General features: G+C 40.1%; 2 protein-coding genes and 2 long non-coding RNA genes across 34 annotated transcripts; 2 read left to right on the forward strand and 2 right to left on the reverse strand.

Annotated features, from left to right (window-relative positions):
* Positions 1 to 56,689: 56,689 nt before the first annotated feature.
* On the reverse strand, positions 56,690 to 74,846 carry LOC109143505. Its single transcript, XR_002043726.3, has 5 exons — positions 72,351 to 74,846; positions 72,145 to 72,272; positions 69,058 to 69,143; positions 58,687 to 58,758; positions 56,690 to 58,418 (listed from the first exon to the last, which is right to left on the reverse strand). It is a non-coding gene; the product is annotated as an uncharacterized LOC109143505 (long non-coding RNA).
* A 475-nt stretch (positions 74,847 to 75,321) lies between these two features.
* AFDN (afadin, adherens junction formation factor) lies at positions 75,322 to 194,527 on the forward strand. 25 transcript variants are annotated; one of them, XR_005604267.1, is made up of 35 exons: positions 75,322 to 75,574; positions 109,086 to 109,281; positions 110,802 to 110,917; positions 112,464 to 112,627; positions 113,074 to 113,234; positions 114,198 to 114,355; positions 119,441 to 119,552; positions 119,926 to 120,093; positions 121,469 to 121,513; positions 126,421 to 126,515; positions 127,263 to 127,525; positions 129,035 to 129,104; positions 131,230 to 131,345; positions 136,179 to 136,240; positions 137,124 to 137,329; positions 140,987 to 141,007; positions 141,748 to 141,893; positions 144,152 to 144,246; positions 146,317 to 146,582; positions 147,081 to 147,224; positions 148,383 to 148,581; positions 150,197 to 150,300; positions 151,730 to 151,816; positions 170,787 to 170,852; positions 171,834 to 171,907; positions 172,416 to 172,534; positions 173,537 to 173,731; positions 174,000 to 174,091; positions 174,521 to 174,709; positions 177,247 to 178,269; positions 180,089 to 180,124; positions 184,646 to 184,780; positions 186,941 to 187,037; positions 187,148 to 187,235; positions 191,581 to 191,634. XR_005604267.1 is itself a non-coding variant. In XM_039569699.1 (35 exons), the coding sequence occupies exons 1-35, from the start codon at positions 75,464 to 75,466 to the stop codon at positions 192,505 to 192,507; spliced, it is 5,778 nt and encodes a 1,925-aa protein (XP_039425633.1). In that variant the 5' UTR covers positions 75,322 to 75,463; the 3' UTR covers positions 192,508 to 194,527. The 25 variants fall into 25 exon arrangements, 24 of the variants coding, with proteins under 24 accessions (XP_039425633.1, XP_039425645.1, XP_039425653.1 ...); XM_039569699.1 differs by adding an exon at positions 192,363 to 194,527 and having other exon boundaries at positions 186,941 to 187,460; positions 191,581 to 191,659; XM_039569711.1 differs by adding an exon at positions 192,363 to 194,527 and having other exon boundaries at positions 186,941 to 187,235; positions 191,581 to 191,659.
* Positions 194,528 to 199,316: 4,789 nt separating this feature from the next.
* KIF25 (kinesin family member 25) lies at positions 199,317 to 240,406 on the forward strand. 6 transcript variants are annotated; one of them, XM_039569050.1, is made up of 15 exons: positions 199,336 to 199,500; positions 200,214 to 200,279; positions 203,848 to 203,964; positions 205,870 to 206,008; positions 210,802 to 210,905; positions 212,127 to 212,215; positions 213,740 to 213,782; positions 217,565 to 217,632; positions 222,603 to 222,677; positions 227,011 to 227,160; positions 228,233 to 228,409; positions 233,455 to 233,606; positions 236,109 to 236,306; positions 238,695 to 238,850; positions 240,006 to 240,406. In XM_039569050.1, the coding sequence occupies exons 1-15, from the start codon at positions 199,423 to 199,425 to the stop codon at positions 240,161 to 240,163; spliced, it is 1,770 nt and encodes a 589-aa protein (XP_039424984.1). In that variant the 5' UTR covers positions 199,336 to 199,422; the 3' UTR covers positions 240,164 to 240,406. The 6 variants fall into 6 exon arrangements, with proteins under 6 accessions (XP_039424985.1, XP_039424986.1, XP_039424987.1 ...); XM_039569054.1 differs by having other exon boundaries at positions 199,421 to 199,496; XM_039569051.1 differs by lacking the exon at positions 203,848 to 203,964 and having other exon boundaries at positions 199,317 to 199,500.
* On the reverse strand, positions 228,404 to 234,598 carry LOC104684333. Of its 2 annotated transcripts, XR_750935.4 has the most exons (4): positions 234,442 to 234,598; positions 234,205 to 234,322; positions 233,073 to 233,288; positions 228,404 to 228,714 (listed from the first exon to the last, which is right to left on the reverse strand). It is a non-coding gene; the product is annotated as an uncharacterized LOC104684333 (long non-coding RNA). The 2 variants fall into 2 exon arrangements; XR_750934.4 differs by lacking the exon at positions 228,404 to 228,714 and having other exon boundaries at positions 230,126 to 233,288.
* Positions 240,407 to 253,994: the final 13,588 nt, after the last annotated feature.

Here is a 253,994-nt window from a genome sequence, read left to right on the forward strand (position 1 = left end):
TGTGGAAATCTCATTGGGCCCCAGCCACCGTGCTCCACTTCACTATAATAAAAAGTAATTTGACCAAATATTTTTGCACATTATTCTTCTGTTAGAATAATTATTCAATGCATGCCAGCTGCAGGAGTTCTTTCACCTTTTCCTATGCAGTGGCTGGGACTGGCTTCTCACACTTCTTCATCTGGATACTGGAGAGGCTCCTGCACTGGCAACTGCTGTGGTTGTGCAACAGGTAATAGAAGAGAGAAACACTCTTCTTTTTCAAGGTGCACAGGAGTTAATTTATTCCCAAAATTTTAAACAGAGGATATGCTACTACAGGAAACCCCAAAATGTTTTTTCCACCTGTTCTTATTTGCTCTGGGGAACAGAATTCTCTCTGCTCATTTTATATTTAACATCTGGGTTAAATTAAACATAAGCAAACTAACTAGCGAGGTGCAGTTACTGCACCATACTATTCCCCAATGGTTTCATGAGGGGAAGACAAATCTCTGCCTCATTTTAAGTCACCATAAACTCTTGTAATATTGCAGATGGATCAGAATTGTTTTTATTAGTAGTAGTACATTACAACATGTCCATTTTGTGAAGGTGTACAGTTTGGGCTCACTGCCTTAGCATGCTTCTTAAATTGAGGTTTAGGTTTTTGCCCCCAGCCTTTCCTCCACCCACCCAGAGAAGGGTGGCCTATGGTGCAGAATGATTGTTCCTAATTGCATGTTGATAGGCAAGGAGCACAAAATGTACTGCGCCCGTGCTCGTGCAGCTGGTCTCTATGAAACAAAAACCCTCAGTTGCTTATCTTGGAGAAGCTTGCTGTTTTTCCCAGAGAGAAAATAATTTATGGTCTAACTGGTCTGAGCACTAAATCCGAGTAACAAGGATCCAGCCAGAGATTCCTATTAAAGGGTAAGTATCCATCATAATTGGCTGACGGGGTGTTTTGAAACTCATTAATCACTGTGCTGGCAGCAAGCAAATTAGAAACTCTGTGTTCTGCCGCTGACTTCCCATTTCACTGAGTGAGTTAAATGCAAAGCATGTGTTACTGGCATCAGCGATTTCAAAAGTGGGTGTTTCTCTGGATGTAAATGGTACTTAATAATGTTCCACCTTTGACTGAAACTAGGGCACGCCCTGCCATGAGGTTCTCATCATCTAATTACACTTACTCAATCTGAGTTCAGATCATGCAATTCAAGCTGGGTCTACCTGCCAGATTAACTCTTCAGCTTGTCTTGACAGAAAAGCCATACCCCAGGATCTCAGAGTCGCCTGGCAGGGTGCTGGGAGGGGATGGGGAGAGCTGTCCATGCTATCTGCTCCATGGCTGCTGCCCTCTCAGCCAGGACCCCCTTTTCCCACCCATGACAGTTGTTGTGAAAAAAGAGGGGTCAGTTTCTTGCAGGATCTGTGTTTTATGCAGATCTTATGGGAGCAGTGCCATGGGGTGGACACTTGAAACCAAAGGCTACAGTGACAGCCCTTGCTCATCATATCTTGGGCCTACTCACAGAAGGGAAAGCAAAATGAGATTAAAGCCTCCTTCCTGCTCTAGCAGGACATTTTGTATAGATAAGAGAGTAGTCTGTGCTCCAGGCCTGTTCTAGCCACAGTCTCTGTGCTCAGTCTCCCAGCAGCTCTCTATACAAATAAATAACACTCCCTGGAGACCATTTCTGAACACTGAGGCCAATTGATGTATTACAGTTCATTGCTTGTGCTGCTGAATTTTCTCAGTCCTCAAAACAGGGTTGCATGCTCCGCATCTTATGTTGTCGCCAGCTGCTGCCTGGTGGGGACTAGCTGTCACAGGCCAAAATCATGCCAGTCAGCATGCTCAAAATGTGGTGGTGTGGGCACTCAGAGGTTAGTCAGTGTTCATGCCCTACCCTGCTTCGTTTCCTCGTGCAGATGCAGTCAGTGGTGCCAGATGTGGCTGGGTTCTTCACCATCCTCAGTATTCACACAGCTGTGGTGATGCTTCCCTTGGGAGCAGTATGTAAAGGAGCTGGCAGCAGAGGCAGTGTCCCCTCCGGTACCAATACTCAGCTTCACTTTGTTTTGCTTTTGTAACTGTAACCTAAAATCTGTCCAGGGTGAAGTTATGGAGAGGTACAGACAGTTCCACCCCCAAATATCCAAGAGGTGCTTTGGGCATACTGCCCTGAGCTGCATTCCCACCCTCAGACAAGGAAAAAATGCTCTTAATCCACCTATTCCAACACACTCTGCTAACAGTCCTTCGAGCAAGTCCTGCTCTTGCTTTCAAGGCCTTTTTTTTTTACCAGCGGTCTGGGATGCCAGAGAGGAGAGAGAAGCCCAAATGAGAATAGTGTGTGTCTCATAACCATGGATGACACTTTAACTGATAAGGCTCTGCTCTGGTCTTCATCTTGTATTTCAGCTGTTATTTATGAAGCTAATGAAAACCATGGTTCACACAGTGAGCAGGGAGGTTCTCCAGAGATTTCCATCCCTCTTAATGGTTCTTGGTGAGCAAATGACTTGTCACTGAATGTCCTCATGTCCTGGAACACAGAAGGAGAGGGTCCCCGTTGCCATGCACAGCAGTGCAGCCGGCCACGTAAGAAATAAGGCGGCATACATCAAGCTTAGCCTCCCAGCTTCTCAGTTCCTAATCCCTAAGGAGAGAAAGATCTTGACAGAAGGGTGCAAGTCTGGAGAGCTGTCCCTCTTGGATCATTTCAGTTTTAGCCACACTATCACCATAATAATGCTCCATAATTACATCTTGCATTTTCAGCTCTATATTTCAGCTGAAGTTATGAATGTTTAATTACACAAGTCTCATAAATACCTTTCAGAGCAGGTCAGCATTCAGATGATATCTGTTTTCAGGAGGTGGTTGCAGGGACATACAATCTCAGGGAAAATCAGCTCTGCAAGGCATTGAAGGAGCAGCCCCAGTTAAGCCAAGGTGGTCTGGTCTGTGCCCAGCCTCATTGCCCCGGGGAGCCTGAAATGGTGTAACCTCTTTGTGGGGGGTAGCCTGCACCTCTCCAAGTGTCACCCTCACAGCAGGGGCCAAACTCTGCCTCCCTCATGACACACCTCCGTTGCCACCCCCAGCATGTACCAAATACTGTCTAGTGCTGGCAGGATTCCCAAGCGCATAGGGAGAGGAGTGTCAGGGACTGCAAAGCCACGCAAGACACCTGCCAAGCCCTCTGTGCCTCTGACGCTCATTGGGGGGTGTGTGTTGGCCAACTATAACAAAGGAGATGCCTCAGGATCCTGCAGGATTAAGTGCCCCATGTTAAATAGCAAACCATCCATCAGCCTTCAATTTTTCATTCATTCTTTGTTTGCAGCAATTTTCAGGACCTTATGACAGAGGGCTGTCAGTGCTGTCACTTTTATGTCTCTTTTGTTTTTTACCTTGAATAGTTGAAAAAGAGTTATTGCTATCCTCATTTCCACTCCTGAGAAGTACCATATCTTTGCCCAAGAATAATCCTTATGGTTGGCATACACTGCAGCCACACTGGAGCAGATGGGGCATCAGACAGCAGGTCTGTATTAAGATGGCTAAGGAATATAGACAGGCTGGGGGGTTTTTTGATTTATTTTTTCCTGCAAGCTCATATGTATTGTGAGAAAGGATGGTTCATGTCAAATATTTGCTGGCATTTATAATGTGAAAGAGCTAATGAGCCCATCTTGTCATCTGCTCTGTAGTGCGTGGCGAGTGAAGAGACTCAGCTTGCTCATTACACTGATCACTAGGGTGTAAAGGGCTCAAAGGAGCTGGCAGGGCTGCTTTGCCTTCCTGGGCACAAGCAGAACTGTATTGGTGTGCACTGCAGAAGTGCCCAGGGCTTTATTTAAACCAGGACTGTCTTGCATTCATTTCAGGAGAGGCTCAGCTGCAGCAGGTAGGCACTCGGCCAAAGAAGGCGCTTTTATTACCATATGATGAAAGTTAAGCTCTGATGCCTCTTGACCCCTAGCCATGGGCTGGCAACTGTGACTCTGGGAGAAACCTGCTGCAAGGAAGCTGGGAACTTGCAGTGGAAGAGAAGAATTTTACTTATACAGGTAAACATGGAATGCAATGAGCACAGAGCAATGAAACAGAGCTAATGGCATGCAGAAATCACAGGCAGCAACGACACAGAAGTCAATAATTGTGTGATTATGTGGATAACAAGCCAGAGAGACAAAACATTCAGTTTCAAAACTGAAGATCTGTGACACAGGATGTGTGTAGGTGGGCAGCCTACTAGGAGAGAAATACTACCCAACAAATTTTGGAGACTGTTTCAGAGAAGATCTCAGGGAATCTGCAGGTATAAGTTTCAATATGGATGGACACTCATTCCTACAACCCCAGTGTGAGCCAAAGCCTCTCCTATAATCTTATGTCTTCCTATCTCGTCACCAATACAAAATCATTTTAATGTCTCTGGAAAGTTCCGCTGCTTTTAATTTCAAATGCTCTACAGTTGTAAAGGTAATCAGTGTTCATATTAAGTAACTTTGAACTATACATAGTTATATTATCATGTATATGGTGCCAAATTAATCTACTGGCCATTTGTGATAAGACTATCATGATAAACAGTGCTCACAGGAAACTCAGAGTTTACTTCTTAATATTCCCATCTCCATTGCTTTTCTGGTCCCCTTATTTCCTATATCATAACTAAATCTAAGGTGGGAAGGTATATATTTATTCCCGTCTTGCTAAACTACGGTTTAGATACAATTTCTAAGGCCATTGTTAATCATCTTTAGCAAACAAGTATCTCAACAGGCTGAATCTGCCTCCTGTGTTTAGCAAACTACAGCCTACTGGAACAGTTAAGATTAAATCACATTTTTACAAAGGGTCAGAAAACGTATCCTTGCTGGAGTTTAAACCACTCGTAGGAGAGGCATTAGAGGCAGGCTCCTGGCAGCAACCCCACAGCACAGACTGCCTGGGAGGTACTGGCTGTGCTCAGCACTCAGAGGAGGCAATCTCAAGCTGCCCCTTCAATAACAGGAGGCATCGCAGGCAGCTGGCTGACTGCCCCAGGGGACATGCCTGAGGGTGCCTTGCTCTGGTAGACAGGCACTTACGTCAAGGTCCCCTGGGCTCCCAAGAGCCTCCTGCAGACCACGACAACATTTTTACCTCTGTACTGACAGTCTTGCTACCACACCCAGCACTTTGTGCTTTCCAAACCCACCTCTGCTTGTGTTATTTTTCACACAAACACACCGTCCTAATCAAGCCCAGGAAATGCAGCAGGAAGCATTTGTGCTGACATCCTGCTCTCTGTTTTACCAGCGCAGGAAACAGCATTTCTAATACTCCCTTTATTGTCTGAACCAAGATTACACTGAGCAATGGCCATGGTCTCTACTCATGACAGCAATGCTTGTTTCCTTCTCTTTCAATATGAACACACACATTTTTTAAGGAGTGTAAACCCCATGCAATATGCTTTGTACTTAGTGCCTGCTCAGATATTTCTATGCTAGGGCATAGAAATATTGCCTCTATTAGACTGTAGTGCAGGGGCTTGAGTGGGTCTACTGGCCCGAACCACTGGTGCTGAGGATCCTGTGATCATGTCAGACATCCTGAGCCCTCTGCTTCACATTAGACAGGGTCCTGTAGTTCTTGACTGTGGGAATGCATCCTGCTGCCTGCTTCCATCTGAGAGGGGTCTTATGTGCCCTGAGACCTCTCTGCAATGTAAACCAAAGAACAGGCAGTAGTCAGGATCAGGAGATTTTCTTCAAAAACATGTCTGACCTGGATTAAAATATTTAGGAGTATGCATCTGTAGATTTAGGCCAAAGCTATCCTGTAAACCAGATCTGGATCTAAACCCAGATTTGGACCCAGCTCCAGTTTTAGTGTTGAGAAGCCAGGAGGAAGAAGAAGGCATCAGAAACTGTCTCACTGGTGTTTATAGAGTGCTCATGAAATTTACTGAGATGTACTGAAAAATTATTATCAGGACCTTTTCAAAAATTTTAGCAAAACACTCTAACAGCATGAAACTGTGTCAGAGCAGCTTTAGGTTACATATCAGGAAAAGGTTTTTGCACCCAAAGGGTGGCTGGGCACTGGAACAGGCTCCCCAGGGAATTGATCACACCACCAGCCTGACAGAGTTCAAAAAGCGTTTGGGCAATGCTCTCAGGCACATGGTGTGATTCTTGTGCTATCCTGTGCAGGACCAGGAGTTGGACTTGATGATCCTGGTGGATACCATCTAACTCAGCATATTCTATGGTTCTATGATACTTATTTGTGGGCCTAGTAGATAGACTTGTTGCCTGCTACCTTCAGTATGAACAGCTGGGTTCTGAGTTCAATTCAGCTACTTCATGGAGTTAGCCCAGATCTGTGTTTAGTGGGCAGAGGTTCAGTCAGAACTGCCTGTGTGACTGCCACGTGCACTTCTAGAACTTTTTTCTTGCCATTAGAATATGGTGTAATGACAGACTTTATGGATCCCCAGTATTCCTGTTACTGCCCTTTTAATAGATTCCAGATATTAATTTGAAATTAAACCTGCCTCATCTTAACTCCGCTTTTATGCATTTTAAGTATACTTCAAAGTTCATTAATGAGTAGTCTTAATAAACCCAGGCTGTGCCATAATTACAAATGCCTAAATCACTCACTCTGAGTAGTTCAGATCTTTGCATTCAAGTGCAGATGCTCAAAGGTGCACTGCTGTGTATAGATGCAACCACACACATTCATACTCATTTCTAGGGCTGCTTTCACAGTACTTATGAATTAGAATGAACTCTGAGCCATGAAGTTGTTTTAGTGGAAACACAGATGAAATCATCTTTCACCTCGAGGTCACCAGTGTGATTCCATCAGAAAACAGCACTGCTGACTGAAAGTTTTCAGTCGGACACTGAGAGCTTAAGAAACCTCATGATCTCAGCACAGCTGTTAATAGAAAGCAAACCTAGCACTAACTCATGTCACTTTTGGCAGCCACAGCAGAAAGGCCAAACTCCCAAATCAGCATGGGGGCTGCACGGCTCTTTTAGCCCAGAGGTAGCTTCACAGTGGGTAGTACATTATCCTGGCAGGGTGGAGATTGGAAAAACTTGTACGGCAACGCTTTGGATTATTCCTGTCCCTTGGTTAAGAGGTGGTCACTTTTTATCTTGTTCTGTAGGCTCCCTATTTATAGAAAAGGAAAAATATAGGAAAGTGTCCAAAAGAGTCACTTGCAACTTCTATTGCATGTACTGGAACAAACCAAATTCTGAAATAAGGTTTTGAACCTCCTGGGGCTGTGTCTGAAACCTATTCATGTCATTCCATCTGTGCTCAGGTAGAAGTTCTCAGTGACCTGACCAGGAACTGTGTCTCTGCAAGAGCTAAGGACTTACAAAAGTCTTAAGAGTTTGGATACTTCACAACAGAATTTGCCTTCACATTTCACTGACAAGGTGTCTTCTCTCATTCATTTTGTTAATGTCCAAAGAATATTCCTCTTCTTTGAACTAATTCATCCGCACTCTTTGCTTGAAAATCAGGGCAAAAATTAAATGACCATTCCTCTTCTTACCACACTTTTGTAGAAGGAGAAGAGAGATCCACTGTTTCTGTTGCTCATAGAAGTGTAAAGATGTAAAGCTACCAACTTGTAATGATGGTAAAGGCATAAGGAGCATGAATTTGCAATTCTGGCCTCTCCAAGAGTCTGCACAAGGTGTAAATGCCAGCAGTTTTCTTCAGCTGGCTGAATATAAAGGTGAAAACAAATGTGACAACCTTTCACTGTCAAGGGAGGGAAGGTAGGAGTTAGAGAGATGCATTATTCATCAGGGAGTTTATTTTCATGCCACATTCAGATCCATCCAGGCACCTAGTTTTCACAGAGCTGACAAAACAAAAGGCATTGGAACCCGGAAGGAAGTCAGTGAGAAGGACTGGAAGAGCTGAGTCTACAGAGTTAGGGAGTGGGATGGGAGTCAAGGTCTGTAAGAACTCAAGAACTTTTTGAGCACCAGAATGAAGGACTGATCTCTTACCGATGTTCAGCTCAAGGCTGGCCATACCCTTGAGTAGCTAATATGCAAGTCCCTGAATTACTGTATTTCCACAACATCTGAAAGAAGTTCTTCAGCACTTCTAAGGGCCCTTTCTAAAGTGTAGTCACTGATAAATAATAGGGAGTGATCTCACACTGCAGCTGACTCAGGTCTCTAGTCTTTTTCTCAGAAGTTAGTTTCCACAAAATCTGTGAAAACTATATATTTTAATCTGTTAAGTGTTGCTGAAACTGGCCAGTAAGTTGAAAAGTCTGTAGGGACATGCACATACACACATAAAACAAGGCACAGCCTAAGCCTTGTTTCTGAAGAAAATGAAGTTAAAAAAACTTCAGGATGTGAAAATGAAAATTCTAAGTCATGAAGCACAAAGGTATTTGGCTTCCCTGTTGGGAAAGAGGATGTGAAACATCTTGGCCATGGCATCACCCTGAGCCATGCCATCTCTTTTTTTGCTTCATTCCTTGGCCCAGAACAGCTCCCACTCAGACATCAGTTCTCATCATGTGTCTAATAACACGTGCATCTGAGTTTATTTAGGCTTTATACCTTAAAAGAAGGTCTTTTACATCTTAAGAGAGGGAAGGACTTTGTGTGTAAAGCTTGACAGTGAAGAGGTTGCTTAATGGCTAACCTGTTTGATCAATGTGAGTTGTACTATGAGCACATTGTTTGGAGAACTCTCGTGGAGGGAATGCTGCAAACAACTCCCAAAAGACTGGGCTTTCATGTGGGCTAAGCCCTCTGGACGAGGGAGGGGTTGGTATTCATGGGTGAGCCTGTAATGAATGTGCCTCTCTGATGCTGGCCTTGTTGAAGGCCAATTGCTGAATAACTTTTGTTAAAGTGAATGGCAACATAATTGTTTCCTGAGGAAAAGTGTCTGTGTAGGTGGTGGGAAGGGTGGAGGTGATGATCTCAAATAGTTCTTCTCCGTTGTCCAATCTGACACGTTCACAGTGAAATTAAGGGAGTGATTGAGCTGGTTCCCATTCTGAAGCCTCCCAACAGGCAGAGACAATATTATTAAACTAAGTAGGTTATCTTCAGATGTGTTGGTTAGTCTCCAGTACTCAGGCCCCTGCAGCTGCAGAAAGGTTAGGAGGTGGCAAGGTGAGGGGAAGAAGTGTATGACATCTTAGGGTGACTGCTTTTGTAGGATTTATGCAGCTTTGCCTGTTCATCAACTCAACAGGTCCTCAGTGTTGACTGACTCATCTGAGAGAAGCGTTAGCAATATGTGGCAGGCAAAGCACTAACACTGTGCAGCAGCTGGGTGCCCTTTTGTCCAAGTGGTCCCTTGGTGACTCCAGGCAACAAGAACAAGTCACTAGGATGCTTGCATTATTGAGTTTTGGTGTTGACTCGGACTGGAGAAGTTAAAGTCATATCATAGCAGCTGCACACATGAATGTGCTTTCTTTTCTTATTAGTACAGGATGAATGAGACAAAAGTTCTGTAGGATTATTCTTGGCTGCTTTTCTCAGCAAACTTGCTCTTTCAGGCCTGTATTACTTCCTCCTGCACCTCCTTCTCGCCTTTTTTTGTTCTCTCTACCCCACCTTGATAATATTAAAGCCATATTCAAGCCCTACCAAGACGAAAGAAGGGAGTTGAAGTGGCCATCCATGGGAAGGGTGCTGTGCTTTAGGGAAGAGTCACCTTAGGCAATGCTGGGTTTGGGGATTTTTTTCTTCACCCATGGGTGACTATCAAAGGCAAAGGGAAGATACTTTCCCTGCAATGAGATGTTCCTCTGCTCCACCACCCACAGAGCGTTTTTTCATCTCCTTTGCTGTCAGTTAGTTCTGGGCTTGTGTGTTCTTTGCTGTCTGCTAGGAAATCCTTCAAATACTGTGACAAGGGCATTGGTGATGCACAAACTACCTCTTAACAATTTGGAGAGGGGGAAACTCACACAGGAAAAGAAAAATAGGTGGTGACTGAGCCTTTACTGGGGTCTTTTCTCTCCTACAGTTGAAGAAATTGGATCTGAATGAGTGATCTTTGCCTAAGAATTCAGGAGAAGTTGAAGGTGAATGCAAGGATCCTGTGTGTTCTGCTGATGGTTTTTGTAACTTGACCAGCCTCTGTAAAAGTGTTATGTTTCCCTCTGGCTCCTCAGACATCATGCCTCAGGGCTGCATTGCCAGGAGGGCATGCACCTTCTTCATGCCAGCAGAGCTCTGGCCTTAACTTCCAGATATACAGGGATATATATTGTCCTTTCAGATAGGGAAACACACTCCTGGCCTCAGGCATCCAGGAGTGCCAAACTGCTGACTCAGCCCAGACAGTTCTCGACCAGAAAGCCCAGCTGGGCCCAGCACATATCATCAAGTGTGCAAGATTCCAGCCTGTTGCGACACTATTTCTTTCGGACTCTTTTCTTCACTGCCAGCTGGGAAAAAATTGTAAGTAGAAAGGCCTCGAGCAGAGTCCAGCTCATACAAGGGCTGGCAACTCTGATACCCATGTTCATTCTTGCAATTCCCATGCAGAAAACCTGTTTCTACATGTCATACAGTCATTTCCACTGCAGCCATGGGAAAACAAGGTCTCTGCTGTGTTAGCCTGCTGGTGTTTGACAGACACCAAGCACTGTAGTATATGTTATACGTGTGACTGCGAGGGTGGTGCTGGGTGACAGGACTAAGAAAGTTGGAAGATATTGTCAGGAGACTCCATAGGAAATAAAGAGTAATGGTGTTGCTGCAGCTCCTGGGAATGCAGTGGAGTGGAAAACTCTCTGGGGGGTACAGCAGGCTGGGCAGGGAAGTTTTGTCTGCCCCATGCACTGCTGCTCCAGAGCTGGAAGCAGCAGAGCCATCCATGGTGGTGCTTCACCCGTGCTGCTCAAGTCTGTGAAGCAAGATACCCTTACACGGCTGCATTGTTCTGCCATCTGCATCCAGCAGCTCGCACTTAGGTATACTATGGAAAAAGTAATATCAAGGCTCAGTCAGTTCTGGCATCCTCAGAAGCTTCAAGTCATCAGAATGAAAACAAAAGATGGTGGAGTGTTCATCCCCTTAGTGTTCATCTCTAGTGATAGGCTCTTTCAAAATATTCATGAAGCTCCAGGCTATATCTGTCTTTTCTCTCCTTCACTCTTTAGGTTTTAACTATGCCCACTTGTGAGATTATTCTAGATGAATACCCTGTGACAATGGCTCCTTGGAAGCTCGTTAACCAGTGCAAGTCTGCCGTAATCCACAGTATAGTGGTGTTTGGAGAGGGGTGGAAACACGGCTGGCAAAAAAGTCTCTAAGTAGTCTCCCCCAACGAGATGTTTTGGGAGGCTCAGAAGAAGCAAGAGGAGGGTCTGCTTCATGCAGTGCCTTGGTAAATTGCATACCACTACCACATGTTGTAAACCTCTAACATCTAGTATATGATTCAAATAAAGCCAGCTGGGGAAACACAGGAGGAAGGGATGATGTGGGGAACCCAAATACAAAGAATTTGCTTTGGGCTGTGGAAATACCAGAGCCCAAAACTGAGTTTGAGAGAATATGCACAGAAAGTATCTCTGCTTGTCTTCTTCCTACCTGGGTGCCTGCAACTGCTGTATAAGATACTGGCTGGATGAGCGTTTGGCTATTCTTGTGTTAACATTTTTATGCAAAACGCTGCCTTTCAATGACAAAATCCACAAAACGAAGGTGACAGCCTCTATACAGTGGGTTGTTTCTATTTTCCCAAAGTATTGAGAATTTGAGCCAGGGGAGAGAGAAAAGCTGAGCTTTCCATTGCCCTGCATATGCAACTGGTGGGTATAGTAACCTAATGAAAAAAAACAGTGCAGGAGTTTAAAAGGATTAGCAACGTTAAATGCCACTTACAGTGACCCATGAAATGCTGAGAACTCTGCACACAGTATCACCAGAACAGCAGTCTCTGGGTCTCTGGAGGAAACCTCCTGCTCTGTCTGAGAGCAAATCCTGGAAATTCCTGTGTGCTTAATAAACAGGTCATCTCACAACGTGCCATCCTGCTTGTTCATGGGGTGTTGGAGATAGGGAGTGGTAGATACTGAAGTCATTGGGATAAAATAACATACCTGGCATTTGCAGCAGGGTGGGTGGGGCGGGGTGGGGTGGGGGGTGATGCTGCAGCAACTCCCCTTTCTCCAAGCATCCAGGTGAGGGGTTAGCCATGGTCCGGTCCAAATACACCATGCAATTGGTCAGGTAGCCTGTGTTGATGGACTTTTGTGACCCTGACAAGCACAGGGCAGGGCTGTCAGCCTTGCACTCAGAGTCCTTGGAAAGCCACCATCACATGGCTGAAGCAGTTTTGGACCCTTCTCTCATAAATACCAAAGCAGCATGTGTAGAGAGATCGAGACATGGATAGTCTATGTGACAGGCAAAGCTTCAAATTGGCCTTAGTTTGGACATGAGAGGAAGGGCCAAATCCAGAAAAGTAGGTTTAGAAATGTAACTGTACAATTTTTTTCAAAGTTGTAATCTGCTGATTTCAGAGTGGAGTGGAGCATGAAGATACTCAACTTTCTGAACAGAGGGATAGTGTTAGACTGGGCTTACAGTGTCAGGCTGATTCATCCCTCCCCCTCTCTTGAGCCTTCTGCTGCCTTCAGGGGGTGGATAGAGAAACTAGCAAAAGTCCTCCAGACTGAATGAAAGAGGAGTTTAAAATGAAGGTACAGAGCAAGAAGCTGCTTTACTTGTGTTGTGTTTGCAATCTCTAGGTAAACCCATCACTGCTTGCACAAAAGCAGCAGGCTGATGTACGATTTTACCACTGCAGAAGTGTATGCAGCATCAGCTGTCACAGCAGAATTATTTTATGGTTTCTTTGAGATCACAGGCTCTTTAGTTCTCCCTCTGGTTGGTTGTGGGACCTGAATCAGTAGTCCAGTACACCCTCAGGTGAAGTGAGGTGATGGAGAACAGAAGGTGATATGATGGGAAGGGCAAAGACCAAAGACAGCTCTGAAACCTGCCCCCTGCCTCAAAGAGACCACTTATCCAAGCTGAGTGGGGCATATCCTCAGCATCCATGAGGAGAGGTCACAGCAGTTCACAGCTGAAGCCTGAGTAATCTCAGAAGCAATTCCTTCATCTGTTAGTTGCACTATCTGTAGATGAAGTATCTTGTACAAGGCTTGTACAACACACCAGGGTTTGTGGTAATCAGTTATGGGGTACATGCTGCATTTAAAGACTAATTTTAACAATAATGCATCTCATTAAAGCAGTTGGCATATTCTATGTTTTATAGGACATGTTTGCTGCCATACAGCTATATTTATCGCAAGCAAGCATATTGTTTCTGTAGCTTTTCTTCTACACTGTAGCACTGTTCCTGACAATTAGTGCCTAAATCCATTTTGTATGTATCAGAATTTCCAGTATTTAATTTCTCTGCAGCCCAAGAGGAGTCAGGATATAAAGCACCAGGCTGTGGAGGCTGCTAAGACAGACCTGTGTGAGAAGAGCTCCTGCAGTGGGGGTCCTTCAGGGCTTTTACTTGGACTTCATAACTGGTGGAAGATGGGTTGAATGCTTTGGTTGTACTCTGCAGAATAGGTATTCTGAAGTCTAGTCTCATCTCAGGGGGCAGCTTGAAGACCAGCTTCTCAATCTTTGAAAGGAGATTTATAAAATTATTAAGACCTTTTGACTAAAGACCCTGGAGGTATAAGGTACTATTATGATGCTATGCAGTCATAAAGATTTAATTGAAGGTATTTAACTGCAGTGGCAATTGAAATTATACTTGACCTCCTCTTTGGAGCAATGCTTTTAGACATATTAATAAGGTAAATAATGCTTAAATTCTTTGTGTCTTTCCTGAGGTTTTCTCCAATACACTTAATGGAGTTTTCACAATGCAGCCAGATTGGCAGGTATAAGGAATCCTAGTAATTATGTCCCCTAAATTCCTTGTACTTCTTTCCAGCTGAGTACCTCTAGGATCAAAGTAAACATGATAACAACTGTCTGCAAATTACATTCTCTGGAATGACGTACAGAGAATCTGACCTGAAAAAGAAACCAAAGAATGAGCGGTTTTCCCAGTAAATCAGGGCCAAGACACAGTCCAATAGACGCTTACTGACAAACCCCACCTATGCATGTTTACAGGTTACTTAAACAGGTAGAAAACAGGTACTCAGTCACAGGTGTAGAAATTCTTGTGGTCTCCCAGATTAAGAATTAATAATAGGCCAAAAAAAAGGCTTGTTAATTTAGTCTAGATGCTAATCTGAACTTCAACTGAACCTACTTGCTCAAGCAATCTACCCAGCAATCTCCAGAAGAGACTTTTTCTCATGTAGAGCCAGCCTAACAAAAACGTAAGCTAACTTCTAACTGAGATCGTTATGGAGAAGATGTGTTCCCTCTGGGCAATTTGTGTGGGCATGTGTGGAGGAGCAAGCAGGCACCTAACCAGTGTCTTTTCATTAGGGGATTTCCTTGCCCAGTGTTGTGAATGAGTGTTTTAAGATCATTTAAAGAATCACTGGCAAAGGTATCAGTAAAAACAGTTCTAATATAAAAGCAACAGCACGACAAAGTTCAGCCCTTGGGAGGTTCACTCCACTACTTACTAGATGGTTAAGGCACACTGAGGAAAAGCAAACAAAAATTTGGAGTCAATCAAACCACACTGAAATAAAACCAAAATGGGCGAGTGGGGGTGTGGAAATGGTAGAAAGGGTAAGATAAAAGGGAATAGGCCTGAAGGTCCAACAGCACTTAATACTTAAACTGAACAGCACCTTAACTTCACAGCATTTAACTTAATTTATAACTTCAGTTAAACAATTTAGCAAAGGATTCATATAGGATGTGCAATTCCACAATGCTAACTTACTTACAGGCCTAACTTACACATCTAAAGTACTTAAGAATCTAGGAGAGCAGCATTTCTCCCACATTTGCTATAGCATATGTACCCTTGCATGTGCACAGGCCTAAAGAGTCTGTACAAGATAACCTGTGAAAAATTCCCCTCAAAGGTATTGAAATACTCCTGATGTTTTTGCATCTTCTCAGAGGATGAAGGGTCAAGCCTTGAGGAGTGGGATCTGTCATAGTTCAGTGATCCCCCAAGTATAGCAAACCCGAGAGTTCACTGGCTCTGAGAGGTGTCCCACTCAGAGGGAGATTGCTGGTCACAGCCTGCTGCAGTCCAGGATTGCTCAAAGGGTCTCATTTTGGATCACTGTTTATAGGGCTGCAAGAGAGTGGGCATTAGTCATAACAATGTTTCATCCTGGCCACACTTCGGGTGGGAAACTTTCTTTGAAAGTTTGAGAGCAGAAATATTATCCCACTTGGGTCATTATTCAGGCAAAAAAGAAGTTTCCAATGCGGTTCATTAAAAAAAAAAAAGCTCATTTGAAAGCACAGGTTTCTGAAAGCAGACAGTGTTTCAGATAAGTTCGAGAGGAGCTGAGCCCAGGTGCTGTTCCTCAAGGCCTAGCAAGCATTTCTCAGATCATAGTGCAGCCTGGGGGTTGGGGGAGAATGCACCACCACACCCAGTCCCCTGTGTTGTGGGACAGGAAGCGGGAAGCACCCAGTCACAGGAATGTCCCAGGGCAAATGGGGATGCCGAGGTGCCTCCTTTCTCCTGCTCAGTGTGCTCCTGCTTGTGCACTTTAGCTTCTCTTGGCTTAGAAAGTAACTGAGCAGGGATTTATGCTCAGACCACCTGTGCCTGGCTCAGTCTCACTGAGGTGTCTTCCAAAGGACCTGAGATCCCCAAAGTGATCCAGAGACACCTCCTTGTCTGATGACAAATTGTACTGTGGAAGTGCTGGGGTGGCTGAGGTCAAGAGCTAGTCCTTGTGCCCAAAACCTTCCTTCCCTGATGATCACAGTGCTCCACTTGAGTAGCAGGTAAAGCTAGAAAGGGCCTCTGGGCTTGCCGAGTGCCATGCAGGGGATATGACCAAAGCCCATATTGGACCAGGTTCACAGTCCCAAGGATCTCCCAGAAGAACATTATTCCTCTGCTGTACAAATATTAAGCTGAGCTCTTGCAGTGTAGGTTAGAGGTGAAGCTGTCATGGATGGCAGTAAGGCAGGGCAGGGCCAGAACCACCTACTGAACTTTGAGAACTCATCATAGACAACATGACAGGTGTCACCTCTCCCTGGTGTTAAGGGTGGTGGAGTAATTTGTTGGCGCTTTCTTGGTATAGTTTTGATGAATTTTGCAAAGATCTGCTTAAATTAAACATTAGATACACTTTTTCTTAAGGTTTGAAGAGGGGTTGTGATTTTACTCTCAGTCACGCAGCTAAGAATAATCCCTTACTCAGTCATCCTTGGCAGGAAGGGAAGTAATATACTGGCTTTAGAGGCTAAAGAATTACCTGTTTATTTTGAAATAAATGTTTCTCTGTGCTATTCCTGACAGAGCATCAGCTTTCCTGTTCCACCCTTACCATTTAATGTAGGAGGGTCATGCACTTTTGTCCTAGTTAACTCAAGTCCTGCAACTGTGTAAGTTTGTGACATATTTCATATTTTTTTAGGTCAGACCAGCCTTATGTGACTGTTTATGTAAATAAGCAGTTGACCAAAAGCCACTCATCTTCATGTACAGCAGGCATGTGAGGCAATGGGAGGTGTTCAGCTATTTGCCCAGTATTTCTTGTGAAGTCATTATTGCTTTTCTCCTGCCGTCCACACTTGGGGCCAAACATTACCTTGTTCCTGACTTGCAAAATGAAAGGAAACAGAGGACACTAGGGGAAGGGAAATGAGTCTTTGCTCATTCCTCTGGCACAGATCCACAGGACAGGCTTTCTGCTGTATCACGGTTATGCGCAAGGAAGATGGGAATTGGGTCTGTTCCTGGCCCTGTCACAGGCTCTGGGGACCCATTTCCTGGTGGCCTGGAAACTCACAGGTTCATCTTTATCTCGAGGAGGTAGCAAAGGTGCCATTCACTGCACGGTCTGTGTGAGCCATATTCCCATGAAATGAAGGCACCCAGATCCGCTTTCTGGCACCATGAACTACCAGAGAGAAGCTTGCAGGCTGCACTGCTGTGTTTACAGCCTCTCGCACTGTGCAGCTTCCAAGTCTTCCTGTAGCCTCTCCCGAACAGCTTTGATTATCTCATGAAACTAAGGACAGATCTTGTACAAAGGCTTATAGTTTAAAAGTAAATGTTTGAACAGGTGGCAAACTGTCAGGGAAGGAGAAAGAGCTTGGTTAGATTCAGTTTGATGACTTGTAAATTTTGCTGCCTTTATGATTGGTAACAGGAATGGTCTGAAGGTTTCTTCCTTCCTCTTTCTCTTCTACCTTTTCCCACCTGAGGCTCTTTCTCCCTCTGCTCTAGCAACTCACTGCTAAACTCAGTGCCACTTTCTAGGCACAAAGCAGTCAGTGAGCATTTCTCCAGCACTGCAGTGTTTCTGCTCCAGTTCTACCCTGCTGTTGTGTCTGCTTGCTGACACCTCAGCATGTGAGCAACAGTCATGCTCTCCTGTCTGCTAAGAGAGCAGTGGTAAGCTGTTCTGTGGGATTGTGTGCAAGCACAAGGCTGTGCCCAATGTAATTTCACACTACACCAGAGTCAGAAGAGGAACACAACCTTCTTCTGGCAAAAAAAGCAAGAGTTCAGAAATGTTCCCAGCTTCTGCTTGGGATGAAATGAAAGCTTTCCAGGTGTCTTCCCTTCCTGGAATGAGGCAGAAGCCTGCTGGCTGGGGCACTCGCTGGGGAGGCAGGAGACACATGCACGAATCATCTGTGTACATGATTCAGTCACAGGCTGGAGCTTGGCTTTCCCACATCTAAGACGAATGCTCTAAACAGTGAATCTCTTCTGCAGTGGCTAAGTTTTGTTTTGACCTTCTTGGATCCTTGGTGAATATTGGCGTGATCAGAGATCTCTTGTTTTGATGACTCCTATTAAATAAACTATTTTCCTGATGGGTGTTTCGTGCTCTGTCTTGGTTCTGCACCAATATGATTGCTCAACTGGACAGTTTCTTCCCACTACCAGCACCTACGTGGTTACTTGGAGCACAAGTATTTGTCAGACTCCACCCAAAGCATAAGACATTCAGGTAAAGTTCAGGTATTTCATCTTTCCACCACTAACTTTGCAGTAGGCTCTCATGCTAGCGCCCACACAGAGTCCAGTTCCCGACTGTGGCTTAGCACACAGGAGTTTGCTCTCATCTGGCACACAAGGAAGAGGGATCACGGTCCCGCAGTGGCGCGCGTGCCATCTACCACACCTTTGGTCATCTTTGCTCTTCAGCTCTCTTGGCTAAAAGGCAGCAAGAAGTAGCCTCTTTCTCAAAAGCTCTGTTCATAAAGCAGTAAGAAGTGCCAAGCCTGCTGATGTTTAACTGAATGGGGACCACAGTTTTCTTTGATTTTTTCTAATAAAAAGAACCTTAAGAAATCTCTGCTCCAGCTGAATTTCAAGTGCATGCAGTAGATCAATGGCTTTTCTAGAAACAATTACCCATATCAGTTAGTGTCTGTTCTAGCTTTAACTGAATTGCCTGAAATAGCCTTCCCATCATCTAAATTTAGACTTTAAAACACAACTAAAGAATGCATGGTGTCCTAATGAATAGCTAGCCAGTATTTCACAGGGTTCTGACTCTGAAAATTAAATTGCATGTGAGCATTAATACTACATCTCAAAAACTCATTCAGCTGCAGCCCTGGTCAGCATACATTGGTTTTGGCTATTTTTTTCCCCTGGCCTATTTGTCTCTGAGACCTTTTTTATGCTGTAAAATATCACAAGATATTTTATTGTGAAGTGATTTTTAGTTTTGGCTTAGGTAATGACAGCTATATATCCTGAGAGATGACAGTATTATGTAAAAATGAACATACACATTATTTGGCAAGGAGGAAATATTGACCATCTTTGTATCTCTTCCTTCACAACTCAAATTCTAATAGATGTCATCCATTTAAATTCCTTTATAGCAATAAAGAATGAACTACAGAAAAGAGAGGCGTATGTTATATATGGTAAGATTTCTTTGTTTCCCTGATGACTGGGAATACACATGGTGTACAAAGCACAGGTCTATATTGGAAGCAACATGACACTTGCCTCTGCAGAAATTCAACAGCTAAAATAAAAATGAAAGGGAATAGACCCACCAGCTGCTTAGACTCAGCAGTTCCACTACTCACATGCTGTTCAGTAAGTTTCCAAAGAAACATAGGCTTGGATTTCTGTGAAATTTATCTTTCTAAGATTATGAGGGAGGTTGGGAAGGAAGGATGAAAATCAGAATTGCCTGCAAAAAAACTCCTTCTCCTGTCCCCTGCCCCATCCCAGCAACATGAGATATCAGTGGCAGAGGGTCATGCAGATAATTGCAACATTATCTCCTCTGCCTTGAGGACTTGGGTCCTCTCAGTGTGAGGGTGATAAATAAGAACTTGTCAAAATTCCATTCATGGAAAACTCCAACATTGCTAAATCTAGAACAGGGGCAGTAAACTCCAGAACTTCACGGAGAAAATAAGTTCTGGAATTTTAAGTTTTTCCAAAGTGAAATGCTTCTCCCTGTCTGAATTTTGCATGTTGGTTGGTTGGGTTTTTTTCCACTTTAAAAAATCAACCTGAACAACAGCAGCTTGTGCCCAGTTCCTACAGGCCTGGGAACCTGAAACTCTGAAACGCCTGGCCTGAGCTGGCTCTGCAAGTTTCAAGGCTTCCTGAAGTGCAGCTGTGAAACTCCTGCGTGAGACTTTCCTGTGGTGGGGTCTCCATGAAACCAGGTACTCTGTAAGCATGGCTTCCCCATCAGCCTGCCCCAGGGACTAGCAAGAAATCTAACTAAATGGAATTTTGTGAACAGAACCTTCTCAAAACTGAACAACTACTACAAAACCTTTTTAGTTTTGAGCATTCAGATTGGGAATTTCTGAGCAGATGTAGTTCAAATCTTTCTGTGACTTCTCTTCAGTCTGTTGAGTGCAATTCACATGGCCAGGTCTTAGATCTGTCTTTGGGTTCTTGATGTCCTCCTAAGTGTGTTTTGCCTCTTTCATGTGTTAAGTCCTACTTCACACAGTTCAAAAACTGTGTACCTATTCCCCAACTAAATGAAGGCTGGTTTTCAATGGTAAAAAGACAGATAGGCATATTTATCATCAAAGCATAAGACTGAAATTGCATAGTAGTTTCTTACTGGGGTATAGATGGTCCTATTTGGTATTACCTGAGAAGCTGAGGCTTGCAATGTATCAGAGAGGGATAACATGTTATTTCAGTGGATGGTTGGGAGAGCTTAAAACCCGTTTGCGATTTTGATTTGGTGAAGTGTAAATGTCGGTAGCACTGGCAATTCCTGCTTTGACCAAACACATATATATTCCTCCTCCATTAACTCTCAGATTACACACCAAATGCTGCCCAACATTGTAGTGCTTCAGAGCACCATGTCTTAATGTGTCCTTCTGTAAATGCCAGTAAATACAATAGTATTTGTGTTAATTAGTTTTCCCCCCTAAATAAACAAGTAAGGTATCACCATAATGGAAAAACGATGCAGCACTTGGGCTAGGGGTCAGATGCTTTCCATGATGGTAAATCAATTGAAATGCATCAATGCTGAAGTTAGAGTGGGAAACATCTCTATAATCTTTGTGTGTTATTGAAGCACATTCCAGTAAATTAGCCCCACTGGCAGTCATTTTACCAGTTCAGTTTTAAATGTCAGAATCAAAATGTTGCCCTAGATGGTGATATTTGGAAGGCAGGATCCTCAAAAGCAGGATTTTTAGACATATTCAGCAAGTTGGTAAGCAATGGTTTCTAGATCCATATGAAAATAGAGGTGACTTTTCTTGTACATAATCATTCCTGTTTCGATGGTGACATGAACTGTAATGACTTAAATTAGTTGTCCCAGAGAGCTTTCATCAATAATCTAAATATAACTTTTCACCACATGAAGTATGACTTTATACTTGTGTCATGTCCATAAACCACTTTAAAGTTTTCTTGAAATCTTATGACCTTCACAAGAATATTGGCCAGGTCCTGGAATGCCAGAAGAAGAAAACAAAAAGGTGTTTCAACTCTGCCAGCCAAGAAGCAGCAGCCTGAGTACAACTGGCATCCAGGCTGGAATGGGCAAGCCCCAGGAACAAGGGTGCAAGGAGAGGGGTGGTGCTAGGCTATGTGACACCATCGCGGAGAGCTGTGTAGGGAGACCTGGAGACACCACAGTGGCCCCCCATTCCTTGACAGATGATGGGGTGCTCAGGTGCTGACTCTCTGCAGAAGGTGTGAGCTCTTCAGCTCAGGGTAGGTCTCCCTAAGGCTGCTCTGCCTGTGTCTGTCCTGCCAAGACAAAATCCCCAGGAGCGGTCACACTCTCCTCCTGCTTACTGTAGCTTTGCAGTCAGCCCTCTCCCTCTTCCTTCAAGAAAAGGCTGTATTTACCCATACCCACTCCCATCTGGCCTTCAGCAATTAATCTCTGTGCCTCAAACTGCAACACATTGTGTGATAATTCGTTATGTTAATCCCATGTGTCAGCGAGGCACTCAGAGACTGCCCTGCTTATCTTTTGGAATAAACCTGGGTTTTCCAGCCATGCATATAAAGAAACAACCATATTCTCTGTCCTTCACATATGCAAGGCTAAAGTTTGAATGCTTCTGTGCCTGCAGTACCGTGTTCTTACCTGGTGACAGAATTTTTGAGAAATATAATTAGGGGGACCTAGCTGCACATTTCAATCTGCAAGCTCCCTTCTTCTTTTAGCTGCAAATTTCTAGGGCAGAAGCAGTGAGGTATTAAACATATTTACACTATTATAAGCCACTCTGTGAACAGCAGAGCTAATGATGCTTGGTTTTGTCCTGACTAGACCCAACTGCTGGTGCTATCTTTCAGTAGCACCTTTGAGACCTTTGTTGCCTTAGGTGGTGTTAAGATCACCCAGCCAACTAAAATGTTGCTGAGGGGGCATGTGAATGACAGACAGACAGAAGGGGAGGTAGTGAAATTAATAACACATCTTTTCTCATAGAAGCAAGTCGGAACCCCTCTCACTAGTTGCAGCAAATTCAGTCCTAATCCACCTTGCTTTATAAATCCTGGATTCAGCTCCTCTTCCCATTCCTTTCCTGTTTAATGGAGTTGTAGTGAGTGTGGGGGCAGTTTTTAAGATGGTCTGTTCTGGTTGTGGGTGTCAAAGAGATTTAGGACAGATAAACCAGTACAGTGTGAAATAGGGCTGTGTTTTCCTGGCACTGATGGGAAGACCTGGTTGCTGCTCTTGGCAGGCTTCCCACAGGCAACGCCTTGGTCTCCTGCAGGTAAAAAGAGCTCGTTGGTGCTGACCCACCTCATCAGCACACATTTAAAGGAGGGGGGAGGGAAGGGGATCCTGAACATGTACAGAGAACAGTTTGTACTCGGTCCCTCCAGCCAGACCATCAAGATACAGAACTGTAGATACAAAGCGTGAGAGGGAAGCAGCTTGAGCTGTTACTGACTCGGGTGTCCTAAGGCCACTGAGGACTCATGGAGATCCTGGGGCACTTTTTCCAAGCATTTGGTCCCTCAAAAGCTCTTAAATTTGGCTTCAATGGCCTGCAATTGTCTGAATACCTCTGAGGATCTGGAGTGAAATGCACAGTGTCTCTCCTAGAGCTAAAACCTCTCAGGCTTCAGGCTCTCCTGAGGCTGGCAGCAAGCCATGGATGTCCTTCAGCTGGGTCACATCAGCTTTAGATCACAACTAACAATTGTTTTCTTTTGGTTCTTCATGTAGCTGAATGCCACCCCTCTCAGGTCTGTGACCAAATGCAAAAAAAAAAAAAAAAAAAAAGGAGGAAAATATGAAGCTAATCCAGGTTATTTTATTTCCTTTTTTAAAAGATTTTCCTCTCTCTGCTTTCAGATTTCAATTTAGCTACAATTAATTCTAAAATAAATTGGGCATGTTTGAATGCTGAAATGATGGTTCGATTTTCCTCCTTTTCTTTCCAACTAGATTAGTTGGGCAACATTCTGCCTGAACTGAAAAATATTTTCAAGTGTCCCAAACTTGCTCTTTTCCTCCTTTTTAACTGAATGCAATATTTCTCTGGCATAGTATTAACCAAATACAGCTAGGCAATACAGTAGCACATTTCATTTATTTCAGGTAGCCATTGGCATCAAGACACAGTTAAGGATTTCTGTGCAACCACCTCTGTGTTTTTGTTTTTAAATTAAGGCTTTCTCCTTAGGGCTATTGCAGCATTGGTGTTCCTCAGACTGGAAAGAATTGAATGGAGGACTATGAAAACCTGAGAAATTGCAGGAGGAGCCGTGGGCTGAATAATATGCTCCAAATATGCTCTGTAATACCATAAGAGTAGCAGCTTTTCGGCTCAGAATGAGGAATGGATTTGCCAAAAGCACTAAGCTTGGGCCCAAAAGCTGAACTCCAGACACAATTAAAATAACAAGGCTCCAAGCTTTCCTGCAATCAGCCAGCAACTTAAACTCTTGCTGCTTTTAGTTTAATGTCAAACTTCCCTACCAAGTGTTTACATGTCACTCTCCTAATCAGGCAAACACAGAGGCTGTAAATCAAAGAGCAGCATCCCTGCTATCAGTGTCTAGCACTATAAATCCGGTCTGTCCACTTCAAATGGCTCTAGGTCTGCTTTCCCAGCCTCCTCCTTGTCTCCTCCTCAGGGCTTCTCAATCTCAATGCAAAAGCAATAAGGGCCTATTCCTTTAGGCATGTTCCCTCCCAACCAAAGCACTGCTTCCCTGCTTTGTTTTAAAACCAGCAATAACCTAGCGAACAGAAGGGCTCATTAATCCGGGGAGAGGCTGTATGCCCAGCAGGGACACAGAGCAGGCTGGGTGGCTCCCTGGCCAGCCTCATGGAGGCCTCAAAGACCAAGAGTCCAGTGACCTAAGCAGGGGTCCTTTTGTGCCTGGGGTTCAGCTGGAAACCTTGCTGGCTGAGAGGGCTCAGTTGCCTACAACAGCAGATGGGAAAAGGACTTGAGATAGAAGCTTGCTCAGGGCCACTGAAACATGAGGTGCAAGCATGTGAGGTGCAAGCTTTTGTGAAACACCATTCTCCCTTGGAACTCTTCAACCTTAAACTAAGGCAGCTGATAAAGCTGAAGAGGAAGGCAAAAGGGACTGACAGCACTCATCTGTGCTTCTCTGAGCATGCCTAAATGGCTGGTAAGCATAGTTTTGTGTCTAGTCCTGGCTAGAGCTCTTCCCCCTTCTAGGGAAGCACTAAGGCTGGCACTGGCACCCATGCAGGGCTGGGCACTCCTCAGGCAGTTCCAGAGGGAAACAGCAGGAATGGGGCTCAGCCTGCTGCCACCTAGATTTGGAGCACCCACCCATCCTCAGGCAGGTTTTGTACCTCTGCTCTCAACGACTATGGAGATGTGCACCTTGCTAGGAGAGTGGTGCTGACTTCTGCCAAGGGACAGCAATGCACAGAGGGTGAATGCAAACCATCAGCACTATACTCATATCTGTGGCTGACCCACCAGGCAAGGATGAGCAAAAAGATTGGTTAGATAGGTTTAATAGTCATTAATGAAGGCTTGTGCTTGTTAATGAGCTGAAAAGAGAGTTTCCTCCCATTTTTAGCAAGAAACAAAAGTCAGCAAGATATTTCAACACGAGTTGTAAAAAGACCGGTACATAACTGGTGTGGGTTTCTTGGTGTCCAGCCTTTGTAAACACTGCTGACACTGCATCATCTGATATATGAAGAAAGCCAACACCAGATGTTTTTTGGCATTCTGAATGCTATCTAGACTTTTCTGGCTTTCATGCATGAGAAATTGAAGGTTTGGATCGCAACTTCAAGAGGTTGGCAAAAAGCCATAAACCTACACACACCAATAGACAGGAATGAAGTCATAACTTGTAATGATGCTGAGTATTGCAAGATCTTCCATCAACAGCCAAAAGAGCATGCTGGAAGGAAGAGATGGTACAGGAATGAATCCTGAGATGGGAACACAAACAAAACTCTGATTTCTAGGAGCATAATAATGTTTGTCTGCTGAGGACTCAGTCCTGACTGACCTTTCTTGTTTGTTTTTTCATGACTTTATTGCTTTTATAGACCAGATTTCAGAGAAGTCTGACACTGCTTGCTTGGGAAAGCAGGAAGATTTGTGCTGAGATTATTGCAGGCAGCAGTTATGATTTCATTGTACAATATTAAGATTGTAATTTTGTGTGCTTACACAGAATGTTTAATGAGCACATTAAGCTAGATCCATTTTATTTCAGTTTGTATAGCAGCCTAAATGGCAAAACAGTATGATACACTTGTTTATTTGGCATTAAAGCTTGGATTCAGTGCTTAAGCATCTTGCTGAATTGGGGGACCATACTGTGATTTAATGGTTCAAGTAAGAGTCTCGTTAGTGATCAAAACTCAGGGATCTGTAAACTCAGAAGATTTTCTGACTGGTGGGAAATAATGCTGCACCAGCATGGTAAACTTGCAGACCTTTCCAAAATGAAAGGAGGTAATTTTATGGAGGTCTGTAGATACTATCACATTTTTCATGTTCGGTCAGTCTACATACAGATAATGTGAAGGTTATAGGGTGAATTGTTCAATTTTTAGGGTGAGTTTACTGTCACAAACATAAAATGCTTCAGAAAATTTAGATTTCTCCTACTTGGTGAACAATTTTTATTTCCATTTCATATTATTTGAAGATAGATTCCTCCCCGTTTAAAACTGACTTGCTGCAAAAAGTAGATGTTGAAACTGGGTTTTTAATTCCAAAGCTTACTAGATATCTATTGCAAATAGTAGGACTGTATTGCTCTAGTTACTAATAATACGGCTACTATTTGGGTTCAATAAAAAACAGTGGTTTAAGAACACAGAAGACATTCAGCTTTTGATAGCTCATATTTTAATTTTAATATTATATTTTAATAACTCAGTATAAAATGTGATGTGTTGTACATCATAATGTTGTGTTTGTATCTAAAACTGATCCTTGGATTGGGAAGACCTGTTTTAAGAAAATGAATTAATTTAGTATTATGGGGAAAAGCACATAACAGGCAAAGCAGATTCTTGCTATGAACTGGCTGTGTGTTTGAACACCAAGGTTACTGCAATCCCTCAACTGAAGGCTCAACTCTCTTCCCTTCCCCCTAGCTATCCAGTGGTAAAGGATAGTACTGACAGCAATAAATGAAAATTAAAAAGGTTGGACAAGGGATCCCTCTACCCTTTCTCGTTCAGACTGGCTGCCCTGCAGGATCAGTAGAAAATTCAGCATCTTAGTTAAATTCAGAAATTTAGCTATCCAATGGAAGGAGCTATTTGAATGTGATGACCCCAGCAGGATCAAAATGATTTAACAGAAAAGAAAATATGAGTTCTAAAAAAAGACAAAGTTTCTTTTTTCCCCTGTGTCAGTTGTATTATGAACAATTATGGGCAACTGGTTCTCCCTGGACTGCTTCTCCTCAGGACTCAGTGGAGGTGTCTCTTTTAGCTCCGAGGCCCTCAGTTTAGGTAAGACTTAACTGTTCTTTCAGCTGCTTCAGAAAGGCGTGTTTCCTTATTTAAATCACAATGATGCTTGTATTTAAATATCTTGCCTGTGTATTTTTCCTTTACCTTTAGGCAGATTTCTACATCACTGAAAATCTTGCTGTGACTGCTGCTCAAGAGCCACCTGTAAGATGCAGTTACCCACTTACCAGGGACCTTGTAGTTTGATTTAAAACCTAGATACCAGTTATTTAGTCTGTGAGACACTTCCAGATCTGTAAAACCATACCTGACAGCTCTTCTGAGGCTACTCATACTTCATGTCCTCACAGGACATCTTTGTGTCTACAGAGGGCTGTTGTCAGCAGAGCTGCTCCTGTGTTGCTGTGAGCTATGATAGCCCCATTCAGACCTATTTTTTTGGTGACATGAAACTTGAAGGAATGATTGTCTATTGCCCTCAACAGCACTAAGGGTGCTGGGAAAATACTCAAGAATCCCAAAGCATTCTTCCCTACTGAACCCTGCTCTGCATGGGGAGGAAAGAGAGGTGCAACCTGTTCTGCAGGACATTCCTACTCTGCTGTCAGGAGATGCCTACCAGCTTTTCCCCTCTGGACAAGATCAGGATAGAATTGTTTAGATGACATCACTGATATGATAATGACTTTCCTTACTTCCTTGACATCGCCTTTTCCATTTTGTGTGAAGACTTCAGCCCTTTTGACTCTACCTAGCAACCTAATTCCTGGAGCAAATACCTCACATGGGTATTTGCTTGTCAACTTCAAGGCTGGTTGCAACACAAAGGACTTCCAGCCTACCTGTCCCCACTCCTTCGCTTGCCCCTGGCCCCTCATCTGGGCAGTTCAGGAAACTGAGGCTGCACATACACAGATGTGTATGTATGTAGACAGCACCCAAGGGCATGCATGTAATTCAGTTTAAGGGGATGTCAGGATGGTATCTGTGCCCAGAGATCAGCTTCCCAGGCTGCTCCTAAGCCTGGATCATGACAGCAATGTGGGGTTTCTCCTGTGATTCCAACTATGACTTATGAAGCTTCTCAGTGGTTTCAGCTCCCTAAGCTCCTATTATATTATGCAGCATATACAGTTCTTAATTTAATGTAATGAAGTTACTGGGTAACTATTTATTTTTGTGATTAGCTTTTACACCTCCTCACAAGCTTTTAATTACTGAATTCTCCACATAGTTCTTTAATTCAATTTGGTTTGAACTTTCAGTTAGTGGAAAAATAAAAGAAAGGTGAGATCTGTGTTATGCCATTATATTCTGGCATTCGAAGCTAGAGAAGAGGCCTTGGCAGCAGTGAGAGGGGACACATAGGCTCTGCTGGGAGAATATGGCAGGACAAGCACATTGGTTCCCATGAAGAAAATGGAGTATTTTATCTTCTTAGAAGAGAAGGTTTTGACACTCCTCCTGCTCACCGAGTGATATGTATCTCTTAGCCCTAGATACACTTTGTTCTCATTTTTTCCCCAGAAAGTAGAGGATTGATATTGAAGTTTTTTGCCATCCCTGCCACCACAGGCAACTCTAGCTGTGCTCCTACTGTGAACACATGCCACATAAGCAGGGCCCCATGCAAACCTACCATACCAGTCAGAGCTGGGGGGCAAGGGACCACAGAAAAAGTAAGCCCCTGAGACATGGAGAACAGGGAGAGGGTGCTGATGTTATACAACAACCATCCCCAGCTCTTTGGAGAACTAAGAGTTGGCTTACCCTTGAGAACAACCAATGTGCCAGGTCCAGCAATGCCTGTGCCAAGCAGATGTTTGGGATTCCACAAGGAATATTTGATCCATGTCCAGCCAACCCAGAGGGCTATGCGTCCACTTGGAGTATTTGCACTGCAAGGTGCCAGATTAATGATTAGAGAGATTAACGTCTACAGGTGCAGCCTGGGTTGTGCCAATGAAATCTCCTCTTGGCTCTGCCAGCAGACCTGAACATGAGTCCAAAGGGCCAAAAGGGTGAAGCGAATTCAGAGGACCATGTTTAAGGATTGAGCTTCTGGCTGCTCTGTAGATTATTCAGCACTTGGTTTTTCTGCTGAGAATACCACTGAGGTATTCCACTCAGTGCAGGCTGAATGACTGACTTTGGGATCTGTCCTAAACCAGGCTGGTTATGCCGGTTTAACTTTCATAGACTGTTGATGCAGGGGGGGCAGAAAAGCCCAGGGGAGGACGTCAGCAGCAACAAGAGGAGAATTTGGATTTTTGTGCAGGTCCTTCAACTGGATGTATAGTTAGTCAGACTACTCAGGGAGGTGAAGATCCTTTGCTGGCCGGCTCTGCTTCGGTCTTCTTTGCTTGGCACTGGTGAATCACCAGAAGGCAATTACAATGAGTCTGATAATGAGGCCAACAGGCACTGATAGGAGAAGAGGAGCTATTATGATTTCTAAGGAGATTTTCTGAAATCAGTTGTTTAAACAGGCATGGGCAGCATTCACATGGGTACGTACTCTCCATATCACATCAGCAGAGACTGACACGAATTCCTTCTTTGTAATACAAGGACCCCCTATTATTAACAAGCTTTTGTATATTATTTCTTTCCCAAGAAATTTAAACCCAGTAAGATGCTTTAAATGGTTTTGGGACTGGTGATGTCAGATCTATTTTAAATAAATTGGTCTGGACCATAAAGTTTCAGTAAAAATCTGTCTTTAAACAGGATCCTTCTGTTTTCCAGATTGTACTATCAGGATCTAAGCTCATTTCAGTTTTTTTCTTACTATACTTACGAATTCTGAACATCTGAAGTAGTTTCAATATATACAATAACTTAATTCTTTTTTATACGGGCGTACAAAGTATGAATAATAAATTGAAAGAATTGGAAAGAAAGAGCCTTAAAATTAAGAGTAACTCTGGTTTCTCAAATATTGTCCTAAGTCCCCGCTTAAGGAATAGAGGAAATATTCCAACTCCACATGACAGAAAAGCTTTAATGCAGAGAACTCTCCACAGGACTGTTTTCATTTTGCAGTGTATTTTAAACATATGGACAGGGCAGACTGTTAATTATTTCTTCTCCTTTTGGCTCAGTTCCATGTACAACTCAGCAAAAGCAGAGCTCTACAGACTATTCAGTGGACAATCAATGGCTCTGCATTTGCTGAGTGCTGAACAAAATCGATGAAAGGGTGTTGTGACTAGCTCTTGAGGCACTTGTTGGCCCACAAAAAAAGCCCCACCCTTGCCCTTTTTGTCCCCAGCTGCTGCATCTTGCTCCTTTCCTGTTAGTTCAGAGGGGAAACACTTTGAGAAGAGACAGTTTAGTGATCCTACATGTGATGTCAGAAAAGATTATTCAGTGGGGTGAGGGGAAAGACTTTGCAACTAATGAGTTCCATGTCCTTAAATGCTGCTAGATGCAACTTGAGCAAAACATGAGGTGACCAGAGGGCATCCATGTAGATACAAAAATGCTGCTAGCAAGGATTTTCTTGCTATTTTCTAAGTCCGTGAGAGACTTTTCTCTCTCACAGAAGAGGTAGCAGAGTTATGTAAACAACCAAACCACCTGCAACCTTAGAAAGCCTTGTTTATGGTACAGTAGAAAAATATTTTGACAATGGATGTTTTAGGATTTAAGCCAATCACCCCCAAGGGGTGGCTGATCCTTGTCCAATTAGACTATGACGAAAAAAGTCTATCAAAGAGTTTGTAAAATAATTAAATCAATCAGTCTTGCTGCACAATTCCTGCCTGCTGGATCTTCTCTCTCCTCCTCCCTATGGCTGTGGGACACGGTGATACACCCTAGGGCCCAGGCCTGCGGTAATACATCCATGGCTCCCGAGTGACACACGTAGGAAGACGTGGTTGCAGGCGCTGGAGACGTTGCAGCCCATGGCTGTGTGCAGGGCTCTTTGCTGCGCGCTGTCGGCTCTTGAGCTGTGGCAGCAGCACAGGACCTGTGCCACCGTCTCTGCTGCCTCTGGCTGTGCCTTGGCAGCCAGAAATGGCACTGCCATTGGCAGGTGTGAGCTGGGAGGCTGCAGAAGCAGCTCCTATACCCATCTGCTGCCTCAATTAAGCTACTTTGCACCATGTCTGCAGTCACTGGATGATAATACCAAATAATGATAATAACAGCAATGACAAGATCAACAACAAAAATATCATCATATGTAGAGAGGGTGACAATGTTAAGAAACACCAAAGGTGAACTCTGGGGATGCCCTTGCCCGTGGGGTCAGTTCCTCCCACAAAGGAGCAGTTTGTGATGGTCTTTGCCAGTTTCTTCTCCCTATGATCTTCGACAATCACTTCAACACCCTCTGTTTCTCATCTCCCATCGGGGCATGGTGCGTGCTGCAGCAGACTGGTGCTTATCCTTGTGTCTGCGGACCAAGTAATGCATCTACTCTTACCACTGGGTCCTAAAATTCAATGAATACTTAATTACTACAGTGTTTGTTCTGTTAGCTATATTTTTATTCAGTTGCAAACATTTTTTGTATACAGTGGGAGTAAGGCCTCTGCCTGATGTAATTGGTAGTCTGAACATGTAGCTATAATCTGGAGAAAAAGAATGAACAGAACAAAGTGTTGGATTAAAGGTTTTAAGATGACATAAGGGAATGCTTGAGGGTTCCCGTGCTTTGTGGCTGGGAAGAGAACACATCAAGAAGGAAAGGAGAGCCACAGATTATGGAGCTATTACTCATTATTAATTATATATTTTGCATTATTACAACCACCCTGAGATCTAAGCATACCTTGCAACCAATAACAAATTAAGTTGCATGCTGGCCCTTTGATTGTAATCACGGAAGATGGAGGATTATGTACCCCTGGCCAGGATAGACTTTGGTTTGCTTTCAAAGAACTGTGGGGAAGGTTAACATTGAGTTTAACGTAATTGTCCAAATTAGATGCATTAGAGGGATGGTGATAAGCATGACTCACAGTGCTCAGATCTGCCTCACAGATACCATCCCTTCTCTCTCATGTGTTTCAAGTCAGAAAGAAGTGGTAGCCATGTCAGATTCAAATCTTTCAGGGTAGCTGGGTCTCCAAAAAATATCCTCTGTGTCTTTCCTTGCCAAGAAACTAAATGTGACTTTAAATAAAGCAGATTAAATCCCTTCCCCTGTCCTCCTTTCATCTGCTCTAGTAATTGTTTTCTAGACTGAGCCCTTGACAGTGTGCCTGTACTTACTGCTGCTGCCTGACATGTACCCTGGCATAATAACAGCAGGTTTCCAAGGATCTCCTCATGCCCAGGGTGGCAGGACCATGTTCGATAGCCATGGACATCCGAAGCCCCTCCTTCCACCTCTCCAGACTGCATTAGCCATGATGAGCTGGCACCATGATCCACAGGGACCAAAGGGATGAGCACCTGGATGATCTCCATCCTGCAGAGAAGGGCAAAGCAACTTCTCTGGAGCAATGCCAGTCCCAGCTCTGGGGCCCTCTCTCAATGAAGCTTACTGGGTGCTGACAAAATGGCATGGGAAAGACACTGAAAAAGTTGTCTGATGTGCAAAGGCCCCAGTGTTGCTGGTGCATCAAGGAATCTCCTGCACCCCACCTCAGCAGCAGCCCACTCACCTCAGTGGGACTACTGACGTGTATCCCCTCATGCATACCTGCAAATGCCCAGTATTTCCATGCCTAACTAACTGGAAAATTTCTACAATGAGAGTACGAGAGACTACCACCTACTTTCTACTATGAGAAAGGTTCACATGCTTATTCTGCTTGGCCTTTGGGTCAGACATAACTCCTGAATTCACAAGAGGTGGATCCTGTTCAGGTGATGTGTCATGCTGTTCCCCCCGGCACCAAGCAGAAAGAGCAGGCTGGCTTCAGCTGCACTGGATCACCTACTTTCCCTTTAGAATAAAACTCCCTCACTTTGTCCAGGGATCCTGGAGAGCACACAAGATATTTCCTAACTGGGACTGCAGCAATGCTAATGGGATTTACTGAACATGATCTTTCCTCCTGTGCCTTTTCTTGCAGGATTTCAGTGTGAAGCAGCAAATGAGCAGGGTTCAGGACTGGGTTCTCCTTCCCCTCCCTGGCAGAGCTGGCTGCAAGGCAGGCTGTGGCCTCCCTGTGATGGGTAGGTCACGGCACAGCAGGGCACGGCACAGCAGGGGTGCCTGTAGGTCATGGCACAGCTGGGGTGCCTGCTAGCGGGAGATGCAGATGGGGGAGCACTTGCAACATAACATCATGCCCTCAAATCATTACAGCCAGACAAGCTGGTGATTTGCAGTCCTGTTCTTTGCTGCACTTTAGTATCTCACCCCTCGAGAGATTTCAAGAGAAAATAAAAATCTGAAGCCTGAGTGCCGGCAGGCAAAGCTGGCAGTGCTGAGCAGCTGCCTGGCAGTCTGCAGCACTGTCCCTTCCCCCAGCTGCCACGAGCTGATGTGCCAGTCTCATTTTGATGCTGCCTATGTTCAGGTTTCACCTTTAGTTTTCCTCCAGTTTTTTACCCTTAGGCAAAATTTAGCTCTTGCATTTGCGTGATGCTGAGCTCTCCCCAGTCCCAGCAGCTGGAGGGTGCAGCCATCAGCCCTGGACAGCTGTCACCATCCCTGCTGAGGGGCGATGAGCAAAGGGGCTTCCAAATATGCAGAGCAAGAGATTTGGATCAGCAACAAAAACATCTAAAGCAAGCTTGAATGCATATTAGTTTGGAACACTGATTAGATCCAGAAATAAAGGGATCGATTAGCCAAATATTTTGGGGAGTCAGCATTTTGTATCATTTGTTATTCCTCAGCTAGCTTGAGTTGGAATAGGAACTGATTAAATAATTGAGTATCACTTTGTCGCATACCGGTCCTGTTTGTGTCAGAGGTTTTGGCTTAGGATCTGCAAACAATTTGGCAAGTAACCCAGCTAGCTAAATATGGCCTTTTTCTAAAAGATGTCCAGGGAGTACCACTAAGGGGATTGCAGTATGTTTGAGGGAAGCTGTTCCTGTTTCTCTACAGTGCTTCGGCTGCATGGTCCTGACTGAGTGTTGGCCCCAGACAGTGAAAATGCATCAGTGAAAAAAGAGCACTGAGAGACCTCCATGGAATTCTTCTCTAAGTTCAAAATGGGTAGACTCAAACAGGAAACTCTAGTCCAGTGAAGGGAATACCCAGGTAAAGGAGACCCCACAAACTCCCTCGTGGGGAGGGAGGAGTCACTGAAGAGACAGCATGTCTCATGCAGATAGGGGAGCAAGGGCTCCAGTGGAAGAGAGAGAGGCTGGAAATGCAGGAGAGCAGTAACAGCACACACACAACACTACCCAGAGCCAGCTTCAAGGAAAGAAACCTCTCCTCCTTTCCTGTAGAAATCTGAGCTCAAAACACTCACCTGCCTACATATAATGTTCGGTTGGGAAAACATACTGAGGTCTACAGAGGAAGTTCACTACAGAATGATTTCTCTCCTGGAGAAATGTAGATGTAAAGGCAATGCATGAAAAGGCCTGGTTTTGATGCAAGGCTGCTGCATGGCTGCCCTCTCCCTGGGCTTGGCCTGCCTGCTCCCTCCTTGCACAGCCCTGCACACATGCTACTTCCTGGATCTTTCTGAGGATTATCTTTTATCCGCCTGTCCACCAGCTTCTGCAGAGCCCACTCAGAGCAAGGCTGCCACACCAGTTATTATTAGCGCTCGCTGGAAACAAGGGGTGTGGGTGACTTTCCTATTTATATCCAGAGTTTCTCACTTTGAAAACATCTTTCTCACCTCTCGTTAAAGTGTCATTGGATGAGCCCCAGTACTGCTGTGACACTGGGCTGTCTCAGCCTGTCAGTCCTAAACTATTAGGATATCCTGGTGAGAAAAAGGGGTGAGTGCAGCTGAGTTTTGCCTAGTTTGTGGTCCTATGGTGTAAATCACTGGAGGCAAAAGTACTCTTAGTTTCAATCTTATATTCTGTTGTCTAAGAAAGGAAAGATGTTGGTGAAGAGCAAGAGCTAACTGTTCACGGACTAAGGAAAAGGAAGGTGATGTATAGTGCACTCTAGGATGTAATTATTCATGTTATAGTAACTTGAGTAGTTTCTGTCCTCTGTAAGACTCATTTTCCAGTAAACTGGAAGAAAATTGATTGAAGTCCATCCAAATAAATCAGTAGATTTATTCAATAAATTCACAATAAATTCATGTGTTATGATGTATGTGCACTGCAGTATGCCTATGGGAGCCAGCATCCCAGTCTGTACTTCACTAGACACTCAGGTAACTAAGTCATCACCTTTACTTCAGAAGGTTTCACACATAAGGTTCCTGTCTTGCAAACTGTCAGATGGCAATTTTCCAGTAAGGCTGGGGCGAGGGGCAGTGGGCCCTGTCAGAATTCCATCCTGAGCACAGTACTCACACTGTGACAGTTAAATGATTCCACTAGCGTCCCATCCTGCTGCCTCTCACTTCTCCCAACCAAAAGAATAGCTGTTCAGTAGAGCAAAATGAATGGGACACCTGAGTAGGATGGAAGGATGGCAGGCAAAGAAAGCAGCAGAGCCCGTGGCTGAATATGAAGGCAAGGCAAGAAATTAATTCTGCCACCTGTGCTGTGGTCATCATAACAACACATGCATTTCATTTATTGTGTTAGAACAATTTGACATTTTACTCTGATCCAGTTAGCCATAACAATATTGTTCAGGTGCACAAGACAGGTCAGAATATTGCAGTGAAGAGTGGAACAAATGCTTCTCCTGGCATCCTTGACAAGTACTGGGTTTAGCAGAGGAGGCAGACTGCCACAGAAGAGATTCCAGTATCATTCTCTACCTAAAGTCTTTCAGCAGCACATGAAAGTTGTTCCACTGGTCTTCAGCTTATGCTAATGTGGTCCCAATATTTATCATCACAGATGATTTATTCCATTCTGTGTAAAAGAAGATTTGCTCCTGATAGCACACGTTAGGCAAAAGGGTGTAAAATCAATCTTAAAAAATAAATTTTTATCAGCATATTCTAAAGGATACAGAATACACTTAATGATACACTTGCAGATGGGGTGTTTAAAGCATCATATGCAGGCATCTTGCATTACAAAACTCTGGCAAAGGGATGGAGGCCAGCAGGATGCATAGATACATCTTCTTTAGATTCCTTTGCCAGGCAGCTGGACCAGCTTAGAACAGGACTTTCAAACTCTGCAATCATATCTACATCTTTCATTCCTTCAGAAACCTGTCAGATTAAGGGTTGTGATATAGACTCTTCTGTCATAATAGAAAAGGGTTTATATGGGTTTTGCATTGAAGATATGATAAAGCTTTAAGAGGTTTGTACAATTGTATGCTAATCCTTGGCAAAGAGATCAATATCAAGTTAAAAGGCATAATGTTTTTGCAGAAGGATGGATCAAGATGGATGTACTCAGATGAGAGGCAAGGCTACAAACAAGGTGCCAGGTGATGCTTGTAGTACAAAATCAAATAAAGAAAGATTTCTTTTTGCAAGCATGGTAAAATTGTTTCTGTTTGTCAGGAGCCAAGTTAAACCTGGAACAGTCACATTTGATCATCTGACCTATCTGAATTGTTTAGCACATCAGGTTTCTGAGTAGCTTATTGCTCAGTGTTGCTTCATGGAAATTTATATTCCCCGGGAGAACACTCATATACACTTATGAACATCATTAAAAAATTAAATAACATTTAATCATGTATGTCATGCAGAATTTATCAGTGACGGTGGATATTTCACTGAGTTGGTTTTCCTCTGCTGTAAATCAGTACACAGAAATAGAATAAAACATAATGAGATGAGAATGATTATCTAGTGTGGAGGGAGCACAGCAATCAAAAATGATGGTTCCTCGACTAAAAACAATTGGATTTTGCAGACATGCCCAGAATCTGCTATATACTTCTGTCCTTGAAAAATATATTGATGGGATTAATGACTAGCCACAGCTTGAAAATTAAGAACATTTCTGATCTATTCCACGGGGGAAAGGAAAGAGCAGGAAGAGGCCCTACAGGAAGGACCTGGTATGGCTAAGGCACTTAATGAGTTATGTGATTGCATAGTGTAGTTTGATGAACACAGTGATGAGAAGAATAGGGGCATACCTTAACACTGGCCTTGACACAACAGAATTATTTTGTAGGCACAGTAGATTATCTTTCTGTAGCCCTGGGCAACTCTCTCCCTCCCTCCTTCCCTCCAAGAAACCTTGCCTGGGCTGCCTACAGCCACCGACCTGCATGTGAGAAATTGCCAAGGGAAACACAGGTAGCAGAGGGCACGGAGCAGCTGGTCAGACTGGCAGTAGCAGGAGGAGGAGGAGGAGTGGGACAAGCAGGTGGGCTGGGTGAGGGAAGGCAGCAGCAGGATCTGGGAGCTGGGCCTTGGGCAGGACAGAAGGGCAGCTGTGGCCACCTCTGCCTGTGGGGTAGGCAGGGCTGGTGCTCACTGTCTGCCCTGCATTCCCACATCAACCCTGCTTGCTTGGCAGGCCCAAAGGCACCTCTTAAAATCTCCCCAAACTGTCACAGTCCTGAAAACCCTGCAAGGTTGCTGAATGCAAAGCAGGTAATGCAGCCATCTCCATCAGTGTCAGGGCTGGGACAAGTCTGAAGCTCTGGCTTTCCCAAGCTCTTCCTGCAGAACCGAGTCAGCCAAAGGGGAGTGGACTGGGTGCTGCTCCTTTTGTTCTTGAGCAAACACTTCCAAGATCCCATCAGATACACATCTGCAAACACAATTACACACCCATCACCAGCAACTTAATTTGAACAGAGCAGCACAGGTGTGTGACAGACATCTGTAGCCCGAACAATTTTTTTCACTAGCTTCAGCAAATAAAATTCTCCCTTTTCCATGGGAGCAACTAAGTCAAGTACTAAAATGTCTTCCCATCCGTACAAGCACTTTCAGGAGAGTAAAATATCTTGAGTTCAGGGTCCAGTTAATCTGGGGTTATGTGAGCACGACCTCTTTTTCAGCATAAAAGTTTTGTTTAAATGAGGAAACTAAAAAGGAATTTGGATTTTTTTCCAGATTTTGCAGGTGCCAAATACATTTTATCTCAGCAGAGAGCTTCACACTGACTCCAGAGTCATTGTACACATACACACACACACTCTTACACCAACTATGCACAAGGGAGACCATCTGTGTCTGTGCTGCCAAAGTGACATGCATGTCCTCAGCAAGTCCAACATGTGGCAGACACCTTTGATTTACCACACGTAGCTGTACAGCGTATATGGTACAGCATCAGTTTGTTCCAAACTCCTCAGATATATTATACTTTTGTGTGGAATAAGTGCTAGATGTCTGAGATACCTAACACACTCAGCATATGTCTTCCTCACACCCATTTCCATCCAGGATTCCCTACCCAGAGATATAGGAGCCGTTGTGAATAGACTCGGTAAATTACAAGCACGACTGGCACCCTGTACAGCCTGTTCACCACACCCAGCCCACACTATGCACCGGGTACCACAGGGGACTCTGGGCAAAGACACGGCCTGGGTTGCCAGTTATCACCAAGCACCCTCATTTCCCGAGATCTGGGAACTGGAGATGGTAACTCCTAATAAGCAAAGTGCTTACTTAGTTTCCTCCACCCTTTTGAGTCAAAAAGAAAAGGCAGAAGCAGAACAAGCAGTGGTAGTTGTATGATGACGGGGTTAGCTAATTGAGCTCTTTGGCAATTTCAGAGGTACGCAACTGCACAGCCTTGGTGGTGGCATGTAATCACATCTTTGCACAATGGCGTGAGGCAGCAGAAAGCTACCCAGATCAGAATTCAGTTACAGGTCTCATTCTGTCAGTGAGAAACTTGTTTGGTAATCCCTCATAACTCCAGGATTTTAAAAAATGTTTTCCAAAGTCATTCTTCTTTCCAGAGAGGCCTTTCTGTCACAACCAATATGCTTTACAGGGAGGCTTTGCCCCCAAAAGTCCTTGTATAGTTGTTGCATTCACAAACTAAAAAAACCCTGGGATGCACTGTGCGTGATGCTGAGTAATGACTGGACTAAGCACCTGAGTTGGTTACTGCCCCAGTAGAGCTGGACCCCTAAGACTCTGTAAGAACCCCAGCATGCTTCTTTCCCCACAGAATCATTGGCATGAGCGGGGTTTCCAAATCCAACAACTCACCAACTAACCTTATCCAAAAGAAAATCCAAATCCTAAAGAAAATTTAAATCCCCCAATTAAAGAAAAATGTGCTTTACATGTTCCTTGTTCTAGCAACTCAAAAAGCAGCTGGATGAAATTATGTTGAAGTTATATCCCAGTCCTGTCCTGCTGAGCGCAAATTTCCATGCTCAGATTTTAGATGAAGGACATGTTATTACCCCAGATTGTAATGGGTGAGCAAAACCAAGACGCTTATGAGGAAGTGCATGTTGCCATTTTAAATAGAAGGGCTAATGTGGGGAAAGTTCTCATTTAGATTTACACTATAAACAAAGTTTGTAGGGGCAGAAAATGCCAAATTCTGTGACTTGACAAGAGAAGCCTCTTACTGTAGGGGAAACCAGCATACCCCCTGGTGAAGCTCTGTTCAAAATCTGAGCTCTTTGAAGATAGCCACTATTTGCATCATCTGCTAAACAACTTGATTCTCAACAGCAATGAACACCACAAAGTTTAAACATCAGGGTTAACATCAAGATTTCTATTACTCTGATGTCTTAATGTGTCACCATTCTCAAGCTCCTTGAGCAACCTGAGAACTGCCATGGCCTTGTTGATCTTTAGCCATCGAGTCTGTTTTGGGAAAACAACAGTAATAACTGGGTTTCAGAACCACTTTTCCCCTAAGCATTCAATGTGCCTTTGCCCTTCAAACGGGGTGGATAGGACACATGTTGTTTTGTTATTGTTATTTCCAAACTAGGCCTTCTAGGTGTGTCTCCTGTCTTTTGTAAATGGGAGTGTTATGTCAGGCAGCTGAGCAGCTATCTATATTTAAAAATTTTTTTCAGGTTGCTCATGCCCATGGCACCTCAGCCTTAGCATGAGGCTTAGCCAGAGAGAATAACCTCCTTTTTGTGCATTCTCCTGCAATGCCTGCAGTGGGCCTGGAAATAGTGAGAAAAGAACAAACGTAGGTTGAATATGTGGAGAATTGATAAAACTGAAACTGAGGAGGAGAAGATAAAGGAGAACATGCTCAGAAAAGGTCATGCTCACTTCTGAGTCTGTGAGGGACTGGGCTTTTTAGTCTGTTTCCCAGCCTCTGAAAGATAAATGGCTTTTCATCAGTGTGGGCAGGATCTGCCATGAGGAGAGCCCATCCTTGCTGCCCTCTGGGGATGCTGCTGCTCTCCTGGCCAGGACAGGATAGACAACATCCCAGCAGGTCCTGTAGCTCTCAGCCTATTGTCATCCATCTGGATGCCGAGAGACTCGCTGAGCAAGTTTGGCAGCTCATACAACTTCACATAAGATACTAGATAATTGCTCCTGGATTGTTGTGCGATGAGTAGGTAAGATAACAGGACTATTAAGCACTGTTTCATCACCACCCCCAAACCAGTATACCAGATACTTCCTCTAAAGATACTGTTTCATCCCAAATCTAATAAATATATCTATTCTAAACTCCATCTGCTGTTACAGTGTTTAATTAATAGGAAAAATGGCCGGTGTTAGATTTGACAGCTCAGGTGTTAATTATCATGTACTAGGATCTGTTAATTACCTGAAAAAAAGGTAACACTTTGTGTTTTCAGTCTGGGCAAATACAGTAATGATTTTTCCAAGCCTTCAAGCCAATTTCCTTAATGTTTTCCCCATAATGCATTAAGACTCCCATTCAGCAGGAACCATAAACACGCATAATCCCAGTGTGACACTGGGTAGCTGCTTGCATTAACTGTAAGATTAATATCTTGCTGAAAGAGGGCCTGAGAGACCCAGGAGCAGCAAAGCTCAGTAGACCTGTCTTGGCAAGGGGAAGCAGTGGCTGGTCCCTCCTCACAGCTGCTTCAGACTGCAGGTGAAATCCCACCTGCCAAGGGCAGTGGGCAGCAATAGGGTATGTTGCTTGGCCTGGAAGGTCTGTTTCCCCTCTGAACCTCCAGTTCATCCCTGTCATCATGCCCATACTACTGAGGATAACAGAAGCTGGAAATCGCCATTTTAAAGCCCTTTTTTTGCTACAATCCCCAGCCTTCTGTGACTGTTGGAAGGTCAAACTGTATCCTGCCTCAGAGGAAACAAGAGGGATACACAGTGAGGTCACATCAGTGGCAGTGAAGGGATCAGCCGGCATCTCCCAGCCGCTCACCCTGGCCCTGGGCCAGCAGCTCCACAGTTGCCCGTGCTCTGCTGCTGTGCAGCACCCAGGGCAGACCTTACCAGGAGTGATCATGAGGCTTCAGTCCTCCCATGCCACAAATAGGTGTCATACAGGATGAGGGTTGAGCTAGGCAATGCCAAAAAGGCTGTGCTGCTGCCTGGTACCCACCTTGCCATGATGACTCCACCTGTGTGCAGTATCTGGGCACAGGGCATTTTGCAAGAGACTCTGCCACTATCTGTTGCCTCCCAAACTTCTGGTAAGGTGATGAAGGGATTATTATGGGTTTAGATACAATACATTGGCCACCAAGATCCTTGTCTTTGATTAGACAACACACTCTGCCAAAACTCATAGCACAGCTAGCCAAAAGACTGGAAAGCCATAGTTTCACTTGCAGAAAACCTTCAGAATCTTCTGGGACCTGGTCCATCTTTGAGCTTTGCCAGTAGTGTGGAAAGTCCGCACAGCAAACTGCTGCAGCTTTGTCAGCTGATGCCCTGTGGCACTTTGCTAGTAGGAAAGTGCTTTTGTTGATATGGTTTGTTTCGTTTTAGGACTTGCAAGAGAGCTTTTTTGCTGTGTGTCCCTAGGTTAGACTGTACAAAAAAGCCAGCATCCACCTTTCAAGGACAAAAACGATTCTGTGAGACATTTCAATCTCAGTGTAAGTCTACTGGATTATTATCACTTATAATTAATTCCCTACATGCTGTGACATTCCCTGCTGGCAACCTCCTTTTCATCTGTAAAAATACTGAAGAGTTGTAGGCAGCAGGAAGGCTTGCCAAGACATCTGTATCAAGGTTGTTAGCATAGACAAGGAATATGTGTGCCACACGGGAGGTCTGCTGTGTTTAAAACAGACCCATTCTATCCACACTGTAGCCTCTCCAGGGGCATGGCTATGGTAGTAGTATGATATTCTGTTTTCAGCAAAAGCTTTAACTCTTTATTTGTACAATAATATATATTATCAACCCTAATGCATTTTTCACTGTGAGTTGGTTAAAAAAATTAACTACCAGAGAAACAGTGCTTTGAATTCGATCCTGTAAGTAATTTTCTTTTTTGGTGGTTTGCTCAGCTTCTCTTTATACACATTTAAACAGCCTCTGAGTCTGGACCAGTTTGTTGCTTCCTGTGTCCTTACACCCCACACATCAGTTATACTGAGGATTTCATACCAGCTGAGCTTAACAGCAAACATATGCACCATGTTAACCAGCTGAATTCAAATGTTATGGTAAACAAGCTGCCATAGTAATGACACCATTTGCCAAACATCCCACTAGCCTGGGTGCTGAGCTGCAAAAGAGGAGAGCAGAATCTGAGAGCTGTTTAAATTCCGGAACTATTCTTCACTCCCATTACTGACTTACACCACACTTACCCTTGACCCATAGGACATCCTGAAAAGAACACGCTCCTTACTTTAGCAGTGGTCTTGGTGGCAGCAAGGCCACTTGCTTCCCCAGAGGCACAGAAGCTGCCAGACCCACGTGCTAACTTGCAGATATGCACAAGCATTTAATGGGCTCACTGACATGGCTTTGCAGTAGAAAACAGACTTGCAGAATTTAAGGGTGAACTCTGATTTTTGTTATCTGGTGGAGAGGAGTGCACATCTTATAAAATGCTGGAAGGTGGAGGTGGACCTTGCCCTTCACTATTTCTTCACATCCTTCCACTAGTTTGAATGAGCAGAGTATGATCTCTCTTACATTTAGCTGCCATGAGCTACTTGTTATGTTGTGTATTTGTTACGTATGTCTAAGACAGAAATTAACCAAAACTAATATTAGCCACCTTTTTCTGTTTAAATAACAGCCCACCTCTTTATGGCACAGATTATGTTTTTTCCCTCTGAAGGCAGTGGTCATGTTCTACCTCCACACTGGTTCTGCTGCTGCCAGCATCAGCCTGGACATACTGAATATCCTTACATATTTCGGATGGTATATGCATGAAACTTGTCCCCTTTTAATCAGACTTATGCAGAAAAGCACACTTTATAATGCACACTTTATAAGGGAATTCTGCAATGCATTCAATGTCAAGGCAGGTCAGTCAGACTAATATTAGCTCTAATTGCCACTCTAACTGTTCTTATGTTCCTTACCTGCATCCCCTTTCTTGCCTGAGGCAATATAAATAATAAAAATATTTTCTATCTCATCACATCGATTCACTGAGTAGCACAAGGGGATACATTCAGCAGCAGCAGCAATTTGTGGACTTGGAGTGGGCTTGACCCAGGTATCATTCACCGAGTCTGTGATTCCACATTCATTAATACCAGCTCTGTATCTACCATATCATCTGGCAGCACAAGTCTAATCCAGATCAGGAACAAGCCCTCAGCTGCATTTCTATCAGGTCAGTAATTGTGTACTTTAGGGAGTCTGTGCCGGCTTGCACCATCATCATGACCTGGCAGCCCTGTGTTGTGTTCGCCCTCTATTTCGGTGTGTCTTGACGTGACTGAAGAATGTTGTCCCAGTTGCATTGGGAGGATGTTTGGTGGTGGCACCCCAAGGGACCAGCCTCCAGTTCCAAGGACAGGTAATGTGTGTTTCCAATGTGGTCCTGCACAAAGGTGTTCAGGGGAAGCTCAGCATTATTGTCAGCAAAATATTTCCAAATCACTGTAAGTAGCAGGATTAATCCACACCTAACTGCATCCTTACATTTGGTAGAACTGATTCACTTAGATCCTGTTGCTTAAGCTAAATTTCCTGATCCCTTGCCTCTTGGTGAATACAGCCTAAGTATTACACATTGACACTCTGCTTTGGTGCAGAAATTGGACTACTAGTACGACAACTTTGGAGCCCAGAAGAGTCTCTGTTCACATTCTTTGCAGGGGATGAGTACAGACGGGCTTGTTTATAAGAGTGTCTCCAGGGCTGGGACTCTTTGGAGGAGGCTGATGCCTACCCTGTGTTAGGATCTTGTGGATCACCTTAGACAGCAATTGAGAGTTTGGTCTGCTGGCCTGGTAAGCTGCATGACACCTTGGTTTCCATAACTCTTGACTGGCTAAAGCAAGTGAAACCAGCACGTGTGCTCCTGTTTCGGAGAGCAGTGAGGTAAATGGAGACAGTGCATGTACTGTTAGTCATCATTCATGCTCTTGCCTCCCCTTCCTTTTCAGAAGAGATCAACTGTCTCTAAACAAACTGGGTAAGACATGCTCCCACAAAGCATCGTTGTCGTGTTCAAGGGCTGTGCTTGGGTCCCAGCTTGTAATGCAGTCCAACTCCTTTGCCCCAAGAGGAGCAAAACACTTGGTACCACATGTCATTGTCGTTGGCTTTTCATGGGGTCATCTGAGGGGGTTAATCCAAAAGGGTTTATACACAGTGCTGAAACAATTGTGTGGGATGATATTGCAGACTGTACTATTCTATAGGTTTCAAGTGACAGCCAATTGCATGGACTTGTGTCCTGATATGTCCATGCCAAGACCTGTACTTGTGTTCAGTCAGGATGCAGTTCAGACGTGGAAGCTGGATTCTGCCTCTGCAGGTGCAAACAGAGCAGTGGAGCCACACTGCTCATGCTGTGAGTGAGTCCAGGCACTGACATGATTGGAAACAGGCGTGTTGGCAGCAGACAAGGAGATGTATGGTCACAGTTTGTGCCTCAGGAGTGTGCAAATAGAAGAGGAAGTCCCTGGGTCCAAACCTGCTTACAGAGCAGAGCAGCGATATCCAGTAACCACAAAATTGGTGTGTAGATGGCAAGAAAAGGCTAGGAGAGGTCCAGTCAAAGACCTACAGACAAAAAGCTTGCAGATCTGCTGAGAAAATGTTATAAAACATGAGCACTCCAATCAGTAGAGTCTCTTTAGGCTAATGAATGGATCAATATAATACATATTTTAATTTAATACATATTTTTGACACAGTGCCAGGTAACCAAAATTTCATTTCTGGACAGACAGAAGCATGGCCTGGGAGCAATCCAAAGCAACTGATTTGGAGCCATTGCATAGAAGACAACTTCTGTTTTAGAAGCAGAGATCAGTACACTCCAAAAAAATCCAAAACATAAGCAAAATGCAGTAACATAAATGTTAACTGTGAAATACAAAATTAGTCTAAATGCTAAGAGTGGGGAATTTATTAATGTAGAAGCTTAGAAAAGGCTAGGAGATAAAAAGTTGCTACAGCTGACTAGTAGGAAGAACCAAGTGTCTTCTCCTAATTCTTTTTATTTTGGGTGTTTTTCAGAAATAACTCATCAGATCATGTATTTAAATGTCAGAAGAAGTCTTCACATCATTACTCCCACCTCATAAAAAGGAAGAAAATGGACAAGGAAGGGAGGTGCTGGTAGGATTTGTAAGTTTGTCCCTGAGCTGCCACAGAACAGTTTGCCACTGTGCTGATTACTGGAGGCTGAATCATTGGTAAGTAAATGGCCCTTGCCAAGAACTGCAAATGTTCCAACCACTGCAAGAACAAAACTGCAACAGAAGCTCATGTCCAACCCTTTGGATAATGGTGTGCCTTGACTGGGGGAAGGGGACTTAAGAAATGATTTTTCTTCCATGGACTTTCCACTGAGAATTAAATACAGATGCACCTTCTCTTTCTTATGGAAGCCCAGAAATAATTGGAAGCTGGGAAATTATTAAAAAAAAATAATCACTGTATGCAAGCCCCTAGGCACCTGGACTTCTTGTCCAAGGCAATGCAACAGGCTATGGTGACCCCTGGTCTGATCCAGAGTCACTGCCCTTCTCTCCCTGAAGCAAGGAAAACCAACTAATTTCAATTTGAGGCATTTTTCATTACCTTTTTCCCATTAGGCAGTCCTGGTCTCATTTATTGTCTCTGAAACAATCTTCAGAGATTCTTCTTCCTGCATATGGCCAAAAACCTGGCAGAAATTAGGAATATTTGGTCTATTTGGAAACGTGGGGTATTCCAACTTAGTCCAGAATAAATCACTCTTTGTGGGATTTCCCAATGGCATTCACCCATACATTTCTGGATATTCTTTGCCGGTTTGTTTATCATCAAATATTTAGGTTGTCTTTACTTTGCTCTGAACCCTCCATTGATCATAGCCCTTCCATTTGACCCCACACATTGCACATTTACACAAAAGATGGAGTGAGGCTGCTGCTGGGACACTGTTCATTTCCCAGCTGCAGAAAGTTTTAGGAGCAGAAAATCAACTGGCACACCTGGCACGGATTTATCAGGAACTTGTGCAGCGTTAACTAAAACAGATGGACTAGAAGCATGCCCTTAAAAAAATCCTAAAAAAATACCCTAAACAATCAAGACCCCAAAACTACTAAGCAAACTCTGAAGTCTGGTATTGAATAACAAAACCAAACCATCCTCCAGAAAACCAAGTGTTCAGAAATCTAAGTGATTATTCCATTCAGGGAATGAAGACATTAAATTGACAAAACCATACTACTTTCAAGAAATACTTCAAAAGATGCCTTAGTGGCCACAGCTCAACTGCACTATGATGTCCCCTGGAAAGTCTATCATGTTTCCATGTAAAAACCTGGTTTTGAAGTCACTTTTACTTATGTAAATAAATAAATAAAATATTATTTATACATGATGTGTGTTTCTATGTATAAGCATACATTTAAAAAACAGTTTGTATTTCAGCATCCTTTTTTCTGCCTACAAAATGTCAGCACTGACAAGTTTTGCAGTATGGCTCTGCAAAACTTCTGCCTGTTTGGAGAGGACAGGGGCTGAGAGAATTTAAAAATGCAGAATGTCCTCAGGGGCTCACTCCCAGTCATAATTCATGCAGTTTGCTGCAAGTAGAGATGTGAGTAACATCTCCCATCTTGGCTCCACCCCAAAGAGTAATGACTTTCACTTTTCATTCTGTTCTGACCTAGGTTTCAGACATTGGGAAAGCTGAGAGGAAGGTTTAATTTACCTGGTTCCCAGTTCATGCAATGATTTTGGAAAACAGCCTCTTCACCAAAAAAATAAGTTTGGTAGTTTGTTTTTTTTTTTTTTCCTATTTGGCTGAATAGCCCAAACTTCAGTACTACACTGAGTCATTTCACATCTTTTCTTAGAGCATGTATTTTTCATCTTCATTTAACAACTTTAAAAGTTCATAAATATTCTGAGGGAGAGTAGACACTGACACTGTCCTGTGCATTTACTCTTGTGTATAAATACACATACACATATCTGTCCTCTATGTGTGTGTGTGTATATATAGGCATACATATACACAAAAACTGGTAAGATAAATAATAAGTGTTGCAGTATATATGAGAGTATGCACAACCTTACCTCTTACAGTAGAAATTTAATATATAAGAATGCCAAGTTTGCATAATAATTAGTATCAAAGAGTGCAATTAAAATTTGTATTTGCTTCCTATCTTTTATAAGAGACTTCTGTTAGCAAAAAAAGGATTAAACATAGTATTTCACTGCCCACACCTGAATTTTTATCTGTTTCTTAGCCATAAGGCAATATTGGCACAACAAAACAAACCAAAAGGCGTATCTTCTGAAGAAGACTCAAAGGTGAACACAACTCTGCAGTCAAGCAAAATTGCCAGCGCACGCTTTCTCTGTTGTTCCCAAAATAAGTGAGTTGTCAGTAAAATTCCAGTTCACACAAGGTCAAAAGGAGTTCTCTCTCCAGAAATTAGACCATGATTTGAAAAGAGGGGAAAGAATCCATGCCCTCTTCTTGATTGTGCCGGCAATACTAAGAGGGTGCCACAGGTGATGGTCCCCCAGAACACAGACCATCACAGACACTAGAGTAGGTTTTCCCTCAGTCATTTGAACAGTTGGAGTTCATATAACAGAAAGTCAAACAGAGGATTATAGGAAGACCTAAGGAAAATAACCAGCTAGCCTGTCTAAAATTGATCCTGCAGCCTGGATAATTGTAGTGCTATAATAAATAGCCTGCTTTGTTTTCTCATCCATACTTGTAGTCTACTGCAAGCTTTGTTGAGCTTTCCATTATTACAGGCTTACAAGATTTTCCATCCCACCATCCCCCATTTGCTTTTTTCCCTTGTATGCAGAAAAATGCCTGTAAAATATTAATACACTTTCTGTAAAATATGGGCAAAATCCAAGTAGGCGCAGGTGAGACCACCTTGATAACTGTTTATCATAGTAAAGACACAGTAGAATTTCATTTAATGTGGTAAGTACGTAAGTCCCAATTTTTCTGACAATTGCTTATCTGGTATTCCAGTTTTATTTTTCTTTTAATATTATTTTAGGTTAAAAAGTTATTTCTGTCAGATCCACAGTGGGTGGATAAGATCAGTAAAATATTCATACCATTCACAAAAGTGCCAGGCTTTGCTCCTATTGAAAAATGTAGTAGTGATGTGTAATAAGCATTCTCCCTTTCTGGAGGTGGAGAACAGCTAGTAACATTCCACAAGGCCTCATTTTTCTGTATTCTTTCTGCATTTTAAAGAAGAGATTGTGTCCATTCTCACTTGCTTTTCAATTTTGATTGAAGCCAACAGACACAGGCAAGAAATTAAACCTCCATAAATCTGACTATGCATTGCAAGGCTTGTTTATGTCCCCTGCTTCTCACTTAGGTTTGGAAGCTGTCCGTGAATACAAAGTTGGTCTGTGTAGTAGTCACTGTCAATATAGCTGGTTTGCACATGTTAATTATTTATTTTATTTACTGCATCGTCTTTAATGTGATTGCTCAGTGGGGTTATTTTTAATGCTGTAAAATATGCTAGGCATATAGCATTATCACATAAACATTCCCAAAATGATCTTGCCTTTTGAAAGATCCTAATTCTGCAGTGCTGACTCCATTATGCTAGTACTCTTTTTCTTTTCACCAACCTTTTCCATCTTCTCTAAACAATCAGTGGCAGCTCCCAGAACCAGCCTCTCTCAAGTGTCTCCACACCAGGCAGCACACAGAGGAACAGGTTTCCATACCTAATAACCTGCAGCTAAAATAAGAATCTCTTTCACGTGCTAATGAGCACTTATCCCTATCCACCCCTGTGGCATGGGAGTGTGTCAGGGGGCTGCAGTGATGTTTGATTTGATTTCCAGTGTATCCCATCTGGCCACACACCGGTTGCACTAATGGGTGTCAAAACCCCTCTCTCAGCACCTCCAGGAGATCTCTGCAACCATTCCCAACCAAATACCTCTTAATTGGCAGACTTCGTACAGGTATATCCAAGAGTTGTTAACTTTAAGCCAAAAAGCACTGATGAAACAAGGAAATTAAGAAGACAAGAGCATGAAATGAATGGCCTGTACAACCGCACTTGGCCCCTGCCCTTTCCCAGCCTCAGTGCAGGCATGCCTACTCATTTTATTTGCATAGACACTCAGGGGTCAGCACAAAGCCTGTAGATCATTTAAGACCTTGGGCTGACCTTCTGGGCAGGGCTGAATTTTGTTCAGCCAACATCTTTATTATCTTGAAGTAACCTCGAATCTCTTGGGTTCAGTGCTACATGGAAAAATACCTCTGCTGGGAGAAAAAAAAACCCTCTCTGATTATTAGAAAGGTCTAGACTGGGTGGAATTTTCTTCTCCCATAAAATTATCTACATGATACGTATTTCATTGTAATTTTGATCTGTATCTGTTAAGGTTTTACTTCTGCTCCCATCAGAGTCTGTGGCTAACACTACTTAGATTGTAGGAAAAGCAAACCGTCAACCCGGAGGGAGTTAGACCTCTGTGCAAAGAAAAGCAATTATAAGAAAATTCTCATTTCATATCTGTGGTAATAAAAAAGAACAGATCAGATAAAAATGAATTAAAGGAATGTGAAAGCTTCAGGTCTGTATGTTATTATGAGGTTATTGTGTCTTTAATACTCTCTGTCTTAAATGTTAGACTAGGAAATCAAAGTTTGATCCAACACTAAATCATCTGGTTAGCACAAAATCAGATGCATTTAAAATCTGGCTTCATAAAAATGTCCTTCATTGATGCAGTAGAGAGAGACTGCCTGGTATGTCAAACACCTTCAAGTAGGTCATCTTTTAGGGATTAGTCTAAGTTGCTATCTGTTGACATTTCACATGTGACATCATAAGCTTCTTAAAATGAATGAAATTCTGTTTCTTTTCTTTGCTTCCTTTTTTTTTTTTTTTTTTTTAAGGCAAATGATGGTTGAAAGGCAGAAAGATTTGCAAACCAGGCTAGTGATTTTTGACTGCCTCCTATTTGGAGGATCCACTTTAACAGAATCTAAAAAGTCTGTTGTCAGCAAGCAAGTTTATTTTTTTCTGAAAGTTAGACCTTTTGTCTCAACTGGAGCTCAAATCATGAAACATTACAGGAATGAATAGTGTACCCTGAAAATGCCTAGCCATCACCTTCCAATTAATGATATATTGCCCAGTTATTCACCAGAAAAAGACCAGTTAGGAAGATGGATGTGAGTTTGATGCTCTAACTTTCAAAATCAGTTCTGCTACTGATTTCTTGTGTGCCCTTGAGCAAGTTACCTGTGTTAGGTGTTTCAGAGGTGCTCTGCTGGCCTGTCCCTTGGGCATTATAGCCCACTTTGAAAGGATCTGCAAAGCTTGCTCCTACTGCACAAGAAGTGTGAGTTTGGCACCATCCATACGTAAAATTGACCAGTGAGCCCTACACAGGTCTACAGGGCATTATAACACGCAGATTTTTTTTCCCCCAGATTATATTTCAACAACCAGATAAAAAAACCCAAGAATGTCTCTGAATTGGGCTTTCTACTGGAGTGCCTGAAAAGTACAGAGGGGCTGCATCTTATTTTGGTTGCTCCTTTCCTGTTTGTCCCCACAGTAACCACAGGCTCTGGTGTTGAGGACAGTGAGAGAAGGTGAACTACACTGGGAACTGAGGTTGCTCCCTGCTACTAGCAAGAGGAAAACAGGACAAACTACTGTTTTATGGTGAACAAGACTAATAACTTCTCTGAATGTATTAAAATGAAGTGAGAGACATTATATAGGAATGTTTCTTTTTACTGTGGGGAAGCAGCGTCTTTTTATTGTGTGTTCTAATGATTTCAAGCCATCATGTTGGCCATCTTGAATACAGTTAAGAAAAATATGCTTATGGAACAATTTTCTTTTAAACAGTAGCTGGAGAAGAAAGCTAGTATGAATAATGGTACACAAGTATACTATTTATAAATGCCATTTATTTATACATCCTTTGTATATTTGTGTATTCATTGAGACCTTAATTTCTCAAGAAACTTATCTGTGTATCTTATTTACTTGTCTGGAGAGGCTTCCCCTTTCAAACCAGTCAAGTAAACATATAATTGTTTAGAAACTCTACAGACTTGCCAAAATATGAACTCATGCGCATGGAAGGGGCAGAAGTTCAGATTTCAATCTGGCCATGTAGGGCGGCACGTGCTGTCCTAAGCTGCTCTAGTGAAGTTGTTCATTTTAGTTGCTCTCCAGAGGCTCTTTTATTGGGAGAGAAAAAGGATCTGGCTGCCAAGAAGGAGGACGATGCTGTCTGCAGAGATGTATCAAGGCTCTGATAGGGAAAACAGAATATTTATTTTTTCTCCTTTCTCTCCCTGTTCTGAGGGACTGTGGGAGAAAGTATAATCCGAAAAATGGTAACTCTCAGCAAGGCCATACTTTCCACTCTGGGCTATGCTCTGGCCTTTCAACTCACTGTGTTGGGCCACTGACTGCCCCTTTCTGTTATATTTCTTTGCCACTAGAAAGGAGCCCCTAATTCCTGGGTCACGGCCTTATCCTTTTCTTCTGTGCTCCTGCAGTCTGTCACCCATCAAGCAGCTGTAACCAGGATGGCAGTCTGCTTTACTGACACACAAGTATTTTCTTGTACCTTAGACACTCGTAAGCAATATGCCGTCATACAGCTCCACACTGTAACAAGACACAAAACATCACTTCTTTTTTCCTTGGAAACACATTCAAAGGGCTAGCCACCAAGAGAAAAACTGTGGATTCCAGGAAAATTTGAGTTTTTCACCTTTCCCCAAAAGCAAGAAAAATGTTTGTTATCAGCTGTATGGGGCAGGAAAAAAGGATCCACTCGTTTTGATCTTAATTACACACAAACTGTGTGAAATACAGATTACTAAAGAGTACCCTATAGGTCTCACGTTTTTTAGTGCTTGGCAGGATCAGGTTTACAGAAGCCTGTGAGCACATAGAAGTGGAGACCACATCTACCTTGCTCTCACAGCTTCTAGGGTCATTCTTATAGGATGCTGAACGGTACCTGTGCTGGGAGCCTCCAGGTCTGCCATGAAATGTGGGACCAATGTCCTTCCAGGTGAACTTTACCCTGTGGTGTAGAGGCAAACAAAAAGGTGGCTGCATTTTTCCTGTGAGGTACACCTAGCACCATTCCAGCTCTTGTGGGGAGCAGCAGCCATGCTGCCGACTTGCACAGCATCATTCCAGGCTTTCTGTTTTGTTCAAGTTGCTCGGTATAAAATGCCAAAACTTGCTGCTGACCCAGAGTCAGCCAGAGCAGGTGGTGAAGCAGAAATGCTGTGACTCCTGTGAGCTGAAGTCTTGAGAAGTTGTTCAGCAGCAGCTGTTTTGTGCAGCTTCAAGGACACATCATGATAAAGAGCATTAAGGCATCTTAGAGCCTGACAGCACAGCTTCTTTCCCACTGACAGCTCAGTATTCAGACAGCATTTCTCAGCACTCTAGAAGTCAACAGACTAAAGACAAGCACTCCTGTGAGCATGCACGAGATGCAAAGGAGCCATGCAACATGAGTGGCACACAAGAAAACTCAAGCTAGCCTTCACTCACCCCATCATTTAGATGAGCTGGAATGGGTCATTGCAAGGAAACCACACTGTGAGAAGATGACTGCTGCTCTCTTCTGCAGAGGTTTGCCATGTGTTATGGCTCATATGGCAAATTGTTCATTGGATTGAGCTTTCTTTCCCTCCTTGGATAATATATCCCATCCCTTCTTCATTCGTTATTGGGCATGGTACATATGGCAAGGCTTGGTGCACAGAGGGGTGGGAGGAGGTGAGGGTGCTGCGCTCAGGTGCCTCCTGCAGGCAAACCCCACAGCTTGAAAGCACTGCCTGGGAGGAGGACAGGATGGCATAGGATGTCAGGTTGCTATTGGCATGTTCTATAAAATATGTGTCTTTTTGACACATTTTGGGAGATAGTGCAACAGACATGCATATGCCATGCAGCACACTTCTGGGAGCATGGCAGCAATCCAGTGGAGTTACAGATTAAAACTAAAATGACATGTCTTTCAAAGAGTGTATCAGGCACTCAGATCAGGCCCTATAGACAAAATTAGTAAATAAAAAAAAATTCTGCAGATGTATTGTGATTTCTCTTGTATTAATAATGACCCGTATTTTATCTTGATCAGCAGATATTTCTTCTCAGATTAATTACATCCTCCCTGTGTTCTATGAGGAACCCTTAGATCTAAACTCCTGGAGGATGCATGCCAGCAGTTTTAGGGAACAGGTAGGAGAATGATGCAGTTATAGGGACATCTAGGCTACGCTTTCTTGCCCGCTGTCAGTTAGATTGACTTTATGTGCAGCATCTGAGCATTACTTTGTGGGCAAGATTAGTAAAAAAGGTAGTTGCAATTCTCTGCATATATACTGGGGGGGGTAGGAGATGGAGGAGAGTCGAAATCCCAGCCACAATCCAGTCATTTATCAGAGCTGACCTTTCTCCACTAAGTGCTCCAGTCTTATCTGCCAGTATCTGCCAGAGAGAGAAAACTGCATGGACAGCTCTCTGTATTCTTCCTCAAGGTGTGGTATGAATTCAAAGCACATCTGAAATCTGATAGAGAATCTGTGTAAGTATCCTGACAGCCATTCCAGCACTCTTTGATGTGCAAGAGTACTCTGTCAGCACGCTCCATTTCCTCACGCCTCTGACTTCCAGACATGCAAGTCTACAGTCCTAGGAGCATCCCAACAAGAGGGAAATGTATGTGTTACCTGTCTGCTCTTAGAATTTTTTCCCATCCACCAATTCTGCATTGCTATTGATTGATTGTGTGCTGGCTGGCTGACTCTAATACACAGCTTATTCACCACCTCTAATTGATTGCAAGTTCATCATCCTTTGCCCAGTACTCCAAGCAGATTGCTATTGACATTTACTTATTTCGTAATACTATTTATTGCTATTTGTCTTCTCATCAGCTTTTCTCTTTCCCTCTTCTGTCCCTTTTTCTTCCCCTTTACCCCTGCTTCCAAATCTTTCTGTTTGCCCATGTCTCTCCTTTTCCTCCCGTTACTTCCCTGCTCTACTACATCATGAACCTGTTTTTTTGCCGTGGTCTTGGTGGAACTTGTGCTTGCCACAATCTCCTTTCTCACTGACACCTCTCTGTACCACAGACTCTCTGTCCTCTGTTCTGGGCCTCTCCTCATCCCCTGCTGCTCATGCCCTCAGCAGCTCCCAGGAGGAGACACAGATGGGCTGGCACTGAGCACAGCCCATGGGAATGTAGGGACCTGAGCCCACACCTGAGCAATATGCAGTCCTGAGCCCTTCTTCAGGGGCTGCTCAGATGTGCAAGCCATGGTGCACCAGATGAACCAGATGAGAGAACAGGCAAGAGTTAAAAGCAGGCTTTCCTACAGTGTAAGGAATAAGATAGCCAGTGTCTGTGCTTTGGAGTGGGAATATTTTCGATAACCCCTTTGCTCACCTACACTGTGGCTGCTAGCATAGGGACAAAAGTCCTGGTGGAAAAAAAACCTAAAAATGAGCAGACATCATCTGTTGGGTAGTGAGCCTCTTGCTGGTGTGTGTGAACAGTCTTCTACATGGCAATGGTGCATGTGTGTGACCTCAGGAGGTGACAGCCAGTGGGACTGTGGGCAGCAGCATGCTGGGAGATGCACACTGAGGGAGCTGTAAGCCTCCAGTATGCCCTGCTGCATTTGACACGAGCCCAAACAGAATGCAGCCCAGAAACAAGCACACCTGTCTTCAGCACTGCTCATCAGCATGCAGAAAGAGCTACATCTGCACAGCAGGGTACAGCTACCAAGAGCTGAAGCCCAAGAGAGGGATGCTGGGGACAGCATGTTCAGACATGACCCACAGCCTTATGCATTTCATGGATCAGCAGCAGGGAGGTTTGCGCATCTCCTCACCTGCCTTCCCACTCCCATATGTGCTTGGTAGCCACTGTGTCCCCTTCCCAGGCGGTGGCTGTCACTGCAGCAATGCATTGCATGGATATTTGTTCACAGTCAGGAGGAAAGGGCGCAGGCAAAACTGGCCCCCAGTGCTCCCCTTTGGCTCGTGCCCAGTCCCAGTGACACTACAGAAATAAAAGGAAGGCTACCAGGGACACTCAGAATACTCTGAAAAAAAACCAAACCAAGACAGAAAAAAGGGGCTCATTTTCGTAACTCCAAGCCTTGCACTCCTGTATGTCTTAGAAGGAATTATATTACTCTCCAGCCTTAAAAATAGTCTTGGATTTGGAAACCATCATAGTGCAGATCTTCCTTTACAGGAAGGTTGATAGCAAGGCGTGAAAAAAAGAAAAAAGAGCTGACAAGGATCTGGAATCAAAGGCAGGGAAGCACTTAGAGACACGATGACAAGAAGTGCTATACAGATGCCACATTGAACGGACTGACAGATTTCTATCTAAGCTGTTCCTCCTCCTGGTTGCATTCATCTCCCAGCACAGTGCTTCTTCATCCATACCACCCCTGTGACTGTGATGGCACTTTCAGGGAAGACTGTGTTTTGAGCAGAAGTGCACAGTCCTATCCACCTTCCATATTCATAGGGCCCTATCCAAAGCAGCAAGGCCAAGTCTTTGGTGCCCAACCTGTGCAGTGCAGCAAAGGGGCAGATGGCAGGTGGGGTGCCCCTAGCTCAAGTCCACGCATGTTTTACTCCTCCTTTTGACCCATGATAAAAATAGACCAGGTCAAGCTTCACTTCTCATGCAGAAGCTTAAAGATATCAGTTCATAGGCCTCAAGCAAATACCTGTGGGTGACCAACAAGACAGCTGAGAGTTTTCCTCTTGTGGTGGGAGCTGCACAAGCAAGGCAGTGCTTCAGCCGTGAAAAAATTGAAGCTGTTCCTCCTGCCGAGCACACACCAGAAAAAGCACAAATGATCAGCGCTACTTTCAGCTCATTTGCTGGACAAATTACATCTGATGAAGAAATGGCACAGGTGGGGCTGTTGAAATGAAGGGTGTGCAGAAGGGAAAACTGTGAGAGACCCCCAGGCAGGTCTCCTCACACCTGTGAGTGGCAGGGGAAGAGCAAAGCCTCCCCACACCAATCCCCACATGTGCCCAGTGCTGGGGACTCCCAGCAGAGGAAAGGATGGCATGGTGGCTGATGGGCTGCTCAGGCCAGGCAGGTCACCCTGGTTTCAGTGGAGGGGCCACAGCGAGTGGCTGCTGGCTGGGGACCACTGCAGCTGGTGGGCACAGTGCAGAGCAGGCACCAGTGCTCCTCTGAGGAATTTGGCAGTCACCCCACTGCAAGCAACCAGCAAAGCGTCAAAAAGAGACCAAAAACTTATCTTTTAAATTGATCTCAGAAGATATAGCAACACAGATTTTGAAAGCAAAATCATAGTTCTGACAAATTAAAAATTATTGAAATTTGATTCATCATTCTTATTATCTAACTTTAGGTGGGAGAAGCAAAATTTTCCAGAGAGGAAAGCTATATGGTTGGGTTCAGGTGTGATACAAAGGCAGTTTAAAGTACCCCTCCTTTATCTTCATTTTTATCTTCTTTTAAATGAAAAAGAGCATTACTTTTTCTTTTTATTTTTTAAAATCAATTTGGTAGAATTTAGGCTTTGAGTAGGAAGAAGACATCTTCACCATAAACAAAAGATTGTGTGTCTAAGTTTGTATTTGATAGCTGTCTTCCAACAGGTAATTAGATTAAATAAATGCACCAGATACTCATTGAGAGTTAACAGTAAGAGAGCCAACAATTACATACAGGAAGATGTGACACAGTCGCTTTTGATGGTTTCCCCTGTGGTTTTTACTTCTCCTTTTGGCGAAAGTGAAACAACTGTGATTTCTCTCATTTCCACTCTCTTCAGAAATTGTGAAAGTATCTGTCTTTCTTGTTATATCAGCATCTTCACTTTGCTGTTGATTCAGAAGCAAATCCAGTTGTACAAACAGATTAAGGCTAAAATGAAACACAGCTAGAAAACAGCATTTTTCTCAAACCAGTAGTTTATGCATAAAATCACCAAGTCACAGAATCACAGAACAGCTGAGGTTGCAAGGAACCTCTGTGAACCTCCTAGTTCCCCCCTCTGCTGCTCAAAGTAGATGACATATGGGGACCAAAAAAATAGGAGTGTGCTGTGCCTGGCACTTCAGTGAAATGAATGCAAAAATTTCTGTAAAATACTAGCACTTTCTTAGTGCATCTAATGAACAGTCATTGTTTAGATATTTTGGAATACAGGTGTCATCCAGAATTCATAAAGTGGGCCAGAAGCACTAATCTTCATCCCAGAAATTAGCAACAAAGATATAAAATCAAATGAATACTTGTATACTCGTGCCCCAAATTAGAAGTTTTTTGACATAACAGCACACCAATGAAAAAATACCGAGCAACTTTCCTTTAAGCAGAATGCAGAGCATTGCTTTTGTGCTTACAAGCCCCTGGGTGTGTGAAGCCACCTGTATTTTCATAGTTTCCTTAGCCACCAATTTATTTTACACATAGGAGATGTACACTCTTCATCAACATTTAGCTACAAGCAGCAAGCATGGTGATGTTTTTGAAAGAATATGCAAAGGCAGCTGCATCCAGTGTTTCTACACAGGGACACTTGGCAGCAGCACACTTACACTGGCTGATCTGTGTCCTGTTCTGAGCCACTGACCCTTTCCTGTGCTCCCTCTAGGCAACCAAGTCTCTAAACATTGGTTTAGATGCAAGATTTTTTATGCCCTAGTTCTAGCCACCTGAACTCTCTTGGATCTAGCTCCTCATGTCTACTTCTGAACTACATCACACTGTGGGAGCCACCAAACACACCTGTGCTTGTGCCCACACACGGCTGTGCCTGAGCAAGCAAGAGGCAGCTGTCCAAGATCATTTGCTTTAGAGACAAGCAGGCCACTGCAAGGCTCTCCCTCCTTACAGGTCTTTCTCACTTAATCCTGCAAATCCAGCAGCTCCAGATTTATCTTTCTTCAGGTTCAGATGCATTGAGGTTTTTGGTTCATGTTTTTCTTACAACTCAGTGGAAGATTTTCTTACCCTCTGTTTCTTGCCACCCCTCTGCCAGCTGTCACCATCCCCAGAGCAGAATCAGGACCACAGCCTCAGCCTCTGTTTTAAGGGTGGACTGTCTTGGAGAATGATGCCTGAGACAATAATGCTCTAGATGTCTTCCCCATGCCCGCTGTTCCTGGCCCTGTGCTGCTCATTATTCAGGTCTGAGCTTCTGTGATTTCCAGTCAAGCAGTGGAAAGTAAAGCCTTGCAGATTTTGGTTTGCTCAAGACATCCCTTTGTGAATGGCAGCAGCAGAGGGACTGTTGCATGAGCAGTTCCAGCATCTGCATGATAAACAGGACAGCAGAAGCAGTGAGGACGAAAATTTTAAGTCACACCAAGGTAAATGGCTAAACCAACCCCAAACATCTACGCAGTGATTTCACTGCCATGTCAGTGGGCACATGGACAGCCAGGAACACTGACTTCAAACACTGGCAGGTTTGGTTCTAATATAATTAATTTAGAAGTAATTACTACTGCCACACAAAGTGAGATGAGCCTCAATATTACATAGGAATTTAGTCAAATTAAAAAATAATCAGCTCTTACCTTATGTATTTGAAAAGGAATCAAAGAAGAGGGATGTCCTCTGTTTAGAAAGTGGGAGATTTTTGCCGAAACCTGTAAAGTCGTGATTGAAAATGTTAACCTTCTGTGTGCTGAAATAAAACTACCATCTGACAATTTGATTGTCTCAGGGACAATGATTAAAGCTTTCTTCTTAGAATTACGTTGCTGAATGGTTGAGTACTTAAACAGACAGCCTTCTTTGTGCTTTTGAAAATCATATTGGCAACCTTGAAAATCTAGTTGCTGCTTTTCCCTGCCTCTACCCTCAGAGATGTTTATAAATTGTTAAGAAGTTTGAAAATTTTATTTACCAGGAATTGTAGATAATTGATTATTTTCAGACTTTTAAACATACAATAGACTCTAAACCCCAACTTTATAAAATATTTTTTGAACAGCAAAGCCTTCCGTAGATTGACCTGCCATGTGCTCATATGCATGCATTTGATAGGCCTATTTTCACGCATCAGATCAGGGAATGTAAAAAGACCATGGCATTTCACAGCATAGAAGAATAGATGAAGGGGGAGAGGGGGGAGCAGGAATAATAAATTTCTGAAGATAGCTGAAGTCTGAGAACATATCAACTCTTTCAGGCTTCTGGATTCGTACAAAGTAAAACCTAGGTTTGCAGCCAATAAGGCAGATGGTGATCTGCTGGTCATCACATCTCTTGAACAGACTTTAGCTCCATTCAAGATGCCTAGTCACAGGCTGGTAGGAGTACTTTTTGGTGCTGTGACTTTTCTCTACCCAAGGTAGATGGTCATAGAGATTTTAGATTTTCCTTATTCTTTTTTGGGCCAGTTCTTCTTGCTTTCCAGAGTACCTGTCCAAAGTATTTTGACACATCTGGTATGAGGCCTATCTTTGAAGTCATGTCAGTTACCAAAAACTAGGTCAACTCCCTAACTAACATCAACTTTTAAGAATTCTGCTTAAAAAAGTAATTTAAATATAGTCACTGTTCTGCTTCCCACAGTGCCTCCCTACTTCAATTATGTACAAAATTCACAGACAGAAGACCATTTTTGAGGAAACTGGCATGGTCTTATCTGGCTGAAAGGTCTTGAGATAACATTGTGTTCTCAACTGTTCTCTACCAGTGTAGAGAAAGTTCAGCATAAAAACAGAAGTCATTACTTAAAAAGGAACTATGATAAACATTCATCACCAAGCATTTGCCCATCAGAGATATTTAGAATGTTTATTCTAAAGGTAAGTTTCACTATGGTGATTTTTTTTCCCCAGAAACAGCTGATATACAATGTTTTACTAGCACTCAAATGGGCTCCAAGTCAAGCTGTTTGTCAACTGGAAATTTCATCTTGCAAAGGAAAAGTATTTTAAAGCTGCTCAGGAGTGAATTTCACATAAAGCAATAAACTTTATATAGCAGATTTGCATTCCTTAAGCTCATCTTCCTGCTCTGGAAATCTGGACTTCACAGCTCTGTGTTGTTGAGAACAGAGAATGGCTGAAAAATATAGCAAATACTGTAGAAGTTTCTTCCATTATGTTATTTTCACTGGAGCTGCATTCATGGGAATGTCACCATCTCGCAATACCAGCAGCAGTAGAAAATATTATTTACATGAATCCACACATTTACATCATTCTTTCCTTGAATCCCATAGCAAGCCACCTTTTGTCTGAAGTCAGAGCAAACAGAAGAAAATAAACATTGTGCTGGTGAATGTGATTAACAAGGCATAAAACATTACAGCCATGGTGACTCTTAGATGGGAACAGAAGCATAAATGCCAACTAATTCTTTGTCTGTCCTGAAAACCAGGGCTAAATCATCCTGTTGGCAGAACTACTAGTGCTACAAGTACTCTTACGGGGAAACTGTCCCATGACGGAGTCTCTACAAGGCAGATTTCGTCATTTACCCACAATAAGAAGAGAAGAACAAACAGAAAACTGCTCAGAAACTGCCAGTGCTGAGAAGGGATGACTCTGCAGGCTGCAGATGTAGATTAACAGAGAGGGACCATCAGGAGCTATGACTCAGAGACAGTTTCAAAGCTGTGGTTCTTAGATTTGGGTGGAAGCCTTCCCCCAGAACTGCTTAAAAACTATTCTTATTTCTTTAGTCTCTGCCCTGCCACACTTCGTCATCTTTATCTCTGCCGATGCCTCCTTGGTCTACATGCTTTACTTTGCATCTCTTGCCTGGACTAATTCTTGTCCTACTGTCCCTCATTTTTAAGTCTTAACTTTTTATGTTTCTTCTTCCTCCACCCAAAGACTTGAGGATGGGGCATTTGATATGCCAGGAGCTCCTGACTAGGGCTGTTACAACAGTCAGAACAGAGGGAAGCCGAGGCTGATGGACAGCTGCTGCAGCTGATGGTCATAGCTATGTGAATTTCTACACCTGCCTGAGCTAAAATTCCCACAACAACACAGAGGGAACATGAGTACTGTGTAAGGACTCTCCTTCATCGACAGATAAAGTGGCACCAGAAGCGCTGCTCGTAAGAACAATCGGACTTTGGGTTACTCAGCTGTACTCCCTTACATTAAACCTGTGACAAACACTGGGGAGTAAAACAAATATTCATACATTTTTAGTTACATAGCCATATACATATGTGTTACAGCCAAGTATTAAAATTCTCATGCATCCATGATTTCACACTGACTTTGCACTGTATTTATATCACTACAAAAGAGGCTTTAAAAATTCACCAGATTTTCAGCAAGCGTAAATCAGTTTAGCTTCACTGCAGTGCATTGCCTTGACTTTGGTGAATTTAAATCAGACTTGAATCATTGAAAGTGCACTGACTTGTACCAGCTAAAAGTCTAAATTTAAGACACATAAAACAACTAATGCATTTATCTCTTTGCATCAAAACAAGCTTGGGTGAAAGCAAGCCAATGAGTCTGTCTGTATACATACTACTTTCCACAGGACTGCCAAAAATCTTTTGTTTAGAAAATGTGGCTGACATGAAATTCTCCATGGGAATCAAAACACAAAACTGTTAAAATTGCCTCTCTGCTGCTAATTACCTCTTCCAGTTCTCATCCATATGACTAAGGTTTTGCTTATCTGATAGCTAGAGTCAGAGTACTATTATGTATTGGTAAAGGAATTATTTATATTAAACTTAGTAATGAAATAACTGGCTGATTTCTTTCTGTCTAAAAGACAGGTCAATTTGTATTTATTTTTCTTTTTTTTTTCTTTAAAGCTGTGCAAGAAAATGCATTTATTTTTTAGGGAGCTACAAAGTAGAATTAAGCTGATACTCACTGCCACTATGTAGAAGGCAAATTGCCAACACTGCTGACATAAATGAGTACATAATCTGAGTAACCCTTAAAACTCTCTGCAATCTATTCTGGCTTCCACACTGGCATTGTGGACTTTGCTCTAGCTCCTCTACCAGACATTTTCCAGCAAGACCTCTCAGGCATAGTCTGAACTTCTAGGATCTCATCTCTGCTTGGTGCTTAAATCTGAGGTTTTTTACTTTGATCGTAACACAAGTTTTACTGTGTAAGTCACAACAGTGTGGGGGAGTCCTGCCTTCGAATGTGGAGCTTTTGCTGCTGAGATTCAAACACACTTTCACTGACCGCCCTCTGTAACAAAACTCTTCACCTGCAAGTAGCACACCCCAGGAACAGATTGTGAGTGGGGAGGTCCTCAAGCAGTCCTTTTTGGGAGAATTTTACAAGGCAAGTAGTATGCTGGGGCTGCTGCTGCTGCTGAATATGGAAAAGGCACTTGCACTTCCCCCCTACCCTCTCCACAGGCATGGAAACTATTTGGATCAGCACTTGCCTAGGTCCCTGGACATATCTAGGGTACTTGACAGGTATTTAGCCCAGGGTGGTGTCCATGGGCTCTGCCCAGGGACAGCTAAGAATAGCTGTGTTTACTAACACCTCTCACAAAGGACAGCCAAGAGCAGCAAGACAGGTAGTAGGGGGTGAATGGATAGGAGGAGTCAGGAGATTGCTTCCTCTTTCTGCTTCATTGAGTCACTCAGCATCTGCTTCCTTCACTTTACAGTGGGAGTTTCTAAGTTCACTCCCAGTTTTGATAGCTGGATGGAAAGAGGTGATGTACATTATGATTAATTTTCATAAGCAGCTATTAGGCTTGCTCATGGTTTTGAAAAACTCTGTCAAAGAGAAAATCAGACTGAGATCATGATCTGACTCCTTCCCCAGCTCTGTAAAGACTCAGTAGTCAGTGGACACCAAACCTTCTCATGTGCCAGGTTTATACCCCACTCTGACACATGTCAGTTTCAACAATGCAGTCAAACTCACCGGTTGGGCATGTCAGAGAAGAGTAGTATTCCCACAAGGGAACTTGTTTGCCTGACTTAGATATTCAAATTTTATCAGACAGGATCAGGATCTCCCTCTGCAGTAGGTGAATTTCCTTCTGTTCTGTATAAGGAGTAGCACAGGCATTTGTTCAGGAACATGACATCATTAGGTACTTCAGTGCAGGAACAAGATGAGTGCCAAAGCAAGGTAGATTGGGGCACAGCGGTGAAAATGTCAAGCAATGGAGGATCCACCACAGCATGACATGAGAGCCTGGAACATGCATCTGTGTCTTCTCTTCTTCCTCATTGTTCACATATGTGTGTGCCATGCTCATCCTCTAAGAAAACATAGTATAATAAATGTGGTGGATTGATCAACCCTAGTTTTTACCCAGGAAGGGCCAAGCATTCTCTCCCCAGGAAGGGCCAAGGACAGGATATTTGCTGTGGCTGACATTACTCTGAGGGACTGGGTGTCTCTCAGCTCCCAGGGATGCGGTAACAATGAGCTTGGAGCACATAATCTGCCCCCCTGCCCTGCACCAGGCTCTGCCCACTGCAGCCCCATGGGGGCCAGAGACAGATACACCATGAACAGCAGAAAACAGTGACTGAAACACTTTGCTCCAGGGTGTGGGACTTTCCACACATACGGTGTGGGGTCTGGCACAGGATGAGACTTGAGGTGTGTGATATGGAAAGGATTTCCTACTGCTGCTTCTAAATTAAGGAAGAGAATAATTTCCAGGGGTTGATTCTGAACAGCAAGGAGAGGATCTTGTCCTGAAGTGCCCTCTGTGAGTGAGAGCCTCTCTTTAACAACAGAGAGGTTGAAGTGAGCGTGGCTTTCCCTTAGTAAAGATAGCCTCTGTGAGCATCTTGTTATCAGCTGGATAAGTCTTTGAACATTCTAATTAAGGTCTGACTTCATCTAAATGTCTGTAGTCAGGAAAGATATGTAAGCATAGGCATAACTGGGCATGAGCTGAGTTATATTTGTCATAAAGAGGAATTCAGCAAATATATAACTGTCTTCTAGAATGGGCAGGGCTAGGCAAAGAAATGCAAGTAAAAGAAAAAGGAAGGAAGGAAGGAAGGAAGGAAGGAAGGAAGGAAGGAAGGAAGGAAGGAAGGAAGGAAGGAAGGAAGGAAGGAAGGAAGGAAGGAAGGAAGGAAGGAAGGAAGGAAGGAAGGAAGGAAGGAAGGAAGGAAGGAAGGAAGGAAGGAAGGAAACAGAACAGAAAAAGTGGAAAAGGTAGTGGGAAGAGGAACTTTCTTCTAAAATGGCCAAGGTTTTCTTTTACTCTACCCTCATCCCTTCCCTGTGTATCTATTACAGGTCCAGTGCTGCTTTTGTTTTATCACTGAGCATTAAGTGTGCCAAATCCCTTTGCAGAGTCTTGAACCACAAATGAGCCTCAATTTTGATTTTGCTACAGTCACTAGCAAATCCATTTATATCAAGGGCTAAAGATCATGGTGGCTTTGCTTGAAAAACATTACATCAGTAGCAAGAAGGTGATTATAACGTGTTAGGCTCGGTTCTTAACTACTTAATTCAGTTTGGGTCTGGTGTAATTTTATTTTTCCACCACTGGTGTGGAACCTAGAATAACCCTTTTAAATCTCCTGTACAGTTAATCCAACAGGCTGCTGTAAGGATATCAGAGCAAGGCTGGGCAGTTGCAGTCACTTTAAGGTGTTTCTTAAGGGAAATAATTATATTTAAAAGGAATAATACTTTCTGAAGACTTTTTTTTTTCTCTGCTCAGTCTAATGGAGCCCCTTGAGCTCAAGACATTATTTGTATATGACAGTACAAAATGGATATTTTATTTTAAATCTGTTTCAATTTCTTACCCTTGCTGAAATGCTAAAGGCTGTAACACTGATACATCTGCTTTCCAGGGACAAATGCAAGTAAGCAGGCCTTTAGAACATTTTGTAAATATTTCTGAAAGCACATTTAATATCCCTACATAATTCTTCTCCTTCTTGAAGTGTATGTGCTGTAGCTTGTTCTGAGACAGAAACCCCCAAAGTGGCCACTGAGCAATGCTGTGGACCACAGGAATTTTCAACAATGTCCTCTCTGACCTGCACTATTGTGTTTAACAATAACAGAACAGCCTATAATCCTTAACAATAGGAGAGTTATCATATATATACACACAGTCTGCAGAGCCATTGCAAACAGTATAGGATTCACTGCAAACAACCACCACTGCTTTCCTCAAGGATGTTTTAGCATTTTCTCCACAAGCTACCCACCAGATCATTAGGACTGAACTTTAGAACATCCCTGATGTACACATCACTTCTTGGCTTAAAAGCTTGACATGGGAAAAAAACCCCAACATTCTATATATTTATTTCCATTTAGAGAGATTTGTGAGTGATTAGAAGCTTCTTTGCACTTTCAGACATCAAAAGCCTGGTTTTAAGGAATGAAATTAGTTGTATTACTGCAGACAGAATTTATTTCTCCTTAAGATATTTTATGTTTTTTAAAAAGACATATGGCTAGAAAGAATGCTACTGTGCACATGAAGGAATGTTGTCTTAATATGCACTTCTTAAAATTAATTTGGTAATGCTTTGCACTCTCAAATGAAACAATACAATACTGGAAGTTCAGGAAGAGCTTGATAGGAGAAGTACAGCCTGATATATGCAGAGTTAACCTTCATGCCAGGAGGCCCTCAAGAACTCGGTCTGTGCTCCAACTCCTACAGCCAAAAATACAAACTGTTGTTCTGCTGGATATCTCCTTTCTGAAAAGTTCAGATATGCTTGCAAGTGCAGTGAACAGCCTTAGTGCTTACTTCCAAACTAGAAAAAGTGTGTTACACTGAGAGAGAGGGTTGTCTGTTTAGCTCGTTAAAAAGAAGATAAATTGATATCTCTTTAAACCAGCAGGTAAGATATGAGTGTCTTAAAATAGAGAAAATAGAATGTACCAAAGGGCTATTCAACAAAACAGAGAAGCGTGACAAGTACTAGTGCCTGGAAGCTGGATTTGGGCACATTGGATACGACACATCTCTCAGCAGCAAGGATGATTAATGGCTGGAACAAACCCCATGAGGTTCTTTATCCTCTGTCTCTTGCCATCTTCAGTTCAAGGCGTTATGAAAGATGGGACTTCACCAAATGTAAGTCACTGAATTACTCTAAAGACCAGCTGAATTAAATTCTACAGTTTGCATTAAACAAGCCAGAACAAATCTCCTGCTCATTCTCCCTCATAGAGATGAGTTTTTCCATTGCTTCCTCTGCACAGGGGCACTTGTGCCACAGTCCATGCTCGCAGCAGAGCATTTTATATTATGTCTCCCTTGCAGATGAAGCTTACTTAGTCCATTGTAAATCAAAATTTATAGTGAGAAGGAGCTGTAATCTCATCATACTGCCTTCTCACAAGATGGTGTCAGATAAAGGTCAATAACAGCATGGAAATCCAGCATAGGCTTGAGGCTTCAAAACACCCTACTCATGCTGAACTGCCCATGTCTTGGGATGACTACACTGCCCTAGCTGTAAAATGCAGCACACTCTGGCCTCAGAGGGGTCTACCAGACTGACCCCTTGGCTCAGCATCATGCTCAGTGAGGTTTGCAGAGCTCCCTGCTGCCACAGCATCCTTGCTAGCAACAGGCAAAGTGGCCAGTGCAGCCCCACGGGAACACATGGCAGTGAGCACAGCATCGCTGGGCCCAGAGCAGCTGGTCACTATGCTCTGGGGCCAGGGCTGAGCAGGGAGAGCCCCTGGAAGAGAAAACCCACAGCTTGGCAGCATGCCTCAGCTTCAGAGCAGTGCCTCCAGACACTGGTGATTTGTCACACTAAGCAGTTACATCCATCTGCCATAACCATGTCAGGTGAAGCAATTTTGCAGAACCTTTCTGTTGAATTCCCATATTCGGATAGGTGCTGTTGGGAGGCAAAGGACATACTTTTCAAGCCTTGTGGTCTAAATTTGTAAATGAAGACTTGAAGGTGCCTTTGATGACTGGGAATTTATGACATTTTGAAAAACAGGTCATTAATTTAGGTGCCTATTTCTGTGCATGTGTTTCTAACTTTAGTCAGAAAGCAAGAAAGTGATGATCTTCCCATCTTGAAATGTAGAAGTAATGTAATTCAGGAGATTCTTCACTCACAGAGCTGTACTCCTCCATAATCTTTGTCTACAATCACCTTTGAATTCTTGGTTTCTCATTTGATTGGCCTGTAGGGTTGGATCTGAATAAACTTCCTTGGGACATATACCGTGGAAACAGTACTTTGTTCATATCATATCTACTTCAAACTAGTTATGGTTTGGTTTTCTTTTTTGTCTGTAACATCTAAATACACTTTTACAACGTGAAAACAATGTAGGGACAAATTTTTCACTTAGAAAAACTGCATTTGGGAAAGTTTGTCTGGGAGGTGTTGACCCTGAAGGTGCTTACAAGGTAGAGTATGCTGTCTTTAGGATTTGCTTAAGCAAATAGATTCCACAGTGCCTTGCTGGATAACATTAAGGACACTCTTACACATTTCTTAACTGACCTATGAAGGTCATTAACAGCAAGGTGTAGCTGCTATTGTGCCAGCCTGACTGTACCGGCCAGGAGATGGTCTGCTTTTTCCATTCCCTGTTATTGTACAAAATTGTACTCATGGGAGAGAGAGCCAAGGATACAAAATGCTGATGATTATTGTACCAGGGGTCTGGTAGTCCCACTTGCTTCCCAGCAAGCTTTAATATTTATCCCATGGTGATGCAACCTTCCCCTGCTGTTTTGAGCTGTGCTAACTGCTGTACATGTGCACAAAAAATTGGTCCCTGCCTCACTCAAACCAATATGCAAATCCCAGCACATACTGAAACACAGTAAGGAGTAAAGGAATATAATGACTCAACAGAAAGGGGAAAGATGTGGAAAACAGGGTAAAAATGTGAGATTTGTGGTTAACATAGCAAACAGAGGTCACAGCACACCAAATGCCTTATCCATATGCTAGTACTTGACAAGCTTCACAACTGCAGTGAATTTAGAAAGGTCTGAAGGAAGCACCTTTGTGATTTTGCTTAGGTGTCTTCCCACAATAAAGGAGTGGCATGGCATAAAGGTGAAGCTGTCTGACCAAAAAAAAGCATTAAAAAAACAAACACAACCTGGTATTAAAGGTCGATCTCAGAGTAGACTTAGGGCTCCATTATTTCAAAGTGTAATTATTGAATATTCCTGTGCTGGCAGATGCTGTATTGAGCACAGACATCACAGAGAACTGTCAAGGAGGTGATACAGAAAAGAATTTCACATAGACAAGTTTAGCGACCTGAAAAGGACACAATTTAAAATGCAGCCCAGGTAGCTCTATTTCTGCAATGTAAATCTACTGCTGAATATGCCCCCCATGGCTATTTCCTTTTTTACCCAGTTGGGCAGGGCTGAGCTGTGACATCTGTAAATTGAAACCCAGGTCCTTCATTTAATTTGAGACACTTGCTTTAACACAGATGGAGAGACTCATCTTCGTGTAAATGGGATGACCAATACAGTTGTACCATACGTGATAGAAAAATGGCATAATTGGCTAAAGCAGTGGAGGGCTTGGAGGTGAAGCCTATGCCAAAACAACAGGCTAAAGCTCTGAGGAAGGTGAGGGATGGCAGCATTACCCTCAAGGGAGGATTCATCTCACTTCTATGTAGCCTTCTAAAATTATGGTTTAATCCCATCACAAGATATGTGACAATTGCTCTCTCCATTACCTATAGAGGAGTCTATACTTACCCTGTTGTTGTAACTTCTAGGCAATTTAGGTTAGCTACTGTAAATCCCACTGCAGGTTCCTGCAGAGGAGTTCCCTGGTGCTTTCTGTTACTTTTCCTTTGTACATACAAACCCCACTTCTATTCCATACTTGTTCAGGATGAAGACCTCAAAAATGCAGAAGCATTACTAAGGAAAACTTGTAGAGGGAAAGATTGACTTTTTTCTTTTGCTGAGCAGGCACTTTCATTTCACAGATTTACATCAATGTTTTCACTTACATGCTTCCTGAAGTATTTGTTTTGAGGCTGAAGCTCTCCATATACAGAACTCATGCATGTTATATGAGTTAAAAGAACAGCAATTGCTGGAACAAAGAAATGAATATCCATTACATTTTCAGCCCACTGGATATTTCTACACGTAAATCCTTTTGGTGCTTTTGGACTGGTTCTAAAAAAGTGAAATAAAAACAAAAAAGCCAAGAGCATGCTAACCCAGTTTGCTCCCAATTCTAACAAGAACTGCTCAGATGTGGCCAAATGACTTCTGCTAATAAGTGAAATGTACATACGAGTTATAGTCATCGTGTCAGTGTGAAGGAAGACTAAAAATAATGCTCTTTTCATTTTCTATACAATGTATGCTTTGAAAGGTGTTATTTTTTCAGTCAAGTAATTATAGGGTAGAGAGAATGTGTGGCCAATGGCAAGAGGTTAATTACATGACCAAACACCCACTACATCTTGCTCAAAGAGCCCTGAAATGATTACACATTGTTGTAACTTATAGGCTAGTCTGGACTGCTGGTTGGAGGGCTACCCTCAGCTTAAAAGAAATGCATAACTTCTACCTAAGAATCTTTACCATCTTTAAAAATAATGCTGTATACCACAGAGAGATTAGCTAAATTTCTGGCGACAGAAGATGTCAGTTTATTTACACGGTCCACCTGAGAATTTTACATGGACTCTATTTTTCCTTTCCCTTCTTATGGTTAGCCAATTTCTCATCTTCTTTCACAACACAGCAGTTGGCAAGAAAATACTTTAGAGATCTGTAATTAAAAATGAAAACTATCAGAAAGCTTTTTTAATACCTGCAGCAGCTCTGAACTTCGCTTTAACTGATTTTATTTTAGATTATATTGGATAAGGCCAGGAGAGATCATCTGATCATCTAATGTGTATACCAGTCACTAGATTTCTCCTCAATGCTTCTGCTTTGAGAAAAGCACTCCCTGGATGTAAAGGGTTTTCAAGAAAAATATTCAGTATTTATCTGAAAATGAATCCAGCAGATATCACAGTATTAGGATAACACTGACTGCTAACCTCTTACTGGGACCCAACTCTGTTCCCATGTGCTTTTGATTTACAGGAGCTGTTCACCTGAGGACAAACACACAACTTGCTGAAGTCAACCTGGATGCTCGTATGCTACAAGACAGTCAAGACAGTCTAACTCTCATCCACCGTGTTGAACACGGATCACAGCACAGTTCAGTAAAGACAGGACAAAGGCTGTCTGTGCTCTGAACCTACAAACACAGGTATGCTGGAGCACCCCATCCAGGCAGAGGACCCTGCCTTGAAGCCAGATGCACAAGAAGAGCTTCCAGGCTCTTTCTCTACTGCTAAATGGTCCCCTGGGCCATTTCAGCATCCAGATCCACTCCTTCATGCACAACTATCTGTAAGTGAAATGGTTAGCAAAGTCTGGCTGTGAAATCAATAGCTCATAGACAACTCCCAGGCATGGACTAGGAAAGAGCATGTGCTGGTGACCACTCCAGCAGCCAATTTACACGCAGTCACTCTGTTTTAGAGCTAAATCAATTTTAAACCATGGAGGTGGTCAGGCTAGGTCAGTTGGCTGTAGGGCTAGTGAAAGGTCCTTACATTGCCTATTTTATTAGTACAAATATAACTTGAGAGAGGTTTCAACCCAAGAACTGTTTACTAATAAATTACTTTGAAATGTTATCTATACATAATAAAAATGAAGCATCTTCCTTAAGGGAAGTTTCTTGACAGTTTTTGTAATTCATCCATGTATAAATCAAAAAGTAAGATACATTTATTAAGATAGCTGCCATTTCATACAGTTCTGTGCTTCTCTCTCCTAAAAATAGAGCGAGGATAATTGTACTGAAAAACCTGAAGATTTCCAAAACCCAATTACATAACTTGCCACACTTCCTCTGTTTTCCCCTCCTGTATTTCAAAGAGGTCAAGGTTATTAAATATAGGCTTCTGCCTTCATACAGTAAGAAAAGCAGGAACTAAACACATAGTAAAGATTTTTCATGTAATGTGAACTTGCTCACGTAGCCTACATATAACTACGTTTACCAACTGAGCTTTGAAATCGATACTTCGATGTACACAGTGTGTGCAATTCTTGAAGGTGAGATAATGGTGCATTAAAAAACTTCTTTTCTCTCCCTGATTTGTATGTGCTTATAGTGTCCAAAGCTGCAATCCTTATTCTGAATAATTTATTTTCCTCAGTGGGTGTGTCGTCTATGTAGAGACCACAGTTTGATGACCCAGGTTTGTTAATGTTGCTCAAGCATAAGGTTTTGCACTGCATTATGGAAAATTACAGCTCTGGTACCTCTGCTCTCAAAACACGTGCACACTTGGGAAGCCGTGAGAAGGGTTACTTTAATAATTTTAGTCTTACATATGGATTTATAACTTTCAGTAGTGTGCTGACTTACACAGCGTGGCACTATACATCAGATGCATGCTGCCTCAGAAAATTAATGCTGCATTCTGGCAACCATATGGGCAGCTGGCGAGCAGCCAGGAGACCAGCAGAGCATGACCCTACCTTCATGCAAACCTTCCCTATGCAAGAGAACTGTTTGCATGGACTGCACTAGCCAAGGAGCAGAAATAAAGGGATCCTGTACGTGGCTGCTGCTCATAACCATCAGATCCCGCAGGGACCGATGTATGCCAATGTGATTAATGAGAGGAGCTGCACAGACAGCAGACAGAGCCTTGTGACAGGTAATCACATGGGCACTTGTGACTTCTTGATGTCCAGGGAATGAAGAGGCTTGTAAAGGCTTTCTTGTGTATCTATGTTTCTTTATGGATCTCTTCTAGTTGGTGCTCTCACCTGTGACAAAATTTAGCTTGCAAGCTCTGCAGGGAAGGGCATTTATCTTATTTGTTCTGTAAAATACGTATTACACATTGAGTGCTGAACAAACAATCAGAATAATGGCTTACAGTAGCTTAGTTATCTTTAGCACCTTAAAAAGAACACTGTTCAGCAAGAAAAGAAATTAAAAAAAAATTACCATCACTTGCAAGGAAAGCAGTTTTTGTTTCTCGTTCTTTTGCTTCACTTACCCTATTATTTCTTATCAAGCATGTGATCTTCTAAAGGCTTAAATCTAACTCTGACACCAGCTTCAGTGGGAACACCTGTAGGAATGATGGCCTGAATTGGAAACTCCTCAAATGGGATTGTCTTCTCACTGTGTAAATGATAAAAATCTCACAAAGAATACAGAGGAAAATTTAATTTAATGGTTTCAAGTAACTTTATGCATTACCTTAAATGGAAGGTGCCTTGATGATAGTCAAACACAATCCTGTTTATAATGCATTTTATGTGTATAATGCTTTCCATTTATAAATATCTCTAAATTTTTTTACATCTGTTCACAGGAATCATGTCACTCTCCAGGCTTTACAGCAGCTCTTTTACTTCTCATTGCAATGGCCCTGTGAAAAAAAATAGGGATTGCAAGTGAAACAGCACACATTTTCCACTGTAAACTAGCTGGTACACTGTAATTTCATGCTTTAGTTCCCTGCACACTAGCTTTTTCAAGGAAATCAGGGCTTATGTTTTACCTTCCACAGTACAATCTCTATATGCTGGTCCTGCTGGTTCAGTCAGACATCTAAATTCTTGTCTACGCTAGTATTTTTCTTAAATCCTGATTCTGTACTAAAGATGCTGTCATTTGACTGTTGATAGCAACAACTTGTTCAGCAGGCACAAGCAGGCCTAGTTTCTTTCAGTGCTGCTTCAGCACTGTCCAGCTCATGGAAGAATTAAACAGCACCATAGTTGCTGCTGGTATCTGACCATCAGTAGCATTTCCATTGCTCCTGCCACACAGAAATACATTGTAGTCTCTGGGGATTTCTGAGAAGTGACATCTATACACTATTAGCCTGCTCCAGTTCTGCTCCGTTTGAGGGATTTGTTTGTATCCAGGCTGGAGTCTAGCGATGGTTTAGAAAAGCTGACTAGACACAGCTAAAGTAGAAATAAATAAATTCTCAGCTGATTATATACACCATGTGGGTCCAGCACAGTGATAATTTTATTCCTGGTGCTCCCTGGCATTTGAAAACCCAGGCATGCCAGCAATGCTAAATCAACTACTTTCAGTAGCCAGTTTTCCCAGAGCCAGCAAAGTATTGATCTATGCACACCCTGTACTCAAGTCTCCTTTCAAATCCTGAAGTACTACAGCCACTGTTTCTCACCCTGTGAATTGAACCTACCCATTTCACCAATATCCAGAGAGAACCAAGCACACAAACCAGTACAACATTCTGCAAATGTCATCTGTGACAGAGCACGCAGATATCTGCCTTGGGTAGTGAGCTATCACATCACAGATTTTACGTGGTTTCTGGCAGGCACTGCAAAATATCCAATGGTATCTGGTAGCACACTCTGGATTTGGAAAAAAAAATCAGCCTATTTCCCCCCCTCCTTTTATGTAGGAAGAGTTACGTTTGATTTTTCCTTTTCTCTACACTTTACATCTAAAAGGAGTATAGCATACCTTTAGTATGATAGCACTACAAGAACTCAAGGTTTTATGTCCCCCCACCACCCCCCAGCTAAGTTCTCCAAGAGCTCTCAGAAAGGCTTTCAACACCTCCCAAAGTCTGAGACCCAAGAAATAGGATCCCTTCCGTCCTTGGAGCTGTAAAGCCTGAATATGGCACAGTTACACATGTAGGGCAAAAGTATAACTGACCTTCACCTGCAAAACCACAACTTCTGGTAGTTATACAGGTGCTATACTACTGGATAAAAACAATAATTTAATTGCTTAATGTAGACAAGGCCTCTGAGGAATCTCTTTCTTTAAATAACCCAGCCAAACCAAAGCTTCATCAGCAAAACTCACTCCTCTGAACTCCCTCACCAGAGAGCAACTTGAAATTCTTTTCCAGATACGCTAAAAGGGAACAGTATTTCCCCCTTTTTAACCACCCGAAGAATCCAAAAAGCTACACACTTGGACAACCGAGTTCAAAGAGGATTGTTCAAGTACTAAGTTTCAGAGGATGCCCAGTGCACAACAAATATGACCGCTGAAGTATCAGGATGTATTACTTACTTCTGCGGGTTAAGAAACAAAGCCAAATCCCCAGAGCTGGACTGAATTCCTACGTCTATACAACGGCCGATGCCTCTCAGGGCCAAGTGACACGTTTTGTGAGAAACCACAGAAATATGACGTGCCTAAAGTCCATTAAAAGGTATCTGATACTTTAACTTCTTATCAGGTTTATCTCAAGCTGGGGAAATTTCTGTCAATGCAGCGTTTTTAGACAATTCCTTTCACGCGGCGCTCCCATAACCATTATCAAACGCAGCAGCGCCCGGGGCAGCAGCGGAGCGTCGCTCCCCTGGCTGTGCCGGGAAACGCCGAGGCACCGCGGCGACCTGGAGGCCGCAGGGCGAGGGGGCGGCCTTGACCTGGAGCCACCCCCCGGGCTGTGCGCCCTGACCTTCGCCCGCGGGCAGGGAGGGCTGGGAGGTGGCGACATTCCCTCCTGCCCGCCCGCCTTAGCGCGGGGAAGCCACGGCGGGGCCGCGCCGGGATCCGCCCGCAGGGTCTTTGTTCCCGCGGCGGCGGCTCTTTGTTGGTGCCAGAGCCCGACCGCGGGTCCCGGGCGGCGGCACCCGGCGCTCCCGCCGCTTCTCCCGCAGGGCCTCTTGCCGACATCGCGCTCCCTCCGGGCCGCGCTGCCCCCACGGCCGCGTGTCCCCGGCCGCCGTGCGGGGACTCCCCCTGCACCTGGCCGCGCCGAGCCCCGCCCCGGCCACCGCCGAGCCCCGGCCGCCTCCCCCCGCCGGCGGGCGGACACAGGCGGCAATCTCCGGAGGCGCGCGGCCGCCGGCGCCGGGAGGTGGCGGTCAGCGGGAGCGCGCGCAGGCGCGCACACGCCCCGGGAGGAGGAGGAGGAGGAGGGCGGGCGGCCGGGCGGGGGCGCGCACGGCCGGTGTGTGAAGGAGAGAGCGAGGGGAGGGCGATCCCGGGGCGGAGAAAGGCGGCGGCAGCGGCGGCTTCCCTTGGCTCAGGACAGGCGAGCGGCCACAGGCGCTGCCGAGCCGGGAGATACGGCGACCGCTGCCGACTCGGGGCATCCTTTCTCTTCCTCCCCGCCCCCTGCCCACCCTTCCCCCTTCTCTTTCTCTCATTCCCCACTGTCCGCTGGGGCCGATCGCTGTCGGCGGCACGATCTCGGGGCGTTTCCGCAGCGCCCGAGCCGGTAGCGGCTGCGGGGAGAGCCGGTCCCTCCCCTCCCCGGCTGGGACTGAGGGACCCCCCGCTCCGTCCGGGGCTCGGCTGAGAGGGCCTGGCCCCGGCCCCGGCTCGGCTCCCCGGCGGCGGCGGGCACGGCGAGGATGTCGGGCGGCGGCGGCAGCCGGGAGGAGGAGCGGCGCAAACTCGCCGACATCATCAACCACTGGAACGCGAACCGGCTGGACCTGTTCGAGATCAGCGACCCCACCGAGGTGAGCGACCCCGGCGGGGGCCTCCCGCCCGGCCGGCCCGGTGAGACGCCGCGCCCGGGCCAGGCCGCGCCCCGCGGCAGCCGGGGCCCCGCGCCGCCCCCCGCCCCGGCTGGGGCCTCGGGCACGGGCTCCCCTGCCCTGGCCGCGGCCGAGGCTCCGCTCCTCGGTGGAGAGCGAGGGTCGGGCCCCTCGCCGTGCCCTGGTGAAGGCAGGTTGCAGGGGCCGAGGAGAGGAAAGGAGCGCAGGGCCGGAGCCCTCCCCTCCTCCCTCTCTCCCCTCCCGCAGGCACATGCCGGCCCGACCCTGCGGGACGGGCGGCTCCGAGGCGGGGGAGAAGCCCGCTGGCACATGGAGGTGGCGAAAGGGGGCGGGCAAGGGCGAGAACACAGGAATTGCCCCCCCTCCTGAGCCCGACACCGAGTACCTCCGTGGGCTTTTTTTTTTTTGTCTGTCTGTGACTTTTAACAGTACCGACAGGCGGCCGGTGGAGGAGGATTGAGAATCCCGGTGCTGGGCGCTTTTTTTGTTGCTAGCTTGTTTGTTTCTTTAAATATTCGTCCTTATGTAGAAGGCGCCTCTTACAAAGCAACCTGCCGCTTGTAGTCCGGCGGCTCTCCGGGTTGCTGGTGCAATCCCCGGGGTGGCTTTCCCAGGGCGTGACGGACGGAGCGCGTTGGCTCTCCGAGCCTGCAGGCTGCCAGCCCGCCTCCTAAAGTAAATACCAGGAGCAGGTTCGCAGTCCTGAGTTCACATGTTGTACTGGAAAAACACAGCGGGTAATTTCTGCCTAATGAAATGGGTGTTTCTGATGGCCGAGAGAGGCTGGGTTTTGTCCATTAAAAAAAAAAAAATGTAATAGTCAAACCACACCCTCCCGCTGCCCCTTGTCGTGTTCCCTTTGGCTGGTTCGTGCTGCGCGTCTGGTTTGAAAGCGGCGAGGGGGGGTCGGGGGAAGGCTGGGGACGCAGGTTACAGCCCTGTTTTGTGTGTGACAGCGGGCTCCCTGCTTACAGGGTGGAGGCTGATCATGTGCGTGTTCCCGGGGAAAAGGAGGAAATTCACACTTGCTCTTGGCCTGGCCCTGGTTGTTTATTAACAGAAGCCTCTGAGAAATCACGTTGGCTTGGTCTTGGAGCTGGCTCCTGTTTCTGCACCCAGGTGCTGACTGCTAGCAGAGCCACGAAAAAGTGTTGAAAACCATTCTAAGATTAGGAACTACGACAGCTTCGGGTATTTTCAGTTCTGCTCATTGCAGACAGTTTCTTGAACACAAAGACGACGGTTTTCTGTGCTTATTTCCCACATCTTGCGAGATTTATCATAATTAGAGTTCCTTGCTTGCACTGCTTAGGTTTTAACAATGTCACTGTTGGCTGAGAGTCACTTTTTCAAAAAAGTGGGCTGAAACCAGTGTCAAGACGCCTTCATGATTGTGTTTGAGGACACGGCACAGTCTTTTGGAATTGCAGGTTGACTGCTAACTGCCTGTGGCTGAACTTTTTGTCTTATTAATGTGTTTGTCCGTTCCCAGTACATTCTAACTCCAGCCTCTCTTCTTTGTGTTTATGGCAGACTGTGCTTCTGTGGTTTTGTTAGTAAGTAGTTTAACAAATCATACTTTCTTTAGGTCACCCATGCATATTTATTATCATAGTTAACTAAAGTTTGCACAAAAACTACCAGTTCATTCTAGTTATTATTAAAAGCAAAAATATTTTTACTTGCATTCACTCCACACTTCTGCAGTTAAGCCTCTGAACCTGTATGGGAGCATACTCACCGCTGTCAGTGATGACATTTCAGTTGAACTACAGAGAGTAAAAAATGAAGTGCATGCTTAATATCCTTTAGCCTACTCGTTCTAAAAGTGTTTGATAAGACTGCAGGTGCGTTTACATCAAACTGGCAGCAGGTAACAATTTTATAGATAAAGTATATTTTCCTTCCAGATAATTACACTTATGAATGTTCACATTTATTTTCACTCTTACCTTGAGCTGACACAAATTTGGCAATATTTTCAACCCAGATGATGGTGTGATTCACATTTGTACTGTTTATCAGCTTAAATGAAAGCCCTTTTACTCGACTGGTTGGGAACTGACAACTGACAATCCTCTGTTGTTTCCCTGTTTTTCCAGGCTCAGCTTGACCATAAGGCACATCTTGCTTTTTGTAGGGACTGCAGCAAGTGTGGCATTTGTGAAGATGCAGTAACCTGGATATGACTTTTGGCTGTGTGTGCCTTAGCTAGGTCAAACTGAATAATTTTAAACTGTCCAGATGTGGTTGTTGGCATGCTCTGTTAACTTTGTAGCCCAGACTGCAGACTGTCATCCAGGAGCTGCTGGTTGTACGTATCAGTAGACCTGATGCCTTGTAGTGATTCTTCAGGCATTTCCTCAGTGAAAACAGCCTGGTTTAAGTGACTTGTCTTGTAACTTTCCTATAAAAGAGAGAGGAGGGTTTTCCAGAGGGGGGTAATCACAACCTTAATAGTAGGGTTCAGGGAGATTTATGTTTTTGGTAAAGCAAAGGAAAAGTGAAATCTAGTGTAAATTGACTGGAGTTCTGACAGTATAGCTTAGGCAGGGACAGTGAAAGGAATTTGCACGTGACCAACTGATGTACATCGATATTAGTTTGAAAGGTCTAATTCTTTGGTGAGATAGAATTGTTCCAACTCCGTTACATCGTCTTCACTTTATTGCAGTCTGTAAAATGTGACTTTGTTTTGAAGGTTGGGCAGTATTTTGAAAGTAGTTCAAATGTGTGGGGTTTTTTTCAGAGAAGTGGTTCGTGATGAGAATCTTTGAATTCCTGTTAATATTTTGTTGAGTAGACTAGTCCTAAGGGATTAGAGATCTGCTTGTCTGCTTGCCTCTTGTGAGACCTAGGAACAAATTATTTGTTATGGTATGGAAGACTTTCAAAAGCAAAAGCCTTGGATAGGACATGTTTTTGAGTTCTCTTACCAACTTTTTCTTAACTTCTCTTTGACTCTAATAGTTAACTAAGTCATTCGGAGGTGCTTTGCCCCAGCAAAACAGAAATGAAAACTTTCTGTTGCATGCTCAAAGTTGAGTATTCCTCTCTCTGTATCTCGTGTAAGGAAGGCTGAAGACTTCTTGGGAGTGAGGGTTTCATATCTTCACTTGCTTCCATTGAAGTAATTTGTGGACTCATGCTTGAGAGCAAAGTGATAATTTAATATTTATTAGGTGTTCACCCATTCTAACCATTGTTGCTGTTCTGAGAAATCTGTTAATTTGCATTATTTTATTCTGAAATTTTAAAGTTCTTGTTATTCTATTCAAAAAGTAGCTGAGAGAAGCTCTGTGGCTTGAGAAGCTTAAAAATGAACAAAACAAAAACTCTGCATTTACTAGCAGCCGTTTAAATGATAATGTTTCAGGAGTGCTGCTAGGTGCAGACCTTGGCTAAAGATGTCTGTAATACTGGTCATCATTTAAACTCGATTAAGCTTTACTGTGTCTGCTTTAACTTATCAGGCAGCTACTCACTTCAAGTCTGAAAAAAATACTGCAGTTTTTGGGGAAAGGTGGGGTGAATCATGTTTTTGTTTGTAGATAAATTGTCAGGTTCAAAATGAAGCAGAATGTTAATGCTTTTCTTGAAGTGTTTCCCCTTGCCCTTGTTCCAAGTATTACCAAGCTTTGTGGATGCTTTTTCTTTTTTTTTTTTAATTTATTTTTTAAAAATCAAGAATGGAAACACAGTAAAAATACTTAGGCCTTTTGCAGTAGGACATAAAATGATGCTTTGATCTTGATTTAAGTCTTGGGTGCTTATAGCACCCAAAGTTTTCAAAAAGGAATATGTTTGAATGAATGATTTTGTAATAAGTGCATAGAGTTATTCGGAAACTTGTAGATAAGAAATGATTTGCATTTATACAGTTAAGCTTTTTTTAACTTCCTCCTTCAATAAAAGTGCTAACTGGAATTGATTATTATGTAAAATAACTGCACATGGATGTTCTGGGTGAGAGGAAGGAGTGAAGGGGTACTGTAGACTAGTGCATTTATCGCTGTTTGAATGCGTCTAAGATTTACTGCTTTAAGATGCCATGTCTGAACTAAGTGTTACAATTACTGTTGATGACAAAATAAGGTTTCACCTTTAATGTATGCTTTCATAGCGGTATATGAGAGGAAGAGAAGTGTTGTGTTTTTTCTAAACATGGTTTGTGGGCTAGGAATGTGAATTGCATTTAATTCTTTTGAGACAGACACTTTTTAGAACGAGTGGGATTTTTTTATAGCAATTTCCTGAGGGTTGGGGGATTGTTGTCAGAAACATTGATCTGTTGTAGTTTGTTTTCTGATGGAGAATGTTGTTCTAGACTAAAATACCTCTGTGTTAGCAGAAGTAGAAAGGTCTAATCAAAAAGCTGAGAAGTAACATGCTTTGCATCAAGAATAACTCCTCAGAGTTTGAGTTTTAAATGGCCATAGTTTAAAAAAAAGAAAGAATTTCAAAAGTCTTCATGGCTATTTGATTATTTTTTGTCTGAAAAAAATTATGTAGGCTTAGCAGCAAGGTATGAGAAATAACCCTTCAGAATGTGGATGGGGCTTTTCTTTGGTGTTACTTTTTTTTTTTTTTTTTTAATATTGACTTCCCATGTGTTGTGCTATAGATGTTTGGTGTATTCATTATGTTTTAAGTTGTTTTCTTTGGTTTTAAATACACGTAAGCAATCTATTAACAGAAAATGTTGCACAGTACACTGGATGGCAGGATATTTTAGGGTTGATGAAATTTTTGTCTTTACTTTCTGGGTTCAGATCTGATTCTGGTTCATTAAGTGTCACAGGGAAGACTGGTATATGACATAAGCTTATAGCCTTTTCATGGTAGTTATGCAAGCTTGTTATTTAAATCTAGTTAAAGCAATAAGAAATGGGAATTTTTAGGTTTTAAGCCCCCTGCAGTTTATCTGCATGGTTGCTCACCCATAACCTTTTAAAAATCTGGCTCTGAGGCTTTTAGAAGACCTGTTTTTAAAATTAGTAACCTACTGTGTTATGGGTGATACTAGTAGTGGGAGTGCAAGTCCGGAGCTAGGGAAACACCATCTAAATGGTAGAAATGGTTGTGCCTTCTCCACTAGTTGGACTCTACCACTTTCAGTAGTTTTAGCAAGTGCAACTCTTCATACTGTATAGATCTCAAGAAGCTGGTAATATACCTGAAAATACTGTCCCTTTAAGTTTGCCAAACCTAGGGTTTGGAAAGTAAACTCTCTTTGCAACAAATGCTTAAACTAATATTTAATCAGTCTGGAAAGGTGATTAGAATCCTGAAGACTGATGCCTGTGCTTTTTAGTGAACAGAACATTTTTCAATAATTGCTACCACTAAGCAGGCACAGTTGAAGAGGAGATAAAAACACTGAGGCATTAGTTAGAGGTTCGGGATTACTAATTGCACTTTACTCAATCTGTTGAGCTCTAGTTCTGCATTGAAATGGTTGGAGAAAATAAGTCAGGCATGCAGGTCTGCTCATTTGCATCAAAAGGACTATTTGGAGACCAGTTTTCCTTTAACTGAGTCAAAGTGAATAGTCTTTACAAATGAAGTCTTAGTGCTCTCTAGATAGTGCTAATTATGAGTTTGAGTTAAGATACTGGCCACAGTCTACAGACAACCTAATGTAATGAAAATAATTCTAGGAAGAAGTTTTAGGCTGTGTTTTTAATATTCCTTATATAAATTGTATCTTAAGCTAGTGGCTAATGAGGTCCATACAATTCAGACATACTGGCCTTAAGAATTCCCTCCTGATGTGTGAATCTGTTCCCTGCCTAAAATGCCATTGACAAGCATTACTTTTCAGCTGAAAACCCCCCTAGTCCTCTGGACATGTAAGGGATTTGCTTTGATTGTGCAAGTGTGTTTTCTCTGTCAAAACTATTTTTCTTTCAGCGAGGTTAAACCAAATTGAATGGAACACACTTTTAGGACTTCTGCGGGAAACATAGCTTTATGATTAATGAAATTCTGCTTTTGTGTCTAAATGCTTTTGTGATCTAACAGGGGTAACAAAAACTAAAACTTTGCTGGAAAGAGATAAAAGTTGAAATGAACTGGTGTTTGTGGTAAGGCTGTAGATAATAAGAAACCACTCTTGAGTTTATCTTTGTGGTAGTATCTGTTGGAGTAGTTGCTTTGTTATAAATGAAGTGAAATAAATTAACTTCATTTATAACAAATAAATGAAGTGAAATGCTATGCAAAATTCAGAGTACGTATACAGAAAATAATTCTTGCTTTGACCAGTGGTTCTGATGAAGGTGGAATTGGAAATCGCAGTGTGAAGTAGTAAACTAAATGTTGTGGTAAACTTAAGAGAAGTCTAATTTAGCAGATAGTACAGATAAGTCATGGAGTGTTTGCTCTGTCTTCCAAAGTGAACTTCATGCTAATGGAACGCTCTTCTGAAGTGTTTTTGAGTAAAGCACTATTTAGATAATTCTTGATTTTTCAAGATTTTTGGCTAGGAAAAATATTTGCATTAGTGTAGATACTGAGTGATGCTCATTTCATCTGGTGAAAAGGCTAAAGCCTGTTAATTTCTGCTGTTAAGGTTGTTAGGTTGATAAACCAAAGAGGTAATTGATAGTTTTTTGGATGCATGCATGACTTGGCTCATAATTGTGGTTAAACTTTTTGGAGGGATTCCCCCTTCCCCTCAGGTCTTTCATTACGAGTAAAAATTACTGCTTTTCTGTAACTGTCCCTGTCTGGAAGCTTGATAATCTAAGATGAAAACTTGAGTCAACAGAGGTAAAACTCTGTAGTAGTTCAGACCTAGCAGTAGCAGTCAGACTGTTCCTGGACTGTTTCGTGCCTCATGAGCTTCTGCATAATGAAGATGTATAAGGTTGTAACATAACTTTTTTTGGTGTAGGGATAATTTTCCATGTGATTGGTTCCCTTCAGTCATTGAATTGCAATTCTGCCTTTTGCTACTGTCTAGTTTGGTTCTCTAGTAAGACTAAAAAAATCTGTTTTGATATGAAGTCTTGCTTTTTTTTTTTTTTCAGCAATCACCTATTTTTCTCATACCTTCTTCTTCTATGTGACTTTAATGTTTTCTTGTGTTAGGTACACTTAACTTGGTAAAACCATTTTGTGTAATGCTTCAGGATAATGGCCATCTTCTGTTACAGGCATTGCCCTCAATATTATCAACTGATTGTTATTATTTATTACATTTAATTATGTTTTCTATGTCTGCTTTCTTCCCTTGTGTGCTCACCCATAAGTTAGACAGCTCCTCTTCAGATCATCTTCTAGCACAGATACTCTTACCGGGGGAGCCATTCCTCTGATTCCATGTTCATCCTTGTCTCCTATGAAGATGTCCTCTGTCTAGATACTGCTTTCTTCATTTCTCTACACACTGTGTAGAACAGGGCTCTTTATTGCCCTGGTCTGTCCTGCAGAATTTTGTTGTAGATTACTCATTACTTTTGGGAAATTCTTTAGAGTTTGAATCCTGGAAGAACTGGAGAAAGTCCTAGGGCTAGGGTTGTCATCCAGAAGATCCGTGTGGGGTGTTAGTTTTAAGTGCAGATTTGCACTTAAATGCAAATTTTACTTGGTTGCATGTATTTGTAATCCATCTTTGAATTTCATCATATTAATAGAGGAGTCTGTTAGAGTTTATGATTGTACTGATGAAATTGTGCACACTCCTGTAAGTTGGTTCATGTTACCTCTTCCAGTGAAGAGCAGAAATTACATATCATCAATTTTGAAATGTTTAAGCTTTTATTAAATGGTGCTTGGTATATCTTAAGAATAATTATAAATTGATTTCTAATTTTACTTCTGTATTCCAAGAGTGTAAAATAGATTTGACATTAAAAAATAAGAGTGAGTTACTATGTGATTCTTTTCAAGGACATTAGAAAACCTGCTGGTTTGTTATGGAGCTGGAAATTGAGTATCTGTTTGGCTATGACTCCTAATACCAGGCCAACTCTTGGGTAAATATTTTGGAATGGATTTTATGCAGTACTGTACTAGTTGCTATAGAATGGTTGCAGGCTGAAACAATGGCTGCAGGGTGGGGTTTTTTGTTCTATTTGGTCAGTGTTTTTCTTGCTCCTTTGATAATTTGCGCTGTTGTAATTAGAACTCGGGAATATGAAAGCTCTCACAAAAACTCACTACCTAGTAATAGATTATAGTTTCTTGATGACCTGGCTTAAGGCTTCCCCTTGGTGAATTGTGTCCCAGAGCATGGCTCAATATCTGGCTCTACTGTGTAGTTAAGAGCACCTTTATAGTGTGAAAAAGAATGAGTTGTCTGGCAACAGTATTTATTTGGCCAGCAAAGTATGTTGCCCAGAGCAGTATCTATGAACTAAGGTTTCAGTGCATAGATATTCAAGCATTCCATTATGTGTTTAGTAGAGCTTTCTCTCTGTTAGATGACTTCACTTGTCAGTCCACACTCCTGTATTTCCTTAGAGGCAAGATACGCAATTTGATGGCAGTGTCATGCTTTTACATATATTTACATTTTGCTTTTACATATAATGTCTTGCTTACAAAACCCAATGGAAGATCAGAATCTCCCTTCTTAATGAAAATTAGTGGCTGTTGGATAGCCTGTGGCTGGGCAAGAGTTCAAAGGGCAATAAAACCCTCCCCCAATGTCTAAAGAAAAGGTCTCCTTCCTGCTGCGCTCCAGAAGGTGCTCTACTTTGAGCAGTACATCAGCTTGAAATTGATAAGGGCCCTTTAAATATTTTGTTGTTGCTCTCAATTTTAGTAAAAAACAATTATGCCATGTTCTTAATTTAAAAAACATTGGGACAACGCCATCGGTGATATAGTGTCCTCCTGGATGGGAAAATGTCTATGTGGAAACAAATAAAATCGAACCAGTTTGTGTTTTAGAAAGCTTTGCATTGTTAAAATGGTTTTCATAATATCACTTCTTTTATGTTGAGAAATCTGGTTTGTGTTCACCTTCCATGTACAGTTCAGTAATATTTTCTGCGTTCAGATCATGCCCAAGCATTGCATGCTTCTTGTAGAATGCTGGGTGTTTTATTGGGAAACATGTAAATTGTTTCCACTTAAAGTGATAGCCTTACTGAACATGATTGCTACTTACTTTCAGTGTAGTTTTAAGTTTCAGTGAAAGTTTTAAGACTTCTTTAACACTTACTGTACATATTCTGGCTGTTTGAAAGAGTGGGATAGTTTCTTTTCATATCTGGAAAAGGAAAATAATCTGAAAATTGTTATGGAAAGACAATGTTTACTAGTGAAAACATTGCTCAATCCTGCTAATTGATTTTGATGGATTTCCCTGTTAGGTCTAGTGTTTGCTGTATAGTGAAGAAGGTCAAAACTGGAATTACTTAAGATTACTGCATTTTGTGATCTAATTCTTCAGCTTTTTTGAAGCCTTTAAAAAAAAATAAAAGGCCAAATAACTGTTTCCTTCTTTAAAAATCAGTGGAATGCTCTAACAAGGCCTTTCTTTGTTTTGTGTGAGATGTATTGTAATACTTTCGATAAAGTCTCCAGCAATACTCAAGCTGTATCTAGTATTATAGGAGAGTTTTTATTGTTGCCATAGCACAGCAAGGATTATTTCAGTAAATTCAGTTGGTATGCCCATAGCAAACTGTTTTCAGACAGATAAGGATTGATATGTAGACTGAAAAAAAAAAAAAAGAGAACAATTAAGTAATTTTATGCACTGACTGCTGGTGTATTCATCAAAGCCATCTACCAGCATCCAAAGACCTAACCAGCCCAAAGTGGTGAAATTATTGCAGTTCTGGGAAATTCTCAATATATGAGCTGGGTTTGCAGTAGAGAGGATTTGTCTCTCTCTCCTAGAGCCTGTGTCAGGATTTACAGTAAAACATCTAGTTTTCTATTACCTTCTGATTTCTGACTGTCTGTAGGTTTTGGCTAAAGTTGGCCTGTAGGGTGGGATCTGTGATGAAATTACAGTGTTTGAATTTTACAGGGTTCAAATTCTAGTATAATTTTCTGAAGCAATCATCAACAATATCTCCTAACATTCTGATACTGGCTCAACATCTTGAGTATTAGTAGTTCTGAAGGAGTTACGAGTTCTTATTTTTGAAAATAAATTGTTTATGGTCTACTACAAGCTCCAGAATACTTTTGTTTCATGATTTGCTTTCTCACCTGCTGTAAGTTTAAACTTGAACTCAAAAAATTGGTGCATCAAATTTTTGAGAGATTAGACGAATTTGAAAACTTTGCCTTCTCAAAGTAGTCTTCATTCATTTTCAGTGATAAGTGTCAAGTGGCAGCACAAAAATTGGTAGCATTGTACCAATGTGAGACAGTCCTGTACTGAAGCTCAAGTATTGTACAATGTTCTGATACTGGTGGTTTGTAAAAACCTATTGAAACTCAGCACTTACTTAAGTGCCTGTCTTATCTTCAGTGTTCCACATTGTCTGCAGGTCTTTGAACATTCTTGTGTGTAGGGATGCTCATACATATCCATGTATATAATTATAAATGCACTGATCTAGCTCTCTCAGTAAACCCACCTGTGTTGAAACCTTTTCTCCCTCATTTCCTCCCACAAGCACTCTGCACCAAAAATCTCACATCCACAACCTTCAACCAGACACTCCAATCTTCTACTTTCAGGGAAAAATGCCAATTACAGCAGTCTTCAAATGTGTTCATCCTGCTACACTGGCTTCAGAGGGCAGCCTTATGATTGTCCGGCTCAGTTAGTTTCCCGTGAGGATACAGATCAGCCATTAAATCCTCAACACCTGCCATGTGGACTTCGTAGTTTGGAATGGCCTTGCAGTTGGACCTGTTTATAACCAGCTAGTCTGTGTGCTGACAGTGGCTGTGGCACCTTGGTTTTCTTCTAAGGGAGTGCTTTTTTGCTATGCTCTTATAACCATTGATACTTCTCCCTTATTTTGGAGAGCCTTCATTTTAATAGGCTTTTGGCTTGTGTCATCTCTTCTGGGTACTTGCTAGGTAGAGACAGAGTTTTCTGTATTAACCTTACGCTGAGTTCCTTAGCTGCTGAGAAGGAATTCTTGCACCAAGGGGAAGAATTCCTTCCTAACCACCTTAGAGGTAATAAGGATGGTACTCAGAGTGGGTTGAGCTTAATTTATCCAAATCCTGGGGATAAACAGGGTGTTTCTTTATGTTGCAGAATGGTCAGGACAATTTCTCTCATCCTTGATAGACTTGCCTTTTTCCTAGTGTCAGCTGTCTCCTTCTATGGCAATATCATGATGTTACCAGCAGTAGTAGAAACCTGCAAGCAGAGTGAGATACCAACATATTTCTGATACCTTTATATCCTTAATTTATGAAGTGAAATGTTGAATAGCAGTTTTTGTCATGGATGATAGATGTGTGAGTAATCTGAAGCTGTTTCTACCTCAGTAACTGTAAAAGAGGATGAATAGTTTCACAGGTACACACATACTGTGTTCTGCAGCCACTTCTTCACCCACCTCTCAGCACTTCTGAGGCACAGAAAGGAAGCGGCAGTGTTGACCCTCTTCTGCCGTCACTGCCGTCTGATTGCTGTCATGGGATTCTGTCTTCTGCCACGAAGAACTGTCCATCTTTGATTCTCTTCCAGCTCTGTGGTGTTGATGATACTGACTTTTACAGCAACCACAAGTACATGGTAGCAGTTAAATTTGTATGCTGCTTTTTACTGTGGCTTTCAGGAGCTTTGGCCTGCCCTTTGTCTGCCTTATTCTCCACCCCCCAATGCCCATCTGACTTAAACACCGTTAAATGTTGACAATATTTTAAAATTGGTGCTTAGTTTATTTCAAAAATTTCTTTTCATATTTACATATGTAAACTCAAGGTCAAATAAAAAAAACCTGCAAGTTTAGGTTTTGCTAAAGCTTACTGCATTTGTTGTTGGGAAAAGCTGCTTACTTGCTGTGTGCAGGGAGACTTTTTTCTTTAATTACTAAGTTTTTCTGTTGGTATATGCCAGTACAAATTAAGTGTGGTAGTCTGACTTTTCCTTAGGTTGGCTATCTATCTAAACCAGTTTTGTAGGTAGAATATTTATGATATATTTTGTTTATGTAATGGGCAGTTTTGAGTCTAATTCTTGAAAGAGAGCAATGGTCAGTCAAATATGTTTGAAACTGAGTTATATTACTTGATTTGATTTTTTTTCCCCTTAGAGTGCTTCTCCCAGTTGTTGTTATTAAGCAAAATTGAGGGTTGGGACTGGATGATCTTTAAGGTCCCTTCCAACTCAAGCCATTCTGTTATTCTAAGCTGACATTTATTTAGATCATACTTAGCTTGTACTTGTGTGTAGTTGTATCATCTTCTTAAACTGTCTTGGTTTGTATAAAAGACATCTAACACTCTCACTTTGTCATAATGTCTCCAGGACAGTGGGATGGGAAAAGTGATGCAGATACATGAAGTAATGTGTTGAAAAATGCATTGTAAATTTAGTTACTATGGAGCCAGAAAGAGAAGCCAGATTTTTATAAACGTATGCCGTTTGCTAGGTTATCCCAATTTGAGATTTCACCTTATAGAACATAGGAGGAACGGACTTAATCACATAGAGAGTGTCATATACCAGCACCATCACACCATGTCTGGTTTAAATCTTAAGTGAGTTGTATGGGATAGCAAAGAATACCCCTTTTCTCAATGGGGTAGCTGCATACAGTAGGAAGAGGGTTATGTATCTTCATAGAAAACTTGAATAATTTTCATATTTGGGGCTTTTTCTGTTTGTTTCAGAAATAGTTTTATGTCAACTGTACATGAGGCTGCCTCATTTCAGTAAATAGGTAACTTAAGTTCCAAATTTGATGAATCAAACTGCTAAGGAGTTGGAATGGACCTTAAAGATCCCCTAGTTACAATCCCCCTGCCATAGGTAGGGACGCCTCCAACTAAACCAGGTTGCTAAAGGCCTTATCCAATCTGGCCTTGAACACTTCCAGGGTTGGGGCATCCACGACCTTCCTTGAAAACCTGTTCTGGTGTCTCACCACCCTCACAACAAAGAATTTCTTCCTAATATCTGATCTTTCCCTCTTTCAGTTTGTACCTATTACTCCCTTGTCCTGTCACTGGAGTTCCTGATAGACTCCTTTTCCAGCTTCCCTGTAGGCCCCCTTCAGATGCTAGAAGGCTGCTTGAGATTTCCACACAACCTTCTCTTCTCCAGGCTGAATAGCCCTAGCTTTTTCTCCAATAATTTCTTTCTTCCACATCTGTGTAACTTTCTGGTATTCTAAGGTCTTGTAAGCTGTTGATGAAGGCAAGCATGCATGTTTTATTAATACTTTTGAAGTGACTACTGAATACAAAGAAAAATCTCCAAATGCTTTGCAATAATGATTAAAAAAATCAAATCTCCTTGAATGAGTTAGTCCAAGTACCTAGTCATAAGGAAAGTTTGTGTCTCACTGTGGAGAGTAATAAAAAACGCACAGAACAAATGATATGGTGTTAAGAGTATATAAAATGTGCATGTGTTTTTGTTTGGGGTTTGGGTTTTTGTTTAATTTGTTTTTATTTCTATACAAACAAAATATATTTGTAGGAATAAGTCTAGAGAAGTTTACTGTCCTCAGCAGTAGAGAAACATACATGCTGTAGTCAGCATACATACTACACTGGGAGACATTACTGGTTGTTAATTAAAAAGAAAAGAAGCTAGAGACTCCTTAGATTTTTAAATTCCTTTCCACTTCTGCATGCTTCTGTCTTTGCTTCCTGACAGAATTTTTGTTTTGGGTTATCTTCTCATATTCTTCTGTCATACTCCCTCATTAATGAGAGGATAGACCTCTTGTGTAACTTTTCAGCTATGTTAATTCTGTTTTGCTACATAGATTTTTTTTTTTGGCTAATATCAGCAGTTGGTTAAAGCCTAAATTGTTTCACTGTGAGTCAGAGTATACTTGAAATCTTGTATGGTAGTATCACTTATGCCTTCATTAACTATGTTTTAATATCTGAGTAAGCCAAACCAAGTTACTGAATGCTTTTGTAATCTGAGCCTGTTTAAACTCGAAATAGTCCTGTTCACGGTTAATCATCTGCGTTCATGTTTGTATTGTAACTTGTCCTTGCTCTGTGTGCCACTGAAATGACAGCCCCTTGATAAGGATAAAATTAAGGGTATTTGATAGAACTGTGTTTTAGAGCAAGCAAATGCTTAAAAGTAAGCAACCATTTAGTTTTCTCATAGTTTCTTGCAATGTAGAGATGACAAATGAAAGGTGGGAATTTCTTAAGTGGAGTTAACTAAACATACAAACCATGTCACTGGCTGCAGCACTAACTACTGGGCAGAAGAGCAGGACTTGTTGAAAGTAAGAGTTCATGCACAGTACACTGGCAAACACATTCTTCTGGAAACTCCTGATTAACGGAGCTGTAGAGACCAGTTTTGTTAACCGGTGCTACATGATAAAACCAGTAATTTGTTCTTTTCTGGAAGAAATCCTTAAAATAGAGCTGGTAGCAGTTTTTAAAACATAGCTCTTTGGTAACCAAATGTGCTGTTTGAAGGTGAAATGAGCATTTTTATGAGTAGATTCCCCCTGAGCAAAGTTACTTTCCTGACTGGGGAAATACTTCTCACTTTCTTATTCTATTAAAAAAAAAAAAAGAGGTATATAATAATAATATTCTGTACAAATAAAAAAGGTATATTTTCTGTATATCTGAGGCATGTTACAAAAAACTTTGATTGCAAGTATTAAATTCCAGTATAAAATTTACTCCAATATATTGAAAGAATTAGATTGTATTTTCAAAGTGAAAAGTATTTCAAGCATTTTTTTTCATAAAGCTGACGTATATTCCAGAGGATTGGAATTTAAATAGTGAACAAATTTTACTTAAGCAAAAAAAAGGATTGCATTGCCTTAATAAAAATGCATCTGATCTGGGCTGATTATTGTCAAAATGTGTTCCTTGAGGTGACTTTCTTCTTGAAACAAGCATGAAAATTTTCAGTGCTTATTTCTGTAAACCTTGCTGATGATGAAGAGAGGGGAGCATGTGGAACAGGGAGTAAATGGCTTATCTAAGTTCAGTAGTTCTTGATCACAGCTTAAAAATGAATGGATACTAGAAGTACCATTTCTGACTTTGATGTTGCAAATTAATACATCTAAGTTTATTAGTATGGATCTGTCCAAACAGAGCAGCTTGCAAAATGGACACCTATATCCTTATAGAGAGAATTATACTTTCTCTTCTTTGTTGTTCCATAGAACCTCTGAAAACTTTGGCTTTGGGGTAAAGCTGGCCTTGAACTCTTCCAGTGATGGGACATCCACCACCTAGCTGGGCAACCTCACAGTAAAGAATTTCATCATAATATCTGATATAAATCTACTCTTTTTCAGTTTAAAACTCTTCCCCTTAGTCCTGTCCAGTACATGCCCTTGTAAAAAGTCCCTCTTCACGTTTCTCTTTAGCCCCCGTTAGGTACTGTAAGGCTGCTATAAAACTGCTTCCCCAAAGTCTTCAGTTCTCCGGGCTGAACAACCCGAACTGCCTCAGCTGTTGTCATAGGAGAGGTGCTCCAGCCCTCTGATAATTCCTCTCTTGATCTCTCTTTTATCTCGGTCTACCCCACTTTCCTTTTGTTCCTGCTTTCTGAGTTTGTTTTCTTCTGATGTTCTGTTGCTTTGTGGTGTTCTCAAAATCAAGCCGTATTACTGTGGTTAGCTTGTGATTATTATTATTATTATTATTATTAATATTCACTCCTGCCCTCCTGTGTCCCACATACGCTATAGCAACTGTAGGATAACAACAAATACGTATTGATGGTAGTGACTCACTTTCCTTGTTCCATTCTGATGTTTGTCTGGAGCTTCAGGACAGAACTGTGTTCAAAAGTAACATACACAACCTATGGAAATATCACTGGTTTGAGGATGTAGGGAGGGTAGAGGATACATAATTTCTTTTTTTTCAAAGCCATTTCTTCTGAGTCTTTGCCTTAAATTTCTGTGTTTCTCTTGAGTTTTCTGATCTTTTATTGTTTTTTGGTTATATAATCTTTCTTGAAGAATGAACTTCTATGTTAAAAGAATTATTATTTCGGTTCATTTTATCTATATTAAAAGCGAAATCATTATGCAGTTCACTAACTACAAAAGTGTTCTGCAAAAGAAAACTTCTTAGATGCCAGTGAATATTCAAGTAGTGGAACGGGTTGCACAGGGAGGTTGTGCAGTTTCTGCCCGTGGAGATTTCTACGAGCAGGCTGGATAAAGCTGCAAAAAAGCCTGGTAAGACCTCAGAGATGAACTTTCTTTCACCAGGAGGTTGGATTGGAAACTCCTGAAGTTCCTTTCTGCCTGATTTATCCTGTAATCTTAGATGGGTCCATGGTGTATGTACCCATTCCAGTTTATTTCCAATTGTGATGGATTGCATTGCATTATTAATAACTCTTCCCATGTGTAGTAGAACGACTTATATAGGCTTTACTGTCTCTAATGTCTACCAGTTGGACTTGTACCTGAAGAGAAATTTGCAAATGTTATGCTGCCACTTAAACTACTTTATTTAGCTTTTTTCATCCCTTCTTTTGTCATGGTCCTTCTTAAGACATACATGTTGGGACTCTCAGTATTGGGAGCTCTCCTGTTGGTTGGAGGTCATCTTGTCTAAATTGAGAATATGTGGCTGCCTGGCTGCTGTAACAATTAGTGTTTTCTGTAGGTGAACAGGGAAAATCAGCCTGTCCTCCACAGATGTTTAAATATGATCCTAGGATACTTCGATTTGGAATAGACCTCAGGACATTTCTAGTCCAGCCTCCTGCTTAAAGCAAGGTCAGTCCTGATGCCCCTGAGGGTTTTTCCCATAAGGTGTTGAAAACCCCCTAGGGACCAGTTACTGCAGTAACTCTGGGCACCCTCCTTCACTGGTGTGACTGTCCTAATGCTGAAAGGTTTTTTGTATAGTCAGTTTAAAAGCCTCCTTTGTTTCAACTTATGTCCAGTGTTTCTTGTCCTCTCACCATGCCTTATTAATCACTGCTGCATTGTCTTCTTGGCCTCTTTGCAGATCCTGTGAGCTGCTTTGTAGGTCTCCCCTCCAAAGCCAGCTCTCCTCCAGGAGGAAGAAACCCAGTTCCTTTTTTGTCTTGCCTCCTAAGATGGTTCTTCAGTCTCCTGAGCATTCTGTAGCTCTCTGCTGAACTTCAGCCCAAAACCCTGGGTAGAGCAGTATAATTGTTTTACTTGATTAAGGCCTGTATTCCTCCTGCTAATGCAACTAAGCATGATGTTGACTTTGGTGCCAGGGCATTCATCTGAATCATCTTCAGCTTTCTGTCCACCAAGATCCCCAGGTTTTCTTTAGCAGAGCTTCTTCCTGGCCAGTTGTTCTTAAGCCTGTGTTGTTGCAAGACATTTTTCCTTTCTGTGTCAGGACTTCGCTTTTGCCTTGTTGAATTCTGTTGAAGTAAAAAGCTGCTCAAATCCCCAAGGAAAAACCAAAGCAAGAAAACCCCACCTAAAGCCCCACTTTGAAGAACTTCTTTTGGCAAAACATTTAGGCACGTACTTGAGTGCTTTGAGTATTGAAATGCTTAGATTCTTCTTGAAGCTGAGCACAGCATTCTTTTAGCCATCCTACACAACCTTCATGGCTGAAAATACCTTAATGTTTCAGGATCACTTTATGTATCCTTTGGCTTAAGCAAACCATGTTCTGCCGATGTATCCTGTGTGATAGGTTGCCACGGGGAGATAGGGTGAGGTCCTAGTGCTGCAGGACAAGAAGTATTTGTGAGTTGTGTAAATTGTACATGGTTTTGCTCCCATTTTCTGTTCCTGTGCTTTGTCCTTCTCCAGATCACGTGCCTGAATCAGTTACTGGAATAGATACTTGCAGTGAATGAGTTGTGCTGTATTATTTTTGTTGATATGTGTTTATTTGAAATAATATTTTCTTTCACTCCTGATTATTGTTAGTTTTATAAAACTGTATTTGTACAGTATGGTGTGTTGATTAATTCAATTACTTGTACTCAACCTCACGTTCTTTGTTTTGAACTCTGCTGTTGTGCTATGGATCTCTGTGTGATGCTGAAAAATAGGCTATGCTGATAGTGTACCATTTTTGATAGAAGAAATACTGAAGTACTAGTTTGAAAGTAAATTATAATGTCGTCTGGCCACAGATGTTTATAACTACTTTGTTACTTCAGTGGAGCATTTTTACTGTTAAATTTTAAGTTGCTGTTTTGAAACTTGGTTAGCATTAATCTGTTGATTCTGCAAATATTCTTAGGCCAGTATTAATATAATAGGAATTTTAAACTGAAATAAAGTAAGAAAAATTTCAGAAACTCAGCATTAAACTTTATATGTTGATATTAAGTTTAAAGAAGCTGTAAGTCACCTTTTCTGCATGTTATGTTTGAATCTATTTTGATGCAAACCTGCTAGCCATTCTTAAGTAGCTGAACTACTACTTTAGGTGATAATCCCCAGGTTCAGATGCTTGTCCTTGGATTTCCTTTTAAGAAAACATGGTTAAAAAGGTTTATTGTGCACCCTGGGAAGTCATTAGGTCATGACTGGCTTGTCCCAGAAGTTCAGAGATCAAAATTGTGAGTTCCTCAAGGAAAATATCCTTCTGATAGTCTCCTTTCATAAGTAGAATCTACTCAGCTGAAGACAGTCATAGCAGTGAATGGGGGGAGACTGCCTAGGTTATGACAATATGAGGTCTTAATGTTGGGTGAACAAACTGGAAGGGAGCTGTTGAGTTATATTCTGAAAGATCTGTAATCATCTACTCTCTCAGTTCTAGGAAGGAAGCTGCTGCCTAGTCTGAGCAATAGACTATTTCTGTGCTAATACAGAAATGCTTGATTTATTTTTAAGTGCGTTATTCCAGACTAGGGGTGGATAGGAAGGGTGAGGAAGAAAGTAGTAATGTGAAGGATGCCTATGTGATGATTAAGTATCCAGCTTTTCAGTTGTCTTTTTGTTTGTTCCTTTCTCCTCCCAACTCCACTCACCCAGTCTTGTAACTGATGCCTGCCCTCTGAAACTTCCTCACTCCTCCATAAGCAGGCGGTGGCAACCCTTTGTGAAACAAAGAGTAAGGCACTACAAAATGAGGGGGCAATATTAGTTTGGTTGCTGTTCTACTGGACTAATTTGTTCTGATGCAAAAATGAGAACTGAGCATGTGATCCTTGACTACTTCAAATTTTGAGCACTTAATCAACTGAACCAATCCCATACATCTCTTTCGACCCCATATCATGTATAAAAGTGAAGCCAGATGTGTCTATATTACCTTATATTGCAAAAAAATGATAATTTAAGGTGTCTTGTATATTTTTAAAGAAGTAATGATATATTAGTGTTTATGACTGGGGAAAGAGCTGCCTTGCTACTGTTTGAGAACTGTAATTTTTCATAAAACATGAGTAGTCTTGCACAGAACACTTATTCTTAATGAGAGACTCAACCCCCAAATATTTGAGAGGTTATGATAAGCAATTATAAAATAGTCAAACTTCTTTTTGAACCGGGGCGTGTATATCTCGACTATTGTTTGCAAAACTAATGGTGGTTTCTGACTGAATTCCTTCTGACAAAAAGTCTCTGCAATTGGTCTTTATGCTACTACCACATGATACCTTTCTCTAGATTATTTCTGCTATTATGAAGAGAACTGCAAAGGAAATGAGGAGCTTCCTATGTAATCAACTGGTCAACTGCTGTTTCCTCTATCAGGAATAGTGTTGGCGATTACTCACAGTCTCTGCGTTTGCATTGTTGTTCTGAGCATGGAATAAGAGACTGTGAAGCAGTAGGAGGGAAAAAGAAAATACAGTAGCCGTAGCTGAAATGCTGCAGTTACAGAAAGAAAGTAGCTTTTTACTTCCATAGTTAAGCTTTTGAGTGCTTCTCTGGTTTAGTGACTGTTTGGTGGCACAATGAAATGTTACCTTTAACAGATTTCGTTGAGCATTTTAAATGTGTAGCTCACTCTGTCTCTGGACTGACTTTGTTAATTGACTGCTTCTTCAAATGTCATTGTCGTTTAATAATTTTGTTTACTCCCCTGCTCTGGCTTGTTTTGTTGGAATTCTTGTTGTGCTACTGTGGTCTCTGCAGGACTTCAGAGACTCTCAGGGCTGTAAAACTCTGTCAGTGTTTGTGTGTGGACAACATCTGAGACATCTGATGCAGTGTTTTGCAGAAGATTTTTTGGCACTGCTTAGTAATTCCTCCACCATTTGTGTCATCCTGCTTGAGCTGAACCCTTGCCTTTTTATGCTCAGGACATTTAAAAATGTTTTGGAGGCTAGAGTCAGAAGCTGCAGGTTGGAGCTCTAATGTACTCTGCACTCAGTGGCTCTTGATGTTTTGGAGCAAACATTATTTACAGTAGAAAATAACATCACCCTGGTGTTTAATAACTTTAGTTATGTACTTTGTTACTTTTAGTTGAAGCAGTAGAAAACTTGTTTGTGTGCAGTGCTACTCATAGGCATAGATTGCTACGTCCTCTAGTACTAAAACAAAAATATGACTGAAGTTCTCAGTTAAATGATTTAGTAATTGAATGATAGTCTTAATTTTGTTTTAATAGCCTTTTTTAGGTCTATTATACTGAGTTTCAAATACTGTATTACTTTCATAATGTTTTGTTTGTTCGTCCTTAGGCAAGTGAAATAGATGTTTAGACAGGGATGATGAAATTCCTGCGTTCCCAGAGATAACCAGCTTATTTCCACTGTAGAAGCCAGCCTCTAGTATACTGCCGGTTGGTTGGATTTCTGGATCTGCAGAAGCCTTCCTTGCCTCTGTAAACTACTGCTATTGGTTTTATTTTGGGTGTCAATACCTACCCAAGGGAGAACTATGTGAATGAGATTCCATATTTATATCTTAAGCTGGTAAAATGGCTTTCTAGCAACAAGAGAGTGCTCTCTTCACTCCTTCAATTGAACAGGTTTGTTTGGGTTTTTTTAATCCCTCCTTTATGCTGGCATTGGGTTTTATGTGACTCCATTGCGACGTTCTTAGGAAAGCTGGGAGACTAGGATTAATTCTTGTTGGATTTTCTCTCTGAACTAGCTCATTAGAATTCACCTAAATGCTTGTGTTTAAACAACTGAAATGACACACAGCTGGAGTGGGGGTAGATATATGGGAAGGGGCTTTCCCTTTCCTCAACTGTTAGTTGCTATTGGATTGGTTTAATGTCATATTTTCCCTCGCTGCCACAAACAGGACATACGGAGTAATTTCTCTCTTGAGGTAGCCGTCCAGCAAGCAACAATTAGGGACTTTTTGGGGAATCTATTTCTAAGTCTATGTGGCCAGTACATTCCGTGTTCTATAATAATAATAATGAAGATTCATAAAAGAAGAAAGTATTCAGGTATAGTGATTTTCTTATTAGATAAGCCTGTTTAGAGAGCAGGACCTTTCAGCCAATGAACTTGATTCCAGTCTGGCAAAGCAGACACTATTGTAGATTGGGAGCAAGTGTGGAACCCCATTGGAGAAAAGGAAGTTGGAAGGTAATTGAAATGTAAAATGCTTTTTCGTGAGAAGGACGCTAGCTTAAGTAGAAAACATTAAAGTGTATTGTTATGTTGATAGCTACGTGGTATCTTCTCTTTCAAATCTAAAAGTAAACAGAGTAATGAGGGAGTAAAATCAGAAGCAATGTAATGTTTTGGTTGTGCAGGTGCCTTAGGAAGAAACCTTTTTGTGTGCTTGGGACTGCTTTGAGCTAGCTTTTATGTTAGAATGGAGGATTTTGTAGTATGAGAACAGTTAAAAGAAAACATCACAAAACATGGAGTGCAAAACCACTGTCAGTATGAAGATACTGTATATGGTGTTACTGCAGAGAAAGCCTTTTTAACTGTCAGCAGTTGTTTTTAAATGCAGCTAACTGAGGCTGAATGTCATTCACCAAGCACAGTGCTTAATGAAAGTGTTGCCAAAGATTATACAACAGGATTAAGTAGGATTTGCAGAGAGAAGGCTATCAACAGATGAATTTTACAAAACTATTAGAAATTCTATATAGATTTTTTACGAGCTACCTGTGGCCTTGGTAGTCCTGTCAACCAACATTAAGATAACTAATGGCCTTAATAAACTTCTTTGTAAATTTTAAGAAATGACCTGATTCCTTTAAATACAAAAATAAATAAGTCATTCAAAATGAGACTTCCTGGAGGATTTTTTGAGTGACAGAATTAAAAAACCCAAACAAACAAAAACACAACTGTTTTTGGGACATGCTCCCGTTTGGAAGTTGTAATGTCAACACCGTATTTCTTCTTAATTGTTCAACCTACTGTGTCTAATGTCAAAAATTGTGTGGCAATTTCATGTGTAAATTTGACTATGTGGTTGTATCTGTAGTGAATGAATATCCTGTTTTCTGAATGTGCAGTAGAAGTAACCATAAGGATGTCTTAGCGCTTGTGTGTGTGTATGTTTACTCTAGACAAAGCTGCATATAAAAGCAGCGTGGTTGTGTGTCTTCGGCTATGACACAGACAATCTCACTAAATTTCATTCAACAGTACAGATTTTCAGCTTGGGGGTTTTTAAGAACTATTTTTATAGATGCTGATTATTCCACAGCCTGAGGTATGGCTCTTTTTGCCCTTAAAAAGGAAAGAGGAAAGTAAGTATTTCAGGTAGGGAAGAAAAATAATAATAGTTCAAAAAGAGGTCCTTTGCCCCATTTCCCTAGAGTGTGTTAACAATAAAATTGCATTTAGTGGTACATTTTGACATTGTATTATTACTTCAAACCTTCTTGATGAACCTAACTTACTTGAGGAATAACTTTTTGAAATCCAGTCAAAGGTTGGATTTAAATCAGAATGTTTAGTTTTGGTAAGTCTTCAGGTTTTTTTTCATGTAGACTCCGGGCTGCAGTTTGTCTACTTCAGGAGAATCAGGTGCTTGTTTTTCTATTAGGCTTGTTAGCATTCCTACTTCAAACTCCTGACTAATTAGCCTGGTTGCCAAAGCTCCTGCATGCAGGGTATCAGATAGCACCAGCATTTTTCTAGTTCAGTCAGCGGTAGCCTGATGTCTTAACCCTGTATGGTGCTGATTCCAGCTCATCCCACAGGAGTGAAGAAACTAGGGTAACACAATCAAGTTTATCATTACAGAGTAGAAGTTGGCTCAAACTTTACTGGCTGTGTCCGCATAAATATATGGCATGACCCTTGTTGCATTATGTGAAAATGACTCTGTTTTTTATGGTTTCCTTTGATACCCTGTTGCATCATACTGAAGCCTGATACTAAAATAATGAAAATGCAGTGTTAATTACAAGAAATGAATCCAGACAGCTGTTCATTTAAAGGATTGTTGGTGTCACTTTTTTTTGTCATGTAGTGAGAGTTTATTTCCTGTATTTCCAGTATAGAGGTTATACTGGAAGTAAATAAATAAGAATACTTTGTCAAGTGAATGTCAGGTGGTTGAAGTGAGGGTGTGAGGGTACTTGCTGGTGTCAGCTTATCGATGGGTACTGGCTTGTCAAATTTGGGTTTTGATTGATCTATTGGTTCTTCGACTGAATCTTCAGCCCATGTTAGGAACATGAAGTTGCCACTGTAAGTGATCAGAAAGAGACAAGATATTGGATTTAGTATGTACTATGTAGTGTATGAGCTTCTGGACATTGGAGAATCCATGTGGGAGAGAAATGTTAAGAATAATTTTATTTGTGCCATCTATAATAAAACTGTGATCAGCTTTGGGAAGACAGCCACAAGAAACCAGGCTTCATGAGTTTGATTGTTGGTGGAAATGCTTTTTTCAGTAATGCAGCTTTCTGCTGTAAGTAGGTTGACATTTCTGTTGGATATACCAAGTTTTCACTCAAAAAGAAATACATTTTCAGTTTTTAGTAGTTTCACATATGAATTTGAAAACTACTTGTATTGTCATTTTTTATGGATTTAAGACTATTTCTAAGACGTTCCTCTATCAGAGTTTTATTATAGAGGAAAAACTGTAATCTTTTTAAGTTGTAGAGAAATTATCATGTAACTCTGGAATCTAACAATTTGTATGCCAGTTATAGAAATAGCCTTGAGATTACAGTATTCTAAACTTTAGTTTTTGACCGTAGAAAACTAATTTATCTAAATACCATGTGTTTGTGGAATAAGTCTGTAAAATATTTGAGAGATTTGTCACTCCTGTAACAAGCTACAATATCCACTGAGCTCATCAGGACTGCCAGTCTCTGCTAGGCTGCTGTATTTCTGCTGCTTTCTTTGGTCTGCTGCTTGTTTGACCTGTGTAATGACTTCTCAGCCAAGCAAGCAATAGCCTGAGACAAAAACCAATAGGTGCCTGCTGGCTTATGGTGCTGGAGTCAGGTATGTGCTGATGCTGGGGCAGCATAAAGTGTCCAGCTTGGCAGAGGTTGCTGTTTCATGGTTCCTTCAAGTTAATACAAGGTGCCAGCAGAAGGACAGTTTCCTCAGACTGCTAGCACTGGCAATTTCCTCCACACTGAATGAAGGGAAGGGAAATAAATACCTTCCGAGTTAACCTGATTCATGTTGCTGTACAGCTGCAGGATGCTGGTGCCTGTCGTAAGAGAGGAGGTGGGAATGAGCATGTCAGTATGAGGAAGTGCTGTCTGCAGCGCTAGAGTTTCTATTGCTGACTGTGTGTCTGTACTTTTAATGTTAAAGTGAGTAAGGGCAGTCTTTTTTGTGGCCTGATTGATGCCTGAAGATGCTTTAAATACAAGGATTGCAGCTCTGCAAGTAGCAATGCCAATGAAAAATCAGACTTCCAGCACCTGAACTTGCATTCTCCCCCTTCAATTTTCCAATTGTGTTTTGGTTTGAGGTGGATGTAATAACCTGTTTCTCTTCCTCTAAATGTGACTGTTAAAAGGAACAGTGTCTAACACAGTAAATAGTATGGAGAACTCTTGATTTATTTCAGTGGGTTTCTACAGTGCATCTGAAAAATGTTACAGGGAATTGTCTGTACTTTTAATTCTTCCCCTCTAAGGTTTCTGGAGTTGCTCCTTAGCATTTGTTTCTTAGTTGCACAACAGTGACAGGTCATAGATAAATACTAGACAGATCAGCAATATTTTATTGAGGCCCATTGCTATTTGTTATTTTTCCTCTTTTAAATATGGCATGATTAATTCAATTAATTAAACCAAAATTGTTTGGTTTTGACTGGCTTTTTACCTGATTTCAAGTATGATTGAACTCTGCCTCTTCTGTTGTTGGAGACTTTCAGGGTATTTTGATACACCAAATGTATATCAATTACTTTTCCATTTTATTTCTGTCATGTCACCTCCTTCAAACAAATTTCAATCATTATAATAACAACTTTGTTAACAAGCTTTTTTGGGGTATATTTTTTTTTCAGAGTATGTGTTGACAGTCGCTGCAAGGTCCTCAGTATAAGGGTATTGGGAGAGTCTCTATATGATACCAGAATCAATATAGTTTATAAAGGGTGGTATGTTTTAACTTGGGGATATGATTTAATCTCCTGTAGCTTTATTTTTATTTTGAATTTAATCAGTCTAATGAATGATTAAATAGTTACCAAACTGTTGGTAGTGTTTATTGTTGAAAACATTTATTGTTCGATTTCTTCAGTTAACTGCAGTAGGTTTCATTTTGTGCAAAGAACAGATCTGCGTGTTCTCTGGTTGATTGTGTAAATGCTGTCCACTGCAGCTTAACAAAGCACACCCTGCAGGGGGCAGGCAGCAGCTGTGTTGCAGGTGCTGTGCTGATTTTGCTGATCACTTACTGTAGGTTTGAAAATTAAGAGTTGGAAGGTAATGTCTGTCATGCTTTTGAGGAGTGCCCTTGGCAGATTTTTTTTTCAGTTTTAATGGTAGCTGCTTTTCGAGTCATAAATCTTCTATGAAGACACTTCATGTTGCTTGTGTAATAGTGTCTGTTGTAAAAGGTTATAAAAACTTCAGTGTATTCAGAATGAAGTATGGTTGATGGCTGCACACAGAATGTGGTGGCTCTGGTAAAAGACTATTCTGAAAACAACTAGGTTTGGTTTGGTTTGAAGTTGGTAGGAAATACTCTCTGTGATCTACCTGGTATAGATGGGTCTCTTTTGAAACTTAATTTTTTGATCTGTGAGGTGTAAGTTAGCAGGAAAGTATTGAAGATTACAATAATGTTTGTTTCATCCCAAGAGTTTTTGTGTTAATTAGTCTTGCTGTTGGGGACAGATAGGCAACAGGAAGCAGGGACAATGCATATAAAGTATACAGTCAAATATTTATATCTATGATAATTCAAGCTTCACATGGGGATTCAAGCTGCATTTATGAAAGTTAACACTTTTTTAGTGGATATGATAGTTACAGCCTTGAATTTTGTCCTTAGTTTAAGATTCTGTGTACCATTTGTCATATACTGCAGTGGGTTTTGCATTGACTTAATTGCATTACATTTATATTGTGAAAATGTTTGTAGTACCTCTTGTTTATTGGTCTTAAGGTTTTGTTTCATACTGTAGTGGGGCTGGTTCCTAAGATGTAATTTTCCTCAGGAAAATAAAGAGGAAGTTTCATTTAGTTATGATCTTCGTGTTGTGAGTTATTGGTAATTCTCTCTGACAGAAAGCTCAGCTGTTGGTCCTGCTTCTGTGAACATTACAGTGTCTAAACTGTTGTGGCAGAATGAGTCATTCTGTAGTGGAAAGTCTTTGTTGATCCAGGTGTCAAAGGTTTGGAAGAGGAAATAAAGCTGATGAAAATTATTTTTTCATAGGAGCTGTTTTTTCATCTGTATTGTTCTTCCTTTCTTCTGTTAGATTAAAGGTAGTCTTTCTTTAATCATGAAGCTGCACTTTTTGAAGTTAACTCAAAAACTATAGTTAACAAGAACACTGCTTTTCTTTGCTACATGGAAAACAGTTCATAACAGTTACCAGGATTTTTTTTTAAACTATTTGCAATTCCTTTTTAATAGTATTGTCTGTACTCAAGTTTGAAGTTGAGCAGTCATTATGGGAATTGAGTGCTAGAAACCTCACCCTCATGAAATTTCACAGTGCTTATTCCCTTACTGATTTAAGTGGGTTTTAAAATATTGTAGGAAATATTTTTTAAAATGTATTTCTTAGAATTCCACAGATTTGTTGCATATATACGGCTTTTGGAGAGGCAAAGGAAGCAATTCCATTTTACTGTGTAGACTGACAAGAAGTCAGATACAAAGGCATTATATGAATGTTTCAGAATATCCTGCATTGGTAATACTGTTGCTGTGCTAACCTGTTATATCAATATTGTTGTGACCTGAATTCATGTGTCAAGCAGCTAGTATGTGCTTCAGTTCTAATTTTTGCACTGTGGATTGGTTTTATTGTTATTTATATTCTATTAGCAAAACTCCTGACCAACAAGCACATGTACCTGAATAGTAATTGCAGCTTAGTTGTCTGTAGATTTTTGCCTACAGAATTTGAATGGGGCACGGAGAAAGATGGGATGTTCTTAGTGCTGGATTTTGGTATTTTGTAGATGCAGTCATGCAGAATGTGCTTGCAAGGCAAACAGTGTTACCAATGCAGCTGAAAGAGATCAAAGATAGCCTCTTGGAGGGGGTGCAGATGAGGATTTCTGAAGGGAAACTTGTACATTCTCTGCTGCTCCAGGGATTGAATGGTTTACGGAATGGGTAGTGTGTAATATGCTTAAGTATTGAAGTATGTAGTGCTTTGTGATGGATACAGGTGGGGTAGGAGTTTAAAAGCTTGTGGGTATTCTTTGCTGGCTTGCGGGAATAGTAGTCTTGATTTCATTCATTGCTGTGCCCTACATATTGTGATAAACACTCTCTCATTATCTCTGACACTTTAAAGGAGGGGTTTCCTTTCTCATATGTGAGCATGGTGGTAGATTTTGGCTCCTGGATATTATTGCTTTGTTTGCAGAGGCCTCTCGGATTCTTCAGGAAGTCCAGGTTTCCCTGCTGTAAATCTCATTGTGTCACGTTGCAGGCTTTTTCCAAGCTTGACGTACAGTGCAGTCTTTTTATCTGTTTCTACTTGTTTTTCATATTCCTTCTTTACTGTGATATTCTTGTTACACAAGAATGGAATGATTGGCAGAAAGAGAGGTTTGGAGAAGATTTTTTTTTTTTTTTTTTTTTTTTTTGTGGGGATTTTTTTTGTTTTGGATAGCTGAAGCATTAAACATCTTTGCCTTCCATAATTATTAACATTTTCCATATGTGGATGTAACCACTCTTCATAACTGCAGAGGGGAGCTTGAGATGCTCTTCACTGCATCTTTTACTTGTATTTTTCTATAGTATAACTTCAAATGAGTGATCTTCATTATTACCGATTACTGCTTTAAAGCACAAATCCACCCTTCACAGTAAGTAACTGGGAACTAGATTTAAGGATCAAACTGTTTTGAGAAACAGGAATCACTTTTGTGAAGCCTCATGGAAAACATTGATGATGATTGGTGTGATAACTTGTACATCACATCTTCAGTTTTAAGTATGACTTGAGGATTCTGTGTGACTGACTATGTGTTAAAAGTTTTTTGCTTCCTGCTTTTGTATTCCTCTTTTTCATTTAATGATGGTATGAGGTCCTTGAGGAGAATGTCAGAGGAAGTGATGGCACTGAGAATGCAGATGTTTTCTACGAATGTTTAATCAAAGCTTTTCACAAGATTTTGTAGAGTTTTGGAGTCTTCTCAGTTTGTGAAAGTGTTGTTTCAGGTGTTTCATTCTGATGCTTTTGTGTGTTTTTGTTTTCTAAAGACACACTTTTGGAACATATAACCCATTGGTTTTGAAGCAGTTACTGCCTGTCACTGACTTTATGCAAAAAGTCGTAAGTAGGTATTTCAAATGCTTTTATGAACTCTTTGTGCCTAATGTGGTACAGCTTACTTTTGTTTGTAAAACCAAGAAACTATGTTTAACTGGCAGTTACTATGTAAGTTGAAACCTTTGAGTAGGATATGCTTTTGGAAACTATCATAACTTCATTTGATAGTGATAAAAAGGAATAAGTATGCTTTGTATTTGAGCAAAATGGCCTTTATTATTTGAAAGGCCTAAAAAGCTGACTTTTGCTATGTGCTCTTTAAAATATGTTTTGCAGTCTAGATGATCAGAATTAAAATTTTGTGAAAATTGACTGTACTTGTGTGGCTGAAGACTGGTCTGTACCCTCGCATTCCAACATAAGCCATGAACTTGCACAGCAGGTACATAAAATATCTAACGTGATCAGATGATAGAGCTAAAATTGCTCATGATGCACATAAACTCCTGAGAGGAATTTAGGAGTGTTCATACACTTAAGTAATTAGTCATTGTTGAAATCCAGAAAACATTTTAATTTCTTTTTGTTAACTGCTAAATGGCAGTTCTCATCTTTAGAGAAAGATGGCTTCAAGAGATTTGTAAGTGTTTTGGGGAAATTCCTTCGCTTACAAGAATATATCAGGGAATAATAGATGCTTCTATATCTACCTGGTTTAGGACAAGCAATTTTTATTCTATAGCCTCTTTTCTTGACACAAGTTCGTATTATAAACTGCAGTGAAGGTGCCTAGCAGTCTTTACAAATAAATTCAGAAATGAATGAGTTTGAGGATGAAACAAAAAACTCTGAAAAATAAACACTTAAATGCAGAGTTAGAGTGGAGAGTGGAAGTTTAAGTGGAGTGCCTACCTTGTCTGAGTGTGAGTGGTGCCATGTGTCTCTGTGTAGTTGGTATTTATTGGCTAAGCACATGGCTGGCAAGTTAAATATGGCTTGAACTGGAGCTATACACACACATAAACACACATGTCATATAAAAAAAATAATGAAGACTAGAAGGGGTTTTTTTTGGTTTTGTAGTCTCCTATTTCCTGATTTTTTTGAAACGTGAAACCAATTACTTCCATGTCATCAATTACTTTTATTTAAATCTGTAGTAGTCTAGCAATGCCCCAAGGTACAGTTTGGAACATAATGGAAATAAAACATTAAAAGGAGTTTTATATGGGAAAGTGATACTGTTTGATCATCACATCACTGATTGTGATGCTGTTGTGCAGTCTTTTTTTTTCAGCAGAAAACTTTGGAAAAAGTGGAGAGTGGGGAGTAGGACATGGACTGTGGGGACACAGCTTGAGAACATGCCATGGAAGAGGATAGGGGAAATGGACAGTCAGTGATCAGTGCATTCAGCTGTTTGTATATCCAGATTGTCAATTGGCAATGCTTTAGAAAAACACATTACTTCTTCTAGAAAATGAAAACAAAACTTGCTTATACAGACATTGTATCTTGAGAATTCAGAATGAACTTTTGTCTTGTCTGCTTTGTTAGTGTCTGGAAGTAGAAATACGTTGTAACAGTAAAACATAAAATATTAATATTAGTAATTATAATAATAGTATTAGCAACAACAAACATGGTAGTTTAGAAAGCTTCTTGAATTGTTTTTTACGTCTTCCCTGAATGGACCTATCTTCCCTTCCCTTGCTCATCAATCTCTGCTGTATTGTTAAAAAATCTGCAGATTGGAAAAAGCTACTGGAATCTTATCTCTATATGGGAACTGACACATGATGCATGGAAAAGATTAGCAATGTGCTCATTTTTCTCTTTTAATTCTTGCTTCAGCAGTACCTTGAGATGGTGGTGGGGAAAACCTTGTATAAAGGGAAAAAAGTGTTCCAAATGGGATATGATTGTGCTTCATGATACTTCTGCAGAAAAAGCTCATGTGTTGTCTTTTGCAACAATCAAACAAGTGGCTTGAAACTTTAAGTTGATTATAAAAATACTGTGGCTGTTTTGTGAAGCATCACGGTTAAGGAGTATTAGCAGAAGAGGCAACTGTTTAAATCAAATCCACACAAAAGAGTGTGTGGAACATGACTCAGAATATTACCTGTGGGAATGCTCTCCTTTCTAGAGATCATGACGTGCTTAGTTTCATTTTTCTTACAAGAAGCACAGAACTTTCCAACCCAGTTGGAAATGCAGCATACCCGCCCTAGGAAAGCTTGGTCAAGCTGAAAGGGGCGAGTAGTAACACCTGCTGAGAGTTAAAGATGCTGTGCTGGAGGTACTGACCAAAAGCATGCCAGCTATCAAGGGAACTGTGAAAGGAAGCTGGCATGACTGAGCATCAGGCAAGGATAGTTACTGGAAAGCTGAAGTATTATCCAAATAAGGAAAATTGTGAGGTTATAAACCAAGCAGAATATGAAAGCATAAGATGGAAAAAAAATTGAGGAATGCTTTCAAATCAGCATTTGTTAAGAGAGGAAAAAGCAAGAAAGCAAGTTACAAGAACCAGAAAATACTCATACAATAACTATAGGAAGTGAGGGATGAAGTAATTTTACTAAGAGGTCTGTAATGGCTCTGTTAGGTGGACACCTTCAGGTCGTTGGATGCAAATGCAGTTTGAACCCAGTATTACAAAGGACGTTCACTGGTGATGTTATCTGTGTGAGTAGAAACTGCATTAACCTACAGAATTCATGGACACGTGGTGTCTATTATAATACGCTGTGGAATGGTCAACAGAACTTAGAAAAGAAGTTGTGCTTCAGACCTTTTGGAATTCATTGAAGGCATTAATAAGAACACATGTAAGGGAGCTCCAATTTGCTATGGTAGGTAGAATTTCCAGAAGTCATTTGGTAGCCTTCTGCATGAGAGGGGTAAGTCCTTGTATGGATAATTAGTTAATAATTTGGTATATATAATTAAGACAAGAAATTAAATGGTCAGGATAGTTTTCAGAGGTGAATGTTCACGGCTGAAGAATTGAGAACCTTTGTGTAATTGCAGCTAAGTTCAGAGTGTATGCAGAGGTGGGAGTTTGGAGTGAGGAATGTGGAAACTGTAACTCCTTGCAGGAAGGAACACTGGTTTGGAAGTACAATAGGTAGTTCTGTGGGAACAGCAGAAGCTCAGAAGGATTAATTCTGTAAATTGTTAGGATAACAAAGGCAATAAAACACAATCAGCCATTGTCTAGGTCCATGGTGCATTTCTTTGGGCTGCTGTATTGGTGTAAGCTTGGGAGTATCCTGGGAAGAACAGTGCTTACTTCTGCATGTATCTAGGTGACACAGATGTTTGTCTAAGTGTAGGTTATTTAACTTTTTAATTCCTTTTGAAATATTCTTCTTTTTTCTTTTCTTTTCACAAAGGTCCTTCTGAATGATAGAGTAGCTTCAATAAATACCTCGATTCTTTGCTGTTCAAAGAAATGTTGTGATGTGTGTCCTGTGATCAGATGTAGCACTGGAAAGGGCTGTGCTTAGCATGAAATCTATCACGGTGCTCAACACCTAAAGATTTGCCTATTTCAAAGCCTCTGGAGAGTGAAGACAGGAGCAATGATTATTAAACTGTAGAGTAAACCTGGCAAAGTCAACTGGAGACTTGGATATCCATAATTCCTCTTGAGTGCAGGGCCCCATGATTGCTGGGATTTACGCAAAGGGCAAAAGTTGACCAGGTGGAGACCACTGGGGAAGTAAAATTTGAATTTGGAGTTGTTGTTCAGAGCAGTAGTGGAGTAGCATGAGCAGACAGTATCCTCCTGAAGTTTGGTGTGCTGCAGTAGAGCACGAGCTCCAATGGCTAATGCAAACACAAATGAGGATGTGAATTTACAATAGTTTGAACAGATTGCCATTGCAGTTGTAGTGTAGCCACCTGGCTGACAGCTGCAGTCCCTTTCTTCAGCTTGTGTTGGTCCTGGAACTTTCTTTCCCTCACAGAATCTTTAGGGAGCTGTACCAAACTAACTTTTAGTAGCTGTACTACTAACCTTTCTTAAAATATAAAATACAAACAAGTCAAATGGTTTAACTTCTTTAACAGGCTGTTTCTGGGACAAACAGATGCCAGCGTGAGAGAGGAGTGCATGAAGGGGTGGAAGGAGGAGAGAAAAGATGATTCTGTGACTTCTGTGACAGCAAGCTGTTCTCTTTGAGACACACTGCTGTTCTGTGAGCATACACTTTTACAGGGTTTGGCTGCAGGGGCCTGTTCTCAATTAGTCTTCAAGACTAATTTCTGGGTTTTAGAAAAGAGGTTTTCTAGGTTTCTAGGTTTTAGAAAAGAAGTTTTATTAATTCTCCTGACAAGAGTTGTAAATTTGAATACTTAAAGATTCAAGTTCAGTATTTTCAATAATATATAGTCCTTAATTTCTTTTTGCAGGATAGCCTGTTTTTTGTTTTGTTTTTTTTCCCCAAGTTTATAGTCCTGTTTTTTAATTCTACTGTCACGAAAATTTTGAAAACCAGTGTAATATTTGAAGGTCTGATATTTTCATAATAAATTTGTAACTAATGAATAATAAGAGAACTCTGAACCTTATAACTGTTAGCCAGCACTCAGATTGTATTTTTATTTCCTTACAGGATCTCGAGTTTCATGGAGTAATGAGATTCTACTTCCAAGACAAAGCAGCTGGAAATTTTGCAACAAAATGTATCCGTGTCTCTAGTACTGCCACAACTCAAGATGTGATAGAAACTCTTGCAGAGAAATTTCGACCAGACATGCGAATGTTGTCATCCCCTAAATACTCACTTTATGAAGTGCATGTCAGTGGAGGTTTGTATTTATTCATTAAGTCCTTCCTGCATCCACATGACCGTCAAATCTACTCCCAGCCAAAGTATCTTTAGGTTTGCCCCCAGCTTCTGAAACACTTGAGACGTGGGTTTTTTATTCCTAAATATGTTGCTACTAATTGTTTTTTGGGGAGTGGTTTTCAAAACTTAATTATGTATACCAGGCCTGCAGTTTGTGTAAGATTTGATTATGATTTATTAAACGCTGTAATTGACATCCTGTTAATTTGTTGACATTTGTGAGAGAGTTGCTATTTTTAGGACTAGTAGGTAACAACTAAACTTAAAATGGGAGACTAGGATTGTTAAATTGGAGCAGTTAAGAGTACATCTTCTGTTCTTTGAAGTTGTGGTCCTTTGATAGGTAGCCTTATAACTCATGTTCTTTTACTGCTGAACTGGGGGAAGTTCAGCTTAATATTGTTTGAAGCCACTGTGTTTCTTAAATGTCCTAATGTTAACTGTGAAGAACTTGGATATCTAAATAGCCTTTGGTACTCCCAGCATTTGTCTGTTTCAGATTAGAAGGTGATAGTGTGTGTGGTGGTAGTGGAGACAGATACAGGAGAAACTAGCTTTTGGTTGTGCTTTTTATTTTCGGTACTTCAGAAGTTCACACAAGTGCTTGAACGACCTTAAATTCTGCATTTGAAAGACTGAAAATAATTAATTTTTTTCTACTTTAGCTTTCTTTAAAAATCTCTTAGCACTGTACCTGTAGTCAAAATGAAATTGGTATTTTTGCAGAGCAAATTTCTGATTTTTAACAGATGACTGAGGCATGCAAGGTGCCTCAATCAATAGGAGTGTTTCTTACTAAATAGAAGTAACTAAGAAGACATCATTGTTTTCCTGTGCATACGTACTGTCTCCTACTTCTCAAAGGGAAAGTCAAGTGCAAGACTTGCTTAAGTTTTTTAACCACTCTGTCAATTGTTTTTCCATATACTTAAAATAGATGTAATACACTAAATGAAATTTTTTCACAGATCTACATAATGTTGGGGGGCTTTTTGATTTATTTTATTTTTTAAATTTTGTAATCTTCTTTATTTTTGTGCAGTCTTTGTAGAATAGTATTTCTTGGGCTGCAATCAGACTGTGGTCTACTTTAAAGTAAATTTAAAATGAGAAAAATTAGTATTTGGAAGTCCCAGGATGTTACAAATTTCTAAACATTTTAACTCTAGATCTAAGTTCTCCAGAGTGGTAATGTTGTGTTCCCACACTTAGTTCTGACAGAGGAGTTATGCAAGACTACCTTATGGGGACCTTTAGCTTATGTAAATACATAGAATACACTTGGGCTCATTGCTGGAAAGGGGACATGTAAGGCTACATTCCCAAGCTTGCTTTCTGTCCCTGTACTTAACAGGAAAGCATCATTTGATGTGTTCTGTTAGGCAAACCTTTTGGTTTTTTTTAAGAGCTTAACTTATTTCTAAATATCTTTGCTCTTGAGATGCCAAGTAACTGTTACTGCTTTTCATTGTTTTGAAGAAGAAAGAAGATTAGATGTAGATGAGAAGCCTCTTGTTGTACAGTTAAACTGGAACAAAGATGATCGAGAGGGAAGGTTTGTCCTCAAGAATGAAAATGATACAATTCCTCCAAAGGTGAGTCTTTATGGAGCATGTTAGTGGTAACTGCAGTTTTGAAATGTGTGGGGGTTGCTTATATAGGAAAACAAAATTTCTACTTTTTTAATTCTTGGAAACAACTGCTGTTCATGACCTTCAATATCTGGAGCAAGTATTTTTAGATACTTAAAGTCCATCTTTGCAACACAGCATTTTTGTTATCTTTCAGATGGATGGTGATGCTGTGATCCACGTAGCTGTCTAGTACTGGAACATGTAATGCCTGGAGAACTTAAAGCTTGCTTTGTTCTATTATGATGACTTTAAAATTTCCTCAGATAGTATATGGTGCCAGATACCAGTAATCCTGCCTCTTGCAAAGCTTTTAAAAGGGAATGCCAGGGGGAGTTAAAGAGCTAAACATTATTACCTCCCTAGGTAACATTCTGTTTCTTGAAAAAAATAATGGAAGACGCTTTCCTTTTGTGCAGGTTTTTTTGTTTTGGTTTGGTTTTGTTTTTTTGGTTGTTGATTATTTTTTTCTCTTACAAATGCAAAATGAAGGAGCTGCCAACATCAGCCATACAAAAGTTTCCTTTAATATTAGCAATTTAAACATTAGATTAGATTAGACTTTGGCTCCTGAAGTCATATAATTGCATATATTATATGTAGCTTGGTTGCTTATAGCTATGGAAAACATGCTGTTCAGTGTGGGCTATCTTAAAGCAAGATCTTGTGCTGAGCGCTAAATTTCCTTTGCTCTTGGAATTAGAGCTTGTTAATTTTAGAGGTGCTTTGGGTATAGGTACATGAGCCTCGACTGTGCTTTTGACTACAGGATACATCCCATGCTTCAGGGTAGAAGGGAAAGTTAATGGTGTCTTGCACTACACATACCAACCTTGCTATTCCTATTAATTGAACTAAGTGATCTTCAATCTTCCTTCTCTGTGTTCTTCACTTCCTGATAGAAGCGAGAAAATCTGCATCTTCTTTCTCTCATGCTCTGTAATCTTCTCTACAGAAGGCAAATGAGCCTAGGATTACAGGTATCTTGTGTATGCAAGGAGCAGGAATTGAAGAAGAGAATACTGGGAGGACAACTTGGAAAAATACACCATGAGGAAAAAGTCCTCAGTGATGTTTTTCTTTTTGCAGTTTATTCTTATCTGGTGCTCCAACACAGTTGCCTTGAGAGCAGATTAAGCACAGCGTTGTTACAGAGTATTTTTACTTTGAAGCAAAATTTGTTTTGCAGCCTTCAGTTAGCCTTTTGGGGCCAAGACATTACTTGGGGTAGATACCAGGCATTACTCAAGTAAAATTCTGCAGTTTCTTCACTTTCTTGAGTAGCATCAGTTCATACCTTCTTTGAAACATGACATTATATTTGCTTTCTCTGTGTTTTTCTCAAGAGCATTAGTCCCATCGTTGTGTAAGGGAGTATTGTTGCCTGGAGTGTTGTTTTTCAGGCTAGTGATACTGTGTCTTAAACAGATTCATCTGCAAAGTTAAAACCAATACTAACTTTTCTTTGGACTGAAATTGATGGAAGCGGTTTTCAACTCATTTATTTCAGAAAGCTCAGAGTAATGGGCCTGAAAAACAAGAAAAAGAGGGAGTCATTCAGAATTTCAAACGAACTCTCTCAAAAAAAGAAAAAAAAGAGAAAAAGAGACGTGAGAAAGAGGCATTGCGACAAGCATCAGATAAAGATGATAGACTTCTTCATGGGGATGATATGTAAGTGGTTTAAACTTACTTTTAAAAATTAAATGATAGTTGTTTTCAAGTGCATTAGGAAAAGAAAAAACATGACTTGCAAGCACATGCTGACTCAGCTTTCCCATGCTTTGCAGTATTGGAAATTTATAATAAAGTTAGGGGTGTAATGTAAAGTTTCTTTAATGCCTTTCCCTCTGCCCCCATCTTTAAGAGGTAGAAGACCTCTTGTTTTCTTTGAAAACTAGCAACTAGCAGTCCTTAAATTGGTTATTTCAGGTGAGCATGGGTATATGAACAGCATTAACCTTAGCAAAAGTGAGATGCATGTAGAAACCATCTTACAATAACTTAAATGAGCTCCTGTGTCTGCAAATCCTGCTGCCCTTTTATCCTTTGTGAAGTAATGAGGATATATGTATTCTAAGGTCTTAATGACATTCTTTTTATTTAAACTAACTTGGCAGTGAGAATTTTCGCCTTGCAGCTGAGGTTTACAAAGATATGCCTGAGACCAGCTTCACTCGCACAATATCCAATCCTGAGGTGGTTATGAAACGGCGGCGACAGCAAAAACTAGAGAAGAGAATGCAGGAATTTCGCAGTTCTGATGGCAGACCAGACTCGGGTACTTTAAGTTCTTCTGGTTAAGTTATAAACAGTAAACGTTTTACTGCGAGAATATTCTTACGGCCAGCAACTCCTGTAAATTTGACTTTTGTTTTTTCCAACATTTTTTGCACATGGCTAGTTTATCTGTGGTGTAAGAACTCCACAGGAGGGTGTTCCATAATGAGTGTGAGGCAAAGCTTTCAGTGGAGGGTAGACTGATGAGAGTGAGTATGCTCGTTGAGCTTGCTAACAGTGCTAAACTGGGAAAGAAGGAAGGATGGACTTGGACTGGCAAACGGAGGAAGCTGCTGAAATAACTGGCATTCATTGTACTAAGAACAAGCTGAGTGTCCTGAAAGAGAAAATTCAGTCAGTGTCGTAAATAAAGGATGTAAAGGACTGATTGTTCTGCATAAAGGATTCTGGTAGATCTTGTGAATAACAATGATTAAGTATTTCTCATTCATGGGGTGGGGATATAACAACAGTGATTGTATAAACACCATTAGAAAAGAACAAGTGAAGCAATGTTAGAACTGATAAAATCTTAAATGATGTATTCTGTTCATGGAAGAGTAGTGAAGAAAGAGAGGTGTAGAAAACATTGTCTAGAGGGAAGTCTTAAATGGGCTTGTTAAAGAGAGGGGAAATTCTTGAAGATCAGCACAAACTTCCTGTCAGGATAGGAAAGGTCTGTTCTTCAACCAGTCATTGCCACTGTTTCATTTTAACTTAATGTAATACTAAGCATAGTGAAACACTGGGAAAAAAGACTTCATTAGATAAATTATGGAAATATCACTGGAGATTTTTTACCAATGGCAGAGATAAATGTATTTTGGGGATATTATGTAATTTTTCTTGTATTAGTAGAGTAATGGAATTATTTCTGAAGAGATATTCTGTTAGAAATAAAATAAATTACTTCAAGTCTCTTTTTATTCTCTGGTTGCATTGTTAATTCCATTTTGTTTCCAAGGTGGGACGCTGAGAATTTATGCAGACAGTTTAAAACCAAATATACCATACAAGACAATCCTGCTGTCCACTACAGATACTGCAGACTTTGCAGTTGTTGAAGCCCTGGAAAAATATGGTCTGGAAAAAGAAAATCCCAAGGATTATTGTATTGCTCGTGTAAGTTACTAAAAGACAATCCTCTCATATTTCATATTTGGTTGGTTTTTGTTTCTAGCAGTAGCTTCTAAACTAAATAGAATGACTTGATTAGTTCCATGACTAACTTTTTTTTTCCTCCCCTAAATCTAACAGCCTCAGGAATTGTGAAGTGACATGTCAGGTTTTTTGTTTTTAAAACTTTAATCTTGCAATCATACTAAATTACTGCTTTCTATATAGAAAAACATTAATACTGAAAATGGCATATTTCTTCATTTGGCACTGTGGCTTTATACCACTAAGTGTGCTGATGATTCACAGATGTATAAACTAATAGTTCATCCTGTGGATACCTAAATTTGTGTACAAAGCTATTTCCCTGAACTAAGAGTGTCCACTCAGAAGTGGAAGTGCTGAGGTGAGCTCCACTGTAAAAGGTGTATGTTGTGTACTGTTTCCTCAAACCTTGCAGTGGTAGCTGACCCTCATTACAAATTACAAAAGATTGAAGTAACCCTCTTCTTTTCAGAATTTAATTGTTTTAGGAGCTCTAAATGAATTGCATAGAATTGTTGTTTCTTAGAGGTGTGGCTTTAATCAAAAAGTCCCATGGGCAGTACTGATAAACGATTACAAACTTCTGACCATGTTGTGTTCTCAGGGAGAACAGTGAGGCTTGAAAATACTGATCCTTGTTTGAGTCTAGTGTTTGATTACATTTTTGACTGTAACTTATCTAATAAACTTGCATTTTTTGCTCCTTAAAATGTAGAAAAAATGGGGAAAAAGTTTCTCATGATATTGTATCCGTATTAGGTACAGCAGAGGCATTGAGGCTGAATTTGGAAGATAGTTTTGCTTCAGTCTGTTTAGTTCAGACTTATTATGAAGTATTATGAAATCTTTGAATATTAGGGAATTTATTAGGGACTGATTGCACCTTTACCTAGGAAACTGTTGCGAGTTACTCTTTTTGTAGTGGTAGTGTTCCCTCTTGCTTCCTATTTTCTGATCTTGTGTGAGGATGTTTAATGTAGATTTTGTCTGGCGAATGTTGCTTTGATCTTGGGAAAAGTTATTGAAGTCTTTGCTGCAAAAGAAATTGTTTTACGTTAGTTTTTTGGGAAGCACTTCTGGAACATATTTTGTATTTTCCGAGTAAGACATCTTCATACAGTCAGTTCCTGAACTGATATAAATTATGTGCTTATGTTTACATTTGGTATACGAGTGGTCGTCACTGACTAATAGCAGATCAGTTTTTATAACTCTTAAGTGTAGCAGACCTTATTTGCTGACAGTAAGTTGTTGTAGTTGGCTAAAATTTGCTTGGCCATCCTGTGCTGATACAGTGCTTGGCTTTTAATATGATAGTTCTTCTTTTATTAATAAAGTTGAGTATTTTAAATCTAGATTTTAAAATTGCTTTTTTGCCAGATATTTTATGAAGTTGCTTTCCTTGCTTGAAATATTAAAAAAGCCGATAATTAACCTGATGTGTCTTTAATCATGGTTCTCTTTTTTTGGAAACTCGCAAATGCACCACTGAATTGGTTCAATGGCACGCTCCTTTATATTGAAGTCTCATAGCTGTTCTCTGGCCCTGGTGTATGCCTTTTGCCCCTGTTCTTCTGACACTTTACAGTATTCTGTGTAAGACAGATCCTGCACATGTTCCTATTCTTTACATTTTGTTGAGTTCAGCTATTATCAGTGGAACATATAACTTCAGTTTCTTACTGGTTGGGATTTTGAAACATTTTGTTCTCTTTGAGTCCAGGTGAGTGTCATCTTTGAAGATTTAAGCAGTTGAATTTACTTAACTATTAAGATGAATTTTAAGTTAGAGGACAAAACATTTATAAGGCTGTGTAAGTACCTGTAATAAAGATGACTCCTGAAGTTTCAGCTGAAAGATAAACATTGTAAGACCTTTTCATAACATTTCTGACAACTTTTATTGTAAATGGCACTTTCCTATTGGTTATTTGCTTTCATACATTGGTTTGCAGTGTATCAGCCTGTACCCTTATGCCGACTTCTAAAGTGCTCTTCTGTGTAAGCAAGTACACACCAGTTTGTTCCAATGTGTGTTTTGTTTGCTTCAGTTTGCTTGATTTGAGTTTCCCTGAATAATATGGGGTTCACTGCACATCTCTGAAGATGTCAAATTAATTAGACAATCTTCCAAGCTACCTGTGCATATTCACTTGGGGCATTAGACTTCAGGCATGCAGCAAAACAGTTAACTCTTGAAAGCAGAATCTTGATTAGACTTTTGTTTTTAGAATGCATTTATTTTTTACTTGAGGGTAAGGCATTAATAACTTTTTGTAATGTCAAGCAAAAATACGCATTTCATGGTGAGTAGTTTTATTGGTGAATAGTTTTTTTAAGTAATAGTTGTTACAGACATAAGGCATTAAGTATTTTAGCAAGATCCATTGCAGGGGTTTTGTGGGTTTTTTTTGTGTTGTCGCTGCTGTTGTTTTGTTAGGCTTTTTTGGTTTGTTTTAGTAGGGGGATGTGCAAAGCCTGTGTTCCCAGTTTGTAAGGAAGATTGTAGATTAATTAATTACAATTAGCAGATGTACTCAAAATAAACAGTAGATATGAGGGTTTTTACTTAAAAAACATTAAAATGACAGAAGAGCTTGTTGAAGACCTGTTACAGCATGGGGTTTTTCTTGTGTGAGACTTTTACTATGGACGGGTCTGATCGCTTGATCTCTATATATTACTTATCACAGGGGGCTTTATACTCCCTTACTTGTTTATTCCAACAAATGCTTTGGAACTTAAGTCCAAAGTTGCTATGGTCTTCATTTAAATTTTCTTAGCTTGTATTTTCTGCATGTTTCTCTGCATTTTAAATTAATAAATATAGAATGGAATGACTTTATGATAATTTATATATACTTAAGAGTAGACTCGTGATGAAGCAGAGTGTATTTTGTCTAATTCTCAGTTTTGTGTTTGGTTCAGTTTATAGACTGCTTCCAAAACTTGTGATATTAGGCTGGTTTGACCCATCTCTGTTGCAGAAATCAGTGAAATGTCTGTGCTTGATCTCAGCAGCCTGTATAGATGAAAATTCACAAAAGCATATTTTAGTGCATCTCTTTTGAAAAACTCAAGCAAATCTCTACCCCTAAGCCAAAACCCAGGCATTACATAGACTTGTTACCATGCTTTTCCATTATTCTGCAATGTAGGAATTCCAGTTTTGTGGGTGGCACTGAGGCAGCATTTGCCTAAACCAGAGGTGTTTTCTAAAATGGCATCATAACGATTAGAAGCCTCCTGGCCTGCAGGAGCTCACATGCGTGGTGTTTTGTATCTTCCTACAGGTTAGGTCACAGACCTTTTTAAAGTGAGGTATGTCTGAGTTACCAGCTCATGCTTCCTAAGAGATGAGGGGAATGGTGACTGGCAGGGAGGATGAGGGGAGCAGTGCTTGTCTATTTCACCATTGCTGCCCTTAAACCCAGCGCTGAGTACCAGTGCTTATCCAAGTTCCATGGTAGAAGTAGTATCAGGTTCAAATAGCACCTGTGCATTTGTATCTCCTCTGTTCCTCTGGCTTCACTGCATTTGGTTTTTCTTAGGTTTCCTTCCCAGTTCAGTATTGGTCAGCTTCTGGTATGCATGTATTTCTTGCATTGTAACTGGTTACCTTCTGTGTCAAGGGCTTTGGAATTTTGAGATTGTTACTTGTTGAATATAGCTTTAAACACAGTGTTAACCTAATTATCCTGTAGGTATAATTGATTTTAAAATCTGAGATGTGAAATAGAGTGGCTTGGCAAGATAAGATTTGACTGTAGATGTGTTTCTGTTTCCCTCTGGTTTATACAATTTAATGTTTTCCTTCTTTTATAATATTTTGTCTATTTGAAAATCTAATTAAAGATAATTTAATTAGTCCTATGTTTAGCCCAGTTTTGCATAGAAAATGTTTTAGAGATTACATACTTTTGATCTTAAATGTACTTGTTTCCTGCTTGGAAGAAGATGAAAGGATGTTTGAGGTGGATCTGTGGGAACTTGGTTAACACAGAAAAGGGTGTGGAAAGGAGGGAACAAATGAGAGTGGAAAGTTTCTAGAGGGCTGCAGCATAGAAGGATGCTGTAGCCAATGGCTGCATCACTTCAGAAGGTCTTATCTTGGTCGTAGTTCAGAGATGGAAATAATTTGGAGTAGTTTGTTTAAAATAGAACTGTCTATGAATTTAAATAACATTGTTAGGATTACAAATGTGGGAGTACAATGTATTTTATTTTATTTTTTGATTCAGCTTTGAAAGATCTGTCTTTAATAACTGTAATACTGCCTGTCATTGTTACTTGTTCTTGATTGCTGCGGGGAGCAGTATTGCATGAAATTACAGGCTGTGTCTCCTTTAAGATCAGATTTCATGAATCAAGGTTTCCCCCTTCCTCTGCCTTGTGAGGATATAGCTGTAAAAGGTAGGAACAGTCTGTAGTTCTGTTCCAAAAGGGTTTTGTTTCTTCCTCAGAGCTAGGCAGCATGAAGCAATTGTTTGAAATACTCCAGTTGTGCCCTTAGTCCCTTCTGTAGACCAGGTAAATTTAGGGGAAGACAAGGATGCAGGAGGTATGACATAGTCTTTGTCAGCTTGTTGTGTCTTTTCTAAAGATACAGATATGTTGTGTTAGCAGAATGGCATTAGCAAAATGAAAGGCTGATTCCAATGTGTGAAATAAAAATGGAAAGTTCAGTTTTGGTTTTTGACTATCATCTCCACAGATTTTTTTTTTTTTCTTTTTTTGTCTTAGCTGATGAGAAATTGGAATGATTTTTTCTTACTGAAAGATGATCTTGTCTACTTTAAGCATAACTTGATTTTCTTTGCTTTTTAGACTTACTTGGTGTTCTGGGAAGTGTGATTTAACCTGTAGCAAGAGGCAAGAGAGGAGAATTAGAAAATCTTGGAAAACAAAATGCATTCCAAGTTACTGAATTCTTTGGCCTTATCTCTTGTTATAAACAACATGTGCAAAGAAAGTAATCAGAGGATATAACCCTGAATGTTCTAATTGTCCACTAATGGCTCTGAAAACTGATTAATTCTTTTTTAGGTCGTGCTGCCTCCTGGTGCTCAGCACTCTGATGATAAAGGTGCTAAAGAAACTATTCTTGATGATGATGAGTGTCCACTGCAGATATTCAGGGAGTGGCCTAGTGATAAAGGTATGTCCAAAAACCTTTAAGGTATTTTTGTGCCTTGGGTTGTAAGCCATGTTGTGGATCCTCTGTAAAGGAAGAAGTTCTAACATATATTCCAGCGTGTTTTGGTTTTGGGCACTTAAAATACTAGGGAGTATTAGAGTTATTTACTGTTTCATTATACACTGTTTGTAATATTACATAATTAGGTAGTAGAAAGGTTTTGCATTTTATCCTAAAGTTTCTAAATTATTCACTATACTGAAAAATTAAAGAAGTGACAGGAATTTAGTAAGCTGAAAGTAATCCTATGGGACACTTTGCAGATTAACAGATGTTGGTTGTGTGTTTATTCACTGGCAGTGTGACTCAAACGATGTATAATGCTGTGTTTTAGGAGTACTGGTCTTCCAGTTGAAAAGGCGGCCTCCTGATTATGTCCCAAAGAAAACCAGGAAGATAACTGATGGAAAGCCATTAAAGGGGAAGGAAAGAGTTGACGGGTCTGGCTATGGCTCTTGTCTTCCTCCTGAGAAACTACCATACCTGGTAGAATTAAGCCCAGGTAGAATTCTGGTTATTTAATAATCTAAATTGCATTATTATATAGTCATTTGGATTTTTCAAAAATAAGACTTTCTTTGTAAGCACAAGGAAGTTGATGTGGCAGGAAGTCTATGCCACATGATTTGTTTTTCTGATGTCAGATTCTGAATTGGAGCTAACTAAAGGTAGAGCTGTGTATTGCTGTAATATCAAAATCTTAGCAGCAAATGTTTGGAGTGAAAAAAGGGGAGAAATTATTTACTAACCTTAAATCTGATTTGCTTTGCATTCACAAGTACACTGTAGCATATCTGGTATTTGACAGTGCCATACATGGAAAAACCACATGTTTGAACATGATAAGAACATGAATTTTTAAATCAAACTTAGATGTTAAGCATTTTTCAGCCTATATGGAACTTTCAAATCACTGGCAAGGCTGAGTTTTATTTTGTCATATTTGGAACTCTCTGGGCTTTGTGGTAATTTGCAATTAATTTTATGATCTAGGACAGCCAGGAGGGATTGATTGTGTATAGCACAACTACTGATAAAACATACACAACTTATGCTCTTAATATCTATCGTCCTTATGTTTATAGATTTGGATAAGGACTTCCATTTTTTGGTGATTGACTTATATACATCTCTTTTTCCTATTAAGTGTAACTTGAATACGCTCAGATATTCAAGTAAATGTTACTGTTTGAAGTCTGCTGGTGTTCCTTTTGGGAAGCAAGGTTGGCAATTGGTGCTGAAACCTTTGCTTGATCAGAACTTCAAAAAAAAGGTTAAATTTATGGTCAAAGAGGGTGGGGGTTTTGTTTGTTTATTTTAAATCCAGATGAAATTATCAGTACACAGAATATATGAAATGTACTATCATGTTCTACAGGTTGAGGTTTGGTTTGCATGTTAATATTTTGGGTTCTTTAGTAGTACTGTTGATTTCTTTTCTTGTTCTCTTTGTGGGATGTAGTGCTTAGTATTAAAATGTTGTGCTCTGGCAGGGGCGAGAGACGCCCATTAACGGAGAGAGTAAACCCAGTCTGAAGTGCCGCAGGTGTCAGCGCTGTGTGCTGAGCTTCACACATTGCCTGTGGGACTGACCTATTGTTCGTGTTTTTCTTCTAACAGCTTGTTGTCACTTCTCTAAACAATAAGGATTGTTTCATTCAGTAGCTTTGTAGTACTGATGTCTTTATATTCTACACAGTTTCTAAAATTGAAAGAGTTAATAAGCTTCATCCTTACAAATTGAATAGGTGTTGTCTGGCTACGGTTTCACCCTTTCCTGTCTTTTCTTTTCTTGCCCTCCTCCGCATGTTCTGCATGGTATCTGTTCTGCTGGTGCTGCCTTCACCTGGGTCCTCTGCATGTGTTTCTAACCCCAGGGAGAAGGAATCACTTTGCCTACTACAACTATCACGCTTACGAAGGTAATGCTGTATTTGATACTGTTCTCTCATTAGTCACTAAAAACTTCTCCGACTGTAAATCTTGTGTTTCTTTATGACAAATGAAGGACTATCTTATTTGTCTTAAGGGTTTTTTTCCAAGGGACTGCTTCTGTGAAGTAGTTATCTGTTTTGTCAGCTGCCATGTAATTATTTGATCTGCGAAAAAATATCAGATAAATCATGAATGTACTGTTACCCAAAGAGTTCAACCTTGGAGCTATGGTTAACAGCTAAATTTCAGAGGGTGGTGTACAAGCAGTGTTGTAGTAGAACTAAAAAGTTCTTTGATCCATCTGTTTGCAGAATTCATAGTTAAAACATGTATTGGGTAAATGGCATGGAACTTAACTGTGCTTTTCAGTGTTTGACTGTATTGATCCAGTGGATGAAATCTGTGATGACTTTTATGTGAAATAGTGTTTGGACCCCTGGGAAAATGACCTCAGTTTCTACTCCCTGGTATTCCATGGTGTCCTTTGGTATTTCTGCTGCCTGGTTTGTGGTATTGTCTAACATTAGTGGTGTATGTCAAAGATTTAGCACTTCAGACAGTAGAGACTTGTTCAGTTTTTTCTGTAGTGTTTGAAATTGATAGCCTAATGTACAAATTGTTATGGATCTTTAATTCTTCTTAGAGTGTAGAGTAATGTGCAGATGTGTTCTGGTTTGACCAAATAGACAAGAATACAAAGCCATTTTCTTTTCATTGTGAAATGTGTACCAAAATATTTTTTCCTTTTCTTACATTTTTTTCTTGTTTCCTCACTTTATTTCCTGGACTGCTATAGAAGAACTGCATGTGGTTTTCAGTGTTGCTCACCCTTTCCTTTATGATTATGGAGTGATTTATGATTGTGGAGTACCATACTGGGGTTTGAAGAACTGTATTCAAACTTGAATCCAGTGCTCAGTTATGTGAATTGAATTCAGACTTCTATTTCCATTAACATTGTTATTCTAGAGAGCAGAAAGTTTTCATTGAGTGTGCTGAACTAAAAAGCATGGATGGGCTCTGCAGGAACACTTGACCATTAACTAGGAAGATTGAAATTTGGTTACATGTCACTGGAAAAAAAAAATAGTTTTTTAAATCTTTATCTCAGTGTGTGAAAAAGAGGTCTTCATACTCTGGAGTTAGACTGTGTCTTTGGAAAAAAAATCACTTTAGGATACTTGAATTTATTACAGAAGTAACTCCAGTAGAAATGTCCTCCTGTCAAAACAGTGGCTGTTTATGTTTTTGCAGGAGGACGTAGCAGACTCGCTTTCATGCCCTGTGCAATTGCACAAATTTAGGAAGTTTGCTAGTGAAGTGTGTCCAGTTTTTCCACTTCTCCACAGCTGCTGATGTTGCTGTTTGTACGACTGTTTCATTGACTTCTGAAGATTAGATTCTGTATGGTAGAGGATGCATTTCAGTAGCTTGTGGCTGTAAATGTGGCAGTCAGCAATTGTCTCTGTACCCACGTCATGTGAATGAACCATTAAACTGAGATGAATCTGATAGTAATAGAAGTGACATTCAGCAGCACTTTGAATGGCTGATTCTGTCTGTATTATCTATGAATATGGCTTTTGATGACTTCAGGGATGTTAATAACTTCAGTTGTTCAATCATAATTATTTAAAGGCTAAGAAAAATGGCAAACCCCCATTTTTTTAGATGTGAGCCTCAGATCCTACAAGCCTGAAATTAAAATTACAAAGCACAAATAAAAAATAAAAAGGCAAACCCATAAGGCTTTTTCCCTGCTTCAGCACAAAAAAGAGCAACCTTGAGCTGTAGAACAGATAGCAGTGGGAGATGTGGAGGACATGTAGCTATAACAGCTTGGAAAGAGGAATTGCAGGAGGCTGGAGAAGTTGGAAAGCCTTAGCCAGGGTGTTTCCCTGGCCAACCTTCTTTCTGGGAACAGAACTGCAGTACGGCATGTGTAACACTTTTGCACATTACCTTTGTTGTCTGTTACAATAAAAAAATGTTTACTATTGGCTCTTTCTGCTGGCAGTACACATCTCGTCTGAACTTTGATAGTAGAATTATCTCCTGAATTCAGCATGGTATTTCAGATCTGCCCAACCATCTCCTAAGCTTATTAGTTTTTAAACTCTTAGTAGTCAGCCACTTGTACAGGAAATGTGCTTTGCAAATGTAAATTTAACTAATTTTAACTCAATAGGTAAAGTCCATTGTGTGGCCATTTTTGTTAAACTTTGGGCTTATTTGTTTCCTCTGAGCTGATCTTCATCATTTGGTTCAGTCTGGTGCTAAGTCAATACTATTTCCCAGCATTGTTTCAAGCATTGGACTAGTGAAATCAATTGAAGTTATAATTTTCAAAGTGGTGTATGATTCACCTTTTAGTGGTGAACTAACACATTTAAAACATATATGAAGGGTGGCCTGTCTTGGTTTTTTCTAGTGCTTAAAAAATACACATTTGTGTTGCAAACCACTGACTTGATGTGCTTATGGTGACTATTCACTCCTGTTCACTACAGAGTTTTTTATAACATTACTGTTTGAAGTGTGGATGGTGACTCTTAGGTGCATAAACCAAGTAATGAAATCTGTTTGTATTGTGTCCTTTGCTAAGATCAGCCTTCATGGACTGTCATGGCTTGGGGAGTAGGGCCTTTGCCCCAGGTATGGCAGAATGGGTATCCTGCTGTAGTGAGTTATAAGGAAGACATTCCAAATACCATTTAGGTGAGGTTCCAGCTGTTGACAAACAGGAAATACGGTTGTCCTGGGGTGACTGTTATGATACTGTGTTCTCTATTGTTTACACTGTAGTATAGCACAACCTTCCTTCCCTCCTGCATCCCTCCCTTAGATCAAAAAGGCCTTTCATTCTTCTTAGGATTTGTTGTAATTATCTTCAAGATTAAGATACCTTTTTCTGTAGAAATTGGCTTTTATTGCTGATGGAATATAAAAAATAACCCAAATAACTTTGAGTAACTCCTTAAAATTTTCTCCTTTTTGTGGGGAGAAAAAATTGCATTTGTATCTAGTACTGTGGTTTTAATACAAGGTGTTTTTCTAGTCACAATGGACACTGCAGAGAATTTGCCTCAGCAGAAACACTGTGATACTAAAATACATTTCTTGAGTGAGAGCACGCACACACACACGTGGGTGCCACTTTTACCAAACTAGGATGTGGGTAGGAGGAGAAAATACTTGACTTTTGGATTCCTAAAAAATAAATGAAAGAGCTACTCTAGGTTTTGATGTGTAAATTGTGGGGAGACATAATAAAAATTTATGGAATTTGGTGTAAGCAGCCAAATGCATTCAGTAATCTATTACATGTCTGCATTTAGGGATACTGAAGATGCAGCCATGTAATTTCTGATTTAGCATTGTTAAGTATTTAAAATTGCACACAATTCAAATTGCTGAAGACATTCTACTAGCATTATCTCTTCTGGGTTACAATGATATTAAATGTATGCCTCTCTAAGACTCAAATACAGGGATTTAATAAAAGGTTTATGCCTCTACCTGAAAGATGTTTGAGGGGTGAGTGGTGTTATGATTAGTGCTTCTTTTGTGGTGGATGACATACTAATGCTATGATAGTGTTTCTGTGTTCAGTAGCTGCATATTACTATAGTATCAGCACTTAACTTCAGTATTTACAGTACCAGTCTATGGTCTAACTGTGCCTGGTGTCTTTATGTCCCAATATCATCCCATCCAATCTGGGAGAAGCTTATTAATTCCACTTCATGGTTAAGTGGTTTGCATTCTGATTTTAATAAACAGATATTGGTAGTAATGCTGGGAGTCTACAGCTATATTTATGGAGCTTCTGTTTATATTGACTCCACTTAAAAATTTGAAGATGACTAGGAGCCTAGTGCAGACCGTATCAATGTATGTGCCATGGCTTTAATAACATTCTCTAACACTTTTTTGGGGATGATTCAAAATCATTGTTCATTTCCATAGGTAAGCCAATTGTTGTCTTGCAGCCTCTCTTTTTTACAGCTTTGCTTTGGAGAGGGGATTGGAGTGAAGTCAGAAATGACAGTATTACTTCAGTTTCCACCAGTATTTAAAAGTTGTAGGATTTTTTGGGAAGTGGGGAGGATTTATATGTATGCCGAAACCCATTTATGTTAGCCTGTGAAGGCACCAGCTAAATTGTGTACACTTCGTATGTCCAGTGGATTTTGTGAAATTTTATTCTATTTGAACAGTATGTATTTCTGAAGAGAGTAGGAAGTTGGACTTTATTTTTTACCTCATTTTCTGAGAGGTAAAAATATAGGTCAATGGAACTATAAAGATAAGGCCAGAAGTGCTAAAGTCCTATATACTAAGACTAAAGCTCTCACAGGTAAACATTTTGTGAGATTGTCTTTTAATGTTGCTCTATTTCAGTATCTGATGAATTAGAAACAGTTTGGTGTGTGGACCACTTGACAGTAGATATAGCTGATAATGTGTACTTTAGTAAGATCCATAGATATTACTAATGTAGGGATTTGCAGGTGTTTTATTTTCTTAATCTTCTAAACCCATACTGGTATACCCATATAGAATCTTAGAGATTTACAAAAACTGTTGTGTTGCTTAAACTACTAAGGAAATAGAGAAGGTTTTTCAGAGTATGTTCAGAATAGTAGTTCTTGATTACTTTGTTCTTTGCATTTGTAGAAAAGAGCTGCTCCAAGTAGGATTTCTCTACTTTCAGTGTTCTTACATTACGAGGAACAATCAAGTTCCCAACAATCTTGAAAGAATGTCACCCAGGTTTTCCTTTTTTTTTTGAACACTGCTATTCTGAACTAAGTTGAGGTGATAAAGAAATACTGTGTGAACATTTGACCTTTATCAACTTGCAAATTAATATTTGTTGCTTGCTGTACAGATGGTTCTGACTCCAGAGATAAGCCAAAGCTTTATCGTCTACAATTAAGTGTCACTGAAGTTGGAACTGAAAAATTTGATGACAATTCCATTCAGGTACAGAAAAAAGCAGATTCATATTACAGTACAGATCTGATCTCTGGTGTGTTATATGTAATTGTGGAAACTAATAAAATATTCTGTGAATACCTGTCAGAGCTCGAAGGGTAAAATATTGCTGCAGTTTTGTGTTAATGGTCATTATCTGTTTTAATTTACTTCCACTCTTGATTTAAGAGAAGGATTTTGTTATTATATTAAAGTTTTTTATTAGTTAAGGGGTTTATTATTTAAAATGAGGTTTTCCTTTATGTAACTGGATCAAATGATGCATATCAGTGTTTTTGTAATTGCTTAATGACTTTCAAGTCCTAGTCTTAATCTCTTTGAGGCAAGATTTTTTAAGAGTATGAAACAAGCATATTTGTATGAAGCTCATGCCGGGGAGTCTCTTACAGCACCCTGGGTCCATGTCAGTGCAGTTAGTTGATTTATAATTACTTGCGTTGCAAGATTTCATATAAAACAGCAAGAGGAAGAAAACAGTATATGACCAAAAGAGTGAAAAATTTTTCATCAAGGGATGTCTGCTGGACATGTTAGTTAATGTGTGTTTTATTGTTTTTGTTGCATTGAATAATGAAGTGAAACTCACTGATTTTAGTACCACTCATCTTTGTTAAATTCATAATCAAAATTAAATTTCTAGTTTGTAAATAGGGTAAGCTATATCTTAGTCTTTTTTTTTTTATTTCTGCTGCAGTGTAATTTAATTCATTCTATGTTAATTAATTTTATTCCCAGTTGTTTGGTCCAGGAATTCAGCCTCATCACTGTGACCTCACTAATATGGATGGAGTTGTTACTGTTACCCCGAGAAGCATTGATGCTGAAACCTATGTGGAAGGTCAGCGTATTTCAGAAACCACCATGCTGCAAAGTGGAATGAAGGTTCAGTTTGGGTCTTCTCATGTGTTTAAGTTTGTGGATCCTACTCAGGACCATATTATTTCCAAAAGATCTACTGATGCAAGTCTTATGGTCAAAGGTCCAAGACACAAGACTGGGTGAGTAAGATTTAGTTTCTTCCTCCTGAGGTTAGAAGGGGGGCCTTGGGAAAAAAAAGAGAATGAGAGCATTATAAATGGCCAGTGACTAGAGTGTGAACTCATTTAAAGTGTTAAGTATATAATTTTAATACTTGAGCTCCACCTTGTGATTTTATGTAGGATTAGCAAGTGTCTTGTTTGAGTACTTCATAATGAAAAAGTTTTCCTCATGCTCACTTCTGTGTGAAAAACACTATAATGCGTTATTTTCCTGTATTTCACAGTTCACCTAAGCTCCAGGAAAAGTCAAGAATTTGCTGAATATTTTCAGAGAGTCTGGTTTTTGTTTTTTCTCGGATTATAACTTTCACAATTCCACTAAAAGGAATTGGAAATGACGTAATCATGAAATGAGACTGTGAAGACAGGGAACTATATAACAATATAACAACAACTTCTTATAGCGTGATTACTTACCCTCTAGTTTCTGTGTTGCAAGGACTAGCAGTCTGGAAGTCCACCCTGTTGTTTTTCATTCATGTTTGTCATGGGGGCATAATAAAAATACTGATCACAGATATAGTGACTCGTAGGAGTGCAAGTGTTTGTTCAATGGCTATAAAAATATTCAGAAGAAGCAATCTTAAAATCAGTTTGTATTGCAGGGGAAAAAACCAACATTCTGTCTTCTCTGGGTCCAAATGAGGCTACTATTGTTAATATACACATTCTTGTATAATGCCATTTAGAAAAGTAACAAATTGGCTTGGAGATGAGTGAGAGAAAGATACCTAGGAAAAGAAGCTTATCTGCTGAGTTAATATAGATGCATGCTTTAAACATTTTCATTTTTTCTCCACTTCATTTTCATATGGAAGGACACTATGCTTTTTGTAGGCCCTGTCTGCAGGAAGACTTCCAGCCATGTGGCTGTCATGTAATATTCTCGCTGAAATCTTGAGTTCATTCTGCATTTAGCCTGCAGATAAATAAATAAGTGCTCTTGGGGGTTTACAGTCAACTGGAAAGCACTGTATTACTGCAGAGCTTTATCTGGACAGTAAAATCTATGGCAAAGGGCTGTTGCAGCTTGAACAATCAAATATTTTTTAAAATCTTTGGACTAAGGAGATAGTAATATGTATTACTATGATTTATGAATTATTTACATTATGTTGTACATTTAATACTAAAGAGCTGAGAAAAAAATTGTAGCTAGTCTACTGTAGTGAATACAATGCCATGAACATGTTTTATGTGTATTATTTTTATGTGTATTTATGTTTTCTCGCTTGACTGGGAGGAAATTAGCTAAGAATCTGTTTTTGCAAATGAAATTCTGTATAAATATTTTTAGAATTATTAGTATAAAGAACTATTGCAGTATTAAAAAAAGTTAGTATTAACTGGACTCATGGTATAACCCTTGAATTTTAATTTATTAATTTTAGTTACTTTGTTCCTTGTTTGTTAAATGTTTAACGATACCATTTCTAAAACATACTGGAAATGTTATCTTGCTTATAGAGCTGTCCAGGAAACCACATTTGATCTGGAGGGAGATATTCACAGTGGAACAGCATTACCAGCAAGCAAGGTACTGTATTATGACTAAGTTAGCAATAAATAAGGGCATGTATAAGTTAAATCAAAATTACAACATCAGTAGTATTTGGGGAAGTGTGGCCAATTCATCAGTCTCGCCAGCCATTTTTTCCTTGTGGATGGGCTCAGATATCACGTGCCTTGTTATTTTAGTTTTGGGGTTTTTTTTCCCCAAAACCCTTTTGTTTCAGTTTGTATTGGCACTGGGCGTGCATCTCATGTCAAGAATAGTAACATTTTTTAGAAAGGGAAACTCTCCAAACCTGAAGTAGTTCCTCCCCAATTTGACTTATGGAAAGCAGATTACATTCGGTAGAGATTCTTGTTAGAACTGGTACATTGTTACCTTGTGTGTGTAGCATATGGCTGTTGTCATGTGTGATGGGGTAAATAAATGTTTTATATAAAATGTGAAAAGGTGTTCAATTTTAATTTAACTAGGCTTTTAAAATTTAATGGATGTGACTGTAGACTTCAATAGAGCTCCTGTACACACACTGACTAAGCAAACTGTCTCTGCAGTCATAAACATTTTATGAGGTGATAATATTTTCTTGCTTTCTTTCTGCACTTTTTGTTACTAGATTTTGTGTCAGAATTGCATTTTCCAGGAGCAAACAAATAGAGTAAATGACACAATGGTTAATGTCTTACTTGCTATGATCACATGCCTCAGATGAAATGAGAGAATGAATTATTTCAGCAGTATGAGATGTAGTAATCTTCCCAGAAATGTATTCTCTTTTATGTTTTATTTCTACCATTACAAAACTGAAATATTTGTAAATATTTAGTGGCATTAATACAGCAGTGTAGGTATTAATAACTCTGATAGCTTTTGAATGTATTTTTAGTCTTGTTTTCTTACCACAGTCTTTTGATTCAGTTTCTCTACTTTCTTTGTAGCTTTGTGATAGTGCTTTCTCTTATCTTGTATGTGTTCTTTACCTACTTCTGATAAGAATTTATTTAGTGATATTTTAGAAGGAGGAACAGAAACTTTGTAAACTAATAAAATGGCTTAAAATTTCTCAGAATAAGAGTTTCTGGCTTTATTATATAGCATACTTCATATCCTATTCACAGTCATTAGAAAAATACTTCTAGTGGACCTAGGGATTAATGGAAAAAGTTTAGTTTCTTTTTTAGTTGTACTGTTTGAGAATGTGTACGACATCTTGTTAAATCACTGATGAATCACTCATTTTCTAACGTTTGCTCTCTTCTAAGTTTGCTTTTCTGTTTGGAAAAGGGGTAACAGTAAGTTTAATGAAAGTTCTCTGAGATGTGGTGGTGAAAAGTGATTTAGTTCAAACCCTTGTTTTGAGATGCACTTGTTGGCAGGTTTTCCTATGTCGAAGCAAATTATTTAGTCCTAGAAATTTCTTATGAAATGTTGAAACACTTCATATTTTACTGATGTCCTGTTTTCAATTCCTTATGCTGAAAATAATTTCTATTTATTTTGCTGCTTAAAGCAACATGTTTGCCCCATTCCTGATAGGGTTTGATTGAATTAGAAATCATAAATTAAAAGCTTCCTATTAAGGAGCATGGGACACCAAAAGAGAACAAATTAAGTGTTACATAAAAAAATAACACAGTTTGAATTGCCCCTTCTTGTGTTGGAAATTTTGTACTGCCTGGCAGATCAGACTTTCCTTAAAATCAGGATAAATTATGTTACAGATCAGTAGTGTAAGCACTTGGAACTATTGCAGGAGCAGAGTCGGGGAGCATGGCCAGTTTTAAATTTGTAAATATATTTAACTTTGTCTCTTACCTAAAGTTTTAATTCCCAACTCATTCTTATTTTGTGGTAGCTATGCAACTTTTTATTAAAGATATTAGAAAGCTACATTATAAATTCTAGCAGTGCATTAACAAAGAGCTGCTCCTAGCTGGCCTTTGTTTGTTGAATTGGAAGCAGGCTCTTCAGTGCTTCACTGTGGTGAAAACGCCTGCTGAGCTGTCGCTCTCTGTGCCATACTCCCCTCTTCTGTTTCCCCATCTATTTTCAAGCCTCAGACTGACACTTCATTTTAGTGGTGTTAGGCACAAATACTGGCTAATGTAGTGCTTGCATGCTAAGCACCTGTCCCGCTGTTTTGAATTAGAGCACCAGCAGGCTGGACGGTGACAGGACATCATCCGCATCCAGCACAGCCGAGCGAGGAATGGTGAAGCCGATGATTAGAATAGACCAGCAGGATTACCGCAGACAGGACAGCAGGTAGGAAACGTGGGATCCATTACTTCTCAGAATCCAAAAAACAGATATGTTTTTCCCATAGATCAAGCACTGCACTAAAGTATTTTAAATGATCCGGTTTTCCCCTATGGAAAATGAGAGTTCCTTTGAGATCTCGCCCCAAGTAAACCCTAGGATTAACAACCAAAGCAAAAAACTTCACCATGCTTAAAAAAATCCAAAAAACTAATCTTTTGCTTCAGTAATCTGTTATTTGTGGTTCTCTTTTTATAAAGTCAGGCTGATAGTCATGTCACATTGTTGATTTGTTGTTAGGCATGTCATATGAAATGTCTTCAATAACAAAAGTACAACTACTTAAAATTTTCATTTGTCAGTGGCAAGTTAATGTGATTTACTCTGGAAAGTGAAATAACCAGGTCATTGCTATGTCTACTGTGCTGCTGTCAGCAGGTGTGGAGTCTCTGTCCTTGAAGGTACTTAAAACCTGACTGGACAGGGTAGTGAGCAACTTGCTCTTGTTGACCTTGTTTTGAGCAGGGAAGTTGGATCAGATGATCTCTAGTGTCTCCTATCCCACCTCAGCAAATCAGTGATTATGTGAATAGAAATTTTTTTCAAATTTTTCAAAAAATACAAGATTGTATTGCTGTCTACATAAATCAACTTTTAAATTTAGGTGAACAGCTATGATAAATGGATGAAAGGTAAGGTAAATGTGCTTCAGGGTTAAAAAGTGCAGCGATCCAATTTGTAGAGCTTGCAGTATGAAGCTTTTTGTACCTTTAAATTGATTTATTATTCACTAGAGAGAAAAGAGAATTCAGAGATATGAGTGGCAGGAAAAAAATACAACCAAAAAAGGGCAGAAAATTGTGCTTCCACTTGAACTTGAATGTTCCATAGCAGGGACATCTTCTAAATACTTCCAGTGAAGTTAGACCAGAATGCAACTCAGTTCTACTCTGCGCTCTGTTGTTAGAGTGCCTTTTCATCTTCAGATTCTTTTTTAGAATTTTATTAAGGTTGTGAAGATTTAACTCCTTCTTGAATTACTAGTATTTTAACTGTAATTTTCCTCATAAAAGATGAACAGAACTTCTTTCTGAGCTTTTTATAGCCTGTCAGAAGTTTTTGAGGTTTCTGCTGTTAATATTCCTTGATCTGTGCATCTGTATCTGTAGGAAGATTATTAAAATACTATGAAGAGGATTATCTTGTGCTGTATTTCAAAAATGCAGAGCCATCTGTGAGCTGTATCTTGGCTTCATTTTGTTGGGTTTTTTTTAACTTCTTAAATTCCTTCTAAAGAGAAGAATTTATTTTTAAATTGCTAGTCTTTACAAGGGCTTTTTCACCATCGTTCCTGTGTGCAGAAAGTATTTTTAGAGGCATCTAGATCACACTTAAATTTGTAATAACTACAACCTCAGAGATCTTCATTGCCAGCCCTGACATTGATATTTTATTAATGTACATGTCTTACATGTTTGTAGTATGTATTGTGTAAATAGTCATGTTTATCTAAATACAGCACTTCTATCATGTGCTGTTTCTCAGATTCGTTCACAGTGTTTATGAGATTGACAAATTAGCAAAGTCATGATGTCAGATTAGGACTGACAAACTGGGCAATGGGTTGCCTGACTACACGGAATTCTTCCCTTTTGTGGATGTATTTTGTGGACCTTTAGTTAGGTTTCCTCTGGGATACTCTGGTCTCTTTTTATGAACTCTAAGGACAGTAATTGTGAACTGCTTTGTTAGTATGAAAAACCAAAAATTCTTCACTGGCAAGCTCCAGGTTTTTGTTACTGTACAACTTCCGCCCACACTAAATGTTCTTGTGGGTAGTCTTTGTGTGCTCATCACTGCTCTCTAAAGGTGAATAGTAAGATAAATAAGAGTTTCTTCCAATAATACACTGAATGGGTTGAAGACCAAAGATTAGAACTTGGCTGCCATGATTTTTCATTTCTAGAAAGAAAAATAATTGAGATTTGAGATCATAACTCCAGTTTACTTACTGGGTATGGTTGTTCTGATTGAAATGTGATTCTTGGAAATGAAACATAATGACTATTTAGTTAAGGACTGTGGTCATACATGCTCACTAGATAACTGACACTACAATTAGCATGAGCAAGCATATAATAAAAATGAGAAAAGAGAAGATATTTTTTTGCCTTGGATACCTTTCAGGAGTTCTTCAAGATGTGTTTGGTTGGAAATAAGTATGATATGTAAGTGGTGTTAACTGACTGCAGACGCTTACCTGATTCCTAGCTTTAACATGCCTTAAAAAATTTATACATACCTAGTATGCTGACTAAAACAATCACACAATGGTGTTTCATTTTTTTGTGCAGTTTATCAGAGACAATCTAGGAGAATACAGAAATAGCAGGAAAATGTATTACTGCTCTGAATGCAATTTTAAAGTGTAATATTATCTGACACTATACTAAGAGAGAAGGCAACCCTTAATCAATATTTTATGTCCCTCCTAAACCTAACTAGACTTTCAGACTGGTTTAGCTCAGAGAATTTCATCACCACAGAGAGGCTGTATAAGAGCAATAGCACAAAGACAATATATACTTAAAATGTATCCAATAAAATGTGCTATCATATCAGAAGCACAGAGAATTGCTTCAACTTAGATTTCTAATGTGCAGAGCATAATTACAGAGTATTTCTTTTGCATGTTCTTTGGGGAAGGTGGAAGATGGTACGGGGGGTGGAACTAAATGATCTTCAAGGACTCATTCCAACCCAAACCATCCTATGACTCCATGATTTGTTGAAGGGAACTCCTATTAGAGTAGTTAAATAATTGATTTACTACATCTGTACCTAGACAACTAATTTACAGGTAAAATTAAATTACAATTTTTAAAGATTACTTTGTATTAATTTATCTCTTATGGCCAGTTTCCAGAAGTCTGTAAGCAATCTTGCATTAATATCAGGTCTCATCACTCATGACACATTGTCTCTCATTGGCTGGGAATCCAGTTCCTCCATTTGTGCTGAAACTGATGAATATCATTTTGTTCTAAGGAAAATAAAATAAATCATCAGCTGAAATCTGTCACTGGTTTACTAGCCAGTTTGTTAAAATATTTCTACATCTTGTTACCATTCCTATAATGAAAGATTAAAAATTTCTCTGGAGTTGTCAGTATAGTTCTGTTTTATAATGCTGTATATTGGTAAGTATTCTATGTAATGTATTCTATGTGTGTATTCTATGTAAGTATTCTAGTAATTAAGTTCTCAGTGAAGATGATGCACTTTTGACAGTGTGGAGGTGGTGACAAATTAGTTCATTTTAAATTTATAGCAATAAAAAGACACAAAATACTACAATTTACACACCAGCTGGGTGCTTTTCATAAAGAGAGCCTGCTGTCGTGTAACTGAAATGGCAGAAATTTGTGTACATACTGCCATGCTGTTCCTGCTCTTCCTTAACCTTCAACTCCCCAGAAGTTGGATTTGCTGAGCACTTCTTATAATAAGGCATTATATAGATGGCACAGTTTCAGTTCTCTGCTGGTTTGAGGTTTTGCAAGTTTTTAAAAAAGCAAGCAACCAAACAAACCCCCACCAAAACCCAAAGGCACTGCTAATTTTTGGATTCAATATGCTAAAATTTAATTTTAGATCTTTTGACATCAGCCTTCAAAGTTATATTGTGGATTTTTACTACAGGCGGTAGCTGAATACAGGCTTTCAGTGTCCTGTCTCTACCTGGTGGCATAACTAATAATCTTCAGGAGAATGAGGCTTATATAATTATATTACATTCCTTTCTTTTATCAAAGTTGTTGGGGAAACTAAAAAGCTGCCTATTGTGTTAAATATGGTTAAAGTAGTTATCGCATGCAGAAGATGTTAAGCTTTTACTTATTTCCTAAAAATAGGTGCCCAACTGCAGAGAACTGCTCAGGTAATGCCTTTGCTTAAGGCAGTAATGATAGGATGGAAATTAGGAAAAGGTTTTTCACCCAGAGGGTTTTTGGGCACTGGAACAGGCTCCCCAGGGCAGTGGTCACAGCACCAGCCTGACAGAGTTCAAGAAGCATTTGGACAATGCTCTCAGGCACATGGTGTGATCTTCGGGCATCGTGTGCAGGGCCAGGAGTTGGACTCAGTGATTCTGATGAGTCCCTTCCTACTCAGGATATTCTATGGTTTTGTGAAATACGTACTTAACCTTTTGCAGACACCAGAAAAACCAAGTCTCCGTTCAGTTTCCTACTCTCTGATTTCTCTGATGGGTACTGGTAAGAAATAGCACTGCAGTCGGTTTCAGTGAGGACGATTCTGGGGCTGACTGCTGTTTCTCAGTGTAGTGTAGCAACAGCCAGGTTGGGGTAGGGACTGGATTTGACCTCCTTTCCCTCCTTACCAGAAAAAAGGACCAATAGGTTGACCAAGTCTTCATAAATTTTGAGGGCTTGAAAGGCAGCAAAGTACATTTGTTGTAACCAAGCTGATGTTTCAGGCAAAGCTTCATTCACTTTCTTTCATGTATCCATGAATAATTTGTTATTTGAATCCTGTCAATGGCAGGTGGCAAAGCAATCCTATCAGTCTGCCGTGCAGTGCAGAAGAGGGTGTTCATTAATATCGCAGACTCCACAGTTCAAGTCTGTATTTTTATCTGTTGTGTTGCTGGCAAATACAGCTTGAATGATTCTGGAGGAAAGGTAAAAAAACGATGCTTCTATGGAAGGTTGTTGCATCAATATTTGGAACCAGTGTATTTGAAGAAATATGTAATTTTACAGTAATTAATATCACCCGTGTGGATTACTTGTTTCAATTTTCATTGTCTTTCTTTAGATCTCAGGATACCCATGGACCAGAACTGATACTGCCTGCTAGTATTGAATTCAGGGAAAGCTGTGAGTAGACTGTGAAGTTACATCCCTTAACTGCTAATGCGTTCTTCTATACTATAATATTTCAGCCAGTTTGAAAACTTCAGGGTAATTTAAGTAAACACTGAAAAAAATAATGACTATACAGATGCTAGACAGTCTAGTAGTATAACTTGTTTTGTTGGGAGGGTGAACAGATACTTTAGATATTGAGGCATGTTCATGCGTATCTTAATTCTGATTGCATTTCAACTCTTCATCTTCAGATATTCAAATTAAATGTGAAAAAAATTTTAATCCCATCTCCTCAACAGTACATTGAATTCACTGTCTTCTATGTAGTTCTCTACGCTTGTATAATAGATGGTGTCTTGGTCAAAATCCATTTTATATAAAATCTGATTAGATTTACATTGTCGTTTAGAGTTTAATTTTTTATTACCTTGGTCCCCAGGTTTTTAAGGCCTCAGATCTGGTAGAAAAATGTCATACTAGAGACTGTCCATACTTCAAATATTTGAAACTAAATAGATTTGTGAGCAAGCAAAGACTGACTTTTTTTTTTAGTATGGGAGCTTTGTTGGAATAAAATGTACAAGAGAAATCTTGCATTTTCCTGTTTACTTGAATATGCAAATTTTCAGCAAAGAGATAGGAACTAGAACAGAAATGTTTCCCAATGATCAGATTTTCTGGCTTTATTTAGAAGTGTGTTGTTAGTGTGTCTAGCTAACTGGTACATAACAGACAGCTTAAGAGTTCAAATTCCTGTAAGCTGCTCCCCCTTCCTCTCCTTCTCCCAAAGAAAATCCTTTATGCCTCAAGCTGTGAAATTGTTTTCTTTCATTTTCTTTCTGTCTATGGCTTTATGACATACTGATTTTTTTTTTTTCCTCTTTGTCTACAGCTGAAGATGCCTTCTTATCTGCTATTATAAATTACACAAATAGCTCAACAGTTCATTTTAAGCTGTCACCAACATATGTTTTGTATATGACATGTCGGTATGTATTGTCCAGCCAATACAGACCTGACATCACTCCTGCTGAGCGTACTCACAAAGTCATTGCAATAGTCAACAAGATGGTGAACATGATGGAAGGAGTGATACAGGTGAGTTACTCTGCCAAAATGTCAAGGGAATTACCTACACGTTGTTAATCTAGCGAACTTCTTAGCCTTTTTCTTAGTGTGACCCTTAACAGTAGTTGATTAAACAGTAATGCCTGCATTGACTGCCCTTTATGTCAGTGAATAATGTCAGTGGTATGAAACTCTCTCCTGAGCAATGTGGGAAGTTAGGGAGTGGCTGCTGCTCTGAAGATTATGTTCTCTGACAAGAGGTGACTTTTCTAGAAGGTAAGATCTTTGCAAACATTTCTGGCTGTGAACCCTTGTAAAACAAGTTGGATGGGCTTATTAAAGAATACTGTATAGATAGCATTTGTTTGCACTGACTGATGCTTGAACATATTAAAAATAATGGTGGCTTTTAAATTTTGATCCTGTTACTTCTGCAACTTTTGTAACCGCAAAAATGGTAATAAAACTTGGACATCTTGAACCACTCTCACACAACTGCTTTGTAAAGAGAAATAGAAGTTCTCAAATGTTCCAATATTTTATATGTAGTCTAATGCTCTTGCTACTATACATGCAAGACTTCTACAGAAGCACAGGGGGAATTCTGTTTTGTGTAGAAATGCAGGATAAGATCCACTGCGTTGTCTGTGATATAGACAATACCTTGCATTGTGTAACTTGATAAAACAGACCGGTCATTTTCTCAAAAAAAGGGGTGCTAGTTCATGTATCCTCGGTAATTAAATTAATTAAACTTCTTTGTCTGCAGGTTTTTCTCAGAAGAAAAATTGAAATATGTTTCTATATTTATTAAAACAGGTGTGTTTGTTGCAAATAGTGCTGCCAGAGTAGCAGCAAGGACCCTGCTGCACTAAATACTGTATGGGCATAACAAATATGTCAGTCCTGCCTTACAGAATTTACAATTGCAAGTGCTACACAATAACTTGATTAAGGGAGAGTAGGAAAGTGAACAACAGGAGTGGCATGAAACTCAAGCAAACCAAAACTGTTCAGCTTTTGTTCAGGTTTTAGAAAGATTTAGTGGAGTTTTCAGCAGGGGAATGTTAGCATTAGACCCCTGTGTAAACTTCTACAACAGGCTCCCACCTTCCACAGGAAAGATTGGGAGGAAATGCTGATGTTGAGGACACTTTGCAATAAGAAAGTAAGATTTGCCTTCTGTGTACATTCCAAAGCTGATCAGAGACTGAAAAGCAGTTTGATTCTGAAATGAAGAACTAGTACATTGCTTTGAATCTTGATGTCACAGTCAATAGATATTTGATAAAACTGAAATGGTATCAAAAATTAATATTCAGGCTCTTCTATTAAAAAGAAAAAGAGATTAAATCTGGCTGTGGAAGAGAGGAGACTGTGGCTGTAGTGGAGAACCTGAACTGGAAAGAGCCCGCCTGCACATAAGCAATTCAGCTGCTAGAATGGAAAGTAAACAGAGAAGGGGTAGGCTTCAAATATAAACTGGAAGTTACAGGTCTGAATCAAAGAAAGTCACTCAGTTTATATAACTAATGTATACTAGTTACAATGAACCTAAAAAGACTTGTAGTGACGGAGGTGGGTACAGTGGGAAAGCAGAAATAAAGTTTTCCATTCTTAGTATTGAATGGCTAATGAGGTAGTTGCTAGAAGATACTAGTGGGGTGGACTCAAACATCAGTTTTATTTGAAAACAAATCAAAGCTAGAAAGTAGATTATCCTGTGAAAACGTTCATTTACTGCACTGAGAAGGGCTTCCCAAGTCACATGCAGCCTTGTGGTTGTAAGCAAATGTATTTTCTATAATCCTGCTAATACTATGCAAAACTGTTAAACTCAACTGTTTGTCTGGACTGGCCTTTGTGAAAGGCCATTCCTACAACCTTGTAACTCCAGCTGCAATCTAATCTCCAGCCTAAATTTTAAGGAACACATGAGCAAGGAAGCAGTATTTGTGGTTTGTGAAAGATGTTGCCTAGTTGCAAGAAATAAACCAAAAGGAGTCAGAGGATGCTTTAAAATTGGGAGGAGTTTCGTTTCAAATGCCATGCTGAAGGAGCCAGAGGAAAGGGGGGAAATGACACCTGGGTCAAAAGAGTAAAACTTAAGTGAATTTCAAGGTTAATGGGCTGAAGGCAAAGAAATAAATACATTGATTCTAATCATCAGTAAAATGTCTTTAACCTGGGCCTGTCTTCATAGAGTATAAGTAGTACAGGCTAAGCTAAGTCAAATTACTTGATTTAAGGTGTAATGTAAGTGGTTGTAATGTAAGCTGTCACAGTCAAATTACCATGTAATAAATTGTATCACCATAGCTTTTTTGGTGTGTCTCAGCTGTAAAGCATTCCTGCACTGAAGGGGATCTGAAGGTGTGAGAGACAGAGAAAACAAATGAGAGGCAAGGGGAGAGAGGCACCAAAACAGAAGTAGTGAGAAGGTGCACAAACTCCTGTGCCTGTACTGTGGGAGTAAATTAATAACTGAGATCCTAATTTTGCCTGCCTAGATCAGAAAGGTATCAAGTCTCTTTGTGAAGTTACTCAAGAAGTACTTGCTAACAAATTGAATCTGTGACTTCAAATATAATATTTGTATCCAAATATTAGAGATGACTTTGTATGAGATAGGGATAAGATAGGAGAGATTTATGAGAAGGATCAGTGCTTTCAATAAAAAATCAGGATTAGAAATTTGGTTCATATTAAAAAGCCTTTTTTTTTATCCTTTTTTTTTCCCCCAAAACATTCTGTGGCATTTTTCATCCTTTTTAAATTTTAACATTTGTTTGTAGAAGGAGCATTTCCTTTTGTTCTGTGCCAACACATCTTCAGTCAGTTAAGAGTGCTTTGGTTGGAAAGGGGGAGGACACAAAAAAGCAGTGATTTGGTGTTTTGAGCTCTAACTAAAATTGAAATAGTAGCACCTCAAATATTTGCATCTAAGTTCACCGTGTTGTGAGTGGGGGAAAGTGATCTGGCTAGAAAGCAAAAAATAATTAAGAGCTCAATTCTAAATAATCAGACAAACATCTGGTGGGTTCTTTTTTTTCTTTTGACTCAGTGTAGCTTTATATTTACCAACATTTACGAAACGTAGTGTGGTATTTCATTTGATTCTTCTGTTGTTTCAAACAGTCTTTTTGTTCTTTAATTGTAAAGCCATGTATTAAATCTGTCCTAGGTGTTCTGTATATTTTGTTTGCTTTTGAATGTTGTTGTTTGGTTGGTTTTTTTCTTCTTTTTGGATGGGGGTTTTCTGTTCCCTCCTCGTGTGTGTTTGTATATTGTCTCCATTGCAGCAGTGTGGGCAAATAGCTCCCAGGATCTGTTGTTTTTGTTGGCTAGTTACCCCATTGCCTGCAAAAATTTCTGCAAGGTTTCTGTGGCACACTGAGCATAGAATAACCAGTCCGGGATGACAACTAATTTAAAGCATTAATTCCTTGAATTAATTGTGACACGTGGGCACTTCAGTTCATAGCTGTTGTGCTACTGGTCCTATTAAAATAATTAATTTTTTAGAAGGAGCTCAGTTGCATCATAGCTAGTGATTAATGCATCTGTGTAAAACTGTGAACATGTGTTGTACCTTCATATTTAGTGTTTGATTTCTAAAGCTTTCATGATTGTTCACAAGTTTCTTTCTTCTATTCTGTTTGATTTCCTTCGTCCGTTTTTCTCCAGGAGGTAGACCAGGTTGATCAGGTAGGATATGTTGCTGGGAAGTGATCCTAGCTATGTTGGCTTAGCTCAGTTTCTCATGCTGCTTCCATATCAAAATACAATACTCAAACAGCTGGACTTGAACAGTTCATAACACTCATTCAGCAACTGGAACATGCAGTACTAAAATCCTTTTTTGACTTTGCAACTTTTACGGCATTCCATGTTTTCTGCTTAACGCACTTCAATGTGGATATGAAATGACCAAAGTTCTTTTTCTTCCCTTTATTTTCTTTTTTTGTTGTTTGTGGTTCCTATTCTTTGGATTTCATCTGAGGTTGCCTGGCCTGGCATTTGTGGTCGGGAGATGGTGAGATAGATCAGTACTTGATACTGAATCACATGGTATCAAAGCCAGTGAGCGCAGTATCAGTGTGGCAGTGGGCAGTAGTGAATATGCGCTTAAAAGTGCACAGATTACCAGATACTGCATCTGCTAAGCTCGTAGCACTGTGTAATTAGATACTTACACTGTGGCTTTCATTGATATGGCTATTGGCAATTTATTAGCATTTCATGTGTTCAGTGAACATGTTAAAATTGAACTTAGTAGTTACAGCAATTGCAGTATTACATACAAACATTTTGCAAATATCTGGTATCTGAGAGATGTTTGGTGAAATGGGAAGAGGTACTGGTCTATCTTTGGAGCCTTTTTAAGCTGCCATGCCTTACCAGAAAATTACTTCGCTGTATTATTTCTTGCTTCTTTCCACTTACAGAAACAGAAGAATATTGCTGGGGCCCTTGCCTTTTGGATGGCAAATGCATCTGAATTACTCAATTTCATAAAGCAAGACAGAGATCTTAGCCGAATTACTGTGGATGCACAAGATGTTTTGGCACACTTGGTTCAAATGGCATTCAAGTAAGGCTATCAAACTTCTGGTTTATTTACCATTTTCTGTTTCTGTGTTCATAGAAAAACTTCACATTTCTGCCAAATTTTAGGTATGGCAATAATGTCTTTTGTGTATTGTTAAATATCTGAGAGGAAAACTTACAAGAAAGGCTAGACTTACTCCTTTAGACAGATGCCTTGTTTTGTGAATATGAATCCCTGAGTTGTGCATGAGTTTCATCTGTTAGATGATCTTGTGATAGTTGAGGCTGCCAGTGAAAATTTTAGGGAAATTTAGTTTGTGTTGATTGCTTTCTCTTAATATAATGTGAAATTGTGCCGAAAGGTTAGTTTTGCTGTTAGTCTGTAAATACATAGGCTTAAATATTCCTGTGTCTTTAAAGTAATGAATCTTGTGCTCTTCAAGAGCTTCTAAATATAATCTACTTCTGTAAGTCTCATAAATAGCAATTTGCACAGTGGTTTTTTTGCACAGATTTTTCTTAAAAAAGGACGGACAGGTTTTGGCTTGGAGTAAAAATCAAGCTATGCTTGTCAGCTCAGGCAATTACAATACTGATTAAAGGAAAAATTGAATGAAATATCCAAATGGGAAGGGAAACCCTCAGAGGAAAAGTGTCCTTGAATAAAGATAACAACATTGGCTGAGCACAACATTAATCAACAAGAAAGGCTTAATTGTTGTTTGTATTAAGATTTTCTTCTCCCTGAGCCACTACTGAACAAGTATTTCTCAGCAAATTTGTGTATCCAAAACTGATGTTTAGAGAAGTCCCACTGTACCTTGGGTGACTTAGACCCAGTACTCCCACTTGTAAGATGAATATTTTAAATGCAGTATTTTCATTTTTCTGCAGTATGAAATACTGTATTCTGTGCTCTTTTTGTACTGTGACAGGATTGGGAGACCTAACCATGGTTGAACTATTTAGTTTTGAGGGGCTGTGTTTCTCAGAAGAGCAGTATGTGTAGTTTGTGAAATCTTACCATTGCTTTCTGAACTTTGAAAAAGTTTCAGGGGAGCACCAAACCCCTTTGTATGGATTCCCACAGATACATTTTTTTTTCTGTTGGTAAATTTTGGGCAAGTAGGGTAGGTATAGCAAGTAGCTATTTTGACAAAGTCTTTCCATTTTTATATCATCTCTAATCACTCATTGTTAATGAAGCTGTGCCTTTTGCCACAGCTCAGTGTCTTGAATTGGTGTCTTAAAATAACTTCCTGCTGCTTTAATTGGCCAGGTAGTCATGAAAGACAGAATATTGCTGAGGCTGGGAAGGAATGGTGCTGTATTTTTCTCTCTGCATTATAAGCAGTGTGGATGCAAAAGTGTTCTTGAATTTTAGCTGTGTGAATTTCCCCTTAGTGTAACATGGCAGAGTCCAAATGCATGTGTTAACTTTAGGAGATCCCTGAAATACATACTTAGAAGACAAATAAAAAAGCACAACTGAAGCATGAACAGGAAGAAGTCTATTGTGAAAATGTCACTTGATGGTAACTGGCATACTCCCAGTACTGGTTGAAATTGTCATGGATTTAATTTCTAGCAATTGTGGGTATTTCATTAAAAATGTTACCAGTGAAACGAAGGGGGAGTTTTAGAAAGCCATGAAATATTTTCTTGTATACTTGTGTTTACAATTTGATTCCTTTTTAGTTTCAGTTTTTAACAGAAGACATATAAATGAATTAGCAAAAAGAGAGTTAAAGAAAATGTTTAATTATTTGAAAAGAAAGGATACTGAAACAGATTTTCATTTCAGGGTAGTTAAAGGTAAGAGAAATAAAAGAATCAGAAAATTTCTCACACAAAGCCCTAGGGCCATTTCAGGATTTTGTGTGTTGGGTCAGAACATGAATTTTTTTTTTTTTTTAAGTACTACTCTTGCTAGATTTTAAAATTTTAAAAAATGTATTTCTGTTTGGAAAAAATTATTTTTACAAACTTATGGAACCCAAGGTTGGCCTGACAGCATCTCTTCATGTAGCATATGACCTTCACTTACCAGTGTGGTAGCAATATTGCATGTAAAGGTCTGTGCTTGTTCCCAGACACTTCTTTTTCCAGTGTTCTTAGGAAAGGTGTAGGAAAATTGGTCTCTCAGGCCTTTTTAAAAGTATTATTGGGTTTCCTGTAATCACATTAATAACACAGAAACTTCTGGTATCTTGTAATTTGATAGAACTCTTTTCTTCAGAACCATTTTTAATGAACACATAGAGGATTTAAAATTTACTTTTTTTCCCCATTCCCTTCCAGGTACCTGGTTCATTGTCTGCAGTCAGAGCTTAATAACTACATGCCAGCATTCCTTGATGATCCAGAGGAAAATAATCCTCAGAGGCCTAAAATAGGTCAGACTACTTGATCTTTGTGTCTTCCAAGCCATACTATTAATTGTTAAGGAAAAAATCTATTTATACTAGTGGTACTACATTTACAAGTTACCTTAACCCCTGAGAATTATTTGCATCAATTTTGCATGGATGATTCGGCTCTCTGCTGAATTTGGTCCCTTAAATCTGTATCCTCCTTGTGCCAGGGATTCTGAAACTCGATGCTGTGCTCCAGATGCAGTCTCTCAATGCTGAATGCACAGGAAGGATTGCTTCCCTCTCTCCCTCCTGCTAGCTGCACTGCTGCTGACTTAACAGCTTAGTATGCAACACTGTTTAATCACATTCAACTTGATGTCACTAGGATCTCTCCATAAGTTTCATCAGGGTTGCTTTCTGTCCTGGTGGCACCTGTCCTGTGCTGTCACACAGACATACTCCGTCCCAGATGCAGGACTTGCAGTTGCCTTTGACATTCATGGAGTCCCTGTCAGCCCATTTCTCCAGCCTACTGAGGCCCTTCTGAAAAATACTGCTGCTCTTTACTGTTGCTCTTTACTGTATCAGTATTTTGCCCCCTTTTGGTGTCATCTGTGAACTTGCAGAGAATGTACTCCATCCAATTGCTCAGATCATTAATTAAAGTCATTAAACAGCATCAGTCTCATCTCAAAACATGAGGGATGCCACTAATACATGATGGCCAACTGGACATTGTATCTGCAATGCAAATCCACCAAGTCCTATGGTCCAGCCAGTTCTCTCTGTGCATTGCCATCGGCTTATCCAGTCCTCACCTCAGCTGTTTCACTGTAGAGCTGTTATGGGAGAACCTGATCAAGTACCTCCCAGCTACTAAGGTCAGGCTGACTGGCCTTGTAGATTCCTGCCAGGGTTCTCTGCCATGATACTTGAAACATTTTGCTTGCTTCACAGCAGTGAACCTTTCTGGGCTGTTCCTGTCCAGGAGAGCACCCTGCTCAATGTGTACGAACACCCTGTGTCTGCAATCCTGGCTCAGTGACTGTGCTCAGACTTCCAATGCTTCAATAATTGAAGGAAAGGTGATCTGCAGAGCAATTAAATACAGTCATTCTGTTGAACTGCAAAGAGTATTTATACAAATTTCATAGATGCTTTCTGGTACTTTAGGTATTAAGCTTTCTGTTCTTGCTTTTTTCCTGCATTGAACCTTTAAGGAAGACTAAAGATGCACGGCTATGTTTGTAGTGCCCTGTACAGTGAGAGTACTTCTGGGGACACAAACCCAGAAAATGTAGCAAACTGATACTGGAATAAAGGCAGATGCTGTTCTTATTTCAGTTATTTTTGAGCTGCCTTATAGATTTCTTAAAACCTACAGATAATTTTTTCAGACACAATCCTGAGTTTCGATTCTAAAAAAACTAATTTAATGGTCTTTTCAAAAGAGATTTCAGATTAAAAATATTGCTTTAAAGAAGACCTGGAGATAAATGTGTTGCTTCCACTAGGACACACATGAGGATGTTTGCTCTTGGTGATGCTAACAGAAGTCCCTATTGCTTGTTAGTTATTGCAATGCAGTAATTGGAAAATGGGATTTTGAATAATGTTTTAAAAATCTAATGTGTAAACAGAAGGTGCATTCTGTAGTTTAAGTGTGTCATACAATGCAAATAACTTCTGCTGAAATTTCTGAGTACAATTTGATACTTAACTTCAAGAAGCTATGGAATAATTGGAATATGTATTTGAAACAATAGAATATGAAGGTTTTAACTTGGTATAAAAACTAATAGAAAAATCAGTTTACTAAAGTGAGGATGTCATTTAAATGTTGGGTATAGCCAGTTATTTACTTGTATGATAAATATTTTCCCCCAATAATTTATTTTCGTTTCAGGGGTTACATTCTGCCTAACATTTTAATGTTGCTCTATCTTGAAAACCATGGAGCAGTACATGTATTTCTGAAAGCCTGTGTAACTTAAGTACATGTTCCACCTAGCATTCACCAGCCTGACTTCAGTGTCTCTGTGTTACTGCCTAAGCCAGGTGTACACTGCAGTATGTGAACATGACTGACTCTTTGTTTTATCTCTGTAGATGATGTGCTGCATACCTTGACTGGAGCCATGTCCCTGTTGCGACGATGTAGAGTGAATGCTGCTCTAACTATACAGCTCTTCTCCCAGCTGTTTCATTTTATCAACATGTGGCTTTTTAACAGATTAGTTACAGCCCCAGATTCAGGGTTATGTTCACATTACTGGGGAGCTATTGTTCGCCAACAGCTGGGCCACATTGAAGCCTGGGCAGAAAAACAAGGTTTAGAATTGGCTGCTGATTGCCACCTGAGCAGAATAGTACAGGTGAGTGTATTTATGATTAACACTTCTCACATACTTGTATATTCAAAGAGAATATTTGCCTATGCTGTGTTCCTAGAAAATAGCATGTGGACAAGAATGGCTTGTGTGAATCAATCCTGGAACACTGAGGTAGCATTGAGGTAAAGACACAAAATACGTTTTCAACATCATTAATGGTTAATTTACAAGTGAAATGAATAGTGAACATGGATGTTAAATTTCTGTTTATAAGACTGAGCTGTAACTATGTTGAACAGAGACAGGAAGAGTAGCTGAAAAATTGATGTGCTTAATTTATTATAGATTTAGTATTAGTTCATCTTTTGGTACAGGAAATATATTTAGTGTTTGTTTTGGGGATATTTATGTTGCTTCTGTTACAAATCTGGCTTCTTGCTTTCTCTTTTCCTATCTCTTATCTAGAGAGCATTTAGACACAAGGCTTAAGGTTTCATTCTGGTTTGAATTTGTCATCTGTGACTTTTTTCTCCCCTCTAGGCAACCACATTGCTTACCATGGACAAATACTCACATGCAGATGTTCCAAATATTAACAGTACTTGCTTTAAGCTGAATTCTCTGCAGCTACAAGCTTTGTTGCAGAATTATCACTGTGCTCCAGATGAACCACTCATCCCAACAGTAAGATTCTTCTATCACTCTTTGTGCAGTTTTAACATACCTGAGATAAAAAACCACTGTCTGTAAACAGCTATCTTATCTTTGGTGGATGTACTTCACTGACTCAAGCAGGATATTATCAAGAATCTCTTACACTGAGTTGGACAGAAAGGTACCACTCCATGCTGCATGTATTCAGAGAGGTGTCACTGCATCTTACACCATTTGTCATGAAATACAGAAAGGTGGTAGAAGAGAACACAGCACCCCTAAAATTTGGTTCTGTGTATAACCAGAAGGAACAAAGATTGATAATTTGTAGAAATCAAAAGAAAGCATCAGGAACACTAGGCTTTTTCACATGTAGGATGTAAAAATCCATGGATCTTGAATCCCTTCATACAAACAGTGGACAGATTGTCCTTTGGTTAACATGTTGACACCTGGAATTTGTATGTATATATCTGTATAATGTTGCATTTGGAACTGGTTTTTTATCTTGATATTTAAGATGACTGACTATTCTAAGTCTTATCCATGGCAAAAGTCAAAAGACAGTGTAGTGTGTTCCTTGCAGAACTGTAAAAAACACTCTTCAGGTAAACTCTAATAGTTCTCTGATCTCAAAAAAAAAAAAAAAAAGGCAGAGGCAGTCTAATATTTATATAGCTGAATGCATTGTGTACAAAGTCCATGTTTTATTAACTTTAGATACATTTGTTTATTAAACCAGAGACACTAATACAACAGCTCTACAGGTGTAGGGGGAGGAGGGACTTGTAGCTTGGAGATGTTTTTATATATCGGCTACCAAACCACAAAGTCTTCTGCTGAAGAACATAATCTATATTACCTGTTTACACATAGGTAGAATTCCATAGTTGCTTGGTTTATTATTATTAATATTCAATTAAAAACATGCACCACAAGTTTGAAAAATACTGAAGTAAAAATAAGAGTTTCTGTCACATTTGGTAATACAGTTATCTACTAGATGTCATAAAATAAATCAGTGCAGTGTTCTGACTATACATAGCGAAGCCAAAGAAGTTTTATATCTGGTAATTTATTTTCCAGTTTTGATTTTTCTTTCAATCTTAGCATCTTCTTAATGTTAGGTTTTTTAGCTCAATGAAGTTATCCCTTTGTAGTAACAGTGTCTTTCTGCCTTCTGTCCAGGAATTGATAGAGAATGTAGTAACTGTTGCAGAAAATACGGCTGATGAACTTGCTCGCAGTGATGGCCGAGAAGTCCAGCTGGAAGAGGATCCTGACTTACAGCTACCTTTTCTTTTACCAGAAGATGGCTATTCCTGTGATGTTGTCAGAAATGTTCCAAGTGGTTTACAAGAATTTTTAGATCCACTCTGTCAAAGAGGTTAGTTCTTTTGTTGTTTTACAATGATCTGTGTAGCAAACACAGAATGCAAAATATATTTCAGTTAAGTGTAAGCCACTTCTTTTTTGTGTATGTTTCAATCTTTCTATACTATGTTCTTCAAATGTTTACTTTTGCAACCCATCAAAATTATTAAGGTTTTTTTAATCCTTACCCTTTCTTCCTGCCCCTCTCATTCAGTTTCCAGGTTCCAAGTATGCAGTGCTGAGTTACTAGTGCCTGCTGAAACATTGTTTTGCCTTCGCTCCAAAACTTTTTTTGATTTTTAAAATGAAGGTGAATTGAACAGTTAAATCATATTTTTTTTACTCATCAGCTGCTTCCATGTAACATTAAAAAAAACCCCATGAGCTTAAAATGGTTCTTTCACTGTTGATCAGTGTAAGAACTTAGGGTTTGGGCATTTGTAGTTCAACAGAATTTCAGATGACAAGTAAATGATAGATCTTGTGGTTGCATGAAGTTGACTTAAACTTGAGAAAGTAAAGCAGGGGATCTGTCGGAGCATTTACGGTAAATGAACAAGTTACAATATTTATTTGGTGCTACTCAATTTTATTAGAATTTTTAAATCTTCTGCTTACAAGCAGTTGTTTAAAAATTTGTACAGGAATGTTGAGATAAATAAGAGGCTGTAGCAACAAAGGCTATTGAAAAAGCAGCCTTGCTCTATACTGGAGTGAAGCTTTGCAATTGTTGCTTCCAACTTAGTTTATAGAAAAGCCATATTCTTGCATTTAAAAGAAAAGTAGGAAACTGATTGTTTTGGAAGTCCAGTGAGTAACAGAGGATGTAGTCTTGAGGTGAAAGGAGACTCTTAGAATAAATTCTTTAATTAGTAAGTATAATTCAGTTGCCATACAAATGGCTGTATATTCATTATAAGTAAGGCTTTTTTTAATGCATACATTGAAAATTTTACTTCTTGGGTATCCCTTAAATTATGCTGAGGGACTTTTTGCAGTGAAACAGTGTAAACTGAATTGCTGAAAAATGTTCTTTATGAGGAGGAGAATATCATATATTTGGATGGAGTGATTGATAAGTTCTGTGTGATGTGGATTCTCAATGTCCCTGATTTAGGAGGCAATGTTGGATATTTCTGAACTGCTGTGGCTTCTTTTTCAAAATTCTAGAAATTTTTCAAATAACAAAGTAAATCAACTAAATGCCTGTTAATTGCAGTGTTGCATTTAAAAACGTCATGAGTGCAGGCAGAGCTGCTCCTCTGCTAAATCTATGTTGAGACTGGTTAGCTAGACCCTTTGTAAAGTAGATTTCTGTAGCACAGTCTTAATCAGAGTTCTGGTGGTTTGTATTCTAAAAGATGATCTGGTTGGTAAAAGCAATATTTTACAGGCCTGGAGTTTTCTATGAGCTTGCAGTGCTTTTAAATAAGTATATTTCTCAGAAGCAACTGCTATAGAACTGTAGTATTTTGTAGGTAATAGCATAAAATTGCAGTAAAGCCCATAATGGCATCTGAGATACAAGATTTGACACATTAATGAATACAAAAAGATGAATACTATTTTATTTTAATTAATCCCTTGAGAAAATACCATGACTATACTGATGTTACTTTTTCCTTTAGGTTTTTGTAGACTAACACCTCATCCACGGTCACCAGGCACATGGACAATATACTTTGAAGGTGCAGATTATGAAAGTCACCTGTCACATGAGAATGCTGAGCTGGTAAGTATTGATTCAGTGAATAATTATCAACTGAAATCCTGGCAAGCCATTGAGTTTTATGTGATCAGTTTTAGTCCTTACTAGGAAGAATAGACTTCATTGTTAAGCATGTAGTTCATAAGTGAATTGGTGCATTTAAGGAACTGTTTGCAGATTTTTTTAAGTCACTGTTTTTCTAGGCTGTAGCATGATTATAATTTTCACATAAGCAAACTTTGTCCTATTCCCCCAATCTGAGAATAAACTGAAGAAATTTCTTCTAAACACAGGCAAAAACATATATGGACATGGGTCTATAAATAACTTGTGAATGGAAGTGCAGGCTGCTTTTATTTATAAACTAGCAGTTACCAACCAGATATTTAGTATTAATTTCTAGTCTCGTGCTTTTCCCTGAAGAAAAAAGAATTTAGTTTTCCTTTACATTATACTTAGTAAAAAATGGTCTCACTTCAGTGCAAGGTAGTTTTTTTTTTCTGTTGTAAGGGTTTGTTTGGTGGTGGATTTTTTCTGCTTGTCTGTTTGAATATCAAAGTTACAGAACAGCTTGGTTTTGGAAAGATGGTGGCTTTATGTGAAATAATTTTTAAAGCAGCTAAACAGAAGTAGCTTCATATTTTAAATTAGGATTTTCAGCTTAAAAATGACTTGCTTTTCTAATACTTGAACTCAATCAGAAAGTATTAATATTTTTTTGAATTACTTTTCTTGGCTTATATTTTTACTTCTCATGGGTCTTGTGGATCTCGCAGTTACGTTTCAATATGAATACAAGCTAAGGTGTTCCAACTGACAGGCTTCAGCTAATGAAGATTGTGATTAAAACTTTTTGAGTTGAGGAGCTGGCAATGTTGAAAGATATTAAAAAAAAATACTGAACATGTTTGGGGGCTCAGGCTGTATTCGAGAGTATTCAGAAATGAATTTTTTTTGAAATTTATTTCAAAGGTTTAACTCTGCCTTTGTAATTAATTGGCTTTGTAATAATTCTGCAAAGAAAACATCATCTTCTAGATGCAGCACTAAAAACTGAGCTATGTAGATCACCCTCACATTTGTAATAGGAGCCTATGGAATCTGAACTTCAGTTTTTGTTAAAATTTACTACAATTTTATAGACCTGTTACATTTCAATTTTTGATTCATGAATAATCTCTTTACTGAATTAAAGGAGAAACAATGAGTGGACCTCAAAGTTTCAGCAGTGTAGTATAACACAGGTATAGTACTTAATCTGAATCCATATTAATCAAATGTTAGATATTGTACCTGTAAAATAGATACCAGATACATTATTTGGGATTTGAGACCTGCTGCTCTAACAAAGTAGTTTTGTTTGTAATGAACTATTTTGTTTAGTTACTTTCCTAGCCTGGCAGTGAACATGAACTTCTGAATTTTTTCTTCTTTCCCCTTTGCTGTTTGATAGGCTCAGCCTTTGAGAAAAGAACCTGAAATTATCACTGTAACACTAAAAAAACAAAATGGAATGGGACTGAGCATTGTTGCTGCCAAGGTATGGAAGTCGGTTTGTTTACATGTTATTGAAAAAAGCTTCTGTTTTTATCAGCCTACTGTGGAATATGTTAATGGAAAAAGTCTGTTTCCCTTAAGTTGGTTGTGCGCATTGTGTTGACCATGCTTTTATTCTGATTGGGGTATGTTTTGGTAAAATACACAGATGTGGACAATACAAATGGAAACATAATATTGTTGCAGTTATTAAGACATTGAAATTCAAAACTCTGCTACTGGTTTATTTAGTTTTCTCAGAGCCAAAAATTGGCAGTATTATTAAAGTTAAAGTTAATAAACAGGTGTATTTATCACTTCTGCTGAAAGTAAAGAAGTAAATACAAAGAATGGGTCTGGGGGTTAATTGATGAATGAACAAAACAATTCAAACGTATACATTAAAGTTTGAATACTTTCTGCTGTGAAGAAACATTATCTTTTGCACAGTGCAAAAATATAAGGTGCAAGAATGGCTTCAGTTTTGTTTCTTTATAGCAGAGACCTACAGCATAGTAGCCAAAATTGTGGGTGTATGCTGTACCTAGTAGCACTGCATAGTAATGTATAGAATGCACATACAGCTCCAGCCACCAGATGGAAGACTCCACTAGTTGGTTGGTTTTGCTCTGTTAACTGGATCAAGTAGCAGACACAATCTTTTGAGTTTAAAACTTGTTACAAATTATGCAGCAGTGAGACTCAAAATTCTATGTTGTAGTCACGTGGTGTGCAACAGATGGAACAAGTCTTTCCTAATCTCTCTTCACTGTGTAATACGTGAAATTTCAGAATACTGTGGTTCTCCTTGGCACTCAGTGCACGAACTGAAAATGTGATTGTTTTACTTTTAAGTTACCTTGCATAGTTAATTGCTTCTAAACAGCACTGTTTGGCTTTTTGGTTTTTTTTACAACTTTCACTCATTTCATAGTCTGTTCTTGAAATGGTAATCTTGCATGGTATCAGCTTTTGAGAGTGATTTCTGACATCTGTAAAGGAATGCCTGGTGTCAGGTGTATAGTGCTGAACAACCAGCAGTTATTGAGGAAATAATTCAGGATCTGAAAAATGTAAGTCAATATTCTGCTCTGATTTTAGTGGAGTGGGTTAATAATTTGAGAAGCAAATACTTGATCTTGACACTGAATTAAATATGTATCAGACTTCTGACTGCCATCTGCATTTCTGTTGAATGTTTCAAAATGTGCCATGGAAGTAATTTTTCTTCCATTTTACCCGGAGAAATCTGGTTTCTCATCTAGAGTGAAGTAGCATATTACAGGGGGAAAAGTTTCCTTTTTCATTGGAGCTGGCTGGCTTCTAGATGTTGTTTTAACAACTGACATTTAACTTCCATTAGCAGTATGTAACAGTGCTACTGGTCCGTGTGTAAGCTTGATCTGAAAGTTTTTTGTGTTATTTAATGCATTTCATGATTTCTTTATCATGATCAGTCATGGAAGCAAGAGTTTTCATCTCTGCACAGTTGCAGAAACACTGGTTCAGACAGTCATTGCATTTCATCTTACTGCTGTGTGCTGCACTAACACTGGAATTTGGATATAAGAACAGTTAGGTTTTAAATTTTGGTCTGAAATAAGCAAGAAACGGATTGTTTTAGTTTTGGTGTATGTACAGTAGAAGCTTCTGCTTAATATGAAGTCATCAGAAGGTTCATTGGATAGAAATGATCGTATGCGTTACGTTTGAGAGAAGTTGCTGTAGTAATTAAGTAGGATTATTTTCAAGAGGTTCAAAGTTGCTTTTTGTGAGTAATTATTAGCATGTTTTTCCTGTAAGAGGCTTCATTAAAAAAAAGAGTAACGAAGAATACAAAGAATACACAAGCGCTAATTTTCTCAATCTGGTCAGAGCAGAACAGCTTAGAGAATTGAGTGAGTGTGACTGAAAAGCTAGGAAGGGTTGGTGCATTTTTTCTTTCTATTCCTTATCTTGTTGATATTTACTAGTAACTTTTTTTCTACATATCTCAAGTAGTATACTTTTACCAGCATAAAAGTTAAAATTCTCATTTTTAACTTTGAAAATGGAGGAAAAAGTCCAGTAGACCATTTCTTAACATTTTCTAAACATTAACTGGATGGAATACCTGAAAGGAGAGGGAGAGGCAAGTATGAGAATAGATTCAGATTTTTCTAAACTTTTTAATAGTAAAAGGTTGGCTATTAATTGCTCATAAAGTTGAGGAAATGAAAGCTCATACTTTCAGAAATACATAGTTGCTGCTGCCCTGCACAGGAGCCCAGTTTGATTGCTGACCCAGCTGTGTTTATTGAACTATTGGTTTCTACAGTGCTTCGAAAGGGCTGTAGCAGTAGAAAATGCAGTGGCTGTTCAACAGGCCCTGCTCCAACAAGTGAAGGACAACCCTGAATCTGTTTAGCTTTTGTTAGGAAAACAGTTCTTTTCCTGTGATGTGACAAAATACTTGCTTTCAGTAGCATGTTGTGAGAACACCTTTGCATGTCAGTGCTGACCTGCCTTTCTTGATATGTGTTAGGGGCTTCTCATACTTGTCACGGGCTTTGGATGAAGCTTGTTAAAATGCAGTTTGATGATATTCTAGAGGTGGACAAAATGGGCAGATTTTCAAGAGATCATAAAAATAATGCCAATGGACTGCTTTTCTTCCTTCTACCCATTGCAAAAAAATTCATGCTTTCCTAGTAAATCTTTGCTCATCTCTGAGGAAACATCTAAAAAATTTCTAGTAATTATTTGAGTTTTTATTAGTTTTGGGTTTTATTAGATTTAAGTCTGTGCCAATTAAGAGTTTCTAATGAGGAAATTAGAAATCACACCCTACATAATACCTTTACACCAAATATTTGTAATTATCAAGTAATCGTCACTCCTTCCCTGCTGCAATAAAAAAAAAAAGAGGATTGAAGCTGAAGCAAGGGTTGTATAAGCAGAGATGGGATGCAGCTTGCATTGAAATGCTGTGCACCTGCTTATTCTTACGATAGGAGTATCGCCTTGGGATGCTAGGTGATTGCAGACATGTGTACATTCATGTAAAAACAAACCAAAACCTGAAGAGGTGAGTCAAGGTGTATATGAAAGTGTTGGGTCTCTGGGGAGCCCTGTATTGGATCCTCTTCTCCCCTAGTGATAGGGAAAATGTTTAAGTGCATTACGTCTTTCACTTTCTAGTCACAGCTACTCATTTTAGTTAATTAGAAGTTTTAAAGGCCTGCCAGGAGTACCAGAGAGAGCAGAAATTCAGAGAGAGCATCACCTAATTCACCTCACTTTGGTGTTTTCTGAGGCAGGACAGCCCCTCTGAGCAAACATGTAGTAAGTGCATATGCTATATGCAAACATAGTAAGAAAACAAGTTTAGCTATGAAACAGCTGTTAGCTGCCAGAGCAGTGTAAACAGTGTTGTGCTTGTTTGGGTTTTGGTTTGGTTTTTTATAAATTGGGAAAATACCTAGCAGCATTTCTTAAACTGAATGCTTTAAACCAATTTTTGTTTAAAATTCAATTGTATAGCTTCATATGTGATCCAGAAAAGTAACTTCTTGTTCTGCCCTTTGGTACATTTGTGTGTTTTCTTACAGCAATACTCTGTAGCTTTATTAGCAATAGTTTTTGTAATAGGTATATGGAAATGTAGTTGGTAGGAGTGGTCGGGCATAGGGAACGGGGAACAGTGTTGCTTTTTGAGGTTGTGTGCAGACTTTGATTGCTCTAACCCTGAAAGATGTTTTGATGTTAAAAGCTGCCAGACTCCTAACCACATTGTGGTTAAGTTTTTATGAAATCCAGATGATTTGGAAGCTGCGTGTGCATGCAGTTTACTTTAAAAATATATCACTTTTTTGGGGGCTTTTGCATGTGACTTCTTAGCCATCTGTGGGCCAGCACATTACTTCCTGTTTAATTTGGAGGTTTTTGTCTTTAGTACAAAAGGGCTCCCTTTTTGTTTTTTCTAGCAGTTTTCAGAGTTTAATAAAGCCTCTAAAGTAAATGGAAGTCAGAACAGCATAACTGATTACGTAAGGGTCTGAATATTGTATTGGTTATAGCTGCTGTTGATAAATGATACACTGTGTCATAGCATCGAGCTCCGAGTTATCTTGATGGGTATCTTGGAAAATCCAGCAGACTAGAGCTGGTGCTTGCTGTTGAGGGCTGGAAGAGAAGTGGAGAATTGTTTTTTTTCTTTCAAGGATCTGTAGTCCCGGAGATCAAAATGTGGTTTTCTGTTGTTGGAAGAACAGAATCCATGGTAAGTCCGTTCAGGTTTCTGTTGGGACTGTTTTTCTCTGAAGTTTTACTATCCCTGTACTTTTTCCTGCTCTCTTGCCTGTTTAAACCTGCCAGTAGTTATTTGTTCATGTAGCAACTATGTAATACAGCATGCAGTTAAATATAGTCAGATGTTAGTGGCTAACTTTCTAAAATCTAGAAAGAAAAAACTAATTTTTAGCTTGTTCTTCATATGCACTTCTGAAACTTGTGGAAGTGACTATTAATATTTAAAGTTTCAGGTGTGATAACTACTGTTTTACTGTGCCAGAGCATGAATAGCATGACCTGTGATCTGTTTACTTGTCATACTAGTTGGCTTTAATCCAGGTTCCTCTGAAAGTCTGTTTTCCTCTTATAAAATCTTAGTAGAATAATTAAAATTGATGTCCCAAAGAGTAGAAGATTTTTAATACTCTCTAGACCCTTCTGAAAAGACCAGAACGTGCAAAGTCATTGCACTTAGGGTGTCTTATTCAACATGTTTGCAGAGGAGAGACATTTCAATTCTCTTTAGGTTACTATTGCACAAAAGAAAGGATTCCCATGTTCTGCAGGAATGATAGAGCAAGTTTTATTGATTAATCTTTGCATGCTGGTTATACTCACTAGTGTATTGCGATTTAGTTCTTTAAAGTATGACACATTTCTACTTCTTGTCCAGTCATCTCGTAGTAGTATAACAGAAAAAGTTACCTTAAAATATATACAAGCACCTTAAAATACTTATGTATATGCCCCTACTGGCACATAAATCAGAGTGTATTTTCTAGGATTTTTTAACAGGTAGTCCAATTAAGTAGTGCTTACTAAAATAGGATCAGATGTTTCTTTTTTAATAAAAGCATTTTAAACATGAGTGTTACAGTTCAGCAGTAAATACTCTGGGGAACAGACTTACTGTTCTACAAACAAGTATGTGACATCTCACCCATAACTAATTTGCATTATTTGGCAACGTTGTTTGTTCTTAAGGGTAAATTAAATTATTCTAAGTTGCTTTAATTGCTAAACCATTGCTTGTCATTTTATATTTAGTACTCAATTCAAGGTGTTAAATTTAAGGGTTTGAGACTACAGGAATATCAATTTTGATGTAAAATTTTTTTCAAGGTTTTTTCTATTAATATCTTGTAGGAGATCCATGTAGAAGGAACAGGCTTAAACATTCATTTAATGATCTTTTCCCAAAATTGAAAATTATGCTTACAGTTAATAATGCTGGTAACAATAGACAAATCTCGATCTTTCTCACCTGTGTTTGCAAATATAGACAGCTGATAGGATTTTTTTAAACTGTTAGCTATTTATGTGTGTTCTAGGTCTTAATTTTTCAGATAGTTCAGTATTTGAAGTCGTCTTGTGTCTGTGTTTTCTATTTAAGGAAATTATCTGGCACTTCCTCCCAGCATCAATTAATTGAAATGTTTCAGTGATAAGATTTAAAATTGTTTTGTGGAGGTGTTTTTTTGGTTGGTTTTGTTTGGGTCTTTTTTTTTTGTTGTTTTTGGTTTTGTTTTTTTTTTAAGTGTTCAATACTAATTCACCTCAGTGGTCTAAACTACTGGTGTTGCCTTAACAGGCTTCTTAGGAGGGCCTTAGTGAAAATACAGTATATAATTCTCATTTCCAGAACAGATTTCTCAGTCTTGCAGAAATAAAATAGTGTGTAGGTTGCCTGTTTAGTCTTTATCATGAACAAATAAGTAGCTGTGTGTTAGCAATTTGCCTGGGCTTTGTTGAGTCCTAACTTCCAGCAGAGTTTTTGTTTAAATTTTGGTGCCCTGTAAATGTTGTACAAAATCTTGTTCATGTTTTTATGTGCTGTGCAAAATCTGAAGGTTACACCATCACAGTGTGATTGTTCTTCTCAGTAGCTGTGAGACCTCAGTTCTGCTCAAGTGGAGTGGGTTTTGTCTTACTTTTTTGCTCGTATTTAGATTGTTATTGCAAATAGGTGACCCAGACCTGTATTTTAGGCCTTCTGAAAGAAAGTGAGTTTTAAAATCCATGTGCCATTTCCTCATTGCACTAATACTCTGTCCATGGAGGTACTTTTTAGCATGCCTGCTAAAAATGTAGTGCACGTATACTGTAGCTAGAATTCCTGTAACCAGACTTCATTAAATTCTGGCATTCTTATAACTTTGAAAATTCTGTTTAGATACATGTTAATACAGCATTTTAATTAAATCTTTTTTTACTTCTGTTAATGAAAAAGACTTTCAGGACTTAAGTTCTGTGTTGACTTTTTCCTGTATGAGTAATACCTTCAGTTGGAGTAGAAATTTTAGGTGCTTCATATGTTAGTGTACACACTGATCCTGGATTACATTGTATCCATCTGAAACTGCAGAGCCTGCACTATGTTAAAGTTAGTGCTCCAGGTTTTTTGGGTTGTAATTCATCCTTAGCTATAGAAGCAAGTGCTATTTCTCTGAAAAAGTGCGGAGATACAGGGTGGGGTTTTTTCCAAAGTAAATTGCCCAGTATGTCTTGCCTGTGAAGCCCAGTGCAGACATCATTAGATCAGAATTGACTTACTGAGGAAGAGCGTCACAGAACCTGCAGTACAACTTGTAGATTTGTACATAACTCTGAATAGCCCTTAGTGTGGCAGTGCTCATGGAGTATTTATAGCAAATATGCATTAAAAAGTTAACCCTTGTCTGGTGAAATAGAGCTCAAGCAATATATTTTCCTTGAGCTCAGTGAAAGGTTTTTCCTTTGAAATAAAAGTGGAATCAAAGGCTCACGTATTTAATTTCTTTCATTGAAAATTAAGAGTGCCTTTAATGCATTTGTAGAATATCATATTAAGTTGCAGCATTTATAATAATAAAGAAGACTTCTTTTTCAGACAGCTTAAGAGAGACTAATGAATAAATTTTGCTTAGTCTTTTACAAATGTTGTATATGAAGCATTTTGCCTTTAGTTCCCACTTATCCCATGTCACGAGAGTAAGAGTGAAGTAAAATAAGTTAGGAACTGTTGAATACTTTATTCCAATCTTAGAATGAAATGTTAGACCAGTTGCTTTAGCTAGCTTTTCTAGTTGATTTGATTTTCATCAAAGAAGATTTATCTTTTTGAAGTACTCAATTCCTGGAGTGTGAGAGAAATCATGCTGTTGGAAATCTATATATTTTTGTTTAGCACAGAAGATGCTACAGCCCTTTGTGTCAGTGTATGTGCTTTCCATGCTGAACGCTGTTAAAATCCCCAAACAACAATATATGCACTAGAGTACAGTAGAGTATAATTTATTAACGCCATTTCAGGAGGTCCACTACAGAACATCCTGGCTTGTCCTGTGAGAAGCACTTTTAGAAGATAAGAGGGTGTATTCATTTGCTTGCTTTGTGTGCAAGGTAGTTCTGATTGCAAACATTCTTTTGTTAAAAAGTAACACGTAACACTCCATTAAAAAGAAAAACAAAACTCTTCAGTCTTTTCTCTGTACTCCTTTAGAGGTTTCTTGTAAATAGAGCATCTGCGTTCACCGGACAGAAAGTTTCTAGGTTGTTGGATGTACTGCTGCCAATCTACCTTTTTTTTTCTCTGAGTAGTAAGACACTTATTTTTCATCTGTTTTTCCCACTCAGTGCAATCTAAAGCTGATGTCAGTTAAATGCTTAATGTTTCTTTGCCTGTTGAGTAATGTTGATTATCACCAAAGTTTGAATTTATAGTGCTTTTGTTTAATTGGAAATATTTTGCCCACTTGTGACTGTACTTTGTCTAGCTCCAGAAACATTTGGGTTTTGATGGCCAACATGGAGTATGTGAGAGGGGAACGCTGAAGTGTGTGGTATGTAGAGCATAGGTCAGTTTTAAAATTCTTTTTAAGTCAGGGTACAGCATGAAGCAGTGCAGCTGTAGCCACAGCTGACAGATCAGTTTTAGATACAGTAGGCTGGTTCACCTCATTTATATTTGAAAAGTATTTTCTCTAATGATGACAGATTTCCAAAGTGTCTGCATTGGTCTTGAGGCAGCACAGGCCTTAGCTTTCTCTGACAAAGTGGGGTTTTTCTGATTTTCCAAGTCCAGAAAAGTCTACCCTCGCTGGAGACGGGACCAATACTACAAAGTTGGCCTTTCTCCTGCCTCTGGGCCCACAGCAAGGAGTTCAATGAGTCTTAGGCTTAGTATGTTTGGAGGAGGAGATAAAATATATACTCATCCAGATACAACCTAAAGAATGCATGCAGCTTTATGGAATGTGAGTGTTTGGGTGGTCAAAAACCTTCACTTTTGCCTCCTAGAGAATAAAGTTGTAAATTGGCTGCATAGTTTAGTAAACTGTTATTTTTTTAAAATGCTTACAAGCTTGGGTTATTTAATTGCTTGTAGACCAATTACTTGCCAGGGCAGAGTGAGACTTGATTCTGTTCCATAAACTCGCTTTTAAGGATGTTTATTGCAACTTGCAGAGATCTTCTGTGTAAGCCTAAGAATATGGAATTAGAGAATTAACCTTGATAAAAATCAGTCAAATCTACTCTGGGTGTAGGCAGATAAAAGATTTCAGGCCTGATGGCTGGTATCAGGCTTGATAAGCTACGTTTCTATGCTATTTTCTTTAAAGACATTCTAGTTGCAGTTGATTCATCCTGTATTAAACTGTTTCATTTTTATAAAATACCACAGAAGCTTAAGTGATGTGGGAAAAGTGTCACCTGTAAAGCATTATGAGACATCTGAGATACCTTTAGTACTGTATGTTTGCTTATGTATGCACACGCACATGTGAACCTACATTATTAAAATAAAGTCTTAGTTCATGTTTGCATAATGATGAAAAATCCAAGAAAATCTTGAAAATTACTTATTTAAAAAGATCTGTGGTTATGCGAACTACTGGAGTGTTTTGACATACAGTCTTGGTATCTAAAACCACTTAAATTGGAGTATTTCTTTGAAAAGGTTGGTGACTGTATGACACTTCTGTGGATTCCAAGTATGATTGGAGAGTGAAGATACTTTCAGTTCAGGACTACTTTTTCATTTACTATTTGTGTGAAGCATGTATGTACTTAAGACAGAAATGTACATTTCTATATTGAAAGATCATTAGGAAGACTTTCTGGCATATTATGGAAATGAAAGTAGGCTTTTAATACATCTAGCATTTTCCAAATAAATTGTTATTGAAGGGTATTTTTTTTTTAATCAGGTGTGATTTTACCAGTCTTTAGAAGCTATTTGTTGCTCCAGTTTTATCAGAGTGATAAACAAAGCATATGAAACTCAACGGGTGTGGGCAAATGAGGCTTCGGAACAAGTAATGACAAGACCTTGCTGTTAATTGTGTGGAGTAGCACCGGTTTGGTTAGGTGCTGTACTGCAGATCTGCTCTACAGATGCATAGCTTTTCCTTAATTACTTAATACAATTCTACTGTTATTTCTAACAACTGTAAAAGTGTTTTTATAATAGTTTTTGTAGTTCTAGGTCTCATCATAGGTATAGAAATAACTAGGTCATTTTACAGGTCTACTAAAACTGCAAGAATATTGCTAACCTCCCCGAAAGTACAGTGGTTTGTGATCCACCTACGTTAGGTGGGCATGATGTGTGGGGATGGGAGTAGTTCAGCTGTTAAGAGGTTAGCACCTGGTCAAGAGATGGACCTTCACTGACACTCATTCTTTAGACTGGTAGGGCTGTGTGGTGTCTCAGCACCTCCAGGCTATCATTCTGCAGGTGGCAGGTCCTCATGAGCATGTCACAGCATGGGTGGCTCACCTGGGAATGAAGCTGCCTGTTGACTCCCACTGGAAGGATCTGGCTGTTGTTTTCACCATGCCATTATGGCTGCTTGTCCTGGCAAATACCAAATGGGAAGGAGGAGTCTGCCTGCTTTTAATGCTTTTGTGGTGACTCACCAGCTCATGGATAGTTGTGATGCTGCCATTAAAAAGTCTGTATGATATTGCTGTTACTCCAACTGTGACTTTTCTATACAGTTGCACTCTATGGTGTGTTCTGATTTTATGGCTGATGGAATGAATTTGAGCCAGAGTTTCCTGTGTCTGTTACTGACAAGGAAGTTTTATAAAACTCATCTTGTGCCATAGCAACACTAGCAATAAAAGTCTGTTCTCCTTAACTGCTCTCATTAAATCTGTCATGTTTATTAATTCATTACTGTGGTACTTTTGTACATCCTCAATTTTACATCTTCCTAATGTAGGAGTAGTAATTTCTTTTTTTAGATCACTGTAGTTTGTCTTGTTCTTTCCTTCACTGGTCTGAATACTCTGTAGAAGAAGCTGTGATGGTTTGTTTTGGTTGGGTGTTTTTTAATGCTGCCTCTTTTATTTCTACAGTTCTCATAGTGATATTTCTAAGCAAATGCAGTATTTTGGGCACAATCCTTTTAGAGCAATGAGGGGTTTGCAAAATAATGCTAATTGTGCAAACAATTATGGGCTACTGTGTGCTGATATAAGTGGATGTGATGGAAAAGGACTTGTTTCTTTTTAGGCTATGTCAAAAACTGAGGTTAGGTTACATTATCCATCTTGGTCCTTTGGCTTCTCTATATAATTTTTGTGGTAAAGCAGAAAATTGTATGAGGCTTAAAAGGGGCAAATACCTTTTTGGACAAACAGGTATGAAATCTTTGTGTAGCATTGTCTCATCTGAGCTTTTTATTTTAATGCATTAAATTGACTTGGCTCTGTTGTATCAACTTTGTTTTCCTTCCATCCTCTTGGTCCCAGTGAATTTATAGATTTTTTTCTTTTTTTTGAGATTGAAGTCTGTGTGACTTGAAGAATGAAAATCCTATAAACGAACATAATATTGGGGGGAGGTTGTTTATTTTCTTCACCTTTCAGGTTCTCTTTTAGTGAGGTACTGTAGTAGTTAGTTGTTGCTCCCCTGCACTGTGTCAGTGCCATCTTAAATATAACGTATCAGCATTCTAGAGGCTGAAGTTGTGCTGACCAGAGGTGCCAAAATTTGCTCTTTAACTTCTATGGATTGCCATAGTTGCATGGGTTCTCAGAACTCTTCCAATCTTTCAGGCCCTACAGGAAAGTAATTCAGTCAATTTATTTGTTTGTTTATTCAATAAATTATTTACTGAATTCCTTTATGAAAGGTGATATGTCCTGGGATCTAGCTCAGGTTTTCCAGTTGTCCTACTGCTATTTAGAAGACAATATAAGTGAAAATTTACAGAGTGTTTGTTACTTATTAATTTTCCAAATATGAGTACTTAGCAAGCACTTTTCCTGAATTAGTTGAGAAGAGTATGTGTGTGTCTGTGTATAAGAGCACATTTGTCAGTATAGACCAATGTTATTTATGTATGTTAAAAAGAAATGTTATCTCTCAGGTGAGATTTTAATGTTGGCTTTAATTGTTGGGTTTTAATGGGTTTTTTGTTGGCTCCAGTCTGTCTGAATTCATTAATCTCCAAGATAAATAGTAGTGGTTTTTTTTAAAAAAACGTGAAAGCTCTTGCTGAAGTTCCGGCTGGTTAACTGTTCTCTGCTCCAGTCTTTGATCGTATTTTTAGGTGAAGTTAGATTTGCATAGACTCTGCAGCTCATGGCCTGTGAGCAGCACTGATGTGAAACTCAACAATGATCATCATCCAAATGCCTAATAAACCCTCTCCGTGTTTTATTTCCTTTTTTTTAATTTTCCTTTGGGTTTTTTTTATTTATAGCCTTAGGTTGTAATTTTAGACTCCATCTTGTAAGATTTTTCTAAACATGTTTTTGTTCTGTGAGAACTATTTCAAACGAATCTGCCTTGAAAAAAATAAAGCTACTCCTCCTTTCTAAAAGCTTCCCTATCTTCCTTCAGTCCCACTTTAAATATTGTCAAACCCTGTACGGGGCCACACATATGAAATAAAGGTAGATCTAAGGGAAGTAGAACTTCTGGTGAGTTTTAATCTCTGGATTTATTGATAGTGTTTCATACCTCAGTTTTTCATTTATTGTCTTGACTTGTAGCTCCTTTTATTCTAGCTCTCAGTGAGGGAGGGCTTCTTGTTTATTTTTACAAGGTAATTTAGTCACTTAAACATTTTCCCATACGTTCTTTTCTTCATTTAGATTTAGAATAAAGACCCAAGTTACCATTCTAAACAGACTTCTGTATGCAGAAGTGTCCTGTGTTTATTTTTACCTCCCAAGTAGGATTAGAAAATCTATTAAAATTCCAGTTATTAAAATTCCCGTTAAATGTGAAAGTTGTCCTTTATCGTAGAATTCTGACCTGTAAATCACAGCAAATTTAGGATTAGTTATACTCTAACTAAACTCCCAGTGCATGACAAACTTGCAAGTGCAGTATATTAACATCTTTCAACTTGTGCTGTTTTAAAACATTTAATTACTTCTTAAGATAAGTGTGAGATTGTAAGAAAATCTTTATTACAGGTATTGCATCTCACGCAAATGTGTGGCTGCTGGATCTAACAGTTTTCCTCAGTTTCCCCTTGTGTTGGCTTTGTGCATCTTACAGATGAATAGGCCGAAGCATGGAAAAGATTATTTTCAAGAATATTTTCATGTTTTTACTCAGAGACCTAATAAAGCTTTCTGGAAAAAAAGGGAGGAGAACGTGACATTTTTATCCCATTGTCCAATTACATGAATAAAAGTGCGTTGTGTTTTGTAGCAGGATGCATTTTCATCAGTTCTACATATGTCATTTATCTCCATCCCTTGCTAAAGTTTGAAATTTTTTTTACATTTAGAAGGGGAATGGGTAGGACTGGGCACAGTTGGGAAGTGTCTTTTCAGTGTGTTTGCCATGCAGGCATTCAAAAGCTTAAAATGAAGACATTTTTCCACTGTGTAGTTTACTTTTCTGTGTGGGAACCTAAGTGTATGTGAGTGTTTGTTTTGCAATTGTTTTGGGGCTCAGCTCCCACTAGAATACAGTTTTGCAGTTGTTTTGTTACTCAGATGCTTGAAAAGTCAATAGGTGAGCTATAGTAGAATTTAGGAATTTCAAACAGTTTTGAGTTGTTGGGTTGAAAATAACATTATTCACCAAATAGTGGAATCAACCCCCCTTAAGTGATCCAGGCCCCTCCTAGCAACCCTCTTTCCTGCACTGTTACGAACAGTCATGCTGTGCCGTAAACAATTTAAGGAAGCTGATTTAGTTGAAAACAAAGCTTGTATTTGGGAGGAGGGGAACTGGAGACAGGGATCAGCTGAGTCTCCAGCCAGGTTTGTCATGGGACCTGCCACACCACAGTAGTGCCTGCACAGCTCGAAGTGTGAGACAACATGGGAGCAGACAGGTGGGTTTCTTCCTTACACTCTGTATGAGTGCACTACTAGTGTCATTGTAATTGATTGATTAGATAGTATTTTAAAAATCCTGAAATGTGTAAATTGTGCTTTACTGCTGGCCTCCAAATTAGTTCTCTCTGCTTTATGCGCTTTATTTGTGCATAAAAGTTTTTGTGTACTGATTATTTAATTAGATTATAAAAGCACAGAATAGATGTGTTTCTCATATTGAGGCTTAAGTCTGATGTACTTCAGGTATCAGCATTTTTAAATACCATGTTCCATTCCTCAGTCCCCAATTCACTGTTTGTTGAATTCTGTTCAGCTAGTATCTTCCATATAGAACTTTCTCCCCCCTCGGGTTCTGTTTTGGCTATGCACTGTAAAAAAAACTAGTATCATTTAAAGGTCTTCAGAGTAGTGTTATACTCAGTTCGGTTCAGAAATGTTGTCACCCAGGTAAACTGAAGCAGCAGTAATAGTCTAGTGGGATTTTTCCTCAAAAGGGTATATTTTACTTTCTGCAAGGATTGTGGGAAAAAGTTGCATCAAGTGTGAAAGAAAATGGGTAGATTGGTAGCACTAGAGAATATGGTACAGTGGATGAGGCTTTTTAAAATTTAGAGTATCTTACATTATTTTTTGAAAAACTCTTAAAAAGGTTTTGGGGATTTTGTATTTGGTTATGCATATTTGAGAAAATGTGCTGTAGGTTTCAGTATGTTAATCTCGGGGAGAGAGAATAAGCCATCTCTTTATGCTTACTGCATTCTTGCTTTCCACAGTCATCTGACTCCTTTACAGTTGTGTTCTTCTGTTTGGACTAAAAGCCATATGGATACATATGCTTCTGTTATTAAGGACTGGAGAAAATGAAATGAAAAGAGGGTTTATCATATTTTTGTTACTGATACACCATATTACTGCTCTTTTTTTTATTTGTGGGGGAGTAGTTTTAATTATGTTGACATTCACATTCCTTTGAAAGAAAAGCTGTTTAATATGTAGTTCACAAAGTAATCTGTTTTACTGTAATGTCCGTAAATAATTACAGGAAAATTCATCTGGTGTGTATGAGAATTCTGTTCACTTTGGAGTTCAGTATGTGTGGCTACATATTAAGAACCTTTTTCTGTTTCTAATAATTGTATATTTCTTTCTAATGCAGACTTCTGGAAGGTAGAACTAAAGCAAAATCAAGTCTGATTCAACAGGAATTAGGAATTTGGATTCAAGTTTCTGTAAAGCTTAGGGTAAAAGTTGAAGGGAAGGTGAGGAGTTGATTTTAAGGATATTTAGTGAGAAGTCTTCCTAAGCATGTGAAAGCACATGCATGTTGTTAGAAACATATTAAATGACGTGGATTAGAGGAGAAGCTCATTGGTCCTGATAATACATGAGTAGATGTGGTAGCTGATAATGTTGTTGTTTTTTTTTTTAATGCAATCTGAACAGAGATTTATTTTTAAATAATTTTTATGCTTTCAAAATTCATTGGTGTTGTATTTAAGTGAGATAACTTGGAGCTAACACATCTACTCATAACTTCCTTTAAAAGAACAGTTAAAAGATTGACAAACTGTGTAGGCATCATAAAAACATGGGAAAAGAAGGAATGAGGAGTAAAATGTCAGCTCCTTTGAATCATAACGAAGAATTACTTAGGGTTAGAGTATAGGCGCAGGTAGAGCAAAAATCCGAATGATGTGGTATCTTCCAGCTGTGGTACCCTTAGCCAAAGAACACAGCAAAAACAAGTGTAAGATTTTTCTCTCCTATGAGGAAAGGCTGGGACAATTGGGATTGTTCAGCCAGAAGAGAAAGCCCCAGAGTAACCTAATTGTGGCATTCCCAATACCTAAAATGGGCCTGCCAGATGGCTGCAGGGGTACTCATTAGAAGGGCAAGACAAGGGGGAATGCCTTTAAACTGAAAAAGAGTAAGTTTAGATTGGATGGTCAAAAGAAATTCTTTGCTGTGAGGGGTTGAAACTGGTTACTCTGAATAGTGGTGGATGCCCCATCCCTGGAAGTGTTCAAGGCCAAGCTGAATGGGGCTCTGAGCAACCTAGTCTAGTGGAAGGTGTGTGTCCCTGTCTGTGGCAAGGGGTTGGAGCTAGATGGTCTTTAGGGCCCCTTCCAGCCCAAACCGTTCTATGGTTCATCCTGGTTTCTAGCTTTCTTTAATTTCAGAGTGTGTTGTATCTGTTCTGGGGGGTTTATGTTGTTTGTTTGTTTGGGTTTTTTTCTCTAAAGCCTCAAAGAGCCCTGCCAAGAATCTCGGATTCTGTTTACACTTTGGCATCTTTCAGCAGTCTTGTTCCTGGCTGTTTCCCAATTTAATTATGAAATCCTATGGAAAATGTTTTGCAGGGCGGAGGTTTGTTGCATTTTCTTTGGGTTCTGTTTATGTTTTACTATTTAAAACATTCTAGATGTGATAGCAGAAGTGAGAAAGTGTTTTGTGTTGGCTGATTAGAGAGATGATAAATAATTCTATCAGGGCAACTCATAATCCCATTGGCCTTCAGTTTCTTGATCATTGCTGAGCTGAAGAGCCCATGCCTGCTTAGTTGGTTCTGTCAAGAAAGGTATTCCATGTTTCTGATGATTCTTGTTATCTCCTGAACCTCATGGTTCTGTTGCTGTCATTTTATAAGGGAGTAATCAGAATTCTAAACAGTTTTCTAAATGTGACCCTTTTAGATTTTTAATGACCGTGGTGGTTTCTGCTTTGTTCTTTTCTGTTCTGCTGGCTTCCAGATTTCTGAGCTGATATAAGATAGCTCTGAAAACAGTGACTAAACTTCAGGAGTTCAAGTCAGTTTAGAAAGCACTCTATGGGTATTTGTGCAATTGAAAATGTTTATTTCATCATTATTTGCAAACCAATATAAGCCATGTATTATGGGCTTATACAAAAGGTTTCAACTTCATTTAGTGTGCACTAAGAGTCAAAATGAAGCATGAGAAAGGTGATGTATATGGATGAATATAGTGTCTGATGCAATACAGTGAGTACCAAAGTTGCTTGATTTACGTGTGCGCTGTTTTAAGTGGCAGTGTTCTTCCAAAGCTTTGCTTGTTTTTACGTAATCTTTGTATTAGACAGATCTTTGTTTCTGTACCTAAGGGGAAGAGATTCCTGCTAGCATCCTTTGAAGTTAGGACTGAATAAAAATGCTGTCAATTGCAGGTGGCTTCAGAGGACTCTTGGTCAGTCTGGCCCTCAAGAAAAGCTGCTGTTTGGTCCCTGCAATGACTGATGTGATGCATGAGGTTATAACTGCAAGGGTGGGTGGGTGAGTTGCTGTTGATTCTTTCGCCCTTTGGAATTCAAGGAGCTTGCCTTCAGGTATACTTAGTGGCTGGAGGCAGAGCAAGGGACATATAAACCCTATAATTTAATTTTAAGTTCCTAACAAGGGAAGGTGGTAACTGGTTCTGCCAATGGTGTCCTGATGGGAACCAGCACCTTAGAAGGTTGGAGCATTATTTCACATTTGGACCAGTGAAGTACATCTTCACCCCATTATTGCTCCAGTGTTCAGCATCATGTGATCCTTCTCCAACTCTTGGTTTTGACTTACTTGATGGATCTTCTATTTGGTACATTTAGTTACGTTATTGTTTGCCTTTTTTTTGGAATGCTTATGCGCATGGTGAACAGCACATTCATTTAGGGCTCCTCTGCAAATTTCCATTCCTTGTGAAAACTAACAACTTTCGATCCATTATGGAACCCGTTATTAATACACAAGGAGAAGTTCTTTCTCGCTGCATGTCACCTTGAAGTCTTGAAGAACTCCCGCTAAAAGATCTTGCATTGTCCGTATTGGAAGTCTAGGTGTTCAGCTAGATCATCCTTCCTCATGTACATCTTGGTTGCTTGAGGGAAAAAAAAAAAAAGAGATTTGTGAAGTATGATTTCATTTTCCATTACATTTATCTAGCTGTCTTCTGACTTGTGTTTCTCATAACTTTAGACAGTTTTTCTGGTATAAAGTTATTCTGCAGCTACTGCAATGTTTCTTTAGAGCTCTTTAAAAAAAAAAAACAGAAAGCAACTAAATTCTTTTAATTGTCTTTATATTCTTTGTAGACAAAGAAAGTATCAGTATTTCAGTTATTTTTTGTATTTTTTTCCTTTTTATCCATAAGTATGGCTTAAACAATTATTATGAAAAATTTGGACACGTAGAATGTAATCTGGAATCATAAGGCTTGAAAGAATTCTTTTTCTGTGGCTTTTGTGTAAACATTTGGGATTAACCTAAGATTTAATGAAAATAGGTCTTTCACTTAGAAAACTATGTCTGTGTAACACTAGCTTTGAATAATCTTCACCTTGATTCTTATTTTACTTTATTATAACAGTGGGAGCAATGCATGCTTTTGCTGCCAAAAGAAAAGAGTTGAAGAGGCGGGGGGGAGGGAAAGGAGGAAGCTGTATGTTCAATATCAAAGCAACTTGGGGGCTTATTTTAGAAAAACGGTGTTACAGTTAAGACTGTGCTCTGTTGAAAACGTACTTGGCACTCTCCTAAGTGACTTGCGAAGTAAAACAACACCATTTGCTGTAGTAGATAAATGACAGGTAATAGTCTCACACTATAAGAGACAATTTAAAGGTTTGTGATACTAACATTTGGACTGATTCGTGTGGTGTCTTGTACATTGGAGCATGTGGATGACACAACAGCATGGCTTGAATAGATGCTTTCATTCTTGTATCTTGGTATCCTTTAGTTGTCTTGCAATAAGTTCACTGTTAACAGTCCTTTCAAAATGTAGCAGAACACTTTTGAGAGAGATGTTTTATGAACAAAATTGCATGGTTTTGCAGTAGACTTAAATATTGACTCTGTCAATTCTAAAATACTTACGTCTGCTTTACTTGTTTATGTAAAGCTTGAGACATTCTTCTTTCCTTTACACTGGCTCCTTTACAGTCCTAATGAATGTTAAAAACATTTCTATTCCTTTTTCCTGTAATCTGCAATTTACCTTGTTTCACTGGGGCACAGTGCACTCTTTTGAAACATAATACAGAGAGGTATAAATAACAACATGCGTGTAAAAGTTTAAATAAGTATTTATTATTAGAAGGGGGCTAGAACACAATTCTAAAGTATAAGTTTTAGTTAATGTATTTTCTTTCTTATTCAAACTTGCATTAAGACCAAATATTCTTTACTTCTAACAAAGCTTGCAGTTTTGATAGGCCTAATATTAAATTATTCATATGACTTTAATTGAATGTAACTCTTCACTGTATAATTGGTTTTTCTCCAGTTTGAAAATATATAAAAGTCATGAGAAAGTAGAGGTTTACTTAGCCATGTAAAATTCAGATTAAAGTTTGTGGAGTGCGTAAGAGATCAGATACAAATTAAATTAATGCCTCTTTCTCTGTAGGGTGCTGGTCAAGACAAACTTGGAATATATGTCAAGTCTGTTGTGAAAGGAGGTGCTGCAGATGTGGTTAGTAATGTTCTTAAACATCAGATTTCAAAGGTAGAAAGAGCCTTTGGAAATGCTTTAAAATCCTTTGTTTACTATTGTTATGATCCAGTTTTAATGTTCTTAGAAATGCCTCTGCCCAAATTAAGGTGCAAACGAGACCATATGCCAGTGACAACAGTAAGGGGTTTTTTTGATTGTAAATATGAGAGAGAGAGAGGGAGAAAGAAAGGAAGAAAGAAGATAGTTGGGGGGAGCAGAAAGAGTGACAGGGACAGAATAAGGAAAATACCACCACTCTGTAGATCCCAATGATGTCCCGTTGATCCTCTCCAGCTGGTCTCTTGGTGGTGAAGGTCCCCCCGGAAGGCACAGAGTCCCACGGGTGTACATGCTCAGGCTGGGTGGGCATGTCGGGCCATGTCCCCCTGGGGTGGGGTCGGTCTCTCACAGCAGACTCTGGGTCTGTTGCACCACGTGCAGCCCTGTGGGGCCAAGCCTCTCACGGGAATGTCCCGTGGATGTGCCCTGTGGGGCTGGCGGTTCCACGGCTGGGCCAGTTTGTGGGAGGATGGGTGGTGTTTATTGCCTCTCACCAGAGGCTGCACCATGCACCCAAAACCTCCTCCTCCCCCTCGGTTGGGGGGAGTCTGTGTAAACCTGGCTTCTGTGAGCTGTGCTCTCCCCCACCCCAAACTCACCCGGGGATAGTTGCAGCTGGTGGCTTTGGCCTTTTGTGGATGCAAACCTTTCCCTCAGCGTGAAACGATTGAACAATGCATTTCCCTTTATCTAATCAACAGTTTGACTTCCAGTTCAAAGTCCCACTCTTCAGGGAGGCTTCTTCGGTTGTAGCTTCTTTATCATGAGCAAAACTTTATATCAATGTTTGAGGCATGAACTATTTTCAGTCTCTGACAACTATTTTGTGTGAATGATTGTTTTAATTGAGATCATGTTAGCATTGGTGTATGATTTTGCTTCTCTTGAATACGTATTTAGGATGGTCGTCTGGCTGCAGGGGATCAGTTACTTAGTGTGGATGGTCGAAGTTTGGTGGGCCTGTCCCAGGAAAGGTACGGAATGCTTTCCTTGGTTGTTTTTATGGGAAGAAAATACTAGCTTAATAATGTACTGAAGAGGAGAGAAGCTAATTTTTTTTACACTTTAGGCTTTGTCTTTCTTGTCTTTTGATAACTTCCTGTGAATAACCTTAGTAACAAATTCAACTGTTTGTACTATTTTTCCCTTCTTTTCATACAAAACGGGTTATCTATATAGAAGAGATTGTATTATACATTTGGGTTTTGGTTTTGAACAATTTTTTTTTTTAGCTCTAATTTTAAATATTTTGGCTTTTGACCTCTAAAGCAGAAACTGGGAATAAATAGTACTTGCCAGTAGGTATTGTCTGTACACATAAGCCTGTGTTCTTGTCATAGTCTTGGAATTTTTTTCAATGTGATTTTAAGTACTAGTCAGAAAAATGGTGCTTTGTTAAGCAACAGATTACTGATAATAAGGGTAACAAGTAATACAGTGCCTAATTTAATTTTGTTTTATTTGCTCCACCTTTTATTGCAGGGCAGCAGAACTTATGACTAGGACAGGTTCTGTAGTAACACTAGAAGTAGCAAAACAAGGAGCAATTTACCATGGTCTGGCAACCCTGCTTAATCAGCCATCCCCAATGATGCAAAGAGGTAAAGATACTAATATTATTGATGTTAATAACAGCTTTGTGCGTTTGCTTTCTGCATTTGTAAGAATGCAGAAAATAAAATCATTTACAGTATCTTAACAAGTATTACCATAATATTAAATCAGAAAAGAAATATAATTGCACAGAAAAACAAAAATTTCTTTTCTGATCAGAAGTTCGTCTGGTTTTAAATACCACTTGAAAATTCCCTAGTCTAATAATTAATAAATCCTTTGCACATGTACCTTTCAAAACTTAATTACGTGTTTAAACACAATTCTGATTTGAATTTTTTTTGTCCCTTTCATAAGAGCTTCTCTCCTCCCAGAATATGTCTTCCATGTAATCACAGAGTGCAGTGTAATTAGTAGGAGAGAAATAAATGGGAACAGAAGCCCTGGAATGTATTTTGCCATGGAATTTTAATTTTTTTTTTTGCTTTTTAAACTAGACATGTTGAAATGTATCTCCTTAAGTTTCTGTGTCTGATCATAAGAAGTTCTTGGATGTTTCTCCAGTGTTACATTTTATCATCCTACTTCAGTAGGATACTAACAAAAGACATATTAAAGTCCAATATAAAACAATATTTTATAGGAAATAATTTTGTCAATGAAGACATTTTTTACATACAGGGTAGTACCACAGTATAGAAAAGAATGGGTTAAAAGACCAAATCCTTATTATCCCAGTTCACAACACCATCCCAGATGCCATATGCTTCAGTCATCCAGAGACCTTTCAGTATAACACATTCGGCTTTTCCAAATAATGTGGTACTTTGTCAGAAGTTCTTTTGAAGAATACAGATTGAAGGAAATCTGTATATTTGATACAGGATTGGGATTACATATTTGAAGAAGTAAAGATTTTTAAACTTAGTATTTGCTTTACTGAGAACTTAATTTTTAAATATAAACTCAGGGTAGCTCTGGTTTGGAAAAAAAAATACGCTAGACAGTAGTTAAGTGAAAGGGAGAAACTACATATCCAACTGTTACAGTTTCTGACCGCCGTGGCTCAGGTAAACCCCGACCAAAGAGTGAAGGTTTTGAGCTGTATAACAACTCCACGCAAAATGGATCACCTGAGAGTCCTCAGCTGCCATGGACGGAGTACAGTGAACCAAAGAAGCTGCCAGGGGATGACAGATTGATGAAGAACAGAGCCGATCATCGTTCCAGTCCCAATGTAGCAAGTAAGAAAAATTGTCCTTCTTTTGGGGATAGATGTTTCCTCCAGTAGTTTTAGAGGCTGTTGTATTCAAAAGGGGGTGATTGTTTTTAAAAATGGATTATCTTTAAAATACCCGTGTAGTGGTAACATTTGGAGCAAGCCTCTTGCTAGAACTACTTAAAGAAAAAATAATAGTTATTTTGTGAATATTGTTACTTTATTAAGTCTTTATTAACTTTTGTAAATTATTATTAACAGTCTTGTAAATGCTTCCTTTAACTTTCCAACAGATCAGCCTCCAAGCCCTGGGGGAAAGAATGCTTATGCATCTGGAACTACTACCAAAATAACCTCAGTCTCTACTGGAAATCTTTGTACAGAGGTCAGAAGTGGCAAGCAAAATGCTGGCTATTAAACTTTTCTATCAATTAGTGTCAGTGTGCTTGACTCAAACCAGTGTCTTACTGAACTGACCACAGTGCTGGCGCTTGTGACTGGGTGGGGTTTTGCTTATTACGGCTAATGAAAGGTTGAGACCGTTTTCAATGATTTCATTAAATTTTGTTCATGAAGTTGTCCTTGTGATTTCTTAGGTTTGTACAATATTGCATACTCGCTTTGAGACCATAAAAACATGAGTCATAGCCACAGTTACGTTTGATTCTAGGCAGCCTCGTTATCTCCTGTCCCAGATGAGTAATGCTCTTACGGGCCAAAAGAAAGTATTTGAAAAATGCATGTTTAGAACAATCTTCCATACAGATCTGTGTGATTAGAGAATTCTACCTTACTTTCTTTCTCCCTTTTTCAGGAACAGATTCTGCCACCACGACCTGAAGCTTATCCCATCCCAACACAGACCTATACTAGAGAATATTTCACATTCCCAGCGTCAAAGTCCCAGGATCGAATGGGTCCAGCTCAGAGTCAGTGGCCAAATTATGAAGAAAAGCCACAGATCCAGGCAGAAAGTAATCATTCTATCAATACTACCATGCAGGTGAGAAGTAATTTTTTTCAGCATAAGGAAACAAACCAGAAAGAAGCTGCTTGCTTTCCACTCCCAGACTGCTAGAGACTTTTTTCAGAATAGTCAGCTCTTTATAGGTATGCCATAGATGGGAACAACTATACTTTTGCCAAGATGGGCTTGGGTTCAGGATCCCTATGCCTTTTTTTTCTTTTTTTTCTCATTTTGCCTTTTTTCCCCTCCTTTCTTTCACAGAATTTATGTTACCATGTTCTGCAGACCTGTTATCTGGGGTATTTTAATGCCCTGTTAGAGGTAATGGGGTGTAAGTGGTAGTAGGGTTTGTCTTGTAAAATGTTTTGTGGTTTTCTGAAAAGCAAACTAAGTCTTCCATTCTTCCAAGAAGGTTTATGTGGAAAAATGTTTGCCTGAAGGGTGTGTTAAGTGATAAAGTAAAGTATTAAAATTGAAATAAAACAGTACTTTGAGAGCTATCCAAGGTCTTCACTAAAACACATTCCCTGCTTCCAGTTAAAAAAAAATAAATTTCAAGTTGTATCTATTATCAAAGTGTAGATGCATCTTGACATGAAATGAATTTACAATCATGGTATTTTTAGAAATTCAGGAATAGTGTTGTTTTGTTCCTGTTAATGAGAACTTCACTCAAATCCATACAGGAAATTAAACGTAGATCTACTAAATCTAGTTACTGGATGATCTTTTTCTCTAATCCACCAGACTTGAAAATACAGAGAGCTTTTTTTTTCTGTTATTTCTTAATTAGTGATAAGAGCAGAGCCTTACACCAGGCTTACATTTTACTTTTGGAAAAAGTGTCATGTAAATTATCTTGAGATTCTATCCAAGGAAGCAAAGTAAGAATTGTTTATTGGTTACTCACACATACATGGGCAAGCAAATTCAGTAAAAGGTTGCTGTAGTTTTGAAGGGGAGTGCTGTAAGTTGAACGACTGTGGCAAATAGATACAGAAGTATTTAGCTGAATTTCCACGCTTAACTCTTTCACATTTCATGATTTCATCTCACTTAATCTTAGCTGCATAGTTAAAATCTAGGTGCTCTCTGTCAGTGGTGGGAGAAGGGGAGGTGAGTGCCTCCAGAGAATGTTCCTACCCATTTGTCTTAACTGCATTTTATGATAATTGCTGCCTGGACATGCATCTCTCCCTGCTTAAGAAAAGCTTAAGTGAGTATCTTAGATGAGGTGGTTAAAGCTGGTAAAGATGAAGCCCATCTATTAAAGTTGTTGACAGACACTGAATTGGAGCTATAAGCCTTGGCAGTGCGGAAAAGCATTTTGCTAAAGCAAAATAGAAGCTTTAACTCCTTACATGCATTGAAAGTGTTCACAGTTTTTCCCTGCCATACAACAGTTCTTTTAAGTTGAAAATTAGAGGAAAACAGACTTTTTACAAGAAATAAAGAAATACACTTTAATCTTTGCAGTGAGAGCTGGGCTTGTCAAAAAAGCTGCTAAAATGTGTGTCTTCTGTTCTGAAGGCATTAGCAAACTGTTGGGCTAGGTGCATCTTTACAGCAAATTTAACACAAATAACTGTGTGTTCAGCTCTGTTGGACTAATAGAGCATAAAAAATACACTTGTTCTTCTCAAAGAAGGCATTCTTTAGAGGTCATGGTTAAGGTCATTGATGGAGGAAAATAAACGGAGTTTGCTTTGTTAGTCTTCTCTCAGTTGTTGATAATTGGTGCATTATGTGTTCAGTGCTTAGCAGTTCCTAACATTCAAAGTATGAATATTTGCTTCAAGAAAATCATTAATAGATTTAATAATCCTGGTTTATGGTCCAGTGTTCCTTTTCAGGTGGTTGTTCAGTGCGATAAGACCCTGGGGTTGTATAGAAAAAGATTTGGTGTTTGATGCACTAAAGTGACAAAAATCTCAGACCATTATACTCATGCTCCAGGAGCAGGTAGAATTAGACTGCCTGCCTGGATTCTCTACCCTGAATGGCATTAGCAATGGGAGCTTCCTCTGGGGCATCTTGCCTGTTAATATGGAGGAGGGTGGGCAGAGGTGCTCTTTTCTCTGTGTCTCTCTTGTCTCTCTCTCTCTCTCTCTCTCTCTGCAGCCTTTCGGTTTGCTTTCCCATTAGGAAAGATGTTCAGTGAAGCCAGTTGAAGCTCAGTCAGTAATGGCAGAGCTGGTATGACTGAGCCTCTGCTCAGAGCTGCCAGGACTCTCATACTCACGTGGGGGGAGGGGGTGCCAGAGACAGTCCTGAGAAACTGTGCGAGCTGGGGAGGTTTTCAGCTTAAACTCTGTTTTGCATTCATTCTTCCTCCCAGTCCAGTTACCGGGCAGTTCCCAAGAGCTTGCCAAGTCTTCCATCACTTGAATGAGTTAAGACGACTGAGAAGAGTATTTTATTTTTGGTTTTGGAAAACCTACTGGGCATGAAAATGCTGAAACTCGTTAAAAGTAATTGCCTTCAGTAATAAGAAAGTGTTTCGTAAGCCATTTTCAAATCTGTTTTAATGTAGATGGACTCTAATACACATGCCTTGTTTAATTTTTTTTCAGCGTGTAGCTCGTTCCCAGGAAGAGCTCAGAGATAAAGTTTTCCAGCCAGAGAGGAGTCGTTTGGAAGTTGTTATACGGAAGGATGTGGAGTACATCGATCGGAAGTCGGACAGCGATCAGTGGATGAATTCATCTGTGGATTCTAGCACATCTAGCCAGGAGCACCTGAACCATTCCTCCAAACCAGTCTCGCCTGGTTCTTGTTTAACTAAAAGTGGACCTGGCCGTTGGAAAACTCCAGCCACTAGCCAGCCGACTCCAGTGGCCATTTCCCAGCCCATCAGAACAGATCTTCCCCCTCCACCACCACCTCCTCCAGTGCATTATGCTGCCGAATTTGATGAACTACAAATGGATTTGCCTCTGCCTCCCCCTCCTCCTCCAAATCAGATAGGAGCACAAGCATCCTCCCAGGTAGCTGCTGCTGAGCGTAAAAAAAGAGAAGAGCATCAGAGGTGGTATGAAAAGGAAAAGGCACGTTTGGAAGAAGAACGAGAAAGGAAACGTCGTGAGCAGGAGAGAAAACTGGGTCAAATGCGTTCTCAGCCACTAATTCCTGCTCAGCCTGTGGTTCCTCCCGTCTCCCTTCAACAAGTGAAATCAGAAAAACCCTCAACTTTGCAGAGGTCTCAAGAAACAGTTATTCGAGAGCTGCAGCCCCAACAGCAGCCACGGACTATTGAGCGGAGAGATCTGCAGTACATTACTATCAGCAAGGAAGAACTGTCCTCTGGTGATAGCCTCTCTCCAGATCCTTGGAAACGGGATGCTAAGGAGAAACTGGAGAAGCAGCAACAGATGCACATTGTGGACATGCTGAGTAAAGAGATTCAGGAACTTCAGAACAAGCCTGATCGTACAGCGGAAGACAATGACCGCCTCCGCAAACTCATGCTTGAGTGGCAGTTCCAAAAGCGACTGCAAGAATCAAAGCAGAAGGATGAAGATGACGATGAAGAGGAGGATGATGAGGTGGATACTATGCTCATCATGCAGCGACTGGAGGCAGAAAGAAGAGCAAGGGTAAAAGGGGATAATCTTTTCTAGAAAAAAATATTGTAAATTTCTAGCTTGGTGGGGTTTCATGCTTTGAGTATTTTGATGTTCTCAGGTGGTAAAGGAGGATGACGCTTTCTTAAATGTCCTGCATTTTAAGATTAATAACTTAGAGTGGTTTCACCAGTTAAGTAATGTGTTACAAAAGTATCTAAGCTACCTTTTATAGCATACGATTTAGCAGTTGAATTTACTTTTCTGGTTTGGGGGAGAGAAAAGTTCCCTTTGGATAAAGTATTTTTGCCATGTACCTAGAGTATGGTTAGAAAGTAAAATATGGCAGAAATTTGCTTGCAGAAAGGTAAGAAAAAAATATTTGAAATTAAGAAAGTCTGTAGGAGAATCAGAAATAAAAATAGTGTGATTTCTCCCTCCCCTCCCCAGTGTATTTACCTTTAGAAGTTCTTATTTATAGTCTTGGGACATGAACACAGACACTGAATGCATACTGTTTCCAGGGAACAGTGAGCTGAACAGACACTCCAACTTGTTGGTCTGATTCAGCTGCTACCTCTGCCTTTACCATCACCTGTGTGCTGACCCCAGCAGTGGTGGGAGCATTGGTTGAGCCATGTGGTTTTGGGTGGTGTAACAGCTAATACACCCTGTCTAGGGCTCCACCTCATGTATGCCTGGATTTTTCATGGTGTCCAGTTTAATTAGCATCTGAGAAGGTTTGCTTACCTTAGATTCAGTTTTGTGAAAGCTCATAATATATGTAATAAGATAATGCAACTGAGTAGTATGATGCAATTTTTAACCCCTCTGCTGGTGGCTGTTGTCTCCCAAGACTGCTAAATCTACTGTTACTGAGAAAAAGTTTCTTTAGGAAAATCTGTTCTTTTCTGAATAACAGCATGGATTCCCAAGTTACATACCAATAGCTATGCTTTTCCAGGCTTAAAAGCTAGCTCTGTAATATGTTCAGTGTCTTCTGTGTGTTTGTCTTGAAAAGTTGACTTAATTCTGTGATAAGCAATGTTTAATTCCTGAGAAATGTTTGGACATGCTTGTTTCAACATTCAGAGATAGCTAGTGGCTTGAGTAGGATTTGAATTCAGGATTGTTTTGGCAGCTTCATTTCCTAAGTTACTCTCCTCATATTTGCTGCAGTCTACATTGCTTTCCTTTTTTTCTTGTGCCTAACTTTATTACTGTGTAAAACAATAGATACCTCAAACTTGGAAACTGAAGAAAGGAAAAGCTAAGTATATTTGGCAAACAGGTTGCCCTAAAGTCCAGCATTGCTAACAGGCAATATGTGGCACGTAGACAGTTACCTATGGACATAAAAAATTCATGTAGAACTGCCATTTTAACAAACATTGTCTTTAAAATTTTACTGTAGCAAGGCTAAGAAAGCCATGTGTCGTTAAAAAAAAGCCAGTTGTATTGCATAACAGTATTAGTCTTCTCTGCAAGTGCTGGCTTTAAAACACTATTTGTGCATAAAGTTCTTCCAGCTTTTTGGAACATTTTGAAACTAAAAAATAACACTTGTCTTGAACTGAATTCATGTGTGCATTTTGGTTACATTTCACTTTTAGAGATGCAGTTAAGTAGCGTCTCTGCAGAACTACTGAGGTGTTGAATGAGTCAATACTGATAAAAATTTTGGATTATTTGTTTTCATTTCTGTATTTCAGGTTTATATCCATTCAGTTCCTTGTTCTAAAGCAGCCAACTAAACAAATAAAAGAAAATGCTTTTGAAATAGCGCAAGTCTAACCTATCTTTATTTACACTGTGCATCTTTCTTTTTTTTCCCCTTTCTTACTACCTGCAGCAGACTGCTGTGCCAGCAATCTCTGTTCTAGATTTGGTATGTTTGTTTCTTTCTCTTCAATATCTCTTTCCCATTTCCTTATTAATAACAACCCTATGCGCTTTGGATGATGATTTGGCATCTTTGGGTGTTCAAAGATCATTACGATACAGTAAGCAGTAAGTTAACTGCAAGCATGCATTTGAATGTTTTCAGATGTGGTGATTCCTTTCCCTGTGTTTCCTTCCTCTTAGATGTTGTGTTCTGCTTGCAGTCTTGATTTGTTTGTTGCAGCAGTGGTCTAATATAAAACTATGTATCTGCTGTTTTGTGCAGTTTTGTTTGTAAAATCTTACTAATAACTTGGAATGAACAGGCTGTGAGGTAAGATTCCTTCCTTTCCCTTTCCCACCCGTGCAGGTTTTAGAAGAGCTCTAAGAGCACTGTTCTTTTCCAGTTTGAAGTGAAGTTGTACTGAGAGCCTAATAATACAGCATACTTTTTCAGCAAATACTGAAAAATACATACCCTGTTGTTTGCAGGTGTTATATGTGTTATCTTTTTTCATTAACATAAAAATGGATTGTAAATTCAGAAATTACTTCTGAACTGATATTTCCAAATTGGTTGCATAAACATGCCATCATTAACGTACAATATAATTTCGGTTTCAATTGGTTAATACTATTCTCTTGCGTCTAAAACATGACAGGCTTTCAAACTGGAGCAGTAATTGCTATGACTCCAGCTAATTCTGTATGTTATTGCACTCATTGGACATGGGGACATGGAAAAGGAGTTTTGTAGTCTTCTAGAGCAGAAATACATCCCCTTCAAAGTCATTTTGTGTATAATCAGTGTACCAGTTTGAAAGACAGGTGATGCTTGCAAGTCCTGTTAGTAAAATTTAATTTGTGCTGTATGAAAAAACTGTCAGTGTTTTGGTTCAAAATACGGGTTTGGATATTCAGCACTGCCTTATGGAAAAAAAAAATCACCTTTTAAAATGCATACTTCAAGTAACTTATAAAATCTAAGGTGTTCAATTTTGTATCTGTGTGTTATGTGAGCATTAAGCAGTTTACAGCAGTGGAACAGGTGAAGCATTTCTCCTTTCTGAATTAATGGACAAGCCAGGAGTCATGGAGTTTTCAGACTTAGTATCTTATCAATATTTTCTTATTACTATGCCTATAGTTTTTTGCTCAAACCTTGATCCCTGGAGCTGCAGCTAGATAGATAAAGTACTTTTCCAAGCAGACTGCAAGCACCTGGATCTTTCTGCGACAGGAGGTTGGTGAAGACAGACGGTATCATCAGCTTGAAAAATGGATTAGACAAATGCATAGACATCACACCTGCAAACAGCTACTCAGAGGATTACACAGGGCTGTACCAGCTGACGTCTCTAGTAGTGAGCTAAATGCTGGGGGAATACTAGAAGAAAAGGCCAGGCTCATGTGCAGCTCTTCGTGCCATGGTCAGAGACAGCAGAATACTGGGCTAGTTGGATGCATGGCCTAAATCAGTTGATGATTTATGATGTTTATAAATTTAGCTTTAAAAAAAGACAGCAAGCTAATTCTGAAATAGTTGAACACTACACCCAGCAAATACTGCTTTTTCATAATGTCATCATTTTCATACCATTCACATGACTTTCCAGACATAAACTCATCTAAACAATGCCACTTCATATACCCAAGTAATTGCTACTTTGTTTCTTAAAAAAAACCCCAAACTACACAACAGAACTTTCTCATGTTTGATGCTTTTTTTGTATGTCTAGGGTGAGCATTGGTAACAGCTGTTCTGCTAATTACAAGGCTGAAGGAAGATGAAGAACAGTTAATGCATGAATTGTCAGCTTAGCTACTGTTAGTTTTTTTAATTCCCCAGGCCACTATGAGATCTGACCCAGCTTTTTAGCTGTCATTAAATAAATAGGTATAAATTTAAAGTTCTCCTGGAACATCTTTTAGAGTGTTCTAAGCAGTGCTTGGAGAAATGAACTTTGAATCTGAGACTTCCTGGATGCCAGTCCTGTGAATATCTTAACATTCCTGACAGGATCAACCCACTGGCCCCTTTACAAGGAGCAATAGCCTGGAAGAAAGGTGGGCTTCTTTGCCCTGCTAGGTGTAGAAGTGCTGCGAGTATATGTTGGCAATAGGGAGGCAAAGTTGCCTGGCTGAGCAAACAGTTGGCACTTTGCAACAGAGCTGGGTCAAAGCAGGGGAAAAGAATTGGTGCTTTGTGCTCAGCTGTTTTGCTCAGTTACAGCTGGGAGAATGCTCTTCTCCATCACTCTGGCTGTACAAATTAGTTGTTCTTCCCTGTTACAATATAAACACGCGGCTTTGGAGGAGATGTGGAAGTAGAGTAAATCGGGTGAAAACGTGACTTCTAGACAAGAGAAAAACTGATTGGGATAGAGAAGCATCCAATCAAAATACTCAGCCTGGGGATTTTATAGGCCTCTTACTAGAAATGGGACACAAAGCTGATTTTCCTTTGCATCTCGAAAATTTGGGATGAAGTTAGAATTGGGTACTGTTGTACACACAGAATTACAGACACAAATGCCTGCCAAGTGCTCTGGCATGCCTCATCATTCCACAGCTCCCTGCCTTGGTCTGGGAATGCCCTGAAGGAGAAACTAGTTACTGATCATAAAGAAATGAAATGGAATCTCTTAATAGTTGCTGTATTCTCACTTCTGCCTTCCATATAATTTTTAGCCATTTTCCTATAGGTATTATTTTTACAGTAGCCTCTGACCTGGATACAGTTGTCTTTGCAATTCTTCCGATTCAGATGCTAACAACAGTTCCTGGGTGGGCAGCTTGGTCACTTTTGCCTTCTTTAGTTAAGGTCAGAAGACAACTAAACAAACCAGTCCTACTTTCTCTTTGATTTAGTTGGAAATTCTTTCTTGTTTAAATGCTTTTGAATAGGAATATTTGCTGCTAAGCAGTAAAGCATCCATGCCATAACCTGGGAGCAGTAACTGCCATGTTCAGGGTGTTTTTCTAAATGTAGTTGAGACAGGAATTTTCCTGTATTTTCTCACCATTCAGTTTTTTCTTCCTTTTTTTCTTCCTTTTTTTTTTTTGTTAAGAGGAAATGACTTCTCTTGTATAAACTTTTGTGAATTACTAGCTGTCTTTCCTTTTGACAGCAATATTACCTCCTTTGCTAAAATAATGTCTTTCTAATAACTAAGACAAGAAATCTTAATCCAAGCAGGGAGTTGGTTAACTACCCTGTTCCCTGCTCTATAGTGCAAACTGAGCTTGATCTTTGTCATTTTCAGTTGGAATGACAAAGTTTTAGCCCTAAATTCGGGGAATTTACTCAAGAGATGCTACTCTAGAGGTAGCATCCTCTAGAATACATTCACCAAATTTGTGCCTAAATTAAATGAATTAATTTTGTTCTTTAGCTTTCATGCTCAAAAATAAACAGTGGGGGGAAGTAATTGTAAGAAAATCAGCCAAAAATGTTTAGACTTTTTTTAATTAATTAATTGGGGAAGAAGATACTGACATGAAGCTTGTCCTTACAAAGTCTATTAAGACTTAATTTCTCTTTCTCTCTTGTACTGCTTTGTGTCTTAAGGGTCTTTTTCTGTAAGTGAAATTGGATTGTAAAATCAAATCCAGTAGAAAAGTATCCCTGTTACGTGCAGTTGATAGCAAGATCAAGTAATTTACTGATTTATACCAATAAGGATAAAAAAACAATTGTGTGGAGGGAAAAAAATTGCTTTAAAACATATGCTACTGTAAGAAATAACACAGCATGTAGTCCAGTTAATTCCTACTTCGATTATTGTGCCAGTGAATATTCCTGTCCATCAGGGGCTTATATACGGTTAGCTTTAAAGAATCATGCAGAGTTTGGATTGTGCTCTACTATCATACACATATATAAACCAGTACTGTTTGTTGGACGTGAGTTGTTCTTGTGAGCTGTTTAATCCCAGTAGTCAAAAGTTTTCTTTCCTTCACTCTCTGTTATTTCCAAAACACATCTGCTGCAGATACAGTGGGAGACTTTCTTTATCTCCTGAGACTATTTGCAGACTTGCTGAATGAGCCTGTTACTTTAAATGGATTGACCCTTTGACTAATGAGTCATGATTTTCCGGTGCTTAAATTCTAATCCAGAATGAAAAAAAACAATTGACTGCTGGAGCTGTGGACTCTTGGTTCCAAGTATTTAATTTCACTTTACTGTACCTATGAGACTATGGGTGTTGAAGCTCTTTGGAACGTGAGTCACCTCAGTCTTCTGCTAAGGGTTCAGATATGACTGCTAAAAATGTCTCCCTGTGTACTTTGTGCTTTTATGTATGTAGTTCTGTGCGCCTCTTTTTTGCTTTTTTTTCCCCCTTAGGGATTTGAGGCAAGCCAGTGTAACAAAGCTTACTCTTAATGGCTGGAAATTATAGTGATGTATCTGTAGCATAGCATTTTCTACTGAATGAATTATTTTTAGATGCCAGTATTTGGTTACATTTTTCTGACCCATCTTGCCCATATGAGTGACCAATTAAAATTGTGTCTCTGTTAGTTACAGGATGAAGAACGCAGACGGCAGCAACAATTGGAAGAAATGCGGAAGCGAGAAGCAGAAGACAGGGCCAGGCAGGAAGAAGAGCGCCGACAGCAAGAGGAGGAGCGGACCAGGAGAGAGGCTGAAGAAAAGGTTGTGGTCTTCTGAGTGCCACAGGGGTTCTTGCAGGCCTTTCCTCTTCAGCCTGGCCACTATGAGCTCAGTGTTGGGTCAGCAGGGTTTAAACACAGTAGCTCTGGTGATAAGGGTCATGGGCCAAGGCTTCAGTTTGTTCCATCTGAACCAACAAGTAATTAAACACACAGCCCGTTCCTGCTGGCTGGAGTTGACTGGTATTGCAGAAATAGTACTGTGGGCTTACTGGCTGAAGGTTTTTATCAGTGGCAAGGCTCTTACCTTCAGAGCCTTTCTGAAAATTACGGAAGAAATCAGTTACTTCCTGTTTCCCTTCAGCTCCCAACATAACTTGCATACCCTCTTTATTATCATGGCTCAGTTAGTGGTGTTGGGTTTTCCTATGTCCCAGAGATGGCACTTGTATATTTCTGTAGTATTTTTTAATACAGATACAGAGAGAAGTATGAAATATAGCAAAGTAGTGATGAATATTCCATGTTGGTTTTATGTTCGGACTGTGGGAAGGAAATAGTTTCTAAAAAGCGAGTAGATAATTTCAGCAGATAAGTGTGCAGTCAAATTATAAAAATTCAGGGTGGAAGGTTCCTTCAAAACATTATACGTGAATTTGAGAAGCTTTACTGATAATACTAGAAGATAAAGCAACTTATTTGACTCAGCATTTTTCTTAAGACCTCTTTGTTCCTAGAGAAATTAGTTACTTTTGTTTAGTTTGCCCGTTAGTAACACTGACTTCAGAAAGAAGAAAGAAGTCTAGCTTCTAAAGTTGTTCATCTTGGAAGGTTGAGCAAATACATTTAAAAAAACCCCAAACTGTAAATACAATCACTGTGTTCATTTATTTTTGTTAGATTGTTTTCAAGCTTAGTTAAATTGTTTCCCATAAACAGTATGAGTTGGTGAGTGGAAGAGGTGGTAGTAAGAGAGAAGTGAGGAAGACGTATCTGCAGTGAGGAAAGTATTTAAAAGTATACTGTGTGGAGCTTAAAAAAAAAAGGGAACCAAGAGAAAACAATCATGGTTTTCTTAACTTCTGACAATGATGCGGCCAAATGACATTTGGATCATACACTTGAAAGTGTTTTTTCACTGGCAGATGTTGACTGAGATACTTTTACCAACTCAGTACCATCAGTAAAATGGTTTTGGAGAGTAGTACAAGGAGATGAGTTTCACATCTTTGCTGTAGATGAACAAGATTAGATTTATTTATTATTTTTTTCAGGATAACTGACTCAGTGTTGGACAGATAAGCAGATAAAGTGGATTTTTTTTAAACATGTGGATTAAAACCAGAAATGATGGTTGTTTAGAATGCCATATATTCCCAGCAGAGGTTATACTATGCTTATACCCAAAGGGTTTTGTAACGTACCTACAGTTCCCAAGTACACCTTCTCATTTGTTATCAAACTACTCAATAAACCCTTGTATTAATTTACAATGTGTCTGAGACAAGAGCTGAACAGAATTAAATGCTGTTTAGTTTAAAAACAGAACAGTCTTTTAAAGTGGAAAAATACATAGAAGATATTTCATGACTTTTTAAATGGTCATTAACCTCATATAAATATCATTAGTATAGTTTCTCTTTTAAATGCTTTTTAACAGCATTTATTTGATGTCTCTTTTGGAAGACTTCTTTGTAAACGATTTTTGTATGAAAATAGTTTTCCTGTTGTTTATACTAGAAACTTTGTCAACAGTCATGTGTTCCAAGGCTCTGTTGACTAATTTACATTGTATAAGCATGAAACAAAATTACAAAGTTCCTTTTTTAAGGTGGTAGTTAATTTTAGTTATTCTCCTCTCCCACAGATTCTTTACAGCTTTAGTAAATCTGCCCCTTATTAACTGTAGTTACATTTTGGGTAATAAATGTTGGAATGCCCTTAGTTTACACAGGCAGTTGCCTTAGTGACCACAGGCAGTGGTAAATCTGTAAATAACAGCTACATTGTTATTGGATGGCTGCTGCTTTTCTGCATAGTAGTAAATGATTCTTTGTATGAGTCCATATAGATGCTCTGCTTACTGCCAGAAAAGGAGACAAAAAAGATTTATGGAAGATGTTTGTAGCTCAGTGGTGGAAAGCTTAAATCTCATAGATTGAAATGTCTGACCGCTGTGTTTCTGTTTCCTCTGGGCTTTCAGAGGCGCCAGGAAGAGGAGTATTACAGTCGCTTAGAGGCTGAAAGGCGCAGGCAGCACGATGAAGCTGAACGAAGATTGCTGGAACCTGACGAGCCTGGTCTGTACAGACCTCCGCTTCCACGGGAATATGAACTCCCATCCCCAACCCCTTCATCTAACGCTCCTCCTCCCCCACCTCAGCGAAACACCTCTTACCTCAAAACACAGGTCCTCTCCCCTGACACGATTTATACTGCCAAGTTTGTTGCATACAATGATGATGATGATGATGAGGAGGAGGATTCCAATCTAGCAGGTCAGGATAAGTACTCCAGCACAAGAAAATCTTATGGTGACTTTCCTCCTGCCACCCTTAAGCCACAGCAGCCCTCCCGCCAGCCTCGCCCAGTTTCAGATGGCATCTTTCTTTCCAACTCATTCCAGTCATCTCCTGTCAATGCCAACAGTACTACTGTCAAAAAAAGCCAGCCCCTACCCCCGTCAAACAAACCAAGTTTCATCCATGCCAGCAGCTCTAAAGGTAGAAACAATGAAATCAGTCATCTCTACAAAACTATCCTCCTATTTTCAACTCCAGTGCTCTAGATTGAATCACTTATTTTGTGATTTCCCCCTCCCTTAATTACTGTTTTCACTCTGGTGATCTAACTTAAATTCTGATATTAATATGAATCCTTCAATTTTTAATTATTTTGATCTCTCAAATTTTCTTGCTCTTTACCCAAACTTTTCAAAAGAAAAATTCCGTCTTTCACGTACGAATCAGAAATTATTTTAACTGCTACTCAATCAATTCGAAGTACTGTTGGTTTTGGCTTTCACTCTGTATCTTTAAGTGATTTGTTTTGTATGATTGATCGCTGTTTACTCAGGGCATCTGGAAGTGCACCTTTCTTGAACACAGGAAACCTCTCCTAATGGGTTCATGGACAGAACTTATCTTCTGCTTTGTTACTGGTACCAGGGTCCTCTCTCTTTTAATAGTGTGTGCAAATGGCTTTAAAAATTACATTTGTAGATGTAGTTCTTAAATACACAAGCACCAAGAGAAATATAGGTCTTGCAGCTAGTTTCATGTATTAGGCACCATTCCTGAAGTTCTGGTTTGTACAGTGCAGTTTCCTTGCAGAGAGACATAAATCTAAATTTCATCTTGGCACTGCTTGCTTTGCTCCTTCCCTTCCCTTCCCTTCCCTTCCCTTCCCTTCCCTTCCCTTCCCTTCCCTTCCCTTCCCTTCCCTTCCCTTCCCTTCCCTTCCCTTCCCTTCCCTTCCCTTCCCTTCCCTTCCCTTCCCTTCCCTTCCCTTCCCTTCCCTTCCCTTCCCTTCCCTTCCCTTCCCTTCCCTTCCCTTCCCCACCTCTGTTTCTTTGACTCCTCATCTTGTTGTGCAACTCCATCTGGCCAACCATAATGGAGTTTAATTTCAGTTAGAGCTCTAGCTGCCAGTAACTTCAGCACCATATTTTACTTGCAGAGTACTAGTTGAGCTATATTCCTGAATTCAAAGCCAATTCAATCTAAAGTTTTGGGATTTTTAAAAATTGCTGCTGTATAGGAGAGATCTTGTATACTTGACTCTTTGAGTATGTCTCACTCTGATAAGTTTGCTCTTTATTCATATAATACTTCGTCTTTAAACAGTGGCATCTGCTGGTACTTCTACATTTGTTTTATTCTTTTGAAGGAAATTGTGGCCATTACATTCTCCTAGTTTATTCTTTTTGCTTATGCTGGAGGTTAGTAAGTGCTTGACAACCAACTCCAGGTGATCAAATCATCCTTCTAAAATGAAAAGGGTAGCAAGTCACCTGAGATCCCAAGGGAAAGTGTTTATGCTGGCTTCTAGCTGAATGGCTAACATGTTTGCTGGATTCAAGTCTCAGTGGCACAGGTGGAATCCTACAATATGTTATATCCCTCATCACTTTCTTGGCCACGTAACAAATTAGGAAAATTGCTCACTTGCTTTATTCAGCAGTGTGCCCTCAGCATAGGGAGGATATGAGCCTCCAAATAGGTTCCATCTATTAGAAGCACTTCTAATCCAGCTGCAGTAGTATATGAATCTGACTTAGGATATATATGAGGCCGCTGAGCTTCTTGTCCACATCCTTTTCAGTTGAGGCTCAAGTAGTCATTTTCCAGCAAGGCATCCTTTCCTTTGCAGGGCAAATTAGCTTCTGCTACAGTTGGACTGCTTCCGGTGCTGAAGAGAAGCTCTGCACAGTATTGCATAGTTTTTAATACTGCTGAAGGGACAGTTTAGCTGAATTACAATTACTGTCCCACTGGTGCAGTTGATGATTAGTAGTTCCACTGTTTGGGGTCAGCACAACACCCAAGTTACATAAAAAAAGTATCCACACTGATTATTGTGTGAAGGTGGGGGAAGCCTGGTCATTTACGCTGGTGTTGCCTGTGAGATCTCAGGATGTAGTAGTCTCTGTGGTAATAGCCTCTCTCTGCAAGCCCATCTGTCTGGCTCTGTAATAGCTTCTGAATCTTAAAGGAAGATGAGGGAAGGTTTTAGCTTTTCAGTGTGTTTTCATTCGACTGCAGTATAAGCAGACATTCGGGATGCTACCTCCTCTGTGCTACCATTATGCCTATCCACCGTGCACATGAAGCCACTGATAAACCCACAGCCAGTTTTCTGTCAGAAGGACTTCAGCATTTGAACACTGAATATCTCAAAAGAACTAAGAATATTCTGAAATGGCAGGCTTTGACATGAAGCTTTGGTACTGTATGACTGTACTGAATTTTTTCTTTCAAAGCACTTTCTTTTTCTAGAAATTCTTATTGAAACTAACTGTAATAAAGAGTAAAATGTGCCTTCCATCACAGCACGTAGGCTTCCAAAAGCCCTTGCTTTCCTTCCTTATTTGGCACTTTGAAGGCTGTACATGTAATGAATTAAGCAACCCTAGAGCCATCAGTCACTAGTTGTCACCACCACTCTCCCTTGCCTCCCATCATCCAAAACCCAGAATGCCATTTCATATATAATTGCATTTCTAATCCTGCTTTCTGTTAATTTTAATTGAAAAATTAATCTCAGGAAAGTGAAACATTCAGTGGTACTGTGTGTGCACATTTGTTTTTCCTGGAAAACAATCAAAAGGACAATTTACAAAGATTTGGTCAGGGTTTTGGTAACAATTAAGGAATATTGTAGTATGATGCTTCGCCTTTAATAGCCTAATTCATAAACCATACAACTAATTCTGAATACTCTTATTTCATAATTTTTAAAATAGCTATGAGAACAGGTTAACTTCACTTGATTGCTCAAGCTTCTATGAAGACTGCCTGCGTAACGTACAAAGCCGTTTGCACAAAATGCAGAATTCACTGTGCAGTTTGACCATCTCCCATCTCGCTGACTCTGTTACATTCCTGTCCTTTACAGCTCTTTCCTGTTCTGAGTGTTAACTCTAGTAAACCACGCTTCTGCAAATTTTGCTCTCGTGCCTTCTTCCACTGGGTCTCTTAAGACCATTGGGTCTGTCAGCTCACTAAAGAAAAAGTCAACACCCAAATGAAAACCACTATCCTAATGCAAATGAAACTATGAACCGCAGCTTGTGCATCCAGCCTTTTCAAACTAGGGAAGGCAGTACTTAAACAGGAATGTAAGACTCACAACTGAGAAGAAAAAAGTCTTCATATGCCTGGCATACCTAGCATGATTTGGTTTGCTGCAAATTCTTGGTGTAAAAATTCTGGCCTACAACACATGAGCTAAATTGGCTTTTGTGTTCCAGCCTCATTTGTGTATTACAGAATATTTCTGAGAAGTTAGATGTACCAGTGGAAGAAGCAAACATCTCCTTTTGTACCAAAGAAGGTTCACAAGACATAACATGTACGATATTGAGACCAGAACTGACTGAAGACAAATCTGAGTAGTGTGCTGACACTTCTTTTTACTCTTTTCCTGATAGTTAATAAGAGAATATGGTCTTAAATATAAATTAAATTATTAAACTTCTGATTGGAAATAAAAGGTTGTGTCTTGTGGCCTTTAGAAAGAATTAATATAATGTGTAAAACCTGTGTGTTGTATCAGCTTAAAGGTGCAGTGCTGCAAGAGTTGCTTGAAATTTAAATATAGGGACGGGAGGAAAGGGGGATCTTCTGAGTGATACAGTTTGCTTACTCAGACTTAACAGAGACTAAAATTCTAATTCTGCTGAATTGCAAAGATGTTATATACTAATCTTTGCTTACTTTTAGCCTCAGAGAGAGAGGCACTGCAGCTAACTTACTTTCTGTGGAGCTTGTCACAGGATAATGAAGAGTGTTGCTCTTTCTGTTCATCTCCTTGAACAGCTTCTAATGTCTGTCTTACAATAAGCCATAATAAGATAAAGACCATGATTTGGCATGTGCTGGATAATCTAAACAAAATGGGTTCTGACTCAAAATTCGGAACCAAAAAAATTAAGCTGTTTAAAGAGGGTTGTAATTAAATAGTACTGGGTTTAAATATTCTAGAGATCAGATGACCTCTAATTAATTATGATTCTTATTTGAGATTGTTTCTTCAAAGAAGCACTGCACCTTTTTTGGAGGACTACAGTACAAAACTTTTGTGTTGTAACTGCTGTCCTTAAACTTCTTTCTTTTGCATAAGGAATAAATTCATACACTGGATCTACAGGAGCAGCTGCTGGGGAAGTTTATCGGGATCCAAGAGACAAAAGATCTAAAAGGTGATATACAGGAGTCCATTAACTTTTATACAACTGATTGGCTAACTTCTGCAGTATTTTCTGTTGTCATCGTTGTATCTCTGGGGGCTGCTCAAGAGTTCTGCAGTTGGCTCTGTTATGGGTTACTATAAAACACAACTAAGTTCTCTCCACAAGTCCTTAGATGATCTGAAGCACTGCTAAACAGCAACAAATTTTGGCACTACAACTAAGTAAACCAAATGATTACTGTAAATGAAAAACTTCAGCTGGTTTAGGTGTATTTATAAATCTGAACAGGACCTCTCCAGTGGGATTCTTACCAAACTTGTAATAAGCATAAATAATACAGGCTGTATATATGTCTCACACAGTGCTTTTTCTTAGAAATGTGCCACCACAGAAAAGCTTGCTAGTTTAGCCAAAGCAGTAATGCTGTGCTAATACAGAGAGAGCCTTACTTTATACCTGCCATTCATGTTGAAAATTGGCCAGCCTTTCCATTTATTTTGACGTGCAATAAATGGTCAAGTTATAAATTTCTCTTAAGTGATAGCACAATGTCAGAGTTAAAGGTATGTGTGAGGAACAAAACCTTTCAGAACAGAAACAAAGACTCCTTTGCTGTAGTCAAAGAAGCTGTCATTACATGTCATCAAGAATTATTATGTTTAAGGATCTTGTAGATGAGAATTATAAAAAATACTTTTTGTTTCCTTTCCAGTCAAGATGCAGATTTACCTGGAGCACCAGAAAACTTGACGTTCAGGGAACGCCAGCGACTTTTTTCACAGGGTCAGGATGTATCCAATAAAGTAAAAGCTTCTAGGAAACTAATGGAACTGGAAAATGAGTTGAACACAAAATAAGATTAAAGCACCTTATGAGATGTAACGGATGATTTCCAAATTGAGGGATTGAGATTGGGGGCACACTACTAAGTATGAACAGAAAATGAATGTTTTCTGAAAGGACTGACTTTGATTCCTCTATATCTAAGACTGTTAATTAAGACTTAGAGATGTTGCAATAGCAAGAAAACTGATTACTTTGCCAGGAGCTTGTGGTTTATACAATGAAAGCACTGTAAAATTTTAAAGATATGAATCACGTGAAGGTAACTTTTTTCTGTTTTGGGGGTTAAGTTCTTTTGCACCAGACCAAGTAGCACTTGTCAAAGATAAGTTCTGTTTCCTGGTGTTTTACAGACACACTTTTGTTTTAGCTGCTGAGCAGAGAGAGTGAGAATAGCTTGAACTGCCTAAACTAAACTGTGCACTAGCAATTAGTATTTTAGGTTGTTTGACAAGAAGCCAATGTCTGGGCCACCTTAAATAAGATTTCATATGCAAGTTTTACATACTGAATGGTGTTCATAGAAGGATCAGCATATCAATACAGATCTTACCATTACTCAGTACTGGCATAACACACATTCTCTAGATAGAATCTTGGAATAAAAATGTTTCTATTCCTATGTACTTGTTGGGTCTAAAATGGATGCCTAAGATTTTACCTGTAGTTATGCAAAAGTCTATGTTGATGCATCCCCACTATATGTGCTTCAGACTTTGAAAAATGTGAAAAACCTTTGGATAACTGTTTCATTAAAAATTACATAAGCAATAGACAGTAGGCTACACTTAGTGGCCCTTCATCAGCTAGGACCAAAATGTTAGTAGTGTGTTAAAGGCAAGGATTCCAGTTACGAGGTGAGCAGAACAGATGGGTATGTTTTCTGAGAAATTCTGAGAAATTGGGCAATTAGGCATGGAACAGTATTGATAAGTCTGTTATTACCAGTTCAGCAATAGATTATTTTTTTTCTATGGAGATACGAATTGGCATTAGAGAAGAAGACTGAAGTGTAAAGCATCAAATACAATGCTGCAGTCTGGAAGTGGGAATGTTTGTAAGGTCATTAACAGGGCTGGTGTGCTGGCAAGGAACCATCTCTGCTCACACTGAGAAGCAGTTGCTAGCAAGCTCTTCTTCAGTCTAGCTGGCTTTACTGACATCCTGTTACTGTTGTACTGAAAGCCTTTTTGGCAGTTCAAGCTATTTTTTCACACTGTTATAGCCTTATTTAATTTTAAATTGTTAATCTTTTTCCTCCCACTATTTCTTCAGCTATGCTTGTGTGGCTGATGATGTTGGGAATAAGGACCTCATCAGAATCTTTCTCATTGTGTGATGTTAAGACAATATATATTGCGATTCCAAACAAATTTTCTATTTGACAAAGCCCTTTACTGGCTTTAGATGATTTTTTTTCCTGTATCATATTGTTCTCTTATAAATATATATTTAGGGATTTGTGCACACTTCCAAATACAAAGGGGTAGACTTTCACTGCCTTAGAAAAGAAATCACTTTTAATAAGAGTTGTATGATAAATAAATGCAAGTTAATGAAAATTGGAGTGTAAATATTTTTTACGTATTTCAGGTTTCTTATTTGAAAGTGTGCTTTTACCGTTTCACCTGTTAAATATGAAGTAGAAGATTAAACTGGTTCAAAGTGTTAATGAAGGATCTGCATGCTTGCTATGTCTGTTCATCAGGAAAAGCAAGCCTCTCCCAATTTATCTTGAGAACACTAGCAGCCTTACAGTGACAAATTTTTCTTGAGGAAGAAAACTTATGCTGTGGCTGAATTACTGTTGCTGCTAGACTCTGAAAAAGGCTTAGCAAAAAAATACCTATAACCTTCAGTTGAGTGGATTTGGCCGCTATTGGGCATTCGGGTCAAGTGTGAATATGTGTAAAAGTGCTTTTCATATTTGTCTGTGCATTATTTGAAAAACATCAGAACTGCTGTAGTTTCCCATTTCTACTGTATTTCACTTGCAACCTATTTTTAATAAAGTTTGTATTGTATTTAACTTTGCATTAAATGTTTTTTGTACTCTTATTTAATTCTGCATTCCTAACAACATCATCATAAACCAGAGGGGCTCTTAATATGTTTTGCCTTGCCTTCCCTCTTAAAATGTATTTACAAGCAAAGTCAGTGTATCTCCTAATAAGTGGATGAAAACCTCAAATTAATTTTACATGGAAAATCAACAAAGGAGGCTGACCTTCCCTAACCAGAGAGAATTTCTTAGCCTAATGTTGTTTAATACCTATAGTGCTGACTTGAAAGAAGCGATTTTTACAGCTTAACCAGCAACTTATGAAGTAGTAAATATCAGTGGGGTCGACTCTACAGACTAGTCATACTGTATTTGTATCTTTCTCAAGTGCAAAGTTGTTCTTCTAACAGCAAAGAGTAACCTAGAACATGGCATCTTTTGGAAAAGTAAATAGTATATGAAGAGTCTCCATTGGGAGTGCTGTGGTTTAATGGGAGTCAGTTCAAGCTCTGCTTGGGGAGGGAGCCAGGCCCCTGTGAAGTGCTGTGATGCCTTCTGCTGTAGCTGTACATATGCTGAAGATGGGGATTGAGAGCCACCTATAATCTCAAAAGAACTCAACTTTTAATTTTGAATGTAGAATGTCTAGCCTGGAATAAAATGGAAACAATCCATTGCCCTTCTTGTATGAGCCCCTCAGTCTAAACAAGAGAAAAGAGCCAGCACAAGCAAAAAGTGGTGTATTTGATGAGTCTGTAGTTACTGCAGCTGTGAACTCTGTCATAGAACGTTTTATTTCCAGACCAAAGTATTCCAGGGGGTTTGAGAGAGGAACTGTGTGTGATGTGCAGAAGTGGTAATGCATTTTCAGTGGGAGAAAGCTTTGGGCTACGCCTTCAGGTCAGGTTTGCTCAGTGAGCACACCAGTGCGATGCTGTTGGGCAGTGCAGCAGCTGCTTTGCTTTAGGGGCGTGAGCTGGCAGCCTGGGCAGCATAGCTCTTGGTGTTTCTACTGACACGGTGATAACTGTGAAGTTATAGTTACATATGCAGTCAGCTCTCTACAAAACTAATTATTTTAAACCTGTGTGTGGATAATTCGGGGGGGGGGGGGGGGTGGAAATGTAGGAGATTAGGGACAGGTGTTCGGAAGATACCGCGTTGTGCGGGACAGGTAGAACCCCTCCCCTCTACAGGTAATACCTGACCAGAAGGAAGTGACGCGGTAAACCCAGGTTATTTAACCCTATGTAACCCATGAATAAACGCCATTTGCCGTCCACCACATTGGTGCCTGTGAGCTGATGGCCCGAACAACCTGAGGTGGTCGTCGTACCATTCCTGAACCAGGTCGCTACGCCTCCGAGAGGCAACACGTGTGTTATATTCTCCCTTCTGCACCTATCATCCATATACACTGTTTTTCAACTCCTTTAGGTAGTCTGTACTACAATCTTGCTGCTTTTTGAGGAAAAGACAGGGAAATGGAAGATGTTGACAAAGTCCATAGTATGCATTCTGTTCCCTGAAATAATAAGCAATATATTTGATCATACAGATTGCTGTTTGTAAATCAAGCAGTGACTACACAAGTAGCAGAATAAAGAAGACTGTTCTTTACCTCCTAATTCAATTAGATAACACAAAACATACTGCTGGTAAAAAATGAGCTTCAGTAATAACAGTCTTAAAACACACTCAGTGACAATAAGGATTGGCTCTTCCTCCTGTTAATCAAAGGAAACTGCTCTCTTGGGGTCAGATACTGGTTGTGTGGCCCAGAAGGCAAAGCCTCACAGGTTAAATTTTGGAGTTGGCTGACTTCTTTCCCAGCTGTCATGGCAGCTAAACTTAAAGAGACCACAGTGCACTACACCCGCCCAGAGAATCTCAGTTTATTGTTACTGACAGGGGCTCAGAACTGAACTACAGTTCCCAAAAAATGTGGAATGAAGTATTTACAGCTTCACCAAATAATGTTTACAGGCTCTGTGCAGTACAGAAGTCTCAATTACCATCTGCTGAGTATGGAGAATGCCACCTCATACAGCCAGTAGAAAATGCAGAGGCATACAGCAGAATCTCTCTGTGTTTGGCAGAAGAGGGATAACGGCCTTCTTTCCTGGTCTTTTTCCCAAATGCTCTTCTACCCCTCGTGTTTCTTGTTATTGCATTTAGGAATGCTGTAATGGACAACTCAGCAGAAGTTGCCGAAACTGGAACCTCTTAGGTCTTGTTGCTTCCACTGCTGGGGTTAAAGGGAAATGCATCAGAAGTATGCAAGACAATGCCTACTTAACAGTATCCTAAGATTTATAATCCACTGACAGATTTATAATCCACATACGGTATTTCACTGATGCTAAAATTAAGAGTTAAATGTGGATTTAGACAATTCCATTAAATTTCTGGCCCTGAAATTCCACAGAAGGATCTGTAATATGGCAGGGCCCTGCATTTGCAGGGGAAATACAGGATCAAGTTGGTAAAAGTTTGGGGAAAAAGTATTATTCAAAGCTGATAATAGTGTAGAAGGGTGTGCTGGACTACAGTCTGGCAGCATTTCCAGAAGATATCTGGATTTTATATTCGTTTCTTGCCTAGGTCTCACCAACAGGCTGTTTTGTTACCTGCCCATCAAGCAACCTCTCCTAAGCTTTGGAAATAGAAGGAAGATCCCTAAGGAGATTTGCTGCGGTTACGATGAGTTACACATCATTCTGTGATTTGTTGTTTTTATACTGATGGGACAATTTTCAGTACTATTTGATCTTCAGAGATGCTCAGAGAAATTACTAAATTAGAGTAGTGGATGCTCAGTTTTAGGTTACTACTTAAAAGAGTGATAGTAAATTAAGTATTGTTACAACCTACAGAAACAAGATCCTTAATCTCATTAAGAGTGGGTAAAATCCACAGTAAGGGAGAGATTAACCATTACACTTCAGAGGTGATCCTTCTGAGATGAAGTTGAGTTTTGCTGGAAAAAAACATTGTTCTGACTTGATTGCTGCTGCAGGACAAGCATTACATATAAAATCACAGCTCATTGTCAAGAACTGTGAGTCACACCCTGCAAGCAACTAAGTCATCCTCCCCAAAATAGCTGATGTTGATTAAAATCTTGTCTGCCTTACTTAGTGCCAACATCTTGTAACATCCACATCATTGCAGCACTTTTGAACTCTTTTTAGCCTGCATCCATTTGTCAGTTCTCATTTTTCATCAAAGCAGAACTAGTTGCAAGGAGGAACTGCTGAGTTACACTTTAGTGTGCCAAACCCAACTGCAACCGTTCAGATGGGTCTTTTTTTTAAACGGAGGCTACAGATTCTAGCAACTTGTTGAAGATGCAGGATCCCAGAAGATGGTGGATAGAGCTGCACAGGCGTGTTTGGTTTGGTCTGTGATAGATGGGCTGTATCTGGGTTCCTCTGCAGAGGAGCGCTGTCCCTTTTGTGCCACACATGGCGGGATTCACTGGTGTGTGTCTTTGGATTTTCTACTGCCTGCATGAGAACACGTCTGCCATGTTCAGCAGAAAGTAACTTGAGACTGCTATTTTGCAGAACTGGATTCCTCTGTAATTATCATGGTGGTTTTGGTTTAAAAAAAAAAAAACCTGAAACAACTGTAGTGCAAAAATAGTGCTATTTCCCACTTCCAAGAAGCTGACATGTCTGTATCTGGTATACTTATATATTTTATAGCCAGAAAGTATAATGACTGCTTTCAAGACCATGTAAATCTTTCACTGCAATACAGTAGATCACTTAATAGTATTGCTAATGTATGTCACATTTTCGCCTTGGAAACCTCAGTGTGAGACCCCTAGCCATAGCCGGGATGAATAGCTCCTGTTCTGGGCAGCCTCTCAGTACTCCCACACCACCTGAACCCACAGGCTTTGTGCTTCTAACACCGGCTGTGTTCACAGTTACTAAACAGACTCCGTGGTGCATCGTCCAGCCCAGCGTCAAAGCTACAGCTGCTTGCTCAGGGCTGGGTCTAACTGGGGTTTGAATAGCTCCAAGGGTGGAAACTCCATCATCTCTCTGGGCAGCCTGTGCCAGTGTTTGACTACCCTCACATTCCTGCTTCTTGTCCTGACCGCTGGGCACCACAGAGCACTGTCTGGTGTTCATACTCTCCCCTCAGGTATTTGCACATATTGACTGGATCCCCCTCAGCCTTCCCTTCCTCCAGGCTGCACATCCCCCAGCACACTCCATCTAACAGATGTTCCTATCCCTTAATCTTCTTTGTGGCCCTTACAGCCTTACCCCAAAGCACACATCACCAACTGCTTAGGGGGCAAGTCCTGTAGCCAATATGGGAGCTCTCGGCTCTGTCCTTCTCCTCCTCTCCCTTTGTGCTGGTGTGACGTTTGTGCCCCTGGGCCCCGGAACCCGGTATCCGTACACCAGCCTTGCGAGCTCCTGGCTTTCCTTCTATTCCTGCACTCCCTGCCCTAACCCTTGGTCTCTGAGATCACTTATCCCACGGGATGCCGCAGGCGGAGGGATCCCCCAGCCCCTCTGGATAATGGATAAAGACCTCTGAGGTCACTTGTCCCCGGAGACGCTGCAGGCGGAGGGATCCCGCTGCCCATGGACACGGAGCGGACAGCACGCCCGGTCCCTGCTCAGCCGCCCTGCTGGGGGCGCTCTCCGTCACAGGCGCCCGCCATGGCCCCGCCCCGTCCCCACTCCCTGCTCGCGGATTGGTTGGCGGCCCTGCCACTCAGGGACGGGGCGTGCCTGGCAGGCGGTGGCGCTCGCTCAGCCAATCGTAGCGCTGGGCGGGGAAGAGGCGGGCCCGTCGCCATGGCAGCCGCGCTACCGCCCCAGACGCGTCCCGGGTTAAATCCCCGCTGGAGCCGGAGCCGCGGGAGTTCTTGCTCCGCTTCGGCGCGGGACCCGGGAGGATGATGTGGCCCCGCCGCGGGCTCGACCCGGGTTCCGTGTGGGCGCAGCGCCTGCGGCAGCTGGAGCAGCGGTTGCGCGTGAGGGGGCGAGGGGCGGGGCAGGGGCGGGGCCTGCGGGCGGGCACGTGCTGCGGGGCCGCGCCTCGGCCGCCGGGCGGGAGGGCCTGGAGGGCGCTCCCAAATCCTGCGCGGTCCTAGGCGGGGACACCGAATCCGGCAGCCTGTGGCGGCCTGTTGGGCCCTCACGTGTTCGGGGAGGCTGCTCCAGCTGGGGCTGCGATAGAAGTAGAGAGAGCAGTGAGCCGCGCTCCTTCCCCCGGCCCCGCCGCCGGCCCGGGCGGGCGCTCAGCGCTCTCGGGAGGCGCCCCTGTGCTGAGGGAGCGTCTGGCCGCGCCACCGTCGAAGATCTCTCATAGTGCTGCCTTGGAAATGGAAACTTACATGCTCATGTATAAATAAATGAAATAGTGCTTTCCCAAGAACCAGGGTTCTGGAAAATGCCAGGAGGAGGTGGTTTCGCAAAGCAAAAGCTGTTTAAAACGTGTACCCCCACTAGCAAGCAGTGTAACAGAAAGGATAGAAATAAATGAATATTAGGAGTTTATCCTAATTTTTGCATGCTCGTATATAAATACTGTGATTAGGAGATGGGGGTAGGTGGTCCATTGATCTCAGAAGTCTGAGAAACACTGGAATATGATAATGAAGCCTAACAGAATGAAACGGTGTTAATCAGACTCGTATTTTTTTAATTTTAATTTTTGTGTATTTGGGTGGGTTTTCTTCCTTAGACCAAAGAAGAAAGAATAGTTGTCCTGGAAACTGAAAATGCTGTTCTCCATCTAAAACTTGCAGAGGTGACTGTTGTTCATTTTTTTCAATAAGAATTCTTGGGGAAATAGAAAAAAAAGACATCAAAATCTGCCTTCCTCTTTTCAGGTTTTGCACTCTTCAGTTGAAGGGATTAAGGCTCAGTGTTTCTTTCATTCCAAAATCATGAATGGTAGCAGTAATGATAGGCTGATTAAGTAATTAGAAATTTGCTTAAATTTAAATATTTGCTATTGTTTTAGATCTATAAAACTGAACTGAGGGAATGACTCTGGAAGCATTAAATATGGAATATTTCTTTCTTCTTACAGGGGACATGTTTGTCTAAAAGACAATGGCAGACTTTTCAGGAATACTTTTTAAACACAATTAGGATGATGCTTTAGAAGAACTATTCACAGAGTGCAGGAGAGACATTTCATTATTAGTAGGCTTACCAGGGATGCTCTGCTGTGTGTGTTCCTAGAAGTGGTGTTACACTTGTCTAGAAAAGAAGAGGTATTGTTGCACATGTACCTTGTCACAGAGCATACTGCAACAGCTGGATGCCTTCATTTCCTTATATCCTTCTACAGAAGCATAGGTTATTCCTAGATCCTCACTGAAATAAGGAGCAGCCTGTGATAGTGTTTAGGGCCTTCAAAGGGGGCATTCCAGAGATTTAAAGAAGTTTGAGTATAGATCTAGGCTGCTGGAGCAAAGCCAGTGGTGGGTATTAGTAGTGATGCAAACTGTTGGCCAAGAGTTTCTAATCTGGGCTGAAACATTAACTGCTTGGGTGACCTCAGGGAAGCCATTTGCCCTCCATGTGGGTTTGTTAACACCCGTGGATAAAAGTGGGTTTAACATTTTTCAATGTCTAACTGGAAACAGGTGGTATATCTGAAATGAGTTTTGCTGGGTATACACAAGAACATTAATTTATTCTGAGGAAATGTTTTTATTGTCTTTGTTCTGCTTTACAGTATTCACTGAAAGCCTTAAGTATTTCAGCTGATTATTTTTTATTCTCACAAGCACAAGAAATAAATTATTCTAGTCAGTGAGGTGTATCAGATGTAGGAAGGAGTTGCCTGTGTATTAGAGAACGAAGCCTTGGTTTTGAAATAGAGCACTCCTTCATTTTATTGAAAAATGTGCTGGAACAAATGGGTGCCTGTAGACACACAAGGAGTGTGGGCAATGTTACCACCAAGAATCAGAAACAATGTCAAGTGAAATCCTTTGCAGCTAACCTTGCACTGATGTTTCTATTCAGGCAGGTATTTAAATACACTTTAAAAACTTGCCTCTTCTTAGTTAATTTGCCCCAGCAATCTGAAAATATGAGCTGAACTGAGATCTATGAAATAGTTTTACCTTAAGTGAAGACTGTCTATTAAAAACAATACTAATTGAAATTAGTATTATTTAAGGTTGTGCAATATTGCACCATATGTCCTAATACTCTACCAGCTGTGCTGGTGAGAAAAGCTGCTGCCCTTGACTTGTCTTTCCCTGATCCTTCAGATCTGCTGGTGGAGATGCCTGAGTGATTGAGCCGTAACATGTTCAGTCACAGGGACCAGGGTTAACAGAGGTCTCGTTCTTAACTTGTAAAAGCTAATTGGATTTGTTTTGGCTGGAGTGAGTTGGGAAGCTTTGGAGACAAACTTATGAGGATTGCCATAAATTAGGATTTGCAGTGTAAATGTTTATCTATGGGTTGCATCAGTCTCATTAAACTGTTATCTCCTGCTCTAGACCGTCCCTTACATCCTTGCGACAGTGATGAATTTCAGCACCTCTGCTGTGTTCTGCAGCCTCAGCTATTGTTATCCCAGCAGTATACTGGAAGGGTTGTTACTGAACGTAGGAAGTCTCTCTTGGTAGACCTCCTTTTGTCCTGTTTTTTCCTATTTGGAAGTCTGTTTATCTACCTGCATAGCCCTTGCTTTTATTAGCAGTCTTTGAGGTCCTGATCCTGCAGCCTTCTTTACACAAAGCCAAATCTGCCAGAATGGATCTGATTGCAAAACTGAGATTTCACTTTGGAGAAAGCTATGAGTAGTTCAGTTTCACTTCTGCTTAGAATACAGCTGACTATAAAAATGGTTTAGTCCATTTTTTCCTTAGCGCAGGTTTGCAAGTTCTGGCCTATGAACAACTCTGATGAATATTAAAACTATTTTAGTGGAGAAAACCCCAAAATCAAGGCAACATTTGCAATAAAGATGAACTTGATAGTGGAAGTGATGAGGGGATGACTGCAATAACAATAGCATCGACCTTTCTGCTTTTATCGTCAGTGTTGAGAAATGTGGAGGGTCAAGGGGAATCTGTGCAGATGGTGCAGATTAGGTGCTAAAAGGAGGTTTTAGCTACCCTAAGCTGCCTTAACAACAAGGCTTGGCTACTTGCAATTGCTTATATAGATATGCTTAAGTTTTCACGTGTGATTAGAGATACTAATTCTGGTGCACTACTCCTGTGCATTTTTGTGAAGCTGTTTGTAAATATTGTATCTGAGTAACGTGAGTCTTGAAAATCCTTAGATTTTCAGAGCATCTAAACACTGTATAGAGTCAGTCTCAGTATCTTAAAGCCTGTAAAAATTTAAAAAAAAAAAAAAAACGGCTTCTGGTCTTTCTTGTAAGAACTTTTGATATTAGTACTAAGGTGGTGCACTATTGTATAGAGCTTCTGGTTGCATGTGTAAATAGAAGATTCATGCTTTGTGAAGGTGCAAAAGCCACATGAAAATGCTGGTTTCAATAAGTGAAGTACTGTTTTTTTGGAAATACAATCTTTGTTTATCCTAACAGCTGTAGGATGTTACACTGTTTTTGCTGATATCATCTGTAGTTAAACTGCAATTAAATATTTGCATTTTACCTATTGTTATCAGATGGCTGGAATTAAATCAAACCCATTGTGTGAGCAGATTTAGCTCTTTCATGTCTTTTGTTGTACTCTTCTATTCTTTTCTATTTTAAATAACAGGGGATTGCAATCACGGAATGTATGGTGTTAATAAAGCAGGAAATAAGTCTGTGCAAGAGACAAGTGCATTTCAAAAACAAAGGAAGAGGCAATTAGTACTGGTTAAGGAGTGATGGATATCAACAGGTGGCAGGGGAAAGTAGCTTAAGAACTTGCAGCTCATTTTAAGCACCAGGACTGTCAGAAAATTACAAAATTACATTTTTACTGTAATACAGATTCTTTCGTATTGCAGAATTTCACAAGAAATCTCTACAGAGATACCTTTTTTTGCATTCGTGTCTGTAAATATTTAAAGTTGTATTATTTCTATTTTCCTTTTGATTTCAATGTCTCAAAAATTTCTCAAGTTGGCCATAAAAATTGCTTTTGCATAATAGGTAAGTTTAGACTGCTAGAAAGCATTCTTCTTCACATCCTTTAAAAAATGCTTTGGTTGCTGTGATCTCTGAAGACCCAGAGTAGGCTTTATTGGCACAGCTTGGCACCATTGCAACCCTACTGATTGTAGTGGAGTTGGTGTTGTCAGGGACAGAATGCAACAGGAAACATGAGTGTTCAAAGTGATTTTTATTGTGATTTTTTTTGTGATTTTTAAAAAATTTTAAATAGTATCAAGGGTTGGCTGGAGGAAGCACTAAAGAAGTATTGCAGCTCTATGCTGCTCATGGCCAGCAGATGAAGTTGCAGAAGAGTTCTGTTGTAACCCAGCTGCATGGAGCAATAAAGGTAAAGACATTTAGTAATAACATAGGCATGATCTATGCCCTAAACATTTACATGCTTATCAAATATAGTAAACCCCAGAAAATGGTGTGCTATGAACCTGAACTGTGGCTTTATTGTATTCACAACAGAGCTTACAGTGAGGTGTAACAATGATTTCATAGTGGTTTTGATGTAATAGGCTGCAAAGTCACTTGAGAGGCTGGTAAAAGTGGATGCTCCTGAGCTCCAGGATCTTACATACACAGTGCTATTAATACCTGAGCTAGATATTTTTGTAATCAAAACTTCACAATTTCCCATTTGACTGTCATACAGACGTCCCCTAAAAACCAATAATTGTGATATACTTTAATCAGATAGGCAAATCCTTTCAAAAAAGCATTTGAGAGCTCCACTGATTACTAAGAGCTCTCTGGCAGATCTCACAAGAGGAGTAGTTTGCTGTGTGCTCACTCAGGTTTTAATTTTGCATCAGAGAGACTGAAACTGTTCTCCCAGTGTACCATAATATTTTCCTTTGTTGAAGTACTTATTTGTGAAGTTACTCTATAGAATAGTGAGTTCCTTTTAGGGACACTACCAAATACCAGCTTTTCTCAGGGCAGCACTGAATACCTGCATAAAATGACTGACAAGTGTCTCGGGAAAAAGTCTGATTCTTAACAGGCAGAAGGATGCAGCTTGACTTTACCCTTGTTGGACTAGATGATTGTTGTAGGTCCCTTCCAAAAGAGCTGTTCTGTTTTATTCTAATCACAGTGGTTCTGCTTTGTAAATTTTATGGTGGTAGTTTACATTTTTGTTTAGCTAGAATGGCAGAACTGCTTGTGATGCAATACCAGTGGATTGAGATAGCAAACTATCAGATGTCAACGAATACTAGGAGAGAGCAAAGCTCTCCAAATAAAAGTCTAGATGAACAGTCATCCTGTACCCATAATAACAAAAAAATACTTCTTCCCACTTAAATTGTGTGGCTTTCAAGAGTGAGAAATGCAGTTATTTTGTCCCTTTAGTTTAGATTGCTTTTTATCACTGAAACGAATTAATTAGTTCAACTAATTAGTACCACAGTACTAGTCAGTTTCACAGTTAGAAAAATAAAATGTCACAGAATATGTAACACTTTGTACCAGGCTGACAGTGAAACATCACAGTGCTTCTGTGAGATAAGGTATTGTTAATTTCACCTTAGAGATGGCTTTACATGTCCATTTCAGGACTTGGATGTCAAGAAGTTTACTAATCCTAAAATCAGATCAATTTGGTTTTTCTTAGGTGGACTTTTAAGTGAATATAGGCTGATCTTACAAACATTTAAAAGACTCATCATATATGTTACACTGAGTTACATCCATAATACAAATACTTTTCTGAACAGTAGCAGTTTCTGATCTCTTCAAAATACATCTGTTCTCATAGGAAGACATAGAACTAGCCTATATAAGAAATGACTTAAGAGTGAATCCTAGCAAATACCTTCTGATCAAATTGTGGAAAATGAAAGCAGTAAGGGATATATGGATCATGATTTTTCATTGCTGCTTCTGGATATGACTTAAAAGTGGACAGAGCCCACACATGTTCACACACACTTATTTTTGTCTGGTGAAATAACAAAGAGACTTGGTTATACCTGTAGCTGTGTTACGGTCAAAATAGGTATGATAAAATAATAAGGATCTATAAAGTCTTGCTGAAATTTTTAGGAAATTACATTGCGAAATGTTGTGCAGGATCCTTCTCTAAGCATGCTGAAAGATATGCTCCTGAAGGCTTCCTTCCATCAAGTAGAAGGTTCTTCCTGCCTGTGACATCTCACCATAATAATTTGAGCTGTTAGATTGAGTGTTCTTAACTGCTGGTTTTGTGTCTTTATAACATATTTTTCTTCTTGCTGAGAAGAGGCTTAAGCAAGACCTGAAGAGCCTTCATTCATTTGCTCTTGAGCTTTCAAAAGACTTCCAACGTCAAAGCAAGACTTGTCTTTACCAAGTTCTGGCAGCAGTCCATGGGATACAGCTGCAAAATGAAGCAATGCGAAGTAAGGCTCATTGCACTTACATTTTGAACATGTAACATCAACAATGTAATTGTTCAACGTTACTAACATTAAAAGGTTGAGTTTGATTTTTGGGAAATGTGTCACTGAAATTGTAGCACTTGTTTCTTGTTTGACCTTAAATCATCAAGGAGTTCTGAAGCATTAGAAGAAGTACAAATAACTCTGCAGAGGTTTTGAGTGATAATTTGGATTTGTGTTTTGTGTGGATTACAGCTGCTATTAGACTGCTGCTGAGTTGGCTCAGCTGTAACATTTTTAAAGTGAAGTTCTCAAGCTTGTTTTCTTGGCTATTTTAGAAGAGCTGAATAAGGAATGTGTTGCATTATAAAGCTGAAATTTGTCTGCTTTTGACTGTACCAGAAAAGGACTTGGCTGATTTCAGAAGTTTCTGAAAATACTGCCTGAAATTAGGATAGACTTGATTTTTAATATTCCTGTGTATTTATTGAAAAAAAATTTACTTCCAAATCAAAAACCAGTTGCACTTGCTGGACTGTAGATACTAACAGCACATGGACTGCTGTTTTGGAATTCAGGTGCTTCCTTGTTCATGTATACATAGGAAGGGGAGCCGGTGCACTGGTGTACACTGCCCTGATCACTGAGGACTAAATGCATTGATCCTACACCTGGATCCCATAGTATGGATCTCTGCACCTGCTTTCAATATCCTTGATTCTGGTGAAGCTCCTACCAGGCTTGAGAAGCACGAGACATGCACTGCTTAAATTGTTTGAAGTGTAGCAACCTGATGGACTACAACAAATACACAAATTTACAGTCAGAGACCCTTTGTGATGCTCTAATATCCATGTGTTGCCATTTAAAAGGTACATTTTCTTTCCTTGAATTATTTCATTTTCAGACTGATTTGATTCCAGTGGGACTCCTCATGTCAATAGCAACAAACAGCACTCTTGGTGAAGGGTGTTTTTAGGGAACTTATTCCTCTGTGTTATGTACTAAGTTATGATTAAAATGTATTTGATTACTCTATTATCCTTGTAGAGAAAATGCTCCATCAAGGAGTCTTTAAAACAGAAAAAAAAAACAAAGTGGAAAATAAACTTTAAGAAGTGAATTTTTCTCTTGTTGAAGCAGGGGGCTAAATGAACAGGTAGGAGATTGGATTTGGCACCTGAACTATTGTGGTGTAAATAAATAATAAGCATTCATTTGGAGGCCTGGCAAAATTCTGTTGACTGTTCTCAGTTTGCACTTCCTGGTGCACTGTTCTTTGAAATCATAAGCAGGAGAAGCTTCCCTAACTATAATGAAATAGCCTGTTGGTACTTTGGTGGATGACTTTTGTTTTGATTTTGGCTGGTTTTCAGTTTTTTGTGAAATGTTTTGGATGGTGATTCTATTGTTAAGGTTAAATATGACCATTGGAATTGCCATCCTTAAATTACATGTAATCTTTTGTAGACAGAAAGCCCAAAGTACATATTCTGGAGACAGTATATATTACCAGTTTAATCTTAAAATAGAGATTGAAAACAAGGGAGAAAATTACAGAAGAAGTATTTGAGTAGGTAAATTTCAAGGTTGTAGTTGACATGCAACAAACTATAAAACTTTCCTGTAACAACGGAGTAGTCCTTTGCTTAGAAATATTTATTCACAGTCTGAAAATCAGGCTACTGCCCCCTTTCCCACTGAAACTTAAGTAGTAGCAATTCATAAGAGAGAGAAGTGCCCGTTATTCTGTTATTATAGGCCTGTTTTCCTGATGAATAAAGCTGCTATCATTTTTGCTAAAATATTGGCCACCGAACTGCAGATGATACTACTGAGAGAGAGGCAGTGATTCAGCAGATTTTTGGAAGGGTGGGAATTTATAAAAATTTAAGATTATTTTTTAGATTGCTTCACCATGCAGATATTATCAGAAAGAGGAAATTATGGTGACTTAAAAGCCTAGTGACTTAGATATGCTTTGCAATTCCGAGGCACTTTTCTCTCTGGGCTGGAGAAGATTAAAAAAGGAGCTTATTTCCCATTTTGTCCATATGCTAGCACCTATGTGCTTTGCTCCTGTTGGAGAAAGCTGATCTCTGCACTGTGCTAATGACTTGTATGTGTGGAATGTGAACTATCATCATCTTTTATCCTCAGCTCCACAGGTGATTTCCACCAGCTCGGCCGTCTTATGAAAGCGTTTCCCTTAGTGTGGAGTAGGGAAGTAGGAGAGGGACCTTGGATCCAGCAACAAAAATATTGTAGCAGCCCAAAGAATAATCACAGAACCATAGAATGGTTTGGAAGGAGTCTGGAAAGGTCATCTATTTTCATTCCCCCTGCAGTGAGTAGGGACATCTTCAACTAGATCAGGTTCTCAGAGGCCCATCCAATCTGACCTTGAATGTTTCCAGGGATGGGCAATCCACCACCGCTCTGCACACCCTCTTCCAGTGTTTTGCCACCCACATTATAAAAACCACCTTTCTTTTATCTGATCTAAATCGACCCTATTTTAGTTTAAAACCATTACCCTTTGAGCTGTCACAACAGGCTGTGCTAAAAATAATGTTACAGTGTGGAATATAAAACACAGCTGAACTCGAAAGAAGTTTTGGTATTAGGTCTATTGCATCATAGCTGCTAGAAGACATGATCAGATTGATCTCCTTTTTAAACTGGACTCTAGACTGGCAAGAAACGTTAAAAACCCCAGGGAACTATGGGGAAAACGATACATCCATATCTCAGATATGTTGTGGCTGTGCTAGGTTGTGCTGCTCCTGTTTTTCATGTCCCTGTTACGGACCTTTCTGTTATGTTTGTGTAACTCTTTGTGAAACCACACACAGAACAGATCAGGAGCTGATCCAGGGCAGAATTTTCTCAGAAGGAAGGATTGCTTTTAGACCTCTGTGTGACTGAGGGAACACTTGTGCGATCACAGCAGAAGGTCCAGTGCAGCACTGGAGGGGAGGGAATGAAAAGCTCCTTAACCAGGACTGTCAGTTAAAGGAAAGGGACTGTGAAGGTTACAGTCCTGAATATGCTTGCAAGACATCACAACTGTTAGACTGATGTTACCGTGATCAGTAACATTTCAACAGAAAAACTGCTGGCGTTCCCAGCTCCCAGAAAATTTCCATATAGATCAATGAAGTGGGCAAAGGATGGGGAAAAGGGATGTCTATAATGGCTGCATTCATGTAGTGACTACTTCTCTTGCATAATGAAGAGTGTTATTAGTATTTTAAAACAGATGTACACAATGTCTACCTCTAGGTTAAGGATGAAAATGTAACTCCTGTATAGCTTGCATCTGATGTCAAGCAGAAAACTAGGAAAATGTTAAATGAGTGTTTATATTTGTTACTGTATAACTCTATTTTCAGAAAAAAATAAAATTTCAGAAATAATTTATGCATTAGGAAACTTTTTTTCTTTCAAGGCTGCAGTAATGGAAGAGTACCCTCAGCATCTATTGCTTTGCCTTACTGCTTGTTTAAGAGACTTAGGTAACTCAAAATGTGTACACAAATTTGTAAATGAAGATACTTATTATGGAGATTACTTGAATAATGGATTCTAGCCTTGTGTTTTTAAAGGTACAGTATGATTAGGGATCAGTGACTGTAAGTGGCCCTTTTGATAATTTATGGTAACAGATTTGCATGGGATTCTCCAAACCAAAGCATGCTAGTGTTACTCTACATGCAGGATGCAAGAGGATTTTTTCATAGTGAAACTCCTAGACTTTGATTCCCCAGCTATTAATGTCATGTTTCCCCTGCGTGCGTGTACTTGAGGAGGAAGACTGTGAGTTGGAGGTGAACTGGTTGGAGGTCAACTGGTTATTAGCAAAAAAGATCTGAGAAATCTCTAGTGTAGACAAATGTCCCATGAAATTATCTGATTTTTAGTCTATACCAGAGAGAATAAATCATCTGTGTGACCATGCTGAGATACTGAGCCTGATCCTTGCTCTGTAAGGTAGCACACTGAGGTTGGTGGCCATCTGCTAACTCAGCTCTCAGACCTTGGTTTTGACTGCTCGATACCCTACATCGTTGCTGGGGACCTTGATTTCCCACTGGGGTTCCTAGAAGCTTGCTTTTGCACAAGCTTGCCAGTCACATAATATGTCTTCTGGTCTTTATGTTTGCTTTAGGCCTACTCAGTGTTAATGTAATTGGGCTGAAATAAAACCATTTGTGAAGTTAGAAGGCTTTTGTAATAACCCATATCACTCTTCTCCATTTTGTGAAGGAGACTCCCTAGGGTTCAAATGATCGGTCTTTCCTATGAATTCCTCATGGAGTGATGGACCTATCTTAAAGGCGAACCTTGTAACTGTTTAAGGGATTACTAGCACTGTAAGTGAGGCTGAGGATAAATGACATGTTAACTTCTTGTAAAGTTAGCCCACATGAGTCTAATAACTGCAGATGTGGTATGAGCCTTGCAAGTGACAGCCCCAGCTAGCAGCAGGCTGCTTCAAGTTTAGGTTTCAGGCTTCGCTGGCAGGTAACATCACTCTAACTAAACTGACACATTTGAACTGCCTTTAAATATCTTATGATCTTGATTGCTTTTCAAGACTTCACATGTACACTTGTGGTAATTATTTGTAGCTTCACATAGCAAGAACTATGATGGGATTTTTCATAGGTGTCTAGTAAATCAGAAACTAACCTTCCTAACTGAAATTTGGTGAAGTTGAGAAGGTTTGTGCCTGTATTTCATGAGGTGCTACTGGACAATTCCTTTTGTAAAGTCATGGAGTTTATTTCTCTGAAACTGCCTTCTTCTAGTGTTTCAGATAAAAGCTTTTGATCTTGAACAGTCTCTGCAAGAGGTGACAGAGAGATATGAGAAAGAAAAGCAGAAGAGGAAGGCTCTACATAACAGCTTAGTTGTAAGTATGTTTAATAACAGAAAATTGGCTTATTTTGTTGAAATTATTCCCATAATTTCCTCACCAGTAAAAGTAAAGAATGTACTTCACATGGGTATATCACCTCCCCCAGCTGTCTATATATGATGTGTTTATTTGCTGAGGCACATTTGTCTTATAATAAACCCCACCCCTTTCTTTTTACACAAGATCTTCCAAATGCACTCATGTGACCTATTGCCCTAAGGAGTAGCATCTATTTTAAATAGTGGACAAAACTTGAGTTTCTTCATCCTCTTCTCTAAATTTGCAGCTTCTGAAATTGTTTTAAAATTCTTAAAATTATTAACTTGATATTGCAAAGTAGTCATCTTTTATTTTTCCAAATATCTCTAGCTGTAACCTGCTCAGCCATTAGTGATGGTTCATTTGGGATTAATTTTTTCCTATTTGTACTTTAAATTTACTCTTTCTCCCATCTTCACAAATGACTAGTTTTGGGTTTCCTGATTTAGGACCTGATTTTTAGAAACACAAGCCTCCTTCAAATAAAATTTTTAAAAGTTTTCCTACCTGGGATTATGAAGCTCTTCATTAAAAAGTACTTACCTTCTAAATTTTGCCTCGTTTCAGTTTACTGAAAGGATATTCCCCAGAGCAGTGGGGTGTTAATTCCAGTGGTTAATAATCCTCATAGGCAAGCTGTGTTTAGTCATACAAAATGAGAAGAACTGATCACCAGCAAAAAGGAAGAGATAAACTGGTCTAAAATGGCCTACAGCGAAAAATCAGCTACTGGCTTTTTAATCATATAGGAACACAGTGGAGAGGAAAATATACAACATATTTTATATTCCACATCTTCCTCAGGACTGGTGGAAGAGAAATGGAGTGTGTAATGTTGTCTATTGAGTTAATACAGGTATCTGAAGAAGCTCAGGTAAGGAGGAAGGAGAAAAAAGAAGGGAAGGGAAAGATGGCTAAGAGGGGTTTTTTTTGTCCATGTGAACTGGAGAGGGCTATACAATTCCAGTGGTCTGGAGAGCTCATACTTCCTCAAGTACTTTCTCCTACTTTACTAAGACAAATTACCTTGATTCTGTTTTGCTCCCCACAGAGTCTAGGGCTATGATGTGGTAAACACCTGCTTTCTTAAACATGTTCATGTCTGTTTGATAAATTTCAGTGTATTTATCCTCTCCAGTAACTTGTGTTAAAAACAGCTTAATATTCTTATCCCAGGAACTGAGAGGAAATATCAGAGTCCACTGCAGGATTCGACCATTGCTACCTTTTGATGATGCTGCTGGACATTCAGTATCACAAGACAGGTAATCTGTTTTGGTTGTGTTAGATCCTACCTGACTTAAAATACAGAGAAAACAATAGTTATATTTATATGAGAACAACAGTGTCCTTGATTTTTTCTGGTTTTCTGTGTGTGGGGAGACAATGTTGGTATCATAAAAACTAATTGCTGTTTTCTTTCTCCTGCTAAATTGGCTCTAGCCAATCTCATCCTCCTGTCTAAAAGTATGTTGACCTCAATAGAAAGCCATAGCTGTTCTGCCAAGCCAGGATTATCCTTGGCTTGGCAGAAGTAACACAGCTGCAATCAGTTTAGACTCTATTCACTATCCTATACAAATTCTGGGATGCAGTAATGTAACAGCTGCCAGAAGTCGTGGGTAGAGAAACACACTCAGCGTTACAATTGTTTTGTGATGCTATAGAACACATTGGCTGGCTGCACAAACATTGGTAATTCTATTTCAGTCTAATTTGGCTCTGCATACCTTATTTATAATACACTTACTGTAACTGACGTGTCAAAACATTCCAAGATCCAAAAGGAAAGAGGGATTAGATGCAAGTATCTGCTTAAAAAGCTGAATTCTCCATAGATGACTAACATGAAAGAAAATAGGGATTGAAGTGTATACAAAGAAAGAAAGAAAGAAGGGGAAAACTAGGTGGGTGGCTAGAAACCAGTAATGTTATCATTTGCTTTATCAGTAAATAGCTGATTTGGGGCTTTATTTTACTTTTACTGCCTGGTAATTTTAAAAGAGTACATTCAGTGTTTTAAAGTTTCAATTTTTGGCAAATCTTGCAAAAAAAAAAAAAAGAAAAAAAAAGATTGTTTTAATTAAAACAACATCAAAAATAACAGACAAGGTATTTCAAGAAGCCTGAAGTTGACACTTGCATTAGCCTGTGCTTGGGATACCTGGGGAGGAACCCACTCCCTTTTTTTGTTGCCATATGAAATAGTGCAATCAGGTGCTGACTTGCAGTGTAAAACAGGATGGACTGGGGTGAACAAATAATTGTCAAGAGTTCTTAAGGCAATAGAAAGTAATTTAAATAAAATTTATCTGTAAAGCTATGGACTGATTCCCCAAAAACTCTCACACATAAATAGATTTATACACCTCAGTAATCCCAGTCAGTGTTCGGACTAATCATGGATTCAAGATCAGGGATCTTGAAAAAGAGGGTGTTTTTTGCTTTAATGTTCTAAAGTGAAAGCTTCTTGTTACAAGCTCATGCAACAATCTCAAAATAATAGAATGGCTTGCATGTGAATTCTTCTTAATTTGGTTTGTTCTGAATGCCCTTTCTAAAGCAGATTATTTTGCTTGATTGCACTTTAATTTGTTTTTTATTCACAATTAACTGTGGTGTTAGTATGTACATAGGGTACAATAATAGTGGCAATTCTGAAAGGTACTCTTCAGACAATGTGTAGTTCACAGACACTTTAAACATTGGTTTTCCTCAGCTAAGTGGAACACTTATGGTTTGAAAGGTACCTATTTTTCCCCTATTGGTGCTTTTTTCTTCCCTTACAGGCAAAGAAACTTTTCAGAAAAAGCGGCATATGCAGCTGATGATGTGAGTATTTGAGGGTGGAATTCAAAAGCACATTGGTAAATACTAGAAGAAGAAACAAGAGGGGCATGAGAATCATGAGTTTAAAAAAAACCCCAACAAGGTCAGGTGGTGCTCAGATTTGATTATCCATGGGTGCAATAGCAGGTGGTTTGTGCTATTTTCATCCTGACTCTTTGTAGGGGTAATAGCTTAGAGCTGCTGCTGGTGCAGCCATCCTTTGACTGGAGGTTGAATGTTTGCAGCAGTCAAACTGCTGCTGACTTCCTGCAGTCAGTCCCTTTGAGCCCCTTGTATGTGCTGTAGCTATTTCTAAAGTTATGTCAGGCTTTCTTCAAATTTTACTATTGCAACACAGCCAATGCATTAGGGCAGAAATATGATACCTCATGAAGCACAGCAGCCTCTGTGGTGCTGCAGTCAAGCATGTTAAAGTATCCTGGCTTAGATCCATCGGAGCAGGCATGGTCATTGAGGCTGCAAATCCAAATGACGTTCCAGCATTAATTGAGGCCATTACCAAGATATAAAATTTAAAAAGGCACAGTAGTGTGAGCTAAGGTCAAAGTATTAACTTGGGTTTTAATTTTCTTAGGTCCCATAGTTCTTAGTTGGCTGCTCACTGTTACTTACATGGTGATGAGCCAAATTCTCTTTTATAGTGTAGTGCTTAAAATATTGCTGAAGTGACTGGAAGTATGTTATGCATTTAAATCTCCCAGATTATAGTTTCATTAGGCAGATACCACTTTCATAATGTGGATAATTATATATATCCATATCTATATCTATATATATATGTGCAATTAGGTAACTAATGGAGCACATGAAGAGATGAAGAAAGAGTAAATATGTCAGGAGATAAAAAACAGGGATCTGTAATGGTAGACATTGTATTCTGGATATCCTGACACATTTGTTGTACTATAAAATGCTACAACCATTTCTGACCTGTTAAATTTTATTGCACAAGGATGAAATTTGCCAATATTTGGGTTTTGGATTATTTCATATAGATATCTGATGTATTACAGTATCTATATGTTTACAGGCAAGGCTTGTCTGCTTGTTTATGCCAATTTATGAATTTTACTTTGTATGAAAGAGTGACCTTCAATATGCTAATCGTATGAAATATTTCAGGAATATAAATATAAGCACAGGCTTGATTGAGAAATGAAATTTGCAAAATATTAACTTCCTGGTATTGGAAAACACAACATAGGCTTCAAATGTTTTATTGGTTTGCCTTGACATTTATTTAGTTAAAATACTTTCCAGTTTTGGTCAAATACCTGAAGTCTTTATATTAGATTCTTAATATGAATTTATCTTTCTTTAAGAAAAAAATATTGTTGCAAGAATCCTTCTTACAAGAAACACTCAATTTAGACTAATCTTACAAAAGTAAAGGAAAAAAAAATGTTTATTGCCTATTTATTTTGCTATTAACAACTGAAGCTGTTATGCTTGTGGCTACGATAAATGTGCAATTTTCAGATTAAAATATGGGGCTTGACTTGTTATTGAGCTTTTAGTTGCAACACAGTCAAAGATTATATTTCTGAAAACAACCATTTCCCAGACAATGATTTAAAGGAAATTTTAGATCAAGGTGAAGGAAGACTGTCTGTGGTAAAGGTGCTGAGTTTATTTGTTTTGCTTTTTAGATCATGACTGTCTCTCAAGATTTTTTTCCTGAAAATACTTTGTGTGTAACATAACCAGGCAGTTATTTGCCATGATTGTGTTAGAAAGCAGCACATTTGAGAACCAGATCCATGGAGACAACATGACTTCCATTTAGTCTTTGAGTGTTTTTTCTTTTGTTTGTTTAGAGATTCATATCATTCTTAAGACACATGATCTCTTTTCTGATCTTGCTCATCTTGTCTAGAAAATCATTATTCTGATTTTAAGTCTAAAGAAGGCTTAAAGTTTTACTAGATGTATGGAAAAGTATTTCCTTTCAGTTTTTGAGTTACTTGGAGATTTTTGAAGTTTTCTTTTTGCTGTCCTGTGCATGCTCAGCTCCTCAATATAACATTAACCTCTGTGTGAGTCTTTCTTCTGAAATTTGTTGTGCAATAACTGTGGAGAGTGAGTACACGCCACACATCAGGTTGAACCACTCCACACAGATTAGGACACTGAGCAGTGCTGGTATTGTCAGTATCAGAGAAAATGAGCAGGTGAGGAGGTACTGAATGCATAGACTCTTCCTGGTGATGACAGCCCAAGGGGGAATGAGTGCGATCTGAAATACAGCCTAAACATGAGAAGAAGCTGTGAGGGTAGTCAAACACTGCACAGGTTGCCAAGAGAGGGTTTGGCTCTCCAAATATTAGAGATATTCAAAACCAGACTGGACGTGGTCATTACAAATGCTTATGTGAAACTTCTGCCTATTAACAGTCAATTCTTTTGTTTCTATGTTATGCAAATAGAGGTTTTTCTGTCTCGTTTCTCACCTTAGAGAAAGCTGGTTTACAACTAAATTTGATATCTGAATCAGAAATGTGTTCCATCATTCTCTATCCTTTTCAGTTTTTTTCCTTTTCCCTTGCCCCAGAACCTGTTGATTACCAATCCTATTAGAATTTTGTGTCAGGCCATTTTGTAGCAGGGTTGTACTGACATCTGTTCTCAGCTAAATTTGCCAGTACTGGGGTGGGTAACATAGTTTTCATTCTGTAGAGTAAGTGTTTTGTCATCATTAGTTTGATAATGATACATTTCTTTTCTCCAGAAGTAGAAGTACTCGTAAACTCAAAGGAAGAAATTTGATGTTTATTAGCCTTTTGCATGCTGGACATACTGATATGTGATTATTATTTGCTCAGCTCTTTATAACTTTAGTCTGTGGCAATACTTATTTGAAGGCCGCTAGTTCAGCACTCCAAGGCTACTTGTTGGAAGCACATTAGGAGTTTCAGCACTCCCATCAAATGCAGTAATGTAACCACAGGTTAGTAAGCTAGAAAATCTCCTTGAATTGATGAAGTATTTTGTGTGCTGGAGAGCTTCCACCCAAATTGTTGAGCCCTCCCCCCATCTTTTTTCTTTGCTTTTCTCGGCAATTAACCAACATTTGCCATGAGGAGCAGAAGAGCACAGAATTTGCTACAGAATCCACGTCAGACTGCTGTGATTGTACTCTGGTAATAGTTTAGAGAGCTGCTTACATATTTGTCAGACTTACAAAGTTATCATATAACTCATCTGGAAAGTAAATTCTACTCAAAACTCATGGAATTCTATGGATTGTGGTGGTGCAGCTCTTTCTCTTAGTTGTGGACTAGCATGTTATTTAATGAAATGCACATCTGCTTAGTTCTAGACATAGCTATGTATGAAATCAATCTGAAAAGGCACTTTTCAGTGCACTTTTACAGTGAAAATTTTCCCAACAATTAAAAAAAGAATTCTTCTTTGCAATTTTTTTGTGCCAGTGGTGGCAGCTGGGGAGCTTGTGTTTACTTGCTTATGACTTTCTAGGTACAAAGAAAGTTCAGGTAAGGGTTTGGATCTTTCTCTTGAACTTAAGTGCATGTTTTGTGTTGGTTGTTGTTTAATAACTTGAATGGGTTTTGAGAGCCTTTCTTATGGTTTTGCAAGTTCACTGCATTCTACAGGCTCTAAAGCCTTGTGTATTGGCGACTGCTGGAGAAGGGCCTTGGGCTTCCTGATCCTTAAAGCTGTCTCCTGATACAGAATTGATGCATATTTGCTTTTCTGTCTGTGCCTGTGATACTAACAGTCAGTAATTTGCTTTTTTCTCTTAGGAAACTGTCCTTGTCAAATGTAGCCGTCCTGGTCATGCCTCAGTAAACAAGACATTCCAGTTTGAGAGGTGGGTAGTCCTGTGTAGCAATCTGGAAATCTGAATTGCTGGAGGATTTGTATAGTGAAGACTAATTTTTTTAGTAGGCATTAGCTAGAGGGTAATGCTCTTTTTGGTTGGGTTTTTTGAGTGGTGGAGGTGGGGGGGAGAATTCTTGAGGTTTTTTTAGTGTGATAATTATATTCTTCCCAGGACAGAATAATCCATTTCAGGCAATAGATATCAGTTTTCCCTCTCAGCAAAGACTACTGATATGGCTAAGTTTAAACCTGTATAGAGACTTACATGACTCGTTTAACAATCTGAGTAGCTGTTGTGATCCTCACAACATGTTGCAAGGTAGCAGAATGTTTTAAAGGTAAGGAAGTGTTGTCTACCTTTGAGTACTTAAAGCGAGCTCATAAGAAAATGGGGCCAAACTTTTTAGTAGGGCCTGTTGCAATAGGAACAGAGGTAATGGTTTTAAACTGAAAGAGGGTCAACTGAGACTAGATATAAGGAAGAATATTTTCACTATGAATGTGGTGAAACACTGGAATAGGTTTCCCAGAGAGGGACTAGATATCAGCTTCCTGGAAACATCTGAGGTCAGGTGGGATGGGACTCTGAGTAACCTGATCTAGTTGATGTCCCAGCTCGTTGCAGGGGGATTGGACTAGGAGACCTTTAAAGGTTCATTAAAAGCCAGACAATTCAATGATTCTATGAATTGAGGTGGATTTCATGATTTCAGCATTAGACATAGAGCATGACTGTGGCAGGACCTGGACTGAGCACTAGTATGAGTTGATGTTCAACAGCCTGACCATAAGCAGCAAGGCAGAGCAGTGACATGGGAATCAGTGCTCCCCAAAGGAAAGGCTACAGTATGACTGCTTTCCATATTAGATGCTCAAAAATCCACAGAGACTAATCGGATTTTGAAAGCACCATGTGTGATAAGGGCTTTAATGGGACACCAGAGTCACTGATGGTTTCCGTCAGTGAGACAGAAAACTGCTGGGAGTCAGGCTGAAGGGTGCCTTCTGTTCTTTCGAAACAGGTGCTGACCTGGACCTCTGAAAAAAGGAGTATTCATTCCTTTTAAATAGTACAGTGAGAACTCTGTAAACAGAGAAATACAAAATTTTACCCCAATGCCTCTTTCTAGTGCAAACTTTGCATCTATATATTGCGATGACTCAGGAGGCTGCCTGCTCTGAACCATGCTCCAAAACACTCTGGAAACGGAATACAAGAGGATGATTTTATGTTTCCATGCTTGAAGGCAAAACTTGATTTAAAGTCAGATATACCCAATGTGAATTATCTGTCCTGGTTTAAACTTAATGTCTGAGCCTGTTCAGCTGAAAATCCTGTAGGTTTGCTAAACATTATTAGTCATTGACCCTTTCCTCAAGGAGTCCTTCTAAAGTGCTGCAGTTTTCTACTCACAGGAGAATGGGGATTACTGTCCTGTAGGCCGTCAATCACCTGAAAAATCCTGAGATAATGCAGATCTTGGGAAAGCTTTACTGATCCCGTAGGTTATAGGAGTCCTTTGATTTGAGGCATATGAGATCTCTTAGGGTACAAGGCCCCCTCACATGTCTTTTAAGCTGCTCAAAGTAATTCTTTTCACTCTTCAGCTGTACCTAACCCAGCCATAACAGTTGAAGTAAACACAGAATAATGCTGGAATTCAACTCTGTAGAGCAGCACAGTTAATGGTATTGACACAGAACTCCAGAGGTGGTGTGATTCTGGAAACGTGGTGTAGATCCTGGTAATCAGGAAAAGGGTTAAAAAAATGTAAATCCCCCAAAGAATGCAGTTCTCCAGGAATGTTTTTCTAGTGTCCCAGTACAGCTATTTTTTTATAAACAGAAAAGCATATGGTTCGTATGAACTCTAAAATGTTTATTTTTTTAGCAACATTTTATGGAACTAATAAATGTCAAAATATTTGATTTCAGCTCAGGAAGAAAATTCCAGCTTTCAGCATGTTATGCTTTTATAATTTTATTGGCAAATCGTTAGCAAAATAAAAAGGAAGCTCAGAATTTTCAATGTGAGATTCACATTAATCATTACACAGGGACAAATCTATCCTTCTGGTAAAAATACATGGGGTTTTAGAAAGAGACTCTTTGGATTTGCAGCATCTTTCATGGTTTCAGAGAGCTAATGAAGTGGGTGTCCATGCTTCAGCCAAGGCTGTGGTTACAGTGTAGCATAAACTAGTTCAAGACTACTTTAAACCACTTTATTTCAGTATGGATAGCGTTTGAACCACAGCAGCTAAGTAGTGGCAGTAAAACCCCTTTAGGAAGCTGAGTAAATATTTGAGTAGTTACTGTAACATGGAAGCCAGCGCCTTTCCTCAGATCAGCTACTGGAGCCTGACCCTGACATGGCTGTACTGACACCAGCTGTGGCTGTACTTGGAAGAAATGGCCTCATCTGCACTAGGGCTTAGGTGTGTGTCCAACCTGTGTTCAGGTTGGATGTCAGGAAGATTTTCTTCACAGAAAGGGTGCTTAAGCACTGGAAGGGACTGCCCAGGGAGGTGGTGGAGTCACCATCCCTGGAAGTGTTCAAGAAGTGACTGGAGGTGACACCTACTGCTATGGGTTAGTTGACAAGGTGGCGTTCAGTCAAAAGTTGGACTTGATGGCTCTGGAGGTCTTCTCCAAGCTAATTGATTCTGTGATTCTACTTTGCTGTGCAAATTAACTGCTAAGACTGATTGATTCTAGCCCGGGTTGTGTTTGTTTTTTTAGGCAACAAAAGTCATCAACTGTGAATGTTTTAATCTTTAAAATACCTAAGTATTTTTTTCTTTTTGCTTTTTTAAAATGTATGTAGTAGCTCTGAGATGTTTTGATGTGTGAAGAAAAAATATTTCAACACATACTGAGTTAGAGACCTCAGATGGAGGTTAAGATGGAAGACTGGGTGCTAATGAAAATTTCATCAATTGCAGATGGTAGATGAAGCAGAGAAGAGTGTTTGGAAGTGCTTTTGCTCTTTTATATTGACCTTGAAGATTTGATGTGCAAAGTTTACTGAAGCATATGCTCATGTGCATGCAAAGCAGGGACAGAGTATTCAGTGCCTGTGTCTTCCTGGTCCAAACTGTGCCACATCCCTGCATATTTGTTGGTTTCTCAGTGCACTGTGATGGCACATCAGTGGAATAGCAACAAGCAGTATTTGTCTGTCAAGCCAGACAAGTGCTCCGTTTCTTATTAAAGAGAGTACATTTTCATGCAGCTTACAATTAGTCTGTGGAAAACGTTGCCACAGGATGTTGCTCCGGGCCAAGAATTCAGCAAGATGCAAAAAAACCCTGAATGCTAATTCTAATAATATTTTTTTTGAAACAGAGATTCAACTCATATTTCAGTTTTGAGGCCAGTATACAACTTTTAAGGATTAGGATAAGGCACAGACATGAATTATTGTGTCTCTGGCTACCATATTGTTTCTTGCTCCTTCCTCTGGCTGTTGTCAGGAAAAATGCTGAATTCAGTGCATTGGCTCCAATTCTGTATCCATTTATCAGTGATCCCTCTGTACAATCTTGTTTGTGGAGAGCATGAATACAAAAACTCTATTTGTGCAGTTTATAGAGTATAGCAGACAGATCATGGTCAGATATACAAAGAGGTTTGAGTAAATGCTGAAGAGTACGCTTTGTCTTCATTCAGTTAACCTTGTAGTATCCTGTACAGTCTCTGGGATGCTGTTGAGTGAAGTGTGCTGGTGTACTGTATACACAGAGAAGTGTCTATGCTTTGTAATGGTTATGCTACCAAAATTCCTGTTTCTAATTAGCCCTTTTGCTGTGAGCTATAAAGAACATATATCACCTTTTGGAAAACAGAGCTAGACCAAAAGAAAAAAATCACCACAGAAAGATACCAGAAAAGGAAACCTTTTCAAAAGATAAGCATTCATACCTCAAGTATTTAACTGTGGGTAATGACATTCATGTTTTAGATTCTCTTCATCTTGTATAAACATGGGTGCTGCAGGCTGTAATCTTGGGGAGGATACATTTTTGGTGTGCTGCAGAAGAAATGAACAAGTTAGGATATCCACGTTTTATGATCAGAATTTCCTCTCCCGGATGATTTCCTGTTTTCAGGTCTTGATTTTATGTTGTACAAACCTGAAAGGGTTGGAGGAAAGATTTCTTTGAAGATAACGGTTGTTTGTTTTTTTTTCTCCTTGCATTCAAAAAACATATGGAGTTGTTTCAGACATCATTTTAGCCCAAGTATTGAACTGTTATTGCTCTTTTCTAAGAGGTGGAATAACTCATGCAATTTACTTGTCTTCTATTCTGTTTAAAAATAGGCCTGCACTCCACGTCATTATGTAAAAGAAAGTCTTCCCTTGAGTGAGAAGTGTTGATTTCAGAGTAGGTAGTTCATCAGGGGTGGGGGTGGAAGTACCTTTGGTTGACAGTGCATCCTTAAACATGCCTTCAGGAGCATTCTGATTTCTGCTTTGCCACTGAGTCTTCTGAGACAAGTCCTCAGCAAGTTTGCAGCCTCCATGCCTCTTTTTTTCCCCCCTGAACTTTACCCACATCTAAAGGGCAGTACGACTTGACTGACCACCATCTTCTATAACGTGATACAAAGGAGGTCCAGGCAGCAGGGATATTTCACATTCTAGTAGGTGGGAAAAAGTAATAGGGATCCAGTACAGCCTAAAAAAGGACTCTGTGGCCAGAGAGGCAGGCAGGAGGTTTAGGATGAGGTCAGAAATCCACAAGTGTACACCTATGGGTTGTTCGCTCCAAAACACAACAACAGCTGCTCCCAAAATGTAGTGAGAACTTCGGAGTTCTAATTTTCAGTTCTCTTGACACAGAAATGTCAGCAGGTCCCAAGTTTCATGTCACTGGCCTACAGTTCCTATAGTCTGTGTTCTTGTGACAACATTTTTATTTTTTCTTTGGTTAATCATTGCACTTTGTTCCTCAGAGTTTACAATGATTTAGAGTCTCAAGATGCAGTATTTGCAGATGTGGCCCCTTTGCTAACATCTCTCCTGGATGGGTAAGTTAAAAGGTTGCAATAAGAAAGCTAGAGCTGAACGTACTGAAATCTATCAGTTAAAAAAAACCCACTTAATAGTGGTGATCTAGTCAAGTTTTGTGGCTTTGCAGTTCCATTTTCCTGTTTTCTTTCTACTCAGCCCCAAGTAAATGTTGTTTCCCTGTATAAACAGTGAAAAAATGGTTTGCAAAATTTAGCAGAAGAGACAAATTTGTAAAAATAAGAAAACCCCAGTTTTTTCCTCTGATCTTCTGTTGAACTGATGCTTCTAATGGAGGATGTTGTCTCTTTTTCTTCATATTCTTGTAGGTTATGTTTTGTAACTTTTGCAGACATTGTATGATACATCTTTTTCAACAGTGTGTTCACTGTGAACACTGTGTTTAATGCAAAAGGCTGTCCTGGTTTTGTGTCCAGCACAGGCCATAGGAGGTGGTGGGATCAATTCCTGGTTGAACCAGAACTGAGCATTCTCAGTCATTCTACTGCTCCTTCAGGCACTGGGGTAAAACTGAATTCTGGTTTGAATACAAAACTGATCAGTACCAAGCACTAACAAATACATGAAGTTACTTCTAGCTACTGAAGCTCATAAAGTGTGATTTTTCATAAGTCCTGAGCCAACTTAAGCTACTCTTGCAAAGAAGCTTTGAAGTGCATATTGTTATAATCCTTGAGGCTTGAACTGAGATTTATACATAACTTCCTTTCTGCTCCTTTTCATCCCTGTTCCAATACCACTTAATTATATGGTAGGGCTGTCATGGACCTTTCCCTCCCTGTAGAGGAAAAGACAGTCCCTTTCCATCCACAGTGGCATAGTTGAACAGTGGCAATCCTTGTTCCCAGAAGCTTGTGCACTGAAGTTTCCAAGGCTCCTTTTCTTAAAAGCGTCCTAGAAGAGGTATCTAAAGATTCTGTGAATATTGGGAATTCCTTATGCCACAGAGGGGCCCCCAAGGGCTCCCTGGCTGAGGGAAGTCATAGATTGCATTGTTCTTGTTTACCAGTGATAAGTAACCACAGTTTCTTTAGCTGAGCAATCTAGGGACCACCAGGTTGCAGGATTTTAAAGAAGTCTTTATACTACTGCTTTCTCTCCCTACTTTTTCTTTTGCAACGATAATTTTGCCTTGGTTCAATACATCCTTAAGTGTCTTCAGACCTATGTGATCTGTACCTTGATCTGCTGTACTTCCCACTCCTAATTTTTAGATGGGGAGAATCCTGTCCTAAAAGCTAAGATTTTTGTATTCAGTTAGGAAATGTTCTGTTATTGAAAACAAAAGACCTGTCTTGTTCTTCCAGAAGTGCTGTTTAAACAGAAGCAGATTCTCAGGAAAGGCAAGTCTGTGCATTTGAGCACAGCAGCCTTCCCACTGTAAATGGGAAACAGACATGCTTAGTCTGAACACTGAACCTCTTTGCTGCTCCTGATTGTTTTAGTCTTGGTTCCAAAGTGGTCTGTAACAACTTCTAGCTTGAGTAGAAGGGAGTGTTCTCTCCTTTTCCTTATTTTTTTCTATGTTTTTCTTTCTCAAGGGATTGTTTCATTTTTCAGTATAAATATGCAGGAAGAAAAGATTGTTTCATATGTAAAACAGACAAAGTATAGCAGGTTTCAAAGTTTACCGTGAGCCATACAGGGCCAACAAGGAGTAAGATAACTTTTCTTTTCTTTACAGCATTGAAGAATCCAACTTGTTTGTTTAAAGAATAAATTTCTGCTTCTTTCATTTCCTTTAACAGTGTTCTCTCCTAGGGGTCACTTTGCTAGAGTGAACACCTGCACTCTTTTCTGGAGAGAAGTGCTACAACACTATTGGTATTTTTGCTTGATGATGAGAACTTTTCTAAGCAAGAATATAACTGTTACATATAATAATAAACAAAGTGGGGAAGGAAGAATATCAGGGCACATGGGTGAATCATAGTCAAAAATCTTCAGACTTCTCTATTTGAAATCTTTATGCTGGAGCTAGAACACCAATGAAGTAAACTATAATAAATAACTATTATTATATGGGTAAATATAAAGTAATCTGCTTCTTGTCTTCCTATTGAATCCCCCAACAATTCATTATCTCCCATACCTACTTAGATATGATACTGCTTTGGCCAGTTTTAGCTCATTTGGGCTGACTGAAACACTGTTTTGGCTTTGGCAGAGAAGTTACCACTGACTGATACCTGATTTGCATCTCTGTCTTCAATGTTACAATCCTCTGCCCACTTAACTTCTAATCATATCATCTGCATCTTGTCAGAACTATTTTGTCCAGGATTCTTCCTGTCTTACAGCAAGCAGCAATTAAGGAAAATTTGAATAGCTCGACTATAGGAAAGTCCTTTAGGAGAGACTTTTAAGAAGACTAATTCTGTTTTTCCCAAGGAAAATGACCACTTGCAAACATCTGGCTCCCTTTTTGGTTCCAAAGATCTGTTTAACTTTGAAATAGGGCTAGAAGTCTCAGTAAGGTACAGGCTGGCCAGGCGGTGTGCATGAGGGGTGGAACTGTGAAAATTACTCATTGTTAGTCTAGCTAAAAACTACCAAAATTAGCATGAGCTTTTCTACTGAGTTATGTCAGCAGTGAATATTTCAAGAAATCCCTCATTTCAGATTTACAGCCCTAATTTCTATCACATTTCATTTTACTGTAGTGCTCTTTGTTTTCAGTTATCTCCTTTACTTCATCAAATCTATGACTAGACTTCTGTTCTATACTCTGCAGTTCATGCTAAAATCTGGAGGGACCTTACTATAGATTCATTGACTGCAACTTTGACTTCACATTCCCAGAAAGGGTACTCGGGTATTTTCCATGTGGCTTATCAGCCCACATTTGTTTCTAACAAGGAAAGTTTTCAAAATAATCCTCCTGAAATAACTGCTTCTAGGCATGTTTAATATGCAAAAAATCACTGAAATGCCATATAAGTATTTCATTACTTGAAACTGTACATTTAAAATAATTAGATGAGGGGTCTTCATTGAAATATGCTGGTATGGGATTGAAACTACATTTTTGATACGAGGAAAAACATCAGATAATCAAAAGCAGCTTTTTCAGGTCTGCCCACAGCAGAGGTAGTTTAGGCAGTGAAATTTTATTCTCTGGCAGAAGAGGAGCAAGCCCATTCTTGCAGCTCTCTAGTAGAGCAGATGTTTCTGCAAACTGTGAAGCACTCCTCGTGCATGAAGGTTCTGCTAATGTCGTATCTCCGAACAAACAAGATAGTCCAGGGATAGGACAGTCCTATCAGCATAACTGCATGTCTTCCAAGGGTTTTGCTGGCACAGTACTGTGTTCAACATCGAGGTGCTGGCAGGGGCAGCAGAGCAGGCACAGCCAAGAAGGGGCAAAACTTCAGCTGCACAACACAGTGTTGGTCCTCCATACAAAGCAGTACTGTGGCTGGATGTGTCTGTGTCCAACCACTTACTTTGCTTAAGATGTTGACTTTGATCTGATTGTGTTAGTAACACACTTTCTAAATAGGATTCATACGTCTCAGTTCAGATCCCTGTGGCACAGACCACAACAGTGCTCACAGCTGTGAACAATTCTTTTTCTGTTATTATTTTCAGCGCAGTGAAAGAGGCTTTTTCAGAGTTCTGTTCATTAGACATATTTACTTGTCTGCTTCAGAAGATGATGTTTCACAGGTTCCTGTTCCTCTGCACTGACACTGTACATTTTCATTTTCTACTTGTCCTTATCAGAGCAGTTCCTGCCACCTTTGTTCCAGAGTGGTCGTTGTGTGCATGCTCATTCTGAACTGGTGCTGTTGGTTTAAAATTTGTGCCTCCTATTCTTAGGGGGCTGTCTTCTCTGACTGAAGGCTATGACTGATGAGCCTGCCTGAAAAAGGCTATGAGAGATGAAGAGTTCCCAGCTGTTAAGATACAAGTGCAGTGGGGTTTGCAGCACAGCACTGTAACACAAATCAAGCCCATCAATGGTTTACTTTAAAATGCTATGCTGTAAACTGCAGTGTTTCAGGAGCTGATTAACAAGCAGCTCAGTAGTGCACAAGCTGGAAGTTGGGCAGGCGAGGAGGTCTAACAGCATCAGTCATTCCAAGCTAAGGATCCCTTAAACGTCTTCTTAGAAGCATCCCTTCAACTCTGCTTAAAAAATAAAATCTGTTTAGGTCATGTTATGAACAGTAATTACTGTCAGACTTTGAGACCTGCAGAAAGAAATCAGGGGCAGTGTATTTATTTTCTTGTTTAAGTTTGTGTTCCCAAATTGTTTGGAGTTTGACTTGCCACCTAACAGACACATTTGGTAATGGTAAAATATATTACAGCACTTCTGTTTTTCAGGTACAATGTGTGTATCATGGCTTATGGGCAAACTGGAAGTGGGAAGACATACACAATGTTGGGACCACAGTTAGAGGGGAACTTAGCATTCTCCATAGAAGAGGAATCAGAACTTGGAATTATTCCCCGAGCTACCCAAGAAGTGTTCAGGTAAAAATGAAGTAAAGGTTTGCTGTCAGTGGCAGTCACTTTAAACTGTATAGAAAGGGTGAAATAATGTTTGTAATGTATTTATCATTATAGATTTCAGCTTCACAATGGTTAATATTTATAGCTTCTCTGACCACCATTTGATATTTGAGGCTTTATACAGGTTTCTAGTCTTTCTCCTGCTTAATCTGATTTTCTAAGACAATAAGATTATGCAGTTTTACTGTGTGTTATCTGTCCATCTGGCTTTCAGACTCTTAATTAAACTTCTGAAAATATTTTAACCATAGTTGTGGGAGTCCAAAAGACTATTAAGTTCCTAAAAGTTTTGTGAGAATTGACAATTGGAATACATGAAGAAGATTTAAATTAGAAGCCAGTCCCAAGGAAGAACAATAGTAGAATTTTTAACTACAGTCTGTTCTTGTTTTAAGAGTTCTTAGATTTTTATAGTTGAACCTAATACAGGATTGAACTGATATGCTCCTATGTTACAGTAGAAGAGCCATTAGAAGTTTTTCCAGCTAAGCCTGTTTCTTTTGGAGAAGGGTATAAGATAAATCAAAGAACCAATTTTGTATGAGAATAACTGTCTAACTCTGAATACTCTCCTGAATAGAGAAGCCCTTAATTTGTGGGTTTTCTGAGGCTGTGAACAGATAACTTCTTACAGATATAGTTTGCCATCTCTGTCTGTTCACTGCTTGCACTCTGCCAGATTTTATACTCGGAGTTCTGAGTGCAATAACTGCCAGCAGAGAAATGGTATAAAAAAAATCATGAGGTGGGAGGCTAGTGGAAAAAAAACAAGCTGGCACAGCTGTTTGGGAAATTAAATTCTATTTACTTCTTCATGTATAAATAAACTGTATATTCTGATTCTTCAAGTTAACATTAACATATGGATGAGGCAAATCCATGGCTGCAGATACTTAGTAAACACTTTATCAGATTGTAATTATATTACAATTAAATAATAGATCTCTATTTACAGATTGTTCATTTGGGGTTGGACTTCAACATTTTTGGGCTTTCTTCAATTTTTTTTCTTTTTTTTTTTTTTATTTGCCAGGCTTATTTCAGAAAAGCCCCAAGGAAGTTACTGGGTTGAGGTTTCTGTTGTAGAAGTGTATAATAATGAAATTTTTGATCTTCTGGCCAAAGACAGTTATGGAAAAGCATTTGGCATCAAACGTGATGTTGTCACAACCAGAGAAGGGAAGAGCGATGTGCCATTGCTGACGCATGAGTAAGTACATGGCTTGTTCCTACCATTGGTGTTAATGCCATGAAGAGCTGTCACAAAGCTGCATTATTGGCACCAGATTGCTTCTAAATAATGAGTTCTTACCATATGTAAAAGAACAGTTCTGTTTCTGTTAGCTCAGTCTATTAGATTGCTGTTGGCTGCAAATGTCAAAATACTTCCCAGAAATAACTGTACAATTACTTTGCATTATACTCCTGTTTTAAGGAGTATAATGTGCCTTTCACTCAGAATGCCTGAAGATTGCTGCATATTTTGTTGTTGCTGGATCTAGGGCATCTTGTCAGCTGTAGAAGAAGAAGAGATAATCCAGTCACAAAGCACTTTCCATCCAGTCTTACTGAATTATAAAATTTACAGATTATAATAGAAATTTATGTACCAGTTGCAAATTTTTAAGCAGCTGTTGGGTTTTAGCTCTCCCTTTATGGGTTAGAGTTAAAAAAATTATAATAAGATTTTAAGTGATCTTTTAATACAAATACTCATCTTAATATTGCTTAATATTCTGTTTTCATAACTGGAGGTGTTAAAGCTGGATTTGTTGTGTTGGCATTTGAACTTGTAGGTCTTGAAAATTGAGGTTCTTCAAACTAAAACCTAAGAAGCAGCAAAGCTTCTCACCATTCACTTTTAAGATGTACCTTCCCAGCATCGGTGCATGCCAGGTTTGATCCTTATTTACACAATTTGACAGTGTAGGAAGAGGTAGGGTATTTAAGGCTACAGCTATACTTTAATGCCTTCTTTTACTTACTAAGCATTACAAAGACTTGTTCTAGTACTCATGGGAATGATTCGTGGCATTATGTAAGTGTGGCATATAAAGCAGATGTACAGTGCTTTCTTGTTATATATAAAAAGCTTACCTGGGTAGTTAGGTGTTAAAAATCATGTGTTCATAAAATTTCATCCATTAGCACAAGAGAATCTGTTTTAGGTGCTTCATTTTAGTAATGGCTATCACAGAATGTCCTGAGTGGGAAGGGGCTCACAAATCGTAGAGTCCAACTCATAGCCCTGCACAGAACAGCCCCAAGAATCACATTCCAGTATCTGGCCACCCCCTGGGTGAAGAACCTTGTCCTAATATCCAGTGTAAACCTCCCCTGATACAACTTGAGGCTGTTCCCTCAGGTCACCAAAGAGAAGAGATGGGTTCCTACGCCTCTGCTTCCCCTCACAAGGAAGTTGTAGCTGCAGTGAGGTCTCCCCTCAGTCTCCTCCAGGCTGAATAAACCAAGTGACCTCAACTTCTGCTCACATGGCTTCCCCTCTAGGCCTTTCACCATTTTTGTGGCCTTTATTCAGGCCTTACACTAGTAGAATCAGCATTAGCTAGGAAAAAAAAAAAAAAATAGGACTAGCAGTACAAGTGGTACCAGAATCGTGATGGTACCCAGTGGAATTAAACTGGACATCTCTCTATGAGTACCCAGCATGAGAACAGATTCCAGAAGGGAGCATGTGCATTATCGAGATGTCTAAAAACATTAAAAAGTGTCCTGCTCCTTGAGTAAATAATGTTTATGAAAAGGAACATCTTGCTCTATTGAAATGTTTAGAAGAGCATTAGAGTTTTCTATGTTTCTGGAGAAAAGTGATGTTTTTCTTCACTTCTCTATAATAATTCTTGTCATGGTCTAATCTCTACTTTTCCAATGGGAATTAGCAGTCAGATATGAAATGTATCCCATGCCAATTAAAATAAAATGCAGCCTCAGTGGAAATAATTTTGTCCTGTGGGACTTAGTCACATAAGCTGACCAATAGTTTGTTTATCTGGGTTTAATGCTATTCCCAGCAAGCCTTGATAAAAATACAAGAATGTACTGGAGGATTGTGCAAACATACTTTTATTCTACCTAGTGATACACATTTATTGATTTGTACTTTCTAGCAATTTAATTGCTCATAGAAAAGTGGGAGCCCAGAGAAATTGTCAAGTGGTTTTCTTCATTGTAGGAGCTACAGAACTTCTTTCTTTCTATGAAATAATAAGCACTGCAATATTCTTGGAAGGATTAACATTTGTATCTAGGGTATGCCTGCTCTTTGGTCTTGAGGTTAAATACAATTTCCATAGAAATTCTGCAAGCTTGATTGCAGTCTGCATGCTCCATAAGAACATGGAATGTATGAAAAATGACTGGAACTTAAAGTGATGAATCCTCTTGCCCTTTCTGTCTGTATTATGCTGACTGGTGGGTTTCTCTGTCTCTATTCCTGTATTTCCCCAACTGTGACTCTACTCCAACTTTTAGTATCTAGCTAAGGCTCTGCTGTCAAGGGAATGAAAAACTCCTGAAAAGGCTGGGAGCAGAACGTAACCTGTGTGTGCTGAATCTTTCTTGGAGGAGCTAATTTTTTACTTTGACTAGACAGGAAAGGAGCCACACAACTTAGAAAATGAAGATGGGTGCATGTAGTGTAGGCATGATGGGAGTTGAACTTTCCCTGTTTCATCAGAACCTCCAAGTAGTTTTTAATTATGGTATTTCAGTAACTAAGATGCTGGCCTGGCATAATTTTATTCCTGAAAAGTGCCTGTTCCACTTCCCAAGGGAGCTTTGCATAGCTAGTGGGTGACCCATCTCTTTTCATAGGTTTTGGGGAAGGGAGAGGTGAGAAGCAGCAGGACTTGTGCCATAGAGACAAAAAAAAATGAGCTGCAATAAGTTTTCATGTGTCCTTCTAGTCCTTCTAGTTAATAAAATGGCTGCTCTGTTTATTTCTGTAAATTTTAATTTATGGCGTAGGAACCTGGCGCCTTGAACTAAAACTCTTAAAAGCCACTTATCTCAGTCGGTTAATACTAAATTCTAATGCAAATATAAATAAAAATATGGACTTGTATCTCAATTACAATGCAAGCAGCGAAAAAAGTCCAATTCATAAACAAGTTATATTAATAATTACACAGAAAGGTTAATAAGAAAAAACAAACCCAAACAAAGTAAGGGAACCATTGAATGAGGCCACCCAGCTGCCCAAAATCTAAAGTAAACAGCTCATGCTTTGAATAAAAACACATCCTCATTTATGATAATATTTCATCTAGAATATATTGGCCTGCTGGGTCTTATTGGCTTCTCCATATATCCATTAAAGTACAGTAGTCTCTTTCCTGCTAACATGTTCATCTTACTGAATCACAAAAACCTCAGTCTCTTTCTTCTTTTATAGCTTGGTTGACTTTGGAGAACTTTCAGCATCAAATTTTTAATGTAACCACAACAGGGCTTCTCTTTGTAGAATCTGGTCCTGGAACGTGCAGCACACAGAGCACGATGAAGTCGTAGCGATTATACGAAAATATTATTTCTGTCAGTCCTGCTGGGGAGCTACTGTGCCAAGGTTGCCACACTGGGTTGGGGATGTTGCTTGTCTTCAAAGCCAGCTGCAGCTTCCCAGTGTAGGTGACCAGCACTGGCAGCACACCCTGAGCCCTGTCTTAGTTGGCAAATGTAGGGATGGGGCAGCAGCTTGGAGCATTGACCCTTTGCCAGCTCCCAGCAGCAGTTTGCAAAAGCTGACAGCCTGGTGCTGCATCCTAGCCAAGGCTGCTTCCCTGTCAGGCCTTCCAGTCCTGGCTGACTAGCCACTGGAAGATGCAGTTCAAGACTTGGGAAGGCAGGATGCGTGAGGCAATAGTCAGATCACCCCAGTGTGAGGCTTTGACTGTAGGAACTAGAGCCACTGGTTCTCTGCTGGCACCAGGTCAGACAAGCAGGAGACATCCCCAGTGGGTGCCGGAGGCAGCGGTGTCACAGTGGAGGCCGGCATGTGTGGCTCGGGATTGATAGGGGAAGTCTGTAGTGATTGTTTACCTCACGCAGCCCTGGATACACAGGGAACTGCGCTGAGGTGGCCGCTTCTCCTCAGCACCTACAGATATGGTGTGGCCAAATGCTTTTCTGTTCTTCAGATGCCCTTGCTCTGGTTTTCGAGGAAACTGTTTTAGTTGAGTGTAGTTTGTTTTCTTTTGTTCTTCTGTCTCCAAACTCTTCAAGTATGGCTCTTAGCATAAAATAAGCTTTTGCCCAGTGTGACTTTTACTGAAATCAGCCAAATCTAAGTCATAAAGACCTTGCCTAAACACATGCTTGTTTTTGCTGACTGCAGCATTGTGGAACCAAGCCTGAGGCCTGTCATGAGAGTTATTAATGGTTGTGCTGTTACAGAGCATTCAGTGACCAGGCTATGATACGCAGTCGTCATTTATAGCCCCACTTAAAAACAATTATTTAGGTGTTCTACCTTCAGTGATTATTGAAGATGGCAATACTGAAAGAAAAGGGTAGGCACTCTTACCTCATTTGTTTTAAACATTGCAAACCTAGGGAAAATCTTTACCTAACCAGTTTATTTCATTTTCTGTGTTTAGTTCACTGTGTGCATTAGGTCTTTGCCCTTTGATTGATCATATTTGCAGCACTTCCTTTAACAGGAAAACAGATAATATGAGATAAATGGTCTATAGAAACTTACGTCTATCTATTCTGACACTGTGCTCATTGAACAGTGGAACTGAACTTTTTTCCAGGGATTCTGGATTTAATTCCAAATGTGAAATATGACTTCCAGAGGCCCAGAGAATTTTTGGGGGGTTTTGCCTAATTCTGTACCTAAGAAAATGAGCTACCTTAGCATAAATTGGACAAATCCACTTCTGTAAGACCAGAGATTCCAGCAGTGTCTTAACCTGTGTCTTTTCTTCCAAAGTGTGGAGATGCAGAAATTTCCATTGCCTCAAGAGCTGAGCTACAGTACCTCTGGACCTGCAAGGCTGGCAGGGCACTTCTGCAGCACTTTCAGGCTGCATCACAGCTTTTGTCTTGAATTTTCATCTTTATCCCACCTGAAAAAGTAAAAATACAGTTGTTTGTGCAGCTCAAAACTGAGAGTAGTATAAGGAGAAGAGCAGGGAAGTGGAAGTGCTGAGATTCTCATTCAAGTTGTCAGCTTTCTTGTGTGATTTTTCCTTCAAGTCAGTTAAATATCCTTTCTGTTTCTTTACTTCTTAGGACTGTTAAAAATGCATCGGAATTTTTGCATCTAGTCAATAAAGGCCTACAGCTGAGAGTCACGCACCCAACACTGGTGCATGCCCATTCCTCTCGTTCTCATCTGGTAGTGACATTGACCATAACCACAGTTGTCTTTGGAGATAACTTTGGTAAGTAGAATGTTACTAAAATACATCTAGAGCCAATTGTTTTTAGAAAAACAGTCTGTGGACTGGGAGATCTTCCTGTTGCTTTTTCTTCCTTTTTCCAATGTTTGATACATTCCCTCAGTTCTTTTCCATTTTTCTAACTTCTTCGTATCTCCTTAAATAACAGACCATTTTCATGTTTGAATGCTGCTTTCAGTTTCATAAAATCTTAGCACTTTTCTTTATATGTCTTGACTTAGAGTTGTTGAAGTTTTATTGCATGAGGCAACTAATAAATAATGTTATCAGAAAGTCATAAGGTATAAGATAGTAAAGATCTTGGTAAGATAGGTACTCAAAGTAGTTAAATTACTTAGAATTACTAATTACATGTCGTATAAAGTTTGTGGTTAAGCTAACCATAATTTTAGAGATCATCATATGCTTTTGGGTGAGAAAGAATTAAATTTTTTTACCCTCTGCCTTGCAAAAATGTCCATCAAATTCAGAATCCTTTCAACTGTTAATAATAGGCTACTGTATGAAAGGACAAAATACTTGTCTAATTTACTATGGAAATATTGATATTTCTACTTTTCACTACTACACCAAGACTTACCAGTTTATTGGTTGAGGAACAACTTCCTTTTGGGACTCTGGGGGGAACTTTGTTTTCTTTTGCTCATGTTATAATTTCAGGCTCTCTGTTTGAGTGGTGGGCCCATCTCCTTCATACTCTGCAACAACAATGTGATTTTAGAAAGTGGGAAATATTTAACATTTTTTTACCTTAGATTGCTATCAGAAATTAAACCAACTGTATCAGCAAAGCAGAACAAACAGTGCCCTCACTTACCTATGGGCCTTGCCAAAAGACACAGTTACTTCACAAATTGCAGCTCCAGCATTCCTGATGTTAACTCGCTCCAGATTCTCGTCAATTAGACTGATGGTACTTTTCTACACTCAGAGTTTGCACCATTAGCACAGCAGCCATCTTGTCTAGTCCAGAATTCCCTTTGCCACTTCAAAGTGCAGCCACCCCACTGTGCCGGTTGCCTGGCAGCAAAGCTCCACAGAAATGTCTAATTGTTGTTGAATGCAGACTCTGGCTTTTGACTCACAGCACATGGATGAAGATGTGCATTGTAAGGGAACAGAGCAGCACTGCAGTTGGGACCTCACTGCAGCAGTGTGTGACAGTGCAGCCTGCCTTGTTTAAAAGGAAAGGATCCTGATTTAAAAGCCAGGTGCCATTGTTGACATCAGATATCTAAGATATCATCAGATATCTAAGCCACTAAATAAAAAGTTCTAAACTCTGTGATGAGTTCTGCACCTTAAGCCAGGGTTGACAAGCCAGCACTTTTCCAGGTTTGATTAAGGTAGCATTTTGATCAGAATTATCTCTTGTTTAAGGAGAGCTGTTTCTTAATTTCATTGTCTAAAACTGAAGAGGAGTGAGAACACTTGGTTTGAGACTTTATAGCCTGAAGCCATTTATTCTGTGTAAACCAACACAGCAGCTCTGCCTACACTGCGAAGAGCTGGCTCATGATTTAGCAGCAGCTTACTTGGAGAAGTACAGAGCTCTGCAACGCAAGTCAGTCTTCTCCTTAGTCAAGTTTTGCAGTTGGAAACTTGCTACTATTCCAACTAGAACTCTTTAAGCACTGAAGGAAGTCTGCTGTCTCTATGACTTGTAGCAGAATATGTGCCTCTTATTCTTTCATGTCTTTCAGAGAGTGAAAGAAAGAGATAGATGAAAACCAAAACATAAGAAAAAAACCAAAACTGCTTTGGGAAATCCATTTTGCATATATTCCTGCTAAGCTAATGTGAAAGCAGCTTTCCCAGAGAATCTTTATCTTCCTTCCCAGCACAGAGAAAGCCAGATGCTTCTGCTAAGGAAGAGGAAGGATATTAGTAGGTAACCAACCTGAAGAAGTAGGAATAATACTATTGAGGCTGATAGCTCATCACGTGGAGATCTTGCAGCGGGATATGAGGGCTGAAGGAAGTCTAAGGGGAACAGCAGCAAAGGACAAAATAGAAGAGGCAGGATGGAGATTTTTTTTTTCCCAGAGCACCGGCAGGTGATATTTCAAATACATAGAACCAGATTTCAGAGCCTACTGTTCCCAAACATCTGAAATCTGCAACTCTAGACTTTGGTTGCAATCAGTCTAAAAATTTGAAAAAAGCCTCTTTAAAGTCCTTACTGGACTCCCATTTCTTGTTTTCCACATGGATATATGAACAATAGGGATATTGGATACAACACAATCTACACCAAAACTTGTTACCAACTGGTACGATAAGTTTGATGAGTAAAACCTTAGATAAAAAGAAAAAGTAATTTAGAAAAAGTCATGCCTGTGGCATGGATTCTGACTTGTATATTGCTTTTGTTAGAATTGCCTGAAGCAGCAGATACTGTACATCCCCTATTGATGCCCCATTATTTTTCCCATCTCAATTATCAGTGTCAGTGAGAAGCTCTTGTTTTTTTCCATTAACCAGGTACTTTATGGGAAGATGAACAAACCAGTCAGAGACTAACTAAAGAGTCTTCCTGCACTTTTCTACAAAGAATGAGAGACAATAAATCCACCTCTTCTTCCAGACCCTCTTCTCCAGTGCAATTTGAAGCAACTGAGAAAATGAAGCAAGTCAAAACAAGACTGCAGCTGGTGGATCTGGCTGGGAGCGAGTGTGTCGGTAAGCGAACGTGTCTGTTCATGGGCATGGATCCTCGTGGATCTAGGTTACAATAGTTGTCTTAGTTCTTTATGGAGGGATACATGCTACCCTACCATCACACAGTGGTGGTTTGAACCCACAGATCCTGGCATCAACAAAATTTTGAGGGCTGACTGATCTGGTTTTACACTGGCATAGTTTAACTCAAAGTATGACCATATGAGCTTGAAATAAGCCCAGGACAGTTACCCATATCATAGATATACTATTTGTTCAGACTGCTTTTATTAGGCCTGTTTTTCTACTCTGAAAATTAGCATGTCTTTGATACAGAAATGTTTAAAGGGCATAAATTATTTAAATATTACAAATATCTGTAATAATTGAAATCACCATGTGTGGATTTTTCTGCTTTATTATGGAAAAAGTCTTGGAGGAAATTAGTGTTGAAAAGATAATATTGTTTTCATTGTTTCTTCAAAGCATTTTCCTTCTGCCTCCTCTATGCACACAATAATTTCAAAAACTTGATTATTTCCTAAAGGACAAGTTTTCTTACCAAGAAAAACCATGCAGCCAAATGTATCATTCCAGAAATAATGTTTTGAAAAGTGAACCAGTATTATGAAAGAGTCTTTTACTTTACTGCCAAGAATTCTTGCTGTTGCTCACTGTTAAACTTTTGTTCTACAGAGAAACCTAATATAATACGTTATTTTTTCATTTGCCCTAAATGCTGAAAACATGTAATTGAGCAACAGGGTGTGTGTTTGTTCTCTCAGTTAAACTAGGACAAACACTTCCTTGGTCTGGGGCTCGGCAGGCCAGATCCTCTAGTGAAGGCAGAAGAGCTGTGCTCACATCAGTGTTAGACGTGGCCCAGCACACGCAGCAGACTGACTGACCTCTGCCGTCAGCTGTGCTGGTGGACATATTCTGCTGAAAGTGAGGGCAGTGTTAACTCGTAATTGTTTTAAAATGTGGACAAATCTAAGTGAGCAGCAGTACCTCAGGCTTCTCACACACATCAGCACCCGGCCCTGTTGGCTCTACAGCCAGCCTGGGTCATCTGCAGCATTTACAAGCCAAGTGGTCCCTTTTTAGCAAACTATGTTTCACTTTGAAAACTCAGCTAAATGCTTTGTTGACATTCATCTAACCAAATGTAGAGAAACAGCAGTTTAAACACATACCCCCTCCCCTATTTGCAGTTTTCTGCTGTAGGGGGATAGCTGTCCACTTTTCCTTGATATACAAGAAGCCTAGGGATGGCTGTATACATAATGACCCCAGTAAAGTTAGCCTGAGATTCATCCTATCTTGGATTGTTATCCACTCTTTGGCAGGGTCTTCCAAACTGTTTTGCTCTCTCTCTGACAAGAGACTCTACCACTCCAACCTCATCCTCTCCCACAGTCACAGTTCTCCAGCCCTCCCTGTCCAGACTCCTGGGGTTTTTGCTATTACTTCACCTTTTCACGTTTCCCTCTTGGACTCCTCATTTGCTCTCCCAGTTTGGAAAATGCTGGCCTAAGGGGAAATCAAGATCTCTAGCCACTCCTTGTACCTGTCTAGAGATGGGAGAGTAGGCAGTAGAGGAAGTTGTTGGCTCCATCTGATCATCCCACGGCCATCAGCTCTGCCTGACATGGATCATGTGCTCTGGGTAAGGAGGAGTGACTGTGGGTGCCTCTGTACCTCATCCACTATCCTGAAGAAAGCTTGAATTTGAATAATGTGATGCTAAATGCTAATAGCATGGTAGAGGTAAGGACAGCAGGAATTAATTACTCTTAACTGCAGCCTCATCCAGACTGATCAAAGAGTTGAGCTTGCAGCACCTCTTTGAATTGGTGCAATGTGTTGCATAGACCAAACCTCTACAGTGTTGCTCAGGGGCAGCATGGCCACATACAACCGTGCTGGGTGGGTGGTAGAAGGGCATCATTTTCCTTTATCCATTTCCTTACAGAAGATCATGCCATAAAGCACCACCTCATAGGATTAGGTGAACACAAATACTTCATACTTGTGGGTGTTGTACAGTTTTGTTTCTGCAGCTTGTGCCATCAGTGCCTCTCCTCTTTTTCCTAAGGGATACAGATGGGGCAGCTAACTCTTATAAAAAATGATGAAACAAAACAGGCTTCTCTTTGGGGGCATTGTGGACTCACATTTTCAAAAGTGGTGTTATTTTGTCTGATCTTAAGGTATTCCTACTTTCTTGGTTCCTTGTTCTTAATACAGGTGGAGCCAAAATGCATTGTACATCTGAAGAGATCAACTTTAACATGAGATGCTTTGGACCATCTGTACACAATGAATCTTTTTTAACCTTTCCTCCACATTACAGCTTTGAAGCAGCTTTGCTTAGTGTTACCACTGCATTTTCCTGTACTGTGCCAGGTATGTCTGGAGTGACAGGGGCAGCACTAAGAGAGACCTCCTTCATTAACCGCAGCCTGTCTGCCCTGGCCGACGTTCTGGGAGCGATAGCAGAGCAGCGAGCTCACGTCCCCTATCGGAACAGCAAACTTACACATCTGCTTCAGGACTCTGTAGGTGAGGGATTATTCTGACTCCTGTTTAACAATATAGATTTCTTCTCCTAATTTTCTGCCCCCTCTTTGCTGTGTAAAACTAGATGATCATCTACTCTTTGCTTGAATGTGGCCTCTATTTCAAAGACTCTGGCTCTGGAGTGAGTACACAGTGACAGTTCTGAACTCCTTCTGAATTTAGCTAAACCTTGCAGTTTTGAAAGCTCAGCTGAAGAACAACATCTCCATAGGATCATGTGAAGGGTAAAAATTGCATTTCACTGGTGTTTCATGTCAGGTACAGTTTAAAAGTTAAACCTCAATCTTTATTACTACAGGATATAATCACATACTTGCACATTCCTTACCATTGTGCCCTATAGCAGCGAGACAAAGGAGGAAGACAGGACATGGCACTGTGCTACAATTTCTTTTTGTGTTTGGGTCACTTCCTTTTCGTTAGCTCCTCATCTACACAGGAGAAGTTTTAAAGCAAATGTTATTCCTGCAGTAGTGTCAGGTTTGTGTCCATTTTTCTTCGGCCAGCAAATATTAGCCCTTATGCTTTTAATCTCCAGTTCAAGACATTGACAGTGAATGAAGTAACAATTCTTCAGAGTTCTGAAATACTATGAATTTTTGCTTAAGCTTTGATTTTCATTTAGTACTGAAGTCCCTACTGTGAAAAGGGAAAGCCAAAAAGAGAAGTGTTTTGTGGGTGCTGAGCCTGATTTTAACCAAGTTGTATGACTTCAGTGAAGTGTTGAAAATGGCAGTTTCCTCCTTTCTTTAATCATTGTCTGTAAACTTCAAGTCTGTTTTGTTTTATTGTCACACAAGATATTTTGCCATTACCCTAAATTTACAAACATTTGACGAAACTTAAATTAAGTATCCAGAGCCATAACATACATGCTGATTAACTGGTGAAGCTAAAAGGGGAAAAAAATCTACATTACAAATTGTGAAACGCTTGGGGGCAAATACCATATTGTTAGATACAGACTCTCCATGAAGGAACTGTCTGTTTCAACAGCCCTCTTCAGGAGCAGTCTTCTGCTTCATGAAAGCAGTGGTAACCTGTGCTCACTGTTGTGTAGATCAGTATGGTACCAGTGTATAACTTACTGAAAATAATGAGGTAAATAAGTATGTTTTGTCTTTTCCCTGCTTTTAGGAGGTGATGCTAAACTGTTGGTGATGCTGTGCATCTCTCCTGGCCAGAAGTACTTAACAGAATCAATGCAGTCTCTGGGATTTGGGACTCGTGCTCGACAAGTTCAGAGAGGACAAGTCAAGAAAAAAAATTTCCCATTGCCAAGTAAAGCAAAATAAAGCTTAAGACTCCTGTGGATTAAAGTATCATTAATGAGTTCCTCAGACCAAAATGTATATTATTGTCCTTAAGCCATTCTTTTAGATAGCAACTGCCAGATAAAAGAAACAATCCTCAGCATGGCATTAGTAACCAATAAACCTGCTAATGATGTTCTTGCTCCAAAGATAATATCAAGTATTGACAACAGCTACCAGCCCTGATGGAATGGCAGAGAAATAAACTGGGCTTTAAGACCTGGCTTTGGTGATGTGTTTTCTTAGTTCTACTTGCCCTAAGGCAGTAGGGCCCTGATTTAGAGTGGTTCTCTTCTGAAAGGCCAAGGGTGCGTTCTGTTTTCTCAGTAGAAGTCAGGAGTCTAAATATCATTCCAGTGCTTCAAAACAAAGTGAAATACTTCCTCCCAGCTTGGATTAAAATGAGACATGTCATTTTGGATTGCTCTTCTATCTAGCATGGATGGGGTCATTCCTAACGCACTAGCAACAGGTAGGAGTATAAAGGAACCCAGCAGCTGTACTGAATGGAGTTTTGTTCTCTGGTTTTAGGTAGGAAATAATGGTATGAGTGAGATGGAGAAAAGAGTAAGGATGTATATCTGTTATCCCTCTGGAATGTAGCTTAGAAAGCAAATGAGGGATTACACAACTTTTTGAAAACACACTTAGGTTAAATGGTTGGAATGAATCCCAGCTCTGCTGATTTCATTAAACCCACAGCTCTGCCTGTTTGGGGGGTGTTTTTGCTCCATGAATGCTGAAAGGCCCTGAACTACACATCCTAATGGGACCCAACTTGTACAACTGTTGCAGTAATCTGGCCTATTGTTTCACTTGCATTTCTGAAGCAAGTTAAACACATCACAACCTTGATGTGGAGCCTGCAGATTAAAAAGGATAACCACACGAATAAAACACCAAACAGCAGCTTTGGTACACTGTTTGTCACCTGCAAGAGGCTTTCACCTTTTACACCAATGGTGAGATAACATCATGCAGGGTTTGTGAATGAAGTGATACTGGGAGAAGTTTCAAGGAAGTTTAAGCAATGTTGGAGGTGAGAAGTAGGTCCAAGATGAGCAATTGGGTTCAAGCATCATCTGATGTGTTCTCTGCATTAAATTATTGCTCAGCAGAGACCTCAAGATCCACTCCTAATATTTTTCCACCAGCAATTACTCTGCCCCTAGTCTGGGAGAGAGGTCATTGTTAGGTCACTGCAAGAAGGCTTAAATTGCAGTGGCCTGCCCCAAAAGCTGGAGTTTATAGTACTCCAAGTCACTTAACCTTCACAAGCACAAATATTTATCCAGAGATTATGTAGCATACTATTATTGGAATTTCACCCTTGAATATATAACAGCTGCTGTGTTGCTTGCAGTTCTGGTACTCAGAACATAAGCATCCAACCAGAGAGCTCTTGCTTTCTTAAATAATGTCGTGAGGGTAAAAAATGCCTTAACTTTACCCAATTCCAGCAGTAACAGAGGGGTAGAAAAAAAATCTGGCCAAGGGGACTTAGGAAGCTGAGTGGTCAGTAAAGCAGTCTCAGGTGAGAAAGTGTCAGAGTGAAGAATGTCAGCCTGGTAAACGAAATGCAGGAGCAGCTTCAAGCTCACCTTAGTCTGTGGACAGCTGCGCTACTAAAGCCACCTGGATTACAGCTCAAAGAGAGGTTAAGTAACAAGGGCTGATCCCACCAGCAGTTATAAGTAACTTTCTCAAGTATTTTAAGGATTTGACATTTCTAAGTGTTACACAGAAATGCAACTTGCCATGAGCTGTTCTTTCTTTCCTTTTTCTGAAAAACTGCCCTTCAAAACTTTGAATTTATTTATAATCTGTGTTGTAGGAGAAAAGCAGAAACATTTATTATTGAAACAGAGAAATAAACCCCTCAAATATGAGCAAATACCAAAAGGTTAAGTTTCTACATTACCATTAACTCTGCCAAACAGAGTATGCAGCATTCCCTATTCCTGTTTTCCTTGTCAGCGTAGCATATCACTCACTGTTTGACCTGCACAACGGAGTGTACAGGATATGCAGGGCAACAAGGTTAACATTTTGTTCTAAGAACATTCAGGTTTGGAATTTCCTGGGTTATAGAGATCTGGTTGCTCAATCCCTGTGTCAGAAGGGAAGAAGGGTAAAAGTTGTAAGGGTGAAATGGCTTTACTCTCGCGTCTAAGCTGAATTGTCTTCTGTCCCAAGAGTCACTCAGGCCTGCCAAAGGAGGATATTCAGACATGAAACTGATGTCTTGGGGAGAAAGCAAAACAGCATGTGCAAGGCCCTATACTTCTTTGCTGTAATTTTTCAGTGTTTAGATCTTTCATGCTTTGAAATTACATCTATTTTAGAAAAGCAGACTGACAGATATTCACAGAGCTGACCTCAAGGTTTCCCTCATTGGCTAAAGCCTATCCTGATAAACCAGTCCTCACTATCTTGGCACTGTAAAGGTGAAACACACATACCAACACTGGGAGAAAGAAAAAAAAGTGATATTCAAAAGCATTCTAAAATATTGCAAAGAAGGGCATAAGCACCAGGGAAAAGGTGGTTGTTCTTAAGAGTGCCCATGTAGTCAATATGCTAAAACAGCTTTGCTCTCTTCTAGGGCAGGGGCACAAGCAAATAAGAGTAAAAACAACATAAATCAGGAGAAGATCCTTTCAATGAAGTCCACAAGTGCATAATGCAGAATTCAGCTGGTCTGTTGGTGCACTGAAGTGAGAGCACTCTCAACCCTGCTTCGGACAAGTCACTGGGTCACTGTGTCAGAGTGCTGCTCATTATAGAGGGGTGCTCTTTCCTGTCCATGATCCACATGCCTTGGTGGCAGTCGACACATTAACCTTCCACTGCTGGGCTCTCTTTCTCCTCCCCTGGGCCCCAACTTTCTCCTGTGACAGTTCAGTCAGTGTTCATCTATGTCACACCTCCCACTGTCCCCTGGCTAGCCCTAGGAAATAGGCACACATCCACATAATGCTGCAAGGCACCACAAATGCCAGCTACCCATGGAACCGGCCCTCAGGAGCGCCTCTTTAATTTATGCTGCTGCCTTCATCACCCTGCAGAGGAGCCAAGCAAATAATTCCAGCAGCAGTAGCCAGAAGCCTCCAACTCTTCCTCAAAGAGCCTGCCCACTACAGAAACTACAGCAAACACAAGAGAATTTGCTCTTGTGAATACTTTTGGTACTCAGCATCCTGGTTTAATGTCCAGGTGGCCAAGGCGCCAATGGTGTGAAGCCTGACCAGCACAGCATCTGCCTGGGAGGCCCAGAGTCTCACAGTCATGCAGATGTACCCCAGACCACCTTACTTAAAAGTGGAAGCAGCTTCCACACTCCTAACCCATAGGCCAAGCACCCTCCCAGAAGCAGAAACTTTGGATCCAGTTCAAAGACAAGTGTTTGGGCTTCTGTCTCTCCCAGTACATGTGAATGCTCTGGCTTGAAGGTCATTCAGCAGATCTGGAGATGGGGCAGGAAAAATGGGACTCTGTGAGACCAATCCTCAAGGCCTAACAGCAGCAAGTGCTTGTCTAAGGTTATATACACAGATACGTCTGCACATAGACCTACACAAAGTTAGCAGAAATCTAGACTTATCTAGAATCACACAATGACCTTTAAAGTACAAATCCGAAATTTTGCCTAAAAGTACAGTTTGGTGCCCACATTTCTCTGTGGATTTATCATTACATATGGAATTTATCATCTGTGGTTGGTGGTTCGCCTTGCAGCCAAAGGAAAGGGATTAACAGGATAGATCCACTTTCTTCAATACCTCTGCCTCCCTAATCTAGCAAGGGAGTCCAGGCAAATGGTTTAGAGCCCCAACTCTCAAGTTTACCACAGCCAGAGGAACTGATCACTCAAGGACCTAATCTTGAAGACCATACAACTGCTGTGGAGGCATTTCACTTACAAGTTCCAGCCTTGAACCCTACCATGCCTGCCCAGCCCTGCCGTGCTGGTCCAACACGTCTTTCAGCCTTTGCAAATCTGTCCCCAGCTCCCTTGCAGCACTCAGCTTTCCGAATAGGGCAAGGCAGCATGAAATGAGGCAGAGCAGACTACATGGCACAGGAGCAGGTCCCCATCAGTTCTCTCTGAAGATGTTTTACTTGGCACTTGCAAGAAACATCTTTGTGCAGGGCAGTTTACCATTTTTTAGCTTTGAGTGCTAAGCTCACACTGTTGTTCACAGCACTCTGCACCCTCTCCAGACAAGCCCTAAATCTTCCTCATCACCTAGGAACACTCTTCTCAGCAGAGCCCAAGAAAGCCCTGTGATCCACAATTGCTTAAGAGAGCTGCATATCGTCGTGAGGTTAAAGCAAACTGGTAATTAGACTAGCCAGTGCCTTTTGCCCACTCTTAAACAAAACCTTGACCTGTGCTGACGTTTGAAAATTATATATTTAATTTCCATGTGTGGCTTCATGACTTGGCAGCAGCCACACCACAAAAAGAGGTTGCTTTTAGCCAGGCTAGAAAAACCATAATCAGCATTTAGAACCCAGGGTTCCAACAAGCATTGGAAGGTTCACAAAAATGTTTAATTTGTTATTAAATTGCTGATTCCATTTTGTGAAGCACTTTTCCAAACCCTTGCAAAACGCGAGGACAGGCAGCATGAAGTGGTTATTGGAAAAGGCTTTTGGCTCTTGCTATAAATAAGCAATTGCAAGCTGATGGGCTTGCAAGAACCTTCCAGCCAGAAGAAGAAGCAGCAGCATCTGGTCATGGAGAAGCAAACGGGCCCAGAGTGCAGGGATGCCAAAAGAGTCTGCAGCCTTTCACAAAACCAACTTGGCATTTGAACAAGGACATTAACCATAGCCTCAGCCAGATCAAAATGCCACACATCGTATAATGGAGGGCAGGAGGGGATCTAATTGAAGGGCATGAGTGAGGGGAAACACTGCCTACAACTATTTTTGCCTTCTCTTACATCCACTTTTATCAAACCAAGTTTTATCTTGCAATGCATCTTCCTCTTTTTATTTTTTTTTATTTTAAAAAAATCTATGTGCCTTCTTGAATTCATTAAAGTATCTCATGATATTAGCACATCTTATTCACAGACTTGCAGGCCTAAAGTTGCACCTCTGCTCATTTCTCTGAGGAACCTCAGTTAAGTCAAATTATCATCCCCTTCTTCTCCCAGCTCCCCTGGCTTCATGTTTGCAAGTATTTCCTCCAACATGTATCCCCCCCCTCTTACTCTTTTTATGCTACATGAAATTGCTATCCTGGCTGGGATGTGTCAGTTCACTTAAAGGCAGTACCAGGAGTGGCTTTCCTTTTCATTTTCCTCTGGACTTTACTTGTGTGCCTCTTCTACATAAAACAAGACAAAACAAATAAACCCAAAGCACCACCAACAAAAAAACCCCAGCACACTACTATAAAAAGCTTTGGAAGCCACACCAGAGGCTCTGAATTTCCAAGAGACAAAAGATGATAGCTCCTCCCTCACTTCAGCTGTCTGGGTTTTTTGTAGCATGAGCCTCCCCCACCTCCTTCTGAGCATGCACACACACACAGAGACTTTGCCCACTACATTTTCTGTCGTTTTGAATTATACAAGCTCCAGGAAAAACACGCAACTCAATTCAGAAATGGGAGCATTTTGCAGGGCAGCCAACACACTAGTGAGCACTCCTTCTTTGGGCATTAGTCCTGGGCCTCCAATAATTCCAGCCTTTTGGCTGAGCAGCACCAATGTTCCCGTCACAATGTGCATTACACATGCTCTGATAAGTTTTGTTTGCATTTGAGATCCAGGTGTCTGCAGTCCTTTTCTCCTGACCCATGTCTCATGCCCTCCCCAAGGTAGGTGGCTCAGTGTGGGTGGATGCATGCAGTCATCCATGGGCTACCTAGAAAGGAGGTAGATGAGAAACCCATGCTTCTCTGGCAGGCTCTGCTGCCAAGGCTGAATCCATGGAAAATGTTTAGCAGGTATTTACCATGCCAATGTTCAGTGTCTCCTAATGCAACCAAGTGTAGGCAGTCAGATCTGACAAGTTATTTCACAGTGTCTGGCTTGTGGGAAGCAATTCCCAACAGAGACAGGACAAAGTTCACAAAAGGCACTTCAATATTGCAGTATATATATTTGCACATACAAAATATGCAGTGAGCAGGGCCACCTCATGGAGATGGCACAGGGCTCAGCCCAGAGGGACAACAACCTGGGTGTTGGGAAGGTGGAGGCAAGGCAACAGCCACTGTCTGGGCTGTCTCCAGCGACAGCAAGGGGCCATAAAGGGCATTGTACCTCTGGACAGCCCCCACAGATGCTGCCTTATGGAGATGTTCGCAGTCCACTGTCCTCCCAGTCTCCATCCAGAAGAAAGGGTGACTTCTGCTTCCTTAACCAGAATCTGGTTTACCTGCTAGATTTGGTATAACACTTGCAACAGCGATGGGTAGGATGTAACAGTGATACCTGAACACAAAGCTGTACCTGCACATTCAGCAGCATCAGCTCTTTTGTTGGCCCAAGGAGAGAACAAGGAGAGAGGACTTCTGATGGATGCATTGCTGTGGGCACCACCTGGTTGTAAGCAACTCACAACAGCCACTCTCAGGACACTGGATGCAAGCAATAGGCTTACAGTTTTCAGCACAGGTACGTCAATGTTAAACCCTTCTTAGGACCTTAGTCCAATAAATCCAGACACATCAAAATGTCACAACCTTTGCAGTCCCAGCTGTATGCCATGAGCTCAGCTCCTGTGGCATACAGACAAAAGGCGGGAGAGTTGGTGAATAACAAAAATGTTAAAATGTGCAGTTGCATGGGAACACGGAGCAGAGGACAATAAGCAAGCTGCCTGCACAGTCCCAGGAAGGGTCCTGAAGTCCTGGTAAAGAAACCTTCCCTGGCCAAATTACATAGCAGGGAAACGCAACACCTGGGGAAACTGAGCACACAGGTACTGCTCCTGATCCTCACATCACCAGGACTTCACCCAGCCTCATTGTGCAGCTCGTATGAGCTTAGAAGTAGCTACAGGGATTACCTCGGGCTGTATTTCAGGCCAACAGAGCAGCTGCCCTCTCCACCCATATTTCTCCATTCACTTCCTCTTTTGGAGGGGAGTACCCATGCTCACTCCTGCTGTGTCTCTCTGGGAGTGAGCCTGCACTTCCATGGGATGGTGAGGTGGTCCCACTACAGAATATCCTGCCAAGCAAAGGAAAGGGCAGTACCACCGAGGACACCTCTGCCTGTTTGCAGGCAAGTCTGGTGCTGCACAAGGCAGGACCAACTGCCTTCAGCCAGGACAACTTTTTGGAGACCAGCCAAGCACGGAGGATCCCAACACCCCCAAATGCTCTGGGAGAGCCAGAGAGGGTTACACACCACAAGGCCAGGCATGGAGAGCACACAGGAGTCCTGCAGCCAGCTGTGCTCTGGGCCACACACAGTGTCACAGTTACAGGGTGGTGTGGTGATGGGAAGCTTGAAGGCAAGGAGACACCTCACCACAGACACAAGAAAACAAAAGTATCCAGGCTCAAAAAAGGCCAGGGACTTTTGGACACCATCTGCTTCCCAAAAGGAGTGGAAAGGGAAAAAGAGAAAAGGGCAGAGGGTCCTGAGGGAGCTCTGATAAAGTAATGGCAAGCACGAGATACTGGAGATGTCGTGACACTGACTCACATATGCTGACTCACTGAAGTCCTGAAATCTGATCTGGCAGATCAGATTTCATTGGCACTTTGCACCAGGCAGCTGAGGTCCCATCCTCATTGCTGAGATTTTGCCAGATCCTGGCCAGAGTCTCAGCTTAGGCACCTGCTTTTGAGAGAGCCTCCTGGAGAAATGCCCTGGTGTCTCCCACCCACACTGCCACCAGGTCACTCCCTGCAGGTGTCCCACAGATACATCCTGCTGTCCCCTTCACCCAGCTGCTCACACTGCCAGGCATTTGTGGCCCACAGCTGGGCAGGGTTGCTCCCAGTTTGGACTCAGCAATCACAGCACATGTGCCCTGGGAGAGAACATTGTTGGACAACTGATACGTGTGAGGCCAAGGTCCTCTGCAGCTCAAGAGACTGCAGAGCTGTTCTCCCAAGAGAATCCCAAGCTCCAGGCAACATGAGAGCCACAGACATGATAAAATAAGGGCAATCAGGGGTAAGATAAGCCAAGTTACTGCTGCCCTCACCTCTGCCATTGCTGCCTGTAGTCCTTGGAAGTTATTGCTTACACCAGCACATCCCAGGGAAGAGTCAGCAGTTTCACCATTAGGACACACTAGACAGGAGGAAGGTAGAAGCAGCATCTGATATGGCTCTTAGAGTGAGCAACATCTGGAAAAGACTAGGAAGCAAGCAAGCCCCATCACCCCAGCAAGGCTCTCCTTACTTCTCTCCTGGGCAGCTCATCCACAGGACTGCAACACTGGAACCTTCTGGTCACTTCTCCCAGAGCTTCTGCTGAGACCTCTCTTGCTTGGCTCTTTGGCTCTGAAGACAGCTGATTTCCTGTGCCTTGATTGCCTTCCTCTGGAGCACCCTCCTCCTGGACCTGCTACCAGCTGCAGCAAGTTAAAACACCTGAGCCACTAGGAACCTTTGTGATCCCTACTGTCAGGCAGAGGAGAGTGGCTTAGGGACACCAGAAACCACTTCATGCTCCTCCACACCTTGGATGTCACCACTTCACCATCTCTGCTGTCACCATGCCTTGTGGGGCTCTCTGTTTTAACCATTCATCCTGAAATGGAAGAAACTGTACTTGGAGCTTTGTGAGCACCTGCCTGGAGTTAGAGGCAGCTCTGAGCTCAGGACAGCCTCAATGAAGCCGGGCCAGAGTGGTGGCAGTATCAGTCTGGGGCAGCAGCTTTGAGGAGTCTTTAAAATTTGTCAACCTTAAAGATACTTGTGTTGTCCAAAAGCTCAGCTGATGCTCTGGCAGTATCCTTGGGAAAAAGAATCCTGTAAGAGCTCCTATCTGCCTGCTTATCCTGAAAACAGGATAAAATCTGCATTATGACTGTGGACCTCTCCTTAATTTTGCCTAAGCTGACCTATGTTTTTCAGTAGTACTGATGAAAATCTTGGAGCTCAAATGGGTTCGTGCTGAAGTGGATTGGAAAGTAGTGGTTTGTGCCCTCTCTATTATTTGCAGAGCACATGCTAAGCAAAATCATACCCAGCTGCTCCCACAGCAAACCCTGCTGTTCATCCTGCTGCAGGATGTGGCTAGCTGAATGCCAGTGCTGCCAGCCAGCCTGGGCTAGGACTGGCCGGGGACTCAGCCACTCCAGGGGAGCTGTCCACACTCCCAGCCTCAAGGCATTGTGTAAGTGCGGGCTTGGATCTGGATGTTTCAAAACACACCTGTACTTGAGGCTCTCTACTGCCCTTCTGGCATGGGGCCCTTGAGCATTCCTATTGCCAAATTTTCCCTTCAGCCAGGTATGCTGGGAAACATTCCTTGTTTTCCTTCTTACAAGCTGTAAGACTTATGCAAAAGCATGATTCAGGGAGCTGGGTTTCCAAAGAAAACCTAGAGCACTGCAACTCCTGCACACGCATGAAGACAAAGTTGCCGACACTAACACTATCCCCTGCCCCCAGGTACCTCACCGGCCTTAATGCACCCAGTCTGGTGACTGGCATCTCCTTCCTGACTATCCCAAGAACATGAGCTCCCCAAAATGCACCACATAACACATTAGCACTTTAACATAGGAGTTATGGGAGCCCTCTCTTCATGTCTGACTAAAAAGACAGTAGGCAGAAAGTTAGCATTAGCCACAGAAAGACCACATGGGCAGAAAACCCTCCCTGATGTCCGTAGTGGTGCACTGTGTGTGCCAGAGGAGAGGATGGGGACACTGCTGGTGTCACTGGTTCTGCAAACACAGAGAGTTTAAGGATCCACTTCAGGGGACGATACAGATAAAATCCAGGCTGTCTTCCTGTGTCTCCTCCATGCACCTGGAGAGTCATTTAACCCTAGAGATAGGAGTACAGCTCATAAGCCAGACAGGAAAGATTTCAATACCACTGCCAGGAACAGCAATAAACTGCATCACAGACCTTATTTCCAGCAGTGAGTACCTCAGAACAGGGCAAGAAGCCTCCTCCCTCTCATCCCTGGAAGTTATGCATGGAGGAGAGAAAAATACCTAGCTTCCTGCAGTGCAAGTTTTTGCTCAGGAATCTCCATCCTAATAGCCAGAGCTGTTTTGAAGGCATTGGAGTTTGAGAGGGTGCTGAGGGGAGGGTAAGCCCAAAGCCTGCATCCAGCAGAAAAGCAGGGAGGGGCTGCCTTGATGCAACTCTTCCAGTCTGAGAGCCCTTGATTTGACAGAGACCCATAGTCAAGGCTTTCTTTTTTACAAGGGTGGAGAACATGGAGGTGGGAATTGGTCTCCATTGCAACAATTGTCAAACAGCTCAGGCTGTTTGTCATCTGGTTGTAGCAAAGGGGCTGAGTGATTTCCGTGGCTAATGCAAAATAATTTTTCCTACACTGAATGCTCTGCTGTTACCAAAGTGGTATCTTCCACGTGGTGGCTCGAGACTTTAGGCTGCTAGCACATGCCATATCCAGTTATCTTATTGCATATTGAGAACAGCATCGATTGGAGGAAGAAAAACAAAAATTTGTATAAACATATTGATGAGATTTAAAATAAAAATGTAATGTTTATATTTCCAGGAATAAAAACAAAGCAGAACTTTAAAATACCACAGCTATGCTCTTCAATAGCCCATACTCGGCTGCCTGCCAGAAAGGATAAATATGATTTTTGATCATTACATCTCTGCAGTAGAACAACAGACATCCCATGCAAGGCTTGCTATGTGGATCTTATTCTAGCAACTACAATCGCCTCCTTGCAGAGACAAACTCAGGGTTCAGAAGGACAGATACAGCCAGTACCTGGCTGACTGGCAGCATGAAAATGCAGCATGGCCATGGGCTAGAGTGTGCCCCCAAAAAATGAGCTTCAGGGCCAGCAAAGGAAGGATGGGAACTACTTTGAGCTGGGTTTACTTTATAAAATGATGTTTGGATGAGAGAAGTGAAACAAGATCCTTTCTGTACACTTCTCCATCATGTGGTTGATTCCTCCAGCCCATCCCTGCTGACCAAAGGCATTCTTGCCAACACCAGCCTCACCCTTTCCTGTGCTCTCCTCCTGTACCAGTCAGGGCTATCACAGAGTGGGCCATGCCAGGAGGGTGTTGTGCAAGAGGCACCCCATACCTGTGCACTGTTTCGCCAAGCCGTGGGCTCAGCCACTGTGCCAGCTGCCCCTGCTCCACCTGGGCTGAAGGGAAGGGCAGAAGGGCCCAGCTGGGAACAGACAGCAGCTCAACGCTAATATTCAGCTACCAAAGGGGGTCATGGAGGTGGAGTTGGATGGTGGGCAAGTGATTGCAATGGCACTCAGATGTCATTAAAAATTCAGTATGGAATTAAAAGTTCAGTATATCTGATTTCCTGGGCGCACCTAAGGGAAATACCCGGTGGTGCTGCTCTGACACTGCAGAGCTTCTGCCGAAAGGAAGCTCGCTCCAGGATGAGGCAGCTCAGCATGGAGACAAAAGCTGCTTCACTGAGTGGCACCTGGGGCTCCCCTACACCCGTCCTGTCTACACCCACGGCCCGTGCGGGACACTGAAGGCAACTACAGGCACAGAGCTGGCTCAGCACATACACACAGCCGTGCTGGCCCAGCTACAGCATCTCAGGGTACAGCTGGCCGGGCCCCTGGGACTTCTCATCCCCTTGAACAGGTCTGCCTTTCTTAAACCAACTTGTCAGAGGGGGGAAGGTTCTGAACTTGTATCGGCGTTTCACGGCTAAATCATCCCGTGCCAAGGGTGACCAGAAGCTAAGGGCCATCAGGTTTCTCCCCAGTGCAGTTTGAGTACACATCCCTCCTTGCAGCCTCGAGACCTGGAACGACTTCCTCACGCTTTTTGTGTGGGATTCAGTGAAGACCCGACGACCACCGATGGCTTTGGGCTCTCCTCACTCAAGTACCGATCACCCCGGGCTGCCCCGTGTCCCAGGGGCGACGGTCAGTCTGGACCCCGCAGGGTGCTGACAGCGGCTGCCCGAGGTGCCCCGGCCCGGCCCCGGCCCCGGCCTGAGGCAGCAGCGGCCGCCGCGCTCCTCGGGCGCCCCCGCGCGGCCCGGCCTGGCCGCCACAGCCCCGGCCCGGCGGCACCCGGGCTGCGCCCTCGGTGCCCCATCGCATCCCGCGGCCGCCACGGGCCGGGGACAACCTCCAGGGGACGCGCTCGCTCCCTTCCTCCCCCCCACGCCCCAGCTGGTGGGGGCCAGGAGAGGCATGAAAGTAGGAGCCAGGCCTTAGGCACCACGAGCCCGGGAAGACACTCCAAGAAGGAGGAGGCGTCGGAACAGCAGTTCCGAGGTAGAGGCAGAAGAGAGGAGGGTAGGGATGAGGGAACAGAGCTGCCACGAGAAGCCCGGGCAAAGTAACCAGGAGACAGCCGACCCAGACAGAGGAAGCACAGTTGCTGGTGGGCAAGGAGCTACAGCTTTCCACTGAGAGGCTTTAGGGCCAATACTCACTCAAAAGTGTTCAAACTCTTGAAACACTCTATCAACCATCAGTGTCTCAGATTTTGCTTCGAAGAAATCCATTGAAGAGTTGATCTCACCTCACCCGAAAGACCAGGGTTGTTTTACCCATCAGCTTTAGCACACACCTGCAGGCCTTACCTCCATGCAGCTCCCAGACCTGGCATGCCTCAAAACAGATCCTGTGTAGTAACCGCGTTGTCCCTCCCCCCCCCACTGCAGCACTTGACTGAACCCACACAGGATTTGCTGGTACCATGAGAAGCCCCATCTTCTGAGACAGACTCATTCTATGAGTTTTGGTCATCAGCAGTCCACCCTAGAGGGCAAGAAAGTGCTATTACTTGCCAAGCAAAGAAACAAAGAGAAGTGACAAAGTCCTTTGAATTTGGGTGACTTAATATTGATCTGTTATTTAGTTTCACCTCCATACCGATGCCTTGAAGTGGCCACCTGAAAACAGAGGCTAGACAAAAATAAGAGAATAAAAGTAGGTATTTACTTGAAGGGCCTTCAAAGGTACACCTTGGGAGTGTAAAGCCTATGAGGGGCTCCACCCAAGGTGGACACTGGGTCACAGGATCTTCACGCTTTTATCAGTTTGGTCCATTTGCATATCAGGGTTAATTCTCCAATTATAACTTCAGTTAAGGATGTAATTACACTAAGGTTGCTCCTTCTCTCACGGCTTTAGTTTACATATTTTGGGGCCTGCGACAATCAAGGTGTCCTTGAAGAGCAAACCTAGAGAGGTTTGTTATGTCTAACCAGCATGAGTGAACAGTAGTTAACAGACCTCATGAAACTTCAGAGTTACACAAAATTTGAAAAATATTATTTGAAAAGTATTTGAAAAATATTTGAAAAAGTTAAAACCTAAGGCATCATACAAAGCTCCATGTGTAATCAGATCACCCTCTTCCAGCATCCCCAAACCAGAGTTTGATGAACTTCTAAAGTCCTTGAAAATTTATATACTGGAAACACAGCCAGTACTGAACAAAAATATGACATACAAGAAAGGAAATCATAAGAATAGGGACAACACTACAACATCAAAATACCTAAAAAGTAAATTTCTTCCAGAGAAAAGAAAAAAAAACATTTACAAGAGATTCCCAAGTGAGCAAGCTTCTTCAAGAAGAGATCCAAATAGTCATACTGTGGCACTGCTTCATAGATTTATGATCCAAGAAAAGAAAACTTTCCTTTATCCACGCCAG

The sequence above is a fragment of the Corvus cornix genome, chromosome 3, assembly GCF_000738735.6.
Source record: "Corvus cornix cornix isolate S_Up_H32 chromosome 3, ASM73873v5, whole genome shotgun sequence".
Lineage (NCBI taxonomy): Eukaryota > Metazoa > Chordata > Aves > Passeriformes > Corvidae > Corvus > Corvus cornix.

Bases quoted from the DNA above. Each gene is read 5' to 3' on its own strand.
- AFDN (XM_039569699.1), top strand. From the start codon at position 75,464: ATGTCGGGCGGCGGCGGCAGCCGGGAGGAGGAGCGGCGCAAACTCGCC. The intron at 141,894-144,151 runs GTAAGGCTATCA...ATTCCCTTCCAG, and splicing joins TTGGTTCAAATGGCATTCAA to GTACCTGGTTCATTGTCTGC. The intron at 151,817-170,786 runs GTATGGAAGTCG...CTTTCTCTGTAG, and splicing joins TGAGCATTGTTGCTGCCAAG to GGTGCTGGTCAAGACAAACT.
- KIF25 (XM_039569050.1), top strand. From the start codon at position 199,423: ATGATGTGGCCCCGCCGCGGGCTCGACCCGGGTTCCGTGTGGGCGCAG. The intron at 200,280-203,847 runs GTGACTGTTGTT...AATTTTAAATAG, and splicing joins TCCATCTAAAACTTGCAGAG to TATCAAGGGTTGGCTGGAGG. The intron at 203,965-205,869 runs GTAAAGACATTT...CTTGCTGAGAAG, and splicing joins AGCTGCATGGAGCAATAAAG to AGGCTTAAGCAAGACCTGAA.